Below are 288,358 nucleotides of genomic sequence, written 5' to 3'. Positions count from 1 at the left end.
AATGCCCTGTTTAGCCTAGCGCCTAAACGTTCTATGAAATCAGATAGCCTGCACTTCACACTTGGCTTTACATTTAATAACTGTGTATGCTTAGACAGACTAGCCTCTCTAAGGCTAGGTTTCCTTATCTGTTAAATAAGGGAAATATTGGTAACAACCTCACAGAATCTTTGTATTAAAATGGGATGGTGGAGGGGTGCCTGGGTGGCTCAGTCAGTTAAGCATCCGACTTCAGCTCAGGTCATGATCTCGCGGTCTGTGGGTTCAAGCCCCGCCTAGGGCTCTGTGCTGACAGCTCAGGGCCTGGGGCCTGCTTTAGATTCTGCGTCTCCTTCTTTCTCAGCCCCTCCCCCACTCTCACTCTGTCTCTGTCTCTCTCAAAAGTAAATAAACATTCTAAAATTTTTTTTAAATGATAAAATGGGATGGTGTGTATAAAGCACTTTAGCATAGTGCTTAGCAAGCACTAAGCTGAATACTTAATAAGTGGTAGAAGTAGCAGTAGTAGTACTACTAGTAGTAATTATTGTCACTCAGGACCCACTGAATATTACATATTTTTTAACTTCGTATATTGCATATTTTTTTGAATATAGAAAAAGAAGGCCCCTTGAAAACTTTGGCCGCCATTAGGAAAAATGAGGTCACTCCTGATGATCTAGACTCCATGATGAAAAATATAGGAGTTCCATTATCCCAAGATGCGATTCAAAGATCCCTGAAGAATGTGGCTATCACGGGTGAGCATTTAACATTTCTAGGTATCCTTTATCTTAGCTGACATGCATGTGTTTGAACTTTTCAAGAATCCTTAAAGGGTTTATCCACTTCATGGATTATCCGAGCTCTTTTCTACCAACTACCCACTTGGGTTCTACTTATTTTAAGTAGCATCATACAGAGGAGGATCTATACGGTAGGAGGGTATGTGTCTGAATGATACGCATGAGTCTGTCTTTTTGATGGAATCTACAAAATATCAAACGTTTTTCAGTATAGCAATTACAGTTGCCAATCTCTGTTCATATTCCTTGTTCTCTGACATGCATTTTTTCTTTCAGAAGATGGGAAAGTGAATTTAGAAGGGTTCATTGGCAATTTAGTCAATTCAGGATTTTCATTTCTACCTGAAAGTAAGAATTTTCAGTTGAATGGAGATAGCTAATGATATGTAGGTTATAGATCTCTTGGGAAAACCCTAGCTAGATTTTGAGATGGTCTTAAACTGATTTACCACTGGCATAATTGTGTAGTATCTTTACTCCACACATGTCAAATGTGTATGTAGCACATGAGAACATGCCCTTTAGAGAGCTCTAGTTACCTCTTCTGCCTAGTCTGAGACCAGAGTCTTAACTGCAGTTATCTTTCCACTGAGGACCTTGTGAAGAAAAAAATCACATTAATTAGAATGACTAAACCAGCACTTAGAATTACACTGTTTGCAAGTTACTCTACTTTAACTCAAGTGTAATTGTGTGAGACATATTAAAATGATAAATAGTGGGTTCCTGATATTGATTTACAATAATTCTTCTTTAAGAAATGAGTGAAAATCTTTGTTACTGTTAGGAAAATTTTTCTTCAGGTTTGTTTTTTTTCTTTTGTTATTTCTTTTTTTTCTCTTTTTTTTTTTTTTTTAACGTTTATTTATTTTTGAGACAGAGAGAGACAGAGCATGAACGGGGGAGGATCAGAGAGAGAGGGAGACACAGAATCTGAAACAGGCTCCAGGCTCTGAGCGGTCAGCACAGAGCCCGATGCGGGGCTCGAGCTCACAGACCGCGAGATCATGACCTGAGCTGAAGTCAGCCGCTTAACCGACTGAGCCACCCAGGCGCCCCATCTTTTGTTATTTCAACGTTGTTTTCTTTGGTTATTTCTTTGTATGGGCTCCATGTTTTTGCCCCTAGTTTCTCTTTATACACTAATTCAAAGTTTAATTTTAGCACAATGTTTGTCAATTATAATGTTAAGGACCCTTTTCTTCTTTGGGTTTGCATAGTATTTCTGTAACCTTAGGCCTCTGAATTCTCTGATAAGCTGCCCTTTCTTGCCACGATGGTGCTGAAAAGGAAGGAATGATTTACATTTTGCACGTGTAAGTGAGAAGAATATCTCTGACACCAAGCCAAAATTATACACACATTCAAACCACTTCATATCGTCCATTTTTAAGTGCCCTCTATGGTTGCAGAAATTCAAGGTTTACTTCTTTGACCATGTCCACCTACTTTTGGATAAGCACATATATGTAGCTTTGATAAGCAAAAAAATATTTATGAAGAGATGTTTTGTAGAGATGCCTGGGATCCAGACCTGAGCTGAGATCAAGAGTCGGATGCTTAATTGATTGAGCCACTCTGGCGTCCCTAGAAATGCCTTTTTTGAGACAACTTCCTAATAGTATATATCAACTGCTTTTGGGAACTGGTGTTAAAAATGGCCATATCAAGGGGCGCCTGGGTGGCGCAGTCGGTTGAGCGTCCGACTTCAGCCAGGTCACGATCTCGCGGTCCGTGAGTTCGAGCCCCACGTCAGGCTCTGGGCTGATGGCTCGGAGCCTGGAGCCTGTTTCCGATTCTGTGTCTCCCTCTCTCTCTGCCCCTCCCCCGTTCATGCTCTGTCTCACTCTGTCCCAAAAATAAATAAAAAACGTTGAAAAAAAAAAATTAAAAAAAAAATGGCCATATCAAGAGTGTCACTATATCTTCAGAAGATGTTGCCCATTAGATTATTTAGTGATGAAAAGTGTCTTGAAATTTAGATGATTGATTGATTTTTTAGAGAGAGACAGGGCAGGTGTGCTCACCAGCAGGGGAGGGGCTGAGGGAGAGGGAGAAAGAATCTTAAGTAGGCTCCATCGTGAAGCCTGATGTGGCTCTCCATCCCACAATTTACCATGAGATCCTGAGCTGAGCTGAAATCAAGAGCTGGATGCTTAACTGACTGAGACACCCAGGCACTCCTTGAAATTTAATATCAGAAAAAAAAAAAATCTCTCTTCCAAAGACCAGTGTGCTTCTTTGTGTAGGTAATAACCCGAGTTCCCCTTTATGCCTTAGCTTCCAAAAAGTTTCAGATCTAAACTTAATATTTAAGCACTATTAACCATGTTGGCCTTGTTTGTTATTTACTACCTTTTTCTCATGTGTTTTTGATGCTCACATTTCTAATTATGATTGTTATATTTTCTATTTCTCCATGAAATTTTGTCAGTTCTGTTATATACTTTTTAGACTCTCTAATTTTGCTCATCTGCATTTATGATTGTTATATCTTCCTGATGAATTGGCTGGCAGAGAATACCGAATGTATCATTTTGGAAGAGAAATCACTTTTTCCTCTGAGTACAAGCTGAAAATTGATTCCCCATTCTATGGCTACATGACTCCTTATTTACCACATTTTTTTAATGTTTATTTATTTTTTTGAGACAGAGAGAGACAGAGCATGAACGGGGGAGGGTCAGAGAGACAGGGAGACACAGAATCCGAAGCGTGCTCCAGGCTCTGAGCTGTCAGCACAGAGCCCGACACAGGGCTCGAACTTACAGACTGTGAGATCATGGCCTGAGCCGAAGTCGGACCCTCAACCGACTGAGCCACCCAGGTGCCCCTACCACAGTTTACATAGTGGCTCCTAACTGTTCCCTCAACATCAGCCAGTAACACTTCTTGTCTAATATCATATGGGCTGTACTGGGTTAAATGTTCCTGTGCTTATAGCCATATTCTCTTTAAAATGATCAAAAGAACATGTTTCTATTTCTTTTTTTTTTTTTTTTTTTTTTTTAAATTTTTTTTTTTCAACGTTTTTTATTTTATTTTTGGGACAGAGAGAGACAGAGCATGAATGGGGGAGGGGCAGAGAGAGAGGGAGACACAGAATCGGAAACAGGCTCCAGGCTCCGAGCCATCAGCCCAGAGCCTGACGCGGGGCTCGAACTCACAGACCGCGAGATCGTGACCTGGCTGAAGTCGGACGCTTAACCGACTGCGCCACCCAGGCGCCCCCATGTTTCTATTTCTGATAGAAGAACTGAAAGTGTGCATCTGAATACATGTCAAAAGACTCTTCTTTTCACACTGAAATGGAATATAGCGATGTGAAGATAATAGGAAGTATTTTTCTGAAATTGAAAATTATTAGCATTTCCCATTCTCGTAGCTTTTACCGCTTCTATTTTTCTCCTAGGAAGTAAGGTTGATGACAGCAACTTAGACACTTTTCTAGGAAACATGAAGATGGAGATGTCAGGTAAAGAATTTTGTAAGATTCTGAAGCACCTGTCAGTTGAAGGTGACATTTACATAGACATCGTTCACATGGTTCTATGTTGTGAGAAGTCTTTTTATTAATGTAAACTTCTTAGATATAAAATTCTTATAGAAAGAACCATAGAAAATGATAAAAAATAATAAAAAATTACCTTAAGTGTTATGCTTTAGGCTCTCTTCCTTGAGAATAAATTTTATGGTTTCCAAAAGTTCCATTTGGGAGGTGTGGAAGAAAGATGGAAATGTATTTGTTTTGTTAGTACTTTAGATCCAAACTTACGTTTCTAGGAATACTTTGGCAACCTTTCCTCTGTATCACTGATTCAAAAAGCATCATTAAGATCCCACAATATTCTTTTTATTATTTAAAAAAAATGTTAATGTTTTCTATTTTTGAGAGACAGAGAGACAGAGCATGAACAGGGAAGGAGCAGAAAGAGAGGGAGACACAGAATCCAAAGCAGGCTCCAGGCTCTGAGCTGTCAGCACCGAGCCCGACGAAGGGCTCGAACTTTGGGAGCGGGGTAGCACCCTAAACTGCCACCGTTACCATGTATACCCAGTCCAATCCACCAAGAAAGGCCTGGCACACAACATTCTGTTCTTTAAACTTTTTTTTTTCAATTTTTCCTCCTTTCTCCTTTTAAAATGCTATTCTGCACTTTGAAAACAGAATCAAGACATGATGAAGAATCAGCTTCTGAAGAAAAGGATTACTATAGAATAAATACAGCTGTATTACACTGCTATTAAATAGCTCAATGCAGGAAAAAATTTACAAGATACAAGTTTGTTTGTGTTTTTTACAATATTAAAAGGCAGGAGTTTCAACTTTATAAATCTAAGAACATTTTATGCATAGGGTAACGTGCATTACTGTTATTTAAGGAAACACTGACAAATCCTTTAACTTGCAAATCTGATTAAAAAATATCAAAATGTTGAAAGTTGTGGAACAACCTACCCATTAAGCAATTTATCTACTATTTTTATATGATTACAAAATGTGAGGGGCACCTGCGTGGCTCAGCCGGTTTAGTGTCTGACTTCAGCTCAGTTCATGACCTGGCGGTCGGTGAGTTTGAGCCCCGCTTCGGGCTCTGTGCTGACAGCTCAGAGCCTGGAGCCTGCTTCAGATTCTGTGTCTCCCTCTCTCTCTGCCCCTCCCCCTCTCACGCTCTGTCTCTCTGTCTCTCAAAAATGAATAAATGTTAAAAAAAATCAAAATGTGATAAAAAGCCCTTATCTTGCCTCCCCCCTTTTGGTGATATGATCATACCTGGGACAGTCATAAGATTGGCCAAGGAGGGTGATGAGCGAGCAATGGGAACCACAGCTAGGACCAGACAGGGCTCCACAGGCAAGGGGAGCATGAAAGAGGAAGGGCCTAACTGATATCGACAGGGAACTGGATGTGAAGGAAACAGGACTAAATGAATCAGTCTGTAAAAATAGAATTTTACAGGGAAGATGACTGCTCATGTCCTAGACCCCCTAGTTTGCAGAGAAGTGGGAATAGAGGTGAAGTAGTCCTAACATGGACTTTATAGACCAGGGCAGGTAATAAAAGCATTCTGAATGGAAATACTGGTGTGTGGGGTTATGTACCTGGTGGGGTGGAGCACAGAAAAGAATATGAAGGCATGGGCGGGGGTGGGGGGGAGAGAAATACAGTTGTAGTAAAAATCATGGGAAATTGTTGATTTCTTATGCTGTTTCACAGTTAAGAATTTCATGTGTTTGAACCTCATTATGATCTCTGTAATTTGTACCTCATTTTACAGCTGATGGAAGACTTGAACCTAATAAACTAATGAATAAAGCTGAAGCTGTTACAGGTAAGAAGTTGATATAAAACTGAGAGAGCAATGCTTTAAACTTTTTTTAATGTTTTATTGATTTGCGAGGGGGGGAGGGGCAGAGAGATGGGGAGACACAGAATCAGAAGCAGGCTCCAAGCTCTGAGCTGTTAGCACAGAGCCAGATGCAGGGCTCACACCCACGAACCATGAGATCATGACCTTAGCTGAAGTCAGACACTTAACCAACTGAGCCACCCAGGCGCACCTGAGATAGTAATGCTTTTAAAACATATTTTTGCAAGAGTATTCTCAGCAATATTTTTTAAAGTATTGAAGTATAGTTGACATACAACGTTATACTAGTTTCAGGTGTGCAATGTAGTGGTTCAATAATTATCTACTTAACTAACTGCTCACCATGGTAAATGTCGTTACCATCTGTCATCATGCAACGTTATTATGATATTACTGACTATATTCCCTATGCTGTACTTTTCATCTTTGTGACTCTGTTCACCTATTTCATGTATCCCCCCCACTCCCCTTTCCTCTGACAACCAACAGTTTGTTCTCTGTATTTATGAATCTATGGTTTAAGAAAGTGCAACTGGGGGGAGAAATAGAGATAAAGATCTCTCTCTCTCTCTCTCTCTCTCTCTCTCTCAAAAGAAGGTTCAAGTGTTCTTGCTGCCTGCTGCACACCCCCATCATCTCTACCCTCAACCCTTCTTTCTAATCAAACCCTGATAGGAGGTAAGATAGAAGAAAAACTCTAGATGTGTTGATGGGATGGGAGTGAGGGTATAGAAAAAACCAAGGAGACCTTTTGTCGTGCTTCCTATTTGGAACTCTGGGATGTCACCACCTCACTGAGTGTCCAGACAGGATGCCATTTTCACCAGAATAGATATTGCGGTATGGTGTTCTTAGGCAGAGGGAGGGCTGGAAACAGGCCACCGCTTTGCCCCCTTTGGCTTTGTGTGGTATGAAGGATATCCAGTTTTCCCACGTACTCCCAGTAAGCAATGTAGAAGGTTTCTCAGAGATGGGGGTCAGTGGGTCTGCCATGGGACACCAAGTCAAAGGGAGAGGTGATCCCTCCAGAGGCTATGGAGTAGACAGTATGGTCTGGGGACTAACAGAATACTTGACTGAGACACAGAGGACCTCATCACCAGTGAATGCTAGGGCTTAGCCAACCAAGTTAGTGAAGGAAGGACCAAAGAACCTTGACTTTGCTAAAAAACAAAACAACAATGACACAGACCACAACGACACAGACCACAAGTTTCTCAGGCCATCAGCTTCAGCAGATGTCAGGACTCATGAAATGTGGATTTTGTTGAAGAGGCTATCGAGAATCCAGAGGGCAACCCAAGGTCTGGCCGCCCTCCTTCACGGGCAGCAGGACCCCCAAGCTTTCCCTGATACTACGAGGAGGCCTCTCAGAGCGGAAGTGCGGAAAGGTTTGAAAAACTGAGAATTTCCCAAAATAAACTAGGTCAACCAAAAAGGAACTTTTTATTTTAAACCGGAAGAAACTAGGTTAACTCTATTTTTTAAGTTTTTGTTTAAATTCCAGTTAGTTAACATACAGTGTGATACCAGTTTCAGATGTGAAACTGTTTCTCCTCCATCACCTGTTTCTCCTCCCCTCACCCACTCCCTTCAGGTAGTTAACGGACTTTTCCCCTCCTCTTCTTACCAAACAGGCTATGGGAAGAAGGAGGAAAGGGAGCTTCCTTGTGTCATTTTTTTTTTCCCTTTCAACCCTCTGGTTCACAGTAAAATGAAATGTTAGATTTTCAGGTTTGCTTTATAAAAAGTAGCTTTTGAAAATTAAAAAAAAAAAAAACCCTCTTTCCTCTGAGTTATATAAATTCTATGGCTGAATAGAAAAGTTTTATGGAAGAAAAGGAATATGAAAAAGAAAAATACATGAGTACAATTTACGATGTCATACCTGTACCACATGTTTCAACATGGCAGGATGTCACTCACAGCTGCTTCAAGGGGAAAAGATTTTGACCTAGCTTTTATATTATTATGGAGATAGGTATTCGAGATGTATAAGCCAAATCAGAAAAGTGCTTCTTTATGAAACTTAAGCAGTTTCATGAATTCCATTTCTCTTTCTCTGTGATTTGAATTTTGCCTTGTCTTTAGCTAACAAGAAGCTGTATCATTATGAAATCTTACCTTTCCAAGGTGAGACTGATGATGAATCAACAAACCACTCGCAATGTATCACTTATTGTCTTATTTCCTAATCATGTGATAAAGAATCCTGATACTCTCCAACATATGGATTCAATATAATTGAAATTATTTTATCTTGGTAGGTTGTTTTCTTTGGGGCTTTTATATTGATCTTATTGATATGAATTTTAACAAATTTTCCAAGAGACAGAATTTATTATTGCAGGTTAATTGTGAAACGCAGAATAAGAATGTAATTATTCTGTGATTTTGGTTAGCACAGGCAATGATCTAGTTAGAGCTAAAAAAAAAAAAAAAAAAAAAAAAGGAAGCCAATGCTACTTTGGCTTAGATGTAGTTATTAAAATGTATCACGTGGGGCGCCTGGGTGGCTCAGTTGGTTAGGTGACCGACTTCAGCTCAGGTCATGATCTCCCTGTTCGTGGGTTCGAGCCCCACGTTGGGCTCTGTGCTGAATGCTTGCCTGCTTCAGATTCTGTGTCTCCTTCGCTCTCTGCCCCTCCCCCACTTTGCTCTGTCTCGCTCTGTCTCTAAAAAATAAATAAATGTAAAAAAAAAAAATTAAAACAAAACGTATCAAACGTCTGCTACATACCTGACAGAGTTCTAGATCTTTTCATAAGTGTTATTTTATCTTCACAGAAGCTCTGAGAGATAGTCTCATCTTTGTTTCATACAACAGAAAACTAGGACTCAAAGTTAGGTTATTTACCTAAGTTCCAGTAGATAATATATAGTAGAGAACAATATTCAACCCTTGTGTTCTTACTCCAACCATGGTGATTTTCTCATTTCACTGGAACTGCCTATTTATTTTTCTTAAAAATTTTTAACATTTAGTTTCTTTTGAGAGACAGAGACAGAGCATGAGTGGGGGAGGGACAGAGAGAGAGAGAGAGAGAGAGAGAGAGAGAGAGAGACATACAGACAGACAGAATCTGAAGCAGGCTCCAGGCTCTGAGCCGTCAGCACAGAACTAGATGTGGGGCTTGAACCCAGGAACTGTGGGATCATGACCTGAGCTGAAGTCGGACACAACTGACGGAGCCACCCAGGCGCCCCCTGCCTGTTTCTATCATAAAAATTATACACTGGAAAGTAATTCCGTTCCTTTAGAAGTTTATGGGGTATATGGTTATTTTTCCAAAAAGGTTTAAGAGAAGTGAGCTTAATTCTAACCATATTGAAGCTCTGCCTTAAACTGAAACATGTTCCATGGATCTTGCATATTTCTGCCAAGTCTATAATGAATGGGTAAAATATATGGAACATTTCAGCATTAGTAGGCATTTTCATATTTTTTTCTCTTTCCCTAAGGAGAGACAGTAGCTGTCAGAGACCTGGACAAGATACTAGGGAACATGGGCTTTGAACTCACCAAAGAAGATTCTGGAGAGATGAAAAGAAAACTTCCACTTTATGGTGACTCATTTTAGATATAAAAAGTCTTTCAGGAAAATTTGGTCTCGAGGGTCTATGTAAGAGTTATTCTGAAACCAGATTAATTTTGTGATGTAAAATCTTAGGGAAAAATGTAGTTCTAGAACAAGAACTAATCCTGTCTTCCATTTTCTGAATGTATATAGAATACAAAGCACTTGACTAGACTGATTCCAAGACCATCTTTCACATCTGGGAATGTTGAGGAAGCACAGTTAAATGACGGAAAAGGAAATAAATGCAAGCCCACTGTGTACCCTTCTCACATTCCCCATCATTCCTCTCTTCTGACACAGCCCCATAATACTACTGAAAGTTCTCTCTGGGCACCAGTAACCTGCCATTTGCTAGTTGCATTAGACATTATTGACTTTTTATTGGAGCTTTCTACTGTCTTTTGTATCAGTGATAATTCTCACCTTCTTGAAATTATTCTCCTTTGGCTTCTGTGTTTTTTTCCTCCTAACCTGGATCTTCTCATTTTTTGATTTTCATTTTGCATACTCTACCTGGGTAATCTCATCACTGTCTTTTGTTCAACCTATCATCTACATGCTTATGACTGTAAATCTGTGTTTCTATACAGCTTCAAACTGGTGTATCCAAATGCCTGCTACACATTTCTACTTGGATATTCCGTGGGACGCTTCTTTTTCTCAACTGAACTGAATTTAGAATTTAGAACTGAATTCAGTATTTTCCTGTCCAGTCTCCTAGTCCTGTATTCTCAATCTCATTTGTGCTCTCCCTATCCATCTATTCACCTAAGCTAGATATATGGAATTCATTTTTGATTCCCCCAATTCCTGTCAACCACGATCTGGATTATCTGCCACCTAATTTTGTAAGTTTTACCTTTATATAAACCTAAATTTAAAAATTGCTGCACACAGATGGGTAGATGGATGGATATGTGACAAGCCAAGTATAGTAAAATGTTAAATAGTAGAATCAGATGGTGGGCATATGGGTGTTTATTGCACAGTTCCTTCAACTTTGCTATATGTTGACAAATTTTCATAATAAACCATTGGAAAAAATCCCATATGTAAATCCATCAGTTTCTCTCACTCCCTGCTACCACTGCCCTATTTTAGGTCCTTTCATTCCTGACTTCAGCTACTACAAGGGCTTCCACAAAATATTAGACATTAGAGTGATCCATATAAGATGCAAATCTGATGACATTCTGCACCAATTTAAAATCCTTTAATGGCTTTCAGTTTGGTACTTGGGAATGTCTCAAGTCCTTTTTATGGCAAACAAGTTCTTTCATTATCTGGGTTGGCCTTATCTGTCCAATCTAGTATTTTACCCTCACTAACATTGAACTTTTATTCCAAGCATACATATATCATGCTTTTTGTCGCATCTTTGTTTTGCTTATACTTTCCCCGCTATTCAGAGAGTTTCCCCTTCCCCTTTGTTTGACCTACTCCTCACCATTGCTTATTAGAGTTGAGGGCACTTTTTCTAGTAAGTTCTTTAAATACCCAGGCTCCATTAGATGTCTCTTCTCTGTGTTTCCACAATAACTGCATACATTTTTCATTATAATTGCCACATTGTGTAAATGTATGCTTCTTTGCCTGTCTTGTCACTTTAATGTGACCTTAGAATAGAAAAGGGTATTCTGTATCTAGTACCTAGCAGAGTGTCTGGCCTATAAGTAAGCACCCTATAAATGTTGAGTGAGAGATGATAGAGTAAATGAGCGAAAAAGTGAATGATTCCTAAGGAAAACAAAAACTGCCTTTGGTCGGGCCACTAATACTTACTTCTAATACATTGTAATCATTTGCAGCAATTCTGAGCAACAGGGAGAATCAGAGTATATTAGCAGTAAACCAGAGATGAAAATAGACTTTTCTTCACTAGAGACTCATACTTAAGAGTCATAGCATTACCAGAATCGAGGGCCTTTAGAGAATTAACTTGCATGGATGGTATTTTCTATCCTGTTTATAAGGACTAAAATAGCTGAGTAAAAGCATATTTTTCCATGGGCCAGACTTTATGGTTCAAGGGTCAAAGGCCAGCTTACTAAAATAGAATCAATGTCTTGGGGCACCTGGGTGGCTCAGTCGGTTAAGCGTCCGACTTCAGCTCAGGTCATGATCTCACAGTCCGTGAGTTCAAGCCCTGCGTCAGGCTCTGTGCTGACAGCTCAGAACCTGGAGCCTGCTTCGGATTCTGTGTCTCCCTCTCTCTCTCTACCCCTCCCCTGCTCACACTCTGTCTCTCTCTGTCTCAAAGAAAAATAAATTAAAACATTAAAAAAATTTTAAAAAGTAACATAGAATCAATGTCATAAAACTAAGAATTAAGCAATTCAAGTGAGCCCAAATGGTGATGTGGAATAATGAAATTCAGCTTATTTCTGGTTTCTTATTTTATAATTTTTTAAAGAACCTGCTTTGTATCTCCATTATGTCTTATTTTTTAGCTGAAGGGAAGACTGATCTAAAAACATTGATAGATTCAGTACAAGTTATTACAGGTCAGTGAGAAATTACTATAAATATGAGATCCCAAGTCTACACTAAATTATATTTTTTCCTGTGATAAATATTTTACTGAAGTATGAAACACGTAATTACTACATTGTATAGTGTGTCCAGCTTAAGAATTATTACAAAGTGGACATACATATTTATCTATCACCTGGATGAAGAAATACATTATCAGTAATACAGAAGATCCACTGTACCACTTCACAGTCATGTCCTCTGGACTCTCTGGAGGTAACTGCATCCTGTATTCTAGGACCACAGATTAGTTTCACCCGCTTTTGGAATTTGTATAAATGCAGTCATCTGATCTGTGTTCCATGATGTCTGACTTCTTTCACGTAACATTGTATTACATCTTATTCTCTGAGATTTGTCCACATTGTTGCATGTAGCGGCAGTTTGTTAGTTTTCATTGCTGCATATTGTACAGTCTACCAAATTACAGTCAAGGAGATCTTTAGAGAATGTGCGGTAGTAGGTAAAATGATTTCTGACTAGCTCGTTGTACCTGAATTGCCGTGCGATATTCCACTGCATCAGTATACCACAAGATATGTATCCAGTCTACCGTCACAGGACATTTCTAGTTTGGAGCAGTTATGAAGAACATATTGCTATGAATATTCTTGTATATGCCTTTTGGTGAACATATGTGCACAATTCTAGGCCATCCACCTAGAAATGAAATTTCTTTGTTGTTAGATGGGATTGTGTGTACTTGATTAGATGTTGTCAATCCATTTTCTAAAGCAGTTGTACCATTTGACACATCAACCATTGCTTTACATCCTTGCTAATACTTGGTATTATCTCTCTTCTCCGTTGTAGCCATTCTGGTGAGCATGCTGTGGTATACCACTGTTATTTTTGGATTTCCCTAATGATTAATGATGTTGAGCATTCATGTTTACTGGTTATTTGGATACCTCTACGATAAAGCTCCTTTCATGTCTGTTGCCTATTTGCTTGGATGTCTGTGTTCTACATACTGAATTTTTAAAACATTTTTTATTTGTTTTTTAAATTCAAGTATATTTATCATAAGGTGTTATATTAGTTTCAGGTGTACATTCTAGTGACAGCTATACATTATTCAACAGCTCTATACATTACTCAGTCCTCATCAGCTAAGTGTACTCTTCAATCCTCATTACCTACTTCACTCATCCCCCAACCCACCCACCCATCTGCCTCCTGGTAACCATCGGTGTGTTCTCTGTACTTCAGAGTCTGTTCCTTAGTTTCTCTCACTCTTTTTTTTTCTCTTTGTTTGTTTTTTTCTTAAATTCCACATATGAGTGAAATCCTTTGATATTTGGCTTTCTCTGATTGACTTATTTCACTTAGCATTATAGTCTCTAGCTCCATCCATGTTGTTGCAAATGGCAAGATTTCATTCTTTTTATGGCTGAATAATATTCCATTACATATATATTCCATTATATATATATTCCATTATATATATTCCATTACATATATATTCCATTATATATATATTCCATTATATATATTCCATTACATATATATTCCATTATATATATATTCCATTATATATATAGTCCATTATATATATATGTATATGTATATATATATACCATATATCCATTATATATATATATACACATATGTATGTGTATGTATGTGTATATATATATATGTATGTGTGTGTGTATGTGTACATATATATACACACACACACACACACACACACACACATACATACACACACACACACACACACACACACACACACACACACTACATCTTCTTTATCCATTCATCAGCTGATGGACACTTGGGCTGCTTCTATAGTATGGTTATTGTAAATAATGCTGCAATAAACATAGAGGTGCACATATCCTTCTGAATTAGTGTTTTTGTATTCTTTGGATAAATACCCAGTAATGTGATTACTGGATCATAGGATAGTCTATTTTTAGTTTTTTTGAGGACTCTCCATAATGTCTTCCACAGTGGCTGCACCACTTTGCATTCCCACCAACAGTGCACGAGAGTTCCTTTTTTTCCACATCCGCACCAACACTTGTTGTTTCTTGTGTTTTTGATTTTAGCTATCCTGACCGGTGTGAGGTGATATCTCATTGTAGTTTTGATTTGTGTATCCCTGATGATAGGTGATATTGAGCTTGTTTTCACATGTCTGTTGGTCATCTGTATGTCTTCTTTGGAGAAATGTCTGCTTGTGTCTTCTGCCCATTTTTTAATTGGTTTATTTGGGGTTTTGTTGATGTTGACTTGGTGTAAGTTCTTTATACATTTTGATACTAACTCTTTATCAGATACATCATTTGCAAATACCTTCTCCCATTCAATAGGTTGTCTTCTAATTTTGTTGATTATTTCCTTTGCTATGCAGAAGTTTTTATTTTGATGGCATCCCAATAGTTTATTTTTGCTTTTATTCCCCTTGCCTCAGGAGACATATCTAGAAAAAATGTTGCTACAGCCGATGTCAGAGAAATTACTGCCTGTGCTCTTTTCTAGATTTTTATAGTATTAAGTCTCCTATTTAGGTCTTTAATCCGTTTTAGTATACCTTGGTGTGGGGTGTAAAGTGGTCCAGTTTCATTCTGTTATATGTAGCTGTCCAGTTTTCCCGGCACCATTTGTTGAAGAGATTGTCTTTTTTTCCCATTGTATAATCTTTTGTCAAAGATTAATTGACCATATAATTGTGGATTATATGCCTAAATATGCTTTACATGCTTTCTACCCTTTTCTATTGATCTATATGTCTACTTTTATACCAGTACTATATTGTTTTGATTTGTACCGCTTTGTAGTATAACTTGAAATCTGGAATTGTGATACCACCTGCTTTGTTCTTCTTTTTCAAGATTGTTTTGGCTGTTTGGGGTTTCTGAGGTTCCGTATAAATTTTAGGACTCTTTGTTATAGTTGTTACTGGTATTTTGATAGAGAATTCATTAAATCTGTAGATTGCTTTGCATACTATGGACATTTTAACAATATTTGTTCTTCTACTTCATGAGCATGGAATATCTTTCCATTTGTTTATGTCATCTTCAAATGTTTTCATCAATATTTTATAGTTTTCAATGAGTGGGTCTTTCACCTCTGTGGTTGAATTTACTCCTAAATATTTTATTATTTTTAGTGCAATTGAAAATGGGATTGTTTTCTTAATTTCTCTTTCTGCTACTTCATTATTAACGTGTAGAAATGCAACAGATTTCTGTATATTGATTTTGTACCCTGTAACTTGGCTGATTTCATTTATCGGTTCTAGTAGCTTTTGGTGGCTTTTGTAGTTCTTCTTTGTTCCTTTCTTCTCTTGCTTTCTTCCGTTGTGGTTTGATGGCCTTTAGTGATATGCTTCAATATCTTTTTCTTTTGTTTTTTGCATATCTATTACACGTTTTTTTATTTGTGGTTGCCATCAGGTTTATATATAATATCCTATGCGTATAGCAGCCTATATTAGGTACTGGTTGCTTAAGTTTGAACCCATTTTAAAAGCACTAAATTTCACCCCCCCCCCCCACACACACACATTTTATATGTATGATTTCATATTTTACTTCCTTTTATTTTGTGAATTCCTTGACTGATTTCTATAGCTATAATTGATTTTACTGCTTTTATGCTTTAGCTTCCATACTGGTTTTATAAGTGATTGATCTACCACTTTGGTTATGTTTGTATGCCCCCGTGAATTTTTTTCCTTTCCTAATTTGCTTGCTCCTGATTATGGCCTTTCCTTTCCAAAGAATTCCTCTTAACATTTCTTGTAAGACTGGTTTAATGGTGAGGAATGCCTTTTACTTTTGTTTGTCTATCTCTCCTTCTATTCTGAATGATAGCCTTGCTGGATAGAGTATTCTTGGTTGCAGGTTTTTTTCTTTCAGCACTTTGAATATATCATACCACTCCCTTCTGGACTGCAGAGTTTCTTCTGAAAAATCAGCGGATAGACTTAAGGAGTTTCCCTTGCATATAACTTTTTTCTCTTGCTGCTTTTAAAGTTCTCTCTTTACCACTATTTTTTGCCATTTTAATTATTATGTGTCTTGGTGTAGACTTCCTTGGGTTTATTTTGTTGGGGACTCAGAGTCTTCTGAATCTTGATTTGTCTCCTTCTCCACATTAGGGAATTTTTCAGCTATTATTTCTTCTAACAAATTTTTCTGGCTGCTTTTCTCTCTCTTCTCCTTCTGGGATCCCTATAATGCTAATGTTATTACATTTGATGGTGTCACTGAGTTCTCTCTTCTCATTTTATATTGTTCTTTTACTCTTTCCTTTTCAGCTTAGTTGCTTTCCATTACTGTTCTTTCAGTAATGATCTGTTCTTTTGCTTCCTCTAGTCCACTATTTATTCACTCTAGTGTGTTTTTAATTTTAGTTAATGAGTTCTTCATCTCTGGTTCTTTTTTTATATTTTCTAATATCTTTGTTGAATTTCTCACTATGATCCTCTACTCTTTTCTCACATCCAGTAAGTATGTTCATGACCATTACTTTGAATTCTCTATTGGGTATATTGCTTATCTCTGTTTCATTTAGCTCTTTTGCTGTGCTTTTGACCTGTTCTTTCATTTGGGACATAAGCCGCAGTTTCATTTTGTGTAACTCCCTGTGTCTGTTTCTATGTATTGGGAAAGTCAGCTATGTCCCTGATCTTGAAAAAAGTGGTCTTATGAAGAAGAGGCCCTGTAGTGTCCTGTTGTGTAATGTCCCCTGTTCACCAAAAACTAGCATTTCAGGTGTCTTCTCTGGGTGTTGCATGCCCTAGGGCTGTGATTGTTGAGTCATGTTTGCCATCAGTTGTCATCTGCAATGGCCTTCTTTGCCTGTTGTGGACAAGGTTTGGTCCCTGTGATGTTAAAGGGCCAGTCTGGGGCCACCTTGGGCTTGAGTTGGGTCAGACCAGATGCCTGGCCTCACCCCATTTGCCAGAACTGTGGTTGTACCAAACTTCAGGGTGCTCACTTTCTGCTGCCCGCTGTGAGATCATCGTTGGTGGGTAGAGCTGGCAGTCAGAGGTCTGTACCCATCCCAGAGCTGGGAATATAGTCAAACTGATGTGTGTGATTATATTCCCTCTCCCAGGGCAAGAGTCACTTGGGAGTGGTCCTGGACAGTGTTGGAGCTGCCTGCTGCTTACAAGATGAGAGGCATCTAGTGCTGCTTTGGATGGACTCCTGCCCAGTGGGGATGGTTGGAGGGGGCAGCCTGCAGGAGAATGCAGGAGTGGGTGAAGCAGTGTTAGCAAGCTACATGGCAAGTGTTCCAGCTGGTTCCTGCAGCTGTCTGGGTATCTGGATTAGGGTGGGGGTAGGGGAGAGAAATGGTGCCTGCCAGGTCTTTTATTCTTGGAGAAGTCTCCTAAAAATCCCTGCCCTTCCAGGAGAAGTTCTGAGATTAGTAAATAAATCTCCTTTCTCAATATCCCAGCCACTTTTCAAACTGCCACTTCTATGCTGTATCCCTGCAGGGCTGTTTGTTATGCTGTCTCTTTAAGGATGGAGACTGTTTCCTCTTGCCCTCCAGCTCTCCCAGAGCCAAGCCAAGTGATTTTTAAAATTCTAGGTGTTAAGCTCCAGTGATTGTAAAAGTTAAAAAAAAAAAAAAAAAAAAGTTAAGCCCCTCTGTCTTTCAAAGACAAATATTACGGGGGTTTGTCTTTACAGTGCAGGTCACCCATGTCTGGGGTGCCTGGCAGGAGATCTCTTCCTCTCCCTTTTCCGTGCTTGTGGCATCCCTCACATTTGTGGTTGGTTTTCCTGGGGGTCTGGTTCTAACCACATCTCCATTATTCCTCCCATTCTTTTCATTGTGGCCTCTTCTCTTCAATTAACTGTGGAGGGTCTGTTCTGACCGTCTTCAGGTTGTTTTCTGGGTTGGTTACACTGATACGGGTGTATCGAGGGGTATCCATGAGACAAATGAGCTTAGGATCCTCCTACTTTGCCATCTTTCCCAGAAATTCATATTGCATTTTTCATTTATCTTTTACCTGTTTGTTTTTTTTTAATGTACTCTAGATACAAGTCCCTTGCAGGTTATATAAATTATAAATATCTTACTGTATAGTTTAACTTTTCACTTATATTTTATCTTCTTTTTTTTTGATAGGGAAAAATGTTTTTTAATTACACACTCAATCCATTGGATGTATTTCAAAATACCCCCCAAAACACTTTTCTTCATTTATCAGTGAAAGAAGTTAGAAAGTAATGTCAAAAAAATAGCATATGGCAATCAAATTTCCCTGAAAGTCACAGTCACGTATAGAGTACATCCTAGAAAAGAGGAGGGGCCAGACAGGTTCTCCCTACTTTCAGGAATTTCATCAAGTACTGGACCTACTCATGGGTGGAGAGAAAAGGCAACTTTTAACTATGAGTATGTTATTAAATGAGGCGTTTACTATACTCCTTCCTAAGAGTACCAGGTGGGGGACAAGTGTTCTAAACTTGATCTAGGAAATGGAATGTGGAGTCAGTCCATCCTCTTCCCTCTAAGAGCTGTCCAGTGGCTAATGAATTTAAAAAACATGACTAAATAAAAACAAATGCCCCACATACTCTCTCCTCCCCCCCCCCCCAATAAAGGTAAAAGAAAAAACCTGGATTTCCCAGATTATTCTCCAGAATAATAGTTGCTTTATATATTTGGTATAAGTGGGATGTTAAAGTCCTTTACTGTTAGTTCATTGCTATCAATTTCTTCCTTTACATATCTATTAATAGTTGCTTTATGTATTTGGCTGCTTTCATGTTGGGTACATAAATATTTGCAACTCGAGAGTGGATGGAGCCTGGGAGTAGCTTTAACAACCCAAATTCGTCGATTACAGAGTCATCACAAGCATGCCTTGCTTTTAAACAACAAAAAAAATATTTTTGAAACAACAAGATAAAAACCTAGTACTAATCACTTTCTGACAATACACAATTACTGAATTAACTAATATTGAGAAGGGGAAGGGAATCATACCTATGGGCCTTGTCTCACACAAGTGCATGTTTGTAGGTGCAAGGCACTTGTCATTATTGCAGAAATGAATTTTAATTTTTCATCTTTAGTTTAACATTGCTTTTAGTACAATGCTGACACCAGCAGTGCAGAAAGGACTCTGGAGAGTTGTTCATAGCAGCAGCTCTCCTTTGGTTCTGGAGGCTCCAGGCCAGCCAATATTGCCTCGTCACATACATTCTTTAGGCCTTTCTGTGAGTGCAGAACCCGCCACATATTTGACCACCTTCAGGTCATGGGCCAGCTTTTCACATCATTTCAGCAGTCTCCGGAGGGATAGACTTCTCTTTGTTCTTGGTTTCTCAATCGTAGAGGAGTCATCTTTAAGATCAATTTGGGTCCCAACAAGCAAGAAAGTCTTGGGACAGTGGTAAGTTATCTCAGGCACCCACATTTCCTTCACATTTTCGAGTGAGGAGGCAGAGATCACTGAATAACAGACTGGAATACATTTGTAGAAATGTATTCGTAAATACGTTGAAATACGTTTGTAGAATAACTTGGCAGTTGTAATCTGTCATAGTCCTCTTGCCCCGCAGTATCAGAAAGTCCAAGAGTGTATGGCCCCCTATCGATCATAATGGTGACTGCATAGTTGTCACCAAGAGTCGGTACATATTCAGAAATGTGTTTGTTGTGTAGGATATCAGGAGACACGTTTTACCAACAGCACCGTCACCCACAGCAACGCACTTAATTGTCTGCATTACTGAAACAATTTTGTATCCACTTTAAATATTTCAAATTCGGTGGCGATCTCAGCTTCTCCGCAGGGGCATTGGCAGTGCCGTGTGGTGTCTCCTCTTGTATTTTATCTTCTGATGAACAAAAGTTTCTCTTTGACACGTAGTTGAATTAGTCAACCTTTTTTCTTTTATAGTTAGAATGTTTGGGAGCCTGTTGAAGAAATCCTTCCATACGCCGCGGTCATGAAAACGTCTCCTATTTAACTTCTGGGAGCTTTATTATTTTCCTTTCACATTTAGATCTATAATCCACTTAATTGATTTTTCTATATGATGTGGGATAAGGGTCCCTTTTTCTTCTAAATGGATATTCACCATTTATTGACAAGGTGATCCTTTCCCTACTTTAATGTAAGGCTAGCTTTTTCATAAATGAAAGATAATAAATGTGTTGCTATATCTGGACTTTTTATTCTTTTTGTTCTTTGTTCTATTTGCTGGTCCTTGCACCAGTATACCTACTATTTTAATGTAGATTTAATATGTCTTGATATCTGAAGCATAAATCCTCCCAATTTTATTTACTTCTTTAAACTCTTCTTGGCTATTCTTAGTAATGTCCTTTTTGTCATTAGAAATATTTATTCTTTGTGCTTTCTCTCTTTTTTTCCTTTGTCAGTCTTAGTGCAGGTATGTATCACTTTTGTTGGTCTTTCCAAAACCCAACATTTGGTTGTATTGATTTTATTTAAAGTTTGCTTTTCATTTCAGTAGTTTCTGCTTTTGTCCTTAGAACTTTTCTTCTCCTTTTGAGGGGTTTAATTTGCTGTTCTTTCCTAACTTTTTAAGATAGAACCTTGGGTTATTGATCTTTTCATCTTTTCTATTACATGCATTTAAGGCTGTGAATTTCCCTCAGCACGACCTTACCATATCCTACAAGTTTTAATATGTAATATTATTATTTTTACTCAATTCAAAATATTCTAACTTCCAGTATGGTTTATTTTTTTGACACATGATTTATTTAGAGAGGCATTCTTTAGTTTCCAAAGTTAGGGGAGTTTCCTAGTAGCTTTTGCTATTGATTTCTAGCTTAATTTCCATACCCTATGTTAAGTTATTTGTACCGATCATCTTTATTATTCTAATAATTTTTAAATTATATGAACCTTATTCAATTGTGAAATATTACTTTATAACCATTATTATGGGAGCATCTCTTTTACCAGTGTTAAAGAAACACTGTTCATTTTGTGTCTGTAACTGACTGCTTATTTTTTAGCAGGTATCATTATGCTTTATTTCTCTTTAATAATTGGAAATTATGCTATTTTTTAAAATGTCATCTTTCTCTACTTCTTTTGTTCTGCAGGAGGAGAAGTTGACCTCAGTGACCTGGAAAATGTCTTGCAAAATACGGGGATAGAGTCCTCACCAGAGCATTCGGAGCTAAAGAAATTACTTCCAATTAATGGTGGGCATTTCAAATATCAGAATAGTCTTCAAGAGAGTTAATATAGTCATCCAGGGAGTTGTTCAGCCATTGCAAGTATCAGGTAGAATCTTGAGGGAATTAGAATTATAGCCTACAATTTTTTTATAATCCAAATCTCCATGTTTATTCTAGATCACTTAGAAGTTAGAGTTAAAAATATCCATAATTCTAAAGGTAATTATTTTTAATATTTAGGAACACATAAATTACCATTTAAAAATATGTCTAAATCAAGAGGCTCATCAATCATCAGTCTTGCCATTTGGACTAAGGAATATTGATAGTTATTTTTCCTTCCATTGAGATGCCTTGGGTTGGAGAGGAGGACGAGGAGAGATGTAGAACTATACTTACTAGTAGAGGGGGTAAAATGTGGACTCAGAAAAAATACAACATAAGGAAGTGTTTTTTCTTTGGCCTGGTAAATATTAATAATTGTCTCAGGTGCTAAAGAATTGATTTACCATATTAAGAATTTCGTTTACATTTTTTGTTTTATTATTTCTAGAAGATACTAGGTAAATTTTAGGAGCAAATTATTTTATGCTGTATATTTCTGAACTTGGATATTTGATATTGTTTTAGCATGTCTAGATGTTTTCTCTATGACCTAAATTATGTGTTTCTTGCAGCTACAGCTAGTAGAAGAATATATAAGACTAGTTTGCTGAATTGTGCAGATGTAAAAGGTGAGTGAGATTCAAATAAAGATGTCAGATTGAGACTCTTGTGTTTTGCTTTTTTTCTTATTAAATATTGCCCCCTGCCATTCTCATATATATTTCCACGATTAGTTTTAATACACACATATGTTCATACTGATTAAATAATTTTGTCTTGTTTTTAAAAGGTGTTCTAAATATTTAGGTTTACCTAGATTTTTGATGTGGAAATAATAAAATTTAGGCCCAGCTATAAAAATTTAAGATAGTATATCTTGAAATACAGTGACCAAACTGAATCTCCTTGTATAAATGTTTATATAAAAAAAACTATTATGTTTGCAGTTTTGCTGCTAAAATTAACCTGAGTGGTGTCTCAGCCTTATTCTGATGTATTGTGTTATGTAAGCTTATCTTCAGTGTAGGATATTTTGGGTATAAATGAATAGATAATTTTAGTCCATTAGTATTTCTCTTTAAAAATTTAAATGTCCTTAGCCTCTTTTTTTATGATGAAATTGATACCACCATACATTAGGAATTTATATTATATTTTGATTTTTATTTTAATGTCCTCATATCTTTCTCTTTTGTTGGGTTGCAAGATGATGACCATGACCTTGACTCTATTCTTGAAAACATGGCAATCAGACTTACAGCTGAGGAACTTAATGATGTACCAGTTGCTTCAGATGCTTCAGATGTACCAGTTGATGGTGAATGATTTAGATATCATTATGCCTTCATGAAAATTTGGGTTTTGCAGCTGACATTTTTTATAGGACTTATGTAGCTGAAATAAGAATTATTTTTTCTCTCAATATATTAATCTAAAGTTGATACTTATTCGTTTATTTAACAAACATTTACTGAGCACTATATATCATGTATTCTGCTCAGTGCCAGAAATACAGTGACCACGAAATACAGACATAGTCCTTGACCCAAGGAACGTAATGTCTAGTGTATCACATTTCTTAGTATTCTAGTAGAGGCTGAGAATGTTGCTGGGGCCTCAGTCAGGTTAGTAGTTTTCACAGGAACAAGGGCTTTGGTTTCAGCCAATATGAATGACATTTTTGCTACTTCTATGTAGGTATGGATCATCATATCCTTGGACCAGACTTCACGATTCAAGGTCAGTATTGTATGTATTAAATAAAATATAAGGATTGAAGTGTGATGTATCACAAAGTAATCCCCACTTTAAATAAACCAAAAAAGAATATATTTAGCTGAGCACAATCCACTGAGGTCAAGCAATATCACCTAGAAACATTTTACTGAATACTGCCTCTTACCTGGAAAAATATTTTTTTTCACTTGATTCATATACTATTTAGTTATGTCTTTGCCATGGGTTTTATACCCTTCTGATAGGGTGAGTTTTTTTTTCCCCAAAAGATATTTTTATTAAATCATTCCTTAATTTTCAAGTACTACTGTGTACCAATGAAAAACATGTAGTTAGTTTTTTATTTGCTTATTTTCTTTATGCTTTTAAGTTTCCCTGGGACATCTGGAAAAAATAATGAAGTGGGACTATCAACAATTGCCAGAGGTTATTTTTAGCTTCAGAAACTCACTTGTCGATGTCAGATAAAAGGCAGAATAGGAGCCACCGAAAAACTCTCTCCTCCATAAGAGCAATGAGCAAACTGGCAAAAATTGTCAAAATTAACATTTTCAGAACTGGAAATTAACCAAAGGTTTGCTGCAATCTGGGGAGGATTTAAGAGAAAAAAGACTGAATCTCAGTAAGAATAGTGAGCTTTGTGATATTTTAATTTGCCCTATTCCCATCCTCTGTCTCACAGCTCCATAATAGCCTTGAAAAATAACATTTTCTATTTGCAGTGAAAACTAGTAGCCTGGAAACCACTGGAGGGAGCAGAGGGGAACTGGAGCTCTTTCAAAGCCTTATTGCCAAAGAACTGTCATTATTTGGTCTGTTTGGTGGTTCCTTGGAGTGAGGCTTTATATCTGTCTCCCTTTATGTATGAATTGATAAATGAATAATCCATGAGTATGGAAAGATGAATCAACTGAAAAGAGCAGAAAAGAATAAGAAAAAATAATAATTGTTTGGAGTCATAAAGAACTAATAGCAATTACTGCAGTGGTAGAGTAATAATTAGTCAGCAGCCATACTGAAATGGACGCAGTGATTAGAAAGAAGAGGAGAAAGTATGTTAGTAAAAGACATGAGATGAGAATTATGGCCTTTACTTCTTTTACTCTTGGTACCTGCATGAGTCTTGTCCCTGCCAGAACAAAGATGAACACAGAGAGCATGAACTGTCCTGTAGAGTTTATGAACTAGTGTGGCATCATAAAATGTTTTTCCTAGACTCCGAGTCCATTTTGCAAATACAAATTGAACCCCAGAAAGCCTGAAATTAAAAATTAAAAATGGACTCAAATAAAATAGTGGAAATACTGGACTCTGCCTTAAGTTTTTTTACAGTATGGGTACTTTATGTTTTCATTCTAAAGCTCTATCATTTTCTGGATCCCAACTAAGTCTTTTTTTTTTTTTTTTTTTTTTTAACAACTAATGGGAACTTTGATGTTGGTATCTTAATGGATGGAATGGGTGGAATAAAAGCCAAAACAGGTAATAGAATAACAACTAAGAGTAAGATGCTACTAGAAATCTAAGAACCAAATTATTTCCACTAAATTACAATATAATGCTCTTTCCACATCATGATTGCATGGACTTTTAAAATCTGTCTTACACATCTTATAAAAATGTTTATGTATAAATGCCTACAGTTAGATAATAGATTATCAGAACTTTTAGCAATAAAACTTCAGTGCTCTTTGTTGTTTCCCAAGTCATTATCTGAAATCTCTGCCAATAATTAGCATACCTTCTTTTATGGCGGAAAGCTAAATTCCAGTTTAACACAGTAAAAAGTGAAGGAAAGTTTTGGTAAAGTTAGAGGCGATCTCAAAGCAATAAAGGTGCTGATAAAACTATTTAGATCAGCAATCTGTATCATTCTAATGTACTGCAAAGTTTATACTCAAATCGCATGCCCTGTTGCCCTGCCTATCATTCAGAGATTATGCTAGAAATAACGAGAAACCTTCTCTGTAGGCCCAAAGGCCTATTTTTTTAGGCTGGGTCTCTTTTCATTCAGCAGTTAGCTGTAATGCTACAAAGGCAATTTTTTTTTTTTTAATTGTGTGGAATCACGACATCATTCACAATAATACCAGAAGTCTCCCTTCTTTTGCTTTGAAGGAGAGGTTGAGGTCAATGACATGAAAAAAGTTCCAGGAAACATGGGGATAGAACTCAAAGATAAGAAACAGGGAGAGTTGGTGAACAATCTGCCAGTCGATGGTGAGAATTTCTCTAATAATTCTATTTCATATCTAAGTGAAAAAGATTGTCCAAAAAAATCTTTTACAAGGTAATGACTGTTTTCTCTTACGAAGAAATACCAACGGTGTCATCTCATTCTTAGTTGGGAATGAGGTGGCTTTAGTCAGAAATCCTGCGACCATGGTTGAGAAATCCTGGCTATTATTCTTGAATACACTGTGATTCTGAAATTTTAAAATGAGAAGAGGAAAAGGAAGGCATTGAAAAGTATGAAATGGAAATAAATGAGAAATTACAAAGAATAAATGGATGGGAGGGGTTCTGCCTGTTAGAGGGCCAGCAATAACTGCCTTAGGTGCCAATGAATGAAGAGTGGCCTTATTTTCTCCATTTCATATATTTTTAAAAATTATTGAGAGTATATTTGTACTGTATGGAAATGTAAAATCTGACTTTGTGAAATGATGGCTTCTCTGTTGCTTAATAACGAATTTTGGTGAGATTTTGATTTGTATGCTTCTTAAAGCTGATACATCTGTCAGGATAGGCTGATGGTTGGCACGGAGGCCTTTTTCATTAATTTATTCTAAACCAAAGGATAACTGACATATAACATTAGTTTCGTGTGTACAACATAGTGATTCAACAATTACACACATTATGAAACACCATGGGAAGTGTAGTTGCCTTCTGTGGTCATAGTTATTACATTATTGACTCTGTTCCCTATGCTATACTTTTCATCCCTCTGACTTATTTTCTTTATAACTAGAAGTTTGCACCTCTTAATCTTCTATTTCACCTAATCCCCCACCCACCTCTACTTTGGCAACCACCTGTTCTCTCTATTTATGAGTCTGTTGTTTGTTTGTTTTACTTTTTAGATTCCACAAGTAAGCAAAATCATACGATATTTGTATTTCTCTGTCTCACTTACTTCATTTATCATAATAGCCTCCAGGTCCATCCATGTTGTCATTAATGGCAAGATTTCATTCTTTTTTACGGCCGAGTAGTATTCCATTATGTGTATGTGCACCACATCTTCTTTATATCCATTCATCTGTTAATGGACACCTAGGTTGCTTCCCCATCTTGGCTATTGTAAGTAATGCTGCAGCAAACAAAATGGCATAGTATCTTGCCAAATTAGCGTTTCCATTTGTTTCTTGTAAATACCCAGAAGTGGAATTACTAGACCACATGGTACTTCTATTTTTAGTTTTTGGAGGAACCTCCCTACTATTTTCCAGAGTGGCTGCACCAATTTACATTCCCACCAATAGTGCACAAGGGCTCCCTTTTCTCCTCACCTTCACCAAGACTTATTATTTATCTTTTTGATACTACCCATTCTGATTGGTGTGAAGTGATATCTCATTGGGTTTTGATTTGCATTTTCCTGATGATTAGTGATACTGAGCATCTTTTCATGTGTCTGTGGGCCATCTACATGTCTTCTTTGGAAAAGTCTATTCATGTGCTCTGCCCATTTTTAAATTGGATTATTTGTCATTTTTCGGTGTTCAGTCGTATGAGTTCTTTGCATATTTTGGATTTTAACCCCTTACTGGATATATCATTTGCAAATATCTTCTCCCATTCAGTAGTTGCCTTTTTGTTTTGTTGATGGTTTCCTTTGCTGTGCAATGAAGGCCTTTAAAGATGAAAATATACATAAGATGTTAAATTTTGATACTTGCCACTTTTCAGATATTTTGATAAGATATTTATGCTTCTTTTAATCCGCCCATGCTTTTGCAGACAATGTATGTTCTATCCTGGGGGATAGAGTTCCATAATTTATTGAAAAGTTTACAATTTGTGGCAAAGAAGAACATAAGTCTAGTCTGAAAAGTGATTAATAAACAAAAAAATTAGTAATGGTTAAGGAAATTTACTCAGAAAAATAAATTTTTCTCTGGGTATCATCAACAAAAAAATCATGCTTATTGGATGGAAGGATGAAATTTGTTATCCCCACTAGTGTATTTCACTGAGAAGCTCACCGATTACCTTTAAAGCTTTCTGCTCTATGGACTGACCAAAGGAAGATATTTTACTCTAACTCTATTATTGAACATATTTTAAATATTTGAACAATGTATTTAGCTATGTTTTTTGTGCTAGAACTTGTAACTGTATATTATACACGAATTAATAGTTTTGGTCACATTTAAGAGTGACTACATTTTGGTGTTATTTCTTTCAGTTTCCTAGGGGTGAGGATGATTGATATCAACAATCATGTTGATATAACAACAATCACTGTTCTGGAAAACATGAGGTTGAATCTTACAGAAAAGGAACCTAAAAATATGAGACAGAATCTACAAATTAATGCTGAGCATTTAATATAGCATTGAACCACTTGGGAAGTCTTGGGCGTATGAAGTGATGGAAAGACTCTCGAAAGCCACTAATTTGGCACTAAGAAGACATTTTAAAAACTCACAGAACACATCTCTAAATAGAAATGAATGCTATCCTAAAAACTTATATTAAGTTTATTATATCAACAACTTCTTTCACTGTGAATCATAAGTAATGCTGAGGTTTCCACAGGCCACAAAAGGCCAGAGAAGAGTCAGGGGGACAGGGAGCATGGAAATAAGATGAAAAAAAAATCTTAAATTGGAAAATCAAATCTAGGTCTATACCGCAGACACTGAAGTGAAGGACTGGCAATTGTTCAGTGGAAGTGACCTGGGAGTTCAGGAAAATGAGAATGGCTCCTGTTCTTGTCTGCAGCAATGAGATCTGTGGTCTAATAGCCCTAAGGTGCTAAAATATACCTTAGCACCTTTTGCTGTCTCAAGTTGTCCCAAGATAAGGTGAAAGGAGACAGGTTCTGGTTTTACCCATCCTATTAAATTTTTCCAGATAATTAGAAAAGTCAAATGAGTCTTGGTACTACTATTTAAAATGTTAAATGATAATATGAAGACATAAATTACACTTTCTCTCTTTTTTCATATCATTAGCACGGGCTGATTAAGTTAATAATACACAGAAACGAATGCATTTTTAATATTGTGGAAACATTCCATTTTTCTTATTTCCCATCCCTATTGCTTTCCTAAGGTGGGAAGGTTAATGTGAGTAACTTGGACAGCATTCTGGGGGAAATGAGGATTAAGCCCCCAGGAAAGGAACAGAAAAAACTGACAGAAAACCTGCTACTTAATGGTGAGGATTTTAGAAATAACTGTGTCTTTGAAGGGAGTTAGCGCTTGTGAACATGCATACCAGAATTTCTAAAGCACTCAGAAGATATTTGCAGATCTTAAGGAGGGATTAATTCCTAATGTAAAAGTCCTATTTCTTCATTTTTATAAACTCCAGGGAGCAGAATGAAGTTCTGTTTGTAGTTCATTGTTTCATTTAACACTCTCTGAAAAAACTTCCTTTCTCCCATCATCCCTATATCCTCAAAATATTTAGATTTATATCTTCAGATCAATTTTCTCACTCAAATATTGTGTGTTATAAGTTTTATAGGACACTTCTTTCTTTTTAAAGTTTATTTTGAGAGACAGAGACAGAGAGAGTGGGGGAGGGTCAGAGAGCGAGGAGAGAGAGAGAATCCCAAGCAGGCTCTGCACTGTCAGCACAGAGCCCAACGCAGGACTGAATTCCACGAACCATGAGATCATGACCTGAGCTGAGATCAAGAGTCAGACACTTAACCAACCGAGCCACCCAGGTGCTGCGTAGGACATTTCTATGACTGTCCTTCAGACATCATAGATTTTGTCAGAAACTGAATTCATAGTTTTCATTGTGGTATTTGACCAAAGCAGCTACATGGGGCTTTTAGAAATATGTTGGGGGAATATCTGGTTGTTACAAACTGTTGTCACCAAGTGATTGTAAAAGTGGATGCTCTTAGCATCATATTCCCTGAGCGTCAAGGATACTCAGTGCTGTGCAATTCATCGGGCTTTTCAACACAATGAAGAATTATTCCTCAGGAAGATGCCAGTGGCTCTTCCAGTAGCTGAGAAAACTCTGTTTTTATACTCTTTTACAATTGTGGTACTATCGTTATTACCCTAGTAATATAAGCTAAAACACCGAGAGACCTTTCCTCACCTCACTCTCACTTAACTAGTTGTATTACAAATGAGTACCACTCTTGCCTTTTATAAAACGTGAGCTTCTTTTGTCAGAGACCCTGCCTGATCCTTCATTGTAAATCTTTCTCCCCCGACCCAGCAAAGTATCTTTTACATATTCGCTATGTAATAAATATTTGATTAATGAATAGAATAAATGAAAGGAGTTTCTTCCCCAAATGAGAGCAACAAATAAAAAGAATGGCAATCCTAGCGAGTGATAGTACAATATTAACAGATGCCTCAAATATTTGCTGACTTTTGTACTTGAATAAACCCTTTGTAGTAATCTTATACCAACTGTTCTTTGGTACCGAGACGCTCTCCTGGTTATCCCACACAGAATCAATTGTCTTCTGACATTATAAGAAGTACTGCTATTTTGTTTGTATTTGGGAACTTGTATTCTGAGGGAAGCTTGTTTATTTATTTTGTATTTATTTATTTGGATAGAGAGAGACCGAGCATGCAGGGGAGGGGCAGAGAAAGAGGGAGGGAGAGAACCCCAAGCAGGTTCCACACTGTCAGCCCACAGCCTAACGTGGAGCTCGATCCCACAACCCTGAGATCATGACCTGAGCCAAAATCGAGTCAGATGCTTAAGTGACTGAGCTACCCACGTGCTCCGCTCAAGGAACCTTGTAACCTATTGCAGTCTCTTCAATTCTCAATGACATGGTAAAAAGGTGGTTTCATAGACAATACAGAGATAGAGACCGAAACTTCTCTTCTTATTTTCTTCCAATTTCTTCTTTGTCATCTCCCCATTCTACCCCATGTCCTTCTAGTCTGAGTCACTGAATGTCCCTTTTTGGGTTATCATTTACTTTATTGGGACTAATTACAATTTCATTATAGTTAGTAGCTTTATCAAAGGACTTTGTGAATACCCAGAACACCCCAAAAGGAAACCCTATATCCTTTAGCTATCACCCTTTTATTCTCTCCCCACCACCCTACAAGCCCTAGGCAACTTACTAATCTATTTTCTGTCCCTATAGATTTACCTATTCTGGACATTTCATATAAGTGGGATAGTATGTAGTCTTTATGATTAGCTTCTTTCACTTAGTATGATGGTTTCAGGTTCATCTATATTGTAGCATGTATCAATATTCGATTCTTCCTTTTTTCCAATTTATTTATGGTGGTAAAAGGCACATAACATAAAGTTTATTACCTTAACCATTTTTAAGTGTCCAGTTCAGTGTTATTAAGCACCTTCACATTTTTTGTGCAATGACTACCACCATCCGTCTCCAGAATTCTTTTCATTTTGTAAAATTAAAACTCTGTATCCATTAGGGATGCCTGGGTGGCTTGGTCAGTTAGGCGTCCGACTTCGGCTCAGGTCATGATCTCACGGTCTGTGAGTTCGAGCCCCGCGTCGGGCTTTGTGCTGACAGCTCAGAGCCTGGAGCCTGTTTCAGATTCTGTGTCTCCCTCTCTCTCTGCCCCTCCCCTGTTCATGCTTTGTCTCTCTCTGTCTCAAAAATCAATAAACGTTAAAAAAAATTAAAAAAAAAAAACCTCTATATCCATTAAACAAACACTTCCCATTCTCCCCTACCACGAGCCCCTGACAACCACCATTCTACTTTCTGTCTGTATGGTTTTGACTAATCTAAATACTTTATATAAGTGGAATCATGCAGTGTCTATTTTCGTGACTAGTTTATTTTACTTACCCTAATGTCCTCATGTTTCATCCAGGTTGTAACATATGTCAAAATTTCCTTCCTTCTTAAGACTGAATAATATTCTACTATATGTATATATGTTCATTCATCCATCAGTGGATACTTGAGTTGGTTCCACATTTTAGTGATTGTGAATATGTTCTGTGAACATGGGTATACAATTTCATTCCTTTTTGTTGCCTAATAACACATTCTGTTGTATGTGTATATGTTTTGTTTATTCACTCATCCTTTGATGGGCATCTGTGTTCTTTCTGCCTTTTGGCTATAATGAGCATTTCCAAATGTATACAAAGTAGGAAGAATAATATAATGAATGATAAAGAATAAAGAATAATAGAATGAACCTAGATTCAACAGTTATGAAGATTCATCTCACTTGCTTCTTATTTATTTATTTATTTTTTAAATTTTAACGTTTATTCATTTTTGAGAGACAGACAGAGACAGAGCATGAGCGGGGAAGGGGCAGAGAGAAGCAGACACAGAATCCAAAGCAGGCTTCAGGCTCTGAGCTGTCAGCACAGAGCCTGACGTGGGGCTTGAATTCACAAACCGCGAGATCCTGACCTGAGCCGAAGTCCAATGCTCAACTGACTGAGCCACCCAGGCTCCCCTCTGATTTATTTTTTATATTTCTGACTGAAATATTTCAAAGCAAATTTTCATTTAGTCCTTATATACTTCAGTATACATCTTCTTAAAAGTATGGATTTTTTTACATGACTGCAATACCATTATACAGCTAATTTTTAAATTTCCCTTCTTTAAAATATTTTTTACAGTGAGCTTATTCAAATAAAGAACCAAACAAGCTTTACACACTGCATCTATTATGACACTTAAATCTCATGTACTCTACAGCTATTCCTCTACCTTCTTCGTCTTTTCTTTTTAGGCACTGATTTTTTTTTAAGAAACTGGGTTGCCAATTGTCTTGTAGCATTTCTATATACTAAAAAAAGAAAAATTTCCCATATACTAAATTTACCCGTTTTTGTCTGTTTTCTCATCTCTCTTGTTTCTCTGTTGTCCGTATTCCTCATAAACCAGGAGTCAGCTCTGATGGCTTAGTTATTTTCATCTTCAACATTTTTTCACAAGAATACTTCATAAGTAATACCGTTTATTTCACATTGCATTCCATCGGGAAATACAGATCTAGTTTATCTTTTTGAAAACGGCTCTACAGTTGTCCCAAATCATTTATTTAAAAGTCTGTCACCACATCCTTGAATTTGAGATGCCATCCTAACTATATACTTGATTTCCACGTGCACTTGTCTATTTTGAGAATTTCCATTCTGTTCTATTGGTCTGCTTATTCATGCTCTAAATTGTGTTGAGTATAACAGCTTTATAATCTTTTGCTATGAGTAGATCTAACCCCTCACTCCTCAGCCCTTGTACGCACACACACACGCACACACACACGCTCCCTTGTCCACCCCGCCCAGTTCTGGCTGTTCTTTATAGAAACATCTTTTTTGTGTGACTTTTAGTAGGAGTGTATTTGTCTTGGTTTTTTTTCTTTCATTTTCCACTTGCTGTGTGACATATTTCCTGGTGAGAAGATTGATTTCTTAGGGTTTGAAAACCACTTATATTATGAGAGGACTTATCACATGTACGTGTTTACTGTTGTGCCAAGTTTAAATCCCAACATAGGGGCGCCTGGGTGGCTCAGTCGGTTGAGCGCCGACTTCGGCTCAGGTCACGATCTCGCGGTCTGTGAGTTCGAGCCCCGCATCGGGCCCCTGTGCTGACAGCTCAGAGCCCGGAGCCTGTTTCAATTCTGTGTCTCCCTCTCTCTGACCCTCCCCCATTCATGCTCTGTCTCTCTCTGTCTCAAAAATAAATAAACGTTAAAAAAAAAAAATTAAAAAAAATAAAAAAATAAAACCCAACATAATGAAGAAATATGAAAGCATATCATGCACCCTTATTTCTTGTTTTCTGTGGTATAGAAATACTGACTAGCCTTTCAACTTTAACATCGAAATCTTCCACATTCAATACAGATCCGCGTTATTGTGAGTCAAGATTTAACCACGTGGTGATGTACCCACTTGGCTGTAGCTCCGGCCTCCATGGGTGCAGACAATGCCATATGCACGGTGTGCACCAGTAAGAGTGCCCCGTAGACACCGTGAGCTGCCCACTAGGAAGCTCGGGAAAGACACACCACCTCTACTTGGCACTAAACCGAGGATTGTCCCAAAGGACTTTCCCACAGCCCTAGATTCACTAGTGGGTAGAGGATGAGTTCCACGTGGTTCAAGGTCCCCTTCATGTTCCCATACAGCTGTCTTGTTTCCTTCCTCCCTCCTTCCTCCTCTTTCCCCCTTCTTTTCATTTCTAAACATTTTTTTTTCTCTTTTTCGGCTATCCTGGGTCATTTTGTATTGTTTCCTATCTCCTGCAGATGCAGATACTTTTAGCTTGTTTTCCATTGCTTTACACATAGGAAGCACAATAGTTTTGTAATTTGTGCCTGATAACTTCTAAATCTAAAGTTTTTATGAGCATGTTGCTGCTGCCCGTTATTTCTGCTTATTGTCTCTCAGGTAACTTGTTTCGTTCTGTGTTTGGTTCTTTTGAGCGTGAGCTATTTTCCTTGGAAAATTATAGAAAGAAACCTTTGAGGCTAAGGATGGAAGCATGTTCCTAAGGAATACTTGCCTTTGCTGCTGCTGGGCACTTGGACAGAATCACCCACACTCCATGAGGTCATCAACATGACAGTTCAAATCCAGATGGAGCAAGTATCATTAGAACAGAAACAGTAACAGGGCTCTGCTTACCTCCCTAGGTTCCTACTTTTGATGAGACTTTGCACTAGTAACTTACTCTCTTATCAGCTCTTTAGTACTTTTGAGGAGATGCTTTTTACATTTTATCCAAGATTTCAGTTTCCAGAGGAAGGTTGGTCTGAATAACATCGTCCTCCACATAAATGGAAACAGAACTTGATTATAGATTTTTGTCGGGAGTTGAGGCATCTAATCTGGGAGTTCAGGAAAAAAAAAAAAAACCCTCATTGTCAGCCACAGTTTGATTTTACCATTTGCTGTGAAAGATTTGAAAATTGCTCATTCACCTGGAAGATTTCTATTCAAAGTCTAACATCCTTATTGACCCCCTTGATATATGTGAATAGACTATATTACATCTTGTTTTCCTCATGAGACTGATAATCATTAATGCACTGTGAGTAATGCGAGTGGTCACATTTTGGAATCAGTGAGTTTTCCCCATATTCTTTACTTTTTCACAAGGAGAGATTATTGATGTCGATAAAATGGATTCTCCTTTGCAAACTATGGGGATGAACCTTTCAGAAGAGGAAATTAATGATCTGACACGTGATCTACCAGCTGACGGTGAGTATTTAAGATATGTTTGAATTGGTTAGAATTGGTTAATCTGAGCTTCTATAAAAGAATCTCTGAAAACTCTACTTTGGCATTAAGAAGACGGAAAACATGAAAGATGACTCAGACTGAAAGTAAACATGTTTTGCCCCTTGACATTTTCAATAACTTCATTTCCACTTGGAGTATGGCCAAGGCCAAGGCCACTATTAGAACTGAACAAAATTAGAGAGAGACCCTGCTGTGGAGGGAAGGGAGTGGGGTGCATTAAATAGAAGAAGCTTTAACACAGAAAAAATTTTTAAAAATTATAGAGAAAAGAGAGCAGAGCCCAAAGTGGGAAATTATTTTTAATTTCTTTTAAGTAAGCTCTAGGCCCAGTGTGGAGCTCAGTTCACAACCTGAGATCAAGAGTTGCATGCTTTACCACCTGAGCCAGCCAGGTACCCCTAAGTGGGAGGTTATTAAAATAGCATTTCTGTCTTCGCCTCACCATTTTCAAGGACATGTAGAAAGCCAGAATAAGGGCGTTTGGGCGGTTCAGTCTGTTGAGCGTCCAACTCTTGATTTCGGCCCATGTCATGGTCCCAGGGATGTGGGATCGAGCCCTGCATCCAACTCTGTGCAGAGTGTGGCCTGCTTTGGACTGTCTCTCTCTCTCTCTCTCTCTCTCTCTCTCTCTCTGTCTCTCTCGTGCACACGCGCGCTCACTCTCTCTCTCTTAAATAAAAAAAAAAAGCGTGATAAAGGAGGAATATGAAGTGTAGGACCTATTTCCTGCACCAAAGGAATAGGACCAAGTTTTCCAGATACCCTTGAGGGGAAAAGGAACAGTAACCACTCAGGCCTGAATGTGTGGAATGCCTGAATGCTCAGTGGCCCCCACCTATGCCTCTGCTTACATCCCCTCATTCTGAGCTGGATTCCATGGTTCAAGGACTGACTGTTCCCAAAGCTCTAATCTCCCTTGATGGGCTAGAGACAAAGTCTAAAGTTTAGTACATTCTGAATTGGGGCTAAAAGAATTCTCAAGCTAAATAAGCAAATGTTAAATATCAGCCTGAGAACGTTATAGTAGGGCTAAGAAGTATCTGTCTGGAACATTCCTTAACTATCATATAACCTTAGATGAATCAATACTTGCTCATCTTATTAAGGCGCATTTATTCACATCATTGTGTAAGATAAGCACTGTACCCTTAAAAATATTTTTGTTAATTCATTTAATTTATTCTCTAATTTTTACCACTAGTAGTATACAAGAAGGACCATGCAAGTGGTCTTCATTGTCTTGTTTTCTTTGCTTGCAATGGTGTATCCATGAATGAGACTAGATATGGAACAATCAGCTTTCATAATAGAAAACTATTTTTTGTCTATTTGAGATTATGGTGGAATTTTTTTTAATATTGCTAAAAAAAGCAGAATTATGGGTGGAAATATAGCTATTATTTGAAACTATCCTCTGGTATTGCCATTGATTTCTGTTCCTTATTTTAAAATAATAATTTCAGATCAACCAACATAATGAAAATCATTGTGAGATTAAAAAGTACACATGAAATAAAATGGACATGTGGAATGATTAATCCTTTTTTCTTTAAGTCAGAGTTAGAATTTTTTTAAAGTTAATTTATTTATTTTGAAAGACACGAAGAGAGCGTAAGCGGGGGCTGGGACAAAGAGGGGGGTGGACAGAGGATCCAAAGTGGGCTCTGTGCTGACAGCAGCAAGCCTGATGCAGGCTTGAACTCATGAACCGTGAGATTATGACCTGAACTGAAGTCAGATGCGTAACCGACCGAGCCACCCAGGCACCCCCAGAGTTAAAATTTTTAAGTTATTGCTTATTGGTGATCTGCTCATCTGAAGAGTTACCATCAGTATTGAGCTTAAAAAGAAGTTTTGTGAAAGATTAAGGCTCAAGCATAGAGCCCCAATTATATCATTTGGGACAGAAAGACCCCATTTAGGGCAAAGCTTTTCTCATACTGTGTCTGTCAGGACGGAGATATGAATTTACTGGAGAGGGCAAGATTCAGTTGAAGTAGGACCCAAGTTAAATAGCAAGTTTTACACCCAATAGGTGTTATCATCTTTGTTTCTGAGAATTTCCAGTGGCCCCATAAAACTGACATGTATCTTCATGCTTTCCTGACCTCACTAAATGGTTTTACTACAGAAATAACTTTTGGAGTATTCTGCCTCAAAAGATCCAGAAGAAAAACAAGGAAGATTCTCGTTAGCCTAGATTTAGCAACCAATGAATACATGTATATTTATCCTGCTCCCTGTTCTAATACTTGTTATTGTGTACATGTAAGTGTCACACAGCTTCTGCTAAGAGTCACTGCGTACTTCTAATACTTCAGTAAATATTTTTGAGTTATCCAGGACCTTCATTTGTAAATTTTCCACCGTATAGGGGTTTTTAGATATTGTATACTATAATTTATTACTTACAATCTAAAATCAGGAATTTTTCAAGTAACTTACCAACAGTGACAGTTTTTTAGGTCGTTTTTCTTTCTTGGCAAAATATAGATCTCAAAAATCATCTATTTGTGAGATATTTCTGTTCTTTAACATATTAATGTCTTTTTAAATATTAATTTGTATGAAATTCAATTGGGTGTCTACTATGAAAACTATGCACATCATTAGAGTTGGGAAGTTAAGCTCAAAATGAATATTGCCCTCAAGCAAATCATACGTCATGCAAATCAAGAGTAAACTGGTCTGCCTGGGTCAGTGAACATGAAAGGAAATAGTAATTAGAATCTCAGTAAAGAAAGAGATAATTTCAAAAGTCCAGTTGAAACAGTGGTGAATAAGATCCCAGTTTTAAATTTTGTTTTCCCTGGTGTGGCCCAAATCATCTTTGGTTTTCCAAAGTCTAAAGCTAAAAATAAAGTCTGATGAGAAAAGGTGACTTTTGAATCTCACACCTTTAGAGTTTTGCCATATGACAATGGATGAAAGCAGTTGTTAAAACAGGCACCTTTGTAACAAGTAGAATGATTATTTTCCATGTCCTTTTGTGCTCCTTGGGATAGGTGGGGGATAAAATTCAGTAGCCAATGAATGCCATTGTGCTTCCTGTTTTGCATTTCTCCGTGAATACCACTGTGTATTTGATTTCCATTTTCTTACAGTTCATGGGAAGGTTGAAATGAGAACGCATATGGATGGAATGAAACCTTTTACAGGTAAATAAGAGACTGTCACTTTTGTCCTGGAAAATATTTTGCTCACAGGGATGGATGATCAAAAACAGTTTGGGGAAGGGGGTCAAAATGCCACAAAGCTCTCTTACTATAAGTCACCTTTTTCTCAATTCTGCTTTCACTTGGTTGATGTACCAAACTTGGACTCTTTTCCAGAGTTCTAATCAGTTCTAATCAGTTCCAGAATCAACTGATTCTGGTAGTTCTTTCTCACTCATTTAGTGTTTCGGTGGAAGGATAGTTTCATGAAGCAACCCACTCACTGCTCAGCTGTTTTTGCCAATGTCGCTCAATCTTTCAATAAGAAATTACTTTTAAGTAGATCTAGAGGGTACAATGCTAAGTGAAATAAATCAGTCAGAAAAAGACAAATGCCGTTTGATTTCACTCATGTGGAATTTAAGAAACAAACGAATGGGGCGCCTGGGTGGCTCAGTCAATTAAGCATCCGACTTCGACTCAGGTCATGATCTCATGGTTCATGAGTTTGAGCCCCTCATTGGGCTCTGTGCTGACAGCTCTGAGCCTGGAGCTGCTTCAGCTTCTGTGTCTCCCTCTCTTTCTCTGCCCCTCCCCCACTCACGCTTTGTATTTCTCTCTTTCTACACAAATGAATAAACATTAAAAAAAAATTTAAAAAAACAAAACAAAACAAAACAGAAACACAAGCCAAAAAAAAAACTAGACTCTTAACTATAGAGACCACATTGTTGCCAGAAGGGAGGCGGTGAGGGGATGAGTGAAATAAGTTGATGGGATTAAGAGTTCATTTGTTATCATGAGCACCGATTAATGTCTAGAGTTGTGGAATCATTATATTGTGCATTGCACACTTATTCCAGTTACACTGTAAAGCTTTGACAGGATCAAATTATTGTCATTATGTAGAAAAAAGCCACATTATTCAGAGACAAGAATAAATACAATAAATGATAGCTGAATTTATATGTTTTCCATCTAGTATCTTAATTTGCTGGCCAATTGTAAAACAAATTTGTTCTCAGCAGGGCAGACTTGTTCCCAGAAATAAAAGACCTTCCTTTTGTAAACACTAAGGGGTTATGTTCTATTATGTGACTTCCCCATAATTCTGTGTAAACGTGTTTCCTTTTCCCCTTCCATTTCCTCAGATGGGGGGGATGCATTATAATGAGAATGAATTTTTCACCATTTCATGGAATGATTATTCTCAGACATTAATGTTCTTGTATTTTCAAAGGAAAAATGTCAGTTCATGTCAGTGATCTGGAGAAAGTTCTGGGAAGCATGGGGATCGAGCTCACAGCTGAGGAGCTTAAAAAGCTGCAGGAAACTCTGCCAGTGGATGGTGAGCTATACAGAAGCCACAAAGACTTTCCAGGGAACTTGGTTTTGTGGCCCGTGTGAACAATTTAAAATTTTTACCTGTCGAGGGCTTTCTGAAAAATCCTGAAATTGATTAGGAAAAGGCATTGTCATTTGGATTTAGTCTGCAGTTTACCAAACCCTTCAGCCATAGCTTTGCCATCTGAGTGTCAGGTAGTTGATCAGCCTATATCCTAAGGAAGAAAAGGAAGGAAACTGGAGGGGACTAGGAAAAGAAATAAAAGGGGAAGTCAACCGAAAAAGGAAAGATGTGTGATTGTTCCAACATAATAGTGTTTCCCTCAGCTGTCAGTCGCCTACTTGCCAGAAAATACATATATTTGTCACACTGAGACAGTTTTCTTTTCCATAACTTCTTTTTAAATTTAATACCGAGACAGAACACATTTCCCACTCAATTACAGTTGTTTTACTGAAGTTGTAAGTAAGTGAATGTTCATACCATTTCCCTTCTGACATGAATTGTTCCTTTTCCTCTAGCTGCTGGAAACGTATTTCAGAATGCAATGTTGGATGGGGTGAAATCCACTAAGGGTAGGTTAAAAGCCTGATAAGAAAGGCAGAGACATCTGAAATCTTCAAGGTTCACATTTATCATTTAGATGCGAGTCCCGTCTAGCTTCCTATGTATAGATTACTTAGTTACTTTCTTTTATTTTAAGTTTATTTATTTACTTTGAGAGAGAAAGATAGTAAGTGGGGGAGTGCAGAGAGAAAGAGAGAGAAGGGGAATCCCAAGCAGGCCCTGCACTGACAGTGCAGAGCCAGACGCAGGGCTTGAACTCACCATCCCTGAGATCATGACCTGAGCTGAAATCAAGAGTCAGATGCTTAACTGACTGAGCCACCTAGGCACCCCAGTTACTTAGTTACTTTCATCATCATAATATTTTATGCTATAATGTCTCAATACATCTTTCTAGGAATCCATACTCACAACCCAAAAAATCTAATCATACACAGCAAATTATGAAGAAAAGGATTACCAAATTTTTAGGGAGTTGTGTAAGGAAAACTTGTTATGAAGGAAGATCGAAGGCAAATCCATAGAAACAAAAAGTAGATTAGGGTTGCGGGGGGCTGGGTGGAGAGGGAAGTAGGGAGTGACTACTTAATATGTATGGGCTCTCCTTTGGGGATGATGAAAATGTTTTGGAACTAGAAGTGATATCTGTACAACATTGTGACTATGTACCAAATTCCACTAAAGTGTTCACTTTAAAATGATTAATTTTATCTAAAAAAGTGCTAAGATTCTGCTTGTTTTTAAGGTTACCTTATGATCTTCACTCTGTTTTAATATTAGCTAGTTAATAAATTAATGAGGTCCTATCATCAAAGCTCATTCCTATTCTCTCTAATATTGGTTATAATCAAATCATGTAGCCTATCCCTTCATGAGCTGTTTATAATACAGGCTTCTATTCAAGGTTTAAAGGAAGAATTACTAATTCTGATTTTTCTGTTGATTATTTAATGCTCTTAGACATGTTAAATGGGAGTTCATACAGAAAAGTAATAATCACATAAGTACATTTTCTCTTTTGTTTTTTATTGTAATAATGACAAAGTCTATATATTCAGATAACAATTCACATTCAAAAATATATTTCTAATATTTTAAACTCATTTTTTTTCATGTTTCATTCCTGTATGTTTCCTAAGGAGGCAAAGTCAAGGTGAATAACCTGGACACTGTCCTGGAAAACTTGGGAATCAAGCTCACACAAAAGGAACACGAAGATGTGACAGAAAATCTACCACTTACCGGTGCGTGTTTCACATACTACTGTATCTTACAGGAGACTTTCTGCACTTGTACATGAGTGTGTCCATAATTAGTTTTACCTAGTATCGAAATGACATTTTTGCAAAGCTTAGAGAAGAAACTAGCCTTCTCTTCATTTCTATAAGCCCCATATCTTTAACCTCTTCTCTTTTGGATTCCAAGCATCACACACAGAACTATTATAACTACTTTCTGACCCAGTAATGAATTTACAAGAAGCAAAATGAATCTCATAGGCTATAGAATAGAAAGGAAGGAAGAAAAATATGACTAATTTCCCTATTATTAGTATCCCTCAAATAGTTGTGTCCTAAGCCCCATTAATCACTCTAACTTTTACAATTCCGTGTTACAATTTTCAGTGGACAGTATTATCCACACTCCTATTTCCAACTGTCATTATATGCTGAAAACTTCTAGATGTTTTTCTGCAGCCCAAATTCCTCCCCAAATATGGGTTGGGTAAAACCACATCCAGATTCCTGTTGGGTTGTATCTGCCAAATTCATTCTTGCTCAGCAAAGCCTCAGATCTTAAATTCACTATATTTAAAAATACCTACCAAAAACTATCTCCTAATTATACATTCCCTTTCTCAGCTGGTGGCACCATCATGTTCTCAGTAAAACAAATTTAAAAATTGACATTTTTCAGGGCACCTGGGTGGCTCAGTCGGTTAAGCCTCCAACTTTGGTTTAGGTCATGATCTCGCTGTCCATGAGTTCGAGTCCCGTGCTGGGCTCTGTGCTGACAGCTCAGAGCCTACAGCCTGCTTCAGATTCTGTGTGTGTGTCTCTCTCTGCCCCTCCCCCAATTGTTCGTTTTCTCTTTCTCTCTCTCTCTCTCTCTCTCTCTCTCTCTCTCAAAAAATAAATAAATATTTTTTAGAAAACCCGAATTGGTATTTTTCACTGCAACTTTTTCTTAGTGCCACATCTCATTGAATACCAAGTCCTACCAATTAGGAGTGCTGACTATTTCATACGTCTGTGATCTGACCCTTGCTTTCCTTTTGGCTTTATCTTATATTATTTCCTGCTTCCACATTGCCCTATAACACCTCAGTGTCTGAACCATAGTATTGGATATAGGCAGGGTTCGAGATTCTTATATAGTCGGCTCTCCACCCTGTTGCAAAGCAGTAGCTATAAATGGATGAATTTTAGCGGGAGCATCTCCTGATTTTATCATTTGCTGTACGTCAACCCAACTGCTCTATTACAGTATGTTTACTTGTCCGTCTCACCCCAGAAACTGACTTGTTCAGAAATTATATTAAATTTATTATTAAATATATTTTAATTTTTAGTGCCTCATATGGTGCCTGAAATTTAGTAGATAATTCATGAAATTTTCTTCAGTTAATATACAGATCTTCTTTGTTATTTAATGCTTGTACCATGGCATCTGATTTGATTATCCAATTGTCCTTTTCCACATACTCTCCAACTCCTAGAACAAAAATACTTAGGCATATTTCACCAGGCCAATTCTTGTCTATAAAATTAATCTCAAAGTTTACCTTTTCCAGAGCTCCCTGATCCCTGGAATTCACTTTATTTACTCTTCCTCTTAGTTTAAAATTCATCCTATTCACACATATATTATTATATACTCAGCATATTGTATAAAAAGTGAGTGTCTTTATGTCACTCTTCTTTGTTTATGAACTGTGATTTTCTTGTAAGTAGAAACCATACCTACATCATTTTATATTTAGAGGCAATAAATATTGAAGAATGAATGGAATGATGGAATAATTAGACTAAACAAATGAAAAACAGTGAAAAATACAAATAATTCAAAGTGACAGAAAGTCTTCAAGAGGAACGTCAAATATAGGCTGGCCTTCTAACACTTCATTTGAGCAGTACATAACCAAAGGGCTCCAAATCATTGGTATAAATGTTATCAAAGCAAAAAGACAATTGCCTAATCATCAGTCATGCAGTTTTCTGCTTTCCAAAGAAGGTTTGGCAGAAATTATACTCATTTTGAAACAACCAGCAACATCCTGGCCAATTTCATTGGTATACAAGGGAATACTTGTTCATACTTAGCACACGGGTGCAAACTTGGCCTTCTCTTGAAACCCCCCCTCAGAACCATCCTACTTCCAAGTTATTACCAATAAGGCATAATATTCTTCTAAAGTTTATTGCTTTTTTTATGACTCATGACCCTTTTTTAAAAAAAAAATAATTACTAGTGTTACACAAGGACTTCATGAAGCCTTAGGACATAGGAGAGCAAGTCTGCACATTCGACTCATCACGTAGAATTTTTATTAACCCATTAGCTTTCAGTGAACTGTTGAATCCCCTTTGTAACTAGTTATTGTGTTACCACAAGTCCTTTCAGTTTGGAGACTCTCTGAAATATCTACCCATCTTTTAGGGTTAAAGAGAAATACATACGTATCTTTACACACAAGTGTATATAGTGTTAATCGAAGAAACAGGTCACCAATTTATGTGATCAAAAATCCCAAGACAGTTGTGATAGACAAAGAAACTAGAGAAAGACAAATTGGGAAAAGGTAAGAAGACAAGAAAGGTGGTCCCCAAAGACTCCTCTGACAAATGTGGCTGAACCAAAGCTGATAAATTGCTACACAGCCAAATAAGTCACTGGGACCTCTCACCCTGCCAGTAAGATGGAGAGCAGCCTTCAAATTCAAGAGGTTCATTCAAGACTCCATTTTGTCCAAGAGATAAAGACTCTCCCTCAACTAATGTGGAGTTAATTCTTTAAATCCAGGGTTTATATCCTTATAGTTGAGTCAGATAAAGCAGTGGAGCTAATGAACTTCGATCTCTTATTTCCCAATTTACCCTATTTTTTGTCTGTTTATATATGGCTCTCTGGCCTTATTACCTTATTTTGGCTTTCCTTGTAGCTAATGGGAAGGTTGAGCTCAGCACATTGATGGATGCAGTGGCCACTGTTACAGGTTAGTGAACAATTACTGTGACTCTAAGCTCCTAATTCGTACATTAAGTTATATTTTAATGCTCTATTCCAACTCTCCCTCACTACCTTTTTACTCTGCCATTTTACCATTTTATTGGGGAAGTGTTTCTACTTTAATTGTCTAAACTACGGGTTGGCAAACTCTGACCCTTGGGCCAAATCTGCTTCCGTTTGTGTAAACAATTTCATTGGAACACATCCAGCCCATTAGTTTGTGCATTATTTATGGCTGCTTTTACCATACAAAGGTGGAGCTGAGTAGTTGTGACAGAGATCATAAGTCCTACAAAACCTAGAATATTTCCTATTGTTTATAAACTTTTATAGAAAAGTTGGCTGACTCCTAGCCTAGAGTTTAACTTCAGAGTGATCTTACATCCTCGATTGTTATGGTTTACCACGGAGGGAGATTAATTTTAACGAATTATTTTTAATACCCTCTTTTACTCCAAGTAGTCCTTGTATATGTGATAAATTGTATGGAATTTTAACTTTTGATATTTACACTATATACTGAAGTGCAATGCTTGATAAAAAATTCTTTATCCTCTGAGGTTTCTTCCAAACAGTACTTCGATATGCATAATCTGAGTGTCATGAAGGGAAACTGACTTTCTGCAAACGTAGCCTCAAAGTACTAGCCCAGAGTGCGCAGGACAGAAAGGCTCATGGACCCAGTTAAAATGTTTGAGTCACACAGTATTACATCATTTAAAAACACACAGCAAAACAAAACAAAACAAAATAAAATAAAAACACACAGCAAAAATGGGGCAGAAATATGGAATACATTAACAAATTCAGGGTAGAGTGAATGGAAGGACTACACTACTTGAATCTAAGGTGTGTGATGTGCATAATAAGTTTTGTGTCTCTCTCTGTTCAGCAGCATTAGTTTTCCCTGCTGCTGATGTGGTTATAAGGACCAGAATTGAGATTCAAGCAGATGGACCACAGATGGAAAGTGCTCTAGCCTGTGACACAAACTCTTTCAGAAAGACTCAGGGTTAGGGGCACCTGGGTGGCTCAGTCAGTTGAGCATCTGACTCTTGACTTTGTATCAGGTCATGATCTCACAGTTCGTGAGATCAAGCCCCATGTCAGGCTCTGCACTGACAGCACAGAGCCTGCATTATGGGATATTCTCTCTCTCTCTCTCTCTCTCTCTCTCTCTCTCTCAATCTCTCTGCCCCTCTCCCCACTCTATCTCAAAGTAAATAAACTTAAAAAAAAAAACAAAAACAAAAAAAGAAAGACACAAGGACAAGTACCTGTAGCTAATAGTTGTAGCTTGCCATTAAGGCCATCAAAGAGCCATAGGTTTTGTGTTCCTTGAGCAGAGGACACAGAAGACCTAAAAATGGTGTCACCAATGGATTGCCAAATTAGAGTCATTTGAACAAGTGTCATAAATATTTTCCACATCTTGAATATTTGGTGCCTCAAGCAATTTTAGAGTATCGCAAATATTTAACGCTTCTTATACATTTAGCCTAGCATATATTTAGTGAACAGGTTCTCCATGTGCATGTAATGCCTCGTGAGTATTAAATATTGCTCAGTTCTTTCATTCCCTTCTATCTCACTTACATACCCTTTACTTAACTACTTGTCTGTACTGCAAAACATCTTAAAAGATGTAGCCCGTGTTTTGTAAACTACAAACTTGAACTAATGTACTTACTTCACTTGTGTAATAGAATTAAATGTTCTCAAAGGCAAATGCACATTATGCTGAATTAACATATTAAGTAGTGAAGTAAAACCAGACACAACACTCATAATTAAGGTAATAACAGAGACACTGAATTTTAAATATCTGTGATATTTTAAATAACTTGGAATCCCCCAAGCCACTTATATCTTGCTTAAATTGCTTTACTCAAAAAAAATTGCTTTACTCCATAATTATAGATATTGAATTTTTTGAGTAAAGGGAACAATTCTGTTTCCATGATGTCTGATGGCGCAAAGGTCTCATGCTACTTTGTTCATAGCTGTTGCATGATCTGCTAAATAGATAAATGACTTCTTTTTTTCATATTTTGGAGATTTTAGGTCATATCCAAACTTTTCATCTACTTACATTTCTTTCTTTGAAGGAGGAGAAGTTAATGTCAGTGATATTCAAAGTATTCTGGAAAAAATGGGGATAGAGCTCACAGATAAGGAGTGCTCAAAACTAAAGAAATATCTGCCAGTCAATGGTGAGTATTTAAAAAAAACAATGTAGCCTTTAAGGAACTTAGACTTGTGTTTATTTTTTGAGAAGTTCTAGAATTATTTCCATTTGATAAGAACAGGATTTAGAAGGAATTATGCAGTTCCAGTTTAAGAAGTAACCCCAGCAGTGCCACTTTATTTATAGAATCATTGGCCCCTTCGGTCACTAACCTGGTATTAAGTCAAGGAAGTGTCTATTCTAACTTTTGATTCTAGTCAGAAGGCATCCTCAAGAATAAACAGGGACATACAGGAAAGTAAAAAGAGTGAGAAAATACCAGAAAGGGAAAATGGGGAAATTAAAGGGAGGCCTAGGGAATTAAGATGTGTGTGTTTCAGCATAGTAGAGTGCCCATAATAACTCCCTCAGAAGCCAGGGAGCCATATTGAAAATTTTTTCTACTTGTTAATTGTTTTCTTGGTTATTTACAATTAAATTAGGCCTTTTCTGGGGGTAAATTATGATGTCTGTCTTTCCTAAATGCCTAACTTAATCTCTCATGGGTGTGGTCTGATTTCTTTCTTTCTTACAGCTGTTGGAAAGGTGTACCAAAATAGGTTGATGGATGGTGTAAAAACCCTTAAAGGTGAGTGACAGGTATAGCAAAAAAGCAGATGAATCTGAATCTGAAAAGCAGATGAGAAGCCTTTACCACTGTGTGTGTATGTGTGTGTAAAACTACATTCATGTTTTTTCCAAAGATCTTTTCTGTATTTATTTTACGAAATGGCCTCCTGTACCATTCTTTTACCTTAAGATGGAAGCAAAAATCCACATAAAAGTAGAACTCTTGAATAACTTCACCCTTAAGGAAATGGTAAACTAGAAAAATGTCTAATCAGCACAAGTAGGTAAAAGGAAGTTTATGTGTATAGTCATGGATTCTAAGATCATGAAGAAATGTCTTCTTTGAAAATTCATGACTATGGACCTATGTTCATGTTGGTTCCAATTCATATCTGCACTCCCTGCATGGCCCAGGAACTCACAAAAATTTAACAAAAAGTGAGGCACCTGGGTGGCTCTGTCAGTTGAGTGTGTGACTTTGGCTCAGGTCATGATCTCATGGTTTGTGGGTTTGAGCCCCATGATACGCTCTGTGCTGAGAGTGCAGAGCCTGCTTTGGGTTCTCTGTCTCAGTCTCTCTCCGCACCTCCCCCACTCACATGCACGTGCGTTCTCTCTCTCTCTCAACAGAAATAAATATTAAAAGAAAATTTTTTTAAAGTTTGCACCAGCATTGTAGTAACTCTAGTATTCAAGAAATTCATCCTCACATCATGGTCAGAAGAATTTTCCCTATAAAACTTTTCTTAAAATGAACTTGAAACAGAAAATTACAAAAGATGAAAAAATTTTGCCAAAAGGGAATTAAAAGCAAAAATGAACTATTGGGACCTCATCAAGATAAAAGGCTTCTGCACTACAAAGGAAACAATCAACAAAACTAAAAGGCAACCGTCGGAATGGGAGAAGATATTTGCAAACGACATATTGGATAAAGGGCTAGTATCCGAAACCTATAAAGAACTCGCAAACTCCACACCTGAAAAACAAATAACCCCGTGAAGAAATGGGCAGAAGACACGAACAGGCACTTTTCCAAAGAAGACATCCAGATGGCCAACAGACACATGAAACGATGCTCAACATCCCTCATCATCAGGGAAATACAAATCAAAGCCACACTGAGATACCACCTCACGCTGAGTGGTCAGAGTGGCTAAAATGAACAAATCAGGTGATTATAGATGCTGGCCAGGATGTGAAGAAATGGGAACCCTCTTGCACTGTTGGTGGGAATGCAAACTGGTAGAGCTGCTCTGGAAAACAGTGTGGAGGTTCCTCAAAAAATTAAAAATAGATCTACCCTATGACCCAGCAATAGCACTGTTAGGAATTTACCCAAGGGATACAGGAGTGCTGATGCATTGGGGCACATGTACCCCAATGTTGATAGCAGTGCTTTCAACAATAGCCAAATTATGGAAAGAGCCTAACTGTCCATCAACTGATGAATGGATAAAGAAGATGTGGTTTATATATGCAATGGAATACTACATTGGCAATGAGAAAGAATGAAATCTGGCCTTTTGTAGCAACGTGGGTGGAACTGGAGGGTATTATGCTAAGTGAAATAAGTCAGGCAGAGAAAGACAGATACCATATGCTTTCACTCTTATGTGGATCCTGAGAAACTTAACAGAAGACCATGGGGGAGAGGAAGAGGAAAAAAAAAAAGTTAGAGAGGGAAGGAGGCAAACCAGAAGAGACTCTTAAAAACTGAGAACAAACTGAGGGTTGATGGGCGTTGGGGGAGAGGGGAAAGTGGGTGATGGGCATTGAGGAGGGCACTTGTTGGGATGAGCACCGGGTGTTGTATGGAAACAAATTTGACAATAAAGTATATTTAAAAAAAATTTGCCAATATATACGATAAAAAATGGAACCCCCAAAGACTTCATATGATACAAATATTTTAGATAGTCCATAAAATAAGTATGCTTTAAATGACTAAATTCACAAAAGGAAAATGGAAATACTCTTAAAAACTAGCACAGGAAAAAATGGATTTGAAAGGAGTCAAAATTTCTAGAAATGAAACGTCTAGCCTGAAAAATTTAAAAACATAATGGTTTTATTAGCAGATGTAAATGAAGAATTAATTGGATTACTGGAATAGAACTCTGAAAAAATTACCAAGATTCCAGCATAGAGACAAAAACGTTACAAACAGGAAGGAGGAGTAAGAGGCCTGAGGGTCAGAGTGAAAAATCTGCCAATTTATCCAACAGCATACAAAAGAGCTAACAGAGACAAAGAAAGAAAATGCTAATTTGAAGACCTAACAGTTGGTAATTTTTTGTGATTGTTCAAAGACATGGGTCCTAAAACACAGGGCACGTAATGAGTCCTAAAATGTTGCTTAAGAGGTCTCTGGTTAATCATATCGTAAGGAAGTCACAGAACACCAAAACAGAACAAAACAAAAAACCCTACGGGCAACCACAGTGCATTCTGACTACCTACAAATGAACAATTAGACTTATAGTGGACTACAATGAGATGCCACCTTACACCCCATAGGATGGCGATTTTATAAAAAGGGACAGAAGCGCCTGCATGGCTCAGTCAGTCAGTTAAGCATCCAACTTCAGCTCAGGTCATGATCTCACAGTTCGTGAGTTTGAGACCCACATCACGCTGTGCTTTGGATCCTCTATCCTTGCTCTGCCCCCCCCCCCCACTACACCCCGCTCATGCTTTCTCCACTCCCCCCACTCAAAAATAAACATTTAAAAAAATAAAATTTTTCAAAAAGGAACAGAAAATAACAAGTGTTGGTGAGAATGTGGAGAAGTTGGAACACTTGTGCGCTGGTGGTGGAAGCGTGAAATGGTGCAGCCACTATGAAAACCAGTATGGCAGTTCCTCAAAAACTTAAAATTACTACATGATTCAGCAATTCCATTTCTGGGCATGTGTCTTAGTTCATTCAGGCTGCTATAATAAATTTCCAGGGACTGGATGGCTTATAAACAACAGAAGTTCATTTCTCACAGTTCTGGGGACTAGAGTCCAAGATCAGGATGCCAGCATGGGCCCTCCTTTGGGTTGTATTTGTACAGTGACTTCGCATTGTATCATTTCAAGGTGGGAGGGGCAAGGGATCTCTGCAGGTTATCCTTTATAAAGACACTAATCTCATTCATAAGGGCTCTGCCCTCATGACCTAATAACCTCCCAAAGGACCCATCTCTTTTTTTTTTTTTTTAATTTTTTTTTTTTTTAACATTTATTTATTTTTGAGACAGAGAGAGACAGAGCATGAACGGGGGAGGGTCAGAGAGAGGGGGAGACACAGAATCGGAAGCAGGCTCCAGGCTCTGAGCTGTCAGCACAGAGCCCGACGCGGGGCTCGAACCCACAGACCGGGAGATCATGACCTGAGCCGAAGTCGGCCGCTTAACCGACTGAGCCACCCAGGCGCCCCTAGGACCCATCTCTTAATACCATCAATTTGAGAATTAGGCTTTCAATATATGAATGGCAGGGGGTAGGGGGGCACACAGACATTCAGACTTTTGTAGTGCGTATCCAAATTTGTATATCCAGCACTATTCAAAGAGCCAAGAGATGGGCTCAGTCTGTGTGTTCATCAACCTTAAAATGGAAAGAAATTGTGACACAGGCTACAACATGGTGAACATTGAAGACATTTTGCTAAGTGAAATAAGCCAATCACAAAAAGACAGATACTGTATGATTCTATTAATGTAAGATAACCTGGAGCAGTCAGATTCGTAGAGACAGAGGCTGGGTGTAGGGAGGAATGAGGAGTATTGTTTGAGGAGTACGGACTTTTAATTTGGGAAGGTAAAAGGTTCTGGGATGGATAGTGGGTGATGGTTCTAAAACAAGGTGAGTATATTCCATGCCACTGAACTCTATCCTGAAAAATGGTTAAAATGGTAAATGTATGTCATGCATATTCTACTATATATATATTTCAGTCTCACAAAATGAGAGAAATTATTAGACATTTTTGGGAAAATTTATTCAGAGGAAAGAACCATGTAAACTGTTCAGCAAACAAAAATAATACTTTCCTACTGGCAGAAGCATATGAATTTTGTTTTCTGTATTTCTGTAAATCATCTTGAAGTTCTGCCACAGTCTTTAAAAGCTAATTATATGAATGGATTCCCACAATTACTCATTGGAGGAAATTCTAATTCCACCTTTATTACTGACACTCTTAGATACAACCGAATATACATTCGACCTTTTTCTTTAAGGTGAAACCAATATCTATAACACACAGTAATTCATAGCTATTGTCACATTCTAAGGTTATTCAATGTTGCTTACATTCTTCTCTTTCTTCCAAGGAGGGATTGTTGATGTTGCTAACCTAGACACTGCTTTGCAAAACATGGGAATGAATCTCACAGGAATGGAAAATAGCGATTTGATAAAGAACCTACCTGTTGATGGTGAGTAAGCATATAAATTTTTGCATCACTGAATATAACTTGAGTTGTGAGCTTCTATAAAATCATCTCTGAAGAAGTTTGTTTGCCAGTAAGAAGATATTTGTAAAAACTTAAAAATGAGCTCAGAAAGAAAATAAAGTAATATTCTTTCTTGTCATTTTATTAACATATTTCATCAATCTTTTTAATTCTGGATCCAAAGGAATGCTAAAAACATAGTTGTTTGATTAGGACTACAAAAAGTGAGGGAATAGATAAATAATTAGGGGTGAAAATAACATGAAAAACGGTCTAGAGGAGATACAGAAAAAAATAGGAAAATAAAAGAGAAAATGTGGGAGATTAAACATGAGAGGCACATTCCAAAGCCGTATGATAGCACTCATTCATTTTCTCAGAGCGGTCTGCAAACACTCAGGCTATAACATACGGAATTTTGCCTTTTTCTGAAGCTACATAATATCCCACTCCTATTTCAAATTCCATGATCTAAATAAAGGCCACATTCTCAGGCAGCTCCCTTGGAGAACTAGAAACACTGAAATACAATTGAAGCTGAATTAGGGCTGAAATGCAGTGGTTCAATGAAAATATTATGCTAAGTGAAAGAAGCCAGTCACAAAAGAGCGCGTATTGTATGATTCCATTTATAGGAAATGTCCAGAATAAGCAGATCTGTATGTACTACATATTAATGTTTCCATTTGGATTTTTAGAAATCTTTTCCTCATATAATATACTGACACTTAGTCCTGACACTTTCCCTGACACAGATAGATTAGTGATTGTCTAGGACTGCGGTTGGGGCTATAGATGGGAACTGCAAATTAATGGTATGAGGTTTCTTTTTTGATAATGAGGTTTCTTTTGTGGAATATGAAAATGTTCCAAAATTAGATTACAGTGATAGTTGCAGAATTCAGTCTATATCCTAAAACTGTTCACTTGTATACTTGAAATGGATGAATTTGTTTGGTATGCAAATTATATCTCAATAAATTGTTTAAAAATGAGTATTGGCCTGCTCTGTACTTTTAGAGCCAGAAGATAATAAAGAACAAAAATGACATGAAGCTTCTATTTACATATTTGTCATCTACAAATTAGACAAAAAATAATAATTTGTGCAAATGCAATGTCTTAGTTGTTTTTGGTCTAGTAAGGAAAAATGAATCTGAGATCCTATAGAATCCCAAATTTCTATCTTTGTAATATGCTTTCATGTTAATGTCTTTAAATATTGATTTAAAAATATACAGAATCTCTCCTTTTAAAATTATCTCAAGCCAATCACTGAAGTGATCATTAATTTACTCATAGGGAATAAAGGAGTAAGAAACTCTGTGTCAAAAAAAAAAAAAACAAAAAAGTCAGGAACTACTAAGTACCAGCCTATTACATAAGGAGATCAATTGTAAGAGCCAGATACAAACATTAATATGTAGCACACAAAAATTGTAAATTCTGTTCCTTGTGCATGATGTAAACAGTGGAGAGTTTCCCAACGTATAGGAGTCATGAAGCAGACTCTGTGGGAAACGGTGACTTAATTTTATATCTCATCCTTAACTACCAGAGGTTTAATTTTCTGTAGTTCAATGAATCAAAGCTCTAGTAATATTTTAGAACTTCTGGCTCAAGATGAATATAGGATAAAATATTAGAGTATACATATATTGCTTTCTTTTTTAAATTCCATATTGCTAATGAGTGCCGGTGTTATATTTGTATTTGATTTACATGGCTCTCTTAACAGATAATGGGAAGGTTAAAGTGAAAAAGTTAATGGATGCATTGAAAATGTTTTCTGGTGAGTGGCAAGTTACTATAAAATTGTACTATTTTTAAAATATCTCCTCGACTTCCCCAAACTGTTTATATGTCTTTATATTATGTCTCATTGAATACTTGTTTTCAGAATCTTATGCTGTATTTATTTGTACAACTTAAATTTTAAAAATACAATGAAAATTCTGTGTCTTGGTAAGAAATCTGGCCCAAATGTTCTTAATAAAGCAATAATATCACTTACCTCACTAATATTCAAATAATCCCATACCTTGATAGGCATATATGAAGAGAAAAATCACATAATTTAGGATCTCCCCAGAATTCTAAGTTCCCCTGCCAAAATTATAAATTTCCATGATTTCCATCATTCTAATTTGCTGGCCAATCTTAAAAGCAAATCTACCCTCTGCTGCATTAGATGCACACAGATCCATCACTAAGAGAGTATGCCTTTTAGGAGATTAAGGACCTGTGTTCTATTTGTGGCCTCCCTGTGATTCTGTGTAGTTGTATGTGTTTCCTTTTACTCGCTCGCTACTTCCGAGCTGAAGGTGATCATTTTTTCATTATCTGGAATCATTAGATTCCAAATTGTCACGCACTGATGTTCCTGTCTTTTGAAAGGAAAAAAGATTGATGCCAACGATCTGCTAAAGGTCCTGGGAGCCCTGGGGATCGAGCTCCCTGAAAAGGAACTAGTGAGGCTGAGACAGACGGTGCCTATCGACGGTGAGCCATATAAGTCTCAGAACAGCCTTTCCGGGGACATTGGTTTTGGGGGTCATTGTCAGCAGTTCTAAATTGTTGTCTCTTTGTTTCTCCTAAAAAGTACTGAAAATAATTTTTAAAACAAATTAAGTTTGCTGACGTACAGATTCAACCTGTCAACCCAGCTCTTTAACCATAACCATATTGCCATCAGAGTTGATGCAGGTTGTAATAACACTACCCAGTCACGCCCCTGAGAGGCCTGCATGATAGGAAGGAAACTGAGGGAAGTGAGACACAGGTTAAAAAAAAAAGGGGGAGGGGACATAAAGAAGTAGTGATTTTTTTTTTTTTTCCTGCACAGTATAGTCTTCCCAGCAGTCTTCTTTGTTGCTGAACACTGGGTACATTTTTGTCACAATTTTTTTCCTAAAATAATTTTTATTTGATGAGGAGATAGAACAGATTTCCTAGGGAAAGAGTAAAAAAGATTGCTCCTAGAATTACCCAGTTGCCCAAAAACTGTGTGTCCATGTTCTTTTCCTTTGGATATAAATTATGGTTTTTCTTTTTTAATAGCTACTGGAAAGGTGTATAAGAACAGATTGTTGGATGGTGTGAAGTCTGTAAAAGGTATTTAAGAACCATGATTAGCAGAAAAGTCTGCTAAATGTCAACACAAATATCAACACAAACATCTTACCCCCAGGTTTTGAGTCATGTCTACATTCCTGTATTTAGATTTTTTTTATTTCATTATGTTAAGTACTTTTGCATAATCACCCATGGTATAGTATTGCAAGGGATCCATTCACTCTTGGAGAATATTTCTAAATAGCACCCCCAAAGAATCATTTGAAATCTAATTTATACAACACATAATATACAGAATATCATAGGCAGTTTTTCTGAGTGTTTGCCCAACAACAATACAAAGGATTTTGGAGTGATCTTTAATAATTTTATGGCACAAATCAAGTTATTTTATTTTTTATTTTTTTAATTTATTTTTTTATTTTATTTATTTTTAAGGCAAAGAGAGACAGAGCATGAGTGGGGATGGGGCAGAGAGAGAGAGGGAGACACAGAACTGGAAGCAGGCTCCAGGCTCTGAGCTGTGAGCACAGAGCCCGACGCGGGGCTCGAACTCACAAACTGTGAGATCATGACCTGAGCCGAAGTCGGACGCCCAACCAACTGAGCCACCCAGGCGCCCCTCAAGTTATTTTCTATAAAACATTCTTTCCTAAAGACCAGTTAACAACAATAGCAGCAACAGCAAATGTGGAAAAGAAGCATGGTATTGTGGCCAAAATGCTTTTTTACTTCCTCTTCCTGTAGGTCCTTAGAAAAAGAGACCAGAAGGGGAAGTAGGAAGGGAAAGAGGAAAAGGGTAGAAGGTTTGCTGCTATTTAATGAGAGAAGCCTCTTGCAGGTGGCAGTTGGCCTCCTGACATGCCAGATACTTGGAATAATTCCAGTCAGCAACATTCCTTGGAGAATTTTGTGGTGAATGTGTTATTCGTGACACTTCTCTTTGAGAGCATTGAGTCCATTTTTATAGTCTTTTCATCTTTAATATACTTTTTGTATATTGCAATAGCAGAACATTGATGATCTGAATCTTGAACTATCCCTCTCAGCTGATACCTTGGCTTTGTTTTGGGGACAGACCTGCACAGTATTCTCTCTGTATTCCCCATGGGGACAGTCCTATCATTGCTATTCTTTTGGCCCCTCTTTTAACAGATGAGTATTACTTAATACTACAAATAGTAACTTTAAACACATAATCACAGCCTGTCACCCAGTAATGCTTCAACCTCAGAATATTTTTTAAGTAGGCTAAATGCCCAATGTGGGGCCTGAACTCACGACGCCAAGATCAAGAGTCACACATTCTACTGACTAAGCCAGCCAGGCACCCCCAACCTCAGAACATTTTATCTAAGTTGTTCTTGACATCATTTTAGGTGATTTACTGAGTCAACCTTATATGCCTGTTCACTAATACAAATAAATTGTACCTTTTCCTTTGTTTTTTTTATCATACTAAAATGCATGTGAGAAAAAAAATTATATATAATCTTTGGAAATCACGTAATATTTTTTTTTATGATTACTTCCTGTTTGTTTCTTAGGAATGGTTAAAGCCAATAACCTAGACAATGTTCTGGAAAATCTGGGAATTGAACTCACTGAAAAGGAACGTGAAGCTCTGGCAGAAAATCTGCCACTTAGTGGTAAGCATTGTAGATAATAATGAGCCTTAGGAGTTTACATTTATGGGCTTGTGTAAGAGAATGTATATTAACTAGTGATATTTGGTATACCAAAAGAAATTAGAAGCATTTGCAAAGATAGGGATGAACAGTCTTCATTTAAGAACAGATCACGTATTATTTAGGGTAAACTACATTTTTATTTAAAAACAAACCTGAAATTATGTCCCGGTTAAATGCAGCAGAAGTTAAATTCTTTCCCCCGTGAAAGTCCAAGGCGAGAGTATCTTTGGGTAACGGACAGTGGCTCTTCTCCATTCAGCGATACAGGGATCCAGGTTCCTTGCCTGTTGGATTCCTTTTTAAGGCCTTGTCATCGTTTCTATCGAATAATGGAATGGAAAGGAGAGCATGAAGGAGAGAGAGTGCACACGTTATTTCCTTAGCCATCCCTTTGTGGAGAACCGGTCACGTGGCTGCACCTAAATAAATGTGAGGCGGAGGTGGGGCGGTAGAGATGTAGTATCTGTCTGGGCATCCACTTCCATTTATGATTCTACGCTCTGAGAGGAAATCAGAGTATCGGTAGGTAGTTGGCTGCTTTTTGTGTTTTGTTTTGTATTCATTGACAGTTGCCTCAAATATACATGCACCATGTGATTTGAAGCCCAGGAGGCCTTCCCTAAAAAGTCTCCGTGAGACTAGAACTGAAGAAGATAAAATAAAACTAAATCAAATCAAAATAAATCAATAAAGGAACACTGTTTCCTAGTCATCTTCATTGAGGTTAACAGCATATATTTCCAGGTAACAAGCCCAACACCAGATTGCAGCAGATAGTTTTGCTTTGTCCCCAGCTGAGGACTGTTAATGCCTAAAGGAGCCTGTAACCAACCACAACTTAGACAAGCCTTAAGTTCCGCAATGGGGAAACTGGCTCATTAATAGAAAAAAGGTGTAGTCGGGGCGCCTGGGTGGCGCAGTCGGTTAAGCGTCCGACTTCAGCCAGGTCACGATCTCACGGTCCGTGAGTTCGAGCCCCGCGTCGGGCTCTGGGCTGATGGCTCGGAGCCTGGAGCCTGTTTCCGATTCTGTGTCTCCCTCTCTCTCTGTCCCTCCCCCGTTCATGCTCTGTCTCTCTCTGTCCCAAAAATAAAAAAATAAACGTTGAAAAAAAAAATTAAAAAAAAAAAAAAAAAGAAAAGAAAAAAGGTGTAGTCTTAGGCTTCTTTGCTTCTCTTGCACACGCTTGGCTTCTCTGTCACCTGCCCATTCCAGCTTCATGTTCTTCAAGTCGAATCACTTACCTTCTCATTATGCTTTAAAACATCACTCAGAAATGTTAGAAAGACCTAAGGAACAGGGGTTATGGTTTATGCAGTCAGCTATCCTCTTGAGGCTTTTGGTTTATAGATTTGTGAAATTGTAGGCCTTCCTTTATTTTGCTTTGAGGAATGGTGGTGTGCAACCAGTGAGGTTAGTTGGACAGAGCCGTGATCTCAAGAGTGCCATGCTTGGGGTTTAGTGCTCTGATTTGGCCATCAAGAGAGTCTTCATAATTTGCTTTTAAATTTTTTAATGTTTATTTATTTTGGAGACTGAGAGAGAGCGTGAGCAGGGGAGGGGCAGAGAGAGAGGGAGACCCAGAATCTGAAGTAGGCTCCAGGCTCCGAGCTGTCAGCACAGAGCCCGACGCGGGGCTCGAACCCACGGGTCGTGAGATCGTGACCTGAGCCGAAGTCGGCCGCCCAACCGACTGAGCTGCCCAAGTGCCACAAGAGAGTCTTCACAATTTTATCTTTGAATTTGTGTTTCCTAATTGAAGTCTGATGGGAAACTAGAGCATGGCTGGGGCTTGGCACCCTGGTTCAGGCATGTTACTGCCCCTGCCATTTAGTCCCCAGGATGTATTCTGGATCAACCACTCCACAGCCTCTGGTATGGCCAACCTCCCTTTCACCACCATGCCTGGCAACATCTGCATCCCCTGACCCCAGCAGGGACCTGGGCATGGTTGCAGGGAGGGCTGGCATTGGCAACCTGTACCTGAAGGCATCTTGTGACAAGACATGGCAGCAGCAGTCCCCACTCTGGGCTGGCAGGGTCAAGCCTGTTCCTCATCCCCTTCCAGGTATCTAGTGTGTCCCCATGTCAAGGCTGCATTACTCTTGGGAGTCGCCTGTCCATAGTGAGTTGAGGCAACCAGTGCATAGGAAAGTGAGACACGTGACTCAATTTTCAGATGTGTGGTTCTGGCGGCAGGAGGAAGGAAGGAAGTCTGCTGCTAGTGAGCCTCGTGCATGCTGAGTAATGGGACCACCCAGGGTGCCTGTGAGGTTCTGCACTCAACCCTAGAAGATGCCATGCCTGTGACAGTGCAACATTTACCAGCTGACTTATAAACAAAAACTAAAACAAAAACACCACCATGACAGTTTGGGAACAAGACTGTGGAAGAAAAAAAAAAAGCAAAGCTTTTTTTCCTGATTTTTGAACAAGGGGTCCCACGTTTTCATTTTGTACTTGGCCCAGTAAATAAAGTAGCTGGTCTTAGGGGGTTGATCAATCCTTCCTGATATTGGAACAATGCCATATTGCTATAACTCTCTAGCTTTAGCTAATGATTTCTTTTTTCCCAAACATAGAAAGGTAGAAACATTTACCCAAACTTTATGCATGTGCTGGTAACAAAAGATTGAGAACACATAACCAGCCATTCCAAATTAATAGTTGAAATAACTAAAGAAAAGTATTAGTAAAAGATAGAACATGAAAAATGTTTTCAACATCAACCATGGGAAGAAGCTTGCGTTTGCATCAGAAGGGCTATCAGAGACCAAACAACATACTTAGCCTACTGTAACATTCCTGCAAGCATAAGACAGAGAAAGCTTTCTTGGGTTAACCCTCTATCTACCATAGAATGAATTCTTTGCAATCAATCCATTGCATAGAAGTTTTTGGCTGGTGAGATTAAATTGTGGGGAGAATCTCTATTTCTTAATTTAGCTCCTTTATCTTTTTATAATATTGCCAAATTATGATATTTCTTACAGCTAATGGGAAGACGGAGCTCAAAAAATTGATGGAAGCAGTGGAAACTATTACAGGTTAATTAGAAGTTTCTATAAATCTAATGTCTTTATTCTTTAGCTAATTTATATTTTTATATAGAACCATCATTTTCACATTCCCTTTTTTATTCTATTCTACCCATTTTTCTGCTATATTGATGAATATCTGCATACAGTTGCCCAGAATTACACATTAGAACATTTGCATTTTAGCACTAATTTTTCAGTGTGAATTTATAGTAGCAAATTTCTTAGTTTCTGGAATATTTGCCAAGAATAGTCACTATTCTTGATTTTGAAAGCCTAAATTTGAATTAGCATAGCTAATGATACAGCAAACTTTCACAGAGATAAAATTCCGTTATCGTTAAGAGATTAGGGGAGAGATGATATCCTTACAAAATAAATGGATCTTATGCCTACAGTGTCCTAATTTGTATTATATAAACTGCATCAGTATGTCTATTACTTTACTAAGCGTAAGAGAGAAATTCTATTTCTACCCCCAATTAATGACAGTGGCGAACAGTTAACATATTGTGTGTGTTTGCTCATTCAGCTATTGTAGCTGAAGCTGCAAAGGGTCAACAGGTTTGGGGGGGGCTGTGGTTAGGCCCTTCTCTCTACTAATCTGTGACCATTTTGTTATGTTGAAGGGGGAGAGGTTGATGTCAGTGATGTAGGAGATGTTCTGGAAAACATGGGAGTAACTGTCACAGATAAGGAATGTGTAGAGCTCGTAAAAAACCTGCCAGTTAATGGTAAGCATTTAAAATATTAATATGGTCTTGAAGGAAGCACGCATTTCTTATTTTGTTTATGGGAACTTCTATATACTTTCTGATAGCATAGAAAAAATGCTTTCAAAAACTACTTAGTATGAATGATTTCACTCATGTAATTATGTATCTTCACATACTGATAGATAATATGTAGGTATATTCTAGGTTGTTAACATGAATCATCTAGGGACTTGTGGCTGCACCATAGACTCCGAAGGAAGAAATAGAAAAAGGCACTTAAACAAAAACAAAGACCGAAAAAGTACAGCCATTGTGATATGGTTCAATTTATACACTTATGTACGCAAATAATTTTTTTAAAAAAATGAATGGTACGTTTTCACCTTAAAAGGATGCTATCTAATGGTAGAACATCAGTAACTGTAAGCTGAGTGTATGTGGGGATTCATTGTTTCTATTCTACTTTTGTATATATTTAAAATTCTTTACAATAAAAACATTTCAAGAGAAGATTTTTAAGAAGGAATTCCATTAATTTTTAGTTGGAAATCAGTTGCTGCTTTATTCACAACCTGCCATCAGGGCTAAGAAGTACCTTTTGTAGTTGTGGTTCTATAGATGGGGAATTGTAAAAGTTATACTGGGTACTAACTAGGTGAGAGAACAGAAAAGGACATTAGAGAGCTGAAAAGGAATTTTAAAAAAAAGCACTAAGATTACAAGATTAACATGCTTAAGTGTCAATAATTGAATAGAGTGGATACATTGGTGGCTATATCATTTTTAAAAATTTGAAAGTAAATTGGAAATTTTCTAGAGAAAATTACAAATCCTCCTTACATTAAATAATGACTTGCTGCCTTGGTGAATCTCCACATCACTTACTTGTGTATGACCTGATTTATGTTTCCACGTAGCTAAAGGAAAAGTCTACAAGAATAGGTTACTGGATGGTTTGAAGTCTCTTAATGGTAAGTGAGAAGCATAATACAAAGCCAGTTGATTCTAAGAGACACATTATACTATGTCCTAGATATCCAATTGTGAACTTCACTAACCTCCTTAAATACTGATATCATTCCTAGCTTCTGATATAGACCTGTGAGCAAATCATCTCCATATAGAAATTTAAATAATATTTTACATAAGAGAAAATAAAGTCTGTGTCAGAACAGTAAAATTAAAGGGAAAATATTTGGGGAATTTGGTTAGGCGTTGAGACAATCAATAAAATAAACAAAAATGAGCCCACTTATTAGTGAGAAGATAAAATAATGTTTTTCATTACTATGAATTATTAAATAGTAATGCAGGCCCTTTTAAAGCTTATGCTTTGTAAACCTGTCCCCATGATCCCACTAAAGAAAGAGGTTCTTTTTAAAGAGCTATTATCTATTATTATCTATTATTGACCCTCTTTGTACTATAGACACTTGATGTTCCTGCTGAAAATAACATTAGTATATGTCAACAATTTGATGTATTTGTTAAAACAAGTCAACTGTCATGCTATATATGAGCCTATTTAAGTTATTTAAATCCAAAAACTATACAGCATGCTAATTGACTATAATAAAATGCATTCTGGACAATTAGTTCAAGATTTCAGTTTTGTTTTTTTTTTTTTCTGCAGACGGAAATTTCTAAGAACTAAAATCCCCCAAACAAAAATTTTAGAAAAAGATCCCTTGCCTGCAAAAGAAAAATATTTCTGACAGGGGACACCCTTTATATTTCCACCTACACTACAGCCATGTGGGCCCATAGGTTATTTAAATATAGAAACTGTATTTTTCTTTCCTTTGGCTATTTCTTGACCATTTTGCTTTTCTAAGGAGGGATTGTTAATGCCAATAAACTTGATTCAGTTTTGAAAACCATGGGATGGAAACTCACAGAAGATGAAATTAAGGATCTCAAATGCAACCTGCCCACTGATGGTGAGCATTGAAAATATTTTTAAGTTCTTTGGGAAAAATCTTACCATGATGATTAGATTCCCAGCTCATTGTTCTCTATGGATCTTGGTTATGGGATTGAAGAAGTTCTACCCTTTTCCATTATTCTTCTTCTCACATCTGAAGAAGGCATTGAAGAATAACCCCTTCTTGGGGGCTGGGGCAACTTTCTTAGTGTACTTCCTATTTGTAGAGGGCAGGAACCCCACTTTAAGTCATGAACAGAGTACCTTTTAGTTTAAGTTTTACACTAAAATAGGGTTGACTTTTTATCTGATTGATTACGACTTGCTTAATGTGCCAGTAGTTACATCTACAATTCTTTTTGAGATGTGCTTCTCATTAGATTTAATTGTAGACCCCTTGAGTTTTATCAGACTACCCTGAGGAGAAGCACAACCTAAGATGCTTGTTCCTGAATTATTTTTTCAAATTTGGAGGATTTACTAGGCACCATGTTAATCAAATCAGAGGTTTCAACAAAAGGAATGATGATCACACTCTTCATATTGTCTTTGCCAGAAGCCTTAGTTTTGAATGCCCTTGGTCACTAAAAGAAATTCCAGGTGTTATCTTCGATTTGTAGAAGATGAGAACTAGTTCATTTTTTGTGCCATGTCACACCCAGACTCTCTGGATTCTCTCTGTTCTCCTTTATCCTTGCTTGCTAGCCAGCCAGTTGTTTTCTGGGTTCATTTCTTTTTGTAGTAACTTGTCCGTTGCTGCCAATATCAACCAGATACTCTAGTAACACTGTATTTCCTAGCTTCTTCTTCTTTTTTTTAAAGTTTATTTATTTATTTTTGAGAGAAAGAGAGAGAGGGAGTGGAGGAGGGATGCAGAGAGGGGGAGAGAAAGAGAGAATCCCAAGCAGGCTTCAGCATGGAGCCCGATGTGGGGCTCGAACCCACAAACTGTGCGATCATGACCTGAGCCAAAACCAAGAATTGGAGGCTTACATGACTGAGTTACTCAGGCGCCCCACCCAGCTTCTTCTTTTAAAGTACAAGCATATTCAGTACATTATCTGCCTTCTAAGTTGTTGAAATTGATAAACTCACCAACACCATTGCAAGGCATGGGTTCATTCCAGGCTCCAGTAACAATTTCTTCACCAAACACTTCCAGGACCAGAGCCAATGCCACATAGTTTTGGTGTTTTTGCTACTACTTTTGTTGTTGCTAAGACAGCAACACACTTGTGGTTCCAGTTCCTTTTTTTTAAGTTTCTTTATTTTGAGAGAGACAGAGATGGCCTAAGCAGGGGAGGGGCAGAGTAAGAGGGAGAGAGAGAGAGACAGAGAAACCCAAGGAGGCTCCTCAGTGTCAGTGCAGAGCCCAACATTGTGCTCGAACTCATGAACTGTGAGATCATGACCTGAGCTGAAACCAAGAGTCAGACGCTCAACCGACTGAGCCACCCAGGCGCCCTGTGGTTCCAGTTCCTATTATCAGCTAGCTATGCCGCAGTAGCAACAAACAACCCCCAAATCTCAGTGGCAACAGAGTTTTTTTGCATGACACTCAATATTAGATACTGCCCATAGGTTGGCTGTCCATCTGTTCTCTACTATAGGGCATAGGATGCAAGAACAGTCCCTGTCTGGACAGTGTCACTTTTGTAACAGGAAAAAGAGAGATGATGGAGCCATGTGATAGTTCTTAAAGTTTCTACTCAGAAGAGACTCAAATATTTCATTTGACAAAGCAAATTGCATGGTATCATTGGGAACAGAAATATAATCCTCCCATAAGACAGACTTGATACAGAGGGGAAGAGAATATTGGAACAAACAAGATATATTCTCTTAAAACAATGGTATCTGAAAATGCAAGGAAAAGCAATTTATACCCATTTTGATGCATTTTAAAATTGATTCCATAATTACAGAACATCTAGTCAATTTAATATATGGAGCCATCAAAAGAACCAGTCAGCTCTATTCTTATATACAAACATATGCATAGAATATCTCTAAAAAAGATACACAAAAAATGTCAATGTTTGTTCCTTAGAAGGAAGAGAATTCTGACAATGGAGATGTTTATAAAGGAGATATATTTTTCACTGTATTCTTATTGGTAACATTTGAGTTATGTAATTTATGCTTATGCTGCCTAGTAAGAATACATTGATTTAGAAACATATTATGCGAAAAGCATGATTCACAAAAGGAAAAAATTGATAAATTGTACTTCATTAAAATTAAAAGCTTTCACTCTGGAAAGCTGTGTGGAGATGGTGGAAGACAACCTACAGTCTGGGAGAAAATATTTGCAAATGATACATCTGACAAAGAAGCAGCATCTATGGCAAAACTCAGCAATATAGGGGCATCTGGTGGTTCAGTCAGTTGAGCGTCTGACTTTGGCTGAGCCTCGTCTTGGGCTCTATGCTGACAGCTCAGAGCCCGGAGCCTGCTTCAGATTCTGTGTCTTCCTCTCTCTCTGCCCCTCCCCCTCTCGTGCTCTGTCTTTCTCTCTCTCTCTCAAAAATAAATAAACATTAAAAGGGGTTTTTTTTTTTTGATTTGAGAAAACCTCAGCAATATAAAATACAGACAAACCAATAAGAAGATGGGGAAAATATATGAAACTATATGAATGAAAATACATTGCACCAAAGAGGATATACAGGTATCAGATAAACACATGAAGAGATGCTTGACGTCATTAGGTATTAAGGAAGTGCAATTTGAAACTGCAGTGAGATATCACTGCATACCTATCAGAATAGCTAAAATAAAAAATAATGACAACACCAAATGTTGATGAGGATGCTAGAGAAACCGGACCACTCATACTTGGTAGTGGGGATGTAGTGATACAATCACTATAGAAAAAGTACCAGTTTCTTACAAAACTAAGCATAGAGCTACCGTAGCAATTACACATTTGAAACTTATGTTCGCACAAAATCTGTACATGAACGTAAGAGCCAAAAACTGGAATCAGCCCAAGTCTCCTTCAACAGGTAAATGACTAAACAAACTTGTGGTACATACATATTATGGAATACTATTATTCATCAGTAAAAGTACACTATCTGATTCATGCAACATCTTGGACAAATTTCCAGATAATTATCCAGAGCTAAAAAAAGCCAACCTCAGAGCTTACATACTGTAAGATCTTTACATATCATTTTTGAAATAACAAAATTTTAGAAATGGAGGACAGATTAGAGCTTGCCTGGATTTAGAGATAGGGGATTGGTGGAGGCAGAAGGAGGTGGATGTGGTTATAATAGGGTCCTTGTGGGACTGGAACTGTTCAGTATCTTGACTGTGGCAGTGCATACATGAACCTACACAGGTAATAAAATTGTCTGGAATTTAATAATACAGAGACATACACATGAGTACAAGTAACACTAACGAAATCTAAATAACATCGGTGGATTGTCTCAATGCCAGTATTCTGTTTTTGGTATTATTCTATGGCTTTGTAAGTCTTATCATTAAGGGAAGCTGGGCAAAAATGTACAAGGCATCTCTCTCTATTTTTTTCTACTAACTTCATATGCATCTACAATTACCCAAATAAAATTTTCAAAAAAAATATTAAATTGGAAATAAAATCTGTTAGTCTATCAGTGTGATAACTGCCCCCCCCCCAATTGCTAATATAAAGGATTTGTCTTCAAAGTGCTTAATAATTTATCTTGTAATCCAAATGGAGGAAATAAATCTTTCTGGGTCTGTTAAAACATCAGGGAATATTGAATGAGAACACATTACCTGAGAAAATCACTGCTGAAACCCAAGTTTAAACATTTTTGAATAGCATGTACCAAACATAAACCCGTTGTCATGGCCTGATAGAAATAAGAAAGTTCTTCAAAGTCTTAGAGCTAAAAAGTAGACCCTGGACAGCAAATGGCTTTTGAATCTTATCCCTTGACTATTGTAGGTTTGATTTTTTATAGAAGGATTAAGTCATAGTTGTACTGTTGACGTTATATTTTTCATATTCAACTTCTTTACACTCATTCTCAAGAAGAGGGTAAAAGTAGAGAATATTGTTAGTACGGAAGTGTTGCTGGAATATTTTCCTCTCCTATTACTTGTGTGTTTCACTGTCTCTTCTTATTATTTGCATTTCTTCTTACAGTATATGGGAGAGCTACAATGAAAAAGTTGTGTAGTGGATTAAACGCTTTTACAGGTCAGTGGGAAGTTATATAAAACCAAGATCTGCAGACTTTATATAGTAGTATAGTTTTAAATCATATTTTTTACCATTCTATTGCTGGTTTGTAAATTGTAGCTTTCAACCTTTTCTAATGAAACATTTGCTCCTAATGTCCCCCAGTTTACCTTTATATATAGTAATTAAAAGCCTATAATTTACTAATAACTTCTGAACTTTCTGGAGTTTTTATACTAATAATACTCACTTCAACATTATTAATAGATTCCCAAGTCAGAGTATATCAAGCAACAGCAAAATAAAGCTTTTTTTTCCCATTCTTGGAACTGGAAAGAATTATGCTGAGTGAAATAAGTCAGAGGAGGACAGATATCATATGTTTTCACTCATATGTGGATCTTGAGAAATTGAACAGAAGATGATGGAGGGAGGGAAGGGAAGAAAATAGTTACAAACAGAGAGAGAGGGAGGCAAACCACAAGAGCCTCTTAAATACAGAGAGCAAACTAAGGGTGGATGGAGGGGTGGGGGAGAGGGGAAAATGGGTGATGGGCATTGAGGAGGGCACTTGTTGGGATGAGCACTGGGTGTTGTATGTAAGCCAATTTGACAATAGATTATATTCATTTAAAAAAGCTTATTTGTTGTCAGTATCAAGAGCAAATAACATATTTCAGAAAAAAAAATTTAAATATATAGTATTCTCTGGTAAGATGTATAAATGAATTGATGTTGATATTTCATTAATCAGACAGTTATTTAGGTAAAATCTATTCTCTTCGACTTTGACTTCTTGTCAGATTAAGAAATCATACTTTTCAGTATTTTTAAGCAAATTTGATATATGACCCTTCTCAATTCTGTATGGATGTATATATCTTATTATATCTTTGAACTTCCTCAAGTTAGGAAGAAACATGCTTAACAGTATTAAATTATTACTTGAAATAATTCTATAAAATTCTTGAATGATCACGTTTCATATTTTCAAAGGAAAAAACATTAATGTGCAACATCTATCAGATTTTGTGAGGAACATGGGTATTGAGCTAACAGATAAAGAACAAAAGAGGCTGCTAAAGAAGCTTCCAGTTGATGGTGAGCCATAAAGATACTTTAGTAGCTTTCTAGAATACTTAGCTTTATGATACCATGGGAGAAGTTTTAAAAGTTCTCTTTTAGGGGCGCCTGGGTGGCTCAGTCGGTTGAGCGTCCAACTCTCGATTTTGGCTCAGGTCATGATCTCACAGTTCGTGAGACTGAGCCCTGCTCCAGGCTCTGTGCTGGCAGCATGGAGCCTGCTTGAGATTCTTTCTCTCTTTCTCCCTAGCTCTCTCCGCCCATCTCCCACTCACTCTCTCTCTCTCTAAATATATAAACTTAATTTTTTTTATTTCTCTTTTAGCATTTAAAAATATATATATATATATTTAAAGTAATTAGAAAAGGCAGATTTTAAGTTATATCTATCAATCTATATATCTCTATCTCTCTATATAACCCAGGCCACCAGGGGCAAAATAAATGCTGTCATGTCATGCCCTCTAGCCAATGACAAAACTATAAGAAAAAAAATGAAGGAATGTGATTAGGGGAGAGAATTTTAGAAGAATTGGACAAGAGAAATCAAAGGATAAAGAAACCAGCATAGGGAGACTGTCAAGTGTTCTGTCAGGGGTTTAGAATGGCATAATTGTCACTATTGTATCCCGTCTCATTTTTTTGTTGTTATTAGAGGATGAATAAGAACATATTTACTCAGTAAATGAAAACCCTCCCTGAAATTCTGAAGTATATGTATTATGTTTCTGAGCATCTATATAATGCTTTGTCTGACATAGAGTGTGATTTGCATTGTAGCTTCTGGGAAGATCTATCAAAATAGATTGTTGGATGGTCTGAAGTCTTTCAAAGGTGAGTTAATGAGCAGTTTGAGATTTAACATTTTAATTTATATCATTAGAGCTTTACCCAAGCCATCCTTTTATGAACTGATTTTTAAATGTAGTTTCTTTATTTTAAAAGAGGTATTTTGTGATGAGTTTTTTTAAATCTTTGTAGGTCCCACATTTTCTTGTATTTTTCATAACTTAATCTTGAAAGTGTAAATTGAATTCTAGGTAGATAAAACAAAACATGAAGAGAATGGTAGGTAGTCTGAAAATTAGTTAAGCAAAGAAAATAAAAATAGTTTCTATTGTTAGAAATATTGGACATTGTTTCCTGATAGAATCCAAATCATAAATTAATGTTCATTATAATTCCCCTAAAAAGAATGTGTTTTTAGTGTGAGATTCAGTTAAGACAAAAAAAAAAATGTAGGCAAAGGTACCAACTTGTGCCTAGGATTTGTTTTGGTTTTGCTTTCCCTCCTAGTGCTTAGTCCAAAAGAAGAGAAGAACATAAAGAGAATGAAGAAATGACTTAAAAGCTCTGCCACTTGGTACCTATTGAGAGGAGTCACCTGTCAAAAGAAGAGTGCCTCTTCGCACTCCTAGGCCCTCCAGAAGAGTGGGAGCAGGATTATTTTTTAATTTAATGTGGAAGTTGTCCACCATGCTGCCCATTTGATAGCATCTTGCTATGTGTCTTTATCAACTAAATCGTCACCTTAACAATGAGACAATGATAGCCAGATACTTGTCGGCCTCCCTGTAGTTCTCTTTCCCTACCTATCTAGTTTTTCTAGTCTCTAGGCCTCCTGTTTTACAATTTTAATAATAAATTTTCCTTTCCATGCACTCTGAGCCTCAGCTCCTGCTTCAGCTTCAGAACATTTTTAACTAAATTTTTAACATTTTAACTAAAGCCCTCTGTAAACTACCATGCTAGGTAGTTTACAAGATAATTATCTATTCTTTTTAACTAATACAAATAGTTTTCTATCTTAAAATATTCACCAAAAACTCGGTGTTCATAAACTGTTTCACAGTATGGATAAACCAGGCATAAAGTAATTGTCAGGTTCCAGTGGAAAGCAGTACAAGTTTTTTGGCAACTGAGAGTTTTTTTTCAAAATCCTTCTCTACTGCAAATTCAATTAGTTGTCTTTAGCTTAAGTTGCAAAATCCCTTCATAAATTATTTCTTGTCCATAGTTTCATCAAGGTAAAGCTTAAGGCTCTTTAACACAATGTTAAAATAGAGTTTGGTACTCATGTTTCAAAGCAATATTAATAGTACTGAAAAGGATTCTATTTTTCCTTATTCCTAGTTTTTTCATATTAATAGTAAAAACATTTTCAATATAATAGTAACAGAGCACTGATAGATTTCTAGTATTTAATGTTCTTTCATATTTTAATATTTTTTGTCATTCTTTGTGTCTCTTTCCTAAGGAGGGAAGGTTGAAAGAAGTAAGGTCAATACTGTTCTAGAAAACATGGGAATCGTGCTCACAGGAGAGGAGCTTCAAAGTCTAACAGATAACCTACCAGTTAACGGTAAGCACTGTGGTTATTACTCTGTGTTTCTGCAGAGCTTTGCCTGTGAATGTGCATATGAGAATTTTTGAAATTAGGATTATTTGATGCTGAAAGGAAATGTATCTTAGAGTAGAACCCATTCTAAAGTAAAAAGAAATCCTGCCTCATTTTTAAAATGTAAAGTTATCAACATGTTTTCATATAGAAACCAGAGAAGCCAGAATGTTTATCTGAGGAATAGTCAGAATGTAGAATAAAACTTCTACGGATTAAATTTAAGTGATCATACGCTTGCTAACGCTTCATTTCTTAGTTCTTCCGATCTGAACCATTTGCTTTTTTGCTTTATGTGTTCTCCCTGAGTGATTTTATGAACCCCTACTTTTAACCATCTGTTTGAACCATCAGTTATATTCTTTCCAGTCTTCTCCCCAGTCTTCAAACTATTTTATTCTAAATCTTCTGAGACATTTCTATTTAGTCCACCCCAAATAGCTGTTCAAGGATAAAATTCGTAATCTAATATATTCCATATCTTTTTAAACTGATCATCCTTTTTTCTCCTTCACTGACCCTGCCAGAAATCTCTGTCCACTTAATTACTTGCTGCTGCCTATTTAAACTCCTAAATATTTTTAAAATCCATTCCTACTCTTTAGCCCTGTATCACTACCCTTATTTCTATTTCTTTTTATCTCTTCTTAGACTGCTAGATAACTCTCTCTCTCTCTGCCTATAATTTTGTTACTTTTAAATCCACTCTACACACAGTGGGCAGAATGATCCATTTCTATGAAACTAGTTGGGGTTTTTTTCTCCCCATCTTATCTTCCCCTCTTCTACTTTTCTGTACCTTCTTTCAAAACGTTGAAATAACTCAAGGCTCTGATGGGTTCTCTAAGTGATCTTACCTACTTTTTGAGCTCTGAATTCTATCTGTATGGTAATGAATCACTGATAGATATTCCTAACCTAAAACACTCCTTGGATCTCTATTTGGCTTATTTACTACCTATTTGCAATCTCCACTTGGATAGCTCAAATAACTTGTAACTTAACTTGTCTTAGTCTGAGCTCTTGATTTTTCTACTAAAACTCATTCCTTCCCAGTATCATTACAAGGCATCACCACTGGAGTTTGTCTTGTGATGTCTTTGTCTAGCTTTCATATTAAGGTAGCACTAGCCTCATAGAATGAATTGGTGTTTTTTCCCACTTCTGTTTTCTGAAATAATTTATGTAGGACTGATATTATTTCTTTAATTATTTGTAATAATTTACCAAAGAAGCCATCTGGACATAGTCCCTTCTCTCTGAGAAAATTTCCAATGCTTAATTTTCTTGTGTGTTACAACACTACTCAGATTTTCTGTTTCTTTTTTATTCCATTTTGGCAGCTTGTGTCCATTTTGGAATCTATTTCATGTAAGTTGTTTAATTTCTGGCATAAAGTTGTTCACAGTATTCCCTCTTTAGCCTTTAAATTACTGTTAAGTTCAATAGGTTAATCCTTTCTTTCATTACTAATTTTAGTCATCTGTGTCCTCTCTCTTTTTTTCTTGGCTAGTCAATTTTGATGATGTTTTCGAAGACTAAATGTTTGGTTGCATTGAGTTTCTCTGTCATTGTTCTCATATCCACTCTAATCTTCATTATTTTCTTCCTTCTGCTTGTCTTTGGTTTGGCTTGCTCTTACTTCCCTAGATGAAGATAAAGACTTAATTATGGATTTGAGATCTCTCTTCTTCTCTAACATAGTTATTTAAGGCTATAAATTTTACTTTAAGCGCCACCTTCACTGTGTCTCATGTATTTAATTTTTATTCAGATAAAAATACATTCTAATTTCTCTTGTAATTTCTTCTTTGACTCATGGATTACTTTGAAATGTGTTGTTTGATTTCAAAATATTTGAATTTCTCGGATTTCCTTTGGTTGTTCATTTCTAATTTAACTCTGTTGTGGTCAGCGAGCATACTTTGCATGATTTCAGTCCTTTGAATTTTGTTAACACTTGTTTTACGATTTAGCATACAAGACAATCAGACGCTCTTTGGAGTCTCCAAAAACTTCTAACAGCATAAAGGGATTCTGTGACCAAAATATTTGTTTTAGAGCCCTTTTTTTTTTTTTTTTTTTTTGATAATTCTAACACTTGAGTCATCCAAGGATTGGCATGTGTTGATTGCCTTTTCACTTGATAATTGATCTCATTTTCCTAACTTTTTGTATGTTAAATAATTCTGAATTGTATCCTCAACTTTGTCAACTATTTTGTTGTGTAGACTCTGGGTCCTTTTAAAATTCATTGAACAATGCTGGTGGGTTTTGTTTTAGCAGGTAATCAACTCTGAGATTCAGAACACAAATTCCATCTCCCATTTCTCTGGATGGTTCCAGTCTCAGTTCATTCTACAAAGCTTTGTTTTACTGCTGTGGGTCTGTCTGCATGTGCCACTTGGGTTAGTCTGAGACTTGGGCCCTGGTTTAAATCTTAATTCAGTTCTCAAAGCCGTTGCAAGAATGCTTTCTTTGTATCTGTCTCATGCATGCACAACTCAAAAGTGAGCCCAAGACTTTTACAGATTCATACACAGAATTAGGGGATCCCTTTCTCCATTGTTCTCTCCTCTCTGGAATTACGCCATATTTTCCAACCTGAAGGGGCCTCTTTTCCAGGTTTCCCTGGTCAAAGAGATGGAGTTTTTATCAATCTTAGCTTCCTGCTCTGCCTCGCAGTTCTGTGATTGGGGCCCCACCCTCAGGACAAAGACATTAGGGAAAAGAGAAAACAAAAACAGAAGGCTCACTCCCCTTGCCAGTCACTTCTGCAAGTTTTGGTTCTCTTCTACAGTCTAGTGTTGTTGCTTTTTGTGTTTTCTTTAGACTTTTAGTCTAATCATCAGGAAAAATAGATTGTAGAGAGCTGATACGGCCATGGCAGAATCAGAATCAGCCTCATATTTCATTATTTAAAAAATATATATTCTTTAAAATTAAAAAAAAATTAAAAAATATATATATGTAAATAATACTTTCACATTTTAGCATGTGAATCAGGATGCATCTTATAATTGTTACCAATCACATAGTAGAGTTATTACATTCTTGTCATTGAGTCTGCATTTGTGAATTTGGTTTTAGCCTGTCACTGTGGCACGTTACCACTTTAAGTTGTGTATTGTTGGTACCCCATGTGTTGAGTTTAATTGCTGTTTAAAAACTTCTCCAAAAAAATTGCGCTGTCATTAAGAATTGAAGGGAAAGTTGTGTCTACAGGAAAAGCATGGAAACAGTGGCAAAGTATAAATTTATGATTAGTGAAGAAAACATCTCACCATTGGAGGAAAGACCACAATTCTGTTTTTCAAAATTTTATTGCAAAGCTACAACAAAATGCTTTTTGGACCTAAGAAAGAAAGAAACCCACAAGTAGAAAATCTATACTACCTGTTGTTAATGATGCATACACAAAAGAATTGCCTATGATACACCATACAGTGTAAGTGAAGGCAAAAGAAACTGCCAAATCCCTCACAAAGGTAAAATAAAGTTCAAAGCAATGAGGATGGACATCAGACATCAACTTGTCAAAATTTCTTGTTAACTTTAATTGCACCAAAAAGAATGAAATGGGAATAAACTTAACCAAAGAGGGAAAAAAATCTGTGCTCTGAAAACTATAACACATTGGTGAAAGAATTTGAAGATGACACAACAAACAAATAGAAAGATATTCCATGCTTAGGGATTGGAAGAACAAATATTGTTAAAATGTCCATACTATCCAAAGCAACCTACAATTCAGTGCAATTTACCAAAAGCGCGTTCTACAAAACTAGAAAAAATAATCCTAAAATTTGTTTGGAACTGCAAAAGACCCCAAATAGCCAAAGTAATCTTGAGAAAGAAAAACAAAGTTGGAGATATCACAATTCCATATTTCAAGATCTACTTCAAAGCCATACTAATCAAAACAGTATGATGCTGGCATAAAAATAGACACATGGATCAAAGGAACAGAATAGAGAGCCCAGAAATAAACCCGTGATGACATGGTCAATTAATCTATGACAAAAGAGGCAAGAATATACAATAGAGAATAGACAGTTTCTTCAACAAATGGTATTGTTGGACCATTTGTCCGGAAAACTAGACAGCTACATATAAAATAATGAAACTGGACCACTCTTTAATACCACACACAAAAATAAATTCAAAATGTATTAAAAACCTAAATGTGAGACCTGAAACCATAAAAGTCCTAGAAGAGAACACAAGCAGTAATTTCTTTGATATCAGCTGTAGCAACATTTTTCTAGATATGTCTTCTAACACAAGGGAAACAAAAGCAAAAGTAAACTATTGGGACTACCTCAAAATAAAAGCCTTTTTTGCACAGTGGTGGAAACTATCAACAAAACAAAAAGGCAACCTACTGAATGGCAGAAAATATTTGCAAATGATATATCCAATAAGGGGTTAATATCCAAAATATATGAAGAACTTATACAACTCAACACCAAAAAAAAAAATCTGATTTTTAAAATGAGCATAGGATCTGAATAGATACTTTTCCAAAGAAGTCATACAGATGGCCAAAAGACACATGAAAAGATGCTCAGTATCACTATCAGAGAAGTGCAAATAAAAACCACAATGAGATATCAACTCAGACCTGTCAGACTGGCTAAAGTCAAAACAATGAGAATAATAAGTGTTGGTGAGGATAACAATTGTTGGTGAGGATGTAGAGGAAAAGAACTCTTGTGCACTACTGATGGGAATGTAAATTGGTACAGCTACTATGGAAAACAGTATGGAGGTTCCTCAAGAAATTAAAACTAGAAATACCATATAATCCAATAATTCCACTACTGAGTATTTACCCAAAGTAAACAAAAATACTGATTCAAAAAGATAGATGCACTCTATGTTTATTGCAGCATTATTTATAATAGCCACAATATGGAAGCATCCTAAGTGCCTATCAATAGATGAATGGACAAAGAAGACACACACACTGGAATATTACTCAGCCATATTCATCAAGAAAGATGAAATCTTGCCATTTGGGACAACACGGATGGACCTAGAGGGTATTATGCTAAGTGAAGTAAGTCAGAGAAAGACAAATATATCAATTCACTCACACGTAGAATCTAAAAAAAAAGTCAATAAACGAACAAAAAAACAATCAGACCTGTAAATACAGAGAACAAACTGATTGCCGGAGGGGTGGGGATGTGAGTATTAGCAAAATGGATGCAGAGGAGTAGGAGATGCAGGCTTCCAGTAATGGAATGAATAAGTCATGCAATAAAAGACACTGTATAAGGAATATAGTCAATTGTATTGTAATAGTGTTGTATGGTGACAGATGGTAGCTAGACCTGTGGTGCTATGGCATCACGTGTAAAAACCTATCAGATGACTGCGTTGTACACCTAAAACCAATGTAGCCTTATGTGTCAACTACTCTCAAAAAACATTTTTAATTTCTTGTTAGCTTTAAATAAAAAACTCTAGTGGAGCCCTCATCTAAGAAATGCTGTGTCACCAGTGCTGTTGATAGCACACTGGACAATATTTTGGAGACAAAAGCAGACACCAGTGATTCTGAGTTGAAGAGCTGAATGGCAATTTAAAAGAATTAGATTCTAAATATGAAATTATAGTAATTGCAAGTTTATCTCGCATATTTTTATGTTTACATAAGCATGACATTTTAATTTTTTTTAATTTTTAATTTTTTTTAATGTTTCTTATTTATTTTTGAGAGAGAGAGAGAGACTACAAGGAGGGAAGGGGCAGAGAGAGAGGGAGACACAGAATCTGAAGCAGGCTCCAGGCTCTGAGCTGTCAGCATAGAGCCCGAGGTGGGGGGCTTGACCTCACAGACTGCGAGATCATGACCTGAGCCGAAGTCGGATGCTCAACCAACTGAGCCACCCAGGCGCCCCTGCATAAGAGTGATATTTTAAAAATCGGTTTAACTCTAAACATCATTCAATGATATAAAATAAATATTCTAAATTATAAGGAAAAAAAAGCAAGTTAGCCGATTTCCAGGCCTAGATGATTTTCATATTCTTCTTACAGTTTGTAATCTATCTTTTACAATAGGACATATGTATATTTAAAATACTTTGCTTAAAGGCAACAACCTCTTTGACCTCAGCCACAGCAATTTCTTGCTCGACACCTCTCCAAAGGCAAGGAAATTAAAAGCAAAAATGAACTATTGGGACCTCATCAAGTTAAAAAGCTTCTGCACTACAAAGGAAACAATCAACAAAACTAAAAGGCAACCGATGGAACGGAACGGGAGAAGATATTTGCAAATGACACATCGGATAAAGGGCTAGTATCCAAAATCTATAAAGAACTTGCAAACTCCACACCTGAAAAACAAATAATCCAGTGAAGAAATGGGCAGAAGACATGAATAGACACTTTTCCAAAGAAGACATCCAGATGGCCAATGGACACATGAAACGATGCTCAACATCACTCATCATCAGGGAAATACAAATCAAAGCCACACTCACGCTGAGATACCACGTCACACCAAGTGATCAGAGTGGTCAGAGTGGCTAAAATGAACAAATCAGGTGATTATAGATGCTGGCCAGGATGTGAAGAAATGGGAACCCTCTTGCACTGTTGGTGGGAATGCAAACTGGTAGAGCCGCTCTGGAAAACAGTGTGGAGGTTCCTCAGAAAACTAAAAATAGAACTATCCTCTGACCCAGCAATAGCACTGCTAGGAATTTACCCAAGGGATACAGGAGTGCTGATGCATAGGGGCTCATGTACCCCAATATTTATAGCAGCACTTTCAACAATAGCCAAATTATGGAAAGAGCCAAAATGTCCATCAACTGATGAATGGATAGAGCAAATATGGTTTATATATACAATGGAATACTACTTGGCAATGAGAAAGAATAAAATTATGCCATTTGCAGCAACGTGGATGGAACCAGAAGGTATTATGCTAAGTGAAATAAGTAAGTCAGAGAAAGACAGATACATGTTTTTACTCATGTGGATCTTGAGAAACTTAACAGAAGACCATGGGAGATGGGAAGGGGAAAAAAAAGAAATAGTTACAAACAGAGAGGGAGGGAGGCAAACCACAACAGATACTTAAATACAGAGAACAAACTGAGGGTTGATGGAGGGTGGGGGAGAGGGGAAAGAGGGTGATGGGCATTGAGGAGGGCACTTGTTGGGATGAGTATTGAGTGTTGTATGTAAGCCAATTTGATAGTAAATTCTATTAAAATATATATATAAATAAATAAAATACTTGACTCAACAATAATAGATAATAATCTCCTAATTTAACTTGTTATTTATGGAAAAGGAAAATTACTATGTGGTGTATATGGGAAAATTTCAGGCAATTTGATCAGAGTCTTCCATAAAAGTACACTATCTCTGAATTTTATTTACTCAGCATACCAGTTTTTCTAAACTCTGAAGTCCTTGAAAGTAGAAAGTGTACTTTAATTATCTTTGTACCCTTAAGACCTAGCATATTTCAAATATTAGATATGTAATTTGAGGGAAATGGTTCTTCTCTAACAACTTTGCACATCTCCACCTAGGCCACATAAATATATCTTGACCACAATCTTACCAAAGTCTTTCTTGAAAGCGTCACACTTCCTCCTGGAATAAGGAGAAGTAGACAGCCTTGTGAAGAGCTGCCACCAAGCAGTGTCTCCATCTGTTTCCCTATCTACAGGAGACAGTCACAGGTCATTTCTCATTCATCTCCCTAGTTTCAGTTGAACACAACTTTCCGCCTCTCTCCCTTAGGATACAGCTGCAGATTTCTGTATAAGTCTATAAAACTTGCTGCGTACCATTTGAGTGAGCTCCCCAGCAGCAGAACAACTCATCGTATGTCCCACCAGTCCACTGTCCAGCTGGTTCCGTGTTGTACTCTGGGACTAAAGTGTCAGAGATCCAACACCATGCTGATCTTACTTCTTGGGTATAAGTAATAAACTATCTTAATCCATTTGGGCTCATTGTCTCATTACCATCAAAATCTGTGGAAATGTGACGAGCCAACCTAGCAGTTTCAGTGGCAATCTTTGTGATCCTGTTAAATACCATACCTCTTCTTAGGAACTTCTTGACCACTTGTCAGTAACTAATGTATGATGACTAAGTAAATAAAAGTAGTGGAAAATAAGAAAAAAAAAAAAAAGGGAAATTTGCCTATAATGAGATGAATGAAGTTTTTTAACAATTGCTTCAAAAATACACCAGTCATATGTCACTAGCCATTCCATGATTATCATAGTAATTGAAAAGACTTTTTTAAAAAATTATATTGGGAATATATGAAAGATTACTTCATTTTTCCTTTTATTATACAATGATAGGTAGGATTTATGGATATACCATAATTGAGGAGGGTCATAGAACATGGCCAACATCAATAATAGTTTCTTCCAGGTTTATAAAGTAGGGTGAATCTAAACAATTCAGGAGTATAAATTGCCTCTGAGTGGACTCTATCTTCTAGGGCAGGGTCAGCAATGTTTCTATAAAGGGCAAATAATAAATACTTCAGGCTTTGTGGATGATGTCATACTTCTCCATTATGTTGGTGTAGTACAAAAGCAGCTGTAAACAATGTGTAAACAAATCAGTGTGGCTGTGTTCCAATAAAATTTTATTTATGGACACTAAAATTTTAAATTTGTGTAAGTTTTATGTGTCACAAATAATATCCTTTTGGGTTTTACAATCATTTGAAAATGTAAAAATGATTCTTAGCTCATGGGCCATATAAAAATAGGTGGTGAAAAAATAAAAAGATACGTGGCAGTGGGCTGGATTTGGCCAATGGACGATAGTTGGCTCATGTCTGACAGGGAATAGGGCACGTCTTCTATCACAGGATTTCTGAAGAACTGGATTTATAAGTTGAGGATTGACATAGAGCACAACGAAGAGAAGTGGACTTTCACAATATAAGGTTTTCATACTCTGTTTTTCTGAGTCTGCATCATTTTATTATTTTTATCTTTACCTTTTTTTTTATAGATAATGGGAAGGTTGATCTTGATAAATTGATGGATGGAGTGAAAACTCTTACAGGTGAGAAGTTAATATAAATCTAAGAATATACTCAAAATTATATTTCAAAGACTTTTATTTCTTTGCTTATTCTACCATTTTATCCTTCATTTAATAGATCGTTTTTTATCTAATTTCTTAGAGTTAGACTTTTAAATCTCTGCATGTTAGTAATAAAATTTAAATTCTGGGGTGCCTGGGTGGCTCAGTTGGTTAAGCAGACGACTTTTGATTTTGCCTCGGGTCATGGTCTGAGGTTCATGAGATCAAGCACCACATGGGGCTCTGCCCTGAAAACATGGAGCCTGCTTGGGATTTCTGTCCCTCTCTTTATCTCTGCCCCTCCCTCACTCATTCTCTCTCTCTCTCTCTGTCTCTCTTTCTCTTTCAAAATAATAAATAAGAATAAATAATTTCAATTCTGTGTCTTGGTAGCAAATTCTTTTTTTTTAAATTTGACATTAATATATGACACCTCTTCTATGTTGGGGAAAAATATTCTGTATTAAATCAGTGAATAATAGAGTTAGGACGGAGGGGAAGATGGCGGTGTAGGAGGATGCTGGGCTCACCGCGTCCTGCTGATCACTTAGATTCCACCTACACCTGCCTAAATAACCCAGAAAACTGCCAGAAGACTAGCAGAACGGAGTCTCCGAAGCCAAGCGCAGACGAGAGGCCCACAGAAGAGGGTAGGAAGGGCGGAGAGGCGGTGCGTGCTACGGACTGGCGGGAGGGAGTCGGGGCGGAGGGGCAGCCCGCCGGCCACGCGGAGCCCCCCGAGTCTGGCTGGCAGAAGCGGAAGGGCTGGACGGAGTGTGTTCCGACAGCAAGCAGGACTTGACATCTGGAAGGTTATAAGCTAACAGCTCTGCTCGGAGAATGGGAGGGCTGGAGGACAATGGGAGGGAGAGTTGCTGAGCCCCAGGACGACAGAGCTCAGTTTGGCGGGGAAGAAAGGCACTCGCCAGCGCCATCTCCCTCGCCCACCCCCCAGCCAAAATCCCAAAGGGAACCAGTTCCTGCCAGGGAACTTGCTTGCACCACGCAAACACCCAACGCTGTGCTTCTGCGGACCCACACCTCCGGCGGCGCACCTGACTCCCTCCAGCTGCCGCAGGGCCCCTCCCAAAGCGGATCACAGAAGGAGAAGCGAGCTAAGCCTGCCCCTCCCGCCCCCATGCACCTTGCCTATCTACCCCAGCTAATACGCCAGATCCCCAGCACCACAAGCCAGGCAGTGTGCAAGTAGCCCAGACGGGCCACGCCACCCCACAGTGAATCCTGCCCCTAGGAGAGCGAAAGAGAAGGCACACACCAGTCTGACTGTGGCCCCAGCGGTGGGCTGGGGGCAGACATCAGGTCTGACTGCGGCCCGCCTGCCAACGCGAGTTATTCAAGACAGCACAGGGGAAGTGCCCTGCAGTTCCGCACCACTCTAGGAACTATCCAAAATGACCAAATGGAAGAATTCCCCTCAAAAGTATCCCCAGGAAATAACAACAGCTAACGAACTGATCAAAAAGGATTTAAACAATATAACAGAAAGTGAATTTACAATAATAGTCATAAAATTAATCGCTGGGCTTGAAAACACTATAGAGGACAGCAGAGAATCTATTGCTACAGAGATCAAGGGACTAAGGAATAGTCAGGAGGAGCTAAAAAATGCGATAAATGAGCTGCAAAATAAAATGGAAATGACCACGCTTCAGACTGAAGAGGCAGAGGAGAGAATAGGTGAACTAGAAGATAAAATTATGGAAAAAGAAGAAACTGAGAAAAAGATAAAAAAAAATCCAGGAATATGAGGGGAAAATTAGAGAACTAAGTGATGCACTAAAGAGAAATAATCTACACATAATTGGTATTCCAGAGGAGGAAGAGAGAGGGAAAGGTGCTGAAGGTGTACTTGAAGAAATCATAGCTGAGAACTTCCCTGATCTGGGGAAGGAAAAAGGCATAGAAATCCAAGAGGCACAGAGAACTCCCTTCAGACGTAACTTGAATCGATCTTCTGCACGACATATCATAGTGAAACTGGCAAAATACAAGGATAAAGAGAAAATTCTGAAAGCAGCGAGGGATAAACATGCTCTAACATATAGAGGGAGACCTATAAGACTCATGATCGATCTCTCTTCTGAAACTTGGCAGGCCAGAAAGGAATGGCAGGAGATCTTCAATGTGATGAACAGGAAAAAATATGCAGCCGAGAATCCTTTATCCAGCAAGTCTGTCATTTAGAATAGAAGGAGAGATAAAGGTCTTCCCAAACAAACAAAAACTGAAGGAATTTGTCACCACTAAACCAGCCCTACAAGAGATCCTAAGGGGGATCCTGTGAGACAAAGTACCAGAGACATCGCTACAAGCATGAAACCTACAGACATCACAATGACTCTAAACCCGTATCTTTCTATAATAACACCGAATGTAAATGGACTAAATGTGCCAACCAAAAGACATAGGGTATCAGAATGGATAAAAAAACAAGACCCATCTATTTGCTGTCTACAAGAGACTCATTTTAGACCTGAGGACACCTTCAGATTGAGAGTGAGGGGATGGAGAACTATTTATCATGCTACTGGAAGCCAAAAGAAAGCTGGAGTAGCCATACTTATATCAGACAAACTAGACTGTAAATTAAAGGCTGTAACAAGAGATGAAGAAGGGCATGATATAATAATTACAGGGTCTATCCATCAGGAAGAGCTAACAATTATAAATGTCTATGCGCCGCATACAGGAGCCCCCAAATATATAAAACAATTACTCACAAACATAAGCAACCTTATTGATAAGAATGTGGTCATTGCAGGGGACTTTAACACTCCACTCACAGAAATGGATAGATCTTCTAGACACACAGTCAATAAAGAAACAAGGGTCCTGAATGACACATTGGATCAGATGGACTTGACAGATATATTTAGAACTCTGCATCCCAAAGCAACAGAATATACTTTCTTCTCGAGTGCACATGGAACATTCTCCAAGATAGATCACATACTGGGTCACAAAACAGCCCTTCATAAGTATACAAGAATTGAAATCATACCATGCATACTTTCAGACCACAATGCTATGAAGCTTGAAATCAGCCACAGGAAAAAGTCTGGAAAACCTCCAAAAGCATGCAGGTTAAAGAACACCCTACTAAAGATTGCATGGGTCAACCAGGCAATTAGAGAAGAAATTAAAAAATATATGGAAACAAACGAAAATGAAAATACAACAATCCAAACGCTTTGGGATGCAGCGAAGGCAGTCCTGAGAGGAAAATACATTGCAATCCAGGCCTATCTCAAGAAACAAGAAAAATCCCAAATACAAAATCTAACAGCACACCTAAAGGAAATAGAAGCAGAACAGCAAAGACAGCCTAAACCCAGCAGAAGAAGAGAAATAATTAAGATCAGAGCAGACAGTCGGTTAAGCGTCCGACTTCGGCTCAGGTCACGATCTTGCGGTCCGTGAGTTCGAGCCCCGCGTCAGGCTCTGGGCAGATGGCTCAGAGCCTGGAGCCTGTTTCCAATTCTGTGTCTCCCTCTCTCTCTGCCCCTCCCCCGTTCATGCTCTGTCTCTCTCTGTCTCAAAAATAAATAAACGTTAAAAAAAATTAAAAAAAAAAAAGAAAAGAGCAGAAATAAACAATATAGAATCTAAAAAAACTGTAGAGCAGATCAACGAAACCAAGAGTTGGTTTTTTGAAAAAATAAACAAAATTGATAAACCTCTAGCCAGGCTTCTCAAAAAGAAAAGGGAGAGGACCCAAATAGATAAAATCATGAATGAAAATGGAATTATTACAACCAATCCCTCAGAGATACAAGCAATTATCAGGGAATACTATGAAAAATTATATGCCAGCAAACTGGACAACCTGGAAGAAATGGACAAATTCCTAAACACCCACACGCTTCCAAAACTCATTCCCATTGTATACATACCCCATATATACCCTCATATCCCATTGTATATATACCCCACATTTTCTTTATGTATTCCTCCATCAATGGATGCTTAGGTTTTTTCCATGTCTTTGCTATTATAAATTATGCTATAATGGATGTGAAGATGCAGTTATCTCTTCAAGACATAGATTTTGTTTACTTTGGATATATACCCAAGTCATAATTTCTGGATCATATGTAGTTCCATTTTTAATTTTTTGAGGAACCTTCATACTCTTCACGTTGGCTGCACCAATTTACACCTTCACCAGCAGTGCACGAGGCTTCCCTTTCCCCCACATCCTTACCAGTACTTTCTATCTCTTGTCTTTTTGATGATAGCCATTCTAACAGGTGTGGGGTGATACCTCATTGTGGTTTTGATTTACATTTCCCTGATGATTAGTGAGGATGAGCCACCTTTTAATGGACCTGTTGGCCATTTGAATATCTTCTTTGGAAAAATGTCTTTTCAGATATTTCACCCATTTTTAAATTGTGTTATTTGGTTTCTTTGTTATTGAGGTATATGAGTTCCTTATATAGTTTGGATATGAACCTCTTATAAGATATATGGTTTGTAAATATTTTCTTCCATTACATAGGCTGTCTTTTCATTTTGTTGATTCTTTTTTTATTATTATTATTCTCAAGTTAGTTAACATACAGTGTAGTCTTAGCTTCAAGAGTAGAACCCAGAGATTCATCTCTTACATATGACACCTAGTGCTCATCCTGAAAAGTGCCCTCCTCAGTGCCTGTCACCCATTTACCTCCCTTCCAAACCTCATCAACCTCAGTTTGTTCTCTGTATTTAAGGGTCTCTTATGGTTATTTTGCCATGCAGAGAAGCTTTTCAGTTTGATGTAGCCCTACTTATTTGTTTATTTTTTATGTTGTTGCTTGTGCTTTATAGGAGTCACATCCAAAAAATCATTCCCAAGAGCAACATCAAAGAGCTTTTTTCTCCGTTTCCCTTGGGAATTTTATGTATGATTTCAGGCCTTACATTTAATTCTTTAATTCATTTTGAGTTGATTTTTGTGAACAGTTTAAGACAGTGGTCTAATCTCACTCTTTGTCATATAAATATCCAATTTTCCTAACACCATTTAATGAAGACACTCTTTTCTCCATTGAGTATTCTAGGCTTGCTTGAATATTGTTGGCTTCTGTGTCAAATAGAAGTTGGCCATATATGTATGAGTTTGTATCTAAGCCCTTGATTCTCTTTCATTGGTCCAAGTGTGTGGTTTTATGCCAGTGCCATACTGTTTTGATTACTATAGCTTTATAATATGGTTTGAGGTAAAAAATTGTGATCCTCCAGCTTTACCCTTCTTTTGAGGATTGGTTTAGCTTTTGTGGTTCCAAATGAATTTTAGGATTATGTTTTATGTATGTGTAAAAAATGCCATTGGAATCTTAAGAATTACATTGAATCTATAGATGGCATTGCCTTAGTGTGGACATTTTAATGTTAATAATTCTTCTAATCTATGAACACAGGATATCTTTCTATTTGTGTCTCTTCCAAATTTACTCCTAAGTACTTTATAGTTTGTGATGCTGTTGTAAGTGAGATTATTTTCTTCATTTCTTTTTCTGATAATTCATTGTTAGTATATAGAAACACCATTGATGTTTGTATGTTGATTTTGTATCCTGCATCTTTACTGAATTCATTCATTAAATTTAACAAGTTGTTATTTTTTTTTTTTTTGGTTGAGTCTTTAGGATTTTCTATACTTAAAATAATGTCATCTGCAAATAGACACACTTTTACTTCTTTCTTTCTTTCTTTCTTTCTTTCTTTCTTTCTTTCTTTCTTTCTTTCTGATTCTGGTGACTTTTATTTCTTTTCTTGCCTAATTGTTCTAGCTAACACTTCTAGTACTATACTGAATAGGAGTGGTAAGAGTGAGCACTTGTCTTATTTCTGATTATAGAGGAAAAGCTTTCAACCTTTCACTGTTAGAGTATGATGTTAAGTATTGAGTATTGTCATACATGGCCTTTATTATGTTGAGATTCTTTCCTTCTATACCTAAATTAGTGACAGCTTTTATCACGAATGGATGTTGAATTTTGTCATATGCTTTTTCTGCATCAATTGAGATGATCATGTGATTTTTATCTTTCATTCTATTAATGCAGTATGTCACATTTATTGATTTGCACATGTTGAAATACCTTTGCATCCTAGGGATGAATCCCACTTAATCATGCTATATTATCCTTTTAATGTGCTATTGAATTTGTTTGCTAGAATTTTGTTGAGAATTTTTGCATTTATATTTGTCAGGGACATTGGCCTATAGTTTTAATTTTTTTGTAGTATCTTTGTCTGGCTTTGGTATCAGGGTAAATGCTACCTTGTAAATGAGTTTGGCAGTGTTCCCTTCTCTTAAATTTTTTGGGAAGAATTTGAGAAGGATTGGTATTAATTCTTCATTAAATGGTAAAAATTCAGCAATAAAACCATTTGTCCTGGACTTTTGGGGAAGAAGATTTTGATTATTGACTCAATATCCTTACTTGTTTTTGGTCTCTTCAGATTTTCTGTTTCTTCATGATTCAATCTCAGTAGGTTGTATGTTTCTAGGAATAATTTATCCATTTCTTCTAGGTTGTCAGTTTTGGGGTCTCTGCTCAGGCACCATTATAACCAGATCTGTAGGATGGACTATGCAACTTCCCAGGTGTTCTGGTTAGGCTTCTTGGTCAGATAAGGCTGGAAGCTATATTCATCCCTGGTCAGGGCTTTGAATTTCCTTCCCAGCCCAGTCTCTGTATCATAGGCTCCTTTGCTGATAAGGCTTATTGGCTGGGTACCTGAGTCAGGCAGGAGTATCCATCAATATCCCTGGCCAGATAGTGCCACTAGCTCAGTTCTGCAGAGAGGCAGAGCCAATGAGTGGGCTCTTCACTCAGGCACTGCTGTAAGAGGGGCTGTAGGGTAATCTACACAGTCTCTGGGATGCTCTCAATAGGTTTTCTGGTCAGGCAGGACAGAGGACTATCTATACTCAGCAATAGGCAGGAGCCATGAATTTGCTTCCTCATCTGGATGGGGTGATAGAAGAGGCTCCAAGGCCAGAAAGGCTTATTGGCTGGGGACCCAACTCAAGCAGAATGGTTCCCTGGCCAGAGGGACCACCATCTTGGCTCTGCAGATGGGCAAAACCACTGTGTCAGATATCTACTCAGGCACTGCTGCTAGGAGAAACAATCTGCCAAGATCCAAGTGCTGGTTAATGTTTCCCTTCTCCATCTCATTCTGATCTCAAATGGTTAAGACCCACGGATACCTCCCCCCCCAATACCTATGGGACAGGACCCAAGTGGGCCTTCCAGGAAGCAACCCCCAACTCTGGAGGAGCTGGATGTCTACCTTGGGCTCTCTTTTTCCCACCAGAGAAACCATAGCTCTGGGAAGCCCTCTCAGTGCAGCACTATACTAGCCTGGGAGAGGGGCAGTGCAGCCAGAGCATAGCTGATTGTCTTACCCTTCTAATGTGGTCCTTCTCAGTCTCTGTGGTTCAGGGAGATTCATCAGCCTCACAACCATATCCTGGGATTTTCACAATGGTGTCTTGTCTGTGGATACTTGCAAGATGGTCTTTTTGTGAGGGGGACTGAAGTCAGGAAAAACTTATGTCACCGTCTTGATGACATCACTCTCTATATATTTCAATATAAATGTAATTTTGTAATAATAAAATTAATTATAATTTAAAGTTAAAGAAAATTAAAATAAAATGCAAATTGGTCCATATCATTCCTGAACTTATAACCACTCAATGATTCTATATAACCTAGTAGATAAAGGCTAAGCTTCTTAAAATTACTTACAAATCCCTTAATAATCTGAGTCCAACCTACCTCTCTTGTATGAACTTTCCTTTCCCAAATCCATACTTTATTCTTCTGCAGTGCTGAACCGACTATAGTTCTCCATGCACTGCATATGTATATGTTGTATATGTTGTACCCAGGTGTGGTTTTACTTTATATTTCTCAGCCCCTCTTCCATGTAGAAGACTCTTTCTATGCATTCCCCTTTCCTTTAGTTAAAATCTGATATTTTAACTTGTCCAGGCACTACATACTCTATGATGTATACATTTAACAGTCTAGTTTGAATTAGTGGTTCCTATATGAGCTATGGCACTCATGGCTCACAGCAGTACCTGAAGTGCTACCAGAGAGCTGATAAATACCAATGATCCAGAAACACTGGAAAAATAGATCAGCTTAAATCCTTGAAATTCACAGATTTAATATAAGTATGTATAAAATTATGATATTAATGGAATTTATGTGGAATTTTCCATCAACATATATCCTTTGTATATGTTTTTTGGAGCTCATGACATTGATTACATGTCTCAATTGTCCCTTCTCTTCATAGCTAATGGAAAAGTTGATCTGAATAAAGTGATGGATGGCGTGAAAGCTGTCACAGGTGATTGAGAAGTTAATGTAAACATAGGATCCTAATTTTTACAGTACTGTTTTTCTTCATGCCTTAATTGCTAGGCTAATTCTATCATTTTTACCTCCTATTTGTTTAAGGTTTTCATAGCCAGTAGCCCAGAAATTGGAGAATTTTCTGATGTATTCTTCACGAATACGCTTCATTTTCCTTATTTTAAGACAGCCAAAACGTACAATAAAGGGTGAAATGAATCTTTGGAAAAGACCCTGGTAATTACTTAAAGGAGAGGTGATACATTCTTCATGTCAATAGAATTATGAAGATAAGCCATCTGCAGCTTGAAAATTGGCAAAAGAGATCTATAATACCCACTTTGTGTCATTGTCATTTTGAGTATGTTAGTCCAAGCCTCCCAAGAAGCAAAAGCCGGGGCAGGGTTAAACATGCCAGGACATTATTAGGGGAAATGCCTGCGTAAGAGAAAATAAGGAGGATGCCTGAAAGGCTGGGAGGCTGTCAGACTGCAGGGCAAATCTGGCACCAGGTGAAGGAAAGAGGAAGAAATGTTTGGGCGGAAGCATCCTAGATTGTCATGCAGTCTGAGGAGGGCCTGGCAAAAGTGCTTTCAAGAATCCTCTGGTTAGAATCACCATTCTGTATCTTCCAGGAACAGGGCTCCCCTAGTATCTTGGCTGCACTTGTGATTGGCCAGTGCCAATGATACATATGGCATTAGTGCAAAAAAACACAGGTTAATTTCAAAGCAGAAGGTGGGGCCCTTGGTTAATTATGTTCTCCATAGTTGGAACTCCTGTGGATACATTCTCATGACCGCCGTTGAGAGTGCCATCTCTCTCTCTCTTGTTTTTTTATTAAGTATAATTTATTGTCAAATTGGTTTCCATACAACACCCAGTGCTCATCCCAACAGGTGCCCTCCTTGATGCCCATCACCCACTTTCCCCTCTCCCCTACCCCCGATCACCCCTCAGTATTGTTCTCAGTATTTAAGAGTGAGAGTGCCATCTCTTATTAGCCTTTAGAAAGCTGGGGCACCTGGGTGGCTCAATCGGTTAAGCGTCTGACTTCAGCTCAGGTCACGATCTCATGGTCCGTGAGTTCGAGCCCTGCGTCGGGCTCTGGGCTGATGGCTCAGAGCCTGGAGCCTGCTTCTGATTCTGTGTCTCCCTCTCTCTCTGCCCCTCCCCCATTTATGCTCTGTCTCTCTCTGTCTCAAAAATAAATAAACTTATTTTTAAAAAAGGCAATTATGTTTCCATAAATGACATTATCTCCATGTATTTGGGCAGAGCTCAGTGATCATTACTTTCCCCAGCTCATAATCCTATTGTTTTAGCATCATAATTTAGTTTAATTATTTGCAATAATTTGATTGTACTTAAATTCCATGTATGTCATTGTTTTGATCTTTTTGTTAAGGAGAAAATGTTGATGTCAGTAGCGTTAAAGCTGTTCTGGGAAACATGGGGATCGAGCTCAAAGGTAAAGAATGCTTGGAGCTGGTGAAAACTCTTCCTTTTAAGGGTAAGCATTTTAAATATTGATGTATTCAAAGAGTGGTTTTTTTTAAGTTTATTTATTCATATTGAGAAGGTGAGAGCATGTGTGAGTTGGGGAGGAGCAGAGAGAGAGGGAGAGCGAGAGAATCCCAAGCAGGCTCCGCACTGTCAGCATGGAGCTGGACTCGGAGCTTGATCTCACAACCCGTGAGATATGACCTGAGCCAAAACCAAGAGTTGGATGCTTAATTAACTGCGCCACCCAGCTGTCCCCAAAAAGAAGTTTTAGATTTCTGCGTCTGCGAGAAGCTCTAAAATTACCTCCATTTCCTAAGTTCTAGGATATAGAAAATCCATTTCAAAAAAAAAAAAAAATGTTTTTTTAGAAAGTCCACTTATACCTGAAATGAATCCCTAGGTGGTTTTACTTTTAGATTAGGAAGCAGCATTTCCATTATGATGAGTCTTTTTATCAATAGGGAAAAACAAAAAAGGAAAAAACAAAGGTTAAACTGGGATTTGTGAAAGAAGAAAGGATTAATAATTGGAAGTGAATAAAGGCAGGATTGGGAAGAAGAACAGAGGTGTGCATGATGTGCTAAATTTCACCCAATTTTCTCTCAAATTTTATTAAAATAAGAGAAAACTCTCGAAAAGTCATTTTTCCTAATTTCTCTGTGATTTTCCACATTTCTCTGTGACTTAAATTCTGCCTTTTCTTACAGATGATGACAAGATCTTTCAAAACAGGTTGCTAGAAGTTGTGATGTCTCTAAAAGGTACGTGAGCGGCATAATGAGAGTGTAGACCAATATGGGATCCTTGCTTTTATACTGTTTCCAAGGTATTAGTGGTTGCTGCTATACTGATCGTATATACTGATTGCAAATTTATGCTCCCACTGAAGATCAAGCTTCACGGTAGCTGCTGATCTTTTACTTTATATCTAGGAAGAAAGCCTTCTACTTTCTCAAGATTCTTCCAAACTTTTCAAGAGAAAAAATACCAGATTTCAAGTTTGCATAGCAAAATGTGACAGACAAGAATTAGTACTGATTCAGGGAATTTAATCAGCTGCAGATAAATACTAAACTGGGAATTCAGTCATCAAAACCTATTGTTTAGAAGTAAAAAATGTTTGCCTCCAGAACTAGAATTCACTTAGCATTTATTCAATGATATTTAAAACTTTGTATTTTGTAGTCTGATCCCCAAGACAAATCTCACGAGAAGTGACCTTCGTTCTAATGTCATAGTTGACTTTCTCTATAGGCATAATAAGGTCCTTAGTCTCTTGTTCTAAAATTGCTGTGGTTTTTTTTTCTCCACATTTTAGAACAAGGATTATTAACCTTACTACTAAGGGGGGTCTGTGAATAGGCTTTAGAGAATATATGACCCCCCCTGAAATGATATGTAATCTTTGTGAACACTAGCATATAGCTCATGAAATTCACAACAGGGCATGTGTCTCTAAAAGGTTTATGAACCTCTTTTTTGAAGTTACATAATTTTCTTCATGGACTCTCTTTCCTTAGATGGGAAAGTCAATGTCAACGACTTGAACGCAATACTGGATAATATGGGAATCAAGCTCTCAGATAAGGAACTTGAGGCTCTGACTCAAAATCTCCCTGGTGATGGTGAGCAAGTTTCCAGATACCATAGTTCCATGTTGGGAGAGCTTGGACAATATAGGTTGCGGGGAAAGGGCCCTTAGGAATGGTAATCTACACTGATAGTAAGAAGCTATAAATATGGGCAAAGCATGTAAAGAGCATATAAGCAGCCAGCTACCAAGTCACCGTGAAAACATTGCCCTTTGTATGAATGTCTTTTATGTTCTTTACCCATATTATGGTCACTAGAAGACAGTCTTCCACATTTTAAAAAGAAAAATGCAGGCCACTTAGATGACAGTACTTCTGAATTTCTTCCCATTACTAATGCATATAGCTTTGAAATAGTATAGAACTATAAGTAAAATTAATATTTTTGAAATGGCATGTTGTTATGTTTAGGCTTTTCTTTCTAGTATTAATGAAGCCAATGAAAACTGAATAAATTAATAGCCTAGAAAGATATTCTTCAGTAAATAGTTCTTAAGTAAGCATATATAAAGTACTTAAGATAATGCCTGGCACATAGTAAGTTAGGATTTATTATATTTACTCCGACATTGTCTTTCACAATATTTCATGAGTCTTTTATATCTCATTATGACTTTAATTTTCTTCTACAGTTGATAGGAGGACTTCTCCTAAAACACCGATGAAGGAACTGCAAACTTTTACAGGTAAATGAGAAGTTGATGTAAATCTAGGGTTTCAGTCCTTTATAATAGTTTTTTTCAGTGGTATTTCTGGTATCTTATAAATTCTGATGTTTTATTTTTAAATATATGAATCATGGATTGACATTAGGAAAGTTTCTACACTAGGATACAAGACTATATGTCAATTTTAAATCCTAAGTTTTCTGTTACTTGTGCAAGTAATATGCTTCGGGTCACAAATGTTTAAATGAAAAATATCTAGAAATGTATAGAAAATGGCATGGTGAAGCTTAGAAATGATCAAGATAATGTATTCCTGATATCATCAATAATTCTTACCAAAGCAAATGTTTTTGAAGAATAATTTATATAAGAATCTGCGTTATCTTAATTCACTCATCAGATTTTATTCTGAAAGTTGTTTTTTTCCAGCTTTAGGAAAAATGGTCTTCAATTTATAATAAATGTGGTATTTTATTACCATAAGATACCATAAGATACGCTCATAAAGATATGCTTTATTACCATAAGATATGCTCAAGGGTTCTGCAATTGAGAATATCTTCGCCTAACACCTCATCTTGAAATTAGGATATCATTAAACTTCATAGTACATATTTTACAACTTGATATAATACCAGAGTTCCGAAAGCTTATATGTCTATTGTTCCCTCTCTTAAAAGATGAGAAGGTTGATTCTAATAACCTGAAAATTTTCCTGGGAAGCCTGGGGATTGAGCTCACAGATCAGGAAAAAGAGAAGCTACTGAAAACACTGCCAATTGATGGTGAGATTGATAGAGGTGTCATGGAGGTCTTTTGTTGGTCTTTAGGTCTGTGCAAATATTTTCAACTTTGTTTCTATTTATTTTTCCCCAAAAGTATAAAAGAAAAAATATTAAATTGAGTTATAAGTATATAGCAACCTGTCACTGTCGCTTAGAATTTATACTGGAAGTTAAATAACCCTTTAGACAAGAGTTGACATTAACAGATAAACATATTGTTACCTATCAAGCTACTAATTTGTTCATATCATGAGAAGAGAAAAAAAAAGAAAGATTGGAGATCCATGAAAAAAAAATAAAGATGGGAAGCAGAAATTTAAAAGCAAAGGGAAGCTATACTCATGTTTGAGCAAGGAGACTTCCTCAGGTACTGGAATAAAGAGGTTTGTCACAAGGAGAGAGGTTTCTGTTTCCAAACTTCATTATATTAGATGAAATAAACTAAAAATTAGAGACAACTCTTCTTAAAATGTTATTTTTGAAATTGTTTATTTAAATTATTATTTATTTCACACCATTTTTGCGATTTCATGTTAATTTCCCCATTGCATGAATTATGGCTTTTCTTACAGCTGCTGGAAAGGTATATCACAACAGGTTGCTAAAGGGTGTGAAATCTCTCAATGGTGCGTAAGACCTAATTAAAAGTCATACTGTCTGACATTCCCCAACTTGACAATTTTATTCCAATTATGAATCCTGGCTCCTCACTTTGGTATCATTCCTTATTTATGATTCTTGCAGTCTACCCACATTTTAACTGATAACAGCGTATATTTTATCTTGTAGGAAGTTCCATATGGAACTTGCATTTTTTTTCAACTCTGTACACCCCTTCTCTATGCACGAAAAAATCACTTCACCTTAAACAAACAAACATAATAAATAAATAAATAGAAAGTTGATATGCATGCAGAATTTTGGCATAATACACCTTTTTTTCATGTTCCTACCTTCTATCTTTCCTAAGGGGGAAAGGTTCATGTAAATAACCTGGACAACACCCTTAAAAAATTGGGACTTGAGCTCACGGAAGAGGAACTTGCAAAGCTGTCAAAAAATCTACAAGTTGATGGTGAACACTACAGATGACCTCAGGCCGTTTTTTAATTTTTCCTTTATATCTGATATGTTTGAAAATAGATTTAATTGACAGATACATGTTAGAAAGCTTGGAGGAGAGCCCAATTTTATTTTTTTTACTGAAGTCTTTAATTTTAATTCCAATATAGTTAACATAGAAAATTATATTATTTCAGGTATATAATATATTAACAATTCTATATATATGTGATAAGTATACTCTTTAGTCCCCATCACCTGTTTCACCCATTCCCGCACCCACCTCCCCTCTGGTAACTACCAGTTTGTTCTCTATAGTTAAGAGTCTACTTCTTGGTTTGTCTCTCTCTTCTTTTTTTTTTCTTTGTTTACTCATTTTGTTTCTTAAATTTCACATATGAGTGAAATCATATAGTATTTGTCTTTAACATTTCTCTTAGCATTATACTCTTTAGCTCCATCCATGTTGTTGCAAATGGCAAGATTCCATTCTTTTTTAAGGCTGAATAATACTCCATCATACACACACACACACACACACACACACACACACATGTTCTACGTCTTTATCCATTCATCTATTGATGGACACTTGGAGGAGAGCCCAATTTTAAAGTCAGAATAAATCTTGGATCTTCATTACAATTAACCTAAAACAGCATCACCTCTCCGTAAATATACCAAAAACTGCAGAGGGTGCTGTCAGGACTCTAATAGTCTAAACAATAAGAAAGCAAAATAATAGGGATCTGAAAATCTATTTATAGAGAAGTCAACAAGCCATTCTTCTATCTATCCTCCTGTCTAATGAAATCTTCATTCGAAAACGTGTTCAAAGATTTTTATCATAGTGCATGAGACCTTCAAGCTCCATCTGCCTGTGTGGACATATCTTCTCTCATTTTTCTACTGTTCCAGCCATGTTGAGCTGCTTGTAGTTTTACCCACATAGCATGATGTCCCTGGACATTTTTCTCAACTTCTCCTCCATGTGAAGGCTCTTCCATCCTTCCATATTTCGTATCAACTGCTCTGATACATTAATGTAGTTCACACACATCTCCTGCAGGAAGCAATCTTAGAACATACCAAGCTGGATTAGTGGTCCCTTCCTCAGCTGTTTGTGGGTACATGAAGTAAAGTTACCAGAATACCTGGCCAACTCCAATAGTATCTTCAGCTATGGCTTATAATGGCATCCAAAATACTAGGAAGAGCACACTTTTCCTGACCCAGTTTCTAGTATACAAGAGACCTTTGTATTGATGGAGATCATCTTAACTCCCTGAGATCCAGGCATTTTCTAAATGGTCTCAGGTAAAATGAAGATGTAAGGAATTTTTAATGGAATTGTTTCCTTAAAATATATGTCTTAAATTTGTCTTCTGGGCTTCTGACATTATTTTCATTGTGCCTTTTCTTGTAGCTAATGGAATGGTTGGTCTGAAAGAGGTGATGGATGGAGTAAAAGCTACTACAGGTAAGAGAGAAATTATGAATCTAAAACATTTAGTATTTATAATAATTACATTTCATCATTATTCCTCAATTGCCATATTAGTTATGGCATTTATTTCTTGGTTCATTAAATTACTAGCAACTCATTTGTTTTCTGGTATATTTTTTATTTGTATATTTTGTTCTTCTCTTTTTTAGAATGGCCAAACTCTGTACTAGTGAAATAATATATGAAGTAAAATTTTGATAAAGACTACAGATAACTGACAAAAAATGAGACTAACAGATCTTACCTTATTTTATACATTTATTTGAATAAGTAATTTATAATATTCCAATTGAATAGCAGATACATAATGTAAATCTCACAGGGTTCAGAGTTGCCTTGCCATTGTCATTGTGACTGTGACTTCTTTTATTAGCACTTAGAGATCAAATTCTTTTTCTGTGAAAGTCATCGTCAGTATATTTGGAGAGGTCTCATTGGCCTATGCTCTTTATTCTGTACCGATTCAATCTATATAGCCATAGATTAATTTTCCCTGTTTGGAGTCATTAGATGATCCTTTAAATTCGTATATGTAATGATGTCTATTTTTTTAAGGAGGGGAGGTTGATGTCAAAGATGTGAAAGCTATTCTGAAAAACATGGGAATAGAGTTCACAGATAAGGAACGTTTGAAGCTGCTGAAAAATCTGCCTTTCAATGGTAGGCATTTATATACTGATGTGACCTTAAAGTGTTCTTTGAAGCTTTTAAAGATTTTTTAATTTAAATTCCAGTTAGTTAACATACAGTGTAATACTAGTTTCAGGTGTACAATTTGGTGATTCAACACATCCACACATCACCCTGTGCTCATCTCAAGTGCCCTCCTTCATCCCCATCACCCGTGTCACCCTTCCCTCACCATCTTCCCCTCTGGTGACCATCAGTTTGTTCCCTATAGTTAGGAGTCTGTTTCTTGGTTTGCCTTTCTTTTTTACCCCGTGTTTGTTTTGTCCCCTCTTAAGCTTTTTTTTTTTTTTTTTAGAAACTCAAACTATCCCCATTTGCTAAGATGCAACAGTAAATAAACAAGCAAATGCCAAACAAAATAATTTAAATGTTCACTTATTGTAGAGGGAAATTTCCATCTATGCAGTTTAACTCTCTGTTTTGGAATAATCATCCCCATGATGCTGACTCATGCCATCAAGGGGACTACATTTCTGAGGCTACCCTTACCTTTTTAGATACCTATAGGCAGTTGTGGGAAGCAACCAAGGGAAAGAAGTGGTGTTAGACCGGAAGGGGATAAAAGGTCAGAGGTGATATTTTCCAAAAAAGCTGTGCATGTTATAGAGTGCCTTGTATGCTAAATTTTAGATAGACTTACCATATTATAAACTTTCCCTAATTTTCTCTCAAACTTTATTTTAATGAGGGAAGTTTCTAGGGCAAATCATGAAAATCTCAGTTTTACTAGAGTTTTAGTGAATAGCCACATCATTTCTCTATGACCTTAATTGTGTTCTTTTTTATAGATGATAACAAGGTCTTTAAAAACAGGTTGCTAGATGGTGTGAAGTCCCTTAAAGGTGAGTGAGAAACATAATAAGAATACAAATGAATATGAGATCTTCATTTTATACTGTTTCCAAGATATGAATTTGAATGCTGCCATCTGTCATATGTACTGATTGCAAATGTATGCTTTTTTGGACCTCAATCTTTATTTTAGCAGTTGAATCTGATGTTCTATCTTGGAAGTAAAGCACCACACTTTCTTGTCATATTCGAAATTTTCAGGAAGAGAAATATCAAATTTCATGTTTACATGGGAAAAAATATAAATGATTAGCAGTGATTCAGAGAACTTAATAAATAGAAAAAACTAAATTGGAAGTTCATTCATCAAAAGTCAACCTACTATTGTTTAGAACTACATAATGTTTGCCTCCAGTACCAGAATTCCCTAAGCATTCATTGAACATCATTTTTTTCAACCAGATTTTTTTTAATTCATTAAGAAAATTGAGGCTGGCAAGAGTGATAGCCCTCAGCTTTACATCTTCAATTCCTTTTTTTTAATTTTTTTTTTTCAACGTTTTTTTTTATTTATTTTTGGGACAGAGAGAGACAGAGCATGAACGGGGGAGGGACAGAGAGAGAGGGAGACACAGAATCGGAAACAGGCTCCAGGCTCCGAGCCATCAGCCCAGAGCCTGACGCGGGGCTCGAACTCACGGACCGCGAGATCGTGACCTGGCTGAAGTCGGACGCTTAACCGACTGCGCCACCCAGGCGCCCCAAAAAAAAATTTTTTTTAATGTTTATTTATTTTTGAAGGAGAGAGAGACAGTGTGAGCGGGGGAGGAGCAGAGAGAGAGAGAGAGACAGAATCGGAAGCAGGCTCCAGGCTCTGAGCCGTCAGCACAGAGCCCGATGCGGGGCTCGAACTCACGGACCGTGAGATCATGACCTGAGCCGAAGTCGGATGCTCAACCGACTGAGCCACCCAGGCACCCCTATGCTTATTTATTTTAAACGTTTTATTTATTTTTGAGAGAGAGAGGGAGAGAGAGCGCGCACGTGCGCATGCATGGGTGGGGTAGGGGCAGAAAGACGGAGACAGAGGATCAGAAGTGGGCTCTGTGCAGACAGCAGCAAGCCTGATGAGGGCCTTCAACTCACAAACCGTGAGATCATGACCCCGTCAACCAACTGAGCTGCCTGGGTTCTCTTTAATGTTTATTTATTTATTTTGAGAGAAAGAGAGAGCACACGCAGTGTGCAGGGAGGGGCAGAGAGGGAGGGAGGGAGCGAGAATCCCAAGTAGGCTCCACGCTGTCAGTGCAGAGCCTGATGCGGGGATCAGTCTCATGAACTGTGAGATCATGACCTAAGCCAAAATCAAGAGTCAGACACTCAACCAACTGAGCCAGCCAGGTGCCCTGAGATGCTTGGCTTTGACCAGCCTTTGCCTCTTCATCTGTCCCTGGAGTTCACAACTGGGTTTGCGTTGCCACTTAGTCCATTGCCTCACACTGATCATGGCGTGAAAAGGTTTCAGCACCACCACCGTCTGGGCCACAGCCCAAATCAGCCAAGTTCTAAGGTGTAGAATTCAGGTGAATTCTTAACTGACTTCCACATCCTCCCATTTTACAGGAGTATCCCTCTCTGGGGCTGATGACCGAGAAGCTATCCCAGAAAAACATCAATTTGATCTTTGCTGTAACGGAAAATGTAGTCAGTCTCTACCAGGTGACTGTGCCTTCAGGGATTTCGGGAGTGGGGTCTGTATTGGGTGGAGCCGTCTCTGGGAACCCAGGCACACTAGCACGGGCCATGCTTCCCAACCAGGAAAGCCCCTCCTCCAGCCTATTCCCAGGGGCAAATGGCTCCTTTTTATGGTCTCTCTCCTCCAACCTTGAACCTCACGGGATGGGTGTGTTGGTGTTTGTGGTGCTGGAGGGGAGTAATTTATTGGGGGAGAGGGGTGTGAGAAGTTCTTTATAATTTTTCTCAGGGCTGCAAAACTGCTAGGTTTGTTCCTGGAAGTGACAAGTAAAATATCCCATCCTTCCCTCAATCTTCGTTTCAAGACCCTCATTCTGATTTGGGGAGGGCTTTTGAGATCACCCTCTTCATTTAGTCAGCCTTGCACATCTCTCTGTCTTACCTTCTAGAACTATAGCGAGCTCATCCCAGGGACGACAGTGGGGGTTCTGTCTGCCAATTCCAGCAACGTCCTTCAGCTCATTGTTGATGCTTATGGGGTAAGTGTCTCGCACTGGGGTTGGGTCTGCTAAGAACCCACCTCACTCGGCATTCCCCAGGAGGGAACGCAGATTTTGGAGTCCTGGATGTGAGTCCACGATGCAGCCTTCACTGCCTTCCTCTTATTCTTCTAGAGGCTGGCTGATGGCCAGCACTGGGAGGAATGCAGCCTTCTGAGAGGGAAATGGCTCAGAAAGAATTGCCAGGGAGTGTCAGGAGCAGTGGGTGGAAGAGCTTAGAGAAGGTGGAAAGGAAAGAGAGGTTGGGGGTGGTGATGAGGAAGGACAGGGTGAGGGCTAGGGCTCCAACAATAGAGAGAAGAGGGAGCTGAGCCAAGGGGAAGATGAGGTTGGTTAAAAATTAGGTAAAAAAAGCTACTATCCAAGGTGACCAGTGCTAGCCCTCCCTTTTTGCATGTCTCTGAGGCTTGCAGGAGGGTGTGGCTGGTTTAGATTTTACCCAGATTCAACTAGACACCAGGGGGCACAGAGAGAGAGAGAGGAGCAGACCTTGGGCAGGAAATATTGTAAGAAATAGGCTCCTAAGGATGCTCTCCTCTGGCAGCTTCTAAGCAAACCCCAGCACCCAGCACTGCCGCGGTGAGTCCATGGCCACCTGGTATTTTACTTGGGGTGGAATTGGTTCCTGTCTACTTCCTCTCGGCTCATCTCCTTAACCTTCTTTTGCCCCCTTTCTGCTCAGAAAATCCGCTCTAAAGTAGAGCTGGAAGTGCGGGACCTCCCCGAGGAGCTGTCTCTATCCTTCAACGCCACCTGTCTCAACAACGAGGTCATCCCTGGGCTCAAGTCTTGTGTCGGACTCAAGATTGGAGACACGGTGAGGTGGGCTGGGCTGGGCAGGGGCTGAAGCTTCAGCTCTGGCCCTGGCCTTTGCCCCTGAGCGTCTGTGGGCACCCTTCCATTCCTCCCCTGCACCTTCTTCCCGAAGGTCATTACAAGTTGGATATAACGGAGCTGCCAACCTTTTCCTCTGACTCCTGTTGTCTAAACTTCTCCGCTACGTGGAGATCTTTAAAAAACTTGCGTTTAGCTTACCTCTGTTTGTTTATGCACAGCTGATTGCAAATGAAAATATTTCTTACCTTTGGCCCAGTCTCCAGCCTCCCCTAAGGTAATACCTGTCTTTCCTCTACAATGTGAAATGGCAGTCACATCTACCGATAGTTGCTGAGCGCCAACTTTGTGCCAGGCATCATTCGCTGCTGGAGATTCAACAGCAAATGGAACAGGCAAAAATACCAAATACCCACTGTCATAGACTTCCAGAACGCAAATGTTCATTTTGCCTCTCAGGTCCCTCTGTGGCCTCTATGGCTTTCTTTCCTTACTGGTTCTCTTCTGCTTCTGCCGATGGGGGGAGGGGTTGGTGAAGAGGGAGGGAAGCAGAAAGGGGGATAGCTATATCTCTATCACCGGTATCACCTGTATCTCTATCATTTCTGTATCTAGGTCCATCCATCTGTCCGTACACCTATCTATATTCTAGAACATGTGCACATATCCTGTCTAAGAAATATTGGCCGGAAAGGTGTTTGACTGCACAAGTGATGATGTACTATATGGAAATTAAACAGTAGATCCTGAGCCTTTGGTCACTGTGTGGCATCGTGTGGTGCCATATAGTGCTTTGTGTGTCTGGCTGACTGACCTTGTGTATAATCAGTCCAGCTGGCTTCATTGGCCAGAGAAGAATTTTTATAAGATCACAGGTTCTGTTCTGCTTGAGCTGGCTTATTTCACAGGTGGAATTAAAACACACACACACACACACACACACACACACACACACACACACACACACACATATCCAGGGGCACCTGGGTGGCTCAGTTGGTTGAGCATCCAACTTCAGCTCAGGTCATAATCTTGTAGTTCGTGAGTTCGAGCCCCACCTCAGGCTCACTGCTGTCAGTCTGTCAGCGCAGAGCCTGCTTCAGATCCTCTGTCCTTCTCTCTGCCCTTCCCCCACTTGCAGTCTCCCAAAAAATAGATATATATATAAAAAAAACCAAAACCAACCTCTCTCCTGACTGTAAATTATGTCTGTGCACCCAACCAGATACAACTGGACAACTGTCCCCAGGCTTTTCTTTTTGCTTTGCAGACCTTGGTCATTTGGAGGCTGAGGAACTCCAGGTTGCTGGGGGATGAGACACCCAGTTTGGATATTCCCGGGCAGGGCAGGGCGGGGCAGGGCGGGGCAGGGCGGGGCTTCTTTCCCTCCAGGGCTGGAGTGATAACAGGGTGCGCCTGTGTTTGAATGCGGTCTTCCTTTCCACCCAGGTGAGCTTCAGCATTGAGGCCAAGGTGCGAGGCTGCCCGCAGGAGAGGGAGAAGTCCTTCACCATCAAGCCTGTAGGCTTCAAAGACAGCCTCACCGTTCAGGTCACCTTCGACTGTGACTGTGCGTGCCAGGCCCATGCTGAGCCTTACAGCCGCCGCTGCAACAATGGCAACGGGACCTTTGAGTGTGGGGTGTGCCGCTGCGGGCCCGGGTGGCTGGGGTCCCAGTGCGAGTGCTCCGAAGAGGACTACCGCCCCTCGCAGCAGGAAGAGTGCAGCCCCCGGGAGGGCCAGCCCGCCTGCAGCCAGCGGGGCGAGTGCCTGTGTGGCCAGTGCGTCTGCCACAGCAGTGACTTTGGCAAGATCACGGGCAAGTACTGCGAGTGTGATGACTTCTCCTGCGTCCGCTATAAGGGGGAGATGTGCTCAGGTGAGTGAAACTGCACACCCTCCCGCCCCTGTACCCGCGCACGCTCGCTCGCACATCCACAGCCTCTGGAAACTTAGGCCAGGGCTTAGGTGGGCACAGGAAGGCCCAGCAGGCAGAGCCGAGTGGATGGTCCTTCCACTCCAACGGCAGAAGACAGGAAGGAGGTTCTCTGTAATTCCGCTCTGCTCCCCGCGTCCTTGCTCCTGGGGTACACAGCGGAAGGGAGCCTCTGCTCTCCTGGAGCATGGGAACGAGTGGGGGAGCCTGAAGGTGAAGACCGTTATTTTCTTTTCTTCCACCTGCCATCCTGCTAATACTTTAAATCACTGGCTCTTGATCATTTCAAGGATGCGGAACAACTCCCTTTTTAGGTTAAAAAAAAAAATCTCTGGCTGCTGGTAATTAGATTTTTAGTAGTTACAGATTCGGAAACTGCATGGTATCAGAATGCGTAGTAAAGTTGGTAGTAATTATTTTACATGAATTTGTCTTTTCATGACAAGACTTGGAAAATAGTAAAAAAGCAAGGCAATGGAGCACGTTTAACAGCCAATACACTCGGAACAATGAGTGGAAAATCATAAGCTCTTTTTACATGCTGGCACTATTTTGTTATCGCTATTGGCACTATAACGTTTTGGATTCTAGATCTGTGCTGTCAGATATAGTAGCCCCGTGTGGCTATTTATTTGTAAATTAGTCACATTGAATTATAACTTAAATAAAATTTAAATAAATTTAAGTTAAATGAAAAATGAGGGGCGCTTGGGTGGCTCAGTAGGTTAAAGCTCTGACTGCACTGCCAGGGTGTTGACTGCATAGAGCCCGCTTGGGATTCTCTCTCTCTCTCTGCCCCTCCCCCATTGGAGGTTTTTTTTTTTTTTCCTCTCTCTCAAATGAACTTAAAAAAATTTAAAAAATAAATGAAAAATGAAAAATTCATTTCCTCTGTTGCTCAGGAGCTCCACGTGGCTCGTGGCATGCTGGACAGCACAGACATGGGAAAGGATTGCCATTGAGAGGCCCAGCCTGCAAACTGGGGGTTACGATTTTGGCTCCTTCTACCTGCAGGATACTTTTTGTCCTTCTCATTACAAAATTCAGTAAAGTCTTGAGGCCCACGGAAAATCTCAACCTGGTCTTTCCTTGCCCTAAAGACTGCTCCTAGGCTACTTCCCCAGCTAGACCAAGTGGAACTAATGTGAATGTCGTCTGTATGTGCTGACAATACTTGCAGAGGCAACTAGGCAGCCTGAGTAGTTCCTGGGGCACTGGGGATAGGTTTTCGCTGGATTATGGTCTCTGAGCACATGTCTCCTCTTGTGACAGAGAGATCAAAGACATTTGCAAGTTGTTTAGGATTGGTTTATGGGTGTATTGTGTGGTTAATTAACACAGATTATAATTGGCTTCTTTGGTGATCAAATCTATGGCGGAGATTGGCTTCCTTTGCAATGGGGCTTAAAGGAGCCGAACTAATCCAACCAGATGTTCACTTTAACATCTGCCTTTAAGAAAGCTTGATTAGAAAGGGCTGCCAGTGTGGTTCAGATGGTTAACTGACTCTTGATTTCGGCTCAGGTCACAATCTCAGGGTTTGTGAGTTTAAGCCCCACGATGGGCTCCTCCCTGACACTGTGGAGCTTGCTTAGGATTCTCTCTCCCTTTCTCTCTGCCCCTCTCCTGCTTGAGCTCGCTCTCTCTCTCAAATAAATAAACTTTAAAATTTATATATATATATATATATATATGTATATATATGTATATGAAAACTTGATTAGAAAGGTAAATCTATGTCATTCTTTTAAAAAAAAATTAAAAAGGGGGCACCTGGTGGCTCAGTTGGTTAAGCATCCTACTTCAGCTCGGGTCATGATCTTGCAGTTTGTGAGTTTCAGCCCTGCGTCAGGCTCTGTGCTGACTGCTCAGAGCCTGGAGCCTGCTTCAGATTCTGTGTCTCCCTCTCTCTTTGCTCCTCCTGTGCCCATGCTCTGTCTCTGTCTCTCAATAAGAAATGTTAAAAAAACAATTTGATTCTAAAAAAACTTAAAAAATTTTTTTTAATGTTTATTTATTCTTGAGAGAGAGAGAGAGAGAGAGAGAGAGAGACAGAGACAGAGCATGAGTGAGGGAGGGGCAGAGAGAGAGAGAGAGAGGGAGACACAGAATCCGAAGTGGGCTCCAGGTTCTAAGCTGTCAGCACAGAGCCCGACATGGGGCTCGAACTCACAAACCTTAAGATCATGACCTGAGCTGAAGTCGGAGGCTTAACTGACTGAGCCACCCAGGTGCCCCATAAATCTATGTCATTCTAAAACATGCCCAAGTCACATAAAAAAGACTTCTTTTTATTATCTACAACATTGTTTCCTTTATTCATGTCAGCAAAATTTGACAGAGATTGGAAAAAAATGGTAGCAGGGAGATTAGGGGAGAAAGAGATCAGGCACGGACCCCCCAACAGCAGTTTGAATTAGAGGGCGAGGGAGGCATTTCAGCTCATTTTACTAGTGAATAGTACTTACATCATATTCAGAGTACCAAAAGGAATGGTAAGTTTGATGTGGGAGACCACGGGGAGTAGGGTGGGGCTGAGGGGAAGAGGGTTGTCCTACGTGAGGCCTACAGATAGCCCCTTGGGGGCACCAGGGACAGAGGGAGGGCCACTTGTCCTCCAAGCCTCCTGGTTCCTGGTCTGGTATGAGGCAGGGTGGGAGGGACCGCGGGCAGAGTGTGTTTCCTTCAGCTGCTGGCCCCACCGATGCTGCGAAACAAAGCCATCGGGTTCAGCAGCCTGCTTCCTGCCTCTCACTGGTGCAAGCACAGCTCGTCAGCAATGCGCTCCACCCAATTCAGGAGGGAACCCCAGGCAGCAGCTCAGAGGCCTCCCTCCCCCACTGCCAGCCCGGGTGTTGTGTGCCTACTGGCTGCAGGTCTGGATCCTGTGGTGCTGCCGTCACACTCCCCAGTGACGGATGCTCAGGGACACACACTTATTGAGCACCTGTTCTGTGCCAGGCGCTCAGTCCACACGGGTGAACAGGGGGCATGCGTGATTCCTGACCACTCAGTTTGTAGACCAGTTCACCATTGTCTCTTCCCTGGGCTGCTGGCCTGGTCTGTTCTTTGCTGCAAGCAGTGGCTCACGAGGGGGGCATGCTATGACTTAGCCATTTCCCCAGCCTCTGGCCTTCCCCCTCCCCGCTGGAGGCATGGTCTTTTGTGGTCATCTGTTATCAGCACTTCCTTCGGAAACATCAGGGAGTGCATCCTTCTCCCCGAGGGACTCCCCGAGGGACTCATCCTTCTCCCCGAGGGACATCCATGAGCATAGATTGATCAGACACCCCTGAGCCAGGTTCTGTGCTGTAGTGTTGTGGGATAGGGAGGCATGAATAAGACAGTTTTGCCCTTAATTAACTTACCTGAGGATAATTCACAACATGAGGCAGAACGTGCCAGATCTTAGAAGTGAGGCGTCCTTGGGGCGCCTCGGTGGCTCAGTTGGTTAAGCGTCCAACTTCGGCTCAGGTCATGATCTCGTGGTTTGTGAGTTTGAGCCCCGCGTTGGGCTCTGTGTTGACAGCTCAGAGCCTGGAGCCTGCTTCCGATTCTGTGTCTTCCCCTCTCTCTGCCCCTCCACCCACTCTCACTCTGTCTCTCAAAAATAAATAAAACATTTTTAAAAAATTAAAGAAAAGAAGTGAGTTGTCCCTGGGGAATGTTATAGGAGTCTCCTGGAGAGAGACCCAGTGTGAACAGAGGAGGCCTGGGTGGCTTCATGGAGGAAGTAGGATGTCAGACAAAGGGTCGGCTCATAAGGCAGGGAGGAGTGGGGCTGACATCGGCCTGGGAGTCACGCTCTATAGGGAGAGGTCATTCCCTCTGACCTAAAATACTTGCTCCTCCCTTACCCCTCCCCCTCCCTCATCTCCACCCCTCCCCTGCTGCCTTCTTTTCTATTTCCCTCCTCTTTCTTACACTCTCTCTTCATTTCTCACCCTCCTCCTCTGACTTTGCTGTGAACCCAGGCTCAGCCACCCTTTTGCTGGAGGGATGCCAGTCCTGTGACATTACCGCACTGTAGCTTCCTTCTGAGGGCTGACCCTGCCAGGGCTCGGGCTCGGCCTGCCGGCTCCGGCCCGCCACTCTACTTCCAGCCTCGCTCCGTGGCTGGCCTGGCAGACCATCTTCTCAAAGGTTACTTTGTTTGGCCTCACAAAGGAAACACTATGGGACAAGGGTTTCTGAGGAGGCGGAGGCCTCCGGGTGCTGCCAGACCTCTGTGGCGTCTGCCTTTCCCTGTTCGGGAGCCATCACTGAAAGCTGCTTGTAGTAGACACTGTGGGGCCCCTCCAGCTGCTGTTAGGGCTGCTGATAATGGCTCACAGCTGCCCCTTCCTTGGAATTATCTTCAGCTGACAGGAGCTGTCTTGCCCTCAGACCTGGGCCAATGACTGGTGGACAAAGGTTACACAAGACCATTCCCTTTGCCTCCGGGTGGAGCGGGCTCTACTCTCCAGATATTTGGAGCTGGGGCAGCTGACCTTATGTTTGCCATCCAGAAAGAAGCAGACATCTCTTTCCAAGGCAGCAAAGGTGTGTCTGAGTCTTGAATAGAGGATGGTGCTAGGATCACTGGCAGAGAGACTCATTGACCAAGGGCCTCTAGTCAGACCCACTGGGGTCCCTGGGGAGCAGAAGATGCCAGCTAGTGTCTGTTTGAGCCTATGCACCTCGCTCTCCTCCACCATCTTGGGGCCCATCCGCTCACACAGTGACATGATTTTGAGACCCGTTGAGGTTACTTCCCCTTGGCTCCCTGCCTTTCCTCTGATTAACAGTCAGATTTTTATTATTCATCCACTTCTTCCTGATTCGGAATCCTTGAGAATGAGTCACCCTTTCTTCTGAGTTTGGGAGAGCCAAGTTTTCAAGCCTTGTTAAGTGATTAGGGGGATGTAGCACTGAGAGTTAACACCTGCATTTAACCAATCTACCCCCTACCCCAATCTCTCTTTCCCATTCCTACATTCATGCAGTAAAGTGAGTAGGTCTTTCCTACTAGGGCTGATGGCTCTCTGCAGTACTGTGATGATACAACACAGGGCACATGCTGGTGAATGTGTGTGTGGTTCCCAGGATTTTTTTTTCTTTTTTAATGTTTATTTACTTATTTTGTGTGTGAGAGAGAGAGAGAGGGAGAGAGAGAATCCCAAGCAGGCTCCAGGCTGTCAGCCCAGAGCCTGATGCAGAAACCGTGAGATCATGACCTGAGCTGAAATCAAGAGTCAGATGCTTAACCAACTGAGCCACCAGGCACCCTACCCAGGAACTTAACTAGGACACAAGCTCCACGGTAATAGGGACCTTTCCTGTCTCATTTACTGCCGAATCTCCAGTGCCCAGTGTGAGCTCAATAAATATTTGTTGCATAAATGGATAAAGAAACATTAATTGCATGCCTACTGTATTTCAGACGTTACGCTAATCCCTGCCGACGGACAAATTGATATGTCCTCTCTCACTGTGGAGCTCAAAATCTAGAAAGAGAAACAGATAGGCAAGCAAATGGGCTGGTCATGAGGGTTAAAATAGAGGCATATGTAAGTGCTGGGAGAACACGTAGTAGACAATTTGCTCCGGGGAGGTCAGAAAAAGTTATGGAGGGGAAGGAACTTTTGAGTTGAGCTTCGAAAGGTAAGTGGGAGTTTGGTAGCGATCACAGGACGAAAGGGCGTCAAGGCAGAGCTAGCAGCATGAGGCTAGAAGGATAGAAGGTGGTGACGCTTCCGTGGGGTGTTAATGAGTGGCCGTGGGAGGAGGGTGGATGAGGGTAAAGCTGGAGAGCAGGCTGAGCCACGGGTTGGGGCCCCTCACCTGCTGCCCGCCCCCTCGGGCTGTGTGCTTTCAGGTCACGGCCAGTGCAGCTGTGGGGACTGTCTGTGTGACTCCGACTGGACCGGCTTCTACTGCAACTGTACCACGCGCACCGACACCTGCATGTCCAGCAACGGGCTGCTGTGCAGCGGCCGGGGCGAGTGTAAGTGCGGCAGCTGCAAGTGCATCCAGCCCGGCTCCTACGGGGACACCTGTGAGAAGTGCCCCACCTGCCCTGACGCCTGCACCTTTAAGAAGTGAGTGGGCAGAGAAGTGAGTTGGAGCCAGTCGGGTGCTAGAAGGAGGGAGGGGGTCCCCCAGGCTAGAATCCCCAACCCTCCAGGTTCTTACTCACCAAAGCTTCAGGAGGAGGCGTCCGCTGCAGCTAAGAGGCTAGTTTTCCTCTTCCCACGGAAAAGTTTGGGCAAAGAGGGAGGGAGAGCCAACCATGCAGGGGCCAAAGTAGCACCCGCTGGACTCCAGTTGGAGAAACCCCTCTCCTGGGATGGCATCCTGAATCCCTGAGTTGGGAGGAAGGCTAAACCAGGGAACTTCTGGGGAACGTTCTCATGTTCCGATCGTGTGGGAGAGTTGGGCTGGAGTTATGAAGGATTCTGTGAAACAGGAGATGTTCGCTAGTACAAACTCCACTCATCTGGGGTCAGGGGAAGCTCCTGCCATTTCTCTTGCCACTTTCAGCAGGGCTGGGCTCATAGGCATGCAACCTGTGCATTTGTACAGAGCCCTGTGCTTAGAAGGGCCCCATGCTTGGTTTACCGCTCTGCTGGCACTGTCTTGTAATGCTTAGGGATTTTTGAACAAGGGGCCTGACATCTTCTTTTGTGCTGGGTCCCCAGATTACATGACCGGTTCTGCCTTTAAGGCTCCTCGAAGTGGCACACGCCTTACCTCCTGTCACACTCTCGGATGGGACATGAAGAAGTTTAATGAGGGGACTGGGGCCTTCTGCCTGCCAGGCTCTGCCTCTGGGTGAGGAGGAACTCCCACCCCTGAACTCCAGACCCGACCCTCTGGGTCCCCCAGAATTGTCTTACAGGGGTTTTTGTTTCGGTGTTTGTTTTCCAAGGTGGGGCAGCTTTCTGGTGTGTGGATGTCAGAGCTGGACTGACACACACGTAGGTTTGCTCCTCTCTCGTCTTTTTTGTTTCTTTATTTTTGAGAGAGAGAGAGAGAGACAGAGTGCAATTGGGGAGGGGCAGAGAGAGGGACACATAGAATCTCAAACAGACTCCAGACTCTGAGCTGTCAGCGCAGAGCCTGACGCAGGGCTCAAACTCACAGGGCTCGAACTCGAAGACGGCGAGATCATGACCTGAGCCGAAGTCGGATGCTTAACTGACTGAGCCACCCAGGCGTCCCTCTCCTCCCTTGTCTTAATCTCTGTGTCGTCTCTCTTTTAGGAAGTGTGTGGAGTGTAAGAAATTTGACCGAGGAGACCTACATAAAGAAAATACCTGCAGCCGTTACTGTCGTGATGAGATTGAGCCTGTGAAGGAGCTCAGTAAGCTCAGCATGTCTTAGAATTGTGCACATATGCGGCTGCTGAAGTTTTCAGTTGATCCCAAAACGTGTCTATGTCTCATCAGTAAAATGGAAGAGTAATCCCTGCCTCAAAGGCATGTTGTACAGACCTGATGCACACTAGGCACTTAATAAAGGCCAGCTTCCCTGAGTCCTCTTGTGCCCTCTGCTAATTTGTTCCACAGTCCCTCCCCATTCTGCTGCTTCCCGGCACCCACAGACTCAGCAAGACCCTACAGATAACTTTTAAAGTATGTAGAAATCAACCCTAACTTGACCTCCCCAGGGAGAGGAAGACAATGCATCCCATTTTACGGATGAAGAAACCTAGGCTAGGTGATGTCAGTTTAGGAGGCTAGTAACCATTTACTGAGTTTACTTAACTGAGAGTGTTCAGCAATGCCCAGGCATACTGCTCTGCTGGTTTGGAGGGAAACCTTCACCCTTATGGATTTTAGCTAAAATCATAATGCTGTAGCCTTTTTTGGCTCTCTGGAGCCCTTCCTAGAATAAGACAGATAAAAATACAGTGGTGAGCAAAACTCTTGCCTGCAGTCATTGTAGTTTGAATTTCTTTTTTTTTTTTTTTTTTTTTTTTTAATTTTTTTTTTTTTTTCAACGTTTATTTATTTTTGGGACAGAGAGAGACAGAGCATGAACGGGGGAGGGACAGAGAGAGAGGGAGACACAGAATCGGAAACAGGCTCCAGGCTCTGAGCCATCAGCCCAGAGCCTGACGCAGGGCTCGAACTCACGGACCGTGAGATCGTGACCTGGCTGAAGTCGGACGCTTAACCGACTGCGCCACCCAGGCGCCCCTGTAGTTTGAATTTCACCTTGACCAAAAAGGGGATAATCTTTGTTGCTGTCAGCACATCTGATGTTATCTGGGTCAGCTAGGCATTGGTTGGTCTAGGGAGATGGCAATCTCTCCTGAGATAGCTGTCTCTCACGAAGGCAGGAAACATGTTTTCAGTGAGAGCCACAGTGAGACACAGCCAGTCAGTCGGCTTCTGGCTTGGGGTGTTACAGAAAAGGGTCAGCTCTCTGGATCCTTTGGCTAATATCAGAAGTGGGGCTGGTGGGGGGGGGGGGGTGAGGGGCATGATTTGGGGATTGAGTTTGAAGAGACGGCTTTTCCTCCTGAGGAGAATCGGTATGCTGTGATTAGCTCAGGCGGGCAAGACTGCTGAGAGAGATGTGAGATGTTTTTATTACCTAGACCAGAGGGGAATCTCAGGTTAGTTGAAAGTATTTCTCTTACCCCCACCCCCGTGCCATGATAATCATAAAGATAAATGCTTGTTTGTATGGAATTGTGTAACTTATAAAAGTTAGGCAAGTATCTTTTCATACACATGATCTTGTCTTTTTCTCAGCCACCTAGTAGAGTAGAACTGTGGTACTGTTGTTATCTTCATTTTGCAGATGAGGAAACTGAATCTCAGGAAAGCTACATAACTTGCCCGAACAAGTTAAGCTTAGAATGAATCTGGAAATCCTTACTCTTTCCACTGTACTCTTATACCACTAGTTTTCGGGCGGCTCATTGAGTTCAAGTCTGATACTACACTTGATCTTAGCCAAAAGGCCGAGAAACAATCATTGAGTTCAAGTCTGGTGTGCTCTGAGACTCCTGTTTTAGTTCTGTTCCATCACGTACTTGTGTTGTGATCTTGGTGCATTTGCTTAACATCATCGTGTGTCAGTTTTACCTGTCTGGTTGCATCACTATAGGACGTGGTGCAAATGATAGAGGGGCACCTATAGTTTCCCTGTCAGAATAAGAGGCTTCAGAATTAGAAGGGGTGAAGCCTACAAAAAAGTGATGGGAGTCAGAGAAGAGAGGCTGGCTCTGGAGAGGAACACTGGATCAGACGCAGAAACGGAAGAAATGTAAGGGCTTTGCCAACAAACTATTGAGAATAGTTGAGCCAGGAGGGAAAGGAAAGAGAGGGAAGGGAACACCCTTCTCTATTAGGTACTGTTCACTTGACATCATTTAGTTCTCTACCAGTGTTGTGAGGTGGGTTATCCTTTTCCTTTCATAGATGAAGAAAGAGCCAATGAGGTCAAGTAACTTCCCCAATATTACGCAGCTGACAGGTGGTAGAGCCAGGCTTTGAATCACACTGTGTCATGTGTTCTGTCATGTCCCTTCCAAGGGAAGGAATACGAACCAAAAAGGGTCTGGGAGGGACAAAATTCAGCAGCGAGGGTCATCTAGAGGCAATTGCCAGGCACAACAGCCATCTCAAGTCTAGGCATCTTGCCTAATGTCAGGCATAGGGTTTCCTGTTGCATACTTTCTCAGAAGTCCCATGACTGGGGTTTGGGGATGGCCCCGTCTTCCAGGAATTGCCTTGTTTTTCACTCTCCCATATTTTCCCCTTCCTCAGAGGATACTGGCAAGGATGCAGTGAACTGCACGTACAAGAATGAAGATGACTGTGTTGTCAGATTCCAGTACTATGAAGACTCCAGTGGAAAGTCCATTCTCTATGTGGTAGAGGAGCCAGGTACGTGAACCGCCAGGGCCCCTGACACTGCACCTATAGGGAGAGGGAGAGCCACGTTAGGCAGCAATTTCCACCCATTACGCCTCTTACACAGAACAGCCAAGTTAAGACTACCTTACAAGTGGTAAGTTAGGGCCTGTCATCTGGGGGTGGGAGATATTTAAATACCAATCTTTGTGAGAAAGTGACTTGCTAATTGAGGAGGCAGAAAAAGAAGGTGAGTAAGGAAAGGAAGAAGGTAGATATGGATCCCACGAAGGGACAAAATACATCCTGGCATTTTTTTGAGGTGACAGTATTAAGAAGTGAGGAATTTAAAGTCTGGGACTCTTCAGCATCCGCTCCACTTAAGGTCAGGTGGTTGCCAAGGGCAACCTGTTCGCTGCTTCAGAGGAAGGCCTGATGCTTTGAGGTGTTGACCTTACCAGGGTCACCATGAGACACAGTACTGGCTTTGAGGCACCAAGCCAAGGTGTTCTGAGCACTGAAAAGATAGTGCTTGCTCTCACAGCCTTCTGGAAGCAGGAGGAGCTCATCCGTCATACACAGACCAACCACAGGTTTGTCGCCATCCAGTGTAGTAGATTAGCTCTCTTCCCCTTACCACCCCCGTCTCCTTCCTTTCTCTTACACAACAGACGAAGCGATGAATCACTAGAAAATATTTTCGAGTACTTATTGTATATCAGCCAGTAGACTAGGTGCTGGGAATATAACAATAAATCAAGCAGATGTGGCACTCACAGGCCAGGGGGAGAGGGACATGTAAATTGATAGTGATACTGCTGAGGGACAAGGGCTGTGCCAAGGCGGGGGGTAGACAGGAGCTTCTATGAGTGAAGGAACAATGTCTGAAGGCAGAGACTAAGTCAGTTGGTTGCTCGTCAGTTGATTCCTACAGCTGTAGAAATTTCTTCAAATCCTCCTTCAGACCAGGGTCCAGCAAACACTTTCTGTTCAGGGCCAGGGGTTAAATATTTTAGGCTTTGGCGGCACCTGGGCGGCTCAGTTGGTTAGGTGTGTGACTCCTGATTTCAGCTCAGGTCATGATCTCATGGTTCATCGGTTTGAGCCCCACATTGTGCTCCGCACTGACAGTGTGGAGCCTGCTTGGGATTCTCTCTCTCTCTCTCTCTCTCTCTCTCTCTCTCTCTCTCTGCCCCTCACCCACTCGTGCTTTCTCTGTCTCAAAATAAATATTTTAGGCTTTGTGGGCCTTGTGGTCTCTGCCATGACTACTCTGCCATTGTAACAGGAAGGCAGCCATAGTCTATATTTAATGCACAAGCCTAAGTATATTTAGAAAGACAGGTGGCAAGCCACATTTGGCTCCCAGACAATAGCTTGCTGGCCCCTGCTTTAGGAAAGTGGGTCTCCAACTTTTCTATGTTCCCCTTGCTAAAAAATCGAGAGTCCTGAGCCCCATGCTGCTTCCATGAGCCTCTATGTTCTTTTTATTTGATTTTTTATTACATTTTTAAATGTTCATTCATTTTTTGAGAGAAAGATGGAGCACGAGTCGAGAGAAAGATGGGAGGGGCAGAGGGAGAGGGAGACACAGAATCCGAAGCAGGCTCCAGGCTCTGAGCCCAACGCAGGGCTCGAACCCATGAACTGTGAGATCATGACCTGAGCCAAAGTCAGACACTTAACCGACTGAGCCACCCAGGTGTCCCCAGCCTCTGTGTTCTTGAATAGTGCTCCTGGCAGTTGTGAGACCCCCAATATTTGAGTGCCTCTGCTTTGGACACATCACTTCCCCTAGTGAGCCTTCTCAGACCTCCTCCATCATCCTTTCTTCTGATTCGGTTGGGTGCTCCTGTTTGAGTCCCAGAGCAGCTGTGTTTCCCTTAGATGGGCCTTCATTCCACCATTAACTTGCTTCTTTAATCACCCATCTCCCTCAGTAGATCACGTGCCCCACGAACACACGAACCATCTGTCTTATCTATCGTTATATCTCCATACTTGGCTCAGTCATCTACAGAGAAGATACTTAGTAAACGGGTTTTGAATGAGTTACTAGGACTGATTATTCGAGTTGACAGGCAGGCTTGCATACATGTTGATAACCTGCTCGGAGAACTTTGGCTGCTTGGAGAAGGAAGCGGGTGACAGTGGAAAGAAGCTCTACTACATCCGGGTCAGCCAGGGTGTTGCTGGCTGCATGGGTACCGGAGAGCATGGCGCCCCCTACCGTGATATTGTTCACCTGCCTTTCCCAGGGCTCTCACCCTTCAGAAGGGAGAAGGAAGGTAAAGGAAAGGGTATGACCTTAATTTTATTTAGCGACTCAAGGGAAAGCTGACATGGGAAGGGGAGAGGGCAGAGTCTGGGTATGTATCTGTGGGGGAGCACATGTGGATTATTTGGCCATGACCCCTCACACTTTCCCGCCCACCTGTGTTAACACGTTTCATGGATTTTTCCACACCCGCCCTATTTGCACCTTTGTGCTTTCTCATTTTTGAAGGGCAGTACGTTCTTGCTTTGGGGTTTAACGTTACTTCATCTCTGCTATAACAATCCTTGCAGGTGCTTCTGCTGTAACACCAAAATCTTTTGGCTTGATATTCTTAGATGGAATCCACTACTTGGAATTATGGGGCAGAAAGATGGTGATAACCTGAGCTGGTACAAATAACCCCCCAGGGTGGGGGGTGGAGTAGCTTTTCTGATGTAGATTCCATCCTCCACATGAGGAGATGGGACCCCAGACCCATATTCCCTATCTTGTTGCCCTGGAATTCTGAATTTGACCTCTCTTCTCACCTACCGCCCCCAACTATTTTCAGGGGTTCTGGCTTTGTGCAGAATGTGTCATCTGAGGTCCCAGAGCATAGGAGGGGATTATTCTCATTCTCTTCCCCAACTCATGCCTTTGCGGATGGTCTCCCTGAAGGGCTGGGCCACTGCAAGGCAGTAGAGACAGCACTGCCAAAGGGCTTGGCCTTGACTGGGTGGTGTTCAGCCTACTATGTGGAGTGGGCTCCGCTGAGCTGGGTCCTTATCACTCCCAGATAGAGTTGCCTCGTCGAATACAATATGTCCCATTCAACATTTAGTACCTACTTAGGCTGAAAAATTATTGTTTATCTGAAATTCAAGTTTAACTGGATTTCCTGTGCTTTTGTCAAACCTGCCAGCCCTGCCCAGTCTTTCCTGACCTTGGGTCTCCACGATGGGTCCTCATCACCGTGGCTGAGAGAGCTCTCTAGAGACTAGCTGATCTCATCATCTTCTTCCGGGAATCCTGCCATCTACTCCTTTCAGGACAAATGCTTAATAGATGTTTTTGCCTGAAGACCTCTTGACATTCTACTTGTCCTGCCCATACTGACATGCAGAATTGAAGAGATTTCACTCTGAGGTTTGAGGGTCAGCCCTCTCTTCCCAAGAATTCATAATTGTTGTTCCCGGAAGAGCTGGTGCCCTTCACTCCTGGGAACTCAGACACTGGAACCTCACAGCCTCTCTCCAGATGCTCCTTTAATTATAGACAGGTTATAATTTGGTAGCTTGGGAAATAGCCAGCTTGGGTCTGCATCGGTGGTTGTTTTTGGGTCATGTGTGGTGAGCATAGGGTGTATGTTTAGAGAAGAAGGTGGGAGACAGTGTGGAAAGTAGGCATGACCACCTCTCCAGACCCATCAATACCCGTATATTCAAACACCTAATTACATAACACCTGAGAAGTTACTGGAGTGAGGTCACCCATCAGACACCTGTGGTTTATGGGAAGCAGAGCTCTGCAGAGCACAGTCAGCTTGGTCTTCAGAGGGGTGATGCACCTCTGTCTGTGTTGGTTGTTGACTAGGGTTGAACAGGAAGTCGGCTTTCAATAGGGTTAGGATTAAAGATGACGAAATATTTTGGGAAGGAACCCAAAATATTGTCTGGGTTGGCAGGCTTCCTGGTCTCTGTGCTAACAAGGACATTAGGTTCCCAGCCCTCAGAGATGTACATATCCAAACCAGAGAAACAAATACAAATGCCTAAGGAGCTAGGTAAATAAATTAGTGAAAACAGGTGTAACAAGAACACGAGTAATAATGGTAGCTGATAGTTATTGAGCACTGAGTCTGTGCTAGGCAGTGTTCTGAGTTCTTTAAATATATTTAACTTATTTGTTTATTTTTACAGGTTTCTTTTTTTTTAAATATTTATTTTGTGGGAGGGAGAGAGAGAGAGAGAGAGAGAGAGAGAGAGAGCATGCACGAGTTGGGGAGAGGGGCAGAGAGAGAGGGAGAGAGAGTCCCAAGCAGGCTTCATGATCAGCATGGAGCCCGATGCCTGGGTGGCTCAGTTGGTTAGGCGTCCTACTTCAGCTCAGCTCACGACCTTGCAGTTCGTGGGTTCAAGCCCCTATTGGGCTCTGTGCTGACAGCTCAGAGCCTGGATCCTGCTTCAAATTCTGTGTCTCCCTCTCTCTCTGCTCCTCCCCCACTCATGCGCACTCTCTCTCTCTCTCTCTCTAAAAAAGAAATAATCCTTAAAAAAATAAATAAGTTGGGGTGCCTGGGTGGCGCAGTGGGTGTTCGACTTCAGCTCAGGTCATGATCTCACAGTTCGTGAGATCGAGCCCCGCGTTGGGCTCTGTGCTGGCAGCTCGGAGTCCGGAGCCTGCTTCGGATTCTGTGTCTCCCTGTCTCTCTGCCCCTCCCCCATACATGCTCTGTCTCTCTCAAAAATAAATAAACGTTAAAAACAATTTTTAAAAGTATATATTTAACTTAACTATGCTTCATAAGTTTTGGAATTCAGTGCTATTACTTTCTGCATTTTAAACATGGAGAGATAGGAAACAGACACCCAGAAAGGTTAAATAGTTTATCAAAGGTCACATAGCAAAGTAAGTTGTCAGCCAGGATTCGAACCCTGGCGGTCTAGCTCCAGAACCCACAGTAGCACAGCCTCCATGACAAGTTAACATGTTGCCTCTGTTTAGTGGAGAAAAGAGGGTGGTGACAAGTCTGGCAAACTAGAAAATGTGTCCCATCTAAAGGGGACAGCAGCTACTCACATCTAACCAGAGCTGCCCTGTGGGTGCAGTGTTTCCAGACCTTTTTATTTATGTTTAAAAAATTTTTTTTTACTTTTATTTATTTTTGAGAAACAGAGTGAGACAAAGCGTGAGCAGGGGAGGGGCAGAGAGAGAAGGAGACACAGAATCTGAAGCAGGCTCCAGGCTCTGAGCAAGCAGTCAGCACAGAGCCTGATGCGGGGCTCGAACCCACAAAGTGTGAGATCATGACCTGAGCCGAAGTCAGACGCTCAACCGACTGAGCCACCCAGGCGCCTCTATTTATTCATGTTTTTAAAGGGAAGAAGAAGAATCTGAAGTTTTAGGGGGATAATCTCCTGCTTATTCCATGCTGCCAACAAAATAAAAATTTAATCAAGCTTTTGTTTTAAATCCAGTAGAGTTAACATAAAATCAACTTTTTAATAAACACTTGAGTAGGTTAGATTCTACCGGGGGTGACCTGCTTATGACCTCTAATTTAAACTACTCAGGACAGATTATTGCTGTCTTAAATATTGGTGCTCCCCCCCCCCTTTAAAAATTTTGATTTATTTTGTAAGCCCTGTTTCCCTCAGAGAGATTTCTAGTAATTTCTTACTTGGTCAGGTTGCCTTTACAACGTCCCTGCTCTGTGCTCTCTCCTGACAGAGTGTCCCAAGGGTCCTGACATCCTGGTGGTCCTACTCTCAGTGATGGGGGCCATTTTGCTCATCGGCCTTGCTACTCTGCTCATCTGGAAGCTCCTCATCACCATCCATGACCGGAAGGAGTTTGCTAAATTTGAGGAAGAGCGAGCCAGAGCAAAATGGGACACAGTAAGAGTCGGGGCTGGGCATTTTCTTAAGTCATTGGTTTGAGAGCCTCAACTGGAAATAGTAGGTACTTAGGGGAGCCAGGTTCAGCCAGCACCATAATTTCCCAGTTAGTCTCTGTTGTGGAAATTGGGAGATGGTCCTGTTGTCTTTATTATTCCTGAAAACCACCTGAGTCTCTCACTGCCACACAGTGACCATAGGTCCCATAGGTGAGAACTGACTGAGTACAGGTAGGGCCCAGCTCTGCTCTGGACACTGACATAATCAAAAGGAAACATATTCTCTAATTGAGGAAGACAGGACAAATGATGGGGGGTGGGGAACGTTATTATTGCCAGTTTGTAGATAAGAAAACTGAGCACAGAGACGTTCAACAGCTTGCCCAATTGTGGGAGAGAATCAAGTTATGATAGAAATGACTCTTTGGGCCAGCCTCTTAAAACATATCCTCTCTGCAATTTATTCTGATTGCATTCAATCAAGCATCTATTGAGAACTTTCTATATACTTAATTTTGCTCTGTTCTCCTTTGGCTCATCTTCCACATTCTGACTTTTTTTTCTGGACCTTCCAAAATGGCTGTTTGAGTCCATGAATGTCTAGCGGGAGGCTGAAAGTTTGTTCTCATTTGATGGTCACCTCAGGCCTTGGTACTCAAGGGTCCCAAGAAACTTGAGATGTTTCTGTTCGTACAGTGTAGAAATCTGGAATCTCAGCGGCACATGAGAATGTGTTGTATTTCTTGAAATGGGACTCCTAAAGACGGCCAGATCTTATGGGATTTATCACTTTTTGTTAGAAAATAATTTGGGCAACCCAGTGAGGGTCTTATTTTTTCCTGCTAACATGACAGTGGGTAGCGCTTGGAAGGATGAGATGAGAACAAATTAAAATTATTTTGAGTGAAAGCTATCCTCTCTGTTTCAGCTACCACCTGCTACATTTCTCGTCTCTGCCCGCATCCGCCAGCATAGTCACAACAAAAGAAAAAAAAAATTGGAGAAGGGCAAAAGAGAGAGTTCAGGAGAGAAGCAGGAAATAGATACTGGCTACAAGTGGTACTGAGGTGTTTGGGGATCACCAAAAAGTAATGGGTTGAATTCAACCCCTTCGAAACAGCAGCACAATGGCATTCCACTTTCTCTCTCCTCTTATTTCCTACCCACTCCCATCTCAGGAGCGAATATGGGGTTACAATGAGCACTAAGCGATTCATGGATGGTGTAGCCCGGAGAAAGGTGTCTTGGGTAAACTCTTCAGGCGAAATGTAATCATTGAGGGCAGGGAAGAATTGAGGAATTCACTGTAAGACACATTTCTGTTCTCTCCGCAGGCCAACAACCCACTGTATAAAGAGGCCACATCCACCTTCACCAACATCACCTACCGGGGCACTTAATGACAAGCAGTCATCCTCAGTTCACTGTCAGGCTGTCCCAGAATTGTGGACACATCTGCTGTCATGTTTACAGGGAACGAAATCCGTGGGGCAGGATCGGGGGCTGGGAGTGGGGTGGGTTACAAGAATGTCAGTATGTGGAGGTGTGGGTCTCTGTGCGTGTGTGCGCGTGAGTGTGCTGCATGTGGGGGAGTGTGTAATTTAAAACTTGAGGTGTGTCCAGACACGTGGAGCTCCTCAGCCTTTGTCCGCAGAATGCCTCCTTCAGGGATCCTTCCTGCTTAACCTTAGGGTGACCCACGTAGCTGAGCAGGTACTGTTCATTACCTCACTGAGAAGCCAGCTTTCCTTTTCCGGCCATTTCTCCCGAAGAGAAGGGCAGGGCTGAGCCTCTCGTTCCAGAGGAAGGGGCCTTGACTCTGCCTTGAGTTGACGGTTCTTGGGTCCGACGCTCAGCAGCTCTGATAGCAAATGCTGGGCTCCGCAGCCTTGTCGTGTCATCTGGACTTTGATCTCCTTTGCCTTCCCTCAGGCTGACGGAGAAATCAGAAGCAAGAGCAGCCATCGGAGTTGCCTATGTCTTTTGCTGTCCCCTCAATCCAGTATGGTTCTCTCACAAGGGGAGCCCTTGCCAGCAATTCTGTTGGGAGTGAGGATGGGAAGGCCACTCAGGGGTCATGCATGGCCTGGATGAATGTGCCAGAGTCCCCCAGTTCATAATCATCACCCTTCACATTTGTCTCCTTGGCACCCCACCCTAGAAGTTCGATTGGAGGACGCGTGTTACCCTTAGACCAGCATCACCTCTTTACCTGCTACGTCTACACTCTCACTGCTGTAGACATTTGCTACATACTGGGAATTTCTTTCATGACCGGACGCTTTTCCTCCCAGGGAGAGTGCTGTGATGAGAGCCAGAGATCTGGCCCCACCCTTCAGGCCCTCTGCCCCTTGTCCAAGGCACCCCCCCGCCCCTACACCCAATCTGGTGCTTCTGTGTGCTACATCCATCCATGGGGCTGATTGCACTTATCTACCTCTTGGCTGTCTTGTGAAGGAATCATTCCCATGGGTCTCTGAGTCTGCTGGGCATATGTGCCACATTTAGAATGATGGGCCAGTTGTATCAGCGTGTGTGGCCTATTCTCCTACGGGCTGGGCAACCTCATTTTAACTCAGTCTTTAATCTGAGAGGCCACAAGTGCAATTTTATTTTATTTTTCTCATTGGGTCACCTGAAACCATGATGAGGCTTGCTTAATCTAAAGGAACATGTACAGAAACACATTTGCATTATATTTTGTAGTTTTATTTGAGGAGGAAGGAGCATATTTAAAAACAAACAAACAACCCCACATAGACTTGGGATGGATACAGACCCTCCCACTTGGCATCATTCATAGGGAGTTGCTGCCCATTTGCTGGATCTGTAGGGGCTCTCTCATCCTGGGAGCCTGTGGGGATGGCCCCACGGGCATGCTGGGCCATTCTGAGCAGGAGGGGTACAAGTGGTTCTTTTCTCCTAGCAGTTGCTTCCTTGGTGTTCACATTGGTCTAAACATTAACAACCACCCTCACCCCCCATTCATCAAGAAAAAGGAAAGAGCTATAGACAGTGGTCTGACGATCAGAAAATGTAAGTCCTGGCCTCATTGTTGCAGCTGAGGAAGTTTTACCCTTAATTAAGGCAAGCCTCTCTTCCTTCCCTTCGGGGCTCAGTTTTCTAGTTTGAAAAATGATAGTTTGGACCAGCCAGTCTGGAAGGTGTCTTTCAATATTGATAATCTGAGATGCTGGGATTTACTGTGGCATCAGACATACAGTCAAGATTCCATGAGATGTTGATACTACTTTTTTTGTTAAGTTGGGAGATCTGAGAGACCAGCTTTTGCAAGAGCAGATGTCATTCCACATCACCTTTCTCAATGAAAAAGCCTCATTCTGTCCTCTCTTAGAGCCCCTTCTCCAATGTTTGTTAGCAGTCACATTTCCTAATGTAGCACTTAAGCTCCACTTAGTTTATTATTCCTTAGCTCACTTTGCACACGTTTGCATCCACATATAAGGGAGAGGAATCCATTAAGAAGTAGCTGAAATGTGTATTCTGTATTCGTGTGTTAACACTGAGAATAAGCCTTGGAATTAGGAGTAGGGCAAATGACTGAGCCTTGTCTCACCCATGGATTACTCTTTACTGAAAGGGATGGTAGTACAGTAGAGGGGTAAATGGGGGAGGGGAGGGTCGATAATGAATCCCAGAAGTTTAGAACCTAACTATACCCTTTGGCTACTGAGACAAGAGTCCATTAAAGCAGTAGTTGGACCTTTTCTTTAGATAAGATGGTTTATATGAAGACACTATATCAAAGGAGGAAGAACATATATTTAAAGGATGAAAAAATCAGTAGGACTCTTTGAGCTTCTGGAAAGAGACTCCTAGGCTTTAAAAAGGCGCCGGGTGGTTCAGTTAGGTGTTTGACTTTGGCTGAGGTCATGAACTCACATTTCGTGAGTTCCAGCCCCACATCAGTCTCTGTGCTGACAGCTCAGAGCCTGGAGCCTGCTTCGGATTCTGTGTCTCCCTCTCTCTCTGTTCCTTCTCTGTTCACGCTCTCTCAAAAATAAATAAAGATTAAAAAAAAAAAAAGACCAATACTCTTTGTATGCGGGGAGAACCTGTAGCTGCGTTCGCAAGACAGCAAATGGCAGTCAGTTTGGGCATCACGTAGGGTGAACATCTAAATAGTATTTTGGTATCAGCACAGCCCAAAGAAGTTATTTATTTGTGCTCAGCTCATCTGGAGAGAATGTATGTTCAGTCTCAGGGTGTGTGGATAGTAATGGGAAGCTTGGGATGCTCCTGACAAGTTGTCACATAACGAATCCCTTCTTTCTCTCTCAGATATTCCTAGACCATCCATGATTTCAAGATCCCTCTCTTTGTTAGGTATTCCTGGTTGAAATGACTTAAGTGCCTTCCTGACTTCCTAACCACCCCCTCTGTTTGAATTGTGCAACAGTAAATTAAATGTGCTTTCCAAAAAGAATTGACCTAAGGCTGCCCAGTTCTTCCTGTGTTGTTATTTCTGTTTTCTTTGGGTGAAAAGAGTAAATGTCATCGCCTCAAAAATGATTATTTTAGAACAAGCCTGTTTCCAAATGTAACCAAATGATGACCACCACGGGGACTGAAGTTTACTCCAGAACCCAGAGCGTTTCTTTAGACTTTCATAATGTTTTCAAACTGAGTAGGTTATTGCTGTTCTAAGAGTTGGAGTTTTTTGTCTTTTAATTGGGGATTTTTTAGGAACTTGTGCAATCTCAATAGAACAGACTGTCAGTTTGGCCTAGGTTTTGTTTGCAGGAGGCATAAATCAGTACAATAAAGGCTTGATGGCAGATTATTGACAGGATCATTTAAATGCCCAGCTTTAGGGGGAAAAATGCCCAACTTTTATTTAAGGAATTGGGTCTCAAAATGTGGTTTGAGGACCAGCAGCCTCCATATCACCTGGGAAGTTGTTAGGAATAAAAATGCACAGGCCACGCCCCAGGGCTACTAACTCAGAAAATCTGAGATGGGGCCGGGCCCGGTGTTCTGTTTCAGCAAAGCCCTCCCTGTGATTCTGCTGCTTACTCAAGTTTGAGAACCACTGACTTAAGAAGTCACTTACCTGTCCTTCTGGCTTACTAAGTTTGCAGTTAAATCATCTCAGTTACTAAAAGATTATGAATACAGCTTGGCGGGTATATTAAGAGAACCAAATATCTACCCACACAAAATGAAAATGCACTTTTGATCCATTTTCCAAATTAAGTGATCAGAGGCTTCTGGTTCCCTCACAGCCACAAATTCCCATGAAAAACTAAAAGAAGTACTAGATCAAAATCACAGGGAAAGAAACCCAACTAACAGGATACTTGGCAGGCATCTAAGAAAACCTTTAATTCACAGGAGATGGGATGAATATCGAAATTATTAGCATTATCACTTTATAGGGTAAGACTCTAGAATTTGCAACTTCACTTTTTGCTATTTAAAATGTATTGAGCATTGACAGTGTGGGGTTGAAGTACTTTATGGCACACTCATCATCTTTGCCTTTGGGTCTTCCATTCCTTAAATAACGTGCATTTTTAAAAAACATGACGGTGCATGACGTCATAAAAGGATTATGTGAACACACACTGAGACCTTTTATGGTGAAATTTTGTAGGTACACTGTGTTTTATTTACTTCATGGTAACTGATGACTACATATCTGGGTAAAATGGAGGACTTTATGTGAAAATGAAATGAAAAGCTATATATCAAATCATATTTGTAATCCCCTAACTCTTGGCCTGTGTAGTCTGAACTCTATAGTGACAGCCATGTAATGACCACCGGGATCAATTACAAGCAAGTTGCCTTGGAATTATAGTGCAACTATAATTTTCATTTTTCACACTGATGTAAGGAAACAGTAACATATGCTGTGCAAGAAAACCATTTAATGCTTGTTGAAAAATAATTTCTATTTGGTTTTGTAACATATTTCTTGAAATATCTATTTCTGATAGTTTGTAGTTTGACTAAAGCACACAGGCAGTTTTAAATGCTTGTGATTGGGGTTATCTATATTGTTAAATTTTAAGGGGCGCCTGGATGGCCCAGTCGGTTAAGTGTCCGACTCGGTTTTGGCTTAGGTCATGATCTCACAGTTTGTGAGTTTGAGCCCCACATTGGGCTCTGTGCTGATGGTGCAGAGCCTGCTTGGGATTCTCTCTCTCTCCCTCTCTCTGCCCCTCCCCCACTTGCTCTGTCTCTTTCACAAAAATAAACTTAAAAAATTTTTTTAAAAATCCACTTAATGAGACTATCCAAGAATAGTTAGCATGTGAAAAGAAAATTATAGGTCAGTTAACATGATTGTGTTCCTTGCGATTGCTGCCATAGTGCTGTCTCTCTAAACTTTTGCACAGAGAAGACATTTTCCATCAGCTGTGTATTTTCTGACAATACACGGGAGAATGCTCACAGAATAGAAGCATTTAGAAAGCAACATTTAGGAGATTTAACAGCCTTCAGGCAAAATCTCCACAGTAAATTCTTTATCAGTGTCCCTGAAAAGAGCTTTGTAAGAAAAAAAAAATTTCGCAATTCATTGTGGGTTTTTTTTTTTTTTTCTATTAGTTGGGTTTTCCTGTGACTCATACAATTGGCATGATTTCTTTGGAGAGATCACAGTGCTGGGTGTGTAAATATCATTCGGTGGCCAATGAAGAGATTGGTTAGGAAAAATGTTAATGGATCTATGCTCAACTTTGCTTCTCCTGACCCTTATAATCCCCCATTGTGACAGAGGTTGCTAATTGTGCCCCCATATGTGTTTTCCTCTTCTCACATAGTCAGAACTCCTAATTTCCCGTTGGACACATGGCTGCCTGGAATAGATACTATGTCTCCAAGCTTCTCCTAGGCTGCCCTGTCCATCTTGTAGACAGATGTGAATGGAAGAGGTTCATACCACTTCCATCGCGTGCCATTTAAGAAGGGAGCATGCCTCCCCTCTCCCCTTCCTTCTTCAGGTAGGCCGACTGTAGAGACAATAGCTAGAACTTAAGCAGACCTCACGGAACAGGATGGGACCTGAGGGATTGTGGTAGTTATCTATTGCTGCATAATAAATTACCCCACGATTTAGCAGCTTAAAACCACAAACGCGATCTTGCAGTTTTTGCGGCATGTTAGCTGGCTTCTCCCAAAGTGCGGAAGCCAAGAGAGAGCCAGGAGGAAGCTGCAATATCTCTTGTGACGTAGTTTTGTACGTGTCACGTCAGCATTTCCACCATACTCTATTCGTTGTTAAGCAGCCCGCTACAACTAGTCCACATGCAAGAAGCGTGGACCAGATGCCACTTTTTTTTTTTTAATTGTTTTAAATGTTTACGCTTTGAGAGAGAGAGAGACAGAGACAGAGTATGAGTGGGGAAGGGGCAGAAAGAGAGAGAGGGAGACACAGAATCTGAAGCAGGCTCCAGGCTCTGAGCTGTCCGCACAGAGCCTGACGCGGGGCTAGAACTCATGAACCTAGATGCCACTTCTTGAAGGTATGAGCGCCCTGGTAGATAAAATTGTTGCCCCTGCCCATCCCCCTCTCCCAAAGGCACCCATGTTCTAATCCCCAGAACCAGCGGATATGTTACCTGGCATGGAATGAAGAATTTTGCTGATGTAATTAAGGGCAGAAACAGGGAAATTTCATGGATTATGTGGATAGCCTTAATACAATCATAAGGGGGTCAGAGTGAGAATAGGAAATGTAATGATGGAAACAGGTCAGTGTGAGGTTGCCACGAGTCAAGGGATGCAGAAGCCTCTAGAAGCGGGAAAAGGGAAGGAGTAGATTTTCCTTTAGAGCCTCCAGAAATGCAGCCTTTGTAAGGCCAATTTTGGACTTCTGACCTCCAGAAATGTAATACATTGTTGTTGAAGTTTGTGGTAAGTTGTTACAGTAACAAGAAACTAATACACCAAAGAACTTGTGGACATAGTTCAAAACTGCCACAGTCCACCCTCTGGTCACTCCTTATTCCTAGTTCCCTCACTTGCAACAAGTGCTCCCCCTTCCCAAGGACCCCGGGTCTTATCTCATTATAGCATTCACTCAAAGTCCAGAGTCTTGTCCTCTAAATAGGTCCTGGGGCAGAGGAGTCTTCTTGGATATAGTTCCTTACATTTGGCTACTTGAGTATAGTGCCTCTTAATCTGAAGTCCTGTGAACTAAAGGAAAAAGCTATAATGCTCTCTTCCTGCAACAACCAATTAAAATGGCAGGACAGATAGGGTAACTGTTATAGACATTCCAGTTTCAAGGGGCAGAAAACAGGTTTGCAGAAGCCCCCAGTCCATAGCAGTTCTGAAAGTCACTTGGGTATAGGCTGGCAGTTCCATATGAAAGGCCTGGGAATAATTCTCCATGGATTTTCATTCTATCTTCTAGGCTTTTGGTTTTACCCTTTAAGCCATCTTTATTCCATTAAAGGTAGCATATATTTACATGGAAATAGTTTTCTCAGCCTGCTTCCTGCTTATAGAGCTTGAGGGTCCAAAGACCTCTTTCCTTTTCATGCTCTGACTCCTTCAGCCCAAGCTGGCAGTGTTTCTGACAATTACAATACTCTTTTAAAAAAATTATGAATCTCCTGCAAATCTTAATTGGGTTTCAGTCCCATAAAATAAAAGCCCTACCCATAAATATCTTTGAGCTAAATCTTTTGCTACCTCGGGCTTCTGCAGAAGGACAAAAGCCTTAAGCTTCTTAGAAGCCATATTATTTGAATGAGAGGATCCAAGAAGCATAACCTTAAAATCTTTTGAGAGTCTTTTGCCTGTGATATCTCCCTTAAGCCACCACTGGAAAAAATGCCACCGGAGCAGTAAAATAGAAGACTGTGTCCTTGCAACTATGGTTAGCAATATTCACCCTTGAGTGACCATCTCTGAACCTCTTGAATGTGAGAAATAAAATTCTATCTTGCTTAGGCCACTGTTATTTAGGGATTTTCTGTTAGGTGAAAGAATCTAATCCTAACTACTATACTCTTGGTGCTATTTGGTGAGCGTCTCTGAAACTGACTAATACAGTAACTAACTCATCAATAGACTCAGTACTAACAAACTACAAGTGCTCAAGATTGTGAAGCGTCCACAATCTGGTGATCAGACAGACTGAAACCATTATAATCCTTACACGTTAGAAGTTGATGTCTTATGAATAGATGGAAAATGGGCTCAGCTCATTAATAGAGGTGGACTGTAAACAGTGTGTGTGGGTAGGTGGGGAAGTAGGGAATGGAGGGTGGGGTGTTTACAAAAATAAAAGACATGGTCTCAGCACTCATTACTTACAGACTGTTTAGGGAGATAAAACACATACATGTTAAAATACTAAAGAATACTAAAAATACTAAAGAATACTAAAGAATGCCTACACAACAGGATTTGAGATATAAATGGGCACAAGTATCTCTGAAGTAATTAAATGTTTTAACATTTTTTGAGCACTGCATAAACATTTTTGAATTATCACAATTCTGAACGAATGAGAAAACTGAGGCTTAGAGAGCTTAGTTTGCCCCACTGCATACAGTAAATAATTAGGATAATTGACTCAATAATTGAATTTGCATAGATCCAGCTCTAAAGCCCACGCTGCTCACCACAATGTTAACAACGGAGAGCTCAGGTTGGCTCAATCAATGTGAATTTTACCTTTTTGAAAATTTACCTTTACACCTCAAATCATGAGCTTTAGAGGGAAAATATTTGCAAAACGCTCTCCGCTTGACAGAACATTACGACTCTAGTGTAGCAAAAACCTTAAAAATGATTAATTTCACTGTCTTGGATTCGTACAACGTTTTAGCGACATAATATTTGGGGCAAGCCGTGAAAAATCGCTTTGTTGTCTTTTACCAGTAACATTTCATCTGCAGCACGCACACACACAAGAAATTGATCTTCGAAGAAACACAAAGCATCTCTTCCCAAAGAGAGCGTTAGTCCTCTGAAGGGCAGCCTGGAACAGATTTCAGCAAAGTGTCGGGACAAAGAGCTCTGCGCTGTTGTCCGGTACAGAGCGGTAGAAACCAAGAAGGATGGAATGTTTTCGAAGGCAGGGCGGGAAGTATTCAAAGGATGGATACAGGATAATCCTGAAAAGATGTCAGACTGGGGCGGGACACTGCACCAGGGAACGAAGACAGCTGCAGGAAGGGTAGGGAGTGCGGGATGGACGGCGAAATCCAGGTGCCGGGAGGACAGCGCGCGGGGAGGAGCTCGCGTCTGGGCCGCCGAGCGGGGCCGGGTGAGGTCACAGGCCCTTGTGAGGTGGGGTGGAGCCGCGGGGCCGCAGCGCCGTCCAGTCGGCGCGGAGGCGGCGGCGAGCTCAGCCGCTCCCGGCTGCCCCGGAGCCCCTGCGCGGTGGCGGAGGCGGTGGCGGTGGCCGTGCCCTGGGTCCCGCGCTCTTCCAGCGCGGGCCTCTCAGTGGGCGGAGCGTCGGCCTCGGTCAGGTGACCTGGGGGCGGGGCTTCGTCGCGTGGGAGCCCGGGAAGGCGGCGCAGCGAGAGCGCCGGGCCACGCGGGGGGGCTGAGCGGCCTGCAGCTAGGACCTTCGGATCCCGTTGGGCTAGGGCCTCGGCCCGTGAGGCGGGAGGACGGGGACACCCTTGGGAGCCCGAGGGGGTTCACGGTGGGACACCCCCCCCCCCCCCCCCCCCCGGGGGGACACAGGTGGAGAGGCAAGACTTGCCGAGGAGCGTGCCACCCGGTGCGAGGGACAAAGTAGAACAATTACGGAGATGGACGAAGGTTCCAGAAGGGGCAGCGATGTGACTGGGCGGGCCGGGCACTAAAGGGGCAGACGCGGCTGGATCCCGTGGTGCCTCGGAAATGGTGGTGGTTCTAGAAGGGTGGAGGTCATGGTGGCTGGGACGCTTCCCTGCTTCTTGAGCAAACCCTCAGACCTCTAGTAGAGCACTTGTTTTCATCTGGTGAGTGGTTTAACGTGTTCACAGGTCTACTCACTTTCTTCGCCAGAAGGCTAAACGAGCAGGGCCTGTTGGAATGTTCCACAGCACAGGTTCTTCCATGAAGTGGAAGTTCAGTCAGTATTGTTAAAGGTGGTAGTTGGGGGTGGTGCCGGTCATGTGTGAACGTTAAGGGCAACAGGTGCGGTGAAGAGGTGTCTGCAGTTGCTGTTAATGGACGTTTGCGGTCATCGCTGCAAGGGAAGTGAGGGAGGAAGTGAGGGGCGGTTTGGAAGGGAACCCAAATGGAAAGAGTAGAAAGTACTTTGCAGAAGTGGTGGGTGATGGGAGGGAAGCAGATGTGGAGGTGGTGGTAACTCAGCAAGTGAGAAAGTGCAGTTGTGAAAGCGCAGTGCAAACATCAGAGCGCTAAAAACAAAATAAAGTTAGATTCTCCATATTTCTGCCTAGCTGTGCCTCTGGGTTTACTAAGCAGCAGTGTAAATTTAGTGAAAGTATCCCTGGATTTGGGAGTCAGGGACCTGAATTTTGCTACTATTTTGTGTACGTTGTGTGAGCAAATCACAATCTTTCTGTGTATCAGCTTCCTTATATATAACTAAGGTATTGGACCAGAAAGATTTCTTTTTTTTTAAATGTTTATTTTTGAGAGAGAGAGTACAAGTGCGGCAGGGGCAGAGAGAGAGGAAGACACAGAATCTGCAGCAGCCCCCAGACTCTGAATTGTCAGCACAGAGCCCGATGTGGGGCTCGAAACCCCCCGCCCCGTAAGATCATGAGCTGAGCTGAAGTCAGAAGCTTAACCCACTGAGCCACTCAGGCACCCCTGACCAGAAAGATTTCTGAAATCATCCTAGCTCTGTTGTGGATTCTATGATTTCATGTAACAATAAGCACTCCTCCCCGACTTCATTTACGGCTTTTAAAGTTTGTTTATTTAAATTTCAATATAGTTAACATAAAGTGTTAGTTTTAGGTGTACAATATTCAGCAATTGTATACATTACTTAGTGCTCATCATAAGTGTACTCTTAATCCCTTCAGCTATTTGACCCATTCTCCACCCACCTCCCCTCTTGTAACCATTAGTTTATTTTCTATAGTTAAGAGTGTTTCTTGGTTTGTCCCTTTTTTTCCCTTTGTTTCATAACATATGAGTGAAATCTTGTGGTATTTGTCTTTTCTGACACATTTCACTTAGCATTATACTGTCTAGCTCCATCCGTGCTGTTGCAAATGGCAAGATTATTCATTCTTTTTTATGGCTGAGTAATATTCCAGTGTGTGTGCTTGTGTGTGTGTGTATATGTATACCACCTCTTTATCCATTCATCTATCAATGGATAGATGGGCTGCTAACACTTGAGCTGCTTCCAAAATTCGGCTATTGTAGATAATGCTGCAGTAAACATAGGGGTGCATATAGTTTTTTGTTTTTTTTTTTTTTTTTTTTTTTTTTTTAATATATGAAATTTACAGTCAAATTGGTTTCCATACAACACCCAGTGCTCATCCCAAAAGGTGCCCTCCTCAATACCCATCACCCACCCTGCCCTCCCTCCCACCCCCCATCAACCCTCAGTTTGTTCTCAGTTTTTAACAGTCTCTTATGCTTTGGCTCTCTCCCACTCTAACCTCTTTTTTTTTTTTTTTTTTCCTTCCCCTCCCCCATGGGTTTCTGTTACCTTTCTCAGGATCCACAGAAGAGTGAAACCATATGGTATCTGTCTTTCTCTGTATGGCTTATTTCACTTAGCATCACACTCTCCAGTTCCATCCATGTTGCTACAAAAGGCCATATTTCATTTTTTCTCATTGCCACGTAGTATTCCATTGTGTATATAAACCACAATTTCTTTCTCCATTCATCAGTTGATGGACATTTAGGCTCTTTCCATAATTTGGCTATTGTTGAGAGTGCCGCTATAAACATTGGGGTACAGGTGCCCCTATGCATCAGTACTCCTGTATCCCTTGGATAAATGCCTAGCAGTGCTATTGCTGGGTCATAGGGTAGGTCTATTTTTAATTTTCTGAGGAACCTCCACACTGCTTTCCAGAGCGGCTGCACCAATTTGCATTCCCACCAACAGTGCAAGAGGGTTCCTGTTTCTCCACATCCTCTCCAGCATCTATAGTCTCCTGATTTCTTCATTTTGGCCACTCTGACTGGCGTGAGGTGATATCTGAGTGTGGTTTTGATTTGTATTTCCCTGATAAGGAGCGACGTTGAACATCTTTTCATGTGCCTGTTGGCCATCCGGATGTCTTCTTTAGAGAAGTGTCTATTCATGTTTTCTGCCCATTTCTTCACTGGGTTATTTGTTTTTCGGGTGTGGAGTTTGATGAGCTCTTTATAGATTTTGGATACTAGCCCTTTGTCCGATGTGTCATTTGCAAATATCTTTTCCCATTCCGTTGGTTGCCTTTTAGTTTTGTTGGTTGTTTCCTTTGCTGTGCAGAAGCTTTTTATCTTCATAAGGTCCCAGTAATTCACTTTTGCTTTTAATTCCCTTGCCTTTGGGGATGTGCCGAGTAAGAGATTGCTACGGCTGAGGTCAGAGAGGTCTTTTCCTGCTTTCTCCTCTAAGGTTTTGATGGTTTCCTGTCTCACATTCAGGTCCTTTATCCATTTTGAGTTTATTTTTGTGAATGGTGTGAGAAAGTGGTCTAGTTTCAACCTTCTGCATGTTGCTGTCCAGTTCTCCCAGCACCATTTGTTAAAGAGACTGTCTTTTTTCCATTGGATGTTCTTTCCTGCTTTGTCAAAGATGAGTTGGCCATACGTTTGTGGGTCTAGTTCTGGGGTTTCTATTCTATTCCATTGGTCTATGTGTCTGTTTTTATGCCAATACCATGCTGACTTGATGATGACAGCTTTGTAGTAGAGGCTAAAGTCTGGGATTGTGATGCCTCCTGCTTTGGTCTTCTTCTTCAAAATTACTTTGGCTATTCGGGGCCTTTTGTGGTTCCATATGAATGTTAGGATTGCTTGTTCTAGTTTCCAGAAGAATGCTGGTGCAATTTTGATTGGGATTGCATTGAATGTGTAGATAGCTTTGGGTAGTATTGACATTTTGACAATATTTATTCTTCCAATCCATGAGCAGGGAATGTCTTTCCATTTCTTTATATCTTCTTCAATTACCTGCATAAGCTTTCTATAGTTTTCAGCATACAGATCTTTTACATCTTTGGTTAGATTTATTCCTAGGTATTTTATGCTTCTTGGTGCAATTGTGAATGGGATCAGTTTCTTCATTTGTCTTTCTGTTGCTTCATTGTTAGTGTATAAGAATGCAACTGATTTCTGCACATTGATTTTGTATCCTGCAACTTTGCTGAATTCATGTATCAGTTCTAGCAGACTTTTGGTGGAGTCTGTCGGATTTTCCATGTATAATATCATGTCATCTGCAAAAAGCGAAAGCTTGACTTCATCTTTGCCAATTTTGATGCCTTTGATTTCCTTTTGTTGTCTGATTGCTGATGCTAGAACTTCCAGCACTATGTTAAACAAGAGCGGTGACAGTGGGCATCCCTGTCGTGTTCCTGATCTCAGGGAAAAAGCTCTCAGTTTTTCCCCGTTGAGGATGATGTTAGCTGTGGGCTTTTCATAAATGGCCTTTATGATCTTTAAGTATGTTCCTTCTATCCCGATTTTCTCAAGGGTTTTTATTAAGAAAGGGTGCTGGATTTTGTCAAAGGCCTTTTCTGCATCGATTGACAGGATCATATGGTTCTTCTCTTTTTTTTGTTAATGTGATGTATCACGTTGATCGATTTGCGAATGTTGAACCAGCCCTGCATCCCAGGAATGAATCCCACTTGATCATGGTGAATAATTCTTTTTATATGCTGTTGAATTCGATTTGCTAGTATCTTATTAAGAATTTTTGCATCCATATTCATCAGGGATATTGGCCTGTAGTTCTCTTTTTTTACTGGGTCTCTGTCTGGTTTAGGAATCAAAGTAATACTGGCTTCATAGAATGAGTCTGGAAGTTTTCCTTCCCTTTCTATTTCTTGGAATAGCTTGAGAAGGATAGGTATTATCTCTGCTTTAAACGTCTGGTAGAACTCCCCTGGGAAGCCATCTGGTCCTGGACTCTTATTTGTTGGGAGATTTTTGATAACCGATTCAATTTCTTCGCTGGTTATGGGTCTGTTCAAGCTTTCTATTTCCTCCTGATTGAGTTTTGGAAGAGTGTGGGTGTTTAGAAATTTGTCCATTTCTTCCAGGTTGTCCAATTTGCTGGCATATAATTTTTCATAGTATTCCCTGATAATTGTTTGTATCTCTGAGGGATTGGTTGTAATCATTCCATTTTCATTCATGATTTTATCTATTTGGGTCACCTCCCTTTTCTTTTTGAGAAGCCTGGCTAGAGGTTTATCAATTTTGTTTATTTTTTCAAAAAACCAACTCTTGGTTTCGTTGATCTGCTCTACAGTTTTTTTAGATTCTATATTGTTTATTTCTGCTCTGATCTTTATGATTTCTCTTCTTCTGCTGGGTTTAGGCTGCCTTTGCTGTTCTGCTTCTATTTCCTTTAGGTGTGCTGTTAGATTTTGTATTTGGGATTTTTCTTGTTTCTTGAGATAGGTCTGGATTGCAATGTATTTTCCTCTCAGGACTGCCTTCGCTGCGTCCCAAAGCGTTTGGATTGTTGTATTTTCATTTTTGTTTGTTTCCATATATTTTTTAATTTCTTCTCTAATTGCCTGGTTGACCCACTCATTCGTTAGTAGGGTGTTCTTTAACCTCCATGCTTTTGGAGGTTTTCCAGACTTTTTCCTGTGGTTGATTTCAAGCTTCATAGCATTGTGGTCTGAAAGTATGCATGGTATGATTTCAATTCTTGTATACTTATGAAGGGCTGTTTTGTGACTCAGTGTGTGATCTATCTTGGAGAATGTTCCATGTGCACTCGAGAAGAAAGTATATTCTGTTGCTTTGGGATGCAGAGTTCTAAATAGATCTGTCAAGTCCATCGGATCCAATGTATCATTCAGGGCCCTTGTTTCTTTATTGACCGTGTGTCTAGATGATCTATCCATTTCTGTAAGTGGGGTGTTAAAGTCCCCTGCAATGACCACATTCTTATCAATAAGGTTGCTTATGTTTATGAGTCATTGTTTTATATATCTGGGGGCTCCGGTATTTGGCGCATAGACATTTATAATAGTTAGCTCTTCCTGATGGATAGACCCTGTGATTATTATATAATGCCCTTCTTCATCTCTTGTTACAGCCTTTAATTTAAAGTCTAGTTTTTCTGATATAAGTATGGCTACTCCAGCTTTCTTTTGGCTTCCAGTAGCATGATAAATAGTTCTCCATCCCCTCACTCTCAATCTAAAGGTGTCCTCAGATCTAAAATGAGTCTCTTGTAGACAGCAAATAGATGGGTCTTGTTTTTTTATCCATTCTGATACCCTATGTCTTTTAGTTGGCGCATTTAATCCATTTACATTCAGTGTTATTATAGAAAGATACGGGTTTAGAGTCATTGTGATGTCTGTATGTTTTATGCTTGTAGCGATGTCTCTGGTACTTTGTCTCACAGGATCCCCCTTAGGATCTCTTGTAGGGCTGGTTTCGTGGTGACAAATTCCTTCAGTTTTTGTTTGTTTGGGAGACCTTTATCTCTCCTTCTATTCTAAATGACAGACTTGCTGGATAAAGGATTCTCGGCTGCATATTTTTTCTGTTTAGCACACTGTAGATATCATGCCAAGCCTTTCTGGCCTGCCAAGTTTCAAAGGAGAGATCAGTCACAAGTCTTATAGGTCTCCCTTTATATGTGAGGGCACGTTTATCCCTTGCTGCTTTCAGAATTTTCTCTTTATCCTTGTATTTTGCCAGTTTCACTATGATATGTCGTGCAGAAGATCGATTCAAGTTACGTCTGAAGGGAGTTCTCTGTGCCTCTTGGATTTCAATGCCTTTTTCCTTCCCCAGTTCAGGGAAGTTCTCAGCTATAATTTGTTCAAGTACCCCTTCAGCACCTTTCCCTCTCTCTTCTTCCTCTGGGATACCAATTATGCGTATATTATTTCTTTTTAGTGTATCACTTAGTTCTCTAATTTTCCCCTCATACTCCTGGATTTTTTTATCTCTCTTTCTTTCAGCTTCCTCTTTCTCCATAACTTTATCTTCTAGTTCACCTATTCTCTCCTCTGCCTCTTCAAGCCGAGCCGTCGTGGTTTCCATTTTGTTTTGCATTTCGTTTAAAGCGTTTTTCAGCTCCTCGTGACTGTTCCTTAGTCCCTTGATCTCTGTGGCAAGAGATTCTCTGCTGTCCTGTATACTGTTTTCAAGCCCAGCGATTAATTTTATGACTGTTATTCTAAATTCACTTTCTGTTATATTATTTAAATCCTTTTTGATCAGTTCATTAGCTGTTGTTATTTCTGGAGATTCTTCTGAGGGGAATTCTTCCGTTTGGTCATTTTGGAGAGTCCCTGGCGTGGTGAGGACCTGCAGGGCACTTCCCCTGTGCTGTGGTGTATAACTGGAGTTGGTGGGCGGGGCCACAGTCCACCCTGATGTCTGCCCCCAGCCCACCGCTGGGGCCACAGTCAGACTGGTGTGTGCCTTCTCTTCCCCTCTCCTAGGGGCGTGATTCACTGTGGGGTGGCGTGGCCCATCTGGGCTACTTGCACACTGCCAGGCTTGTGTTGCTGGGGATCTGGCATATTAGCTGGGGTGGGTAGGCAAGGTGCACGGGGGCTGGAGGGGCAGGCTTAGCTCGCTTCTCCTTAGGTGATCCACTTCAGGAGGGGCCCTGTGGCAGCGGAAGGGAGTCAGATCCGCTGCCGGAGGTTTGGCTCCGCAGAAGCACAGAGTTGGGTGTTTGCGCTGCGCGAGCAAGTTCCCTGGCAGGAACTGGTTCCCTTTGGGATTTTGGCTGGGGGATGGGCGGGGGAGATGGCGCTGGCGAGCGCCTTTGTTCCCCGCCAAGCTGAGCTCTGCCGTCCGGGGGCTCAGCAGCTCTCCCTCCCTTTGTCCTCCAGCCTTCCCGCTTTCTGAGCAGAGCTGTTAACTTCTGACCTCCCAGACGCTAAGTCGCGCTTGCTGTCGGAACACAGTCCGTCCGGCCCCTCCGCTTTTGCCAGCCAGACTCGGGGGCTCTGCTTGGCTGGCGAGCCGCCCCTCCACCCCAGCTCCCTCCCGCCAGTCCGTGGAGCGCGCCCCGCCTTGCCGCCCTTCCTACCCTCTTCCGTGGGCCTCTCGTCTGCGCTTGGCTCCGGAGACTCCGTTCTGCTAATCCTCTGGCGGTTTTCTGGATTCTTTAGGCAGGTGTAGGTGGAATCTAAGTGATCAGCAGGACGCGCGGTGAGCCCAGCATCCTCCTACGCCGCCATCTTCCGGAACCTTCTATTTCTGGGTTTTCTATTCTGTTACATTGATCTATGTGTCTTTTTGTGCCAGTACCATACTGTTTTGATTACTACGGCTTTGTAATATAACCTGAAGTCCAGAATTGTGATACCTCCAGCTTTGCTTTTCTTTTTCAAAATTGCTTTGGCTATTTGGGGTCTCTTGTGGTTCCATATAAATTTTAGGGTTTTTTTCTAGTTAAAAAATGCGTTGGTATTTTGATAAGGATTACAATAATGTACAGGTTGCTTTGGGTAGTATAAACATTTTAAGAATATTTGTTCTCTCAATCCATGAGCATGGAATGTCTTTTCATTCATTTGTGTTTTCTTCAATTTCTTTCATCAGTGTTTTACAGTTTTCAGAGTAGAGGTCTTTCACCTCTTTGATTAGGTTTATTCCTAGGTATTTTGTTATTTTTGGTGTAGTTGTAAATGGGATTGTTTTCTTCATTTTTCTTTCTACTACTTAATCATTAGTGTATAGAAATACAACAGATTTCTGAATATTGATTTGTATCCTGTGACTTTACTGAATTCATTTATCAGTTGTAGTAGTTTTTGGTGAAGTCTTTAGGGTTTTCTTTTTTATTAGTATGTTTTATTTAAACTTTAACAGTTCCCCCTCCCTTTTTTCTTGCCATTCATTTATTAAAGAAACTGGGTCATCTGTTCTAATATTTCTTACATTCTAGATTTCATTGATTATATCTCCAGGGTGTTCCTCAAATTTTTTTAAGTGTTTTATTTATTGTTGAGAGAGAGAGAGAGAGAGAGAGAGAGAGACAGCACAAGTGGGGCAGGAGCAGAGAGAGTGGGAGACACAGGCTCCGAAGCAGGCTCCAGGCTCCAGGCTCCAAGCTGTGAGCACAGAGCCTGATGTGGGGCTTGAACCCATGAACTGTGAGATCATGACCTGATCCAAAGTCAGACACTCAATCAACTGAGCCACACAGGCAGCCCTCCAGGGAGTTCTTTAAATGTTCCTCTACCACCTACACATTCTGTACACTAGGCAGACCTAAACACTTGATTAGATTTCAGGTTTGCTTTTTTTCCCCAGAAAGAATATTTACACCTAGTATCATGTGCTTCATATTGCATCACATGAGGAAGTGCATTAGCTTATATCTCTTTCTTTTTTTTTTGTTTTTTGTTTTTGTTTGTTTTTTTGTTTTTTTTTTTTTTTTTTTTTTTGTATCTCTTTCTATATGATGTGAAAATCTACATCTGGACTCTGATGATGTCATTCTGATCCCATCCATCATAATATTCTCTGTCAGCCTTTTACCTAATTAATAGTTTTTAGCAGCTATTGATAATCACTACTTAAACCCATTATTTCACTTGGAGTTGCAAAATGGTAAAAATTCTTCATTCTTCCTGCATTTATTAACTAAAATACTTCTGAAAGAATTCTCTCACTAGTTATTTGGATTTTTACTTTTTAAAAATCTGAAATCTGAATCACTTACATCTTCAACTTAAGAACAATGACTTAATTATTAGATTTATACAAAAAGAAATCAATGTTCAGTCTACAAATTTAGAAAAATATACAACTGTTTGGGTAACAACAAACATCCATATACTGGTATTGCAAAGCTCTTATTACAAGAATAATTCCTATTCTAGTTCAAAGACTTTTTCAACAAGAAGACTATATGACAATCTTGTAATTTAGAAGTAACTATGTATCATAGTCTCTTGGGCACCTGGCTGGCTCAGCGGGCTAAGCGTCTGACCCTTGATTTTGGCTCAGGTCATGATCTCAGGATTCAGGAGTTCAAGCCCCATCTCAGGCTCCGTGCTGATGGTGCAGAGCCTGCCTGGGATTCTCTCTCCCTCTCTCTCTGCCCATTTCCCACTTGCTCTTTCTCTCTCTCAAAATAAATAACTTTAAAAAAAAAAGAATCTCTGTACATCAACAGATGAAGTAAAGATAAGCACCTGTGGCAAATGCTATGTGGATATCTCTGAATCAAGAACAATATCTGCTAGTAATGGAAAGACTGCAGACCCTGGCCACCCCCATCCAAAAAAAAAAAAAAAAAAAAAAAGTTGTTCAAAAGAGTGTCTGGAGATTTTGAACAAATCCAGACAAGCATGAAGAAGCGTGTCTGGAGCTGAGCCATGGTGAGGAGTATAGATAAGACTTGTCTACAGAAACATAGAGGCTAATAGTCAGACAACAGGTGCTCTGCTCTCTTAAGACTACAAAAAGAGGCAGCTCAAAATTAGCTTGCACACTGTCTTTCCTGGGGTCTCCTCAGCAATGAAAAACTACAAGGCTCCGGGGTTTTCTATATAGAGTATCATGTCATTTGCAAATAGTGAGTTTTACTTCTTCCTTACCAATTTGGATGCCTTTTATTTCTTTATGTTGTCTAATTGCTGTGGCTATGACTTCCAGTACTATGTTGAATAAAAGTGGTGAGAATGGACATCCTTGTCTTTGTTAGCCATGGATTTTTCATATGTGACCTTTATTATGTTGAGGTGTGTTCCCTCTAAAACTACTTTGTTGAGGGCTTGTGTCATGAATGGATGTTGTACTTTATCAAATTCTTTTTCTGCATCTAGTGAGATGATCATATGGTTTTTATCCTTTCGTTTGTTGATGTGATGTATGACGTTGATTGATTTGCGAATACTGAACCACCCTTACATCCTAGGAATAAATCCCACTTGATCATGGTGAATGATTTTTTAAAAGTATTGTTGGGTTCTGTTTGCTAGTATTTTGTTCAAGATTTTTGCATCTATGTTTATCAGAAATATTGGCAGTGGTGTCTTTATCCGGTTTTAGTATCAAGGTGATACTCACCTAATAAAATGAATTTGGAATTTTTCCTTCTTCTATTTTTGGAATAGTTGGAGTAGAATAGGCATTAACTATTCTTTAAATGTTTGATAAGATTCACCTGTGAAGCCATCTGATCCTGGTCTCTTGTTTGTTGAGAGTTTTTTAGTTACTGATTTAATCTCCTTGCTGGTAATCATTCACTTCAAATTTTCTATTTCCTCCTGCTTCCATTTTGGTAGGTTATATATTTCTAGGAATTTATCCATTTCTTTTCAGTTGTCTAATTTGTCGGTGTATAGTTTTTTCTAATATTCTCTTATAATTGTATTTATGTGGTGGTGTTTGTTATTTCTCTTCTTTCACTGGTGATTTTGTTTGTTTGAGTCCTTTCTCTCTCTCTCTCTCTCTCTCTCTCTCTCTCTCTCTCTTTTGATGATGAGTCTGGCTAGTTTATCAATTTTGCTGATCTTTTAAAAGAACCAGCTCCTAAAAATCTATAAAGAACTTATCAAACTCAACTTATCAACTCAGTGAAGAAATGGGCAAAAGACATGAACAGATACTTACCCAATGAAGACATGGCTTCCAATGAAGATGGCTAACAGACACATGAAAAGATGCTCAACATCACTTATCATCACAGAAATACAAATCAAAATCACACTGAGATACCACCTCACGCCTGTCAGAATGGCTAACATTAACAATTCAGGAAACAACAGATGTTAGTGACATTGCAGAGAAAGGGGAACACTTTTGTGCTGTCGGTGGGAATGCAAACTTGTGCAGCCACTTTGGAAAACAGTGTAGAGTTTGCTCAAAAAATTAAAAATAGAACTACCCTATGATACAACTGCACTACTAGGTATTTACCAAAAGGATACAAAAATGCTGATTCAAAGGGGCACGTGCACCCCAATGTTTTTAGCAGTACTGTCAACAATAGCCAAATTATGGAAAGAGCCCAAAGGTCCAGCGACTGATGAATAGATAAAGAAAATGCAAAATATATATGCAATGGAATACTATTCAGCAATCAAAAAGAATGATATTCTGCCACTTGCAACAACGTGGATGGAGATACAGTGTATTATACTAAGGAAAATAAGTCAGAGAAAGATAAATATCATAGGATTTCACTCATATGTGGAATCTAAGACACAAAGCATGTGAACATAGGGGAAGGGAAGGAAAAAATAAGATAGAAACAGAGAGGGAGGCAAATCATAAAAAGATTCTTTTAAAAAAAAGTTTTTATTGTTTATTTATTTTTGAGAGAGAGAAAGACAGAATGTGAGCAGGGGAGGGGCAGAAAGAGAGGGAGACACAGAATCTGAAGCAGACTCCAGGCTCTGAGCTGTCAGCACAGAGCCGGACATGGGTGAACCCATGGACCTTGAGATCATGACCTGAGCTGAAGTCAGACACTTAACCACCACCCAGGTGCCCCCATAAAAGATTCTTAAGAGAGCGGGAAGCAAAGCATAAAAGACTCTTAATGGCAGAAAACAAAATGAGGGTTGATGGAGGGAGGTGGGCAGGGATGGGCTAAATGGGTGATGGGCATTAAGGAGGGCACTTGTTGGGATGAGCACTGAGAGTAATATGTAAGTGATGAATCACTAAATTCCACTCCTGAAACCATTATTACATTATATGTTAACTAACTTGGATTTAAATAAAGTTTTTTTAAAAATTAAGGGGCACCTGGATGGCTCAGTTCATACGGCATCTGACTTCAACTAAGGTCATGATCTCACAGTTTGTGAGTTCGAGCCCCACATCAGACTCTCTGCTGTCAGCACAGAGCCCACTTTGGATCCTCTGTCCCCCTCTCTCTCTGCCCTTCCTCCATTCATTCTCTCTCTCTCTCAAAATAAATAAATCAACTTAAAATCTTAAAAATAAATAAATACAACTTTAAAAATTAAAAAAAAAATTAATATGAAATTTATTGTCAAATTGGTTTCCATACAACACCCAGTGCTCATCCCAAAAGGTGCCCTCCTCAATACCCATCACCCACCCTACCCTCCCTCCCACCCCCCATCAACCCTCAGTTTGTTCTCAGTTTTTAACAGTCTCTTATGCTTTGGCTCTCTCCCACTCTAACCTCTTTTTTTTTTTTTTTCCTTCCCCTCCCCGATGGGTTTCTGTTAAGTCTCTCAGGATCCACATAAGAGTGAAACCATATGGTATCTGTCTTTCTCTGTATGGCTTATTTCACTTAGCATCACACTCTCCAGTTCCATCCACGTTGCTACAAAGGGCCATATTTCATTCTTTCTCATTGCCACGTAGTATTCCATTGTGTATATAAACCACAATTTCTTTCTCCATTCATCAGTTGATGGACATTTAGGCTCTTTCCATAATTTGGCTATTGTTGAGAGTGCTGCTATCAACATTGGGGTACAAGTGCCCCTATGCATCAGTACTCCTGTATCCCTTGGGTAAATTCCTAGCAGTGCTAGTGCTGGGTCATAGGGTAGGTCTATTTTTAATTTTCTGAGGAACCTCCACACTGCTTTCCAGAGCGGCTGCACCAATTTGCATTCCCACCAACAGTGCAAGAGGGTTCCCGTTTCTCCACATCCTCTCCAGCATCTATAGTCTCCTGATTTGTTCATTTTGGCCACTCTGACTGGCATGAGGTGATATCCGAGTGTGGTTTTGATTTGTATTTCCCTGATAAGGAGCGACGTTGAACATCTTTTCATGTGCCTGTTGGCCATCCGGATGTCTTCTTTAGAGAAGTGTCTATTCATGTTTTCTGCCCATTTCTTCACTGGGTTACTTGTTTTTCGGGTGTGGAGTTTGGTGAGCTCTTTATAGATTTTGGATACTAGCCCTTTGTCCGATATGTCATTTGCACATATCTTTTCCCATTCCGTTGGTTGCCTTTTAGTTTTGTTGGTTGTTTCCTTTGCTGTGCAGAAGCTTTTTATCTTCATAAGGCCCCAGTAGTTCGCTTTTGCTTTTAATTCCCTTGCCTTTGGGGATGTGTCGAGTAAGAGATTGCTACGGCTGAGGTCAGAGAGGTCTTTTCCTGCTTTCTCCTCTAGGGTTTTGGTGGTTTCCTGTCTCACATTCAGGTCCTTTATCCATTTTGAGTTTATTTTTGTGAATGGTGTGAGAAAGTGGTCTAGTTTCAACCTTCTGCATGTTGCTGTCCAGTTCTCCCAGCACCATTTGTTAAAGAGACTGTCTTTTTTCCATTGGATGTTCTTTCCTGCTTTGTCAAAGATGAGTTGGCCATACGTTTGTGGGTCTAGTTCTGGGGTTTCTATTCTATTCCATTGGTCTATGTGTCTGTTTTTGTGCCATGAATATGATTCTTATATTAGGGTCAGCTATATTTTTGTGAACCTTGAAAGTGGTCAGGCTATTGAATAGCATCGATTGTGTTCTCTATTGAGTTCTACGATGGTGTGAATGTTACAGGCTGTGCTCCAAGGGAATTTTATAATTAGTAACGAGTCCCCAAACAATTGCCGCCCCCACCCCGCCCTCGCCGCTTCACAGTCTTGCAGGCTTAGAGACTGAGAAATCCTAGCTAAGTTTCAGAGGCCTTATTTGCCCATAAGAGTTGACCCTGGATTGGTCTCAGGCTTCCAGCCTGGACAGCTCTTGCAGTGAAAGTTGACTTCCCTGGTCATCAGGTAGAATCTCCATTAGCTGTCAATTCTGAGTAACAACCTTTAAGAACCAAACTAAACCTTTGGGTTGCTGACCTCTCCCTAACATGCTATGGTATCCCTTGTACACGATCAAAATGTTGTAGCTGTACTTTGCCTTAAGGGGAATTGTATTGTCTATAAGGGACATGGGCCATTTCTGCCAATAAACTGTCCAAGCGCATTCTCTCCCTCCCCCTCCCCCTCCCCCTCCCCCTCCCCCTCCCTCTCCCTCCAAAGCATTGTTCATCGTATCTGGTGGGATTTTGTTTCCGGGGAGTAGACACTTGCCTTGTTTCTAACATGAAGTATCAGCTATAGTCCATGGTCTGTATTCCAGAACTCACACTGACCTCTACCTAATGCCTTACTGTCTAGTCATCTGATTTTGAACATTGTTGTTTCCATAGTTTTAACTTCCTGTGTCATTATTCCTTAGTTCCTATCTCTTAAGATGATAGCGTTTTTGAACTACACAGTTGTTAACTTCATGTGTATTTTTTCACACATAGTTATGATTAAAAACTGAAGTGTGAGATGAGAAAACTTCTAGGGAAATGCTTTTATTTTCTGCTTTTATAAATAAAAAGAATGTCTAGTTATTGGGTGCTATCATTGTATACAGCTAGTTTTAGAACAAGGAAAATTCTGAATTGATCTTGTTAACTTTATTTTTTAAATGTTGATTTTTGAGAGAGTAAGCAGGGGAGAGGCGGAGAGAGGGGGACAGAGGATCTGAAGTGGGCTCTAGTGCTTACAGCAGAGACCCCAGTATGGGGCTTGAACTCATGAACCATGAGATCATGACCTAAGCTGAAGTCAGACGCTTAACTGACTGAGCCATCCAGGCGCCCTCTTTTTTTTTTTTTTTTTTTTTTCCAATCCTTATTCACTTTATTTCAGAAAGTGGTAAAATAGCTGTGGAATACAGACCCTGTGAAGAGATCACAGATGCCAGTACTGAAGACGAGCTGCAGGATTTAATTCAAGTATGTGGAGATTAAAGTTCAAGGGTGACATAGCCACTGTAGCCATAATGTAAAGCAACCAGCAGAATTTGGAAGACTTTGGCATTAGCTCTATCATCCTTTGGGAAATGTGAAACTCAAAAACTGCTTTTGACTGCAGGGGATTTCTGGGGCTTTTCCTGAAGTCCTGACCCTTGGCTCTGACCCCTTATTTGAAATTTGGAGAGCAAATTTCATCAGAGCACTGCCACAGTTGTGGACATAGGAGAGGACACAAGCCTTTTAGAGCTCCCCTCAAACAGAATCTCAAGGATTTGGGAACAGAGTAACTATGGCCTTAAATGTGATTATACTACAGCGTTTGAAACCATTATGCCATTCAAATAGGATGTATCACCCAGATGTCGGCATCTCATATATATCTTGCGTGAATATCTTGCTGAAGAACTTTTCTGTAAATCACTCACATGGATGTCCTGAATTAGGGATGAAGTTGCCGAAATAATTTCTAAAAAAAATTTTTTTTTTACATTTATTTATTTTTGAGACAGAGAGAGACAGAGCATGAACGGGGGAGGGTCAGAGAGAGAGGGAGACACAGAATCTGAAACAGGCTCCAGGCTCTGAGCTGTCAGCACAGAGCCCGACGCGGGGCTCGAACTCACGGACCACGAGATCATGACCTGAGCCGGAGTCAGCCGCCCAACCGACTGAGCCACCCAGGCGCCCCGCCAAAATAATTTCTAAAAGAAAATAGTAATGTGCCACATACAGAATGTTAAAAAAAAAAAAAAAAAAAGCAAAAATGTGTTTCAGCTCATTGAGAGCTTAATTTGGGGCTAGATTTGTGAATTTTTTTTTTAGATTTTTTTTTTTAATGTTTATTTATTTTTGAGAGTGAGAAAGAGCGTGAGCTGGGGAGGGGCAGAGAGAGAGGGAGACGCAGAATCTGAAGCAGGCTCCAGGCTCGGAGCTGTCAGCACAGAGCCCGGCGCGGGGCTCGAACTCACAGACTGCGAGATCATGACCTGAGCCGAAATCAGGCACTCAGCCAGCTGAGCCACCCAGCCGCCCCTCGATTTCTGAATATTTCACTCACCCCACAGTTGCAAAGTTTGTTTTGAAGGGAAGAGAGTGGAGAAAGAGAAGATGGTTACTTTCTGAAAAAGCACTGGAAGATTTTTCGTGCAAAATAATAATGTTAATTGAATCTAAATCAAACCAGTCGAGGAAACTTCAGACGTTTCCAAGTTTAGGCTTTGAGAAGTCTCGCTTCCTGGGGTGCCTGGGTGGCTCCATAGGTTGAGCATCCGACTCTTGATTTTGGCTCAGGTCACGATCCCAGAGTTTGTGGGGTCAGCCCCACGTCGGGCTCTGTGCTGAGCGTGGAGCCTACTTGGGATTCTCTCTGTCTCTCCCTCTGTCCCTCTCCTCCGCTCACGCTTTCTCTCTCTCAGGAAAAAAAAAATTAAAAAAAAAAAGTCTAGCTTCCTGAAAAAGGTGAAAAGATGAGAAAAAGATTCAGCATTGATGCTAAAGATTTCAGAAACCTGATTATAGCAACAGATCCATTCCTGCATGAGGCCAGTCTTGGAATCAGTTCCATATAAAAACTATTCCTGTGTGCTAGACATTGGGATTAAGATAAAAATCCCCTCTCTCTTGCATTTTACATGCTAGAGGTTGTGCCAGACCATAAGCAAGGACTAAAAATACATTAGAAAAGGGGCTGTGAAGGAAGTAAACTGAGTGCTAGTTGCAGTATTTCAAGAAAATTGTTTAACACGCTGACTATAACATCCTAAGTGCCTTCTCCATGTGGGCGCACAGAGTGGACCTCTGAAAAGTGGCCTTGTTACTTTTTCTAGATCAATGGCTATGTCCAGTCAAGATGAGATGGGGGAAGTTTTCCCACCCAGTGTAAATAAAGGGCTAGAATTGGTTTCCGGCCCTCTTTCCCAGAATGAATTGCTTAGCACTCCCCCCAAACTCCTCCTACAGACATTTAGGGGCCATCGCAGATTCAGTGGTAGGCCCCCATCTAACAGAGTGGTGAATTAATAATCAGCCATGGGTACTGAGAATTTAGAGGAAATGGCAACATTTTAGAATATCTGACTGTGAAGTGTGTTCTCCTCCCCATCGCCCTAACTGGTGCTTATTTTGCAGGTCAGCTACTTTTCTTGGAAGCAGTATGGCCAGGGGGAGGAAGAACGTCTCTCGGATTTAAGCTTTGAAGAGCAAGAGTTCAAATTGCTAGAGCTGGACTAGCATTTTTTAATTTCCCAGGATGCCAGGTCCTGTGGCTTCCTTGGAAGCTCTGCTCCACTCCCCCACCCTTCCACCCCTCAGAGCTGCGGGAGTGCGGGGCCACCCAGATCTGAGTCCAAGTACTACCTTGCTGTGAGCAGCCCCGGGCCGGGGAGGGGGGGGGAGGGGGGAGGGGGGGAGTGGGGGGGAGTGGTGGCCTTTGCAGGGTGGAGGGAGGCCTGGGCCCCAAGTGATTCTGGGAAAAGGGCCCGCTCTGCTGGTGCGGAGCCCATCTCCAGGGAGCTAATAAAGGTGGCGTAAATAAAGACATCATAAATAAAGGGTGGGACGTGGGCGGGGAGGGCGCACAGTTGCTAACTGCGCGTGCGCATCATGGGGCTGCCATAATGGTTTGGCTCCCGCTCAGGGCCCAGCGCCAGTACCCCACTCGCCTGGGTCGCTGCACCCCGGAGCCTCCGCGTGTCATGTCCCGGCTGCGCCTGTTGGCCCCACTGCTTCTCTTTATGTGGCAACCATTGTGGCTGCTGGTCCAGGCAGCTCAGCCTCCGGAGTGGGCCCTGGACCCTGCCCAGCTGACTTCCGACCCCCTGGAGGCGGCTGAGCCCTGGTCTTCTCACTCCTCTGATCCCCCGCCCGAATCGCCCCAGGCACTTACACCCCCAGCTGAGCCGGGGGGCTTTAATTACCTGGGGTCCTCTGCTCCAGCCCAGATGTTGGCCCCGCCTAAGGAGTTGACCGAGACTTTGGTTCCATTGCTGGACACGGATTCGTTTGGAGAACTACCCCCAGGGCCAGATGAGGATCTGAATCACCAGCTAACCCAGCATCAAAGGCTCCCAGAGGTGGTTCCAGTGCCAGGTTGGGATCAGAATCAGACCATAGCTCCGCCTCCTCATCTCAAAAGTAAGACTAAAACTGTAGGTTTAGATCAGGCCGAAGATCACCAGTCATTTGATTCCAATATGGGTCTCCTGTATCCTGAGGAGAACCTACCTATGGGTTTCCCAGGGGGACCAGATCAACTTCCAAACTTCTCTGAGGAGGCTGAAATTCCTCCACCCTTGCAGAAGACCCCACATCATCTAGAGTCCCCTGAGGAAGCTGAATCTTTTTTGCCCCAAGGGGAGGCTCAGGCTCAGCATCCAGAGCCCTCTGAAGAGACAGAACCATCTCTACTTGAGCAGGAGGCTCCATCTCAGCGTCCAGAGTCCCTTAAGGATGGAAATTCAGCAAACCCACAAGAAGCCCCAGCTGAGCCTTCAAGTACCCCTGAAGAGGTCGAACCTTCTTCAGTCCAGCAGGAAGCCTCAGCTCACCCTACAGAGGCCCCCGAGGAAGTGGAACCTTCTCCAACCCCCCAGGAGGCCCCTGCTCAGCCTCCAGAGCCATCTAAGGACATCATATCTCAACTGTTAGCACATCATGAAGTAAATGTGCTATCTCCAAGTCAGAGTGAAGCTCAGAAGCCAAGCTTCCCCAATGTCACTGTTAAACCTCTGGATCTTACCATAACTCTAACTCAGCCTGCGGAGCACCCTGAGGAGGCTGGACCTACCCCAGTCCAGCAGGAGGCCCCTGCTCAGCGTGCAGAGCGCCTCGAGGAGGTTGAACCTACCCCAGTCCAGCAGGAGGCCCCTCCTCAGCCTGCAGAGCGCCTCGAGGAGGTTGAACCTACCCCAGTCCAGCAGGAGGCCCCAACTCTAGTTCCAGAGTTCCCTATCGAGTATTTAACTCAACTTGCAGTAAGTGATGAGGTGACATCTCTACCTCTAGGTCAGTATCCAGATTATTTAATGTTTCCCAGGGTTATAGGTAAGCCTTTAGATGTGGAATTTACCACAACTCCAGGGCCTGATAAAGGTGTTGAATCTTCTATAGCCCAGCAAGAGGCCCCACCTCAGCCTCTTGAACATACTGAGGAAGCAGAACTTTCTCTAACCCAGCAAGAGACCTCGGGTAAGCCTCCAGAGGAGGTTGAGCCTTCAAGTGAGCAGGAGACCCCAGGTCAGCCTTCCGAGCCTCCTGGGGTGATTGATCCTTCTCTAAGGCAGCAGGAGACCCCAGCTCAGCCTTCAGTGCCTCCTGAGGAAGGTAAGCCTTCTCTAAGCAAACAGGAACCCCCAGCTCAGCTTCCAGACCGTTTTGGAGAAGCTGAACTTTCTCCAACCCAGGAGGAGGCCTTAGCTCAGCTTGCAGAGCTCCTTAATGAGGCAGAATCTTCAACCCAGCAGGAGACTCCAGCTCAGTCTCCAGGGGAGATAGAATCTTCTGCAACCCTGCAAGAGCAACCAGCTCAGCCTCCAGAGCTGCCTTCCAGGGAGGTGGAACCTTCTCCAACCCAGCAGGAGCACCCAGCTCAACCTCTATGGCATCATAAGATGACAGTTTCACCTCCAGGTCACTACCATGATCAACATTTAAACCTGCCCAATGTCAGTGTGAAACCTCCAGATGTGCAGCTTACCATGACTGCAGAACCCACTACAGAGGTGGGACCTTCTGCAGTTCGGCACGAGACTATAGCTCAGCCCTCAGTGCCTCTTAATGTGGAACCTTTTGAAACCCAGCATGAAGCCCCAACTCTGCCTCCACAGTCCCCTGAGGTTGAATCTTTGCCAGTCCAACAGGAGACTCCAACGCAATCTCCAGAATCTACCACACAGGAGAAACTTCCAACACAGCAGGAGACCCCAGTTCAGTATCCAGAATATCCTGGAGAAGTTGAACCTTCTACAACCCAGCAGGAGGCCCTAGCTCAGCAATCACAGGCCCCTGAGGAGGGTGAATCATCCTCAACCCAGGAGGAGGCCCCGACTCAGCTTCCAGAGGCCCAGGAAGAGGGTGAACCTTCCCCTCTCCAGGAGGAGGGCCAGGGTCAGCACCCACAGGCCTCCGAGGGGAGTGAACCACCTACAACCCAGGAGGAGTCCCCAGCTCAGCATCCACAGACCCCTGAGGAGGTTGAATCTTCAACCCAGCAGGTGGCCCCAGCTCAGTTTCCAGTCCTCCAGGAGTCCCCAGCTATATCCCCTGAGCCCCCTAAGGAGGTGGAACCTTCTCCCACACCTCAGGAGCCCCCAGCTCAGCCTTCAGAGCCCGGTAATGAGGCAGAATCTTTTCCAACTCAGCAGGGAGCCCCAGTTGTATCCCCTGAGCCCCCTAAGGAGGTAGAACCTTCCACACAGCAGGAGGCCCCACCTCAGCCTTCAGACCCTCCTGAGAAGGTGGAACCATCTCCAGTCCAGCAGGAAACCCTATCTCTACCTCTCGAGCCACTTAAGGAGATAGAACCTTCTCTAACACAACAGGAGGTACAAGCTCAGCCTTCAGAGGCCCCTGAGAAGGTAGAACCATCTCCAATTCTGCAGCAGTCTCCAACTCAACCTCCGGAGCCCTCTAAGGAGGCAGAAACTCCTCCAGCCCAGCAGGAGGCCCCAGTTCAGCCTCCAGAGCCACCTGAGGAGGTTGTAGCACAACCTCCAGTCCATAATGAGGTGACAGTTCCACCTCTAGGACAAGAGCAAGCTCAGCATCCAAACTTGCCCAATGTTACTGTTCAGCCTGCTGACCTGGAGCTTACTGTAACTCCAGAACCTACTGTGGAGGCTGAGCAGTCTACAATCATGCAGCAGACTCTAGCTCCTCCAGAGGACACTGAGGCGACACCTCCACATCCAGAGCAGGTCCAGGCTCAGCATCCAAATTTGACTGAAGTCAGAGTTCAGCCTTTAGACCTGGAACTGACCATAACTCCAGAACCCACTACAGAGGTTGAAACTTCAACCACGCAAGAGATCCCAGGTCACCCTTCAGAGCCACCTAAGGAGGTTGTAGTTCAGCCTCCACTGTTTCAGGAGGTGACAGTTCCAACTCCAGGTCTGGATCAAGCTCGTCATCCATCGTCACCTAATGTAACAGTTCAGCCTTTGGACCTAGAGCTTACCATAACTCCAGAACCCCCTATGGAGGTTAAAGCTTCTACAGCCCTGAAGAAAACTACAGCTCCTCCAAAGGACCTTGAGGTAACATTTGCACATCTAGAGCAGGTTCAGGTTCAGCATTCAACCTTGAATAAGGCCACAACTCAACATTTGGACCTGGGGCTTACTATAACTCCAGAATTCAATAAGGAGATTGAACTTCCTCTACCTATGCAGGAGACTCCAATTCAGCCTCCAAAGCCACCTGAGGAGGTTATTGGAGCTCAACCTCCAGTATATCAGGAGCAGACTGTTCTGACACCAGGTCAGAATCAAGCTCAGCATTCATCACTCCCCAATATAACAGTTCGACCTTTGGACCTGGAGCTTACCATAACTCCAGAGCCCACTGTGGAGGTTAAAACTTCTACAGTCCTGAAGAAAACTACAGCTCCTCCGAAGGACCTTGAGGTGACATTTCCACATCTAGAGCAGGTTGAGTCTCACCATCCGACGTTGACTGAGGTCACAGTTCAGCCTTTGGACTTGGAGCTTACCATAACTCCAGAATCCACTACAGAGGTTGAACCTTCTCCAGCCATGCAAGAGACCCCAGATCAGCCTCCAGAGCCGCCTAAGGAACTTGTAGCTCAACCTCCAGTATATCAAGAGGCAGCAGTTCCAACCCCAGATCAGGATCAAGCTCAGCGTCTGTGGTTGCCGAATGTAACAGTTCAGCCTTTGGACTTGGTGCTTACTGTAACTACAGAACCCACTACGGATGTTAAACATTCCTCAGCCCTGCAGCAGACTACCGCTCCTCCAAAGGACCTTGAGGTGACATTTCCACATTCAGAGCACATTCAGCATCCAACCTTAACTAAAGTCACAGTTAAACCTTTGGACCCAGGGCTTACCGTAACTCCAGAATCCACTACAGAGACTGAACCTTCTCTAACCATGCAAGAGACCCCAACCCAGCCTCCAGAGCCACCTAAGGAGGTTGTTCAGTATCCGTCCCAACAGGAAGTGACAGTTCCTACTCCAAGTAAGGATCAAGGTCAGCAACCAACATTGCCCAGTGTCACAGCTCATCGTGTGGACTTGGGGCTTACCATAACTCCAGAACCTACTACAGAGGCTGAACATTCTACACCCGTGAAGGAGACTACAGCTCCTCCTCCAAAGGACCTTGAGGTGACACTTGCACATCCAGAGCAGGTTCAGAGTCAGCATCCAAACCTGACTGAAGTCACAGTTCCACCTATGGACCTGGAACTTACTGTAACTGCAGGATCCAGTGTGGAGACTGAACCTTCTCCAACCATGCGAGACACCCCAACTCAGCCTCCAGAGCCACCTAAGGAGGTTGTAGTTCAATATCCATTCCAGCAGGAAGTGACAGTTCCAACTCCAAGTAAGGATCAAGGTCAGCATCCAGCATCACCCATCATCCCATTTCGTCATGTGGAGCTTACTATAACTCCAGAACCTATTACAGAGGCTGAACATTCGACAACCCTGAAGAAGACTACAACTCCTCCCCCAAAGGACCTTGAGGTGACACTTGCACATCCAAAACAGGTTCAGAGTCAACATCGAAACCTGACTGAAGTCACGGTTCCACCTATGGACCTAGAAATTCCTGTAAGTCAGCAACCAGAGTCATTTGAGACAGGTTTTCCTCCAACAACTGAACATCCTGTGGTGCATTTTGTAAAGTATACCTCAGAAAAGGCATACACAACTTTAACTTGGCAACCAGAACAGAATGCCACCACAGACCTCAAAATATGTGAGCGCTGTACCTGCAAAGAGGAGACACTGTCGTGTGTTGGTCTCAGCCCACAGCAGAGGCTCCGCAGAGTGCCCGTGCTGGAGCCCGACACCTACAACGGCACCTTCACCATCTTGTAAGAATCGCCTTTACTTGTTTGTTCTCTGCCTCCTGCTTGACATGGCAGTCTCTTCCTCAATGTCGCCCTGGGCCTTCCTCATCTCCCCAACCACGTTGACTGACTTTCTGTTTTTACCTTTTCTTTGTCAACTATCCCTTATCTTCATTTTCCTTTTTACTACTGTTCGCCCTTCTGCAATCTTTTACTTGTAATTGTCCTTATTCTTTTTCCTTATCCAATTTTTAGCCCCATTATTTCATTCCTTAACCTCTACTCTCCCATTTTTGCTCCATCCTCTATAATAGGATACAACAGAGTAGTGAAGAGTAGAGATTCTGGAACTAGATTGCCTGCGTTTGGGCCGAGGTCTGTCATCTATTAGCTTTGTGACTCAGTTTCCTTTTCTGTGAAATGGAAATTATGATAGTTACCATCTCATGGGATTATGGTGAGATCTAGATGAGGTAATACATATGAAGCACTTGGATCAGTGCCTGGCGAAATATGAGTGTTAGCTGTTATTATTTTGATTCCCCAGACCTCATCTTTGACGCCCGGCCTTCCACATACAGTACTCAGTTTGGGCCCAACCCAAGAGTAAGTACTATGGGCGCCACACTAGGATGAAATCGTCTTCAGAACATGAAATGACAGGTGGGAAGAAAGGAAATGGTCATAAAAAGGGAGGTGGCATGTAATTAAGTACTAAAAGAGGTACCATGGGTGTTGGAATTCAGCAGACTCTGTAATCAGCGGAGTATGGAGGTCAGGGAGAGCTGCATGGATAAGCTAACACTTTAGCTGAGACTTAAAGAGTGGCTCTGATGTGTTAAATAGAGAAAAAATGGGTATAAGTCTAGGCAAAGGCACGGCTGCAGGAATGATCAGGAATTAAGAATTAGGTTAAGCAGTTAAAGATCCAATTACGAGAAACCTTGACTATCAGCTAGAGAGGTTTGAACGTTAGATTCTGAGTTATAGAGAGCCATTGAAAGTTTTCAAGCATGAGATATACAGACCGCTGAAACAGGATTATTTTCAGTTCCCCATATAGGCCGATCTGGAGAGGAGAGCTTGATCCAGCGAGACCAGATAGAATGTTCTAACAAAACCTGGGAATAAAGTAACAAGGGGCCGACTCAGAGTGGCTGAAAAGAGTAGAAAGAAAAGCCTTGAGAGCACTGCAAAGGAGGAAGTGACAAGATAGACTAACTGATGACAGTCGCGGGTGGGGTGTGCACGGGAAAGAGAAAACTCAGATATTACTCTGAAACTTCTGTCCCAGATAAGAATGATGGAAGTTGAGGCATCTTTTACCAGGGAACACAGAGCAACCAGAAGGCTTCAGGTTGACTGGAAATGTCCACCAGGCACATGGGCAGATGGGTATCTGTTTTGAATTTATTCCTGACTCCCCTGAAAAAAATGTGTATATAAACTGACCAGGTAAGCTGTTGCTGAGGGAAGAGGACAAAACTAAAGGTAAAGATTCAAAGTCATACGCAGAGTTAGCGGTTGAAACTGAACCTCAGGCATTTAATAGCTTCTCTTAAACATGTGTAATTCATGGATACATGAATTATCATGGATACTTTTTTTTGTTTTTAATGTCACAGGTATAGAGGATAAAACGTGAAAATCCCACCCCACCCTCCCTACCACTCATAAGATAACTCCTGTCACCTTTTTGGTGTGTGTCCTTCCTTCCCATCTCTTTCCTTTGCATTTTTTCCTAATTTCCTAATGAGGGGATACTTTTTAATTCCTTGCCCAGTGATTTGTTGCTTTTCCCTATACAATATGTCTAAGAAATCTTTCCATGTTAGTTATTCTAATTTCTAACTTCCCTTATCCTTCTAACACCTAGAGAGGTTTCAGTAGAGGGCTTCTTTACATTTGTTTGCTGATAATGGTAAATTTTTTACCATTTTTTTCGTTGAATTATTATTTTCTCATTGATTTGTGGAAGGAACCATTTTAGACACATAAGTGATTTGGGGGAAAAAAATACTTATCTCCAGAGTAATTAACAGGCGTTATCTACCCAAGGAATGGAACAAATAGGAAGTTCAGGTTCTAAGGAGCTGGCTTGTTTGTGCCAGTGGCCCCACGCTATCTCTTTATTAATTGCACCACCTGGGATGCTGATAGCCGCGGAAATTAGAAAGTTGGCATTTACTGCATTGGAATATTCCCCACAAGGTTGCCAGTGATTCTTTTATTTATTCTGTTCATTCCTTTCCTACCTATTCAAGGATCTGAACTGTGTTTCTTCACAGAAATTTCCAAGGAAACTCTATTTCTCACATTGATGAAAATGTATGGAAGGGATACCGTTGGGCTGAGAAACTGTGAGTATATTCTCTCCAAATACGAATACAAAAAAAAAAAAAAAAAAAAAAAAAAAAAAAAACTAACTGCATTCTAAGGTCCTTCTTGGTCCAGAACTTTGAAGTCAGTAGCTCTGAGGAAAGGTGTTTCCCCTTCCATATCCCAACTCGACCTCTACCGATTGCAATTCTGTGTTAATTTTTTTTTTTAACGTTTATTTATTTTTGAAACAGAGAGAGACAGAGCATGAACGGGGGAGGGTCAGAGAGAGGGAGACAGAGAATCTGAAACAGGCTCCAGGCTCTGAGCTGTCAGCACAGAGCCCGACGCAGGGCTCGAACTCACGGACCGCGAGATCATGACCTGAGCTGAAGTCAGCCGCTTAACCGACTGAGCCACCCAGGCGCCCCATCTGTGTTTATTTTAAAAATTAAATTTGGCAGGTTCCCTTTAAAATTAGAATCAATTTCAACTTATTTTCCATTATACAAGGAATACGTGATTATAGTCTCAATATATAAAAATGAAATAACAGGGGGGCCTGGGGGGCTTATTCGGTTAAGTGTCCAACTTCGGCTCAGGTCATAATCTCAACGGTTCGTGGGTTCAAGCCCCACGTTGGGCTCTGTGTTGACAGCTCAGAGCCTGGAGCCTGCTTCAGATTCTGTCTCCCTCTCTCTCTGCCCCTCTCCTGCTCATTCATTCCCTCTCTCTCTCTGTCTCAAAAATAAATAAACATTAAAAAAAATTTTTTTGATGAAATAACAGATCTAGTGAACACCTGCCTTATGTTCTAATCCCCCCACTGCTGGGATAGCCACTACTCTGGATTTAGTATATATCCTTCCAGACCTTTTTCCATGCATTTGCCTACATACATATTTACAGCAAAATAGGTTTGTTGTGTGATTTTCTTATCTTTTTTTTACATAAATTGTAACATCCTACAACTCGATTCTTTTGCTTCGTGGTATGTCTTAGACTTTTTTTCTTCCAGTACATAGAGGGTTACCCCATCCATGCAAGCTGCTGCATAATATTCCATAGTATGAGTGTATTATGATTTAGTAATTCCCCTCCTGATGGATGTTTAGGCTGTGTCCAGTTTTCTTATTACATGCATTGCTGCATGGACCACCTCATACATGCATCTTTGTGTACGTGGGTGGGTATTTCTGTAGAATAGATCCCTGGAAATGGAACTGTTGGGATGAAGACGATGTCGATATATACAATTTTAATTGCCCTCAAAAAAGGTGTGCCAATTTACACACCAATCCATACACCATGACAGCATTCATTTCCTCCTACCCTCCCACTCTTGGATATTCTCCATTTCTTGGCTGATCTGGTGGGTGAATAAAATGGGTCCCTTCTGAATTTGAATTTTTCTGATTACGTATACATTTAAATATCTCTGTATGTTTCCTGGGCATTTGTGTTTCTTGTCTGAATTTTCTGTCCTTTGCCAATTTTTTTGTTATCTTTTTTTTAAATTGATTTGTAGAAAAAGTCAGTGTAGACACAAGTAATTTTGGAAACAATATTATACTCAAAGTAACTGACTGGCATTTTTCATGACAGATTGTGTGTCATATCATTAGTTCAACTTGGGTAGATAAGTCATAAATGACTTCTGAATTAATAATAAAAGACATAACAGTCATAGTAATCTAAATGTAGGGATTATGATCCCCCTAAAGTAGATTCCCCCCTGCCCCTTAGTCTGATAACCTTACTGGTAAGGGACAAATGGTAGAACAAGGTAGTTGTTTTCTTATGAATTTTATGAATTTCTTAAATACTATATATAGTTTATATTTTCTCATGATAGTATCTAACTTGGAGATCTTATTTCCCAAACTTGTAAGAAAAATGAAAGTAATTTGGCACAAGGAACAAGAGAGAGTGGAGAGAGTGGGTAGGCTGAGGGACAGGGGTAGGAGAAAAACTTTGAATTGTGTATTATATACCTTTGGAATTCTGAGCCATGCAAATATATATTACCTATTAAAAAAAATAAACTGAAGTTAAAAAAATATTTTTTGAAAAGCGTGTATTTGGTAGTTTATATACTAGAAGATGAATCTGGTAAGATTTGATGATTCTTAAAAAATTTTTAAATGTTTATTTATTTTTGAGAGAGAGAGAGAGAGAGAGAGAGAGAGAGAGTGAGCAGGGAAGGGGCAGAGAGAGAGGGAGACACAGAGTCCTAAGCAGGCTCTAGGCTCCGAGCTGTCAGCACAGAGCCTGATGTGGGGCTCGACCCCACAAACTGTGAAATGATGACTTGAGCCGAAGTCAGACACTTAAGCAACTGAGCCACCCAGGTGCCCCAAGATTTGATGATTTCTAATTCAGCTTGAGGGTTATGCCTTGTAAGACAGAAGTTTTTAACTATGGGTCAATAGTCCCCTGGGGCAGGATTTTTAACCTTTTTTTCTATATATCAAATTTTTAAAAAAATTTTTTTCAACATTTATTTATTGCTGAGAGACAGAGCATGAACAGGGGAGGGGCAGAAAGAGAGGGAGACACAGAATTGGAAGCAGGCTCCAGGCTCTGATCTGTCAGCAGAGAGCCCAATGTGGGGCTCGAACCCACGAACCGTGAGATCATGACCTGAGCTGAAGTTGGACACTTAACAGACTGAGCCACCCAGGCACCCTTCTATATATGTATTGATGATCTGCAGAAGCTTATGTTCTTGGGATGATGTTTTCAAATGTATAATAAGTTAAAATATATAGGAAAAGGAAATTATGTGGAAATAGAGTTTTCAAAAAATTTTTAAAAAGATTAGTGATATAGCAATAAATCTGCTTCTGTTAGAATATTAAATAACAAAATATAATGGTACGCCTACTAACTATTATAACTTCAAGGTACTGATGAGAATAAATGATATTTTGAGATATCCATGCCAAATATGTGATATGAAAATATCTGATTTCTGCTGGGGACCAAATTAACTACACTAATCTGTGGTTTGTTGCCTACATTCATAATGGAAGGAAATGCTAATTCTAGTTAGAGGTTTGTGAAAATAGAGATGTGATTCTATTTCCCATCCAAGTTTGGCACCCACAAATTCAGTCCATTCTATTCACGGACCTGAGCCCTAAAGGGATGGTCTGCAAATTGAAATCGCATGCACACCTTTGCACGTATTCAAGAAAGTGCAGTTTTCTAGGGAAAGGGTCCATTCCATAGCTTTTATGAAATTCTCAAAAGGTTCTTGTCTCAAAAGATTGAGTCACAAATTGGGGCGGAGGTGGAGAAAGACATTTGTTTTCCTGTGAAGTTGTACTTATTCTCATAAATGATGATAAATGAATGATTTGTTTTAATTAAAAGTAGTATATTTGCAAATTGATACCTGTCACTTTCTGAATTCATTCAACAAATATTTATGGAGCATCTCCTATGTCCCAGGAACTGTTTTACATGCCAGGGATATAAGCCCAAGAACAAAACTGACCAAATATCCCACTTGTCAAGGGGTTTACAAATATATAATATAAAAACAAATATGTAAATATAATAAATACATAGAATTTCAAGTATTGGTAAGAAATCAGTGGCCAGATCTCTCAAGTTTTCTAATTTATTCAACGACCGTTTCTGCTGCTCATAGACTGAGTTTTTTACTAATGATAATACTTTTCATTCATATAATCTTGAGTTGGTTCTTTTTATTAGATGTACTGTTTACCTCTGTCTGAGGATATATTAATGATGCCATTCTAAATTTTGTATACTGTTTAGTTTTGAGAGAGAGAGAGAGTGAGAGACAGAGTGCAAGTTGGGGAGGGGCAGAGAGAGAGGGAGACACAGAATCGGAAGCAGGCTCCAGGCTCTGAGCTTCAGCACAGAGCCCAGTGCAGGGCTTGAACCCATGGACTGCAACCTGAGCCAAAGTCGGATGCTTAACCGACTGAGCCACGCAGGTGCCCCATTAATGTTGGTATTCTCAAATCCTTTTGTGTTTTCTCTGTTAACTGTGTCATTGACTATAAGCTGTTATATTTGTTTTTTATTTTCTGTCCTGAATAGAATTGGCTTTCTCACTCCATTTGGTCATTCCTGAGTGCAATTTATCTTTGTAGTTGAGATTTGACTTGCTTCTGTTTTCTGGTCCTAAGGAAGAGGTGAAATGAACCACGGGGCTTGTTATTGGTGACAGGTCCCCCTGAGAGTTAAAGAAGAGGTGGGAGGTGACTTCTAATGGCTAGTCAGAGTGTATACCCTTCCTCCAGGGTTCTGGGACCCTGCCCCCTTCTAACACCAATGGCTCCTGCCTGGAAGAAAACACCCTTTGCTGCCAGATCCAAGGAGGAAGGATGTGGGGTTGATGTGCTGTCCTTGGTCCTACTGCAGTATCCCAGCTAATCACCCTGTAGGTGGCTCCAAGGCATTTCTGGTGGGGAGTGTTTGTAGAGCTACTCCCTTGGCTTTGAGCTAAGGTTGTGGATTTTCTAATTGTATCTTTTCTAATCATCCTTAGGGACTTTGGTGGAGTTTGGAGTTTGGTAGAGACTTGGCATGTTTCAATCTGCCAGCTTGAAATAGCACAACCTCTTAGGAAGACAATTTTGTACCCCTGTTAAATCCTGGAGAAACTTAGGCAAATGTGTACTAGGATATAAACAGAAAAATGTCCAAAGCAGCACTGTTTATAATAACTAAAAATTAGAAAAATCTAGTATCCACCAACAGTAGAATGAACAAATAGTGTTACACGGGTATTTACTCTATACTTATTAAACTGAGCATTTATGTTATGTGCATTTTATGCACATTTTTAGTTCTCACAGATATTTTTTAGATGGGGAAAAAATTAGATGGCTTTACTTGTAGCACTGATATGGTTATAAATAGGGCTTCCACAATAAAATTTGGGAAAAGAGAGGAGGAAGTGGCAGTTCTGTCCATGTTTTTGCCACTCAGGGCTGGGTTCTAACAGAGATTTTATGATCCAGAGAGTAGGCATTAAATGTACATTTTGGTGTGAAGAGTGGATAGGGGTGTGTGTGTGTGTGTGTGTGTGTGTGTGTGTGTGTGTGTGAGAGAGAGAGAGAGAGAGAGAGAGAGAGAGAGGGAGAGACAAAGGAGTATGTGAGAAGAAAAGATTTGAATCAAACAGCAGAGATCACCATCCCTACATTAAATAAGAATTAGTGTATTTGGTGGCACCATTACCCAGGTTTCTCTCACATCTAGCGGTCCTGTGTAGCAAATAGTTGTAGTTATTTTTGCATTTTGACCCAGAAATGACCTTTTCATTTTGCAGAATTCTCAGGGACAATTATCTGACCGAATTACATAAAGACACATTTGAAGACCTGCTATCCCTCCAGTATTTGTAAGTTAATCAGTTCATCATTTATTATGAGTTTTTAGTTATATTATTTATTAAAAAATACAGGGTTCAAATTGGATAATTGCAACAATTTCTTCTAACAGTAGAATTCTATAATTCTCTATAGTGGAATTCTATAATTCTCTCTATTAAATTCTATAACTCTGTAAGTCTGTGGGGACCCAGCCCATCTCTAGCATTAAATACCTCCTATGCATTTTCAACTTTTTAATTTTATAGACAAGATATAGGAAAAAGCCCTTCAGTTGTAGAGGAAAAGGGGTAATGAAGTCTGAGCAATTATGGACACCCATATGAACCTTGTTATGTAAGTGTTCATATACCATCTGCTTTTATTTATATTTATTATTTGTGGCCCATGGATCAAATCCTGTGTATGGTCTGTCTTGATACAACCTATGAGTTCAGAATGATTTTCATGTTCTTAAAGGGCTGTAAAAGAGAAAAGAAGAGAAAGAAACAGAGAATATGTGACAGAGACCGTATATGGCCTGCAAAGCCTAAAATATTTACTGTCTGGCCTTTACAGAAAAGGTTTGAAAAAGTTGGCTTAGTAAAATGAGAGGAATTGAAGTTAACCTCAAATTGTCACCTACAAGACAAGAAAATATAGAACACTTACATTAATTTGAATGCCATTAACCCAGAATTTTTAAATAATTTAATCTAAATTAAATATTTAAATATTAAATATTTAACTAAGCAGGTGAATTATGTAAGCAGTATTACCAAGTACATATTAAATTATTAAGAGATTAAGGATTTCAGTGTGGGAAATTTTATTAGTTTATTTTTTTATTATTATTTTTTATGTCATTTATTGTTAAGTTAGCTAACATACAATGTGCACTTGGCTTCAGGAGTAGATTCCTGTGATCAGTGTGGAAATTCTTATGCCACCATAAAAATAGATGTTTAAAATGATGGTTAAGGGGTTGGGGCTCCTGGGTGGCTCAGTTGGTTGGGCGTCCGACTTTGACTCAGGTCGTGATCTCACAGTTTGTGGGTTCGAGCCCCGTGTCGGGCTCTGTGCTGACAGCTCAGAGCCCGGAGCCTGTTTCAGATTCTGTCTCCCTCTCTCTCTGCCCCTCCCCCACTCATGCTCTGTCTCTCTCAAAAATAAATAAACATTAAAAAAATGATGGCTAAGGGGCACGTGGCTGTCTCAGTCATTAGAGTCTGCAACTCTTGATCTCGAGGTTGTAGGTTAGAGCCCCATGTTAGGTATAGAGATTACTTAAAAAAAATGAAATCTTTAAAAATATAATGATGGTTAAGTGGTATAGTTAGAAATGTTTACACTAAACAAACATCAGAAATGCCTCTAACTTCGCTAATTACAGAATAAACATCTCTCCAGCCTCATTGTCAAGGAAGAAATGTTTGCATATATCTCTGTACATTAGACATACAGAGATACTAATGTTCTTTGCTATGGAGGTTCAGTGTTTATTCTTTGTCCATGCCATGCAAAGCTGTGTATTTCATTAATCCTTTTTAAAAAAATTTTTTAATGTTTATTTATTTTTGAGAGAGAGAGAGAGAGAGACAGAGTATGAGCAGGGTAGGCACAGAGAGAGAGGGAGACACAGAATCCGAAGCGGGCTTCAGTCTCTGAGCTGTTGGCCCAGAGCCTGATGCGGGGCTCGAATTCATGAGCAGTGAGATCATGACCTGAACCGAACGAAGTCAGATGCTCAATCGACTAAGCCATCCAGGCACCCCTCATTAATCCTTATTAATGATGTGCTTTAGAAAATAGATTCTTCTTGCAAATGTGGAAGGCTTAAGGGTAGTGAGTAAAAAGAATCTCATATGACACTAAAAATAGCCCTTCAAATTATCAAACCTTCCAAGTCTTAGGGGACAACCACTTTGTATTGGTCTTCTTGGCTACCTCTGCCATCTGGGCTCCAAACGTTACAAACACAGTTTGGAGAAAACCAAAAGAGACAAACTGCGCAATGGATAGGGCCTTTCATTATTTCTACTATGAGGTACTTTGTAAGCCAATTATTTCATGTCAGGTGAAGTGTTCTCATTCATTCATTCAAAAAAAATGTGAATCAAAACCTAAAAAAGAATGTGACAGGCCCTATGCCCAGTACCATAGGCACGCAGATGGTTAAGACAGGCTTCCCACCCTTGTAGGAACTCATGATTTCACAGGGAAAATAAACAGAAGCTTAAACCATAATGCCTAAGCACTAAATGGATGATGAAGCACTGACAAAGTGCAGAAGAGGGAGCCACAAAGTCGTAAAACCACATTTCTTTTCAGTCGTTTTGCTCCTTCTACTCACTACCCAGCTGTTAATTTATTTTATAAATATTTGAGTTTGTTCTTTGTCCATGCATCAGTTTTAAACACAGTAGACAACGCAGATGAGCAAGACTAGTCCATACTTTCATGGAGTTTATGCCCAGAGGAAATGGAATGCCAGAATAACTATATTAAGAAGAAATTGGGGCACCTGACCGGCTGAGTCAGTAGAGCATGCGACTCTTGATCTCAGGGTCGTGAGTTCAAGCCCCAGGTTGGGCGTGGAGTCTACTTTAAAAAATTAAAAGAAGGAGAAGAAGGAGGAGGAGGAGAGGGGGAGGGGAAGAAATGGATTTGGGCAATGAGAAGTATAAGTTGTTTTTGGAACACAGAAGAGGGGGGGAAGACTTCAAGTTGGATCAGGGAAGTTACTAGAGAAATACTGTTTGAACAGAACCTTGAATGGCTATGACGTATCATCAGATAGACATCTTGGGAAGAATATGCTTGCAAGATAGAGTGAGTGAAAGGCAAAATGCAGGAGAAATTTCTTTGGTATCTGTAGAGTAGGAAACTAGAGCCGGATTTAGGATTTTGAAGGCCTTGGATGATATGCCACGCTACCGTGTTATCACAGCAGTGCTCTAGGACAAACTTTAGACTGCACCAGGGTCACCGGGAGGCCTTGTCAGAACACAGGTTCCACCTCCACAGTTCCTGATTCACTCAGTCCAGAGTAGAGCTGAGAATTTGCATCTTGAGTAAGTTCCCAAGTGACTCTGATATTTGAGAACCACTCCTGGAGAATTAATCTGGTGACTGTGTGCAGTATAGATTAGAATGGGAGAGACCAGAGATGAAAATGCCAGTCAGAAGATGGTGGTACCCATGTAGGTGGAAAGTGAGGGACTCGGCTGAAATCCATGGAAATAAGAGGGTCAACCATAATCAAGAATGGGTGTTTCCAAATAAAAATCCAGGACCGTGTTGTTTTTTTGTTGGCCCCACTTGCAGCTGAAGCAATTGATAAATTCATAGACCGTTTAGGCAACGTACAACCAAAAATAAATTTCTATTAATATGATAATATAATTCTGAGTTCGTTCAAAGTTAGGTATTGATTAGAGGAGTAACTTCTTTTCAAGTTAAATGAAAAGGTATCTTTTACCTCTTCTGGTATTGACTTGGTGTCAAGAAATAGAACTAAACCAGGAAGGTGTGCTAATGTGAGAATATCCCTTTTAATATTAGAAATTATATGTGGCGATCACAACTTTGAGCTCATAATTTAGAAATTGATGAGGCCACAAACAGTCATTTAATCAATTCTTCTGCTCTCAGGAAAGATTACTTCCAAGATCTATCAAGATCTATAGTTGCATATTTTATGTATGAAGATCACAAAGGTGAGACTCTTAAGAAAGGTGAGGACAGGGTTAGGGGCTCTGGAAGGTTCAAATAACAATTCCTAATACTCAGAGTTTAGCCAAAAGCTACTTATTCAATACTACCATCCTACTAATTAGATATCTTATAGCTAATTGAGGCAATATTTTCCTTTTCCTTTTCCTAGAGATTTATCCTGCAATAAAATACAATCTATTGAAAGACGTACATTTGAATCACTACCTTTTTTGAAGTTTATGTAAGTTACAAATATAAATTCATTATATTTGGAATTTGTATTAAACTTAATTGTAAACCTCTTTGTTATTCATTTGGAATGAATGAAACTTTATTAGTCGAAAGCTACTAAAATTATGTAGCAAATCTTTTTTGTCTGTGGCAAAGTTTGGTGTGAGAGTTATTATAGAGATCAGAGTGAATCGTTCTAGAGCAGCAGTTCTCTGCCAGGGTGATTTTGCATCCAGGTGACACTTGGTAGTGTCTGGAGACATTTTTGATTGTCAGACTGTAGATGTGCTCCTGGCATCTAGTGGGTGGAGGCCAGGGCTGCTGTCACACCCTACAGTTCACAGGGCAGCACCCCCCCCCCCATAACAAAGATTATCCAACCATAAATCTCAACAGTGCTAAAGTTGTGAAACGTTTTTCTAGAGAAATAAACTTACTTCTCTAGAAAAAAATACTTACTTAACACAAGTATTTATTGAGCATTTACTGATTTGTATCTAATGCACCACATGTATAAACATGAAAGTATAAATCTTTCATGCAAATATTTTTTTAAAAAGGCAAGTATCTTTCATAGTGAGATTTCTTTAGTGTATGGAGAGAGTATTGTGGTTATGTTTCATTATCTATAAATTAGAATCACTGCCAAAGGATAAATATTCTGAAAGAATATCTTTTTTTTCTCTTTGTTTGTGTCTTGTTTTTTGTGTGTGTGTGTGTGTGTGTGTGTAGAAATCTTCGTTGCAATTTACTCACCGAACTGAGCTTTGGAACATTTCAGGCCTGGCATGGAATGCCGTTTTTACACAAGCTGTAAGTGAAATAGAAAATGAATACATGTAAAAAAAAAAAAAAAAAAAAAACTACATGTAAAAATATCATACAGTGATTGGTTAGGTGTGTGTTAATAAACCCAGTATGAATTCTGGAAAGTAGGTCTTAAAATCCATTTTTTTTTTCAAATGAGGAAACTAAGGTACAAAGAGGCCAAGAGACTTGTCTTAACTCCTAAATGGCACTCTCTGCCCTCCCTCGTAACCAGCTTTCGTGGGCAATGAAAGCCCCAAGCAAGTAACACCCAAGTCAGTATTATCATGGGAATTCGTGACAGTGATGCTTCCCCAAGGTGTGCATGGTCCTTGAAATCCACTTTTGAATTTAACTTTGATTCCTGCTCATGTGCAAGTTTCCTATGCAAAAGAGAACTTCAAAGAACTAAGTTTAGCACAGAGTTCTCCAGGCAGCAAAAGGTGTGGGTGCTTCTTGAGCCATCAGGAAAGCAGAAAGAACTCCTGAATGCCTGCCACAGGGCACTGCTCTCCATGTGTTTTCTTTCCTGACCACTCTTCAATTAAGAAGTGTGTTATTCCCTTTCAGCCGGAAAATTCTGTGATTTCTCTGTAAAAAAGCAAATCATACTGGACATGTTCAGTGGCCTGAGGGGGATTTTTAGACTCAAGGTTGAAGACCCTCCTCTAAAGCAGACGCTGGAAAAGACTGTCTTACTGTCTTGTGGTTCAGAAATCCGATTTCACAACTTATCTTCCATTAGATGAAAGTGTTTACGGTGTGTCCGGAGCTGGAGTTAAGTTCCTGCGGGTGCCCAAGAGCAGGGGCCTCCTCTCTCCTCTCATTAATTTGCTGATGCCTAACTTGGGGAAAGAATACTGAGGGTCAGTTTTTTGTTTTGCCGGCATGCCAGAGAACGGGCTCATTGAGTTTCTCCACCAAGAGGTTTTAGTGGTGTCAATATAATGTCTTAAAACTCACCACCTCTACTAAGCATCTTATAACACCGAGAGTCTCTTCTAAGAATCTGAATTTCATAGTTATGTAGGCAATACAGGACAAAATAGGGTGGAATCCGTTGATAACAATGAATGAATTCATTGAAAAACACTCAGTGCCACGCGCACTCTGTGTCGACAGTGTACTAAGTACTGGGGGTACAAAGAATACACAGGGACTGTCCCCAAGAATCTTTCATACTGGAAGGAGAAAAAGATGGCCGTTGATGGGAAAACGTATGTGAGCCATGCTGGCATCAGTGCAGCAGGGTAACGAGCTAGGGGGTGACAAAGTAGGGGATGGTTGTGAAATAGAACAGATTTGTCGTGGACAAGGCAACAACTTGCTTGTGTTGAGTTTTCACGTTCATCTTGATGAAGTTTTGGGGAGATGGTGGGGAGTCGGGAGCCGACGGCCAAGAAAGAATTCTTGAACATGTCTTTGGTGCAAAAAGGCGATTTTATGAAAGCACAGGGACAGGACCGTGGGCAGAAAGAACTGCACTGGGGTTGTGAAGAGTGACAGGTTATATGCTATGGAATTGGGAGGTCAAGTCAAAAGGGAAGTCTCCAGAGGGACTGTGATATGTGAAAGAGGACTCCTAAGATACCAGAGGCCTTGCTATTGTCAAGCTAAGGTTGTTTTTCCGTCTAGCAAAGCAATAAGACAGTAGGGAGTTCCTGGAGAAATATTTTATTTGCCTGCCTCAAGTATCTGTCAATAGGCTGCAGGTTATAAGGAAATTTAATTTTACCTGAGATTTCCTTCTTGCCTTTGTTCCCCATATCACTATGGAGGGGTGATGTTGGGGCTCCAGGACGCTGATTCTGTAGGTTTCTGGCGATTAGGCTATTGATAAGATTGCCTTTTTCTTGTAATTTACTAAGATATTTGTAAACTGATGGAAACTCCTATCTTGCCCGACTGAGATCTCTTATCAGTTAACCATTTGTTTTCTTTCCTTTCCTTTGTCCTCGAGCAGCCAGAATCACACATATCCCACCTGGGGCGGGGGCATGTGCTAACTTGTATTTTGCCCTCAACTTGCCTCATGCTCCCTCATCGATCTTACATGACAGAAAAAGGTAATTAAAGAACCAGAGCTAGCTGGTATTGAGAATAAATTAATACTCATGTCATGTGTGTTATGCCCAGAATTCGTGATCCCCAAATACCGCCAGGGAGCCGAGTCCGATGTAAAAGCAAAAGAGCCTTTATTCGAGCTAGCTCGAGCTCAATCCCCTACCTGCACTGATGCAGAGGTGAGATACCGGGGAGAGAGAGCCAGTTTCAAAAGGACAAAGGTTTTATGGGGGCCTAGGGGCAGTTGGTGAGGTAATGGCTGTGGCCTCAGCTGATTGGCTGGGGAAGGGTCCTGGGGAAGAGTGCTGTTAGGCAGTTGGGGGGGGGGGTTACTCAAGGGGAGGAGGTGTGGTCAAGGTGAAGGACACAGAACAAGATGGAGTCAGCCGGCGTAGGCCCGCCCTTTCAATGTGGTTTGAATAGAGCTGTACTACTAAAACGAATTCACAGTTAACTTCCAAAAAATTATCACAGTACAGTAAGTGTGTATTGGAGGCTGGGCTCCTTGTTTGGGGCCAAACTTTTCTTTTCTTTTTTCTTTTTAACGTTTATTTATTCTGAGAGAAAGAGAGCATGCGCAAGGGAGATGCCATCCCGTGAATTCAGTCACGTTATTACCTATGTGACTTAATTACTGGGGTGTTTATAAGTTGAAACAATATTTTCTCCAGCATTAAATAAGTTTGTAAGCCTTTTGGGCCCCAGCTGAGGTGGATTTATCTTGAACTGACTGAAGCTTAAACTTCAGGTCTTCTCACTTACATAGGCCCCTTCCGAAGTCTTGGGAGGGACCCTCGCAGTTCCTGTACGCATAATTTTGCATGTTTTGATGAGGCAGGATTTCCCAAAGTAGATGAGGTCCAGACCCTACAAGGCCTCGATTCACCCCTGGGTTTCAGGTAATTCTATCTCAGTAAGTTTTTTGAATGAAGCCTCTTAAGTTATTGATAAACACTGAGTGAACACGTTAGCGGTGTGGTAAAGTCTATTTTGAATCTGAAATCCACCTCAAAGCCATGCCAAGAGTTTATTAATAAGGTACCACTTTTTGAATGGTAGTAATAATCCTATTTCTTTCAGATGAAATCAGGAATGAAATATATTATGGAAAACCAACAGTGGTTGATAATCCTAAATGTTAAGTATACTTTTTTTTTCCTGACTTTAAAGTGCTTCTCCTTCATTCACCTACACAGGTGCAGACCGATGGCTTATTTTAAAAAATTCACTTCATTGCTTCTAACAGTACGAGCTCCATGAGTTTAGAAGCCGAAGGACTCTACGATGTAGAAAGGCTGTACCTTATCGGGATAGAGCACATTCACATGCTGGCTCGTCTGTGGCGCATCAGTATTGTGCCAAGAACATAAGCTCTAAGGGAGAATAAGGAAAATCTAAGCCTTACCCCTTTTGAATTATTGTTGAGAATATCGTTGAGGTAGGTGTGGCCACCCTCTGAAGGCAAAGTCGAGCCGCAGTCACAGAGACGCCCTAACGCTCCCCCAGTCAACCACCATCTGCTTCCTTTTAGACGGCTGCGTGCCCACACAAGTTGACACACTTCAGGATATTGTCATCGCTTTTTGGTATGTACTGGAAATCCTGGCAGCTTCTTCTCAGATTCAGAAAGGCATCAACGTTAAGGATGAAGATGACAACTCAGGGCTGTCCTTTTGGGGTGATTTAGGGTAACTTTTATTATTTTCCGTGTGTGGTAGTTCAGAAGCTTTGCGATAGTCATACCCAACTGTTACTTTTCTTCTCCCAGCTGCCTCTGATTCTTCCCACGTATATGCCAAGGCATCTTCTTTCTCTGGGAAGCATGGTAGTTGCTCCTCTGCCCCATATCATTTCTTTAATACCTACCTCTGTTAGGTATTTACTGCGCCCCGGCACTACGCTGAGACCTTTCGCTTGTGCTGCAAGTAAGACAGTGTGTCTTAAACTCTTAGAATAGAGCCTGGCACGTGGGAAATGCTCCGGACGTGGCCCCTCACACGGCACTTCATTTTCGTTTTTCCAGCAACTCTTGTGATACAGGTAGTATCATCCTCATTTCGGGGATGAGGAAGTTGAAACTCAGAGACATCGGGTGACTTGCCTAGGTTCACACTGTCAATAAGTGACAGAACCACTTAAGAAGCTTCGCGAGTAATACAATTCCGCATTCCCTGGCACTAGGTAGGACCTGAATGACAACCGGCCTTTTGGGCGTCGTCCCTTGGAGTCAGCTTCTCACTGGAATAGGACCTTTCGAGCAGGGAGCTCCTTTTCCCTATGCTTCGGGAGCTCCTGGCCATGCCACCTATGGGCATCCCCAGGCTTCCTGCTCACCGCCTGGTGCAAATATCACATCGTCACTGCTAGGCACCCACTCTGTGCCCAGCCTTATGCTAGGTGCTTTGCACATGCTCTTTCCTTTAATCCTCAAATTGCCTTATGAGGTAAATGCTGCTAAAAAGACTCGGAGACGTTCGTTACTTAAGTCCCTTCACCAGGAAGTGACAGCCAGAATTCAGACCTAGGTCTGCCTGATTCCGGGGCCCTTGCTTCTTGGGCTGTTCCTCACTGCCAGAAACTCCTCTTCAAGGCTGTTCTCAGAACTTGAATTAAAACATGGGCTCACCATTTCAGATTCTTTAGGCTTCGCCCCTCCCCCCGCCCAACCCCTGAGAGAGGATCTACGTGATGCCGTTAGATGTCTTGTATTGAGGAGCTTCGCATGGGGAGTCATGTTCTCATGGCTCATGGACCTATGTAGATGAATAAAGGAAAGGGGTTATTCTATCCCCAAGTACTTCAAACATACTGGAATAGGGTCTAGATCACTCTACTTATTTCTTCAACTGCTTTCCTCCAAGGAGCCAGTTTTCCCTCCATGCCTTGGGATTCCAGCATAGAGAGTTTGGAGTCTGTCCTATTTGAAATGTATTTTCACTGCCTGCTTTGGACATTTTTTCAGCCAAAGCTGTTAGGATTTCAGGACATTCAGGACAGTGGTGACAAGCTTCAGTCCTCAAGTCTTCTCTGTCTCCTCAGTTAATAGAAAGGAAACGTAGCCCATCTGTCTGGACCTCTGTAGAAGAATTTGGAGAAAAAAAAAATAACACGTAAGAAATGTTCCCTTATTTTGTGAGCTACCTTTAGTCTGTCCCGTTGCTCTGCAACGGAAAGCTTTTGCAAAAATACTTGAGTTTTCCTCTTCAAATAAGATAGAGTTTTTTAAAAAACAAAAAAATATCTAGAACAGTATTTCTTCAACTTTGATTATGAGACAGTCTTTGAGGATAACTGTTGTTATGTTTTACTCCCATAAAGATAAGCCCACGAATATCCAAAAGCCAATAGACTGAGTCAGCACACGTTTTATCTGTAAAATGAGGGAATTGAACGGAAATGGAGATGATGTCTAGTGCAGCGTCCACCGTTCGTGCGTATCGCAGTCTGTGGAAAGACAATTGCTGTCGGTCCAGCAGATGTAACCTGTCGGGTCAGTTCTCATTCTCCCCTTGGCTCAGGCACAATAGCTCCATGAAGAGAAGGCGGCACTAAAGACAGGAGGAGATAGGATAACTTGGAGTGGCCTGTATTTTGTTTTCACTACAGATAAACACAGGGCATTCATCTCAGCAGGAGGGCTGCCTGGGTAAGAGGAAGCACCGAGCCGATGGGTATAAGGCCATGGGTGAGCTACCAGGAAAGAGGGGGGGACAGTGGGGGTAGAGCACTGAGATAGTTGGGGGAAGGATAACAAACTACTAAATTGTTTTGGCTGCATAATTCTTCATAGTCTTTCTTAATAGGGAGCCAGGGGGGCGGGGCGGGGGGGGGAGAAGTGGGCAGGGGAAGACACACACGTGGAAGAGGTTACTTGCACAGAGCCCGCCAGTAAGCTTGTAGGTATTAATGCCATTTTTATTTTTTCAAAGCCAAAGGACATTCGGAGCCTCAAGGTTGAGGAACTGTGTTTAACCAGACATGTGACACTCACGTTCTTTCTCTTCATAACATCGTCTGACTGGATATTAACTAGTGTTACACAAACCCGACATGTTAATGGGCCTGAAAAAACGTAGAAGAAGGGGCTGGAATAGGAAGAATAGGGGAGTTTCCAAGGCAAGAACAAAAATGCATGGCTCCCAGCCGCACCGCTAACTCCCTCTGACCTCCGTTGTGGAAGAGTTTGAATCTTCGCTCCCCTTTTCTCCACCTACTAACATGTTTGATCTTCTGGCAACTGGTTCTCTATTTATCACAACATGGTTCTTTTTTTTTTTCTTCAAATTGAGATATAGTCCGCATAATAGAATATGCAACATTATAAAGTATATAGTCCAATGGTATACTTTGATAGACAATAATCACTGCTAATTCCAGAACATTGTCATTGCCCCCCTCGAAAGAAATACCATACCCATCAGCCTTTACTCCCCATTCCCCCCTCCTCCCAGGCCCCTGGCAACAACTAATTTACCTTCTGCCCCTATGGATTTGCCTATTCTGGACATTTCATAGAAATGTGTGTCTAGTTTCTTTCACATGGCTTGTTGGCTTCAAGATTTATCCGGTTGTAGCATGTTTCAGTACTTCATTCCTTTTTTTAATGTTTATTTATTTTTGAAAGAGAGCGCACACACAAGCGGGGAAGCGGCAGAGAGAGAGGGGGACAGAGGATCCAAAACCACAGAGCCTGATGTAGAGCTCGAACTCATGAACTGTGAGATGACGACCGGAGCCAAAGTCAGATGCTTAACCGACTGAGCCACCCAGGTGCTCCAGTCACATTTTGTTCATCCATTCGTGAGTTATTGGACATTTGGATTATTTTGACTTTTTGGCTATTGTGAATAATGCTGCTATGAGTATTCATGTACAAGTTTTTGTGTGGTCATATGTTTTTAATTCTCTTGGGTACATACCTAAGAGTGGAATTGCTGGGTCATGTAGTAACTCTATATTTAACCCTTTTGAGGAACTGCCGAACTGTTTTCCACAGTGACTACACCATTTTACATTCCCACCAATGTATGAAGATTCTGGTTTCCCCAAATCTTGCTACCACTTATCATTGTCTCTCTGTTCGATCATAGCCATCTTAGTGAGTGTAGAGTAGTATCTCATTGTAGCTTTGATTTATATTTCCCTAATGACCTAAGACATTGAGCATCTTTTCATGTGCTTATTGGCCATTCATGTATTTTCTTTGGCGAAATGTCTCTTCAAATCCTTTACCCATTTAAACATTTGATTATTTGTCTTTTCACTGAGTTTTAAGAGTTCTTTATATATTCTGGATGTTCTGGATACTAGACTTGTATCAGACATATGATAGTTTTGGGTTGTTTTTTTATTTTTAAATAAAGTCCAGTTTATCTATTTTTCCTTTGGTTTGTTGTGCTTTTTGTGTCATGTCTAAGAAACCGTCGCCTAAATCCAAGGTCATAAAGATTTCTCTCCTGAGAGTTTTATAGCTTGAGCTCTTCCTTCTAGGTCTTTGACTCATTTTGAGTTAATATTTATATATGGTGTGAAGTGTAGGAATCCAACTACATTATTTTGTATGGGGATATACGGTTGTCCCAGCATCATTTGAAAAGACTAGTCTTCCCACGTTGAATGGTGTTGGCACCCTTGTTGAAAATCAGTGGGCCATAAATGTGAGGATTTGTTCCTGGACTGTCAGTTCTGTTCCATCAACTTACATGTCTGTTCTTTTGCCAGTACCACACCGTGATTACTGTAGTTTTGAAGTAGGTTTTGAAACCAGGGCGTGTGAGTCTTCCCATTTTGTTGTTCTGTGTCAAAATCGTTTTGGAGCACCCGGGTAGCTCAGTTGGTTAAGTGGCCGGCTCTTGATTTCAGCTCAGGTCATGACCTCATGGTTTGTGAGATGGAACCCCGTGTTGCAATCTGCACTGACAGCATGGAGCCTGCTTGGGATGCTCCCTCTCCTTCTCCCTCTGCCCCTCCCCTGCTCACACTTTTCCCCACTCACACTCGCTCATGTTTGCTCTTCTGCACGGGTGTGTATGCTCGCTGTCTCTCAAAATGAATAGATAAACTTTTTTTTTTTTTTTAAAAAGATCATTTTGGCTATTCTCGGTCCCTTGAATTGACATACAGATTTTAGAATTAGCTTGCCAATTTTTGGAAAGAAGTCAGTTGGGGTTTGGATAGGGATTATACTGAAACCACAGTTCAATTTGGGGTATAGTGCCATTTTAACAATATTTTCTTCTGATCCGTGAACATGGCATATCTTTACACTTATTTCAATCTTCTTTAATTTCTTTCAACAACGTTTTGTGGTTTTTAGTGTGATTCTTGCACTTCTTTGGTTAAATGTTTTCCTAAGTATTTTGTTCTTTTGAGTACTGTTATACATGGAATTGTTTTTCTAATTTTATTTTTGGAATAGTCATTGCTGATGTATAGAAATAAAGCTAATTTTTACATATTGATCTTGTGTCCTGTAACCTTGCTGAACTCATTTATTAGTGCTAAGGTTTTTTTTCTACATTCCCAGGAATATGTCTTGTGGTCTTCTAGTTACCCAGGAAGATGTTGGAGCATTTCAAAGTCCCTATGGACATCTCATTTCTCAGCTTTTTCCTTTTAGGCTTTTTGTTTAGGCTATTTTTTGTCTTGTTATCAATTGCCTCACATAGCTGCCAGATTAAAACATTTATCTATAATTGTTTTCAAAAAATGCCCCTTGGGAAGAGGCTATTTTAGCACTGTGCAGTTCTCAGTGAGGTCAAGGGCAAGGCTTTCAAGTGAAGTTTTTTAGGGACCCCACTAGACAGGTAAAACAATGACAGTTTGTTCCTTGGGAATGAGGCTTTAAGGAACTTGAGCTCCATTCTGTTCCCCTGGGATGTGGGCAATTTTTAAGGCTACCATCACGATGGAGAGCAGAGGTTGAGGACAAGTTAAAACAACAGAGCTCACTGTTCTCATAGAAATTAGTAATTTTTTCTTTAATAAATGCTCTCCGGGTTGCTGCAAGCCCATTGGTTAAAATTTCCAAAGTTCTGAGAAAGTTGATTTTGACCATTTTTGCTAGTTTTTTGTTGTTGTTGTTGCTTTTACGGAAGGATGAATTTTCAGACGTCCTTCCTTTCTCATTTTCACTGATTCACCTGTAACAGGGCTTTAAAATGTCTAAAGTCTCAGGGCACCTGGGTGGCTCAGTTAACTGCCTGACTCTTGATTTCGGCTCAGGTCATGATCTTGCGGTCATGGGATCAAGCCCCATGTCAGGCTCTGCACTGGGCATGGAGCCTGCTTGGGATTCTCTCTCTCTCTCTTCCTCTGCCTCTCCTTCACTCATACTCTTGTACTCTCTCTCTCAAAAAATAGAATACAAAAATAAAAAATGAAATCTCTAAAGTCTCAATGATCACAGGCTAATTAAATACTTAATCATGGGAGATGATTAGAGGAAAGGAATAAAAATAGAAAATGTAATTCTTAGAGAAGCTCTCCCAGATGGAGAGATGAAGTTCAGCAAAGTGTTTCTATATTTAATGCTCTCAAAGTTAAGTTTAAGGTAACGGCTATTTTAAACCCCCTTTTTTTTTCATACAAGTTAAATACAGGCTTTGGAGTCAGAACTGAGTTCAGATTCCAGCTCTGCTTCTTGACTGGCTTGACAAACTGGGACAAATTATACAACCTCTCTGTACTTCAGTTTCCTCACTTGTAAAATGGGGTAATGATGTATCTATCACATAAGGTTATTGTGAGGTTTAAATGTGAAATGCTGATCACAGATGCCCTATGGCTCAATAGTATTGGTTGTGATGATTATCCTTATAATTTTGCAAAAGTACAGTGATGATTCTTGAGCAGAGTCAACCTAAAGGCAGATTTTCTTTTCTTTCTTCCTGTTTCCTTCACTTTATTTTTGCTGTAAAGAACTGAGAAGAAAATCTACTTGGCATTTTGGAATAAAAACTTGTGTCAAGCAGTGACAAAAAGTTATTTATTCAACAAGCCTTCACTAAGTAACTAGTAAATAACAAGCACTCTGTCAGGCACAGGGACAAAAATGACAATAGAGTATGGTCCCTGCCCTCAAGGAGCTGGCAGTCCAGGAGATGGATAAGGAAACGGGATCATATGCCACCTAACAAAGGCTGTCATAGGAGAATACACATGGTGGGGGTATAGCTTTCACCATTTCCTCTTAGATTAATCCCTTTGTCTTTGGCCCCCAAACTGAGGAATTGGTCCTATTTTTGTCTTTAACCGGGTGTTTTAAACTGTGGAATTTTTTACATTTCTAGAGATAAAGGAAAAGCACCTAGAATTACAGAGGACACTAGAAACAGTATTTCCTACAGAGCCTGGGCTTCCTACCAGCATAGTCACTTCTAGGATTTTCAGCCCAAAAAGTTCTTTGGCATATCTTTGCTTTGCTGTCCACGTAAAAAAAAAATTTTTTTTTTTCCTCTTTCTGTTCTCCACTTTATCGTCCAGAGAGCTGGGTAGTTCCCAAAGGAAGAGTGCTTTACAGAATCTAAGGGTGATTTATAGGCAAAGGCAGAAAATGATTAGTTTTCACCTTCCAGTTCCATACCCCCAAAATGAACATAAACTTTCATGGTAGTCATTACTGGAAATGCAGATAATTTTAATTCCATTGCATTTTTCAGAATTATCAGTCGTAACCCTCTGTCAACTGTTGAAGATTCCTATCTTTTTAAGTTGCCAGCATTAAAATATTTGTAAGTATTGCAACAATCTCATGGCTCATGAGATGATTTCTGATCTTTTTTGTTGTCATCAAAAGATTAAGTATTTTGCGTTTTGGTTAAAAAGTCGTAATTTAAATTTTAACTGGGTTATTGAAATAAGCATTATTAGCAAAGAAAAAACGTATATGGGCAAGATAGCCTGCAGAGGAAGGAGTAGTATTGAAGAACACATAACAGACATGGGACTTGTAGATGTAGGTAGAAATACCATTTATCTCAAAGTGGAAAGTGGAGTAAGGTGTATATTAAAAGAAAAAAAGACTAATCAAGAGAGGTGGATGCAATTGAGAATGAAAATGAGGATAAGAGTAAAAAGGATTGTACTGTTGAGCACCAAGGTGATTAATTTGATGATGCACATAAAATGTCTTCATTGGGAGCTTTCTGAAATTATTGTCCATAGCAAGAAAACTCTTGAGCTGACTTGACAAAGAAGCCAGAATTGAAGTAATCACATGTTGCTAAGTATCTTTTTAGGTACAGAATTTTTATCCTTGGGTTCAAATCACGCATGTTTGGGCTTTCTCCTTCAGAGACATGGGATCAACACAGGTGTCACTTACAACAGTTGAGAGCATCCTCATGATGACCGTTGAATTGGAAACACTGTAAGTTGATTTTTCTTATGTGTATTTTCACTTAGTTGTTTACTTAGATTTGTTTTATTGTTTTCTTAAGTCAGATTTATTGAGGTATAAAATTTACTCTTTTTAAGCATACAGTTTGATGAGTTTTGACAAACGTGTAGTTATGTAACCACCACCACATTTGAGACGTAGAACATTTCTGTCACCCCAAAAGGCCCCTATGTGCCTTTGCAGCCAATCCCCTTTTCTCACCACCAGCCCTGGCAACCACCAACCTAATTTTTGTCCCTATAGTTTTGCCTTTTCTACAGTGTCTTATAAATGAAATCATACAAGGGGCACCTGGGTGGCTCAGGCAGTTAAGCGTCCGACTTCAGCTCAGGTCATGATCTCGCGGTCTGTGAGTTCAAGCCCTGCATCGGACTCTGTCCTGACAGCTCAGAGCCTGGAGCCTGCTTCAGATTCTGTGTCTCCCTGTCTCTCTACCCCTTCCCCATTTGCACTCCATCTCTCTCTCTCTCTCAAAAATAAATGAACATTAAAAAAAATAAATAAATGAAATCATACAGTATGCAGTCTTCTGTGATTGGTTCCTTTCAGCATAATCCTTTTGAGATTCATCCATGTTTGTTTTTTTTTTAACTTTTTTAACGTTTATTTATTTTTGAGAAACAGAGAGCATAAGCAGGAGAGGGGCAGAGAGAGAGAGAGAGACACAGAACCCGAAGCAGGCTCCAGGCTCTGTCAGCACAGAGCCCAATACAGGGCATGAACCTGCGGAACATGAGATCATGGCCTGAGCCAAAGTCGGTCACTTATCTGACTGAGCCACCCAGGCACCCCAGAGACTCATCCATGTTTTTGCACATGTCAGTAGTTCATTTCCTTTTTATTGCCGAGTAGTATTGCAGTTGTGAGGATATACCAGTTTGTTTATGCATTCATCAGTTAATGGGCATTTGAGTTGTTTCTAGCTTTTTGGCCTTTATGAATAAAGTTGCTTAAAACACTTACATGCAGGTCTTCGTGTGAGCATATGTTTTCATTGGGGGAGGGGGGCAGGTGGTAAAATACCTAATGGCAGGATTGCTACATCATATGCTGAGTGTATATTTAACTTTTTAAGAAACTGCTTACCTGTTTTCTAAAGTGGATGTACCATTTTGCATTCCAGCCAGCAGTATATGAGATCTTCTATCTATCCTTTCTTCTAATGTCTTTATCTATTTTTCATAAGGTGAATGTTGGCCTTAAAATTGAGTTGGGAAGTATTCCCCTCTCTTCAATTCTCTAGTACAGTTTGTGCAGAATTGGCATTATTTTTTCCTTAAATGTTTGCTAGAATTCACCAGTGAAGCCATGTGGGCTTGAAGCTTTCTTTGTGAGAAAGTGTTAAACTACAGATTTTATTTTTGTAATAGTGCTACTTAAATTACATACTTTATTTTTTTGAGTAGTTCATGTCTTTCAGGGAATCTATTTCATCTTGAAGTTATTGACATAAAGTATTTTATAATAATCCCTTATTATCCTTTTAGTATCTGTAGAATTGTAGTGATGTCATTCCTCTCATTTTTGATATTGATAATTTGTGTCTTCTCTTGTCTTTTCTTGATAAATCTGGCCAGAAGTTTATCAGTTTTACTTATCTTCTCTAAAAAGTGCCTTTTCATTACAGTGACTTCTCTATTTTTGTTTTCCTTTTCAAAAATTTCTGCTTTGATCTTTATCATTCCATTTTCTCTCCTTACTCAGTGATGAATTTCCTTTTCTTTTTCTAGTTTCTTAAAAGTGGACACTGGGGAAGATGAATACTATATGAGCAACATCCCACATGTTGACATGTTGTGTTTTCAGTTTCAGTTGGTACAAAATAGTTTCTAATATCCATTTTGACTTATTTGACCAATAGGGTTACTTAGGAGTGTGTTGGTTAGTTTCTAAATATTTGGAGATTTTACAGATCTGTTAATTTGTTATTTAATTCCATTGTGGTCACAGAACAATATGTTGGATGACTGAAATCCTTTTAAATTTATTGAGGCTTGTTTTATAGCCAATGAATTCTGGTAATAGATGAGAATATGGCCTATTTTGATAAATATTATGTGTCCACTTGAAAGAAAATATGTAGTCTGCTGATTTGGTGTGGAGTATTCTATAAATGTCAACTAGGTCAAGTAGGTTGGTAGTATTTTTCAAGTCTGATGTATCATTACTCATTTTCTATATATTTTTTCTGTCAATTATTGAGAGAGGGATATTGAAATCTCCAACTATAATTGAGTGCTTATGTGTCTCTCTTTCCTATTCTCCTTAATATATTTGGAAGTTCTATTATCAGACACATAAATTCTTAAGTTATGTCTTTTCTAATAGTTGACATTTCTATCACAATGGAATAACCTCATTTATCCCTGGTAATATCTTTGCTTTGAAATTGACTTTGTCCTATAGTAAATATAGCCACTCAAGGTTTCGTTTGATTAGTGTTAGCAAAGCATAATTTCTTCCATATTTTTAACCTACTTATATCTTTGTATTGAAGATGAATCTTATAGACAGCATATAGTTGGCTTTTGCTTTTTTATCCAGTATGACAACTCTATCTTTTAATTAGGTGATTATACCATTTATATTTAATGTAATTATTTATATGCTTACATTTAAAGCTACTGTCTACTCTTTTCTATGTATCCCATCTGTTCTTTGTTTCTTTTCTTTTTCTTTTTCTTCTTCTTCCTGCTCTTGGGTTGATTTAGTACGTTTTATTATTTTTTGGTGGGGGGATAAATAGTTACAACTCAGGTTTTGTTATTTTAGTAGCTGTTTAATGGTTTGTAGTGTTCATGTTTAACTTATCACAGTCTATCTTCAAATGATATTATATGATTTCATGAATAGTATAAGAACCTTACAATAAATAGTGTACTTCCATTGTTCCCCTCCTGACCTTTGTGCTATTGTTTTCATACATTTTACTTTTAGCACACCATATTATTTTTTTTGTTTAAATAGTCAGTTATCTTTTTTTATTTTTGTATTTTTGAGAGAGACAGAGTGCAAGTGGGGGAGGGGCAGAGAGAGAGGGAGACACAGAATCTGAAGCAGGCTCCAGGCTCTGAGCTGTAGACACAGAGCCTGATGTGGGGCCTGAAATCACAGACTATGAGATCATGACCTGAGCTGAAGTCAGATGCTTAACTGACTGAGCCACCTGGGTGCCCCTCAATTATCTCTTTTATTGAAGTATATATAGATCATGTAATATTAAATTAGTTTCAGGTGTACAACACAGTGATCTTTTATATACATTATGAAATGCTCACAACACAGTGATCAATTATATACATTATGAAATGCTCACCACAATAAGTATATTACAGTATTATTGACTATATTCCCTATGCTGTACTTTTCATCTGGTGACTTATTTATTTTATAACTGCAAGTTGGTACCTCTTAACCCTTTTCACTCATTTTGTCCATATCCCCAGTTTGTTCTCCGTATTTACAAGTGTTTTCTCTTTGTTGTTGTTGTTTATTCATTCATTTGGTTTTTTGTTTATTTTTTGTTTATTTTTTACCTTGTTTTATTTTTTATTTTTTAAAATTTGCATCCAAATTAGTTAGCATATAGTGCAACAATGATTTCAGGAGTAGAGTCCTTAGTGCCCCTTACCCATTTAGCCCATCCCCCCTCCCACAACCCCTCCAGTAACCCTCAGTTTGTTTTCCATATTTATGAGGCTCTTCTGTTTTGTCCCCCTCCCTGTTCTTACATTATTTTTGTTTCCCTTCCCTATGTTCATCTGTTTTGTCTCTTAAAGTCATCATATGAGTGAAGTGATAGGATTTTTGTCTTTCACTGACTAATTTCACTTAGCGTAATACCCTCCAGTTCCATCCATGTAGTTGCAAACGGCAAGATTTCATTCTTTTTGATTGCCAAGTAATACTCCATTGTATATATATACCACATCTTTCATCCATTCATCCATCAATGGACATTTGGGCTCTTTCCATACTTTGGCTATTGTTGATAGTGCTGCTATAAACATTGGGTGCACATGCCCCTTCAAATCAGCATTTTTGTATCCTTTGGTTAAATGCCTAGTAGTACAATTGCTGGGTTGTAGGGTAGTTCTATTTTTAACTTTTTAAAAACCTCCATACTGTTTTCCAGAGTGGCTACAGCAGTTTGCATTCCCACCAGCAGCGCAGAAGGGTTCCCCTTTCTCCACATCTGTTGTTTCCTGAGTTATTAATTTTAGCCATTCTGACACATGTGAGGTGGTATCTCATTGTGATTTTGATTTGTATTTCCTTGATGATGAGTGATATTGAGCATCTTTTCATGTGTCTGTTAGCCTTCCGGATGTCTTCTTTGAAAAACTGTCTATTCATGTCTTCTGCCCTTTTCTTAACTGGATTATGTATTTGATTTTTTGGGTGTTGAGTCCTTTATATATTTTGGATACTAGCCCTTTATCAGATTATGTCATTTGCAAATATGTTCTCCCATTTCATCAGTTGCCTTTTAATTTTGTTGATTGTTTCCTTTGCTGTACAGCTTTTTATCTTTTTTTCATGGATGTTTATTTTTGAGAGAGAGAGCACAAGAGTGGGGTAGGGGCAGAGAGTGAGGGAGACAGAGGATCTGAGCAGGCTCCGCACTGTCAACAGAGAGTCGATGCGGAACTCGAGCTCACAAACCGTGAGATTATGACCTGAGCTGAAGTCAGAAGCTTAACCGACTGAGACACCCAGGTGCCCCAGAAGGTTTTTATCTTGATGAGGTCCCAATAATTCATTAAAAAAAATGTTGTTTGTTTGTTTGTTTATGTTTATTTTTGAGAGAGAGAGACAGAGTGCAAGCAGGGGAGGGGCAGAGAGAGAGAGGGAGACACAGAATCTGAAGCAGGCTCCAGGCTCCAAGCTGTCAGCACAGAGCCTGACACGGGGCTCAGACTCACGAACTGTAAGATCATGATCTGAGCCAAGTGAGATACTTAACCAACTGAGCCACCCAGGTGCCCCTATTAATTAATTAATTAATTAAGAACATGGACACACACATACATGTATGCATGGGGGGGAGCAGAGAGAGAGGGAGAGAGAGAATCTCAAGTGGAGAGAGAATCCTGATGCGGGATTCAATCCACGACCCTGAGATCACGACCTGAGCCAACACCAAGAGTCAGGCATTCAACCCGCTAAGCCACCCAGGCACTCCTCAGTAGTTCATTTGTACTTTTGTTTCCCTTGCCTCTGGAGACATGTCTCTAGTAAGAAGTTGCTTTAGCTGAGATCAAAGAGGTTTCTGCCTGTGTTCTCCTCTAGGATTTTGATGGTTTCCCGTCTCACATTTAGGTCTTTCATCCATTTTGAATTTATTTTTGTGTATGGTGTAAAAAAGTGGTTTAGTTTCATTCTTCTGCACGTTACGGTCCAGTTTTCCCAACACCATTTATTGCGAAGACTATCTTTTTTCCACTGGATATTCTGCTTTATCGAAGATTAGTTGACCATATATTTGTGGCTCCATTTCTCGGTTCTCTATTCTATTCTATTGATCTATGTGTCTGTTTTTGTGCAGTACCACACTGTCTTGATGATTCCAGCTTTGTAATACAGTTTGAAGTCCAGAATCATGATGCCTCCAGCTTTGTTTGTTTGTTTTTTCCCAACATTATAATTCGGGGTCTTTTCTTGTTCCATACAACTTTTAGAATTGTTTGTTCTCGCTCTGTGAAAAATACTGGTGTTTGATAGGGATTGAATTGAATGTGTAGTTTGCTTTGAGTAGTATAGACATTTTAACAATATTTGTTCTTCCAATCCTTGAGCATGGGATGTTTTTCCATTTCTTTCTGTCTTCTTCAATTTATTTTCATAAGCGTTCTATTGTTTTCAGCATACAGATCTTTTACCTCTTTGATTAGGTTTATTCCTAGGTATCTTATGGTTTTTGGTGTATTTTTTTTTTAATTTTAGAGTCAGAGTGTACAAGTTGGGGAGAGGGGCAGAGGAGAGAGAGAGAGAGAGAGAGAGAGAGAGAGAGAGAGAATCTTAAGAGAATCTTAATCTAATCCATGCTGAGTGTGGAGCCTGACACAGGGCTCGATCTCACGACCCTGAGATCCTGAGCCGAAATCAAGAGTAGGATGCTTCATCGACTTAGCCCATCCAGGCACCCCTTGTTTGTTTGTTTTTTTCTGAGATTCTACATATAAGTGAAATCATATAGTGAAATGATATACATACATATAGTGAAGTGAAATCATAACCTATATAGTTACCAGTTCTAATGTTCTTCATTCCTTTGTGTGGATCCACATTTCCGTCTGCTATCCTTTTCCTTCTGCTTAAAAATACTTTCTTTAGGGGCACCTGGGTGGCTCAGTCAGTTAAGCATCCAACTCTTGATTTTGGCTCAGGTCATAATCTCACAGTTTGTGAGCTCAAGTCCCGCGTTGGGCTTTGCTTGGGATTCTCTGTCTCCTCAGTGCTCTTTCCCCCTTGCACACGCATACTGCACGTGCCCTCTCTCTCTGTCTCTCAAATAAACATTTAAAAAAATACTTCCTTTGGCATTTCTACAGTGTAAGCCTGCTAATGATGAATTCTTCCAGCTCTTGTATGTCTCAGATAGTCTGTCTTGCTTTTATTTTTGAAAGATTTGGGTATAGAATTCTAGCTTGATAGCTATTTGGTCCCCCTCTCCTTTTCACTGCTTGAAAGATGTTGCCCCACCGAGTTCTGGCTTACATTATTTCCAACAAGAAATATGTTGTCATTGTTATATCTTTGTTGCTCTGTGTGTCATGTGTGGTTTTGTTCCTTTGGCTGCTTTTAAGATTTGCTCTTTATCGCTGGCTTTGACCAGTTTGATTATCATGTGCCGTGGTGTAGTTTTATCCGTGTTTAATGGATTAAACTAAACATGTAGTTTAATCCATGTTGTGCTCAGATTTCATTGACCTTGCTGGATTTGTGAGTTTATAGGGTTTACTTATTTGGAAATGTGGGGGCTATTAGTTTTTCAAATTTTTTTTATATCTCCTCTCCTTCGTGGACTCTAAGTATACATATATTAGGCCACTTGAAGTTGTTGCACAATTCATTGAGTTAAGGAGAGGCATGGGGTTTTTTCCATATATGAAATACTGTTATAATAACTTTTTTAAATGCCCTTGTCTGCTAATTGTAGCATTTGTGTAGATTATGGATTAGTTTTTGATTGATTGCTTTTTTAAAAAAAAAATTTAACATTTGTTTATTTTTAAGACACAGAGAGTGATCAGGGAAGGGGTAGAGAGAGAGGAAGTTAAATCTGAAGCAGGTTCCAGACTCCGAGCTCTCAGCACAGAGCCTGATGTGGGGCTCAAACCCATGAACCACGAGATTATGACCTGAGCCAAAGTTGATTGCTTTTTATCCTCAGTATGGGCCATATTTCAGATTTATTCAAACTCTTAGAAGTCTACCCTCTTTCTGTGTGCTCTCAACCCGAAGTGAGACTTTTGGCTTGGAAGGAGTTACCTGTGTATTAAACTACTGATCAGTGTCACCCAGTTCTAATCTCTATCTCATTCTAAGGGTACCATACCCCATGTCATCCTTACCTTTCCGTTGGGCACCTCTGTCCTTCTATCTGTGTATTTATAATATTCAAGAGCAGCAGTTGGCCAACTGGTCCCTACCCAACCATCCAGGCCATGTGCCTCAAGAATTCCTTTTTGCACAGCCCTGTGATGACTTTGGCCCGCCTCTTCTACCTGCTCGAGTAACTCCTTTACCACTAATTTAATTGTCTGTGTTTCCATTTATAGGATTTTACCTAGCCGTATGGCCTGCTGTCTCTGCCAATTTAAAAATACTATTGAGGTTGTCTGTAAGACAGTCAAGCTACATTGTGACAGTGCATGTCTGACAAATGGCACACGTTGTGGTAAGTCCTAATTGCCTGATGATAAATTTGTAAATTTTTATTTTATTTGTGGTTTAACTTTTATTTTTAATCAACAATGATAATTTTTTTTAATGTTTATTCATTTTTGAGAGAGAGAGCATGCACGTGCGTGAGCTGGGAGGGGGCAGAGAGTGAGTGAGGGGGACAGAGAATCCGAAGCAGGCTCTACACTGACAGCAGCAAGCCCCATGCGGGGCTGAACTGTGATATCATGACCTGAGCCAAAGTCGGATGCTTAACTGACTGGGCCACCCAGGCACCCTAACAATGGTAAATTTTTAAACTAATGATGTCATTGCATTATTTTTACTCATTCAGAGTTCAGATCCCTAAATTTCTAAGAACTATTCCTTTGTGAAAAGTCAGATTCTCAGTTACATTATTAAGTCAACTACCCACCCCCAAATGAAAACCTGTTCACATAGTGCATCACAGCTTATAAGCTGATTTTACGTGCGTTAGGTCTCAGGTGCCCTTTGTCTTATAGGACAGGTGGAGATACCTTTTTGTTTATTTTGTTGTTTTTATAAGTGTGTAAGAGTACAAGTGATGCTGATTTCTGAAAAAGTTTTATTTGGAGCCTCTGTGTTTCTGTGCCCTAACCAGAAGCTGCTACCCAACCGTTCTAACAGATGAGAGGGCTCTTCTATTCTTGGGCTGTCCAACTCTTGTTCTGAATCTTAAGCTTTTCTATCCAAAACACAGGTGCTTTTAGGTATTTTTCTGTTCTTAGGTTTTATTGGCACTAACTTGGTGACTTCCAAAATGTGCTTTTGCACCTGGATAGCTTGAATATGGGTCCCTGTCAATGGTCTAGGGCACAGCATAAATTACACTTTGCTACTTCTATAAGTGGTGTTGCTTGTTTTCCAAAACAATGTTTTACCAATTATCTTACTCCCTTCTCCCTTAGAGGTGGGCAGAATAGGCATTTTTTTTTTTTATCTCCTTTGACAGGCGAGGAAAAATGAGATCAGAGGTGCCTTAGCCTAGCACTCGAGTCTCCTCTCCCGTTTTGGGCGCTCCGCCAGCCCGCTGCTCCTCCTCTCTCGTGACCTTTATCACCTCCTCCTCCGATTCTCACCAGCACCACTAAAAATACTTTTAATTCTTCTGGAAAAACCCAGCTGCACAGTGCTGTTCAGTGTACACAAGCTGTACGCTTGACCTTCATGTAGTTGGAAGCTCTGGATGGTTCCCTCAGTAAAGCTAGAAATCTGGAAATGAAAGGAAATGAAAGCAAAGTAGGCATTTGACCAAAGTTTCTTTATCCCTTCTGCATTTTAAAACCTCAAGTATCATTCCGTTGATTTTTTTGAATGCCCCACAGTGGCATCTCTCTCATAGCTGGAAAATCTCTTAACCTATACCCCACATCTCTGCCCAAATTTAAGCAAAGAACCAGGGTGGACTTAGCGGGTCTTGTGTTTAGTTTTTTCTGTCTAGAGCTTATGTTACGGGAGGTGCGATATATGGGAGCAGGGACCAAGCGAAGGAATTGGTGGGTGGGCGGAGAGGGCGTGTCCAGATGAGGGCCTGCTGGTGACGGGTGTTGTCCCGTGCATATGTGATGGTAGCAAGAACTCAAGCCCACTGAAGACGTAGAAGGAGGAAGACTCGCGCTCCCTCTGCCCCCGAAGCAGGACAGGGTGGGGTATGTGAATGCCAGGAGTCGCACTAGAGCTGCACACAGTTTAGCCGAGTATCTTCCGGCCTTGGCTTTTCTTGAGGCCTGGGCAATCGGCCCTTAGGGACCAATGGAATAACTCTAAATATACTTATTCACACTGTGGAATGTTCTGAGGAAATAGCTACTTTTTCAAAACACATCTTTTTGTCCTTTTGTTGTTGCCAATCGTGGGTCCAAGTTTGAGTTCGTCTCCTCTCTAAATGGCGCTCGAGTATTTGCTGATTCTTAATTTGCTTGACTGGGACGTATGACTGTGCATTGACAAAGAGCTGTGCTGTCAGTCTTCCATTATCAGAACTCATCTCTTCTTCTTCTTCGACAGATCAGGAAGTATACCTAAGGAAGGCAGAGGGATCATTCATGAAGGTATTGACAGCTCGAAAGAAGAGCGCCAGCACGGAGCTGACTATTGAGCCAGAGAAGGCGTCCTCAGACATAGATCGTGTCAGTTTGTCAGCCTTTATGAACGAGCAGCTAGACTTCAATGACGAAAGTGATGTCATTAGTGCACTGAATTACATATTGCCTTATTTCTCGGAGGGCAATCTAGAAGACGTAGAATCGACGCTGTTACCGTTCATTAAACTTCTGTTTTCAAATGTGCAAGAGGGAGACAAGCCCGTGGGTCACTCGATGAACGACACAGGGGACCCTTCTCTTAAACCTGGATCCAACAATTCAACTTACAAGAATAAACTGAGAAAACTCTACTTTCTGGAAAATTTGGTAGATGCAGAAATTCAGGAAAAAATTGATGACGTGAAAAAGAAAGAAAAAATGGCCATGCTTATACATTCCAGCCTTTTAGGTCCCAAGTTTAAACGTCAAATCTTTCCAAAGAAATTGGAAACTGCCCAACCGCAGGAGAAGAGCCTAGACGAGGTTGAGAGTGTGGGGAAAAAGTTCCTGAGAGTGAACAAGGTCATCAAGGGCCCAAAGGGCATACGGAAAAGGCACTTAAAAGAACTGAGACGTCAGAACATCCAGAGGAAACAGAGCGCCCAGCCATCTGTGGAGAACATGGCCAAGGAAAGAAGGCTCAGGACACCATCCCCGGGGGAGCTTCCCGTGGCGCACAGGCCCAGCAAATCAGTGGGAAGCTCCTTCAATACAGAGCCTTCGTTCATAGATGAGCACAAGGCAGCGGTCTCTTCTCTCATGAAGCAATACTTTTTGGACAGGCCTTCTGCCACCCCCGCTCCCAAGGAAAGAAGGCTCAGGAGACCATCCCCAGGGGAGCTTCCCGTGGCGCACAGGCCCAGCAAATTAGTGGGAAGCTCCTTCAATACAGAGCCTTCGTTCGTAGATGAGCACAAGGCAGCGGTCTCTTCTTTCCTGAAGCAATACTCTTTGGGCAGGCCTTCTGCCACCCCCGCTCCAAAATCCCCACCTGACGTGAAAAAAGAATCAAAAGACTTAACGTACACCATTTTTGTTTTAGAAGATGCAAATGCTAGAGTTAGAAATATGAAGGCTTTCAGACCAGCCTCACTCCCCAGAAAGACACACCGCTTTCATAAAAGTCGCTCCCGTGTGGTCCACAGAACACCCAAGGCCAAACTGAATCGAAAGTCCAGAAAGGAAAGTTCACTCAGTAATAGACAGCTGCTTGCAAAGAGGCCTCCATCCTCTGCAGTCAGGAGCCTCATAAATTCCCCTTCACGAGAGGATTTTTCATCTCCGGGAGAACTGAGTCCTCAGAAAAATCCTTTTCCAGAATTATTTGCTCCTTCAGGAACTTACAGAGAAAACACTACTGTAGAGAACACTACTGCCCAAAATGTTTCTGAAGAAAATATTTCTACAGGAAACACTACTGTGCCAGAACAAACCCTCCCTGAATTCACAGACCGTAAGAATCTTTCCACTGCTAATTCTACTGTTACTGCAGACAACTCTATGCCGACCATTAAACAAACCAATGATACACAACGGGAATACCACAATGCGGGCACTGGCTTGCCCCCAAAAGCCACAGGCTTCACTGTGTCAAAGCTCTCGTCCCCAGGTGATCTGTTTGAAATTCAGTTAAACCAGCAGCTACAGTCCCTCATCCCCAGCAATGACGTGAGAAGGCTCATTTCTCATGTTATCCGGACTTTGAAAATGGACTGCTCTGAGACCCAGGTGCAGCTGGCCTGTGCCAAGCTCATCTCCAGAACAGGCCTCCTGATGAAGCTTCTCAGCGAGCAGCAAGAAGTAAAGGTGTCCAAGGCAGAGTGGGATACGGACCAATGGAAAAATGAGAATTATATCAATGAGAGCACAGAAGTCCAGAGTGAACAGAGAGGGCAGGAGTCAAGGGAGGTGAGGATAAATCCCCAAATGTGGGGTCTCGACATTTAGGTGGTTTAGGACATGGACCCAAGCACAAGGACCAGGGGCTCCTAGTCCGGGTCTTGTCTTGGCCACATAATTTTGGCTAAGGCAGTGATCTGCCACTTTGCTCATTTAGGAAACAGTGCCGCTGTTCCCAGAGGAGACAAAAAGAGGACCTAACATACAAGATACATCAAGTCTTGAAGAAAATGCTAATGATTAAGATTACATATCACATTAGATTTGGTATATTCCTTAAGAACCTATAAGCGATTCATCGGAAAGAATGGGGTTTTAGAGTCGTTAAAGAATAGTTAACTTTCATCCTATCTCTGTTTTCTAAAAAAATTGTTCTTTCCCTTTTTTTTAGCTCACAAAAGAAGTTCCAGGCTATGGCTATAACAACAAACTCATCTTGGCAATATCTGTGACTGTAGTAGTGATGATTTTGATCATAGTGTTCTGTCTCATTGAGGTAAGGACAACAATTAGTTCAGATTCCCAGACTATATTCCTTCTTTATAATAGATTCAGAACCCACAAACTGAAAATCAAAGCCACTTTCCCACCTATCACGACTTGATATCCCTCTTCAGTCTGGAGGACTGAGATATGCTTTGTCCTTTTATTGCAAAGTATATTCCAGGGATTTTAAAAGGAACCCCACTGCCGGGAGACATCTGTGGATTGTAACCAAGATAACAAGCCATTAGCTTGTTCTGAGACATTAGGTCTAAGAAGGCCACAGTTGACATGATAGTAAAATTTCTTCAACTCAAAAAAATGATGTCGATTCGATGCACTCACCAGTCATCCTCCTACTACCACTGATTTCTTTCCTCGTTGGCTAAAATGATGAGAGAGAAATAGTCTTCACCTTCATGGAGCTATCAGTCATCTTGGAAGAAAGGGCATGGCTTAGAGATAAAAGTGTCATCTTGTTGATTAATTAGATGTGCCTACAGCTCTCTCCCCCACTTCGCAAGGCATTGTGTAAACAGGTTCAGTTAAAACCCTGCAGCTAAAATCCTGCATCAGGCTACTCAGAGCGTGTCATAATTACAGTTGCCTATTCCTGGAGCTTGCCTGTTTACCTTTTATTCAATTATGTATGAATTGAATATATATTCAATATATTTATTCAAATATACATATGCTTATTATATATCTATATCTATATCTATCTATCTATCTATCTATCTATATATATATAGATATATATATATTGCCATCTGTCATGGCAACCCTCCATTTCAGCCAAAACAGCCCCTCACCATCCCCTAGTCAGACCATGCCCATTCCTACTTTTGTTGGTGACTTTGCCCACTTGAAATTCCTTTATTTCACTCTGCTGGTGGAAGTCCCGTGAGCCTTCAAAAGCCAACTCGAGTTCATCTTTCTTCACAAAGCCTTCCCCGAATACTGTAATACTCCTGGACCTAGTCCTTCTGTGAGATTGTCACCATTTCTTAGGGTCTACAGTGACGCATTCCCCTCCCCTGATAACAAAAATATGCTAAACAGTTTGTTAAAAGGCAGCTCCTCAAGAGAGAAATATCAAGGTCATGGATCAGAGCAGAGATATGTAAGGCTTCCTGGTCTATCAGATTTGAGTAAAACCTGACTGGATGTATTAACTGCTAAGGAGAAACATGTCTGTCTTCTGGAGGGTTGGTCAGTAGTAAAAGCATAGAAATGGTGAGGAAGAGACCAACATGGGCAGTGCCCACCTAGCCTTGCCTAAGAGTAGAGATGGCACCTCAGGCAGCAGATGAGAGTCAGGCCCACCAGCCGGGCTGTGCCCGCGGGGCAGATGGATGGATCTAGCTACCTCCGTCCTTTCCATGAAACACTGGATTCAGCTAATTACTTTTCTTCCACTTCTCTTCTCACCAAATAGCCTTCTGATTATACTTCAGTGTGCCACAGAGGCCTGTCTCCACAGGAGGTGATGCCCAATCATGTGGACACAGATGCCCTATCTGTGGAATGGATGTTTTCCTTATTGTCAAGTCATGACCTGACATTCTGATTTTGATCAATCCTGTGACATTGGTAAGGTGATATTGCCTCCATGCAGAAAGAAGTGCGTTCTCTCTTGATGAGATCAGAGTCTGATTTCTCAGCCTAAGAGCCTAGGAACTAGCGTGGGGTCAACTTACCATGACCTCTGGGAAGAGAAATCATTGGCCATTGTCCAGTCAGTACTCTGCATCTTGAGGTGGCCTGCAGCCTTTTGCTTTTGGGAAGTTCTATAAACTCCTATTGCTGTTTTAAATTCCTATGTGGTTTAACCTTGTGTTTATATTTTTTTATGTGGTTTCATTATTTCCTCTCCCTACTTAGATGATACACTTTTTGAGGTCAGAGACCATGCAGTTTTTTTCCTGTAGTGGACAATAATGATGTTCAAAGGAAGAGATGAGGCATTGTGTCAATTTCACAATGAGGAATAATGCAACGTAATATTTATGTGAAGTAGCCTACAGAGTCCAGCAATAGACAGATCCGTGGGTGACGAGGACTTTTAAAATGTTACCTTTTAGAGGCGCCTGGGTGGCTCAGTTGGTTAAGCGTCCTACTTTGGCTCAGGTCATAATTTCATGGTTCAGGAGTTCGAGCCCTGTGTTGGGCTCTGTGCTGACAGCTCAGAACCTGGAGCCTGCTCTGGATTCTGTGTGTGTGTCTCTCTCTCTTTGCCCCTCTCTCACTCTTACTCTCTCTCTCTGTCGCTCTCAAAAATAAATAAATAAACATTGAAATGTTACCTTTTAGTATTCAAATCAGTGGAAGAAAATAAATAAATGGTAATAGAACAACTGCTTAATTATTTGGGAGGAAAATAACAACAGATCCCTATTTCTCACCTTAAAAAAACATATTTCAGTACATGTAACAAAAGAGAAACAGGAACCCATCAAAGTGCTAGAAGAAAACAGAATCAATACTTTTATAATCTTGTGGTGAGAAAAAGCTTTGTGACCTGATACCACATGCAGAAACATTTGATAGATTTGATCGTCTTGTCTGATTTCTGCTTGGAATAAACCAGACATCTGATTTAATCCCCACAGTCCTGTGAGGATGATATCACCATCCTTCTTTCCTACATAGAAGGGGATCAGCTTAAGGCCCCTGTGGCAAAACCCAAAGCAGAACCCAGCTGTGCCTGCAGTCAGCCTGTGCTCCTATCCCACTGTTCCGTCTCCTTCACGATAAAAACACTGACAAATATTTGAAACATTGAAATTCAGTGAAAGCCTTTGAAAGGATTAATATATTTCATATGAAGAGAGTTTTATAAATCAACAGGAAGAGGACAAACAATCCAGGGGATCAAGGGGGCAAGGACTACGATGAACAGGGGGTGTGGACAGTCCGTCACCATATCTGCCTCATGGCTTATGGGACATGGGCCTCGTTAACAAGGCCTTTTCGCCTCATGGTATAAAAATAGTCTCTGATATTTTCTTCTGTACTCTTATAATATTTGTTGTGATTTATTTATTTTTAATCTGTATGGAATCTGTCTGGTGTTTTGGTACGGTCGAGGTAGGGGATCTAACTTTTTTCCCTTGCATAAAGATCCAGTTACTTTAAAATCTTTTATTGAATGGTTCATTCTTTCTTCATGGATCCAAAATACTAGTGTTATCTGGACTCTATTCTATCAACCTGGTTTTCTTTTCCTGTATCAGTATCACGCTACATACTTAACTGCAGTTGCTCTGTAAGAACGTATTTTAACGTCTGCTCTGTGATCTTCTTCTTCATCCATTTTGTAGCTATGCTTGCACATTTTCTCTACCAAATGTCAGCTGGCCAGTTTTTGTTTGAAAAACTGTCTTGGGATTTGAATGGGATTGCCCCGAATTTGTAGGTTAATTTGAAGGGAACTGACATCTTTACACTATTCTCGGAAAATAGTGTCTCACATCACGTATTCGTTTCTTCTTAATGTCCTTCAGAAGAGCTTTAGTGTTTTCATCTCATAGGTCTTACCCATTCTTTGCTAAGTTTATTCCTAGGTACTTTATGCCTTTTTATTGATAATTGTAAATGGGATAATTCTTCCATCTTTTGATTAATTATTTATGGAACATAGGAAAGTCATTGAGGTTTACATGTTGATCTCTTGATTTTATATATATCTAGCCATCTTGCTGAATTCTCATGTTTCTTCCAACAAAATTTTAGTTGATTCTCTTGGGCCTTTTAGTTTGTCTGTAATTTCATATGCAAATACGTCTTAGTTCTTCCTTTCCACGACTCCATTTTTTCCCAGTGCATCAGTTAGGACCTCCTCAACACCAATGAATAGCAGCAGTGATAACAGACATCCTACTCTTGTCCTTGATTTTAAAACAGTGCTGCTGTTTAGGTTTCTGGTAGACACTTTTCTTTTCCTCCTCCCAAGAATTTTTATTAGGAATTACCTGTTGAATGTTATCTGAGGCAGTCAGTAAAATGTATTACCAGCTGCACGCGAGTTAGGTGTTATTGAAGAGTCAAAGGACTATTCAACAAATTCCTGTCCTAGGAAAAGTTATCATCTCACTGGGTAGATAAGACCTAAAACGCAAAGGAATGAATAAAGATGTGGAGGGAGTGGTTATTGTGATGGGTAACTGTGATCATGTTTTCTTCCAAAACAGATTTATTCTCATAGAACAGCAGCCAAGGAAGGTAAAGAAGGAAGCTCAAGGTAAATATTAGTCTGGCAATCGTTAAAGTAGAATTTTAGAACTAGATTTTCAAACTCATCTATTTCAATCCCCTTGTTTTACAGCCAGGAAATCACCAAAGGCAGAAAGAATACATATTTGGCCTAATGCTTTGCCTGGATCCAGCAAAGTTAGCTGCCCAGCCAAACCCGAGTTAGAATGGGACTGGCACAGAGCACCTGCTCACTAGACCTTTAAAGAAAGATCGTGGGGGGACGGGGGTAGAAATGTTCAGACCCGTTCCCGCTGGCGGTGGGCATCAGGCCTGGCCACAGACCTTCTCAGAGGCTCTGGAGAAGGGATAGGGAGGGCCAAAAGTCGTGGGGTAAAGGGGCTAGTCTTCAAGCATGATGGAAGGTAGAATACATGAGTCCTTCCCGTAAAGTAGGGGGAAAACTTCCTTCTTCCTCCTTCTGGTTTTCGAGGCCCCGCTCTCCATTCCCTTTATCCAGACCCAATAGAATTTGAACTGGGAGAGACCTTAGATAATCATTTATCTCTTCCTTTTATAATAATGAGATGGAGAAGGAGAAAAGGAAGATATCTTGCCGGACGGTTGTATCACTAGTACCACTAGAACCAGAAAGAAGATGGTTCCTTTCCAGTTGGGCACGTCTCTGACTACACTGTGCTTGGGCTGTGAACTGCATTTTATGTCACACGCAGTGCACACATACCGTATAGACATAAGTACCTTCTAAAACAAACTTACCATACACTCTGATTCTTTCTGTTCTGTTTTTTTTTAAGTTTATTATTTATTTGGGGGGGAGGGTGGAGCAGAGAGAGAGAGAGAGAGAGAGAGAGAATCCCAAGCAGGTTCTACACTATCAGCACAGAGCCAGACACAGGGCTCGATGTCACAATCTGTGAGATCATCACTTGAGGCAAAATCGAGACTTGGGCTGCTCACCTGACTGAGCCACCCAGGTACCCCCTATTCCATTTGTATTCAAAAAGAGTATTTTGTGTTTTAGCGCTAGCCGTGTGTTTTCAGGTGATTTCACGACTCACTCACTCATCTGCCTGCAGTGTGAAAGTCAGTGAGCTAGATAACTGCTGGTTGGACTCAGGCATTCACTCGGTGTGATTCATCTTGTAAGGTAAAGCAGCTAGGAAAATAGAAACACCTCCCCACCCGCCAGCAAATGATGCCTGTGAGGCTAAGCCTGGCGGGGACTGATGTAAAATGCTTCTGGAGAGAGTTGGTGCTTCTGCCGTGTGGTCACCCAGTTTGTTGACTGTACAAGGGCACTTGGCCAAGGGCCAGAAGGTGAGCAGGGTGAAAATCCTGCCTATACTTCATGTCAAGTTACATACAAAGGTCTCCCAGGGACACTGTGGGGCCATTATGGACAGACACAGGAAAATTCTGAAAGCCCAGCATGTATGGAATTATTTCTGAGATCCCAGGTCTGTGTTGATTTTGCTTGCTAATAAGACTGGAGAAATACATTGTGAGAGGCATGGAAAATGGTACGAATCACTAATTGTCTGTGTGTGTGTGTTTCCTTCAAGGGGCTTCTTTGGATCTCTGCTGCGTAAGAGATGCTCAGAGGAAAGTGACAATCAGGTAAATCTGAGGAGGATAAAGTACCGTGGCTGGAGAAGGCAGGGGAAACAGACCTAACGTTGTCCTTTCTGTTTTCTAGGAGGGCTTTTTCTGGAGAAGGCGGCCACTTTGGCTTAGGGACATGTACAGACCCCTCAATGCCACACGCAAGAAAAACATGGCACAGAAGCTACACGACAAGGATTCTTCTGATGAAGATGAGATTTTCAACATGGAACTAGGGTACGTGATTGGGGAAGATTTTCTCTAAAACGAGGAAATTATGAAGAGTTGAATTGTTCCTTTCGAGAGTCAAAGCCTTGGCATTCTTCTCCTTTTCCCAGGGAGGCTGGCAAAGCCACAGCAGAGAAGACTCGGACCACAGATTCCACTACTGAAGAGCTGGGTGACGAGAGTGAGACAGCATGTGAGATTGTCACAGAGTGAACGCCGTCCTGCCTCAGGCCACCTACAAAGTTTACTTTCCGATACTGGCTTCTCAGCATTGCTTGTAAAATACTTGTTTTTCTCATATTAAAATGTATAAATCCATAACCAATTCTAGCCACGTGGTAAGGAATTAAAACGTAAACGGTTAAATATTTATCTACAGACAACAGGGGCCACAGGCGAGAGAAGCAGGACTGAAGCCAGAGTCCCTCGTGGTAGCCAGTATTTCCACAAGACACAGTATGGGCAAAGTAGGGTGAACGGGGCGTCTTTCCGTCATTTCCCTGATACGGTCAGTCTCTGGAAACTGGAAAACGTATCTTCAAGGGGCTTAGACTATTAAGTTAATTAACAGCCTATTCTGGTGCTCTCTCCCCTGGCTCACCAAATACCAGTTATTCACAACGCGCTTGACCCCCTGCCCATAGAGGATCATCTCTCTCTGGCCCCTCTGTGAGGTCTTTGGGGTTGCCAGAATATTTGGATCGCTGAGCCGACCTCCACTGTAGGGCTGAGGCCTGTCTTTCTTCCCAAGAGCTCAAACTCAGACACAAAATGTGTAGTTGGAAGTAGGGTGTTCCTCAACCTTACAAGCTAGTAGATAATTCCCATTGGGTTTTTTTGTTTGTTTTCTTTAAAAAAAAAAAAAAAAAAAGTCCCCACCCTCAGAGAGCTAGCAGGGAGATGCTGGAGGGTTAGAGTAAAGAATGTGTGAGAGCAGTAATTACCCAGGACTGCCCTGCTCAGGCCTTTATTTCAGAACACTTATTGGTGGGGGCACTTACTGTTCACCTGTACCCCACTAGCCTCTGCTGACCCCACTGAGGGTCGGATGCGTGCGGCTGGGCTCTCTCCAGTTCAGCCCAGCACCACACCTACCACTGCTTTCCTACCCAGCTCAGATCAGGGCTGCACGATTCCAAGAGATAATGCAGCACAACGTGCAGAAGACGCAAACATCCCTCCACTTCTGCAGAGGAGGGCGTTAACCAGTCACATTTAGGATGTTGGGAGGAGTCGGGGTGCCTGGGTGGCTCAGTCCAGTGAGCATCCGACTTTGGCTCAGGTCATGACCTCATGGTGTGGGAGTTTGAGCCCTGCATTGGGCTCTCTGCTGTCAGCACAGAGCCCACTTCAGATCCTCTGTCTCCCTTTCTCTCTGTCCCTCCCCCCAGCTCACACACTGTCTCTCAAAAATAGATAAACATTAAAAATAATGAAGTCATCTATGCTTTCTGAGTACATGAATGACAGGTTTTAGAAAAAGGACGTCAGAGTCAAAATACAGTAGTGAATAAAAGAAATCCTGAATTAACAAGGTTTGATAATCTCTTTTCTTAATGTCTGTTTATTTTGAAAGAGAGCAAGGGGGGAGGGGCAGAGAGAGAGGGAGAGAAAGAGTCCCAAGCGGGCTGTGTGCTCAGTGTGGAACCCGATGCGAGGGACTCGATCTTACGACCGTGAGATCACAGCCTGAGCTGAAGTCAAGAGTCGGATGCTTAACCGACTGAGCCGCCCAGGCGCCCCTGACAATCTCTTTAAATGCCCCCAAATAAATGCTGGTGGCTTAGCGATAGGTGATGGAATATGGCACCAACCGCTGGCCACCAACAGAGTCCCCCGAGGGGACAGTAGGACTGGGGCACAGCCCAGCAGGTTTGGCAGGGTTGGTAGGAATGGTTCCAAGCGGGGTGATTGGCCCATCAGTGCCTCTTCGGCTTTATTAGTTTGCTGCTGCTGGGCAAGGACACCTGTTCTCCTGGTGCCTGCTCCCGTTCCCCCAGCGTTTTAGTGAGAACGGCCACCAAGTGTCTGTCTCTGTGTGGTGACGTCAGCCAACAAATAACTGTGTTGAAAGCACAAGACTAGAGAGTAACAGTAATCGGAAGCGGCAGCAGCACCTAGTTTACTATTTGCTTACTTGGTGTCAAGGCCTGGGTTGGGTGTTTTGCAGTCTTAATTTAGCCCAACAGTCCGTGAAAACATACTTTATTATCCCCATCTGGCAGATAAGGGGACAGGGCTTAAAGGATGTAGGTACCCTGTTCAGGTGCCCAAGGCCGCAAATCCAAAACTGCCAGGTAGGGGTTTAATCCAGGCCTGTTAACTCCAAAGCCTGCTGACGGTTATACTGCCCTGCTGCAGGGTGCAGGGGTACAGAGACGTCTAAGCCATGGTTACCATCAAAGAATCAATAATTATAACGATGAGGATGGTGGCCGCTACTGTTTGTTGAGCACCTGCTTTGAGCCAGGCGCAGTACTAGGCCCTTTAGTCACTCTTAGGTCACAAGGGCAGAAACTCCTCATGCCAGCTCAAACTCCTTCATGAGCTGGGTGGAGCGGGGGCCGGTGGTGACTTTTTGAAGAAGAGAGGTGGACACAGAGACAGAGCTGACGAGAAACCAAGAAGACCCATCTGTGCATAGTTGGGCTTCCCGAAGTGTGGGCCGGGATTCCAGGCAACTCCATTCTCCTATTTTGGAATATTTCCATTAGCTCAAATGTGGTTCATAAAGTGAAGCTTAGAAAATGTTGTTTCTATAACACGACCTCAAATTTGCACAATACTTATCAGTCTCAAATGCTACCTTGCCGTATTTCTTTTAATTTTTTTAACGTTTATTTTTGAGAGAGAGGGAGAGAGAGAGACAGAGCATGCGGGCAGAGAGAGAGGGAGACACAGAATATGAAGCAGGCTCCAGGCTCTGAGCTGTCAGCACAGAGCCCGATGCGGGTCTCGAACCCATGAACCAACCACGAGATTATGACCCTCTCTGCCACCCCTCCACTCGCACTCTATGTCTCTGTCTCTTTCTCTCTCCAAAATAAACATTTAAAAAAATTTTTTAAAAACAACAATAAACATTTATTCCTCAAAAAACATCTTTTTTAATGTTTATTTTGAAGAGAGAACAAGAGAGAGAGGGAGACACAGAATCTGAAGCAGGCTCCAGGCTCTGAGCTGTCAGCACAGAGCCCAATGCGGGGCCCGAAGCCATGAATGGTGAGACCATGACCTGAGCCAAAGTCAGACGCTCAACCAACTGAGCCACCCAGGCGCAATACCCATCCCCAACCCTCCCCTCCCTCCCACCCCCCATCAACCGTCAGTTTTGTGAACATATTTTAAAACTACCATAGCCAGGAAAACAAACCATTCTAGATATTGCAAACACACACACACACACAAAGGTCATACAAGCAATTGGTGCTCACCACTGGTGGGGCTCGCGGTGGTGAAGGTCAGGGCCAGGGGGGAATCGCACCACTAGCTCTCAGGTTACTTTACCACAGTTGCTCTCCATAGATTCAAAGCTGCTGCTGCCACTCGGTCAGGAAACTTCGGGAAGCCACTGCCGGGGTCACTACAGCCCCATGGCCCCAAGCCTGACTGGTGGGGAGTATGGACTCCAACATTCGGCCCGCATGTCTGCTGCTACAGAGGAGAAAAGCATGGCTTCCACCTCCTTCCACCTCCGCCTTCCAAATTTCACACAGGTACGCTTTATTGGCACAATTCTGCTGTCGAGGGAATCTGTCAACGATGGTTCGTGGGTTTCCAGGACCTGCAAAGAAGGGGCTAGAAATGGGTGTCAAGAGCCAACCAACATCATCCAGCAAACCCCTCCTGATGGGGGGGTGTTCAAAGGCTTTGTAAAAGGGGGGTGGTGTCCACGTGGAGTAACCTGGTGGTCGTGTTTCTAAGTCGGAAACCCTGAAAGGTGTCATTCTAGCTGGGCAGCAGGTGAGGCGCTGGATGCTGACGACATACACTCATCCCCAGAGGTGACTGGAGAAGCGCCTGGAGTTGATTCTTAGTTTCATCTCTGGAACGTTCTCACTGGAATTAAAGCTGGATGGACTATTGGCAATGCAGTATCTGAGAAAACATAGCCCCCATTCAAAAGGGCTGCCAGAGAAAAGATCTCCACAGGGAAACATGTTTTCTCAAAATACAGCCTTTGGACCTCTATACGCAAACATCCCTGGGATGCTTACTTAAAAAGCTGATCCTGAAAATAATTTAATTTCAAAGGCTGTTGGGGCACCTGGGTGGTTCAGTCAGTTGAGCGACCGACTTCGGCTCAGGTCATGATCTCACGGTTCTTGGGTTTGAGCCCCACGTCGGGCTCTGTGCTGACAGCGCGGAGCCTGGAGCCCGCTTTGGAGTCTGTGTCTAACTCGCTCTCTGCCCCTCCCCCACCCCCCTGCTTGCACCCTGCCTCTCTCTCAAAAATAAATATTAAAAATAAAAAAATTAAAAGGCTGATCCTGCACACCTCCCCTGATGAAAACAAACAAAAGCAGACACTACTTAAAGTAATCCAGACAGATTTCAGTCAGTAACATAGTATTGCAGTGCCGTAGGGGAAAGGGTTCATCGTGAGCAGGCACCCGACTGGGATTATTACAGAGGTGATGGGGTATTTCACAGGGAGAATGAGGGACTAGGGAAGGGAATGAGTGGGGGGCTCTATAATCAGAAGTGAAAGATGACAAAAAGCAGGAAGGGACGCTGGCCCATATGAGACCCATCTGGCTTTGCTGACACTTCTCAAAGTTAAGCTCCTGCCCTCTCACAGAAGCTGGGAGACAGGGGCCCGATCTTCAGGCGTTGGCTGGACTCAGCAGCCAATCCTTTAGACAGCCGGGAGTTTTGCAGGCAGGCACTTTAAGGGAGGCTAGGGTCCTACTAGGGATGCGGCCACGAGCTGCCAGCAACCACGTCCGTGTTTGTTCGCCTTCACAGGCCAAGCAAGGTCGAATCAAGAAGAGGGCTCGGAGGAGCCTGGCGAGCATTTGGAGAAAGAATCTGTCACCCTCCGAACCCACATGCCCACCCCTCCTGAGCCCATCCCCCAAACAGAGGGACCACTTTGACAGGCCTTTTTATGCTCACCAAACGACTGAAGTAGGACAAGGCGGACGGGGAGGTGGGGGAAGCAGAGGTTCTCCGGCTTCTTCAGGGCTGGAGGTCGGCAGGGATTTGGGGGTGGGAGACGAAGGGCAGAGCAGATTGAGGATGACCAGGAGGCTCAACTGGATTCTTAACCTGGGAGTCCCGACTGGTCATGCTGGCCGGCTCCTGCCCCCACGGAGGTCAGGGCCTCTCAGTCCTGAGGACCACCAGGCACGACCAGCTCTGGCTCCTGTGGTCCTGGTGGGGGTATGTTGTTGAGACCTGGGGGATGGCGTGGAGCACCAGCTGGGGGGCGGGAGCACACTCATTCAAGAAGAAGAAAAGTCCCGAGGCCCAGAGCAGAGGCAGGAATGGTGCTTAGGCTGCGTGTGTTTCCAGGGCAGCGGCAGAGAGCGGTCTGGTGCCACACTGTGGAGGAAATGAAGATTTCAACGGTACAAAGGCCTCGTCTGGATGAGGGCTACACCCCAGGGTGGTAGAGCAGGAAAACAGAAGGAGCCTGGCTCCCTGACATAAGAGCCACCGAACCAGCCCCAGATCCAGTACTTAACCGGATTATCATATGAGAGATCAAGAAGCTGCTTCTTAAAAAAATTTCTTTTCAATGTTTACTTATTTTTGAGAGACAGAGACAGAGCATGAGCAGGGGAGGGGCAGAGAGAGAGGGAGACACAGAACGTGAAGCAGGCTCCAGGCTCTGAGCCGTCCGCACACATCCCGACATGGGGCTCGAACCCATGAACGGCAAGATCGTGACCTGAGCCAAAGTCAGACACCTGACCGACTGAGCCACCCGGGTGCCCCCAAGAAGCTGTTTTTTAATTTAACCCACTGTTGGGGCGCCTGGATGGCTCAGTCGGTTAGGTGTCCGACTTCGGCTCAGGTCAGGATCTCACCGTTCGTGGGTTCAAGCCCCACATCGGGCTCTGTGCTGACGGCTCGGAGCCTGGAGCCCGCTTCAGACTCTGTGTCTCCCTCTGCCCTTCCCCCACTCAATCTCTGTCTCTGTCTCAAAAATAAATAAACATTTAAAAACAAAGGAATTAAAGGGCGCCTGGGTGGCTCAGTCGGTTAAGCATCCAACTTCAGCTCAGGTCACGATCTCGGGGTTCGTGAGTTTGAGTCCCACATCGGGTTCTGTGCTGTCAGCCTGTCAGCACAGAGCCCGCTTTGGATCCTCTGCCCCACTCTCTCTGCCCCTCCCCCGCTTGCACTCTCCCCCCCGCCCCCCGAAAAAAAGGATTAAAAAAAAAGAATTAAAAAAAATCACTTAACCACTGTTGTGTTGGGTCTCTACTGCAGCAGCTGAACCTGTACGTAACCTGATAACGGAGGGAATCCATGTATCTGTTATCTTTTGCCACAACAGTGCTAACTAATAGACCATCCTCAAAACTCAGAGGAGGCTGGGAAACCGATTCTCACAGGTTGGCCGTTACCGCTGTACTTTAATGCCCTGCTGGCTGGATCGGCGCTGCTTCTCACTGCTGGTCTTTTCTCCCTGTGTTGCTGCCGGGACCCAGGCTGAAGAGGCAGCGGCTACCCAAGAGAAGCGTAAGAGAGCAAGCAAAAGAGCCATCGGGCCTCTTCGAGCCTAAGCACGGAACCAGCCCCCAGCCCCAAGCCAGGGGATGGGAAAGTACACTGTGGCCACGAGGAGACACAGCAGGAGCGGGGATGCGGGGAGGGCCCATAATTCTCTCTCCCAGAATGTGACAGAGTCCTGGGTCAGAGGCTACAACACGGTGGCCCTGCTCTTCTAGGCGTCACCTACGAATGGCGCAGAGTGAAAGACAGCGTCCGTCCATGTGAAGACTCAACCGCAGTTCTCTATCAGGTCAGGAGCCCTGACAAGACAAGAATCACATCTCCTTCCTCTTCCCAACGCCTAGGGCCAGGCCCTGCCCTCAGGGCTGACTCAGGGAGATTACTGGGTGAATCTGAGACCATTTCTTCACTCTCTGCGTCGGATTCCTTATGTGATACAGACTGACCTCCTAAAGGTCAGCACACAGTGCTAGGGGTTTGCCCGCAAAGCTGCAAAGGGACTGTGCCATTGGGAACTGAGATGTGTACCTAGGTCTGTCTACACCGCATCCTGGATCCACTGCCTGCCAGAGGGACCTCCAGAAGAAAGGACTTCTACAAGTTAAATATCGCAGACTTCACACTCCAAAGGAGAACCGTTTGAAGAGAGCCATGGTTAACCCTGACGAATGCCACCATCACCACAGAATTCCAGGCACCGGGCATGTGGGTAGAAAGCATATTTTAGGGCAGTGACTCATGGTAAGTCGTTTCCTCCAGTCCCTAAAACGGGCTATTCAATGTCAAGCTGTCTCAGGCTCAGGCTGATAACAGGGCAGCCATAGGGGACCTAGTGGGAGCTGCGTTGTCACGGTCCAAGTCTGTACGCACCGCTTGTATAACCTGCCCAAGTTCACAAAGACAGGATATCAGTCGCCGCTCTTTATGCTCCCAGTGAAAGAAATCCAACTAAAATATGCTTAAGCCAAAAATGTCATACGGTGTATCGGCTCACATAACCGGGAAGCCTAAGATCTTCAAGCTGGCCGCATCTAGCGCTCAAACGTCATTCTCTCCCCAACTATCCCTCAGTTGTGCTTTCCTCCATGACGGCTTCAGGCCACAGGATGGATGCCCCAAGACTGCAAAGATAGTCCTTAGTAACTCCAACTCTCCACTGAGGTTGAGCAAGCCTCATAAAGGAAAGCCAGTCTTCAAAAAGCCTCTGATTGGTCTGCTTGGACCCTGTATCTGGCAGGAGGAGACCCTGATTGGCCAGCCATGGTCAGCGTGCACCTGCAAGGTGGGCCTTAAACCAGTACTTAAGTCTCTGCTAGGGCACAGGAACTGAATAGAAAGTCAAGAGAGGGGGTTGTCTCACGGCAAGTTGAGGGGGCGAGGTGACAAATGGAAGACCAGACATTGAGGCTAGATTGAACTAACCCTAAGCCTAAACTTTGAACAGGCTTTCACACGTTCATAGATGCTATTGTGAGTAAAACACAAATTCACTTAAGAGCAGGAGTGCCTTCATAGTAACTTTTGGTCTTTCTGTATTTTTTGTCCCAATTAATAGATATCGAAAGGATCCCTACGATCACGAGCAGGTCCGAAGACCATTCTATTTTTTAATATTAGAAAGGGATTCTTAACTGCAGATTAAGAGAGAGAGTAAAGAAAGCAAGAAGAGAAGGGAGCCAGGAAAACCCCAGCCCAGGAAGCAGCGAAGGAAGGTTCCAGGACAGCAGCGTATGACAGGTCAAGGAGGTAGCCGAGGGAAACGGCACTAACTGTCATGCCAGAGCACTGGAGCGGAGTGGAGGAGTGATCGTGGCGGGCAGCACAGAAAGAGAAGGAGAAGAAATTAAACCCCGGGGGGTCAGGGGACAGAAACGAGTGCCATCGGACTACATGAGCAAGCTCTGCGGTGAACAATGCTTACCTAGTCACAATTCTGCAACCACTATCAATCATGGGGCAAGAGTGACAAAACTAAACCCCAAGAATGGAATGGGTGGGGGGTGTTAAAGACCTAACTCCTTGCCTGTGTTGCTAGGAAGTCCACAGATAGCGTCTAAAATGGGTGAATCAGAGCACCTGGGTGGCTCAGTCGGTTGAGCGTCTGACGTCAGCTCAGGTCACGATTTCACGGTTCGTGGGTTCGAGCCCCGCATCGGACTTTGTGTTGACAGCGCAGAGCCTGCTTGGGATTCTCTCTCTCCTTCTCTCTCTTTCAAAAAAAAAAAAAAAATTAAAAAACTCTTTTAAATGGAAGAATTAAGAGCTAGAAACACAAGATAGGTGGAGATAAGCACCAGAAGATCCAGCGAGAGGTAAGGAGGACCGAGGACTGGCGAGCTGGCCCAGGAGGGTGGGGATGGTCGAGGCAAGAAGCTGCTGCGGGTCATTCTGTTTCCTCACCACTTCATTTCGTACTATTTGAACTGTAAACTATGTGTGATAACATTTGGGAGGCTTAAAGAGTCCATTCTTTTGTCAACGGCACCTCAAAGCTGTATTTGTGTCCAACTTTATTGAGATAGAATTGACACATAATTTTTACGAACCCTTTAAATCCATTTTTTAAAGAGAGTGGGAAGAACCAGCTTCCTGCAACAGAAGCCATGAGAACATTACCTATTCCGGTTTCAAAAGAAATGGTGGCATTAGTTCTGCTTAGATGATTTCGGTCAGAGACCAAGTAAGCATACATCTGGGGTTCAAACAAGAGAGGCTCTCACTCCAGTGCTCAAAGACCAGTTAGAAAACGGAGATCTGACTGAACTGGGTAGGTACGAATTAGCCAAAACTGTAACAATAATAATAATAATAATAATAATAATATAGCTAGTTATCCTCAAGTGCTTACTTCAGACCAGAAACCGTCCTGAGGATATTATCTTATTTAATCCTCATGGCAACTGATATTTTCCCCAATTTACAGATGAGGAACTGAGGCTCAGATAGTTTGGGGAACTTCCCGGAAGTCACACACTCTGGCCCCTCTGCCTGAGGCAGAGGGGCCTCAGCGTGTTGTGATTTACTTCTCTTTTCTAACCACCAATCAAACTTAGAAGTTTCTATCTCTGGTGCCATCTCGAGGGGCCTATGAAAACCACTGACTGTGGCAGTGGTCTCAGGCCCACACTTGCTGGGTTGTGCTGGGCCCTGCGCTGTCTTAGGGAAGGCCTAGAAAACAGTATGGGGTAGAGCCGGTATTCAAACCTAAGCATTCCCGGCTCCAAAGCCCACTTGCTCGGCCACTGAATTATGCTAGTTCTCCAGCTAGAATCAGAGCTGGGTGAGGATCCCACCTGTAGTAATTATGAGTTGTATGGCCTTGGGCCCCCAAGTTCCTTAACCTCTCTTAAGCCTGTTTTATCATCTATGCCATGGGGATAACAATGGTGCTTACCTTCAGGGTGGTTGCTAAGGATAAATCAAAATTCCTATCTGGCAAATAGGAGCCTCTATTTTCCACACCTGTTAAATGCCTTGCCCTTCAGCTCCTAGGTTAAGGAGAGATTCTCACATTTTCTCACCCTTCAGATCCACGGGTGGTAGGGCAAGAGACAGAAAAGGTTTGGGTCAAGGCTAAATACTTGGACCTCATCCCAGAGTGACTCTCCAGGGCAGGGGCGGGGTTCAGGAATCTACACCTTAGACCCCCGAGAAATTCAGATGCCTGCAGTCCTCCTGCCTGGCTTTGAATGACTATGCGTAGTGCTTGAAATCTGACAGACCAGTGCCTTTGTGAGCGTCTGAGCCCTTCCTGCACTGGCCTCCAGCTCTGTCTGTGCCTCCTCCCTTTCCCCATTGCCCAATCTGTCTTTATCTCCCCCTTCCATTCTAAGCCCCCTCCCCTTACTCTAGCCTTACTTCCTAGCTTCCTCTCCACCTCTCCGTGCACCCTCCCCTGAGCTCAGTCTGCATTCCTACCCACCGGCCGTTTCTCTACCAGTCTCTTCGCAGGCATTGCCCTTTCCTGTGTCCACCCGGAAGGCTCAGATAAAAGTTGCTTCCGCCAGGATAACCTTCAAGGCCTCTTCCCTGGCACCATGGCACTTTGCACGTACCTTTATTATTGCTCAAATAACAGGGTAATGGGAGATTTTTTTTTCCGGCCTCAGATTACCTGGTGGACTCGTGGCCCACGAATGGTGGAAATGTGCGCCAGAGTAAGATGGAGAGAGGAGGACAAGCCCGTAGACTTTGCAGAGGGGCCGAGAGGCCTGAGAAGTAAGAGAAGACCAGGAGACAGGGGCTCCTGAAAAGATAGATAAGAGATTACCATGCGGGGTTCCCACAGCTTTTGCAGACAGCGGCTGCGCAAAAATTCATTGGAAGAACTGAGGAATGTTGCTGGCTCCATCTGGGGGAGGGCATGCTTGTATCAAGACACTGATGCTCTTGATGTGCTATAATTATAACCAGAAACACTATCCTTTTGCCCAGGAAACTGGATTTCCCAGTAAATTCCTTACTTTCCAAGTTGTTTAACGCTAAGATAATGCTTTGCTTCTGTGTCCTTATTTATTTATCTTTAACGTTTATTTACTTTGGAGAGGGAGAGCACAAGCGAGGGAGGGGCAGAGAGAGAGAGAGAGAGAGAGAGAGAGAGAGAATCCCAAGCAGGCTCTGCACGGTCAGCGCAGAGCCCAATGCAGGGCTGGAACTCACAACTGTGAGATTGTGACCTGAGCCGAAGTCAGACACTTAACCGACCGAGCCACCCAGGCATCCCTCCGTGTCCTTATTTCTAACTTTCTGTTCAACTGTTAACCATACTAAATGTACTCAGATTCATCTAGTCTAAAATCGAGGAGAGGTGGTTCTCGCTCCTAGAGACAGAATTATTGAAGAGGCAGCCCGCACACACTCAGGTGCCACATCTCCAACAGCTGGTTTTATAAATGGAAACAGGCACTGGGACCCCTTCTTCTCCCCTTCCCAGAAAGGCTGATGGAGAGCCTGGCCCAGATCAGTGGAGCTTTCTTCCAAGAACTGTCCCGTTCCCAGACCAGCCCTGTAGACACCCCCAAAGTCCCCCTGGACCTGCAGGTAGCAGTACCTCTCCACCCCAGTACTCACCCCACACTCAGGCCCTAAGATCCCACTTGACCTGAGCCTGCAGGTATGAAGTGTCCAAAGCACAAGACATCTGTCCCCACCCCCACCAACACACACTCTTGACCTTTTGTTCTGGGTCCATGTGAAAGAGAAATGTCAACTCTACCAAGTAAAGGAAACAAACAACTTCCTGGCTAGATGAGAATAACCAGAACCTTAAGCTTCATGCCTGGGGGCTGACGGGTACCTAAAGGTGCTCCCTTGGTGATAGGGGTGATCAAAACCTGTATGCTTGTCCTGAGAACCACCAGGCGGGAAGCACCAACTGCACTGATGCCCTCAGGGAGGCAAAACTAGGGTAGACGTTATTGGTCCGATTTTACAAGTGGGAACCTTCCGGGCAGGAGGCCAACAGACAGCCTCCGTAGACAGCACGGTAGATAGTGCTGTGCCCAGGCAAGGTCGTGAACCCAGAAGGCGGCCGGGATCTAGTGAGACGCAGACACTGCTGGGGGCGGGCAGTAGGACACGTTCCGCCCGACACTGGTGGGCTAGCCTGGTGGCCTCGCCTCTTCGTGCGCATCTCGGGTCGCAGAGTCCCCAGCCTCCCAGATCACTCACCTGCTCTGGAGCTGGGAACTTGGGCTTTCCTGAGCGCTGGCCCCGCCCCGAGGCTCCGCCGGCCCTGCGCTGGGCTCCGCGGTCCGGGGGCGGGGCCGGACGCCGAACCAACGTGATGGCGTCAGGCGCCGCGAGCGCCGTTTCCTGTTGTCCCTGGCCCGGAGGCCGCAGCGCCTGGTCGGAGGCTTAGGGGCTGCAGTGGCCAGGAGTGCCCCGCGCCCCCTCCCCGCTCCCTCTGGTGAGTTAGGGGTCAGAGGGCGAGGAGGGTGAGAAGGGGACGGCGGGGCCGAGACGAGAACGGGCGATGGGTCACCAGCCCTGTCCGTGATCGCAAACCCTTGGTTGCTTTGAAACTGTCCTGCTTCAGAGCCTTTTCCCTGCCCGGCCTGAGCCCCGCACCCTACCCCACTCGGACCCGAGCCTTCAGCCCAAACAGCCAGTGCTGACCCGTCCCCTTCCTCTTCTCCACCCGTGACCCGAGCCCAGCCCTTACCCTCACCCCTTCACCACTGGTCTTGCGTAAGTGCAGCCACACTCGATCCCACGGTAGCCCACTTCCAACCCCTAGGACAGCCACTTCCCTCCGCCTCCCTCTAACGCATCTCCTTCTCACCCCTCAACCCCTTTGGCAATCCCAGTGCTCCACGCAAACCTCCTCGAGCCCCCCCTCCCCCTCCCCGTCTTTCTGGCTTACCCCTTTTCAGGCTCAGCTTTCTTATCCCAGCCCCCCTGCTCAGCCCCCCAAGGTCTGCTCAGCCAAAACACCCACCTCCCCCCACTCATTTAATACCTACCACTACAGTAGATGCCCTATTGCGCTTACCCCCCTCTTCTTGATAACTCTGATCTCAGCCCTATCTCAAGTCTTGTATGTATCTTCTTGCCCTCACCCACTCAACCCCTAACTTCCAAGCCCACCGCATACTTTCTTTCCATCCCCAGCCAGCCTGAGGACACTTCATTCCTGAGTCTTTGCTAAACCACCCCCCAACTCTTGCTGCCCTAGTTCCCACCACCCCTACCCAATCTTGTTAGATTGACGTCTTCCTATCCCCATTTCAACTCTTCATCCCAGCTCTGTGCCCACTCTTCCCTTGATGTGGTCCCCATTTGATCTGAGAACCTAGTGCAGTCCCCTGCCAACCCCACCTGCTTTCTCAGAGCCAGGCACTTGCCGAACACCTCAATTGAGGCAGGGCCTCAGATGGTAAGTAAGTGTGGAGGAGTAGAGATCCTTCTCCCGTGGGTCAAGTGCTTTTCCTGGATGTCAGGCCCCCTGTACCTGTCCTTAAGGATTGTATTCCTGGCATCCATATTACATTACTCGCGTTGGCTGCTGGAATGATAGGTATCATCCAAATACCTGGAAGGTGAGGGAGCTACTCATTCAGCTGGGGCAGTGGAAGCTTATCACTTCCTTTTGGGTGACGATCTGGAGAAACTCAAGCGGTTCCACTGTGTGGGGTTGGCTGTGGTCACAGAATCATGTCCATGTGCATTGCCCTGCCGCTCAGAAAGGACCCTCACCCAGTGCTCCTCCTGGCCAGAACTGGTTGTAGATTAGTCCCGCTACCGAATGTGCCAGAGGTGACGTTACATGTTGTGAAGAGTAGAGATGAGTGGATCCTGGGGACGCCGAGGCCTCCGTGGAGGCTGTTGAATTGCTTCCTCTTTTTGCAGGTGCTGGATCATTGAGTTTTGACCATTTTGATTACCCATGAACACAGAGAGTCAAGTTATCTCAGAGTAGCTAGACATTCTTGAGGCACCCAGGCTCCATGGTTAACATTTATAATCTCCTGGGATTTGGGGGTGCACATCCCCTCTAAGTTCTGGTGACCAAACTCCAAAGGATTGGCCACTTGACAGCCATTGTAAAGGACCCCAAAGAAGACCCCTTGTGTTTGCTTGCATTTATAGTCTCACGCCTTTGAGAATCGGATGTCCTTTTACCTTCAATATCCCCTTCCGTTAAGGTGTGATCTCTGAAGGGTTTCAGCCTGTTGGCAGCTTGGTGTAATGGAAGGAGTTCTGCAGTGACCCCACCACTGAGAAGTTGTATACCTCAACTTCTTACAGTCTGAAACGGTCTGAGCCTTTTTATTTTACTCATCTGTTCATTCAGCAAGTATTTTGTGAGCACCACTGTGTGCCGTGCACTGTTTGAAGCATTAGAAAGACAATGGTGAATGAGTCAGGCAAAGGTCCTGCTTTCATTCACTCAGAGTTTGGTCCTTGCCAGAATCTTAAGGGATCTGGGACAAGAATATGGGAGAGATGGGTGTTGTTGGATGGAAGGAGGGAGGGAGGAAAGAAAGATACCCAGTGTTCCTAGACCTCACATTTCTGGCCTCACCCACTAGCCTTTGGACTGGGAATCACGAGCTAGAAGTTGCTTGCCCTCCAGCTGATATTCAGTTGCTTTGTCGCCCTACCCACTCCCCCCCCCCCACACCCATCCCACCCCCCACAGGGCTCTTGTCTAGAAATCCAACTTTCTTCAGGTAGAAGGAGGTGCTGTTTACTCAGCACTCACATGTCTGAAGTATCAGCTGTCTTTCTGAATCAGAAGATAACTTTGTCATTTGTTTCCAGCTGAAAACCCTGACTCATCACCTGGTACAGCAGCTGGAGGGCTTAAACACCGGCCTGTTGTCCTGCATAGCCAGGTGCAGGATCGGAGTCAGGCCGTAGAGACGAGGCTGTCGCGGATGGCGGGGAAGTCTCTAAGAAGAAGAGGTTGCTGTTTACTGATGAACGGAGTGTTTCGAAAGTGGTGAAGCCAGGTTATCCATTTCTTCTTCTAATGTAAGTCTCATCTGAGTCCTTCTCCTCTTTTCGTTCTTCCTTAGTCTCTGGAGGAAGTGAAATTGGATGTTTATAGAAGGCCAGGCAGTATCACGAAGAGAATCAACCCCAACGATTCCTTCCTGTGTGTTGGAACATTTGAGGAGGGACAGCTCGGAAACCTGGCTGCCATGGAAAGGACCTGTGGTCAGCTAGTTGGGGCCACAGATCTGATGGGCAAGATTGTTTCTTGTCAGTGTTAGGCCTTCTTTGATAAGGTGGAGCTTCTGAAGAGTCTGTGAATAATAAGTTTGCCTGAAACTCTTTGAACCAAGGACCTGGGACAGTATGAACTGACGAAAGGCACAGAGCTTGGAATGAGAAAATTCTGTCCCTCACCTGAGGCATGTTTCTACTGAGCCTCAGTTTTCTCTTCTGTGAATGAGGGATACTCATCCTTCTCTCACAGGATTGTTTTAAGAATTAAATGAGGATAGAGAATGAGATCCTGTGCCAGAGTGAACCAATACAGAGGGGCAGAGGTAGACGAAGGGTGACTTAAGAGTTTCCTAAAGGCACACGGCACTCACCTTTTCTGCTCCACTGTATCAGGGATGTTTGAACTCTCTACTTGCTCTCTTTCTTCTGGGTCTCCTGAAGACCCACCCCTCTTTCGTTTGCTTCTTGGTGTCAGTGAAGACAGCTCTGAAGATAGAAAGTGAAACCAGTCCCATAGCATGGTAGATGGGGGTCTGGCTCACCCAAGGAGCCTGCTGGAGTGCTGACCTAGCAGTCAGGAGACCCAGAGCCCAGAGATCTCACATCGTAGATGGTCGTGGTCCTGCCTCTGAGCCATTTCCTGCCTTCCTGAGGCGTTCTAGAACCGACAGGCCTATGTAGGTAGGGAGCTTTGGCTTCCTGCAAGGAAAGATGTGCCCGGAACTTTGGCCTGACCCCCACGTCTCAGTTCTGTTTTGTGAATTGTCAAGTGGCAATTCTTCTAGGTTTCTCTGCACTGTTGTCCTTTTGTGACGTTCCCGACACTGTTTTAGGTCACAGTTGTCTCTTGTCTGGCCCTGCTCTGACCTCAGTGTCAGTTTACTTTGTTTTTTCAGCAGACCCTGACTTGGCCAGAGCACCCACTTAATGATAAGCCTCCCTCCCTCCAGTGAATATTATATTCAGTGAATTAGTTGATGAGGCCTCAATGGTCTTCCTCTTCAGATTGCTGAGGCCCAAGCCTTGAGGCCGGCTGAGGGAAGGGCAGTTTTAGGGCTTGAGGCTCTGTCTAGAAGGGCAGGCCCCCGGAATTGCCAGAGGGGATTGGATGCCAGGGTCTCAAAGCCAGCGAGCCTGAACGTGGCCTGCAGGGCTGCGTAGGGTAGCCTTGAAGAAACCCAGCCTCTAGGATCAGGCACGGTTTCAGGACCGACTCTATAGTATGTCCCCTTCTCCCGGTGCCCTGGTGGCCAGAGCATGGAGCTGGTCTCCAGCGAAGGGTCCTGAGGATTCCCAGTGGGTAGGAGCTGGGAAAGTGGTGGAGGGAGAGACAGTCTGATGGGCTGTGGCCAGGGGCTAGTGTTCCTCCTGTCAGTCTGTTGTGCGCTGACCAGAGCTGGTTTCGTGGGGGCCGTCCTCCACACACCTATCTGCCTTTGCATGTCCTTACTTAGGAAGGTCGGCGCTGGGTCCTGTTCACCCTCTGCCGGATCCAGAGGCCAGGGCTTGAATCAGAGCGTCTTTCATCATTTAGGGCCACCCTGCCGTTCTCCATGCCTCACTGTTCGCCTGTAAACCTTTCCTGCCAGACTCAACCCTGATGCTCCCTTGCATCCCGCCACCTGGGCCCCCAGCTGGAGAGCCCTCCTCCCAAGACTTCCCTGCCCCCTCCCCAGCCACCCCTTAGCCCTAGCTCACACCCGCCTCTTCCAGAAGGGTGGATGTCATCCTGGCCGAAGGTGGTAGAGCCCGCCACTGATCAGCCCTGGGATCTTGGGAAGTTCCCTGACCTGGGTCAGCTTTGATTTATCTGGATAATAAAAGAGCTCGCCTAGGGTGGTTACAAGGAATGAATGAAGCAATGTGTGTAAACAGTACAAAATCCATTCATCATGCCTCCATTTGATAACTTCTTTGGGCCATAGGTTTTTGAGAACAGAGACAGCGATGACCTATTTTTTGGTGTCCCTCCATGCTCGGCAGCGTGGTCACTAGAGATCTGTTTAGATGGGAATGTGCCTGCCCAATCCTGGTCCGTCCAAGTGGCTGGGGCGGTCCAGGCGAGCCAACAGCCACCCCCCGAGGCTCAGGTTGAGCCCCCCCCCCCCCCCCCCACCTAAGCCACCCCCGGGGGGGTGGGGGGGAAGCCAGTGCCCTGAGGGATTTACCTGTGTACTGACTTCAGGTAGTTGAGCGGACTCATTCAGACAGTGGCCTTTGCCTATAAGGCTTGGCCACATCCAACCGGGGTAATAGATACCATTTATCCTTAGTACCGTCAGGCACTGTGCTGGGCGTTTTCCACATTCATAACCTCCGTTTGAGACGTCTGCCGTGGTGCCCCACCTAGCATGCCTAAGTGGTTAGTGGCAAATTGAGATTCGAACCCGTGTTGTTTCCCTTTAGGCGTGTCCCTGTGCTGCTCCAGCTGGACCCTCGTGCCTGGAGGGGAAGCAGCTATGTAGCAAGAGGCCCTCCCTTTGGAAACTTCCTTCAGTTGTGCTTGTCCCTGCCGAGCTGGCAGACATCGGGCTGGCACAGGAGTCAGAGGCTCCGAATGTGAATTGTGAGCCCCTGCTTCCTGGTCCACGTGGGCTCTTGGCACCTCCAGCGGCAGCATCCCCCTCGCACCCTTAGTTCTGTATCCAAATCGGCCCCTCATTCCCTGCTTTTTTGTGCCAGCGTTTGGTGTGGCATACAGAGGCCTCTCCATGCCCTGATTAGGGTGGACCCACCCACGGCACATAGGATTCCCCACCTCCTGAGATTCGAGCCCTCAGATTTCTTCTCTTCCCTTGTTTCCTTCCTTAAAATCCACTCTTGGCTTTTACTTTTGAATTCAGAGGCCTTTGCATTGCAGTTTGAGGAAGATGGGCTGACCCGCTGCCTGCTGGGGGGAGGGGGAGAATTGGCTGGGGGTGGTGAGCTGGAACCTGCTCATCTGGCCGCGCCGTCTGTCTCTGCAGGTGTCATGTGATTCTCCGAGGGAGCTGCAGTGTGAGCGGAAATGCTCTCGGTGGTGGAGAATGGACTGGACCCCCGGGCTGCCATCCCGGTAGGCAGTCGGAGAGGCTCAAGGGTGGGGAAGGGGGCACGGGACAGCCATGTCATTGGTCTTCCTCACTTTGAAATGAATGAGTACTGTCTGGAAAGCGAGGCTTCGGGCTGAGAAAGAGTTATAGCAGAAGCAGGCTCTGAGGAGACCCTGCCCTTTCTAGAACATCTTATTGGTGATAGAATGGGAATTGATAAAAAACAACGGATTTTAATAGGGGCTGCCTGAAGACCAAGGATTTCTCAAAGGAAGTCATACATATGGGGCGCCTGGGTGGCTCACACGGTTAAGCGTCATGATCGTAAGCGGCTCATGGTCTTGCAGTTTGTGAGGTCAAGCCCTGCATTGGGCTCTCTGCTGTCAGAGCAGAGCCTGCTTTGGATCCTCGGTCCGCTCTGTCTCTGCCCCCTCCCCCACAGGCACATACATGTATGCACATTCTCTCTCTCTCTCTCCCTCTCTCTCCCTCTCTCTCTCTCTCTCTCTCTCTCTCTCTCAAAAATAAGTAAACATTAAAAGAAGGGGCAGCTGGGTGGCTCAGTCGGTTGAGCATCCGACTTCGGCTCAGGTCATGATCTCACGGCTCATGGGCTGGAGGCCCGCATCGGGCTCTGTGCTGCCAGCTCAGTGCCTGGAGGCTGCTTCATATTCTGGGTCTCCCTCTCTCTCTCTGCCCTCTCCCTCCCATGCTGTCTCTCTCTGTCTCTCAAAAATAAATAAACATTAAAAAAAAGAAAAGAGGGCATTAGGGTGGCCTGGGTGCCTCAGACGGTTGAGCGTCCATTTGGCTCAGGTCATGATCTCACGATTTGGGAGTTTGCTGCTGTCACTCCCTAGCCCACTTTGAATCCTCTGTCCTCCTCTCTCTTTGCCTCTCTCTCTCTCTCTCTCTCTCTCTCTCCAGTCAAATAAGCAAACAATAAAAGAAGTATATGACCCATAAGTCATATGAAAAGATGTCTAACATCAAAAGACTGCATACTGTATGACTTCATTTACACAAAATGTCCAGAATTGGCAAATCCATAAAGACAGAAAGTAGATTAGTAGTTGCTAGGGGTTGAGGGAGAGGGGACTAGAGAGGAGTGACTGCTCATGGGCACAGTGTTCCTTTTTGAGACAATGAAAATGTCCTAAAATTAGGTAGTGGCTGTAGTTTCACTATTCTGTGAACATACCAAAAATCACTGAACTGTATAGTTTAAATGAGTGAATTTTAGGCAATGTAAATTGTGTCTCATTAAAGCTGTTATAAAGAAAAAAAAAAAAAAAAACAGGGGCTCCTGGGTGGCTCAGTTGATGGAGCGTCCGACTTCGGCTCAGGTCATGATCTCACGGTCCGTGAGTTCGAGCCCCGCGTCGGGCCCTGTGCTGACCGCTCAGAGCCTGGAGCCTGTTTCAGATTCTGTGTCTCCCTCTCTCTCTGACCCTCCCCCGTTCATGCTCTGTCTCTCTCTGTCTCAAAAATACATAAACATTAAAAAAAAAAAATTTTTTTTTTTAAAAAAAAAAGAACATTCGACTTTTCAAAGAACATTAACATGAACTGTTTGGGCTAAGATAAAAATAAAACAGTAAAATATTTATCCATAATCCTATCAGCTAACAGTTCAAACCAGGTTTTCTGTATTCCCTCCCAATCCTTTTCCAAAACACATAGGTAATTTTGACATGCTTATACTATGACAGAACTGTCTTTATCTTTCCAAAGGATTTTACATATATGTATTTTATAATTGATTTATGTAACAGACCTTAACGGAATACTTACATGTGTCAGGAACCAAGCCAAGTGTTGAGGATGCAAGAATGAAAAAAAAAAGCAAGTCCTGCCCTCAGAGTAATCCCCCCGCCCCCCAACTCCTGTGCTGTAGGTCAGGAAGTATTCGTTCCGTTTAACAGATGAGGAAATTAAGCTCAGTGAGGTTAAGTGAAATGTCTGTAGTGACCCAGCTGTTGACCAACAGAGCTGAGACTAACATCTGCCTCTGACTGCCAGGTCAAGGATCTTTCCTTTTTTCTTTCTTTCTTTTTAAAGTTTATTTATTTATTTTAGGGGCGCCTGGGTGGCTCAGTCAGTTAAGCGTCCTATTTCAGCTCAGGTCATGATCTCACGGCTCGTGGGTTTGAGCCCTGCATCAGGCTCTGTGCTGACAGCTCAGAGCCTGGAGCCTGCTTCGGATTCTGTGTCTTCCTCTCTCTCTGCCCCTCCCCCCTCCTCATACTTTGTCTCTCTCTCTCTCTCTCTCTCTCTCAAAAATAAACATTAAAAAGATATTTTTAAATAAATAACGTTTATTTTATTTATTTTGAAAGGGAGAGTGAGCATGAGCAGAGGAGGGGCAGAGAGAGAGAGAGAGAGAGAGAGAGAGAGAGAGAGAGAGAGAGAGAGAATCTCAAGCAGGCTCCACACTGTCAGCACAGAGCCAGATACGGAGCTCAAACTCAAAAACCGTGAGATCATGACCTGAGCTGAAATCAAGAGTCAGATGCTTAACTGACTGAGCCGCCCAGGTGCCCCTAGGATCTTTTTTTTTTTTTTGAATTTTTTTTTTTTCAACGTTTTTTATTTATTTTTGGGACAGAGAGAGACAGAGCATGAACGGGGGAGGGGCAGAGAGAGAGGGAGACACAGAATCGGAAACAGGCTCCAGGCTCCGAGGCATCAGCCCAGAGCCCGACGCGGGGCTCGAACTCACAGACCGCGAGATCGTGACCTGGCTGAAGTCGGATGCTTAACCGACTGCGCCACCCAGGCGCCCCCCTACGATCTTTCTTAATGTGGACCATGCTCCTGTTTTCTTGGTGTTTTTATGGTTCTAAAGTGGCACTTGTTGCCTCTTCATGGAATCGTAGACCCCTAAACAAGGTGGAAAGCTTCACCCCTGCCCTAGATGGATCACCCAGGCTCCCACACCTGTAACTATGATGGAGCCGGTATTTAAACACAAGATTTCTATGGCTATCAAATCACTGAAGTTCGGTTTAAAAAGCAAAACAAAAGAAAAATATACAAATATCTTTGCAAAAAAATAACTATCTCTGGGTGGTATAAGTACGTAATTTTCCTTTTCTCCTCTATGCTTTGTCTCTGTTTTCTTTCTTTTTTTAAAATTTTTTCCAACGTTTATTTATTTTTGAGAGAAAGAGAGAGCGTGCGTGCGTGTGCAAGTGGGGGAGGGGCAGAGAGAGAGGGAGGCACAGAATCCAAAGCAGGCTCCAGGCTCTGAGCTGGCAGCACAGAGCCCGACGTGGGGCTCGAACCCATGAACCGTGAGATCACGACCTGAGCCGAAGTCGGACGCTCAACCGACTGAGCCACCCAGGCGCCCATCTTTGTTTTCTATGATTAGCTTGTGCTAGTTTTGCTGTATACACACCCACAGGTAGACGTGAGCACGTGTGTGGGTGTGCGTGTATTTGGTGATAAGCACTTACCTTCCAGGGGTCACCGCAGGATCTTCTAAAGGCCTGTGTTATGTCTGACACCGACTAGGTCATCAAGAAGAAGCTAGTGGGATCTGTGAAGGCGTTGCAGAAGCAGTACGTGTCCTCGGACACAGTGGTCACTAGCGAAGACGGAGATGCCAACACCATGTGCAGTGCCCTGGAGGCCGTATTTATCCACGGCCTGCATGCCAAGCACATCCGAGCCGAGGCCGGAGGGAAAAGGAAGAAGAGCGCCCACCAGAAGCCTCTGCCTCAGCCTGTCTTCTGGCCCCTCCTGAAAGCTGTCACCCACAAGTGAGATCAGCAGGGGAGGCTTTGCTTTGGGGAGGAGCTTCAGTGTGGGTGACCCTGGGCTCTCCCTCTACAGCTATATGGGAAAGCAGCAGAGATGCTCTGTGTTCTAGAATGGAGATGGGTGAGATAGGGGTTATTGTTAGACCAAGCCTCAAGAGCCCCTCAGCGCACAGGCAATGGCCTGGGGCTGCTCAGGCCCCTGGCTGGTCGCCTTTAGCAGGAGCCGCCTTTTTGCCACACCGTGGCAAAGTTGGGTAGTTGGAACAGAGAATGTGTGGCCTGCAAAGCCTAAAATCTTTACTAAGTGGCCCTTAACAGAAGAGGTTTGCTGACCCTGCCTTGGAATGTTTGAACATCTCTATGCTAAGTATTATATCCTAACAGGCTATGGCATTTTTTAAAGACGTGGAATCCAGATCATCTGAATATCCACCCTGGGACGTTTGCCTCTGCGGCCCTGGCCCTAACTGCCTGGGCTTTGGAGCAAGCAGCTGCTGGCACGTTGCCTCTAAGGGCTATTAAATGCCACCTTCAGCCTGAAGGTGCCTTGTCAGTCTGTATCTTCCTTTTCATGCTGACTGCCACCGCCCTATCTCAGGTTCTTACCTCACTCCTAGGTGGCAGTGGCTTTCTGATTGTCCCCCTTATCTCATTGTGTCTGTCCTTAGGTCAGGCAGCTGGTCAACATTTATTGAGCTTAAGCTAACCCGAGCTCATTCCCTGAGCCCTGTGGCGCACGCACTCCTATGGGCGAGACGTGCTCAGGGCACTGTGATGGTCAGAGGAAGGGCATTTACATCAGACCAAGGGTTCGGGAACTGAGTTGGGTACATGATCTTATCCCGAGCAGCCCACCCAGAAGTCTGCGCGACTGCGGTCAAGTCATTTCCCGGTGTAAAAACTCTCAGGCTCCCCAGTGCTAGCCTGGAGTTCCATTCACTTCGTTGGGGCCCCGGAATCTGTATCCTGACCAGGTTCCCAGGTGATTCTGACGCACAGCCAGGTGTGGGGACCCTTGCCCCACCTTGCCTCACCGGTTGGATGCTCAAGACCCTGCATCACCTGACTTTGCAACCCAATCAGCCACTCCTCCTCCTCCCCGTGCTGTAACGGGAGTGCTCACCACTCCTGATACACAGCTGCTGCTTCCCTACCCTTGGTGCCTTTTCTCTGTCAGTCCTTGGTGCCTGAGGTTCCCCTTCCATCTTTGCGGCTTGAAATCGCTCAAGGCCCAGCTCAATGCCTTGCCTGTGCCTAATCCCTATGCCTAATCCCGCAATGCCTTGCCTAAGGCATTGTCCTTACTGCAACCTGGAAGTGATTGCCTTCCCCCCACCCCAGCTCTACTGACAACAGGGTTCACTTCCGTGTGCCCTTGAAAGGTAGTAACCTGGACTGAGGGCAGGACCATGTCTGTATCCTGTATCTTCACAGCTCCAAAGACCTGGCACTTAGGGGCTCATCACATGTATGCCGGATGAGCAGGTGATGTCAAGGGCGCCTGGGGAGTTGAAACTAAAATGGCAATTATCCTGCATGACAGTAACCTTGAAAAAGTGGGGAGTTGTAGCTAAATATTTCTCAATTCCCTGTAGAACACTGCTATCTGAGATATTTTCCCAAGCCTGTATATACTTGCAGTCGTTATTACTGGCTCCTGCTCACCAGTGGATAAAATGATCCTCTGTGATCTGAACTCACTTCTTGAAACAAGCCTGTCCTCTCCACCCCCAGGCACATCGTCTCGGAATTGGAGCACCTGATCTTTGTCAGCACGGACGTGGGCCGCTGCCGGGCCTGGCTGAGGCTGGCCCTCAATGACGGCCTGATGGAGTGCTACCTGAAGCTGCTCCTCCAGGAGCCCGCCCGCCTGTGCGAGTACTATCAGCCCACAGCCCTGCTTCGAGACGCCGAGGAGGGCGAGTTCCTCCTCAGCTTCCTGCAGGGACTGACGTCCTTATCCTTCGAGCCCTCCTACAAGTCCGCCATCTTAAACGAGTGGACGCTCACCCCGCTGGCTCTCTCTGGGCTTTGCCCGCTCTCTGAGCTCGACCCCCTCACCACCTCTGGGACAGAACTACAGCGGAAAGAGTCTCTGGATTCAATTTCCCATTCCTCAGGCTCGGAGGACATCGAAGTCCAGCACTCAGGCCATAAGATCCGACGGAACCGGAAGCTCACGGCCTCCTCCCTCAGCCTGGACACCGCCGGTTCATCCCAGCTGTCTTGCAGCCTAAACTCTGATAGCTGCCTACTCCAAGAGAATGGCTCCAAGAGTCCAGACCGTTCCGAGGAGCCCATGTCCTACGACTCCGACCTGGGGACAGCAAATGCCGATGATTCAGACCCGTCTCTGCAAGAGTGAGTGTCCTTCCCCCACTCCTCTCCTCCCCCTGCCTTCCTTCCTTCTCCTCTTCCTCTTTCTCTCCCTCCCTATAGCATGTGATTGCCTGTCACTGAGCATTGACCTCTCTAAGGGCATAAAGGAAAAGGGGATCGTGGCTCTTCCTCAGGGACTGGAGTTGCCGGGACTTGTAACTGGAGGCAACATGGGGCAGCGAGGAGAATGGATTCAGGGAGGGCTCGAGCTGAATCAGGCTCCAGCTCTGCCCCTGGCTGATCTTCGACCAGTTACCTAATTTCTCTGAGGCTTCGTGTAAAATATTATTGCCTCTAGGGCGGAAACCAACGGTTCGGAGTTAGATATACAACTTCCAAAAGACGCAGTGAAGCCCAGCGCGTCTGGGTGCTCCGCTGCGACCTCCCAGAAGGCCTCTGAAGGACACAGACCCTGAATGAGGCCTGGAGGAGGTGGTGCACAAAAGGGGCCAAGCGAGTGAGTGGAGGAAGAGCACAGGGAGCAATGAACTTGACTAGAGAAGGGACGCTGGGCAGAGCTGTCTCTTTAAAAGAACTTTTTTCTATTTGAGTATTGTTGACACACGGTGTTACATTAGTCTCAGGTGTACAAGGTAGTGAGTCACCATCTCTCTATGTTGTACCATGCTCACCCCAGCAGAGCCTTCTTCGTTCAGGCCCTTTTTAAACACTCATTTTTTAATAGATTTATTTTTATGGTAAGAAAAAAAAGTCTACCTACAGTGAAACGTCTTCTCCACCTTTGTAACCATAATTATTAATTCCTTACATCTTTCTTTTTCTTTTCTTTAAAGTTTATTTATTTATTTTTGAGAGAGAGAATGAGCAGGGGAGGGGCAGTGAGAAAGGGGGACAGAGGATCTGAAGCAGATTCTGTGCTGACAGCAGAGAGCCCAACGTGGGGCTCGAACTCACGAACCGTGAGATCATGAGCTAGGCTGAAGTCAGACATTTAACTGACCGAGCCACCCAGGCACCCCCTTTACATGTCTTTTTCTGATGTTTCTAAATGCATCTAACAGATATGAATAGATCTGTTAATAACTGTTAATATCTGTTAATAGATCTGTAATAGACTTTTAAATGTCTTTTATATTTCTTATCTCTGCCCCATCCCCACAAAGCTATTATAAATATACTGTTTGATACCTTGTCTTAGAAGAGATCAGGATTTTTGTTTTGGAGCTTCATATCAGTTTCTTAATTTTTTTTCCCCCCTATGGCATGTGTTTCCATTGTATGAATGTACCTTAGTTTATTTGACCAGCCCTGTATTTCCTGGACACTGGAGTTCACTCTTTCTGTAAATAACCGTGTGTATGTGATCTTTGAATTCTATGCAACTATCTCTGTTCAGTAAAGTCCCAGAAACAGAATTGCTGAGGCAAAGGATAAATGAATCTACAATTTTCATAGATAATCGCCTGTTTACACTCTGTCAGGAATGTACCTGTGCCCCCTCGGCCTTGTAGGCAGAAGGTATTATCAAACTTTTGGATATTTGCTCATCTAATAGGTAGAACATGATAAACTTTTTTTTCAAGTTTATTTACTTGTTTTGAGAGAGAGAGAGAGAGAGAGACAGCAAGCGAGCATGAGTGGGGGAAGGGCAGAGAGAGAGGCGGGGGGAGAGAGAGAGAATCCCAAGCAGGCCCCTCGCTGTCAGTGCAGAGCGTGATGCAGAGCTTGATCCCAGGAACTGTGAGATCATGACCCAAGCCAAAATCAAGAGTCGGGCTGGTACGGAGTGAGCTTAGAAGACATCTGTGAGGAAACAAGGCCATTAGGGCAGCCATCTTGCCCAAGCAGCAGCCTGTGGGTGGAGGAACCTAGGCCTTTGCTCTCAGGAACATACACCTGCTTTCAGGGGAAAGATACGCATGCACACACCCACCACACACACACACATGCACACGGTGACAGAAATAGCCCCATTCTGTGTTTTCATGGCATTGATAGTTTTTTTTTCCCAATGTTTATTTATTTTTGAGAGAGAGAGAGAGAGACAGAGTGTGAGCGGCAGAGGGGGAGAGAGAGAGGGAGACACAGAACCCAAAGCAGGCTCCAGGCTCCAAGCTGTCAGCACAGAGCCCGATGCTGGGCCTGAACCCATGAACCACGAGATCATGACCTGAGCCGAAGTTGGATGCTTAACCGACTGAGCCAGCCCAGGTGCCCCATCCAGTTCTTCACCAAGCTTCCCACCACCTTAGATTTAATATCCATTGATGATTCTTGCCCAAACTAATCTATGATGGCTGCAGAGTGATGATTTTCCAACCTCATGACCACCTCCACGTTTATCACTCACCATCTTATTGTCAGGAAGAGCTCCAACCCCATCCCCGTTATGTATCTGTTTGTCTATTTATTACTATTAAGGACTCAGGGATTCCTATCTCTTTCACTAGATTATAATCTGTCCCTATCCTTATTTTTTTCAAAGACGCTCTAGGCCCAAGGTGGGGTGCTAACTCATGACCCTGAAACCAAGAGTCGCTCGCTCCACCAACTGAGCCGGCCAAGCTCCCCTGTCACTATCTTTATTTGTGTCGATGGCCAAACTGTCCCAGACTACCTTAGAAACCATTCTGTATTAATTCTGTAGCTACGATACCAAAAGCGTAAGCAACAAAAGAAAAGATAGAGAAAACAGTCTTCATCATCATTGAATTCTTTTGTTTCTAAGAATACCATCAAGAAAGTGAAAGGCAACCCACAGAATGCGAGAAAATATTTGCAAGCCATGTATCTCATAAAGAATTTTTTATTTTTTATTTTTTTTAATTTATTGTTTTTAATTTTATTTTTTATTTGTTAAGAGTTACATGCAAATTAGTTAGCATCTAGTGCAACAATGATTTCAGGAGTAGATTCCTTAGTGCCCCTTACCCATTTAGCCCATCCCCCCTCCCACACCCCCTCCAGTAACCCTCTGTTTGCTCTCTATATTTATGAGTCTCTTCTGTTTTGTCCCCCTCCCTGTTTTTATATTATTTTTGTTTCCCTTCCCTTATGTTCATCTGTTTTGTCTCTTAAAGTCCTCATATGAGTGAAGTCATATGATGTTTGTCTTTCTCTGACTAATTTCACTTAGCATAATACCCTCCAGTTCCATCCACATAGTTGCAAATGGCAAGATTTCATTCTTTTTGATTGCCGAGTAACACTTCATTGTATATATATACCACACCTTCTTTATCCATTCATCCATCGATGGGCATTTGGGCTCTTTTCATACTTCAGCTATTGTTGATAGTGCTGCTATAAACATGGGGGTGCATGTGTCCCTTCAAAACAGCACACCTGTATCCCGTGGATAAATGCCTAGTAGTGCAATTGCTGGGTTGTAGGGTAGTTCTATTTTTAGTTTTTTGAGGAACCCCCATCCTGTTTTCCAGAGTGGCTGCACCAGCTTGCATTCCCATCTGATAAAGAATTTTTACAACTCAATAAAGAAGGACAAATAACCCAACTAGAAAATGGGCAAAAGATCTGAATACTGAATTTCCCCAAAGATATGCAAATGGCCAAAGAGCACATAGAAAGATGCTCAGCGTCATTAGCCACCAGGAAAATGCAGATCCAAACCATCATGTGTACGACTTGGCACCCATTAGGAGAGCTTTGATCAGAAAGACAGTTAATAGCAAGTGTTAGTGGGGGGGGGTGCTGGTGGGCTCAGTTGGTATAGAGCATGGTGACTCTCAACATCAGGGTCATGGGCAGAACCTACTTAAAAAAAAAGAGTAAATTGAATTAAAAAAACAAACAAGCGTTGGGGCACCTGGGTGACTCAGTCAGTTGAGCCTCTTGATATCAGCTCAGGTCATGATCTCACAGTCTGTGGGCTCAAGCCCCGCATTGGGCTCTGCGTTGACAGTGAGGAGCCTGCTTGGGATTCTCCCTCTCTCCCTCTCTCTCTGCCCCTCCCTAGCTTTTGTGCACCCTCTCTCTCTCTCTCTCTCTCTCTCAAAATAACTAAATAAACTTTATAATTTTTTTTTTTTAAAGTAACCAGTGTTGGTAAGGATGTGGAAAAGCCGATGGCAATGTAAAATGGTACAGCCACTTTGAAGTCAGGCAGTTGCTCCAAAGTTGAAACTTGAAGTTACTCTATGGCTCAGCAGTTCCATTCCTTGGCGTATATGCCCGAAGGAATGAAAACATTTGTCCACACAAACACTTGTGCGTGAATGTTCACAGCACCGTCATTCATAATAGCCCCAAAGTAGCCCAAAAGTCTATAAAACGATCAATAGAGAGACAAAAGAAGGATTCATCACAAGGAATGAGATCCCAGTGGCTGCCACAACATGAATAAATCTTGAAAACATCGTTAAGCGAAAGAAGCCGGGCTCAAAGGCCACCTATGGTGTGACTATTTGTGTGCAGTGTCCAGGTTAGGTAAATCTAGAGAAATGGAAAGTAGGCTTGTGGTGGGCAGGGGTTGGAGGAGGGGTGGATTAGTGACAGCTAATGGGTATGGGGTTTCCTGTTGGGTTGATGAAAATGTTTTAAAATTGACCGCGATCATAGTCGCACGGCTCTGCAAACACACTATTGAGCTGCACGCTTTAAATTAAGTGATTGTGCGGTATGTGAATTATGTACTGTGAATTTTATCTCAATAAAGCTGTTACCAAGAAAGTGTTCCAGATTTGGCCAGTGGGTGCCCCTCTGAGCTGGCTCTCATGTCCATTTGACGTGCCCCAATCCATATTTTGAGCACTTTCTTACTTTCTAGCACAAGATAATTCAGACTTATTTTATACTCTTTCCTAACTCCAGCCTAGGAATCAACCTTTGTCCCAGAAGTCTTGCTTCCTATTTTGGGGGGGAATGCAAAACCAAGATTTAGGCATTTATCATTTCGTTTAATCATCATGACAACCCTAGTAAGTGGGTACTGGCATATCTTCCTTTTACAAATGAGGCCCGGAGAGGTAAAGTATATTGCCCAAGGTCACACTGCAGCCCAACCTTTGAAAGCAGGCGATGTGAATCCAGAGTCCCCGCCCCTTGCACCTCCCCCTACACACACACACACACACACACACAGAGTGTGAAAGTGAAGTTTATTTCTTCAACAAGGTCACTTTTACTTGAGTGACCCCAGTTTTGAGTGGAAACAAAGGTGTAGAGCTTATAAGACAGCCTCTCAGGAATTGCACATGGCAGGGTATACCCTTGGGAAAAGTCACATATCATGCGTCTGGGAGCGTGGGGTTGAGGGCAGACCAACACCCAGTGGCCTGGCCCTTCCTACGAGAGCACATGTTCAAACCCACACACGCAAGTACCAGTAAAGTCCAGTGCTCATCAGTCTCCTTTGCCAGCCTCACTCCCCACCCCTGTACCCAAATGCTGCCCATAGCCAGGTGTCCTTTACAAGAGTGAGAATGGCTAAAACAGGAGAAAACCTATAGATGAAAGGAGATCAGCCTCGGTTTTTCACTGTTGACGCTGGGCAGTGGCTACATGGAGATTCATGATATTATTCTCTCTTATTTTGTAAATGTTTGAAAGTTTCTGTAGTAAAAGAAAGTATAAAATGGTGAGAGGAAAGAGAAATAGCCAGGCGGGGAGCCGTGAGTGAGCCGGGACATTTGGCTGCTGTCTCCAGATTCCTCAGGTGCTCAGAGGAGACCAGCAGCACGTCTGGGAGATCCTCGGGACCACAGGCCCTCAGCTGCACCTTCTCCCCTCCGAAGATGATGAGGATGCTACTCATGTCCTTGGTCAGCTGCCTCGTTGCCATAAATGAGGCCAAGCTCATCAGTCGCTGTGACTTGGCCAGAGTGCTGCACAAGGAGGATCTGGATAGGTGTGAGGGCTACTCCCTGAGTGACTGTGAGTGCTGCTTTCTCACACTCCCGCCCCCCCATTCCTCTTCTGCTCCTGGTCACCTCCTATGTGGCCATCTTTCCATCATTCATCTTTCGAAGCCAAGTTCAAAAAGCAGCCCTCCCCGAGAAGCCCCTCCCAACATTCTATATTCCTTCCACTGAATATTATTAACTGAGCACTTACTATGTACCGGGAACTATTTTAGGGGCTGGGGACAGAGACATCAACAAAGCCCCTTCCTTCACAGTGTTCGCATTCTAGGGGGAGAGGCGAGTCCCAAACAAACACACAAACATATGAAGCACTTCCTGGTGGTGATAAATGTTATGCAGCAGAATAAAGCCAGGGGAGTGAGAGGTAACCTTGTCCTTGAAGGGGAAGTCAAGGAATACCTCTCTGAGGAGGTGACATTGAGCAGCACTGAATGAGGCAAAGGACCGGGTCACCCAAATGTCTGGGGAAGAGCATTCCAGGCAGAGGGAGCAGGCAGTGCAAAGGCTTCGTCCTCCTCCCTGGTGGGGCTAGCTTCCTTTTGCCCAGATTTTGCACACACCTGTCTTGTGCCGTCCTTCTCGTTTTATCTTGTCTTGTGGTCCTTTAAGGGGTGCGTCTTCGTTCTTGCTGAAGGCACCAGCTGCCTTTGCCCCAGCTGAATGTCCCTCACTGGGCTTTGCACGGGTCATGGCACACAGTAGGCGATCATCAAGTGCAGGAGATGCGGATGGACAGCGGGATGATGAGCGGTTGTACTGAGGGGCAGGTGGATGGACCGAAGGGCGAGGAGAGAAGCTAATGGGTGTTTCCGGCCAGCTCGCCCCGTCTAGCCTCTTAGGCCTTGTTCCTTTCTTCTGCTTCCCCGTCTCCCTTTCTCCTCCGTGTCCTTTGTCCCTCAGTTCAGAGCCCTCTAAAAACCTTCTTCTCCCTGTTCTAAGGGCTGTGCCTGGCTTTTGTGGAGAGCAACTTCAACCTATCAAAGGTAAATGAAAATGCAGACGGCAGCTTCGACTATGGCGTCTTCCAGATCAACAGCCACTATTGGTGCAATGATCACAAGAGTCACTCGGAAAACATTTGCCACGAGGACTGCAAAGGTCTGGCCGGGGTCTCAGGGTGGGAGAGGGGAGAGGATGAGTGGGGTCTACTCACAGGACTTCTCGTCCCACTCCAAGCCTGGGAATGCACCCAGGAGTGCCTTTGCTGAGCAGAGGATTTCACTAGTGGCTACGATGCCCCTCCGGTTAGGAGATTCTCCGGGGTGCAGGCTCCAGAAAGGCTCTGCACACCCAGTAACAGAGGACAGCAGCGGCCAACATTTAGCGAGAGTGTGTTGTATGCTGAGCACTTCACATGCCAGCTTCTCATGCGGTGGAAACTATTATGATCCCCGCTTTACAGACGAGCAAACTGAGGCTCATAGAACCAGTGCTGAATGCCAGACTGGTGGCCCTGAAGGCTCAGCTCTAACCATCAAGTCCTGACTTTGGTCAATGGCCTGATTGATTCGAGGCCAAGGGCAAACTCCCCACCTCAGAGCCACTCGTGGAGGCTCCACAGGTCCATGACTTTGCCCCTTACTCCCTCTTTCGTACTCTGATCAACATCCCTGCACTCTTCACCTGAAGAGCCTCTCTCATTAGGCAAGGTTTACCTCGGCCTCTGTGCTGCCTGTTTTGACATTTCCTTTCCCTAGAAACCCTCAAACGTGGCGCGAACCAGCATGTACCCTAGCTAGGATGTGTGGTAGTAAACATACATTTACTCCTGCCCCTCCTGCCCCCACCCCTAGCCACCCTTGACCTCTAGCAGCCATTGTAGGGATATCTCCATGGGCCTCTGGGAGGGAGCCCTTGCCTAATCTGGAAGGACTCAGCCCCCGGGGGGCGGGGAGAGCCGGTGTGTGCCTCAGTCTCTGGGACTGTCCTCTGTGTTCTCACAGGTATTCTCTGTCTCCCCTTCAGAACTGCTGAGCCCCGATCTTCTCTCAACCATCAACTGTGTGAAAAAGATTGTGTCTGGAGCAGGGGGAATGAAGAACTGGTGAGGAGGTCACTGTGGGACTAAGTCAGCAGGCAGAGCCCCAAGAAGGATGTAGTGACAGGAGGGGACAGGAGGCAAGGACTCCACCCCTTCTAACCATCTAGAAAAATGTGGGAGAGCGGCGGGCTTGGAACTGGGACTTACAAGACTTGGGATCTGGGTCTTTCTCTGATGTTGTATTAAAACTGTTTTGGACACAGTAGCAAAGGAACTTGAGTTAGCTGAGGGAGATGGCTTCGGAGGGGACAAGGTGTCTCACCGAGCTTACCCAAGGGGTCTCTTCTCTGGAAGAGAACGGAGGCGGAGCTGGGAACTGTCAGTGTGGCTTTCCTGACAAGTTTCTGCCTCCTCGTGCATTTCCTTCACTACTTTCTTTGTAGAGCAGTATATTCTGCTCCCCATTCCAGAGGACAGACTGTGGCTGCCCCCAAGTTAACGGGCTAATGTTCTGAGCAGTCACGGAGACTGGCTAGTCTCAGCCCCAGAGTCCAAGGGGCTGGGATAGAGAATCTGATTGACTCGAGCCCCTTGTCTGGCTCTGTGCTGACAGGATGGAGCCTGCTTGGGATTCTCTCTCTCCCTCTCTCTCTTCCCCTCCCCCCCCCCCTCAAAATAAATAAATAAACTGAAAAAAAATGTTTTTCTTGCAGAAGATGATGAAGTACAAATAGAAGAATTTGGACAAGTGGTAAAGGATATTCGTGATGCCTCCAGGTTAAAAGGTAACTAGTAAATTATTTGTGACTGTTAAATTTACTTTTATTGAATGGATGTCTTTGTGTTTTGTTTTTTAGAATTTCTAGTTCTGTTAATTTCTGCTTACCATGTTGGCATTGATCTGTTTTAAGGCAGGCAAAACTTGATTTTGATTAAAAGTTGGCAGCATCCATGATGAAAGAAAAATGCCTTTTTCTGGAATGGGGCCTGTGTAACCTATTTTAAATCCCTTTTTTTGTTGTTGTTATTTGTGTGTGTGTGTGTGTGTGTGTGTGTGTGTGTGTGTGTGTGTTTTGTTCTGGACTTTATGTAAAGTCAGATACTAGCTTTACAATTTTTCAGATATGAAAATTTTCTATACCATTTTTAGCCTCAGACTTAGGACTCTACCCTGTGTAAAGGCTTATATATTATAGAATTTCTCAGAAATCTTCTACCTCTTCCTTTAGTAGACATTCCTCATGTTCCTTTCTTTGGATTTTGTTAACATACAAGAGTGACCATGTGCATTTTGGTACCATGGCTATTTCCTACCACTTGACTTCCATTTTTGCTTAAAAGTTAAATCATAGACCTAAAACCAATGGAGATCATACTCATGGAGTTTGTGTACTTTTCTATTGGGAAAATAAGTTTAAAACTTAATTATCACTGGTAATTTATTTGAATAACATTCAAATGACTGTTTGGTCAATGAGCGCTGTCAGGAGAAGAATAACAACATAGGTATATGTTTAGGAAAACGGAAGCGGAGTCATTTCTGGGTGTAAAGAAGTAGATAGATACTTTTCAGATTTTTCATAACCACTCTGCCCTGGTATAAAATTTTTAACATCATTGTTTCTCTTTTAGGTTAAGAAAAGTACTTAATAATTCCCTGTTGACATATAAATATGTTACCTGGGTCACGTAACATAATTAGCATCAATATAGTATAGTGAAATAGATTAGCCGTGCTATAGGAAACAATGCACACAGGTAGAAAAGAACATGGGCTATGGAGTTTGATACATGGTGGTTTGTGGGTTTTTGACTTACCAGCTGGGTAGTCTCTGTAGGTCATTCTGGTTTCCTCATCTTTAAAACAAGGAAGCTAATAAAATCACGTTTCTCCTAGAGTTGTCAGGATCAACTGCAAAAACACATATAAAGCACATAATCTAATTATTAGGCACATACTATATACTTGGTAAATGGTAGTTAATTTTGAAATCAGAAAACAGAGTTCAGAAAGACTGGTATTCAGGACAGATAACTTTTTATGTGGAGGAAGGAAAAAAAAAATGGAAACTAAACCATTGAGAAAGGAGAACAGTGAAAAAGGAGAAAGGTGTAGTTTAGGTACCTGAATCTGGGAGCTGGTCATAATGATTGGGGGTTGACACTGGAATCTGTCAGCCAGTGCAAGAAAAGGCCAATAATTACAGGGAAGAGTGAGGAAGGGCCACCCTGGAAGAAAAGTGTTAACATAGCAGGCCTGAAACTGCTCTTTTTAGAAAAGTCTCCTTGCAAGGTTGACTGTCATATGCTCAGACTGTTCCCTTCATTACTGACTGATAAGGTTAGTTCACTGTGCCTGGACTATTTGTTGACAAACTTGGAGGGGCTGAGAAAACAGGCATATTGTGGATCAAGTTCTATGCTTTCCTTCAGTATACACACAGTTTTAAGGGATTATGGTCAGTGTCTGATCTTGTAGTTGAAGATTTTAGAGGTTGGGCAGGCAGTTCTAGGTATTGATGAGGATTAAGGATAGCCATTGATCTGGATGACTTTGGAAAGGAAGTGAAAGTTTTTGGAGTTGAGAGGTCAAGGTCATTCTTATTGTCATCAGATGATAATGGGAAATGGGGCTGAGGGAGGATTATGAGCAGGGTGACCAAAGATCCTCCAAGAAGGTGAAAGAGTGATCAGAAAGTCAGTAGATGATGGTGTCCGGAGGGTAGTGTAGGTCAATGACAGGCCTGAATCTCAGGGGAGGGATAGGTTTGATTGAAGGTGGAACTAAAATAGCCAGACAGCAGAATCTTAGGAGTGTTTCTCTGCTTCCTGGTCCTATGTGGAGCATGGGAGGATGAGCAGACTCCTCTTAAGGTGTCTGTGCAAAGAAACCATATTTTAAAGGGAACCAAGCTTTAGGTAAAACAAGCAGAGCTGATACAGGTTTTTAGGTGACTGTCATTTGCAGTTGCCTCGCTGAGATGTTAGGGGGACAGAAAGTGAAGCGGGATCGGAGGTACTAAGAAGCTGTGATTACTGTTTGCAGCTATTCCTGAAGGCTTAATAATAATAATAATAATAATAATAATAATAATAGTAACTTTATTGCTATTAATATGACACTTAGTGTTTGCTATATACCTAATGTTGTTTTAAGTGTTTTTCATACATCATATATTTAATCTCCATATTAACTGTGTGAGGTAGATAGTATTATTAAATTATTTTAGATATAAGACTACTGAATTTGATAGAGGGGTTAAATAGTAATAATTTGCTCAAGGTCAGATAGTTTCAGGTCACAAATCCTGGAGCCAGGATTTGAATGTACTTAACACTGCCTCCTTTGAAAGGGCTGGAAATAAAGCAAAATTCCAGATGCCAGAGTACAACTGGATCTTGGTAGAATTGAAAAGAAAAGGTGAGTGAGTCTTTGTGATACTTGTGTTTACAATTTTACATTTCTCATGATTCTGAAATCTATTTCACTTCCACCAGGATGAGTTAATTTTGTTTGCTACCATTAGAGCTCTAGTTTAAAATAACTACTTTGTGTCATTGCAGTGAAAAATTCAGCCATAGCAACCATTTTGGTTGTGCCAATTTTATATTAGCACCAAAGAAACATGGCAGACCAAGCATATTGTTTTGCTGGACTTAGAATTTCCTGAGGGCTGGATTCTTCACTGAGATTTCTTATTCAAGAGGTGATCATAACTCATGGACTACCACTGACAAAAGTCTTGAGTGATGGCTACTGTTGTTTTTTAAGTCAGAGGTTAGTTCAATTACCGAATCACTTTTTTCTGTTTCTAGAGTTACAAGACATTGTCTTAGCTCTTGATGGGCTTGAAGGTGACATGATATCTGGGAAGAACTTGGAGAGCTTTCTAGGCAATATTGGGATTAAGTCACCTGAAGAAGAGGTAGAGAAAATTCTTCAGTCAGATCTTGTTTCTGGTAAGCATTTAAATATTATTATCCATTTTTTTGTTTTGGGTAGGAGTAACTGAAGAAAGTGTGCAAGGTTTTTGTTCAAGCGAATAGGGCTCCTTTGAGCTAATATCTATAGGTATTTGCTTGTATTGCTGTAAATGTCCTTAAAGAGGAGACTTTCTTTTAAAGTCCTTTTTTACAGTTAATGAGAATACTCTTAGCAAGCAGGTAGAAATTTTGTGGGGGAGTGGGCTCATTGGTATCCACTCTCTTTAGATAGATCTTGATTTAGTGACTAACACATAGTTTGGAAATTCCAGCTCTGTGAATAGAAAACCTAGCTTTGCTGGTTTGTACCAAGTAAAGTTATTGGACTTACAACTTTCTTAGTAGGTTAGTTGCCTTACAGGTAGAATCAGAACTAGCGTATCTACAATCTTGTAAGGTTAATTGCAAGGCACAGTGGGTGAAAATGAATCCCAAGTATCTTGTATGTAAAGTAAAGAAATTGTATGCTGGTTTTGATTTTCATATGAGCTTTTTAATATTACGTTTTCCAGGGATTCTTGTCTGTTCCCCTCCCCTCTCTCTCTTACAGATGACAACGTGGTGAATGTTAAAGACTGTATGAGGGCTTTGAAGGACACTCAGAAATTTTCCACTTTTGTTGGTAAGAACTTTATGGTAAAACTGTTGAATGGCAAACAACACAGGACTCATTCAGAGGTCACGTAGCCAAACATTATATTTGGTGCTCAGATCTTCTTTGTAGTATCTGTGCCAAATGTTTGTTTCATCTACATTTGAACTCTTCCAGTTATGGCAAACTTGATTACATTTGTTTTTCATTTAAGAATTTGTATTTGAATGGAAAAGATTGGGAAAATGACAAGGTTATGATGTTTTCCAATAGCTAAAGTAAGGACATTTTATTATATAATAATGGTAATTTTGAAACTGTTATAAAAAAATTTAGTGACCAGAAATGTAAGAGATATAAAGTGCAAGGCTCATGTAATGTCACCTTCTGGAAATATCCCTGTTAAAGTGTGGTAAATATCCCTTTAGCCTTTTTTATTTGAATCTATGAATATTTGTGTATTCTGATATTATTTAAAAATTAGACGCACTTGGGTGGCTCAGTTGGTTAAATGTCTGATTTTGGCTCAGGTTATGATCTCATGGTTTGTGAGTTCAAGCCCCACATTGGGCTCTCTGCTGTCAGCACAGAGCCCACTTCAGATCCTCTGTTTTCTTCTCTCTCTGCCCCTGCTTGTTCTCTAAATAAATAAATCAATTAATTAATAATTAATTAATTAAAATAAAATTACCATGGGGGCGCCCGGGTGGCTCAGTCGGTTAAGCGTCCGACTTCAGCCCGGGTCACGATCTCGCGGTCGGTGAGTTCGAGCCCCGCGTCAGGCTCTGGGCTGATGGCTCAGAGCCTGGAGCCTGCTTCCGATTCTGTGTCTCCCTCTCTCTCTGCCCCTCCCCCGTTCATGCGCTGTCTCTCTCTGTCTCAAAAATAAATAAAACGTTAAAAAAAAAATTTAAAATAAAATTACCATGTCCATAATATTCCACGACTTGCAGGTTTAAAGAAATTAACAGTGTATCTTAGATATTGTTCCATGTTCCATTGTATCATAAACAACCTCATTCTTTTTTTTTTTTTTTTTTTCAACTTTTTTTTTATTTATTTTTGGGACAGAGAGAGACAGAACATGAACCGGGGAGGGGCAGAGAGAGAGGGAGACACAGAATCGGAAACAGGCTCCAGGCTCCGAGCCATCAGCCCAGAGCCTGACGCGGGGCTCGAACTCACGGACCGCGAGATCGTGACCTGGCTGAAGTCGGACGCTTAACCGACTGCGCCACCCAGGCGCCCCGCAACCTCATTCTTTTTAAAGACTGCAATAATATTCCATTTGGGGGATGTACTGTCATTTTATCCACAACACTTTTGATGATATTTGCCAATTAAAAATCTGAAAATTTGCCAATTTTTCACCACTGAAACATTTTGATGAGCATTGTTGTATGTATATATGTGCATAAAGTTCTCCTGGGGGATAAAACCCTCAGAAGTCACACTGCTAGACTGAAATATATGCAGATGTGAGATGTTAACAGCTACTGCTTAATTATCCTCCAAAAAGTTTGTAAAAATTCACACTTTTATCAGTAATGGATATTATTTATTGAAAATTCTGCTGGTAAAAGAATTCTATTATTGTTTTAATATGCATGTCTTTAATGACTAGTGAGGTAAAACATTTTTCATATGATTGTCGAATATGCTTTTCTTTTATTTTAATTAGATTGTCTTTTTCATATGAATTTATAAATAGCTCTTTTTTTTTTTTTAAATAGCTCTTTATATATAAGGGACATTAATGTTCTGTCTTGTCTATTGCCATTTTTTTTCTAGTTTATTATTCATCTTTGACTTTGATTTTGGTGGACTGCTTATTGCCATCCTCTGTTTTATTTTGTCAGTTTTGGTAATTTTTATTCTCCTAGGAAATTTATTTTATTCAAGTGTTTTTTGGGAATATTAGTACAATCCTATGCAGTGATAATTCTTTTGATTTTTTTGTGTCTGGTTATTTTCTCATTCTTAAATTTGTATATATATATTTGTGTGTGTGTGTGTGTGTGTATATATGTGTGTATATATACACACATATATACACATATATATATATATATCTTCTTCTAGATTTCCTAGCAGATCTTTTAATTATCTCTCTTTTTAAAGCTCTACATCTTAGATTTATCTTTAGTGTTTCTATTTGTAGTAAAAAAAAAATTCTGCTTTTATCTTTAGGATGTCCTTTCTATTGTTCCCTTTTGTCCATTTTGTAGTTTTTCTAAGTTGTTTAAATTATGAACTTACTTTTTTCTTCTTACTGAGAAATAAATGTTTAAGACTATCAATTTTCATTTCAGTAAGACTTTGGTTTATCAAAGTCTTTATTCTTGTTTTTTTCTAAGCATATTCAGTTGTATTTTGATTTTCTCCTTGATGTAAGAGTTGCCTAAGAGAAAAACCTTAAATTTTAAAGCAATTATTTGAAAAATTTTAAATGAATTTAAAAATTTTAAATTTGAATTTGAATTTCATTATTGTCCTCTCTTTGTTGTTTATTTTTAGTTTACTGTGGTCAGAGAATGAGGTCTATAGTAGAGGATTTGATAGTTTCTGTGTTAATTAGATACGGAGTTTTTTCGATTTTTACATGTTTATTTAAAAACCGCATTAGGGGTGCCTGGGTGGCTCAGTTGGTTGAGCGTCCGACTTTGGCTCAGGTCATGATCTCGCGGTTTGTGAGTTCGAGCCCCGTGTCGGGCTCTGTGCTGACAGCTCAGAGCCTGGAGTCTGCTTCAGATTCTGGGTCTCCCTCTCTCTCTGCCCCTCTCCCACTCATGCTCTGTCTCTCTCTGTCTCAGAAATAAACATTAAAAAAAAATTAAAAAAACACATTAGTGGGCTTCAGGGACAGGCTAATCGTAAGGGACACTCATCCTACTGTTTGTCTTGGAAATCCTTATGACTCTTTGAAGCAGCGCATTCCATAATTTTTGGACAGCTGTAGAACTAGTCAATTGTTCCACATATTTGATGGAAATCCTGCCTTATAATTCCATTCCCAAACTTAACATTTGGACTCTTCCCCGTCAGTAGCCCTCCAGGGATGGGAGGAGAGCTCTTATATTTTCTTTCTTTTATGTTGAATCATCTTTTCTCTGGACTCAGATTTCCTTTCAACCATTCCTCACATGGCCTATTTTTGAAACTTCTTACCAATGACTAATGACTAACTCATGGAACAACATAATATATTAAATTATACTTTCACATAAATTAGCTAATTTTAAAGTAATTTATTATATATTTCTCTTAATGAATTCTGAAAGATTATTTTTTTAGACATGTACTTTAGAAATGTGAAGAGGTTTTTGTTTGTTTTAATTAAGGGGGGGGTGGTCAGTCATGGATTTCCTAGTTCAGATGTTTGATATTATCATGCTAAACATAATAGGCTTTGCTGATTCTCTAAATTGGGTAAAGTGAGCTGACAGGAGCAAGGGGTGTAGGGAAAGAAAGTAGAAAGGGAAGGATTGGAGTTTGGGAGCAGGTGTGACGAATGGAGGGTATTTTTTATGAAATGGTGAGCTCGTTAATAGAATCACTAGAGAAACTTTGGCATACTTTTTTGTTCATAAAGGAATAGCCCACGCAGAACCCAGAGTTTTAACAAAATAATTTTAAGAATAAAGATAAGGGGCTATAGAAAACTATAGTGGAGAACGGATTGCTCTACCTTTTTAAATGGCCACATGTGGGTAGTGGCTGCCATTTTGGACAGTGCAAAACTGGAAGAATCCATCAGTTTTACTGTTATGTTCCAAAAATTTAGATCCATGGACTGAATTACATGTTGCATGTATATTCTCTGTGTTTGTAGTATTGAATGACATCATCGGTACATTGGAATGTATGGAAGAAAGTGATCAGTCTGGCAAGGACAACTATGCAGATGTACTTGGAAACACCAATAGAATTTATTTCACTGATAATAGTTTTCAAGAAGTGTTGGATGATTCCTTGCTCGACGGTGAGTTGATTGAGCAGATAACCAGCAACTTGTAATAAAAATTTCTTCTAAAATTTTATCCAAGGTTTTAAAATATTTTACCAAATACTAATTAATTAAATCTTAATACTTAGTTCCTAAATACTACTGTAAATGTATTGAAATGCAATTTACTACAGATCAGATTTAGAGATATATCTTATATTCTATATTCACGGAGATTTAGTTATTACAGTATCAAATTCCTGGATGATCTCTTGGACTGCATTGTAAACTTGGTCTGAAAGTATTTATATACGTTGTCATATGGCTTTAAAATGTTTCTTTCTAGAGTAATTTCATTTCAAAGTTAATCCCTTTCCTTTTATGAATTTTAGAGAGGTCCTAATAGTTGTCTAGCTTTCTTTTTCTTTTAGGTGACAGGCTCTTTGAAAAATACAAGTTATTGTTGAACAATTAAACCATTGGTCTATATAACATTCTGTGTAAGTGTTGATCTGGCTATTTGCTCTATTTACAAAGAATTTACCTGATCCATCCATATTCTTATCTGGGATATACCCAGATGGGTTTTATCAATACTTGGAAAGCCATCCCCTGCCTTTAAATTTAACTTCAGCTAAAAAATGAGATCAGATCTGTGTCTCAGGGAAAACTGGCAATCTGCAAAGACAGTTTAGATTGTCAAAACTGATGGGGGAGGAATGCTGGGATCTGGTGAGTAGAGGTGAGGGATGCTACTAACCACCCTATAATGTATAGGACAGCACTCCCCCACATAATTAGCTGGCCCCAAATGTAATTTTGCTCAGGTTGAGAAATTCTGTTTTAGAGTTATCTTGTAAAATTGCCAAACCTACTATTTTGAAAGTACTTTTTAATAGGTTAGTTATATTTTTTTAATCCTGCTTGGATCACATTTTAAAAATTAATGTAAATATAATGTATCTTGATTCTAACCTCCTTTTGCTTCAAGGTAATACCTGTACTAGTTGTGAGTTATTCTAAACTGCTCTCTAACTGCGATGTGGTCCATCTATGCAAATGGACATATTTTGTTTCTATCACTTGTCCCTCAAATAGATCTCTGTATCAATTTGCATTTGTGTAGAAAATGTATAGGATGAAGCGTATAACTGCACCTTGTCCTTAGGAAAAGCTCCAGAATTAGATAGATAGGTAGGCAGGCAGGACTAAAAAAGGACAATTCAGACTAATAATTAAACACGTTATTGAATATATGAGCCTGGGGATTAAGCTGTTCTCTTAGGGATAAAGGAAGCATTTGTAACTTTAGAATCTCAGCCACATTTAAGAAGCTTGGTGGAGCTTGACGAATCCATGGAGTCTAAGAAGTAAGAGGAAGATGAGTAGAGAACGTTATTCTGGAAGCTAGTGGAGGATTTTGAGAAGAAGGGGATGGTCAATGCTAAATGTTATTGAGAAATGAAGTATGTAATTTATCCATTGGTTTTCTTCCAAACTGGGTAAAATCAGGATGCTGTTCCTTATGGCATAATCTCTCTATTTAAATTTGCAGACTTTAGGAAAGAGGCTTTGTCTTCAAATCTGAAACTACCAACAGCAGATGGTAAGGACTTTATATATGTATACAAGAAAGCATTCCCTATGAAGGAGTTATTTTTTAGGATCATTGCCAGGTGCCAATGGATTCCTAGTCCATTCTTCCCACTCCAGCCAGAGTAATTTTTTTTTTTTCAAAAAAGTAATCTGATTGTGTGATGTCCCCCTATTTTCAACTCTTTAAACATTTTTCATTGTTGTTAAAGATCAAAATCCTGCATGTCCTAGCTCTCTGGTATAATTTTGTACCATTACCCTTGCTTTCTGCATTTTCAAGTACAATGGCTTTCTTTCATTTCCTTAGAACTCCAACTACAAAGCTTTTGCGTATTTTGTTCCCTGGAATAGTTTTCCCTGACACTCTTTGCCTAGTTAATGTTTACTCATCTTTCAAATGAGTGATGGGGTGCCTGGGTGACTCAGTTGGTTAAGTGTCTCACTTTGGCTCAGGTCATGATGTCGTAGTCTGTGAGTTTGAGCCCTGTGCTGAGCTTTGTGCTGACAGCTCAGAGCACGGAGCCTGCTTCAGATTCTGTGTCTCCTTCTCTGTCTCAAAAATAGACATTAAAAAAAAAATTGAATGAATGTCAATTTCCTCTAGGGAGCCTGTCATTATCTGCTAGTCGAGGTCAGCTTCTTTTATTATAAGCTTTCATTAAACTATGTCTTTTTCATAGCATTTACTTCATACTATAAATACCCATTAATATTTTTTTAAATGACACTAGAAATGCTCAATATATTTTAGCTTATATAGTGACAAAAGTAGGAGCATCTGACTGGTTCAGTTGGTAGAACATGCAACTCTTGACCTCAGGGTCATGAGTTCAAGCCCCATGTTGGGTGTAGAGCTTACTTAGGAAAAAAAGTAGCAAAAATATTAGAGAACTTTGAATTATCTTAATTCATTAAGACCAAAATAATATAATTTCTCATTAAACTTTTTTTATTTGAGTACGGTGGACACACAATGTTATATTCGTTTCAGGTGTAGTGATTCTCTATACATTTTGCTATGCTCACCACAAACATAGCTATTTGTCACCATACAACAATATTACAATATCACTGACTATATTCCCTTTCCTGTGCCTTTTATTCCCATGACATAGTCATTACATTCCTGGAAACCTGTATCTCCTACTCTCCTTTACCCCTTTTACCCATTATCCCCCTTTCTCTCCGGCCACCATCAGTTTGTTCCTGTATTTATAGGTCTGATTTTGCTTTTCTTTTTTTTATTTGTTTTTTAGATTCCACATATGAGTGCAATCATATGGTGTTTGTCTTTCTCAGTCTGACATATTTCACTTAGTATAATACCCTCTAGGTCCATCCATGTTGTTGCAAATGGCAAAAAAAATCTCATTCTTTTCCATGGTTTTGTCAAATTCCATAATATACCACATCTTTATTCATTCACCTATTGATAGATAGTTGAGATACTTCCATATCATGGCTGTTGTAAATAATGCGGCAATAAACATATAGGGGTGCATATACCTTTTTGAGTTAGTGTTTTTGTTCTCTTTGGGTAAATACCCAGTAGTGGAATTATTGGGTCAAATAGTATTTCTGTTTTTACTTTTTGAGGAACCTCCATACTGTTTCCACATCAGCTGTACCAATTTACATTCCACCAACATTGCACAAGGGCTGCTTTTTCTCCACGTCCTCGCCAGCACTTGTTACTTCTTATGTTTTTGATTTTAGTCATTCTGACACGTGTAAGGTGATATCTCATTGTTATTTTGATTTGCATTTCCCTGAGATTGGTGATGAATATCTTTTCGTGTGTCTGTTGGCCATCTGTATGTCTTCTTCAGAAAAATGTCTATTTAGGTCTTCTGCCCATGTTAAAATCTGGTTGTTTTCTAGTCATATTTTTGATTATTTGGTTAATGATTCTTTTTCTTACGTGCCTGGAAGCATCATTGGGCCAAGAACCATGTTTCCATTTTGCTACAAGTCCTAGCATTGTTTCTCCAGATCCTAGCACAATTTTGGCTTTCAGAAGCCCCTTATTAATAGCTAATTGAATAGCTAATATTAGATGATATTTACTGTGCTAGGCATTGTTTCAAATCTTTTATATTATTGACTTATATAATTGTGAATATTTATGGAATTAAAGAATGACAATAAATCTGTCTTCTTATCTCATTAGCCTCATCTCTCATCACTTCTGCATTTGTATTTATTCTGTAACCATATTACTTATTATAATTTAAATTGGTTCCATATCTTCCATGTGCTTTTGGTTCCGTATATTTGCATGTGCTGTTTCCTTTCTGTATATTTTCTGTCAAACAAATTCACATTTTCCCCCCAAACTCAGCTCAAACATCACTCCTCAACCCATAAGACTTTTCAGAGTTATAGGTTAGGTGAACTGTCTCAGTGCTTTATATCTGAGTGCTCAGTGCTCATATCTGGCACACATTTTTCTCATAGTACCAACTATATAATGTATTATAATTTTATTTACAGACATGACAAATTCAGTCCCTGTCTTCAAGGAATTTAAAGGAAACTCTTTAAGAGGGCTGAAATTTTCATTGTTGGTCTTAGTAGCTATAAGATAAATGTTAGTAAAAATGAATATAGGTCTAAAATGGTATTATGGTATTCTTTCCAACTGAAGGTTTAGATCTGTTAGTATAATGCAACGATTTTCGGACTGTGGAAACATACATGACAACTTCGTTTTGGGGTTGAGAGAGAAATGGGGTGAGAAATGGTATTGACAAAAAATTGAAACTCCCAGTAATGATCATGTTTTATATTTTAAATTGGTGTGGTATCAACAGGACTACATTTGGTTGTATGGGTTGTGCTTGCACAAAGATGCCTGGTTGAGAGGGTACAAGTAGAGACTGAAATGCATTCTACATTCCACTGTGCTCTCCAGGCTAGGACCACCAATGCTAGATTGCAGCTACCTAGAGGAAGGTATGCCTCTTTGTAATTGATACATAGAGAGGGGTGCCTTTTTTCAATTCACACAAAAGCACAATATAGACTGGTAGTGGCCCTGGAGATCAAGAGCTTTAATCTCAAATTTTAGCATTTTTTTTTCGTTTATTTCATCAGTTGATAGAAGTCTTTAGATCTACATGTACAGGATGTTACTATTATTTAAGAAAGGGTCACAGCTTACTCAGTATTTAATGGATGAGTGGATTCAGGTAACCCATCATATTCTGCATATAATTTTTTGGTTTAATTTTTTCTTTTCTTAAAATGTTTAGTTTTAAGAGACAGAGAGAGAGAGAGAGAGAGAGAGAGAGAGAGAGAGGGAGAGAGGACAAGTGGAAGAGGGGCAGAAAGAGAGACACAGAATCTGAAGCAGGCTCTAGGCTCTGAGTTTTCAGCCCAGAGCCCAATGCGGGGCTTAAACCCAGGAACCATGAGATCATGACCTGAGCTGAAGTTGGATGCCTAACCGACTGAGCCACCTAGGCGCCCTTAATTTTTTTAAATGCTGCTTGAAATAAATAGGTTGTCAGTTACAAGTAGAAAATACTTTGCTTTTTTTCTGCAGAGATTTTAGTTAAATATATATACTTAAATTGAGAGTTCACCTATAGTGGACTCTGGGCAAACTATTTTGCATTTTTTAAAATAATAGTATCTTATATATATTTATTTATCTTTGTAGCAGTTAAAGAAGCTGCTTATATCTTGACAAGTGTTGATAATGGCAAGATTGGCATACGTAACTTGGAGCATGCCCTGAAAAGTTTGAATGTTAATTTAGCTGAGGAGGACGTCAGTGAAGCCCTTAAATATTGTGACATCGGTGGTGAGCATTTTTTTTGGCTTGAGATTCTGCTCATTTTTTCCTGTTTATAGGAACCAGTTTTAGAGTGTTTTATATGGAGGTAAAATGCTAAAGGCAGTCGCAGTGAGGCCTAGGTTGATATAAATTAGAGCCAAAATAGTCTGCTAATTTATTTACTGACCGTATCTATCTGTTCATACTCTACATATGCTTATTTAGATAATTAGCATTCATTTCTTGTAAGCATGGGTGGGAAAATACCATTATGTAATAAAACAAAGACATGACATCAGCAGCTTCATTTTGATCTGCAGTCTTTCTTCAGAGGAGACCCAATTTCACCTTTTATTTTGCTTGTCCCATTCTGCTTTTTTAACCAAAGGAAATACCCAAGGTTTCATTACATCTCAGAAGAATAATTATTTAGTCTTGATCATTGTTTCCAAGTGGTCACATATTTATCTTTGTTTTCCATCTTTGACTTCATGTATTGTGAACTTGATCTCCTTTCCTATTTACATCCACTCTTAAGTGTCAAATCGTGTGGGAATACTTCTAGAAGCTGGTGAGTTTTACCAGTTTTAGGTGGCTTTTTATTTGGGGTTTATCTTAACCAGCTTGTTTTTTCTATGGGAATCCCATGAGCATGTCTTAGGTTTAAGAGTACCTCCCCAGCATTGATTGGTTATTGCTTTTGCCATAGATTATTATTGACCTCAATCAATTTTTATGTTTTGACCTGGAGTTTTTCATATCATGAGAGTGGTATAAATTTAGACCCTAAGCCCACATGAGTTGCAGGAGATTTTTCACAGGTGATCTTTTTTACCCACTGCCTCTCAAAATTGGGAAGATTTAGGTCACCCTGGTGTTTACATGGGCCAGTGAATATAATATTTTAATCTCCCTTTCACTGGATTGAAATTCTTTAAGCATCCCAGTTTCATTTGGTATCTAAATTCAAACTCTCCGTGTAGCAGGACCCAAGATTTCTTTTATGAATATGCATGAACATTTAAATCAAGCACCTTGCTGCTTTTGGATCTAATATGTATCCCCAAATAGCTGTAGGCTTAGTATTCACTTGGTTTTCCCCTCTGGATCTCTGTGCCCACTTAACGTTTTATTATTTCCTTTTCATACAACTTGATAATGCATTTATAGAATAAAGTATTTCATACAGCATCTTTAGGAATTTGTAATCATTCCTGTGCTACCCAGCTTGCCATTTTGTTATAAGTTAAAGTCTTTTCATTGTAGGTATAGCCCTATATTTTCTGCTGTGGTTACATTACTGCATTTTATTTCCTGTGTGTGTGTGTGTGTGTGTGTGTGTGTCCCAATAGTTAACATTGTCACCTCTGGCCTTAGACTGCCTTAGTTCAAATACAGCCTCGAGCACTTTCTGGCTCTTGTGACCTAGACAAGTTATTTAATTTCTCTTTGCTTTCATCTTTTAAGGATAGGCACATCAAGCATGTTATAGAATGAATTCTTGTGCATATTTTAGTTAATAAATGTGAAGCATCATAAAAGGATACTTAGTATACATAAGGAACTCAAAAGTTATTTTAAGTTCTTACTTTTGAGTAAGAAGTCAAAAAAAGTGAACTATTAATATCATTAACTGATCAATAGGTGTGGTTCCTGAAAGTATGAAAAATTACATTGAAATAGTTTCAGCCATTTGAGAGAGAAAATAAGGTAGAATGAGATTTTAGGTATTGTTAATCAGAGCCTTTATTTTGTGTACTGACTGAGTATCAGGGTTTTAATGACAATATGCTTGATTTTGATATTTCCGGATAATAATGAGGTGAATTTAAAAGATTTCTTTGAAAGAATTAAAGGAAGTCCACCTTTCAAAGAGTCCGTAGGTAAGTGAATACTTCCAGTTTAAAGAAGTGACTGTAAAATAAAGATAATGAAATCACATTTAAAAAAAATCACTAAATGGATTTCAAGTGTTTAATTTGTAGTCTCTATAGTGTCAAAAAGGATTTCAAGCAGCTTATGCGATATAAAAAAAAAAAAAAAAAAAACAAGTGAAAATGGGACAAAGTTATAAAGGAGGGAAAAGAAATAAAACAGGGTCGAAGAAGATACACAGTAAATACCTTTGCTGTTAATATAAAGTCCTTCCTCAAGAGGAGATAAATTTTTCTTCACTCAAGGGGTTCTGGATCTATGAATTAAATCAGGTGTGGAAATTGGGTGAAGGACCACTACCCTCTGTGCTGTCTCAAGACAGGCCTTTGGAGTTTTCAGGTTTACCCAAATGGACTGGCCATTGATTTCATTTATAGAAATCTTAGCTTCATCTATCTAGTTTCTTTAAATGCTTGGGCCATTAATCCCTGTATCATTCTTACTACCATGTCATTTCTGTGGCCTAACCACATCATTTTGCCCCTGCTGCATAAAGACAATTGCTTGGTCTTTGTCCCCAAAGTTCCTCTCGTGCTCCTTGAAATTAGGGAAACCATTTCAACACCAGCATCTTTCCCTAAACGCCCATGTCTACAGAGAACACCTACCAAAGAACTCTCCGCAAATGCAGACACCCCTGCCAACAATGTATTTCTAAATGCGTTGGGGAAACAAATGTCTTTTTTTCTTCACGTTTGAATATCTCTAAAATTAGAACACCTTTATAATCAATGGCATTATTTATCAAATGTACATTTTTACTGAGATATAAATCACGTACCATAAAATCTCATCCTTTTTTTAAAAAAAAAAATTTTTTAATGTTTATTTTTGAGACAGGGAGAGACAGCATGAACGGGGGAGGGTCAGAGAGAGAGGGAGACACAGAATCTGAAACAGGCTCCAGGCTCTGAGCGGTCAGCACAGAGCCTGATGCAGGGCTCGAACTCACGGACCGCGAGATCATGACCTGAGCCGAAGTCGGCTGCTTAACCGACTGAGCCACCCAGGAGCCCCAAATCTCATCCTTTTAAGGTGTTCAATTCAGTGGTTTTTGGTATATTCACAAAGTTGTGCAACCATCACACTCTACTTCTGGGACATTTTCATCACGTCAAAAAAACCCCTGTACCCTGTAGTGCTTATTTCCCCACTCTCCCCAGCCACTGACAACCACTAGTCTGCTTTCTATCTGTGTTGATTTTTGAACATCATATAACTAGAATTATATAATTTGTGGCTTTTTGTGTCTGGCTTCTTTCATTTGGCATACTGTTGTTTGTTTTTTTTTTTTAATTTTTAATGTTTATTTTTGAGAGAGAGAGAGCGAGGAAGGGACAGAGAGAGAGGGAGACACAGAATCTGAAGCAGGCTCCAGGCTCTGAGCTGTCAGCACGATATGGGGCTCGAACCCACGAAACCATGAGATCATGACCTGAGCTGAAGTCGGCCGCTCAACCGACTGAGCCACCCAGGCGCCCCAGCATACTGTTTTTAAGGTTCACCTGCATTATAACATAAATGAGTACTTTATTCCTTTTCGTGGTAGAATAATATTCTGTGGTTATACCACATTTTCTTTGGCCATTTATCAGTTCATAGACATTTGGGTTGTTTCCCTTTTTTGGCCACTAAGAATAATGCTGTTATGAACATGTGTACATTTTTTTGAGTACAGGTTTTTGTGTGGACGTACATTTACATTTCTCTCAGGTACCTACCTAGGAATGGAACTGCTGGGTCACGTGGTAACTTTACATTCAACTTGAGGAGCTGCTGGAACATTTTCCAAAGCAGCTGCCCCATTTTACATTCCCAACAGCATTGTACATTTCTTTAAATCCTTGTCAGTACTGGGGTGCCTGGGTGGCTCAGTTGTTAAGCGTCCGACTTCGGCTCAGGTCATGATCTCGCGGTCCGTGAGTTCAAGCCCCGCATCAGGCTCTGGGCTGATGGCTCAGAGCCTGGAGCCTGCTTCCGATTCTGTGTCTCCCTCTCTCTCTCTGCCCCTCCCCCGTTCATGCTCTGTCTCTGTCTCAAAAATAAATAAAAACATTAAAAAATAAAAAAAAAAGTTTTTAAATCCTTGTCAGTACTTGTTACATTGTCTGTCTTTTTTATTCTAGCCTAGTCTCACAAGTATCTCACCGTGGTTTTGTTTTGCATTTTTCTGATGGCTAATAACTTTGAACATCTTTACATGTGTTTACTGGCCATTTAGAGATATGTACCCTTTGCTTATTTTAAAATTGGGTTATTTGTCACGTTGTTAGGGTTCTTATGTCCTGGATACTATAGCTTTATCAGATAGATGATTTGCAAATCTTTTCTCTAATTTTATGGGTCTTTTCGCTTTCTTGGTGGTGTCCTTTGAAGCACAAACGTTTTTAAATTGGGTGAAATCCAGTTTATATTTTCTTTTGTCACTTCTTTTGATATCATGTCTAAACATAATCCAAGATCATTAAGATTTATACTAATGTTTTCTTCTAAGAATTTTATAGTTTTAGCCTTTTAATTTCAATCTTTGATTCATTTTGAGTTAATGTTTGTATGTGGTGTGAGATGGGAGTCCACTTTAATTCTTTGGCATGCAGATAGCCAGTTACCCCAGCATCATTTGTTGACAAGATCATTCTTTTCCCCCTTAAATAAATGGTTTTGCCATCCTTGTAAAAAATCAATTGATCAGAAATGTATGGATTTATTTCTAGACTCCCAGTTCCATTCCATTGATTTTTATTTATTCTTATGCCACATGGTCTTAATCACTATAGCTTTGTAGTAAAGTAATAACCTAAACAGTAATTTTCAACCAGAGCAGGGCATCAAATTTACCTATAAAGCTTGAGTTACCTGGTTCTACTTCTGACTATGATGGAGTAGCTTATGTGAAACCAACCCTCCTGCTGAGAACAGCTAGTAAAATGTGGATTAAATTAAACAGCATCAACAACCACAACTGTTTGAAGGCATTGGAAAGTGACCAAGGCTGTCAAGATTTGTGGGGCTATAAGATAAATATAAAGAGCACGACTTACAGAAACAGCACCTTCTTCTTCTTCTTATTTTGTCTCTGTAACATAACTTTAAGTGAAATAAGGCAATAAAGTTTTGATGTAAACTTCTTTGTAATGCTTCACAATTATTTCAGGGTCCACATATGAAGTATTATGTAGCTGTAGGCATCATGGTTGACCAGTTACATACGTCTACTTGAAAGGCACAGTAGTTAAGAGCATGGGCTTTGGAAATATCGTGCCTGGATTTGAATCCTGGCCCTGCCACTTAATACCAGTGTATTCTTTAGTAAATCACTTAACCTCACAAACCTCGGGGCGCCTGGGTGGCTCAGTTGGTTAAGCGCCCAACTTCAGCTCAGGTCATGATTTCGCGGTTAGTGAGTTTGAGCCCCACGTTGGAGTCTGTGCTGACAGCTCCGAACCCGGAGCCTGCTTCAGATTCTGCATCTTTGTCTCTCTCTGACCCTTCCCCGCTCGTGGTCTGTCTGTCTGTCTGTCTCTCTCAAAAATAAATAAACATTAAATTTTTTTTTTAAATCTCACTAACCTCAATTCCTTCATCTGAAAAATGGGGATAATAATGCCTATCTTGGAATTATTATAGGTAATAATAGACTTAAGTAGGTAAAGTAGAAGTACTCAGAAGAGTCTCCAGCACTTAGTGTTCAGTAACTGCTAGCTGTTACAATACACAATGGTTTTTTTTGTTTTTTTTGTTTTTTTTTTTTTTTTTTCAACATTTTTTATTTATTTTTGGGACAGAGAGAGACAGAGCATGAACGGGGGAGGGGCAGAGAGAGAGGGAGACACAGAATCAGAAACAGGCTCCAGGCTCCGAGCCATCAGCCCAGAGCCTGACGCGGGGCTCGAACTCACGGACCGCGAGATCGTGACCTGGCTGAAGTCGGACGTTTAACCGACTGCGCCACCCAGGCGCCCCTACACAATGGTTTTTAAAACTACTAGTAATTTCATGTAAAGTTCTTTTATGCAACTCAAGCCCATTAAGTGAAAGTGAACAATGTACTCTTATTTCTGCTGTTGAAGCACGTTTTTGCTCTTTTTTTTTTTTTCTCAGTTACACAGCTACTCTTCATTACTATTCAAATTCTCCAGAATGATCTAATTGATGTCTCTAGCCTCAAGGCATTATTGATGAACAATGACTTTCATGCAGCTAATGTTTTACTTGATGAAGTATTAAGACATGGACCTGAACATGGTTAGTAGTCTGAATGCATCTAGTTGTAAAGGCCATCATCTACCAGTGGGGATGGGAGATGTATGGATGGGATATACAGCAATGGAGGGCACCCTGGGGGGGGGGGGGGCGCTGCAGTGAGATGACTGGTGAGCACCAGTGCCACCATAGTGTGCCAAGCCTGAGCTCTGTGAAACTGAACAGATGGGTGAGTCTGGGCCTACTTTATCCCTGTGGGTGGTGGTACTTGGGAGATGAGGTCACTTTGTGAACTGACTGGCACGGGCAGTATTCAGTCAGAATGCCATGCACAGAGTACAACAGAGTCCGTGAGGCCCTTCGCCACGTGTTAACCCTTTGGAAGGTAAACTATGCTGATATCCAGGAATACCTCAGGGGGTGTTGCCTGCGGCATTGGCTCAAGGAAGCAGATGTTTATAAATGTACAAAATAACTGCGTTATTTTAATGACTGGTATTGTTGAATATCATTTTTGTTACGTTTTCAAAAGAGTTGGGGAATATTCTTTACTTTCCTATTCTCTGTAAGAGATTTTTTTTCTTCCTCAAATGTTAAGCAGAACTCACAGGTGAAGCCTTATGGGCCTAGAGTTTTATTTATGGAAAAATTCTGGACTATTGATTTAATTTCTGAAATTGTATGGTATTACCAAGAAAATATTCTATTTTCCTGTCAATTTTGGCAGGCTGTGTCTTTATAGGAATTTGTCCACTTCATCTGACTTTTCAAATGTATTGGATAAAGTTGTCCTTGACATCTGCTTTTTATCTTTTTTGATTTCTGCTTCATCTGTAATGATACCTTCATTTTCATCCTCAATATTAGTGACTTAGAGCTTTTTTTTCCCCCCACTCCACCTCCACAGAGTTTTTCTTTTCCTTTTTGTAAAATTGAGATAGAATGGGCATATAATAACATTATGTAAGTTTAGAGTGTCCAATGTGTTGATTTGATACATTTATATATTGCAATATAATTATCACTGTAATGTTATCTAACACCTCTATCACATCACGTAATTATCACAATTTCTTTTTTTGTGGTGAGAACATTTAAGATCTAGTCTCTTAGCAACTTTCAATTATGTAATACAGTATTAGATCAGCACAGCATTAGATTTCCAGAATTTATTCATTTTAACTGCAAATTTGTACTTTTTAACAGTATCTCCCCAATCACCCCACCCCCTAAGTCCTTGGTAACCACCATTCTGCTCTCTTTCTGTGAGATCGGCTTTTTTAGATTCCACATATTAGCGATATATACAACATTTGTCTTTGGCTTATCTCCTCTAAGCATAAGGACTTCAAGATCCTACCATCTTGTTGCAAATGACAGGATTTCTCTCTTTCTCATGGCTGAAAAATACTCTGTTGTCTATTTTCACACTACCTCTGTTTATTCATCTGTTGATGAGCACTTAGATTGTTTCCATATTTTAGCTATTGTGAATAATGCTGAAATAGACACAGGAGTATGTCTTCAAGATCCTGTTTTCGTTTCCTTTGAATATACACTTGTAAGGGGAATTGATGGTTCATATCGTAGTTCTATTTTTAATTTTGAGGGGAATTTCTATACTATTGTCCATAGTGGCTGCACCAATCTACATTGCCACCAACAGTGTATGAGGGTTCCCATTCTCCACATCATCACAAATCCTTATCTCCGGTCTTCTTGATGATAGCCATTCTAACGGGTTTGAGCAATATCTCATTGTGGTTATGATTTGCATTTCCCTGATGGTTAGTGATGTTGAACACCTTTTCATGCACCTGTTGGTCATTTGGATGTCTTCTTTGGGAAAATGCCTATTCTATTGCTCTGCCCATTTTTAAAATAGTTCATTTGCTTGTTTGTTATTGAGCTGTGTGAATTCTTTGTTATATATTTTGGATAATAATCCTTTATCAGATATATGGTTTGCAAATATTTTCTCTCATTCTGTAGGTTGCCTTTTCATTTTGCCGATTGTTTCTTTTGCTGTACAAAAGTTTTTAAGTTGAATGTAGTTCTGGGGTGCCTGGGTGGCTCAGTCGGTTAAGCGTCCGACTACAGCCAGTTAAGCTTTCGACATCAGGTCTTGATCTCATGATTCTTGAGTTCAAGCACCATGTCGGGCTCTGTGCTGACAGCTTGGAGCTTGCTTCAGTTTCTGTGTCTCCCTCTCTCTCTGCCCCTCCCTGCTCATGCTCTGTGTCTTTCTCTCTCACAAATAAATAAACATTAAAAAAAAGAAAAATCTTAAATGGCATCTAGTTCTACTTGTTGATTTCTGCTTTTGTTGTTTGTGCTTTTGGTGTCATGTCCAAAAAATCATTGCCAAGACCAATGTCTGAAAGCTGTTTCCTTATGTTTTCTTTACAGTATCAGATCTTACAATTAAATCTTTAATTCATTTTGAGGTAATTTTGGGGAGTATCCCAAGTGGTTATTCAGTTTCCCAACACCATTTGTTGAAGAGACCATCCTTTCTCCATTGAATGTTCTTGGCTGCCTCGTCAAATATTAGTTGAGCATATGTGGGGTTTATTTCTGGGCTCTGTCACTTCTGCTGTAAACTTTTCTACTTTTTTTTTTTTTTTTTTTTGCATTGGGTTTTTTTTTTTTTCTTCCTTTTCTCTCTCCCCCTCCTTTTTTTTTTTTTTTTTTTTTCCTTTTGGTTCTTTTCATGTCTATCCTTTATGTCCCTTACTATAGTTTGTCATATCCATTCTACCTTGTGTACCTTTACTTTACTTGAGTCTTTATTTTGGAGCTGACTTGGTCTTTCTACACAGTCTATTTTCTGAGTTGTTGGCTCCCATCTCAGATCTTCCTTTGTCCATTTCTATCCTGATTTGTTGAAAGAGTTGAGGGTGTTGGGTGGCACATTCAGTGTGGAGCTCTGTCTTCAGTTTCTACTGAAGTAAATGAAGTCCGTTTACTTTAATGGCACCTTTGGGGCAGAGGGTGGGAGGTGGGGGTAGTGAGCCTTCTGACATTTTGATACTGTTTAGTAGGGACTTCATCTTTAACTGCTTCTTTCTTTTCCTTCACCACCAAATTCTGTGCACTGAGTTCCACATCAAGATGCCATCTTTGGTCCTATGGATTTCTAAGCCTTTTTCTTAGATTTCTCCAGAGTAAATTTAGGTGGTTACCATTATCCTAAAAGTGGTGTTTCTTAACCTTTAAAAAAAAATATCACTCCCCTAAGGAGACTTTTTAGACATTTTTGTCTTTTTCACCATCCCACACGCTATGAATGTTTAATGCCAAAAATAAATATTTGCTTATGTACTGTGGCCACAAACCATTGTAATGGCTAAGATTTTTTCCCCTCCAAGAACCTGTTTTCCTTCCTGAAAGCCTATCACCCTCAGTGAAAATGCATGTCCTAAAGGTATCTAGAACTTTAGTTTCTGCTTATACTGCTAAACCCTATTTTCTAGAATTTCACTTAGATGTTAACACATTTGTAAGGAATATTGGCCTATAGCCTCTTTGCCTGCCCACCGTGTGTTTGTTTTGTTTTGCTTTTGTAGTTTTTGGACAAGTAGGAGCTACTGAAGGGTTTTATTCAGAGGAGTAACCAGATTTTTTTTTTAAAGAGAAAGACCTCTCTTGCTGCATTGTTTAAAATAAATGGAGAGAAATGAGACTGATGCGATAGATTTTTAGCAATGCTATTGTAATAGCATAGGCATTAACTAATATAGTGATATATTCAAGCAGTATTTGGAAATAATTGAATAGAAATTGATAATCATATGTATGCAGAAGTTAAGGAAGAAGGAACAGTACAGGCTGACCCCCGGGCTTTTCACCTTTGTTATAACTTGACTATTAACTGCTGACAGATTAATTCAGAAGCAGTAATTCCTTCATCTACATTTTACTTTGCATTACAGAAAATGGCAAGATTACCTTTGAAGAATTTTTTTATTAAGTTCTGTGATACATTGAACATGCCTAAAGCCTCAGGTGAGTTCCACTTAATATGTATCTACTGGCTCTGTGTGGAAGGACAGGCAGTGGTTTTCATGTTAAAACAACACAGGATTGGGGCGTCTGTGTCACTCAGTTGGTTGAGCAACTGACTCTTGACTTCGGCTCAGGTCATGATTCCAGGGTCATGGGCTCAACCTGCATCCATTCGCGCTGAGTATGAAGCCTGCTTAAGATTTCCTCTCTCCCTTCATCCTTCTCCCCAGCTTGTGCTCTCTCTCTCCCTAAAATAGTAAACAAACAAACAAACAAAGATGTTTTCAAAAAAAAGATGTTTTTTAAAACATCTTTTAAAAAACACACAGGATTAGATAAAGCACAGGTAAGTAAGAAACAATATAAAGATAAAACAATATAGGGGCACCTTGGTGGCTCAGTTGTTTAAGCGTCAGACTTCGGCTCAGGTCATGATCTTGTGGTCTGTGAGTTGGAGCCCCCCATCAGGGTCTGTGCTGACAGCTCAGAGCCTGGAGCCTGCTTCGGATTCTGTGTCTCCCTCCCTCACTGCTCCTCCCCCACTCGCTCTCGGTTTCCCTGTCTCTCTCTTTCTCAAAAATAAACAAACATTAAATTTTTTTAAAGATAAAACAATACAGTATTAGTTTATATAACTTGTGTTTGAATTATATGGCAAAGACTGCTAAATTTACCCCAAACTCAAAGTTATGGGTGGTTTTACTTTGATAGTGCTAGAAAAATATTAGATTATATACTGTTCTCTGAGATTATTCACTAGGTATATCTGACCTGAATTTATTAGAATATTATAAACAATGAGAAAATAATTTTTAGAATGCAAATTGGTGCAGCCACTGTGGAAGACAATATGGAGTTTCCTCAAAAAGTTAAAAATAGAACTACCCTATGACCCAGCAATTTCACTACTAGGTATTTACACAAAAGGTATACAAATACTAATTTGAAGGGCCACATGCACCCTGATGTTTATAGCAGCATTGTCAACAATTGCCAAATTATGGGAAAAACCCAAATGTCCATGGATTGATGAATGAATAAAGAAGTTATGGTGTATGTATATGTATATGTAATGGAATATTACTCAGCCATCAAAAGAATGAAATCTTGCCATTTGCAACAATGTGGATGGAACCAGACTGGATTATGCTAAGTGAGATAAGTCAGGCAGAGAAAGACAAATACCTATGATTTCACACATGTGGAATTTAAGAAACAAAACGAATGAACATAGGGGAAGGTGGGGGAAAGAGAGAAGCAAACCATATGAAGAGTCTTAACTATAGTGAACAAACTGAGGGTTGGTGGAAGGAGGTGGGCGGGGGATGGGCTAAAAGGATGATGGGTATTGAGGGCATTTGTTACGTTGAACACTGGGTGTCATATGTAAGTGATGAATCACTAAATTCTACTGAAACCAATAGTACACTATATGTTGACTAACTAGAATTTGAATAAAAATTTGAAAAATAAAAAGAAGACAACTTTAAAACTTTTGACCAACCTAGCAAAGTGGATTTTATACCTATCTTTTCTGTTTTTATGTATTCTCAACTACTCTCTTGACTATATTTTTGAGGAGCAAATTTATATTTATTGCAGTATAACTTGCGTGTAGTAAAATTCACCTTTTTTTAGGTATATTGTTTTTTGAATTCTTAAAAATAATGTCATGTAACCATTACTAAACAGCACATAGACTGTATCACCACAGAAGTTTCTTTGTGTCCTTTTGTAGTCCATCCATTTCGCTAACCCTCATTCCTGGTGACCCCTGATCTATTCTTTGACTCTAAAGTTTTGCCTTTTCTAGGTTGTCATGTAAATGGAATCATAACATATGAAGCTCATTTGAGTCTGGCTTCTTTCACATAGCATATTATACTTTACATTCATCAACTTTTTGCATGCAGTGTGTTTATTTTTATTGATGAGTATTATTCCATTACATGAATGTAATGTTTGTATATTTACCAATTGATAAACTATTGAAGTTTCCTGGGTTTTGGTGATTATGAGTGAAGCTGCTATAAATATTTATGTACAGGTATTTGTGTGGACATATATTTTCATTTCTCCTAGTTGAATACCTAGAAATGGGATTGCTGGGATATATATTTAAATTGATAGAAACTGCCAAACATCAATTTATGATAGATAACATCCATTTATGATTAAAAAAAACCTCTCAACAAAGTGTGTACAGAAGAAACATACCTCAGCTTAATGAAGGCCATATACGAAAGGCCACATATATGCTCAATGGGGAAAAACTGAAAGCTTTTCTTCTAAGATCAGGAACAAGACAAGGATGCCTATTCTTGCCAGTTTTTTTGTTTTGTTTTGTTTACTAAAATATAGTTTACATAAAATGTTATATTAGTTTCAGGCATACAACATAGTGATTCAATAATTCTATGTATTGCTCACGTCTCACCATGATAAGTGTAGTTATCATCTGTCACAATAAAATGTTATTACAGTGTTATTGACTATATTCCCTATGCCGTAATTTTTCTCACTACTTTTACTCAACTTGTGTTCATAGTATTGGAAGTCCTACCGAGAACAATTAGGCAAGAAAAGGAAACAAAGTCATCCAAATTGGAAAGAAAGAAATAAAACTGTTACTATTTGCAGATAACACAATATTATATGTAGAAAACCCTAAAGGCCCTATTAAAAAAAAACTGTTAGAACTAATAAACAAATTCAGTAAAGTTGCACCATATGAAATCAAATAGAAAAACCAGTTGCATTTCTATTTGCTAATAAACTATCAGAAAGAAATTAAGAAAACTATCCCATTACAATTGCATTGAAAAGAATAAAATACCTAAGAATAAATTTAACCAAGGAGGTGAAAGACCTGTACACTGAAAACTATAAGACATTGAAGAAAGAAATTGAAGATGATGCAAATGAATGGAAAGATATTCCATGCTTGTGGAGTCAAAGAATTAATAATGTTAAAATGTCCATACTACCCAAAGCGATATACGGGCTCAATGCAATCCCTATCAAAATTCCAATGGCATTTTTCACACCTAGAACAAACAATCCTAAAATTTGTATGGAGCCATAGAAAACCCTGATAGCCAAAGCAATCTTGAGAAAGAACAAAGCTGGAGCCATCATACTTTCTGATTCCAAACTTTATTACAAAAGTATAGTAATCAAAACTCTATGGTATTGGCATAAAAACAGACATCAGTGGAACAGAACAGAGAGCTCAGAAATAAACCCTTGCATATACGGTCAATTCATTTATGACAAACGAGGCAAGAATATATAGTGGGGAAAGGACAGATTCTTCAATAAGTGGTGTTGGGAAAACTAGACAACCACATGCAAAAGAATGAAACTGGATTCCTATCTTAGACTATGATTAAATACTTGCTCTTGTAAGACCTGAAACCATAAAACTCCTGGAAGAGGAGCGCCTGGGTGACTCAGGTAAGTGTCTGGCTTGGCTCAGGTCATGATCTCGCGGTCTGTGGGCGTCGGGCTCTGTGCTGACAGCTCGGAGCCTGGAGCCTGCTTCGGATTCTGTGTCTCCCTCTCTCTCCTCCCCTCCCCGGCTCATGCTCGCTCTCTCTCTCTCTCTCTCTCTCTCTCTGTCTCACAAAAACAAATGAAAAATGTTAAAAAAATTTTTTTAACGTTTAAAAAAAATCTAGGAAAAAACATAGGCAGTAAGCTCTCTGACATCCATCTTGGAAAAAATTTAAAAAAAAAACAATTTTATCTATTAATACAATATCATAGGTAAAGTCAAAGAACAAATAACAATATGGTAGAAACTATAATGTATATCACAGAAGAAAAATAGAAAAATGGGCAAAAGTCATGGATATATAAATCATAAAAAAGATCTTAAATGGCTTATGAACATATTAAGAGATGTTTGATTTTACTCATAATAAGAAATATGCAAATTGAAATGGACATACAATTTCTCACCCATTAGATTGGCAAAAATTGAAAACCTTCACAACTGTTAGGTTGTAGAGAAAAAGACGTTTACCTATAGCTGGTGGGCGTTTAACATGCTACCAGTCTAATGGAGGGAATTTGGCAATGTCTAACAAAACTACATATGCCTTTACCTTTGGACCCAGCAATCCTGCTTCTAGGAATTTTCCCTGAAGATACCTTCCAACAATGTGAAAATATAGATACATAAGATTATTCATTACAGAATTATTTGAGATGGCAAAAGAATGAAAATACTTAATGTGTAAACATTGGAGGTTAGTTGAATAAACTTTAGTTTCTATGTACAGTAGAGTATTATACAACTCTAAAAAAGAATTTTTTAAAAAGGAGTTTCAGGGGTGCCTGCATGACTTAGTCGGTTAGGCGTCCGACTTTGGCTCAGGTCATGATCTCACGGCTCGTGAGTTCAAGCCCCGTGCCAGCCTGGAGTCTGCCTTGGATTCTGTGTCTCCATCTCTCTCTGCCCCTCCCCTACTCATGCTCGCAGGCGCGCTCTCTCTCTTTCAAAAATAAACATTAAGAAAAAAGAATTTCATACCACTACTTTTTGTACTACTGATTTTATACCTTTCCAGCATTTAAAACTACAAATTTCCCTCTGAGCACTTTCACAGCATCTCACAAAATTTTATATGTTGTGATTTGATAATCACTTATTTAAAATATTTTCTTTTTTTTTTAAATTTTTTTTTTTCAACGTTTTTTATTTATTTTTGGGACAGAGAGAGACAGAGCATGAACGGGGGAGGGGCAGAGAGAGAGGGAGACACAGAATCGGAAACAGGCTCCAGGCTCCGAGCCATCAGCCCAGAGCCTGACGCGGGGCTCGAACTCACGGACCGCGAGATCGTGACCTGGCTGAAGTCGGACGCTTAACCGACTGCGCCACCCAGGCGCCCTAAAATATTTTCTAATTTACCTTGTGATATCTCATTTGAAACATGAGTTATTTAGAAATGTACTATTTAGGGGCACCTGGGTGGCTCAGTTGGTTAAGTGTCCAACTTCGGCTCAGGTCATGATCTCATGGTTCCTGGGTCGGAGCCTCGTGTCGGGCTCTGTGCTGACAGCTCAGAGCCTGGAGCTGCTTCGGATTCTGTGTCTCCCTCTCTGTCTGCCCCTCTCCCACCCACGCTCTGCCTCTCTCTGTCTCTCAAAAATAAATCAACATTAAAAAAATTAAAGAACTATATTATTTAATTTCCAAATATTTGGACATGTGCTAGGGATCTTGTTACTGATTTCTAATGTAATACACCTTGGTCAGAGAATTTATTTCGTACAATTTAAATTCTTTTAAATTCATTAAGATTTGGTTCAAAGACTAGCATGTGGTCTACCTAGGTGAATATTCCATGTGCACTTGAAAGAATGTATATTCTGTAGTTGTTGGGTAGTGTTCTATAAATATCATTTGGTTAGATTGTTTGCTAGTTTTGTTGGATATTCTAATTTCTGATTCTTTTTAAACATTAAAATTTTTTTTGTTTTAATATTTATTTTTGAGAGAGAGAGGGAGGGAGGGAGGGAGAGAGAGAGAGAGAGAGAGAGAGAGAGATAGAGAGAGAGAGAGAGAGAGAACGAGCAGGGGAAGGGCAGAGAGAGAGGGAAACACAGAATCCAAAGCAGGCTCCAGGCTCTGAGCTGTCAGCACAGAGCCCAACACAGGGCTCTAACTCATGAACTGTGAGATCGTGACCTAAGCCAAAGTCAGACACTTAACTGACTGAGCCACCCAGGCGCCCTTAATTCTTCCTGATGTTTATTCTAGTTGTTCTATTAATTACTAAGTGCAAGATTTTCAAATCTGCAGTTCTGATTATGGGTTCATGCATTCCTCCCTTTAATTCTGCAAGTTTTTGCTATATTTGGAAGGCTCTTGTTAGATGCATGCACATTTGATATTGTTGCAAAATTTAATGTATATGACCTTATGAAATGTACTTTGTCTGTTGCTCTCTTTTGTCTTATTTTTGCTGCTCTTCTGTTTCTTTCCCCCAGTTTCCTTACTTATATTTATACATTTCTGTGTACCTATTGTCACCTATTTTAAATTATTGTAGGTACATAAATAAATACAAATACTGCCTTTTCTCTTAAGTATAATTTTATATCTTGGGAGATTTTTTTCCCCACTTTTTTTTAAATATAAAGGAGACGGGTGTCTGGGTGGCTCAGTCGGTTGAGCGTCTGACTTCAACTCAGGTCATGATCTCGCGGTCTGTGAGTTCGAGCCCCGTGTCAGGCTCTGTGCTGACAGCTCAGAGCCTGGAGCCTGCTTCAGATTCTGTGTCTCCCTCTGTCTCTGCCCCTCTCCAGCTCATGCTCTGTCTTTCTCTCTCTCTCTGTCAAAAATAAATAAACATTAAAAAAAATTAAAATATAAAGGAGAAACATGAAAATTCCTTTCTAACTGAAGGTGATTATCTCTTCCCAGGAAATAAAAATCAATTTTACAACATCAACATTTACAAAAATGAACTTAAAGACATTCCTGTACTTCAGCAAAATTTAAATGCCATTGGAATCTATCTAACAGATGATAAAATAAAGGAGACTTTGGATAACACTAATCCTAACGGTGAGTAATTATTTCAATTTAAAATAACAAATTTTGCATATTTCAGAAGTTTCACTCTAAATGCCAAAGGAAATATACTGCCATATATCTTTTAAAAGAGAAATTAAAAGTTGTTTCTTGTCTATCAATTTACGGGTTTTTATCAGAGGAATTGATGTTCAAAGTGCATCTCTGACAGCTTTATTTTAGGTCTATTCTGCATATCACATGTGTCACAATAGGATTACCAGTCCTCTCCATTATTTTTGTGTTTATAGCTCTGGTGTTATAACATCAAATGGTCCTTTTTACAATAATACCTAAATTCTTTCTTTTTTTCTTTTTTAAAAAAAGATGAAGTGGTGAGTTTTAAGGATTTCATCAGAGAATTGAACAACAGTGATGAATTTATCGAGTGCCACAGTAAGTATGAAATTCAAAATGCATATGAACAGAAACTTCATTTTTGGGGGTTGGTGTATGTATAGGTATGTGTGTATATAGACTTTATATATACTCTACCAAACCCCCCTTTTATGCATTTTCTCATTTAAACTCAGTTCATGTTGTAAACTCTAGGTTTTCACACATAGATGCATATTTTCCATACTGTAATATTCTTGAATTATTTAAAAAAATTTCTGTTGTCTCTCTTTCTTCCTTGTCATGTGTTTTATTGCTATATTCTTTCTTTTGTCCTCACTAATGCTGATGGGGTTATCCATCTTATAATCAAAGTAACAGGTTTGCTTTTTTAAATCACATCTAATGACTTTTCCCCTCTGTATTCTTATCTTTCTTGTTTATTTCTTCATATATATATTTTTTTACATTTGCTCTCTATCTCCTTGTGAAAAACACTGGCTAAATGCTTAACTTTTTTCGGTTTGTTTTGAAATTTCAGCACAGTTCTATCATGGGGACACTAAAAACAGCCTTGGACCACAGACATTGAGATTGAGAACTGTAGTCCTAAAACTGGGGTTTTAAAAGAAGTATTGAAATAAGTGGATTCTCTCTAAATAATCTGTACTTGGAATGCAGTTCCACTCACTATCTCAGGATAAGTTTGGTGGGAACCTTGACAAATTAATGCTATATTCATTATAGAAGATTATAGATCTATGAATAGCTAAGACCCTTTTGGGAAAAAAAAAGATAAAGATCTTGCTTTGTCACATGTTAGTACATAGCATAATGCTGTTTTAATATAGACCTGTGAAAATAGACCAGTGCATCACAATATGGAACCCAGTAGAGACTTCTATTAATGGGAACTCGGAATGTGATAGAAATGACATCATCAGTTAGTGGGGGAAAAGATGTATTATTTAGCTTCTGATTTGAGAAAATTGCCTTACAATGCAGAGAAAATGAAGTAGAATCCCTATGTCATACCATATACAAAAATAACCTTCAAAGAATCAAATGAATGTTAAAATGGATCTCAAAGATTAAACTATAAAGCTGTTGGAAGAAAATGCAAGAAAAACTATTGTGCCTTGTGGTTATGGATGCCTTCTTAAAGATGTTACTCCCCAAAAGCACAACCATGGGGTAAAAAAGGATTTGATCACATCAAAATTAAGGATTTCTGGTAAATGAAGGACTCTAAAACATGTAACAGACTGGAAGAAGATAATTACAAGATAACTAACAAAAAATTAATATCTCAAATATAAGGGAATTCTGCAAATCAACAGTAGAAAGAAAGAAATCAATTGGAAAAATAAGTAAGGATATAAGACTTAGTATACAGGAGGAGAAACCCACATAGCTAAATATGTGTATGAAGAGAGTTGGCAATACTCACAAATTGCTAGTGAGTAGGTAAAATGGTACAGCATTCCAGATTGCAATCTAGCAGTACTTGTCAAATTCAGTATGCATATTTCTTATGATCCAATAATTCTATTGTCAGATAAATAGCCCAGAGAAGTTTCTTGTAGAGACATGTACAGGGATGCTCCCTGCAACATTATGGGAGGGAAGAAATGAAAACAATCTATGAGTCCATGATTTGGGAAATGGTTGAATAAAATATGGTCCATACATACACGTCATAACAGTAAACTAGATTTACATTTGCACCAGAGAGAGACCTCAGTAATAATACGGTTCCATGAAGAAAGGAAAAAATGGAATACGTGTATAACAAAGAATGCTTTATATAAGTTGGATTTCTACTAATGCCCATAAAACACAACCATATTTATATCTATTTCCAGGTAAACACTGAATTCTAAATAGATAAGATTGAAATAGACGGATTGAAAGAAATTGAGAAAGAGATTGAGATTGAAGTGACAATATTAACAAAGTTGACTTCAGAAACAGATTAGAGTACTCTGTATGCTAAAAACATACACATTCTTTTCAAATACTTATGGAATATCCACAAAAATAGATGATGTATTTAAGCCACAAATAAAAATTTCAGTGAATTCTGAAAATCAGAAGTCATTCAGACCACATAGTCTGACCATGATGTTGTGACATTAAAATTATTTGTGACAGAAAGGAAAAGTGTTGCTTTTAAGATGAAAAACAAATTGCCTTGTAAGTAATTCCTTGGTGGAAGAATAAAAGAAACCTGAAAGATTTTAGAAATGATGACAGTGAAAGCACTATGTATCAAATCGTGTAGAGTGTGACCAAAACAATCTTACAGGATATTTTATAGCATTAAATGCTTTTATTAGAAAACAAGAAATATCAAAAATAATTTATCTTTTTTTAAGTTTATTTATTTTCGGAGAGAGAGTGCATATGACGGGGGGGAAGAGCAGAGAGAGAGAAGGACAGAATCCCAAGCAGGCTCCTTGCTGTCAGCGCAGCTGACATGATCATGACCTGGGCCAAAATGAAGAGTGGGACGCTTAACCGACTGAGACACCCAGGCGCCTCCAGAACAATTTATCTTAAACGTTCAGTTTACAGAGCTAACCAGCAGCATAAACAACAAAAGAGCAGTACAATCCCCCTGAAAAGTGCTAGTCAGGAGCTAACAAAGTGGAAAGTTGAAGTTAGTGAAATAGAACACACACACACACACACACACACACACACACACACACACACGCACTTATCCATATAACCAAAAGTTGGTTCTTTCAAAAGACTAATAAAGAACTCTTTAGGAAGTATGATGAAGGGGAAAAAATAGGGAGGACATAATAAAGAAGACAGTTGTAACTTGGATACAAGGGAGATTAAAAGATATAAATGAATAACACTTGAGTTAGTAAAGCAACAAATTATTGGCATGTCATCAACAACACTGTCATTCTTTCCAAATGTTTAGATAAAGACAGAAAGGGCTGCCTTTTTTTAAATGTTTGTTTATTTATTTTTGAGAGAGAGAGAGTGAGCGAGCATGAGTAGGGAAGGGGCAGAGAGAGAGAGTGCCAGAAGATCTGAAGCTGGCTCTGCGCTGACAGCACAGAGCCTGATGTGGGGCTCGAGCTCACAAACCGTGAGATCAAGACCTGAGCCAAAGTCAGACACTTAACTGACTGAGCCACCCAAGTGCCCCCTTTTGTTTCCCCATCATGGCACTATTTTCTTAGAGATAATTTTGGTATTTTGTTGTTTTGTTTACCTTCCTGTGTTGAACTAGTAAGGTAAACTATTTCAGTGTGTCTTGTTTTCTGATATAAGCATTGTAAACCTATAAATGTTGTAGAGCTTTCAGTTTGGAGAATATTTCAGAGAGGCAAAATCTCTCAAGACTGGGTATTCTAGAAAATGAATACATCTCACCCAAATCAAGTTGTTATGTGCTTCTCTGGATAGACTGACCAACTAGATATCTTTGTATTTTGTCATGTCTCTGTTTAGGAATAGAAGATGCATGTAACGTTGTTAATAGTGTCTTTGATAGGAAAGTTGAAGTTACAGACCTTTTATCTGCGTTGGAGGGCCTGGAGAAACCTTTAAATGAAGAAAAACCTGAGGTGTTACTGAACTCTGAAACAGATGGTGAGTTCTTGAGTTACCTCTCAGTTTTCCTGTTTAGACTATACGTGTTCATGCTGGCTCATTTTTTTTTTTTTTTTTTTTTTTAAGAATACTAATACCATAGGTTTAGGAAGATTGTTATGGGACTGCTATGTTTATAAACTGGTTACTGAGAATTGTTGTAACCCTTTTGGAAAGTGTGTGGATACTCTTCTTTATTTGGAGAAGACTAGTAGAAACAAGTACTGTTTTTATCCAGGTTTTAAAATCAGATACTTCTTGGGGTGCCTGGGTAGCTCAGTCAGTTAAGCGTCCAACTCATGATTTTGGCTCAGGTCATGATCTCACGGTTTGAGATCACGATCTCACAGTGCTCTGCACTGACGGACGGAGCCTGCCTGGGATTCTCTCTCTCTCTGCTCTCTGCCCTTCCCCTGTTCTCTCCCTCTCTCTCTTCCTCCAAACATAAATAAATAACCATTAAAAATGTTTAAAAAGATGTTTCAAACATTTTAAAAAATAAATAAAATCAGATACTTCTTTTTTAAAGATTTTTAAAAATGTTTTTATTTATTTTTGAGGGAGAGAGAGTGGAGGAGGGTCAGAGAGAGGGAACACAGAGTCTGAAGCAGGCTCCAGGCTCTAAGGTGTCAGCACAGAGCCTGACACGGGGCTCAAACTCATGGACCACGAGATTATGACCTGAGCCGAAGTCAGACGCTTGACTACTGAGCCACCCAGGCGCCCCATCTTTTTTCTTTTTAGGTCATTTATGCTAGCGGTTTGTCAATTTTAATAACTCTTAACTAATTCCTGGCTTTCTGATCCTCTCTATCGTGTTTATTGTTTCCTCAATTTATGTTTTCATCTGTATCATTTTCTTCTCTACCATTGATTTTGTGACATTTTGTATATATATTTCACATATAGAATGAAATGATCACAACGATAGATCTAGTTAACACGTCACCATGCATAGTTAAAAAGGGGTTTTTTTCTTATGTTGAGAAATTTTAAGATTTACTCTCTGAGCAACCTGCGAATATGCAATACAGTATATTTTTGGATATATATGTATTTTCTATTCTTTTAATTTCACTCTTTCTGTACTCTTCTAAAAAAAGATAAATTTGAAAACATGTAAGGGAAACTAAAATTTGAAAAGAAAGAAACAGGACTTAAAGAAATTAAAAATATAATAATTAAAATTAATTAGCAGACAACAATATTAGCAGATTAAACATAGGTGAAGAGAGAAATATGAAGTGCAAAGGAGTTTGAAGAAATTATACAGAATGCAGCATAGAAAGACAGAGTTGGAATATAGGAAAGAGGTTAGTGGCGCTGGGGTGGCTCAGTTGATTGAGTATCAGATTTCTGCTCAGGTCATGATCTTGTGGTTTGTGAGTTAGAGCCCTGCATTGGGCTCACTGCTGTAAACATGGAGCCCTCTTCAGATCCTCTGTCTCCCTCTCTGCACATCTCCTACTCTCTCTCTCTCCCCCAAATAAATAAACATTAAAAAAAAGAAGAAGAAGAAGCTAAAAGGAAGGCAGAATGAAGAGGTCTACTTATTGTGGCAATCAGTTTGAAATATATATGTGTATCTGATTACGTTATATATTAGTTACAACTAATATAATGTTACATGTCAGTTATATCTCAGTAAAGCTAGAAAAAGAAAGAATGAAAAGATGTGATATATAGCCACACAGGAGAGAAGAGACAGAGTGGTTGCAGAGAAAATATTTGGAGAACTATAGCTGAGAATTTTCCAGAATGAGAAAGACCTAAACCTACCAATACAAGAATTCCAGTGAATCCCACATAGGATGAAAGGAAATCCATACATAGGGTTATCATGATGAAACTGTGACATACCAAAGAGAAAGAAAAATCTTAAAGGTAGCTAGAGAGAAAAGTCAAATTATCTATAAAGGAGGAACGTTTTCTTATTCTTGATATTTTTTTCTGGGTCTTGAAATCTAGAGAAACATTTTTGTAAATTGAGGATAACCACCCCACGTTCCCCTCCACTTTGGGAGGAACTTAGGCTTTGTCTGAGCCTTTGAAACTACAAACTAAAATTCATCCAATTTTGTTTTGTTTTGTCTTTGGCAAACACTCTTTGGGTAAAAACAGTCGCCGTGTTTCTGGATTACAGCCTTTCATCAGTTGTTTGGTCTGGGAATTTCTTACTTTCTTGGCAACACATTGATGAATTCAAGATTTTTAAAAAATTTTTTTTTTTAACATTTATTTTTGAGACAGAGAGAGACAGAGCATGAGTCGGGGAGGGTCAGAAAGAGAGAGGGAGACACAGAATCTGAAACAGGCTCCAGACTCCAAGCTGTCGGCACAGAGCCCGACGCGGGGCTCGAACTCACGGACTGTGAGATCATGACCTGAGCTGGAGTCGGACGCTTAACCGACTGAGCCACCCAGGCGCCCCAAGATTTTTTTTTTTATAGCAATAATTTTATTTAGAATTTTTAGTTGTTTTTAGTAGGAGGGCTGATCCAGATATCTGGCTACTAAATACCAGAAATTGAAATCATTTTTTTCTTTCAATTAAATTAAATCAGACCCTGGGGGCAGGGTGGTTGATTACTGGCACCCTCTCCCATTCCAAAGTCACACCATAATGTGGGAGACAGAGGAAGAGCTTTTAAAACTTCCTTGCATTGTGTTTCTACTGATGCTTTGTTGTTGGAGCCTGTGGTAATCCTGCATCTGTGTGAAGGGAAGCTCCCACAGGGTAATTCTCACTCTTTCCCATCAAACCTCTAGTCTCTCAACCCCTCCCTGTCCCTCTCTTTCCTTCTGTCTCTGTCTCCAGACAAACTCTTCCTCTCTATTTAGGCATTTGGCATATTTTCTTCAATGATTCTAGGTTTTTGCAAACATAGTCCCTACCAAAACTCTCAGTCTACAAAAATCTCAGGAGTGAGGAAATATTTAAGGCCAAGCTAACTGCTTCGAATAGGAAAGATGGGTCAAATTATCCTGCCACTTCAAAAGGTATAGTGCCATAGCTCCAATATTTGCCATTTAGATAAATTACAATAGACTTCAATAGAGAAGGGTAACTTTTGAATCAGGCTCTGCAGAGTCCGCTAACTCAAATGCCTGCGGTAGCCAGGCACGTAATGCAAAATTAATAAAATGAGTTGGCTGTAAGACAAAAGGAAGGGGTGTGGACTGTAAGGTAACTTGAGAGCATGTGTCCTAGATGAAGATAGTTAAATTCAAATGGAAAGAAAACCCCACCACTCCCTAGGACAATGGACATGACTGACTCTCAGCTATATTCAGTCTGTGGGCTACCAGCCTATGACCCCTGAAGCAGGCTTCTGTAGGAGTGGGAAAACAATCTTTTCCTTCTGCCCTTCTAGGTTCCCAGCTGGAGCTCTGTAACAAGAGACAGATCAACAAGAGAAAAGCATTCAAAGTTAATATAAATTTTACATGAAAGGGAAATATTCATAAGGAGTTGTTAAAGCTGAATGTTTTGGTGTTAGCTTTGATGAAGTGTGGAAAGTGGTAGAAAACTGTGATAGGACAAAATGAGATGAGCTGAGGGTGGTAAACCAGGGGAAACTTAGTAAGGTCTGTTCGTTCAGATTCCTCTTGGTGTCCCTCCAACCCTCAGTCTTCAGAGATAAGGATGCACCCTCCCTCTGGGTATAGCAAGGGCATCTCTCACATGAGTGTCTTATGACCTGCCTCGGGGCAGGGGATGGGGAGGTCTGAATCCTAACTGTACCTTGCAATTCCCAGATTGTGTTTCCTTGCATTCCCTTTTTGTGTGTGTGTACGTGTGTGTGTGTGTGTGTGCACACGCACATGCTCATAATCTAAGTGTATTTCTTACCATGCATTATGGTCACAGAAGTTTGAAAGCTGAATGAAATTGAAACAATACCAGATCCCTGCTTTAATGAGCTTAAAATCTATTTAAATTCCATTTTATTTCTTAACTTTGCAGAAAGTAAAAAGATCTTAAAAGATGTAATTGATGTTTTCATTAATTCACCTAAACCATCAACACCATTCAATAGTAAGTATAGTAAAAGAATGAAAATTAAAAGTAAATTTCTAAGATCATTCAATGGTATTCTTTTTCTAAAATATAGTTTGTTTTCCCCTGTATTTTTAATTCCTTAAGTTTTCTTTGCTGTATCAAGATGTTATAATCTGCTTTCTTATTCCTTATCATATTTAATCTGTGCTTTGACTGTAATGAATTATTTAGAATTACATTCCTAGAATATGCTTTCTTAAAGCAAAATAGTTTGTCTCAGTATATGCTCCAGTATAAGGTACACATTTTCTCCCCTGGTGAATCTAATACAATTTTCTCTCACCTCCGATAATTTCCATATGCTTCTTTTTCTCACCTATAGTGAAACGTTAAAAAAAAGTACAAAAAAAAAAAAAAAAAAGGATTTACTGCATGTAATACTAGTAGGTAGGCTAGCAAGAAAGAGAGGCTTTCTAATGCCTAGGAGAGGGTGTGACTGTTTTTCAGAGTATAACAGATTTATATTTTTCAGTTTTCCTTTTGCCAACTAGCTGGGTTCTATTTTTGATATTTGACTTCATTCTAAGAGCTATTTATTATCAAGCTGTTCTTGAAATGCTTTACAGTCTATGAAAGACTGGAGCATGTAGTAGAAAAACCTTTGAGGAGAAATAGTTAATAAATAAAAGCAAACTTCTACAAAATGTTGCAGAAACTCAACTTTTAGCTGGCTAGGGGTATGTTAAATTTTGCTTATTGTTTAAGTGACTTCTGAAAACAGAGCCCACTGACATGTTTTGAAAGCCCTCTAACTCAGAATTCCTTTTGTAATGCATCTACTCTGTGCAGGTTAGGGTGTTAAGTCTAAAAAAGGGCTTTGCCTCAACTTCCTCATCACTTCTCTATTCTTGACATGTTTACAGATTTATTTAAAGAGATTACAACTCTTGATAAGATCAGAAATGATAAGATGCCTATAAATGAGCTGAGGTCCCAACTCCGGAAGGCTAGAATTCTATTAAGCAACAAGACGTTCCAGGAAATTCTGGGTCAAGCATCTATTGATGGTGAGTCCTTTTTAAAAGAACAATCTCTGTTGAAGTCCTAGTTTTACTGTGTGCTTGGGATATGTTTTATATATGTATGTTTTAGATAAACTAGGTCTTAGAAACATAATGAGAATGTAGGCATACTGAGAACAAATTAAAATTAATATTTTTTTACTCTTGGAAATATTTTTAAGAGTCACCCTCTGTCTGGCATCACATTTGTAAAATGTATACATCAATATTTAATTAAGACAAATAATACCGTTAGAATTTTTTCTTGTTTTAAGGGAATAGATTCGTGGTAAAATTATTTTAAATTGATTAGTTTTTATCTGGCTAATTTTCAGACATTAACAAAATTTGTCCCCTCCCCCCCCCCCCCCCCCCCACACACACACACCATTCCCTGTCATGGTTATTTTAATGATGATTATTAATATTGACACCTTGCCATTTTATAATCCTTATACTTTACTTTTTAGAAAATAGTGAAGTAAGTCTCAAACAAATTTTGGAGGCTTTGAACACAAATAAGCCAGCTCCTGAATTTGAAGGTGGGTCATATTTCCCATTGCCTTTTGTTATTATTAAACAGTATTGTGAGCTATAAATGATATTCAAAAGCTGTATATTTTTATAATTAAAAGTACACAGTTTGACATATGCACACACCTATAAATCTGTCATCACAATCAAGGTAATGAACACATCCCTGACCTGCAAAACTGCCTCATGCTCCTTTGTAATCTCTCCTGCCTTTTTCCCATCCTCTTCCTCATCCGTAGGCAACGACTGATCTGCTTTTTGCCAGTATAGATCCATTGGCATTTACCAGACTTTTATAAAATGGGTATATTCTTTTTTGCTAGATGCTTTCATTCAGCATAATTATTTTGAGATTCATCCACGTAGGATGTATCAGCAGTTCATTGTCATTTATTACTGGCATAGCACTCCATTTTGCTGATACACTGAAGTTTGTCTACTTACCTGGTGCGGCTCGTTAGGCTATTTCCAGTTTGGGGCTCTTATAAATAAAGCTGTTATGAACAGTTGTGTACAACAATATTCATCGTATGAATATATGCTTTCCTTTCTCTTGAGTAGTTACCAAAGATTGGCTGGTTCACATGGTAGGTGTATGTTTCACTTTTTAAGAAACTGCCAACTGGTTTCCAGAGTGGCCACACCATTTTACATTTCCACCAGCAGTGTATGAAGAGGTCCAATTCCTCCATATCCTTGGGAGTGCTTGGTGGAGTCAGTCTTTTTAATTTTAATCATTCTAATAAGTGTGTAGTAGTATCTCATTGTGGTTTTAATTTGTGTTTCCTCACTGATTAATGATGTTGAGCATCTTCTCATGTGCTTATTTGTCATCTGTGTATCTTTATAAAGTGTCTGTACAGATCTTTTTTAATGTTGGATGGGGGGGCGCCTGGGTGGCTCAGTCAATTAAGCGTCTGACTTCAGCTCAGGTCATGATCTCACGGTCCGTGAGTTCGAGCCCTGCGTTGGGCTCTGGGCTGATGGCTCGGAGCCTGGAGCCTGCTTCCAGTTCTGTGTCTCCCTCTCTCTCTGCCCCTCCCCCGTTCATGCTCTGTCTCTCTCTGTCTCAAAAATAAATAAACGTTAAAAAAAAATTAAAAAGTTGGATGGGTTTTGGGGCGCTTGGGTGGCTCAGTCGGTTAAGCGTCCGACTCGGCTCAGGTCATGATCTCACGGTTCGTGAGTTCAAGCCCTGCGTCAGGCTCTGTGCTGACAGCTCAGAACCTGGAGCCTGTTTCGGATTCTGTGTCTCCCTCTCTCTCTCTGACCCTTCCCTGTTCATGCTCTGTCTCTCTCTGTCTCAAAAATAAATAAACGTTAAAAAAAAATAAAAAAAAATAAAGTTGGATGGGTTTTTTTGTATTTCTGTTTGTATTCTGGATACATGTCCTTTATGAGATATATACTTAGCAAATATTTTCTCCGAGTCTTCTACTGAGCACATTTTTCTCTGAGTGTCTTCATTTTCTTAAGTGTCAAGAGCATTAGTTTTAATTTTGATGAAGTCCAGTTAATTAGTTTTTTTTTTCTTTTATATATTGTGCTTTTGGTGTCACATGTATGAAATCTTTGCCTCACCCAAGGTTACAAATGTTTTATTATATTTTCTTCTAAAAGTATTATGGGTTTTGGTTTTGCATTAAAAAATATTTTTTTAATATTTTTATTTATTTTTGAGAGAGAGAGAGAGAGAGAGAGAGAGAGAGAGAGAGAAAGCACAAGTGGGGGAGGGGCAGAGAGAGAGGGCGACAGAATCCAAAGCAAGACTCCAGGCTCTGAGCTATCAGCACAGAGCCTGAGGCGGGCTCAAACTCACGGGGAGATCATGACCTGAGCTGAAGTCGGATGCTTAACTTACTGAGCCACCCTGGCACCTCTGGTTTTGTATTTTAGCTCTGTGATCTATTTTGAGTTAATCTTTATATGTGGAATAAAGTATGGATCAGAGTTCCTTTTTGTTTTGTTTTGTTTTTGCATATGGACCTTCATTTGTTCCAGCACCACTGTTGAAAAGATTGTATTTTCTCTATACTTTCTATACGGAAATTCCTTTGTAGTTTTGTAACAAATAATATAAATATACATATATATTTATTTCCTGGATTCTCTCTTCTGTTCTATTAATCTTTGTCAGTTTTTTTTTTTTTTTTCAACGTTTTTTATTTATTTTTGGGACAGAGAGAGACAGAGCATGAATGGGGGAGGGGCAGAGAGAGAGGGAGACACAGAATCGGAAACAGGCTCCAGGCTCCGAGCCATCAGCCCAGAGCCTGACGCGGGGCTGGAACTCACGGACCGTGAGATCGTGACCTGGCTGAAGTCGGACGCTTAACCGACTGCGCCACCCAGGCGCCCCTCTTTGTCAGTTTTTACACAAACCACATTGTCTGACTGCTGTTGCTTTGCAATAAACATTGAAACCATTCAGGTAGTATTGGCCCTCTAACTTTGTTCTACTTTTAAAAAGTTGTTTTGACTGGGGCACCTGGGTGGTTCAGTCAGTTGAACGTCCGACTTCAGCTCAGGTCATGATCTCATGGTTCGTGGGTTTGAGCCCCATGTCAGGCTCTGTGCTGACAGCTCAGAGCCTGGAGCCTGCTTCGGATTCTGTGTCTCCCTCTCTCCCTGCCCCTCCCCTGCTTGCTCGCTCGCTCTCTCGCGCTCTCTCTCTCTCAAAAATAAACATTAAAAAAATGTAAAAAAAAAAGTTGTTTTGACTATTCTAGGACTTTTACACTGCCATGTGGATTTTAGAATCAGTTTGTAATGTCTACAAAAAAACCCTGCTGGGATTTATTGGAGAAATAAGGCACTCATGAATTAGGATTTGTTGGAAAATGTCTTATCTAATAATGTCTTACTAAATAGTACAACTCTTTCCTGCAATTCTTTTGAGTACCAGTACTTTGCCTCCTTTTAAATATTCTCTTAGATAAACTAGAGATTATAATCCAAACAGTGACCTTGAGTGTACCATGATTTGTGGGAGTCATTGAAAAGGCAGACAGAGGCTTGGCTCTAATCCTAAGGACCCCATTTAGAAGGGAAAATCCCTAGAGGTTTTAGATAAGAGCTGGGAATGGGGCACCTTAATACTCCCACACTCCTTGGCGGACTTCTAATAATAGAGTGAAAGTTATGAAGAATATGCAAAAAATGAAAGCAGTAGCAAAATAAGCAGAAGAAAATTCAGGACTAATATTTTTATACTCTGAAATTTGGGCTATTTCATATAGACAGAAGTAAGCCCCAAATTCTGTCTCATGCATATACAATGAAACATTTCCCTAAAAGATGCAATGGCCTATTTTAACTTTTGAGAAGCTGATACCTTGAGTGTATGATGATTTGTGTAACTCATTGGTAAGGCAGTTAAGTTAAAAAACAAAAACAAAACTGAGTCATCTTAGTTTTTTTAGTTTGAGACAAAAATAACTGAACATCTCAGGGAAATATGCTTGGAATAAAGGGATGTTTGGCTTATTAATTTTGGAATCATAATGATAATATTAATTGAAATATATGACCTATAGAATCCCCCTGTGTTTTCAGGTTTATGTACTGCCCTCCAAACTGTCAACTTGATGAACTGCAACAGAATTCAGATTGGTGACTTGAAAGATGCTTTTGATGACCTCAGTGTTTCTGTAAAGCCTGAAGAACACCAGATGTTAGTGAAAACGCTTGATGTTGATGGTATATATAACTACGTTGACTTTCCAAATAAAGTGATAGCAAATTTTCCATTCCCCTTCCCTATCCTCCATTCATCACTCCCCAATAATTTTTTTCTTTATTATCCTAATGGAAAAAGTACTCTAAGAGAGCGTGTCTACTGAGATCATAGATTTATCTTGACAGAAAAATCTTTGAATAAGATTAATAAGATTTTTTATGACCCATGAAGTATCCTGTGTTGATTCCATCAGAGTGTATCTGTGTGTATGTTTTTAGCATCTTCAGGGAAGGCAAGGTCATTCTCTGTGAAAGCTGTGCTGAAGGGAAACTGCTCTGAGCCAGGAAGAGACTGAGGGAGGACTTTCTCCCCTCTGCAGGAGACATTTGTGGGAGGAGACTGATTGAATCCTAAGAGGTTTCAGAGAAAACAAGGTATAATTTTCAAATTTTGCCAATTATTATGTGGTTCTTTTATTCATTTAAATTCAGTTCCTAAAAGTATTTTCTTTATCCCATTATTAAATGGGTTTAAGCATTGTTTCATTAATCATATTGACTGGAGCCGCTGTACAGCACAACTTATGGGTGCTTGTAAACAGCACCCTTCAGCGTTAGGCAGTGCCTGGCCTGTATGACTATGGGACAGACCTGATCCTGAGTGTCTTTGATATGTAAGGGGTCATGTAATGTGTCAGATAATCGAGTAAATATAAAATATTCATAGGAAGCTTTCAGTCTAGTTGGTGAGGCAAGCTGTAAACAACAAAAGGGTATATAACAATATAAGAGATAAAAGTTTAGTGAATTTACAATGGTATATGGCAGTACTTGAGTAATAGCCAGGGACATAGTGATGTGATGTGTTGTGATTTATAATAAGAAATATATATTTGCCCTTCAACCCCATTCCTGGCACGGAGCTCCTAAAACACTGGCAAATCCCTAAGTGATGAGAACTCTAGGGGCATCTGTTGTTCTAATAGGTGATTCTGGGAAGGCTTCTGGTTTCTAGGTGGGGACTTGTCACCATAAGGATAAGCCATGATTGGAACTTTGGAATTTTCAGCTCTATCCCCCACCCGCATTCTTCAGAAAACGGAGAGGGTCTGGAAATGGAGTGAATCATTGATTATGCCTATGTGAGGAGGTCTCCATAAAATCCTAATAGTATGGGGTTTGGGGAGTTTCCACGTTGGTGAACACATCTACATACCAGAAAGATAACTGACCCAACTCCACAGGGACAGAGCTGCCGTGCTTGGGATGCTCCCAGACCTCCCAGACCCTATGTATCTCTTCATCTGGCTGTTCATTTGTATATTTTATCATATCCTTTAATAAACTGATGAATGTTAAGTATTTCCCTGAGTTCTGTGAACTATTTTAGGAAATAATTGAGTCCAAGGGAGAGAAAGTCATGGGAACCTCCAATTTGTAGCCAAGTTGGACAGAAGTTGTAGGTAACCTGGGGACCTACTACTTGTGATTGGCATCTGCAGTGGAGGGGGAGCAGTCTCATGGGACTGAACCCTTAACCTGTGAGACCTGATGCCATCTCCAGGTAGATAGTGTCAGAATTGCGTTAAATTGTATGACACTCAGTTGGTGTTGCAGAGAATTGCTTGGTGGGAGAAAACCCCCCACATATCTAGTGTCAGAGTGCTGTAAGCGTGGCCGTAGAGTGAGAGTAAAGAAGAAACACAGGAGGAGGACTGAGTTTTTTCCTCCACAAGTGATGATAGTGAGTTGTATGAGAGTTCAGAGGTGAGCTATTTCATTCATTCAATGAAAGTTTATTAAGCACTGTTGCTTGCTAGACACTAAGTATATAAAGATAAAAGAGCTTACAGTCTGTCAAGATGACAAACAACGCGAATTCCAATTGTTAAATACCACGGCAGAGGTAAACAGAGTGTTATGGGAACGTATACAATAGGTACCTAACCCACACAGGGTTGGATAAGGTAGTCAGAGAGGCTGTTTGGAGGAGATGCTGTTGGAGTTGAGTTTTGAAATATGAGTAGGAACTAGCCAAGAATTGCAGGTGCAGGGAAAGGGGCTGAAAGGAGTTAGGAAGGAATGTTCAGTATGTACAAAGTACAGAAGAACAAAGCTCATGGAGAAGCCAAGGAACTCTAAGTAGTCCAGTAGGACTTACAGCATTGGATCTCAGACTGATTTACATCAGAACTACCTAGGAATTTGTTAAAAACCCAGAATATCTGAATCATGGCCAAGGTGTATGTGTGCGTGCGTGCGTGCGTGCGTGCGTGTGTGTGTGTGTGTGTGTTTAACAAGCTTTACAGTTCAGGTTGATGTTTGACTATCAACTTGATGGTGCATAGTGGTGGAAGGAGTGGGAAAAGAAAGAAATGAAGTGGCCATATAGTCAAGAGCAGATCCAGAAGGGCTTTGTTTTTATCTTTGTTGTTCTCTGAGCAACAGAGTTTGAATTTTATCTTGAAGACTCTAGGGAGTCATTGAAGAAGTCAAATTTGAAAAGTGACATGACTAATTTTGCACTTTGTAATGGGCATTATGATAGCAGTGTTAAGAAAGAGCAGAGGGGGGCAAGATTGGAAGCAAGGACACATTTTAGAAGGCATGCAAGAATTCGGGTTAAAAGTAATGAGTGTTGATGTAAGGCATTGGCTCCAGGGATGGGAAGAAGGGAACAGATATGAGTTCTAGGAGGCAGAAATTCTTCATTGTTTGGTTAAGTTAGGGAAGGAAAAGAGAGAGGAATTGAGAATGATTAACAGACTTCTGGTTTGGGAGACATTTCATGGTGATGTCTTTTTTTTTTTTTTTTTTTTAAGTGTATTGATTTATTTTTGAGAGAAAGAGTGTGAGCTGGCTAGGGGCAGAAAGAGAAGGAAAGAGAGAATCCCAAGCAGGCTCCATCCTCTCAGCGCAGAGCTGATGTGGGGCTCAAACTTACGAACCACTAGATCATGACCTGAGCCAAGATCAAGAGTCGGTCACTTAACCGAGTCATCCAGGCACCCAAGTGATGCATTTTAATAAGCTGGGGAATATAGGAGGAGGCTTTAGTGCAAAGATGAATTCAGCTTAGGATATATTGTGTTTGATGAAGGGCATGATGGAGGGAAGAGATTGAAATGAGAATAGATAAATCTAAATTCCTTCACAAAATGCACAAGGCCTTTTTAAATCTAGTTCCCGTTACTGGACCTGTTAAGATTAACCTTTGCCCACAAACTTTCTGACACATTTTTGTAAGGTTTCAAGACACTTACTAGACACAAATAGAATAATTTAAACTAAATCCAAAATTAAAAAACTACTTATAGTTTCCAGAACGCATCATACTCACTTATATACATTTTCCGTATGAGTCTTTCTGTCAACCTTCAAATATGCCGCCAAGTCAGTAAAAATGTAACCTCCTTGAAGCTTTTCTTAATTCATTCAGTTAGATGTGGAAGCCTTTTACATTTCAATAACATGCCATGTTTAGCATCATTGAGACAATTTTGCTTTATAACTGTTTGAGAAAAGTGATATTATTTTGGAGAAATTTCCATGAGAATTATGAGGAGAGGATACATTTTGAGCATTTGGTTACTGATGAAAAATGAATACTTAAACTGTAAGCAAATTAAAAGTATTCTGTGGGGAGAACAGGTTAAATATTTACAGCCATAATACAATGTGAGGTAGGTAGAAAGATCAAATGAGAAACATATGTTTTTGTTTGGGTTTCCACTTCTTACTTTGACCTACATCACAGTATCTCATTTATTTTGCAGGTTCTTCCAGCTAACGGGAAAAATATAAGTACTTGCATATTTCTGAATATACAATATGTACATATTGCTTTAAAAAATTTAACAGGAGGGGGGCGCCTGGGTGGCGCAGTTGGTTAAGCGTCCGACTTCAGCCAGGTCACGATCTCGCGGTCCGTGAGTTCGAGCCCCGCGTTGGGCTCTGGGCTGATGGCTCGGAGCCTGGAGCCTGTTTCCGATTCTGTGTCTCCCTCTCTCTCTGCCCCTTCCCCCGTTCATGCTTTGTCTCTCTCTGTCCCAAAAATAAATAAACGTTGAAAAAAAAAAAAAAATTTAACAGGAGGGGTGCCTGGGAGGCTCAGCATCAGACTTCAGCTCAGACCATGATCTCACCATTTGTGAGTTCGAGCCCCGTGTCGGGCTCTGTGCTGACAGCTCAGAGCCTGGAGCCTGCTTTGAATTCTGTGTCTCCCTATCTCTCTGCCCCTTCCTCCCTCTCTCTCTCTCTCTCTCTCTCTCAGAAATAAAATAAAAACATAAAAAAATTAATAGGAACTACACTACCACTGGGTAGGTGGTCATTTTTAAAGTTTGCCCCCTAGATGAATCTTCAAGTTTCTTGTTTTCAATTGTTTAAAAAGTAAGAAATTGTTAGACAAATAGTCATTGGTTTACATTAAAACTGACTTCTCAGAAATGCTCATTCTTTTAACCAATTAATATGTGAAAACTAATTCCTTTCAGATATATGTTATAAAACCCAAAATAACAGTTTAAACTGAGATGGGAGGGTTGATTTATAATAAAATGATTTTGTTTTAAAAAGAAGATGCAAATTAATCCAGTTATTGCTTGCTTTAGACCTAATTTTGCCTCATCTTAATTTTTCATTCTTTTATTTAAATTTTGTGTTTACCTCTTCTGTCTTCAATATAAAGTAATACACCAGGAAAGAAAGTGGTGAAAATAAGTAAGAGAATATCATAAAAATAATTTGTAATAACATTAGTCAATACTTTTATATATCTAGCGCATCCAATTATCCTAGTTCTTTTTTCTCTGCATCCATTGTGCCAATTGACACTAGACACTTCAAACTAGACTCATACTTAGAGTCTGTGAAAACTTCGTACAGCGTTCATTAAAGAAGGATGTTAATACAACTGTCAAAACCACAGAAAGTTCAGAGCCATGTCGAGTAAGAAGTTGCTGCGGCTGAGGTTAAACAGGTTGTTGCCTGTTTTCTCCTCTATGGTTTTGATGGTTTCCTGGCTCACATTTAGGTCTTTCACCCGCTTTGGGTTTATTTTCGTGTATGGTGTGAGAGAGTGGTCCAGTTTCATTCTTCCGCATGTTACTGTCCAGTTCTCCCAGCACCATTTGCTAAAGAGACTGTCTTTTTTCCATTGGATACTCTTTCCTGCTTCGTCAAAGATTCGTTGGCCATACACTTGGGGGCCGAATTCTAGGTTCTGTATTCTATTCCATTGGTCTATGTGTCTGTTTTTGTGCCAGTACCATACTGTCTTGATGTTTACAGCTTTGTAGTAGAGCCTGAAGTCTGGGATTGTGATGCCTCCTGCTTTGGTTTTCCTGTTCAACATTACTTTGGCTATTCAGGGTCTTGTGTGGTTCCCTACAAATTAAAACATTGTTTGCTCTAGCGCTGAGAAGAATGCTGGTGCAATTTTGATTGGGATTGCCTTGAATGTGTAGATTGCTTTGGGTAGTATCGACATTTTAACAATATTTGTTTTTCCAGTCCATGAGCGTGGAATGTTTTTCCGCTTCTTTGTGTCTTCTTCAAGTTCTTTCGCAAGTTTTCTATAGTTTTCAGCATATAGATCTTTTACATCTTTGGTTAGGTTTATTACTAGGTATTTTATGGTTCTTGGTGCAATTGTAAATGGGGTTGATTTCTTGTTTTCTCTTTCTATTGTTTCATTATTGGTGTATAGAAATGCAACCAATTTCTGTACATTGATTTTATATCCTGTGACTTTACTGAATTCATGTATCAGTTCTAGCAGCTTTTTGGTGGAGTTTTTCGGGTTTTCCACGTAGAGTATCATGTCATCTGCAAAAAGTGAAAGTTTGACTTCTTCTTAGCCAATGTGGGTGCCTTTTATTTCATTTTGTTGTCTGATTGCTTAAGCTAGGACTTCCAACACTCTGTTAAATAACAGTGATGAGAGTTCCAAAAGCGAGGGAAATAAAAGCAAAAATGAACTATTGGGACCTCATCAAAATAAACAGCTTCTGTACAGCAAAGGAAACAGTCAACAAAACTGAAAGGCAACTGATGGAATGGGAGAAGATATTTGCAAATGACATACTGGATAAAGGGCTAGTATCCAAAATCTATAAAGATGTTACCAAACTCAACACATGAAAAACAAATAATCCTGTGAAGAAACAGGCAGAAGACACAAACAGACACTTTTCCAAGGAAGACATCCAGATGGCCAACAGACACATGAAAAGATGCTCAACATCACTCATTATCAGGGAAATATAAATCAAAACCACACTGAGATACCACCTCACACAGGTCAGAGTGGCTAAAATTAACAACTCAGGAAACAACAGATGTGGGTGAGGATGTGGAGAAATGGGAACTCTCTTGCACTTGTTGGTGGGAATGAAAACTGGTGCAGCCTCTCTGGAAAACAGTGTGGAGGTTCCTCAAAAAATTAAAAGCAGAATACCCTACGACCCAGCAATAGCACTACTAGGAATTTATCCAAAGGATACAGGAGTGCTGATTCATAGGGGCAAATGTACCACAATGTTTATAGCAGCACTATCAACAATAACCAAATTATGGAAATAGCCCAAATGTCCATCAACTGATGAATGGATAAAGAAGATGTAGTTTATATATACAGTGGAATACTACTCGGCAATGAAAACGAATGAAATCTGGCCATTTGCAACAACATGGATGGAACTGGAGGGTATTATGCTAAGTGAAATAAGTCAGTCAAGGAAAGAGAGATCTATGTGTACACTCATGTGGAATTTGAGAAACTTAACAAGAGATCATAGGGGAAGGGAAAGGGAAAAAATAGTTTCAAACAGAGAGGGAGGCAAACCATAAGAGACTCTTAAATACACAGAACAAACTAAGGATTTATGGGGGGGTGGGGATCAGGGGAAAGTGGGTGATGGGCATTGAGGAGGGCACTTATTGGGATGAGCACTGTATATTGTTGTATGTAAGCAATGAATCATGGATTCTACTCCTGAAGCCAAGAGTACACTGTATACATTGAATGTTAGCTAACTTGACAATAAATTATATTAAAAACACACACACACAGAAAGTTGTCCTCTCTCTTTTCTTACAGCTTCTTAAGTTATGAAGGTAAAACAAAATGTAATTAGAATAATCCACTAGGATCTTTATTTGCCACCTACCATTCTCTGAATGCCTGCTGATCAAAGTTTTTAACTGCAGATTTTCCTTGATAGACTGGAATGAGGAAAGTTTCCGTCTACTGTCAGTGCTCCAGCTGCCACAGGGGGATAAATATAGAACTGATCAAATTAAAATTTGGCAATATGGAAGTAAAAAAATGTATCTGATCTGTCCCAAAGAGTTGTTATTTGCATGGAAATAAAATCATCAGTTCATTTGAATTCACTGAATTCATTGAATCACATTCAATATATCGCACATTGGATTCATTGAACCACATTCAATATATCACACAAAAAGGAAATATTGTGTTTGAGGGCATGGAGTGGACACGGAGTTGAAGATGTGCAGTAGACAATGGTCTAGCCTAGAAATAGAAACTTGAGAGTCAGCAACATACAGTTTGTAGTTACAAGAGAATTCAGGAATGGTTTATAGAGTGCAACAAGAAGAGGGCCAAGGACATTGAAATGCTAACATTTAAGTAACGGTGGAGAAAGAATAGTTTATAAAGGACGTAACAGGAAGTAACTAGAACGAACGGTAGGAGAGAAACCAAAAGAAAGCTATAGCAACAAAACAAAGAGAAAAAAGAGTTTGAAGGAGGAAAGTATTAGATAAGACCAACAAATTAAGAAGCATTCATTAATTTGGGAATGAAAGAGGAAAGTATTAAATAAGACCAAAAAAAAAGTATTCATTGATTTGGCAGTAAATAGTTAATGGGTGAACTTGGTAAAAGCAGTTTTGAGAGGGTGGAAGCTAGATAAGACCAGTTTGATGTGTGAATGACAATATGATTATGATGAATAAGAACATTTCTTTCCAGAAAATAGTTTGGGAAGGAAAGAAAAAGGAAAGAGTAGTGGTTAGAGGGTATCATCTAGGTTCAACAGAAGGCTTTTTAGAAATCTAGACTTAGGAGCTGGTTTTGACATATGAATAGGATTTAAATAGGCAGACTGTAGATTGCATTCAGGACAAAAGTTTACGTAGCTAGAAAACCATAAGATGCTTTAAGGGGCAGCAAGAGAACCGATTTAGCTCACTGTGGAAGTACTTTATGTTTCTTGAATCTACTAATTTTTCTTCTGTTTTTGTCTTCACAGAAAAGGGAGATACTTCTCTAAAGACTGCCCTTTTAGCACTGAAGAGCATTAAGCGTTTTCGAGATTTTAGAGGTGAGAATAATTAGGAAGTTTTGAACACAGTTAGAATATAGGAAACTTTTAGCTAGTTGTTGAAAAGTGATGGACTACTTACATCAACATATAACTAATATGCTACAAGATTAAATGAATGGTATACGCTCAGTATTTTGGGTATTCAGATGAAGGTGAGCTTCCTGTGTTCATGTAAGTCTAGTTTGAAACATTGCAAGTTTGTAATTGAAGCAAATAATATATCTTCTAACAAGGTTGCCAAAAATACATGACCCTAAAAATATTTTAATAAATTTAAGGGTTTTGATTAGGTAATACATTCACACAGATCATAAATAAAAAAGTATTGGGGTGCCTGGGTGGCTCAGTCGGTTAAGCGTCCGACTTTGGCTCAGGTCATGATCTCACAATTCATGGGTTCAAGCCCAGCATCAGGCTCTGTGCTGACAGCTCAGAGCCTGGAGCCTGCTTTGGATTCTGTGTCTCCCTCTCTCTCTGCCCCTCCCCTGCTCATGCTCTGTCTCTCTCCGTCTCAAAAATAAAAATAAAACATTAAAAAAATTTTTTTAAGTAAAAATAAGTAAAAAAGTATTTAAAGATACACAATGCGGGGCGCCTGGGTGGCCCGGTCGGTTAAGCGTCCGACTTTGGCTCAGGTCACGATCTCGCGGTCCGTGAGTTCGAGCCCCGCGTTGGGCTCTGTGCTGACAGCTCAGAGCCTGGAGCCTGTTTCAGATTCTGTGTCTCCCTCTCTCTGTGACCCTCCCCCGTTCATGCTCTGTCTCTCTCTGTCTCAAAAATAAATAAACGTTAAAAAAAAAAAAAAAAAAAGATACACAATGAAAATCTTCTTGCCTGGTCTATTCAGTTCCTATTCCTTTTCCCCAGTAACTAACTAATAAGTAACTAGTTTCTTTTTTTTTTTTAATTTTTTGTTAATGTTTTATTTATTTTTGAGGCAGGAAGTACTTAGATCATTCAAGAAAATATGAATATATGTATGTATATATATGTATGAATATATATATATATGATATATATATATCCCTCCCTCACTTTTTACGTGAGAGCATGATATGTACATTGTTCTGTATCCTTGATTTTTTAATACAGTAATATATTTTGGATATTTGTTCCTATCAGAATATAAAGGCCTTTCTCATTCCCTTTTATAGTTGCATAGAGAACATGTGAATTCTCATTCTGATGGAAATTTATTCTTTTAATTTATTTTTAAAAAATTTTTTTGTTTATTTATTTTGGAAAGAGAGAGAGGCAGAGTGTGAGCAGGGGAGGGGCAGAGAGAGAGAGGGAGACCCAGAATCCGAAGCAGGCTCCAGGCTCTGAGCTGGCAGCACAGAGCCCGACATGGGGCTTGAACTCACGAACCGTGAGATCATGACCTGAACCAAAGTCAGACGCTCAACTGACTGTGCCACCCAGACACCCTTTGGAACTTCATATATTTAACTTATTGGGATCAGTGATCCTTCCAACTTGAATCTTTGTCTTTTCGATTGTGGTACCAAGAAACATTTTGCAGCGTCACATGATGGATGCCCTGTGTGAATTATCTAACTTTTGAGTATAATTTTGAAAATATCTAACTCACTTTAAAAATGAGTTAATTGAATTGCACCAAGAAGCATAAAATACCTAGGAATAAATCTTTTTTTTTTTTTTAATTTATTTTTTTAATATATGAAATTTACTGTCAAATTGGTTTCCATACAACACCCAGTGCTCATCCCAAAAGGTGCCCTCCTCAATACCCATCACCCACCCTGCCCTCCCTCCCACCCCCCATCAACCCTCAGTTTGTTCTCAGTTTTTAACAGTCTCTTATGCTTTGGCTCTCTCCCACTCTTTTTTTTTTCCTTCCCCTCCCCCATGGGTTTCTGTTACGTTTCTCAGGATCCACATAAGAGTGAAACCATATGGTATCTGTCTTTCTCTGTATGGCTTATTTCACTTAGCATCACACTCTCCAGTTCCATCCACGTTGCTACAAAAGGCCATATTTCATTTTTCCTCATTGTCACGTAGTATTCCATTGTGTATATAAACCACAATTTCTTTCTCCATTCATCAGTTGATGGACATTTAGGCTCTTTCCATAATTTGGCTATTGTTGAGAGTGCTGCTATCAACATTGGGGTACAAGTGCCCCTATGCATCATACCTAGGAATAAATCTAACCAAAGATGTAAAAGATCTGTATGCTGAAAACTATAGAAAGCTTATGCAGGTAATTGAAGAAGATATAAAGAAATGGAAAGACATTCCCTGCTCATGGATTGGAAGAATAAATATTGTCAAAATGTCAATACTACCCAAAGCTATCTACACATCCAATGCAATCCCAATCAAAATTGCACCAGCATTCTTCTCGAAACTAGAACAAGCAGTTCTAACATTCATATGGAACCACAAAAGGCCCTGAATAGCCAAAGTAATTTTGAAGAAGACCAAAGCAGGAGGCATCACAATCCCAGACTTTAACCTCTACTACAAAGCTGTAATCATCAAGACAGCATGGTATTGGCGCAAAGACAGACACATAGACCAATGGAATAGAATAGAAACCCCAGAAGCTAGACCCACAAACGTATGGCCAACTGATCTTTGACAAAGCAGGAAAGAACATCCAATGGAAAAAAGACAGTCTCTTTAACAAATGGTGCTGGGAGAACTGGACGGAAACATGTAGAAGAATGAAACAAGACCACTTTCTCACACCATTCACAAAAATAAACTCAAAATGGATAAAGGACCTGAATGTGAGACAGGAAACCATCAAAACCCTAGAGGAGAAAGCAGAAAAAGACCTCTCTGACCTCAGCCGTAGCAATCTCTTACTCGACACATCCCCAACGGCAAGGGAATTAAAAGCAAAAATGAACTACTGGGACCTTATGAAGATAAAAAGCTTCTGCACAGCACAGGAAACAACCAACAAAACTAAAAGGCAACCAACGGAATGGGAAAAGATATTTGCAAATGACATATTGGACAAAGGGCTAGTATCCAAAATCTATAAAGAGCTCACCAAACTCCACATCCGAAAAACAAGTAACCCAGTGAAGAAATGGGCAGAAAACATGAATAGACACTTCTCTAAAGAAGACATCCAGATGGCCAACAAGCACATGAAAAGATGCTCAACGTCGCTCCTTATCAGGGAATACAAATCAAAACCACACTCAGATATAACTTCATGCCAGTCAGAGTGGCCAAAATGAACAAATCAGGAGACTATAGATGCTGGAGAGGATGTGGAGAAACGGGAACCCTCTTGCACTGTTGGTGGGAATGCAAATTGGTGCAGCCACTCTGGAAAGCAGTGTGGAGGTTCCTCAGAAAATTAAAAATAGACCTACCCTATGACCCAGCATTAGCACTGCTAGGAATTTACCCAAGGGATACGGGAGTACTGATGCATAGGGGCACTTGTACCCCAATGTTTGTAGCAGCACTCTCAACAATAGCCAAATTATGGAAAGAGCCTAAATGTCCATCAACTGATGAATGGAGAAAGAAATTGTGGTTTATATACACAATGGAATACTACGTGACAATGAGAAAGAACGAAATATGGCCCTTTGTAGCAACGTGGATGGAACTGGAGAGTGTGATGCTAAGTGAAATAAGCCATACAGAGAAAGACAGATACCATATGTTTTCATTCTTACGTGGATCCTGAGAAACGTAACAGAAACCCATGGGGGAGGGGAAGGAAAAAAAAAAAAAAAAAGAGGTTAGAGTGGGAGAGAGCCAAAGCATAAGAGACTCTTAAAAACTGAGAACAAACTGAGGGTTGATGCGGGGTGGGAGGGAGAGGAGGGTGGGTGATGGGTATTGAGGAGGGCACCTTTTGGGATGAGCACTGGGTGTTGTATGGAAACCAATTTGACAAAAAATCATATATTGAAAAAAAAAAGAGTTAATTGCCTAATGTTTTATGAACTTACCAAAACTCTTCTTTAACTCTTATTTTCAGTATTAAAAGTATCTTAGGGTCAAAAGTACATAGTTTTATTTCATAGTCTCTAAAGGTATACTTTATTTTCTTTGGTTTCAAATAATATCATTAATGGTTGGCAAATAATATTTTTGCATAGTGTTTGATGTTTTACCAAGCACTTTCACATAATTTATTTTTTAATAATTATTCTTTTTTTAAAAATATATATTTATATTGAGAGGGACAGAGACTATGAGCAGAGGAGGGACAGAGAGAGGGACACAGAATCCGAAGCAGTCTCCAGGCTCTGAGCTATCAGCACAGAGCCTGATGCAGAGCTTGAAATCACAAATTCACAAATCGTCGTGAGATCATAACCTCAGCCGAGGTTGGACGCTTAACCGACTGAGCCACCCAGACGCCCCTCACATAATTTATTTTTTAACTATTCTTTATGACTATCCTGTTAAGTAGAAATCTTACAATAAAGAAAGAGAAAAGTAAAGTTCGAGGAAATTGTACCTTACCTAAGACCCCACAGCAAGTGTTGGACTCCATGTGCAGCTATTTTTTTTTACTGTATTATAGGTTAATGGTTCGGTTTCAAAATTCATTTAATGCTATAACTTACAGATTAATATTATCATGATCAGCACACATATATTGAACACAAAAATATGCATAAAGTAGGCCGTGAGAAATCTTAAAATCTAGATGAAAAGATAGGTCATTTACATAAAAATATAACTAGTATTCTGTAAGGGCAAATTAGTGATGCATATTATTTTAAGAGTTTAGGTGAAGATTAGATTCCTATGAAAAAAATGGAGGAACTGTGAAGGAAGGGTAGCATCTTGCTTGATAGGTAGAGGGAAAACCAGAAAACATTGACACCTAGAGATTTAAAAGGGAAGAAAAGATCAGAGGCGTAAGTAGGATTTGAAAGATAAGGAATGAGAGATAGTTGGTAGGTCTACATTGGAGGAGATATTAAATGTTTTGCTCAAAACAGGTCTCACTATAGTCTTTGGGCAAGAGAGTGTCAGGTACTAAGCTGTCTCTAAAAATTGATTTAACAGTGGATTGGACTAAGGAGCCACTAGAAGCAGGAAGATCGTTTATTTAATCCATTCAGTCAGCAAATGAGTGACACTATGCCGGTAACCAAGATAGGTAAATACTGGTCTCTGACCCCAGAGAATTCACTGAAGAAAGACAGATGAGCAAATAAATAACTACAAATTGTGCTAAATGTTAAGGAGAAAATGTACAAGGAGGAGGTAGAGCGTTAAGGTGCAGGGACTTAATTTAAATAGGATGGCCAGGGAAGCATGTTCTGACATGTGACATTTAGGCTGAAACCTACAGGATTAGAAGGAATCAGCTGCTGGAAGAGTTGGCAGAAGCGTCTTTCAGACAAGAGGAAGAAGCTGTGAATGGTTCTAGGGTAGGAAATAACACATATGTTTAAGAAACTGAAAGGCCTTTCTGGCTGAAGTCTAGTGAAAGCATAAGAGACTGTTAAAAACTGAGAACAAACTGAGGGTTGATGGGGGGTGGGAGGGAGGGGAGGGTGGGTGATGGGTATTGAGGAGGGCACCTTTTGGGATGAGCACTGGGTGTTGTATGCAAACCAATTTGACAATAAATTTCATATATTGAAAAAAAAAATGTAAGGAATTTGAATCAAATTCAAAATATAATGGAAACCAATGAAGTGTTTTTATTTTATTTTTTTTTAATGTTTATTTTTGAGAGAGAGAGAGTGAGAAGGGGAGGGGCAGAGAGAGAGGAAGGCACAATCTGAACAGGCTCCAGGCTCTGAGCTGTCAGTACAGAGGCCAATGTGGGGCTCGAACTCGCGGACCACGAGATTATAACCTGAACCGAAGTCAGAGGCTTAACTGACTGAGCCACCCAGATGCCCCCAATGAAATGATTTTAAACAACAGAGTGATATGATCAATTTAGTCACTCCCATTGCAGTGTGGAGATTGGATTGAGAGAGGGAAAGTATTTAATGGTATTTAGAAAAATTTGGAAATAATACAGGCCTGGGGAGGTGAGGACCTGAATAGGGTCCTCAGTATGGACTAGTAAGGAAAAATGAATGAAAGAGATATGCTAAAAGGGGAAAAAACTGTGGTGTCTGGGTTTAGAGAGAAACAAATGAAAACAGAACCATGGGTTCCAACTTAGGTTAATGAAGGAATGAATCTAGTTGAAAGTATATTTATTTCAAGTTAGTAGCAATGATGGTACCTCAGAGACTATCCAGAGAAATAGGCACATGAGAAAAGCTGGAGATGCAATTTGGCCATGTAATTGCCTCATGGAGGTAACAGCTGGATAACAATCAGGAGAAATAAATCTCAGAGATGATATAGAGAAGAAAAAGCAATGACCAAGACCTTCTAGCCTAGATTCTTAATCTGTTTAGTCAATTTCATTACTTTGATTGTTTTATCAATCTTTGAGTTAATGCTAATCCCCTTAAGGTAAAATGAGAAAGATTGTGGTAGGTAAAATGTGAAAGATTTTACCATTTTATGGATAGATGTCGCATATCATACATAAGTCACTTCTCTTTAATTGATAAATGTAATATAATTCCTGAAGAGATGTTTTTGTGGGAAGGTGTTGGAGGAAATGATTGACAGCATGATCTTAAAGTTCTTCCAGAAGAATAAGAAGAGAATAAGGAGAAATAGGAGTTGGAAAGGATGTGGTGAAATGAATGGCTTTTTTTTTTTTTTTTCACTACCTACGTATTTGTGTAAATTGGGCCAATTCTTCTGAAAGAAAATTCTAAGAGGGTTCATTATTAAGATTCCACTGAATTTTGGTTTAGGAAGATAGGATGCAGTGGAATACTATGTGGTCATTTAAAAATAATACTCCTAGAATAATATGCTGACAAGGGAAAATGTTGAAAATACATTGCTAAATGAAACGAAACTTGATATTAAAGAGTATTAAGACCAAACACCGTTAAAATGTAAATCATTAAGCACGTGGCACGGCGTGTACTAATTCTGTAATTGGAAGGAAGGAAGCTAATTAAGACGTGAGAGCAGGTAGTCAGCTACCCAAATTGTACAGAGGACAGTGAAGGCTAAGATTATTAGATCTGACAAAGAAGGGGATTGAGAGGTTATTTGCTGTTCTTTGTAATAGCAGAAGCATTGTGCTCTGCATCAGAATGTTTGACCTGTAGTCTAATGTTTTCTTCCTCATGATCTTGGACAAATCACTTCATCTAAATATAAAATACAGGTATATGTGCTGAACTATAGATAATAGTACATGTCCTATATATTTCATAAGATTTTTTTGTGGCTGTCAAAAGAACTAATATAGAAGTACCCCATAAGTTATAAAAAGTGTCAAATGTAAAGTAGTATTGTTCCAAGAGAGCTATGGGAGCTTAAAATAGGGATTGGGTGATGAAATAGGGGCAAGAAATACTAAATTACTCATTTGAGAAGCTCAGTAATACAGAATGGAGGGAAGTAGAATAGTAGGTAGGCATGACAATAGGATAGAGGAATGGAAACATTAAGGGAGCAGAGGAGAAAATACATTAAATAGTCAATAATCAAGTAACAATTAGTGAGTCTATTTGGTATGCATAGTAGAGATCGTAGAAGTATTATAGCACAAGGGTCTTGTGCTCACAAGGGAGATTATGGTGAGATTAGAGAAAAAAAGACATTTAGAAGATTGTATACTAGATCATGTGGCACCAGCCATAAGAGCTACAAGAATTTAAGTATAATGAGAAGAATACATCTTATATATACTGATATTATGCCATTATTATATATAATGGTATATCAGAACGAACTATGATAATCTGGGGAAGCCTAAAGGAGCAGATAGAGCTTGAACTGGTTGCTGGACTGGGGAGAGAATTTAGATGTATATTCTAGATGAGGAGACTAGCCTGCCCAAACAAAACATGTGAGAATGACTTAGATGTCTATGAGGAATAAAGTAGAAAGATGTGGGATAGATTTGGGAATGCACAAAATCTGAATGATAAAATACCTACTTTATAACATTGCAAATTATAATATGGCTGAGTTTGTCTTTCCCCAAATACATAATGGAATTACTAACTACCTTATAGCTATCATATTTTTAGGTGTCTATTTCTAGGCAGAAAAGTTTTACCTGAATACAAAGGCAGTGTCAGCAAATTTTGTACCTAGGAAGTACAGTCATCACAGTCAGAAGTTATAAATCCATATTCCAAAGTGCTAAATTCAGATTGATTATATACTATTAGAGAATAAATACGGGTTTTTCCTAGACAGAATACATAACTACTTAAAGTGATAGGAAGGATAGTTAACCTCTAAAAAAAAAGCTCTGTAGGATCTTTCACAGCATCAGAAATTACTATCATTAAGACATTCTCTTGTATTACCTATCTTAGGCCACTATTAAAGTATTGTTATTAAATAAGAAGGAAACTGACATGGAGGGGGAAGCAAAGCTCTCTCTTCTGTTAACAATTATTATTGTTAAATTATTAAAAAATTATTAAAAAATATTAAAATTTTTTAAATCAATTATTTAAAAAATTATTTAAAAAATAACAATTCTAGGTTGATGGGGGGTGGGAGGGAGGGGAGGGTGGGTGATGGGTATTGAAGAGGGCATCTTTTGGGATGAGCACTGGGTGTTGTATGGAAACCAATTTGACAATAAATTTCATATATTAAAAACAATAACAATTCTATCAGCAGATTAATTAGCTGTTACTTGTGTATACCAAGGTTCTCAGATCTAAGTACAAGAGAATCAGTATAAGACAAATTAAGTTTAATAAAGGAACGGGAAAGAGGTAGATTTGAGGTGGCAGTGACTAGGGGCAGCAGAGAGATCCCTGGACACATACCGAAAGGATGTAAGAAACTTGAGAGGCAAAGATAGATGGACAGAAGGAGACAGATAGCAAGGCTTAATTTCTACTACGAGTTTGCCCTATAAGTGATCTATTTTGTAGGTATAAAATGAGAGTTAGATGTGTATGTACCTCAAGAGAATATTTAAGGTGAATGCTTAAAAAAATGCTAGGTATCTATATTAGTTTTTTGAATCATAGTTTAAGCTAATTGTTTAGAATTTGCATCTAAACTGAAAGTATTTTCTCTTGATAGAGGTTAATGAACTTGCAAAGGCCTTAAACAAAGTCACCAATGAAAAAGTTGTTGTTGATGATATAAAACCTATACTGAAAGGCTTGGGGATTTATTTGCCAGAGGAAGAATTGCAGGAGATGCTTACATCCATTTCTCTTGATAGTAAGTATTTCTTTTCTGAGTCATTTATTACATATCACACTTGTGTTTACTTTCACTCATAAACCCACAGAGCTGATTGATTAGGAATCAAATGCAGTGAGTTCAACAACATTAGATTTTCCCTATTAGGCTTGGGTGAGAATTTGCTTTGGATTATTCTCATATTGAATTATCCTAGGGATGTTGGATATCCTAGGGATGTTGAATTATCCTAGGGATCCTGTCTTCATCCCATTGCTTTGCCTCCTGAGGTTTGAATCATACGTTTTTATTGGACAGGAGCTGTGCAGCTCTCTCAAGCCCCTGAAATGCAGGGCCAAGCCTTAGTGTGGTGACACACACTTACCAGTTTGGTTTCCCCACAGTCCTCAAAGGGCTACAGTGGTGTTTTTGGAATCCTGCCAGTGGGAGGTTTAACTTACATGCAAAGCAAAGGGGTACTTTTCTTCTTCTTCAGTTCCAAATACATGGCCAATAAAAAACAAAAGATGCACACTTCCTTTACTAATATATCTTTGCTTATAAGTATATATATAGTCTCCATTAGGTATTTCGGTTGGGGTTTGGTTTATGGTACTTGTAGGGAATATCTTCTTCCTTCGTAACATAGATAGTGGTAGTAGGACTTGTAATGCTGAAAAATTCAGAGAATGTCACATACCAAAAAACACTGGTCCCAAGTGGTTAAAATATATGTAAAATTCATAAAACACTCATTGGCTCTACAACAAAAAAGACTGCAAGAGTTATCATAATCATGTTCCTTTTTATAGTCTGAGGTGTGTTTAGCAGAATCAGAGTTAGAAAACAGGACTAACTTGGTTCTGAAGATTTGGTAAGCATGCATATCTTTTGAGCTCATCCCTTTGTATCTTTGGGTTAAAGACCATTCATTTCTTGATGTTTCATTTTCAGATGAGGGGAAAGTGAACTTAAAAGATTTCCTGACTCAGTTAATGAAAATGCCATATTTTACAAAAGTTCAAAGTAAGTGAGAATTTTTTAACAATAAAAATTTTGAGTGGAATCCTTTAGTTTTGATTATATGCATTTGTGCAGTTTTCTAATGCTGAAGCACATCATGTATATAACAAATGTACTCTGGATGATGAATCAGTAAGGGATCCTAGTCCTGACCTTTTCTTGACTTAAATTTTATGAACTTATAGTATTTTTCCATCACTCAAAAGGGATTAACTAAGTGTTAATAGCTGAATGAATAAGGAAACCATAAAAAGGATGAGATCATGCCATTGGAGACAACATAGATGGACCTAGAGGGTATTATGCTAAGTGGAATAAATCAGACAGAGAAAGATGAATGCCATATGATTCAAATTATAAGTGGAATCTAAAAAAAGCCAAACAGGGGCACCTAGCTGGCTTAGTTGGTGGAGCATGTGACTCTTGATCTCAAGCTTTTAAGTTCAAGACCCAAATTGGGGGGGCGCCTGGGTGGCTCAGTCGGTTAAGCGTCCGACTTCGGCTCAGGTCATGATCTCACGGTCCGTGGGTTCGAGCCCCGCGTCGGGCTCTGTGCTGACAGCTCAGAGCCTGGAGCCTGTTTCAGATTCTGTGTCTCCCTCTTTCTCTGACCCTCCCCTGTTCATGCTCTCTCTCTGTCTCAAAAATAAATAAATGTTAAAAAAAAAAAAAAAAGACCCAAATTGGGTGTAGAGTTCACTTAAAAATACAAAGAAGAATTATAAATAAATAAATAAATAAATAAATAAATAAAGCCAAACAAACAACAAATAAATAAATAAGCAAATAGCAGAATCAGACCTATAAATACAGAAACAACTTCGTGGTTGCCAGAAGGGAGGGTCTTGAGGGTTGGACAAAAAGGGTGAAGGTGAGAGGGAGATACAGGCCTCCAGTTATGAAATGAATAAGTCACAGGAATAAAAGGCACAGCATAAAGAATACAGTCAATGATATTGTAATAGTGATGTAATGGGACAGATGGTGGTTACCCTTGTGGTGAACAGAGCGTAACGTATAAACTTGTCAAATTACTAAGTTGTATACCTGGAACTAATGTAACATTGTGTGTCAGCTATACTAAAAAAAAAAAAAAAAAATCAATGTTACCTTTTCTTTTTTTATCCTATTATATGTTCATAAAAATGGGATTTTATCATGA

The 288,358-nt window shown here is 40.8% G+C and overlaps 5 protein-coding genes, 1 long non-coding RNA gene and 1 pseudogene across 16 annotated transcripts; 5 read left to right on the top strand and 2 right to left on the bottom strand.

The window, feature by feature from the left end:
* The first annotated feature begins 97,071 nt into the window (after positions 1-97,071).
* LOC144615274 (integrin beta-3-like) lies at positions 97,072-120,635 on the top strand. The gene is made up of 9 exons (XM_081794838.1): positions 97,072-97,158; positions 97,584-97,673; positions 98,377-98,516; positions 99,983-100,407; positions 106,322-106,544; positions 107,709-107,809; positions 110,229-110,348; positions 116,023-116,189; positions 117,523-120,635. The coding sequence occupies exons 1-9, from the start codon at positions 97,084-97,086 to the stop codon at positions 117,586-117,588; spliced, it is 1,407 nt and encodes a 468-aa protein (XP_081650964.1). The 5' UTR covers positions 97,072-97,083; the 3' UTR covers positions 117,589-120,635.
* On the bottom strand, positions 109,278-109,432 carry LOC144615294 (U2 spliceosomal RNA; annotated as a pseudogene).
* Positions 120,636-144,679: 24,044 nt separating the features above from the next.
* On the top strand, positions 144,680-192,695 carry LOC144615317 (uncharacterized). Of its 7 annotated transcripts, XM_078442220.1 has the most exons (14): positions 144,680-150,063; positions 152,328-152,399; positions 157,673-157,744; positions 161,599-161,670; positions 162,393-162,473; positions 173,192-173,263; positions 173,827-173,901; positions 181,716-181,834; positions 183,868-185,852; positions 186,235-186,339; positions 190,520-190,569; positions 192,107-192,161; positions 192,241-192,383; positions 192,485-192,695. In XM_078442220.1, exons 1-14 carry the CDS (start codon positions 144,695-144,697, stop codon positions 192,585-192,587), a joined length of 8,373 nt encoding a protein of 2,790 aa, XP_078298346.1. In that variant the 5' UTR covers positions 144,680-144,694; the 3' UTR covers positions 192,588-192,695. The 7 variants fall into 7 exon arrangements, with proteins under 7 accessions (XP_078298346.1, XP_078298348.1, XP_078298347.1 ...); XM_078442222.1 differs by lacking the exon at positions 157,673-157,744; XM_078442221.1 differs by lacking the exon at positions 161,599-161,670.
* On the bottom strand, positions 150,237-164,850 carry LOC144615324 (uncharacterized). Of its 2 annotated transcripts, none has more exons than XR_013553739.2 (4): positions 164,695-164,850; positions 163,167-163,308; positions 162,417-162,471; positions 150,237-151,160 (listed from the first exon to the last, which is right to left on the bottom strand). It is a non-coding gene; the product is annotated as an uncharacterized LOC144615324 (long non-coding RNA). The 2 variants fall into 2 exon arrangements; XR_013553740.2 differs by lacking the exon at positions 150,237-151,160 and adding an exon at positions 158,008-158,194.
* Positions 192,696-204,859: 12,164 nt separating the features above from the next.
* LOC144615348 (pleckstrin homology domain-containing family M member 1-like) lies at positions 204,860-225,312 on the top strand. 4 transcript variants are annotated; one of them, XM_078442279.2, is made up of 8 exons: positions 204,886-204,969; positions 207,397-207,539; positions 210,704-210,792; positions 214,289-214,536; positions 216,271-216,897; positions 222,542-222,768; positions 223,698-223,856; positions 224,702-225,312. In XM_078442279.2, exons 3-8 carry the CDS (start codon positions 210,745-210,747, stop codon positions 224,824-224,826), a joined length of 1,434 nt encoding a protein of 477 aa, XP_078298405.1. In that variant the 5' UTR covers positions 204,886-204,969; positions 207,397-207,539; positions 210,704-210,744; the 3' UTR covers positions 224,827-225,312. The 4 variants fall into 4 exon arrangements, with proteins under 4 accessions (XP_078298406.1, XP_078298405.1, XP_078298408.1 ...); XM_078442282.2 differs by having other exon boundaries at positions 224,724-225,311; XM_078442280.2 differs by lacking the exon at positions 207,397-207,539 and having other exon boundaries at positions 204,860-204,969.
* LOC144615289 (EF-hand calcium-binding domain-containing protein 13-like) lies at positions 225,033-239,358 on the top strand. The gene is made up of 8 exons (XM_081794834.1): positions 225,033-225,153; positions 225,453-225,524; positions 228,556-228,699; positions 229,274-229,345; positions 233,148-233,297; positions 234,817-234,867; positions 238,522-238,665; positions 239,348-239,358. The coding sequence occupies exons 1-8, from the start codon at positions 225,033-225,035 to the stop codon at positions 239,356-239,358; spliced, it is 765 nt and encodes a 254-aa protein (XP_081650960.1).
* A 1,090-nt stretch (positions 239,359-240,448) lies between these two features.
* LOC144615192 (EF-hand calcium-binding domain-containing protein 13-like) lies at positions 240,449-268,998 on the top strand. The gene is made up of 10 exons (XM_081794833.1): positions 240,449-240,521; positions 244,675-244,818; positions 248,712-248,784; positions 255,221-255,364; positions 255,698-255,766; positions 259,184-259,324; positions 263,292-263,363; positions 264,251-264,394; positions 264,859-264,930; positions 268,478-268,998. Exons 2-10 carry the CDS (start codon positions 244,804-244,806, stop codon positions 268,762-268,764), a joined length of 1,017 nt encoding a protein of 338 aa, XP_081650959.1. The 5' UTR covers positions 240,449-240,521; positions 244,675-244,803; the 3' UTR covers positions 268,765-268,998.
* Positions 268,999-288,358: the final 19,360 nt, after the last annotated feature.

Source organism: Panthera onca (assembly GCF_046562875.1).
Source record: "Panthera onca isolate mPanOnc1 chromosome E1 unlocalized genomic scaffold, mPanOnc1 haplotype 2 h2.Chr16_ul_6, whole genome shotgun sequence".
NCBI lineage: Eukaryota > Metazoa > Chordata > Mammalia > Carnivora > Felidae > Panthera > Panthera onca.
Note: the sequence above shows the minus strand (reverse complement) of the source record. Positions and strands in the feature narration are given on the sequence as shown.

Excerpts from the sequence above, each read along its gene's own strand:
- LOC144615274 (XM_081794838.1), top strand. The coding sequence starts at position 97,084 with ATGACCGAGAAGCTATCCCAGAAAAACATCAATTTGATCTTTGCTGTA. Across the intron at positions 98,517-99,982 it reads AAGATTGGAGACACGGTGAG|CTTCAGCATTGAGGCCAAGG; the intron begins GTGGGCTGGGCT and ends CACCCAGGTGAG. Across the intron at positions 116,190-117,522 it reads CCAGAGCAAAATGGGACACA|GCCAACAACCCACTGTATAA; the intron begins GTAAGAGTCGGG and ends TTCTCTCCGCAG.
- LOC144615317 (XM_078442220.1), top strand. The coding sequence starts at position 144,695 with ATGTCCCGGCTGCGCCTGTTGGCCCCACTGCTTCTCTTTATGTGGCAA. Across the intron at positions 157,745-161,598 it reads CTGCTATCCCTCCAGTATTT|AGATTTATCCTGCAATAAAA; the intron begins GTAAGTTAATCA and ends TCCTTTTCCTAG. Across the intron at positions 161,671-162,392 it reads CTACCTTTTTTGAAGTTTAT|AAATCTTCGTTGCAATTTAC; the intron begins GTAAGTTACAAA and ends GTGTGTGTGTAG.
- LOC144615348 (XM_078442280.2), top strand. The coding sequence starts at position 210,745 with ATGCTCTCGGTGGTGGAGAATGGACTGGACCCCCGGGCTGCCATCCCG. Across the intron at positions 210,793-214,288 it reads ACCCCCGGGCTGCCATCCCG|GTCATCAAGAAGAAGCTAGT; the intron begins GTAGGCAGTCGG and ends GACACCGACTAG. Across the intron at positions 222,769-223,697 it reads GGGCTACTCCCTGAGTGACT|GGCTGTGCCTGGCTTTTGTG; the intron begins GTGAGTGCTGCT and ends CCCTGTTCTAAG.
- LOC144615289 (XM_081794834.1), top strand. The coding sequence starts at position 225,033 with ATGGCTTCGGAGGGGACAAGGTGTCTCACCGAGCTTACCCAAGGGGTC. Across the intron at positions 225,154-225,452 it reads TGACAAGTTTCTGCCTCCTC|AAGATGATGAAGTACAAATA; the intron begins GTGCATTTCCTT and ends TTTTTCTTGCAG. Across the intron at positions 234,868-238,521 it reads GAAACTACCAACAGCAGATG|CAGTTAAAGAAGCTGCTTAT; the intron begins GTAAGGACTTTA and ends TTATCTTTGTAG.
- LOC144615192 (XM_081794833.1), top strand. Across the intron at positions 255,365-255,697 it reads GGATAACACTAATCCTAACG|ATGAAGTGGTGAGTTTTAAG; the intron begins GTGAGTAATTAT and ends TTTTAAAAAAAG. Across the intron at positions 255,767-259,183 it reads TGAATTTATCGAGTGCCACA|GAATAGAAGATGCATGTAAC; the intron begins GTAAGTATGAAA and ends GTCTCTGTTTAG.